This window comes from Martes martes, assembly GCF_963455335.1.
Source record: "Martes martes genome assembly, chromosome: 4".
Lineage (NCBI taxonomy): Eukaryota > Metazoa > Chordata > Mammalia > Carnivora > Mustelidae > Martes > Martes martes.
In genome coordinates, this window is record NC_137891.1 from 44,835,695 (window position 1) to 45,124,052 (window position 288,358).

At 38.3% G+C, this 288,358-nt stretch overlaps 1 protein-coding gene and 1 pseudogene across 3 annotated transcripts; both read left to right on the plus strand.

Moving 5' to 3' along the window:
• The first annotated feature begins 3,279 nt into the window (after positions 1–3,279).
• LOC308341585 lies at positions 3,280–83,517 on the plus strand (annotated as a pseudogene). Its single transcript has 4 exons — positions 3,280–4,036; positions 33,455–33,624; positions 35,944–36,067; positions 83,342–83,517. The product of its transcript is annotated as an uncharacterized misc_RNA (transcript).
• Positions 83,518–85,339: 1,822 nt separating this feature from the next.
• Positions 85,340–108,871, plus strand: TMEM64 (transmembrane protein 64). 2 transcript variants are annotated; one of them, XM_080802213.1, is made up of 3 exons: positions 85,340–86,182; positions 99,964–100,119; positions 105,039–108,871. In XM_080802213.1, exons 1-3 carry the CDS (start codon positions 85,385–85,387, stop codon positions 105,228–105,230), a joined length of 1,146 nt encoding a protein of 381 aa, XP_080658339.1. In that variant the 5' UTR covers positions 85,340–85,384; the 3' UTR covers positions 105,231–108,871. The 2 variants fall into 2 exon arrangements, with proteins under 2 accessions (XP_080658339.1, XP_080658340.1); XM_080802214.1 differs by lacking the exon at positions 99,964–100,119.
• The last annotated feature ends 179,487 nt before the right edge of the window (positions 108,872–288,358 follow it).

A 288,358-nucleotide genomic window follows, 5' to 3' on the forward strand; every position in this document is an offset into this window, starting at 1 on the left:
CACAGTTTCGGAAAGAACAAAACTGAGTGCCAAAATTGATTGAAAAAAGCTATGTGGAGACATAAGAAGATATAATATTGAAGGTTAGGCCCACTAATCAGAATAAAAGATCACTCATCTCCTGATGGCGGCTTTAAGTCAAATCCTTCAAGTGCAAAAGCTGGCAGCTCCCAGCAGTTCTGTGTCTGGTCCCAAAAGAGAAGCCTAGAATATCTATCTGCTCAGTAATTCTTACCTCCTGCTCTAACTAGACCCCCAGTTTCTGTTATGGACTATAGTGTGATACACTCCCTTGCTCCCAGCATCCCCTGTTCCCTCAGATGAGATCACAGATGTCATTCTGCATTTATTTTGAAATATCTGCGATAATTGATTAACATCTATACCTTAGTTCAAACACAATCACCACTGGTCAGCATCAGGAGAATGGGGCCCCATGTTGTGATTCATCATTAAAATCCAAGAACTTAGAAATACTAAAGATAGTAGATGCTCAGCAAATACTTTTGGATCAATGATTAAATGAATGTAAAGAAGAAAAAAGGTAAAAATACAAAACATAGGAAAGAGGTAAGAGGTTTTGCATTTTGTTCATAATATGTTGTTCTTGTGGACATAGTACTGCAAATATATCATGGAAACTTTGTTTTTAGAAAGACAGTTTTGAAAACACAGTAGCTGACACTCTATGTATGTTTTATAACGTACATGTATACCTAATTTATCAGTAGCACATGTCTTTTTATATTATAATTCTCTTTTAAAAATATTATCTTACATAGATAAGAGATGATACCCTCCAGCCATTGCTAAATTCCCTTTCTATAAGAACACTACAATTGTAGTTTATCGGAAAACATTTTTCTTTTGGTCAAAATACGTGAGGGAAGATGGCTTAAAATTATAATTATTTTGTTTTACCCCTCCAGGTTAAGGGATATATATACAATTTTCTTAAAATATTTTTTCTGTTGATATCAATGCAGTCTCATTCCTTTCATTCAGAGAAATAAAGAGCATCTGTGTGTCTATTAAAAAAAAATCATGTCACCAAAGTGTGGAGATGTAAAATAAGATCATAAAGTAAGGAACACTGAATAGAGAAGGGAGTTAGTCCTGATTGCCCTAGGCATAAAGATAACAGACATAGATAACAGACAGACAGAAGTTGTGTGGGGTATTTTATCAGCTTCCTTTAGGTCAGCTTGGCCTAAACCCCCAATTCTCAAAAACTCCTCTCCATATCTAAGTCTTCTAATCAATCATCACACCCATGCTGATTTATTTCTCTGCTCTGACATTTCCCATGACATCAGAGTGACCGAAAACAGTCCCTGGTCTGTGATGAAGACCTACAACAGCAGTTCCTTCATGAGGAAGCAACATAGACGTGTATCTGACTAACAGTTTTGAACTGAAAAAACTAGATTGAGCAGCACCGTCATTTGAAACAAAGTATACTGGATGGCACATTACTAAGCCGTCTGAAAACCACACGGCTCTTGACTGGACCCTACCTCAGATTCTGCAGGACTGGTCCTGGTAGACTGAGCCTTCCTCTCTCTCAGAGCAGTGAAGGGTCCAGAGCAGGGTCAGTGGCCAGCAGCAATGGACCCCAGACGGAATGCTTGTCATGACACCACAAGCTTCTTTTGCATTTGGGAAACAAAACACAGAAAAGGAAGCTGTCATCACTGTTTTCGTTTTCACAAATCCTTAAGGGTGATACCAACTCCCATGACCCAGAAGTGGGGTAAAATCATAAACTGTACAGTAAATGCGGTTAAAATCTTTGTGGAGCCCCCATAGCGCAGAACTCAGGCTGGTCAAGTAGGCTCAGGCAGGTCTAGTGATTCTTACCCACGCATAGGCTATCCTTTTTCTGAGAAGCTAGATTTTGTTCTACAGTTGAGCCAGTTGCTGGCTGAGATTCTGTTCTAGCCTGAGGGACTTCTTGAAATATCTTTATCTTGAGTCTCCGAGGCCTGCCACAGCTCACAGGCCTTCCTGTCTTGTCCCGCCGATGAAGTCAGTTTTCCTGAATATTGGAAAATAGCACTAGACAAAGCTGAATCTGTCTTTCCTCTCCTCTGCCAACCACGACAGGGCAATTGCTTTTCTTGCCAGTCATGCTTGAATTCTGCCTCTCAACGCCCAACATCCTCAACCAGATGCTTGGCCAAAAGGGCCAATCCCCGTTGGCATAAGCGAGCAGGCGCATCCTGCTTCTGTTCCCGCCATTCTCGGCTGCTTCTCCGTGGGTCCTGCATGTGGAGTTTCTCCTACCACTTAGCAGAACTGTAAGAGATGGTAAGACTACTCAATAAGGGACTGAACATCCTTCCCTCCAAAAAGCTCTCACAGTATAATGAGAGGATTTCCAGCAGACAGGAAGAGATATATCCAACAGCAAACAACTTACTAAAAAAATAATAATAATAATAAAATAAAATAAAATGTAAAATCAAGAAAGCCAAGAGACAGTGATAACTGATTGGTTTCAAAGAAAGCTGAAACCCAAGCTTGTGTTGGGAGAAGTCAGGATTCAAGCTGAATCAAGGATAAAACTGCAAAGGGGCTTGAGGAATTAAGTCCTTGGTAACACTGGGAAGGCGGAGATGCAGATGAGATAAGAACTCTTTGGGTTCCCAGATCTCCCTTCCCTGCCCTATGCAGCAGGCTGACTGCAGTGTAATGACACCGCCTTCCTTCAATTTAGAAGCTGGAAGCTTTCTTCTTTGTGAAGAGGTTGAACCAGGTAGGTTCTGGACTCAGGGACACAGACATAGATGTGGGGAGTGCTGTATTATAAACTGGAAGATTAAGTGAAGGACTATTCTGAATTATAAAACTCCTCTCTCTGCTTCCCCATTTGGGTCCCAGAATGCTATTCACCAGGCTTATATCTCCCAAACAGGAGAATGGAGCTTTCTTCCCACAGGCCAAAGTTCTGCAGATGAGGAATTTTCCCTCCTGAAATGCCCCAGCCACTCACCCTTCAAAGAAGCCAGCTAGACCAGAAACACCCACACAAATGTCCCATCAGCTGTGTACGCCTCACTTATAATTATGATCAGTACCCAAAGGTCAGCAGATACTAGAAGAAAGCATAAAATCCCAAAGTAAACAGGTGGAGAAAAACTCCCCAAAACCAAAACAACAACAACAACAACAACAACAACAACAACAACTTTTAGAAAATAATAATTTAAAAAATCTAAAAAAAAGCCTTAAAATTCTCTGGTCTAATTGTGCTCCGTGTCTGCTCAGTGCCACACCATGGGGAAGCAGAACAATCAAGTGACCTATATGAACCCAATAGCAATGCCCAGATCAAGGGGTCCAAACCAGTGTTCCCAGCCAATGATCCAAGATTATCTGAAGTGACCAAGGCCTACCTGGGAAGAAGTGAAAAAACAACTAGAAAAGAAAAAGGCTCCAAGGCATTGGCTGAATTTGAAGAAAAAAATAAATGAGAACTGGAAGAAAGAACTACAAAGACACAGGGACACAGGGTGAAATTATTAAGGGGAAGTGAGAGCTCATAAAAAAAAAAGAAAGAAAGAAAAGAAAAGAGAAAAGAAGATATCTGGCAGGTATCTTCATCAGGCTCTCATTCTTCTGGCAATTTTTCTGATTACAAAGGTGAGGATAAAAAACAAAGACAAACAAAAAGGACCATTCACATAAAGCTTCTGAAAGTTCCATGTCAGAAAATGAACCGGATAGTAAGGATAGTTTAAAAAAGAAAAAGATGTCAAAGGACGCAAAAAAGGAAAAGGACAAATAAAAGGTCATGAACAGATTCAGCCAAAAAAAAAAAAAAAAAAAAGATATATCCTGGAGATAAATCTTTATCATCTGAGTCCTTATTAGAATTAGGTTATATTAAGAAGGTGCAAGCAAAAAAGAAGAAAAGCAATGAAGAACAAGAAAAAGTAACAGATTAAAAACAAAAAACAAAAAACAAAAAAGCATGAGAAACATAGTAAGAAGAAGAAGAAAGCTTCTAGTTCAAGTCGGAATCGTGGTAGCAGTAAGAAAAATAAGGATTCCCTTACAAAGAAAGTGCAATGTTTAGGGAAATTTCAACTGTGAAAATTGTAACATAATTACTAAAATGCATGCATTTCCTTGTTTTTAGAATTACTCCTGGACTATTCGGTAGCCACTTGGATGCTGCTGTGTGAAAGGGCCGTCACTGTTGTCTTCTGTTGGAATATCTACTTTTTTCTCTTCCGGTGCTTAACAACTCTGAGAAATAATACACTGCAGTGTGCTAGTGGTTAAGATACACGGGGATAAAGTTAATGCTTTTGACTGGAAGTCTCTAATGCTAAATCTACAGAAATAGAATCTGGATACATCATTAAGATGTAATTAGAAATGACCAGATGACTCTAGTTAACATTTTTGAGATGACATTTTGAAATAGGATTTCAAATAGGATTGATATTTTGGAATCTTTAGTCTGCAGATATGTGTATTCCCCTCCCCCCTTATCTACTTTTATTTACCTGGTGAGGGAGCTTTTGGGGTGGGAGGATGGCTTGCTATCTCTTAGCTAGGAGAATAGCATGCTTTTTATCCTCACATTCTTTTTTTTTTTTTTTTTCTTTTTTAAATGATTTTATTTATTTGACAGAGAGAGATAGTGAGAGAGGGAACACCAGCAGGGGGAGCGGGAGAGAAAGAAGCAGGCTTCCCGCTGAGCAGGGAGCCGGATGTGGGGCTCTGTCCCAGGACCCTGGGATCATAACCTGAGCCCAAGGCAGATGCTTAACAACTGAGCAACCCAAGTGTCCCTCACATCCTACTTTTGTGGACACAACAGCCATGCTTCAGGGGAGTCAGAGCTGGGTATAGCAGTCTTGTCCTTTGATATCCTTGGACTCTTGTTATTTGATGCTTTCAGTGAACCAGAGAAACAGCCCTTTGCAGCATGACAGAGCCCCAGAAGCTCTGAGATTTTCCTCCACTTCAACAATACTGAATGTTTTCTAGCATTAGAATATGTTATAACATTTAAATTAATTTTGACCGCATGTTGGTTTTAGAGAGGAATCATTTCAAATAGACACTGGTACTTTTTGAACTTGTCAGCTAAAGATTCTAAAATGCATGTTTTATACTGCTAGGTTTTAACCAGTCAGGAAAATTTTATGTAACTAGTGATAGTTATTTTATTTTTGTATGAATTTTGGTTTGGCTGCAATGTTTGGCTTTTATTAACTCTTTATTCTTGCTATCTTAAATTCCTTACTATGTCAAATGGCATACATGCCAAGATACTTAGCATGTTAAAAAAGCAAACTTTTGATTTTTTTTTGAAACAGCTTATACTGAAGCTGAGACCTACCATAAGCAAGTTGAGTGGCAGGCCTGGTATGCTGTGTCTTGTTACATAAAGCTATTGTCAGAATCTTAGTTAATATAATACTTTAAAAATTTGTCTTTTTATATTCATAACAAATTATGACAAGTGAGAATTACATTATTATTCTTCCTGTGTCATATTTTACTTAGACTTTGTGCCTCATATCTACTGCTGAATTTGCTAGTACTGTTAAAAGGAATTGATAAATCATTTTCACTTTATATTTTAATATAATCATAACATGAAATATAATTTAAAGTACAATTTTTTCTGCTGTAGAGGGTATGCTAATTATAATGGTATATGCACAAAACATTTTGGCATCAGAGACTGGATAACTATTTTACTTAAAAAAAAAACACACATTAAAAAAACGTTAAAAACCCCACTGCTACAACTATTATCTTTAGAGAGATAAGGTGGTGAATCCATGAACAGTATGCAATAAAAAAGGAGTATTACTTTAGGATAATAAAGATATTCTAGAAATTAAAAATGCAATACAGAAAGAGGATGTCTGATAAAAAGATTGATGATAAAGTAGAGAAGGTTCCCAAAAACTAGTAATAAAAGAAATGGATTATAGAAGAAAAAAAAAAAAAGATTAGTTCAAGAGACTCAACATCCAAACTATAAGAATCCCCCCATACTAAAACAAGCAAACAAACAAACATAAACATAAAAAGCCAAAACCAGGATGGGAAGAATAGAAAAAAAAATCATCTGAAGAAAATTGCTCAAAAATAAGGAATCTGGGGCACCTGGGTGGCTCAGTGGGTTAAAGCCTCTGCCTTTGGCTCCGGTCATGGTCCCAGGGTCCTGGGATTGAGCCCGCATCGGGCTTTCTGCTCAGCAGGGAGCCTGCTTCCTCCTCTCTCTCTGCCTGCCTCTCTGCCTACTTGTGACCTCTGTCTGTCAAATAAATAAATACAATCTTAAAAAAAAAATGAAGAATCTAAGCATTTAGATTTGAAAGGGTCCAATGATGCTCAGCAGAGAGAGTGGAGGAGGCCCAGATCAAGGCCAAACATGGTGAAATCATGAGTAAAGAGAAGAGAAGACCTCAAAAGCTTAATGTTTAAATGTTTAAATTTAAATTTTTGATTTTTAAATTAAAAAAATTTAAATTTATATTTAATAATTTTGTTTAAATTTTAAAAAATTTTAAATTTAAATTTTAAAAAATGTTTAAATTTAAAGAGAGAGAGAGAGAGATTGAGAATCAAAATGGCATTAGACTTCTCAAGAGGAACACTGCAAGCCAAAGGCATCATGGCAATGTCTCCAATATTGTGTGGAAAATGAATTTGCAGCTTAGAATTCTATGCTTTGTTGTTAAACAAGGTACAAGTAGAATAAAAACAACTTTTACGTATGTGTGATGGCTAATTTTGTATGTCAACTTGGTTAGGCCACAGTGCCTAGATATGTGGTAAAACATTATTCTAAATGTTTCCGTGAGGGTGTTTTTGGCTGAGATTAAAATTTAAATCAGTGCAATGCGAGTAAAGCAGGTAGCTTTGCATAACGTGGATAGGCCTCATCCAAACAGCTGAGGATCTAAATAGAACAAAAGACTGACCTCCCTCGAGCAAGAGGGAATTCTACAGCAGATGACTGCCTTTTAGAATTGAACTGCAACATTGGCAGGAAGTTCTGGGTCTCCAGCCTGACAAAACTTGAACCTTAACTGCAGCATTAGTTCTTCTCTGGGTCTTTATTTTGCCAGCTCATAGAACTTGGACTTGCCAGCCTCCATAATCACATGATCCAATTTCTAAAAGTAAATCTATCTATCTACACACACACACACACACACACACACACACACACACTTCCTATTGATTTGGTTTCTCTAGAGAATCCTAATAAAGAATTTATCATAATTTCACTTTCCATGCATTGGAAGAATGCATTGCACCCAATCATAAGAGTAAACAAAGAGAGAAAGACACTGCATCCAGGACATAAGGAACTCAACAGATCTGAGCACATAAGGGAATTCCCAGGCTAAAAGCGAAGGAAGAGCCTATGATAAGACAGCTGTACCACAAGCCAGAGAACAACTAGTTCATCAGGAGCAGAGGTGAGGGCTCCAGAGAGATGTCTGTCTAAGTCAGAGAGAGAGTGAAAGAGACAGGAAAAGGAGAGAGAAACTCATAGACAATGGAAGATTTGACTGGAGAGGTGGAGAGTTTGGGGAAAAATTAGTGATAGATACATATAAAGTAAGCAACTGAGAAAAAGGATAATGACCTCATCAGAAAATAAAAAGCAATGTAAGAAAGGATAAGCTTTTATTGTATACTACAAAGTTGGGTCAGTAGTTATACAGTACATACCAAAAACTATGATTGAGGAATTGGAAAAAATGGGAAAATGAGAGAGGGGCAAAATGATCTTTCAAAGTAGAAGGTCAATAGATATTATCTAAAATTTAGAAAATAAAATATTGGTATACAGTTTATTTTGTTTTATTTTGGTTTTTTTTGGAAATGAAGGCAAGTACTAGAAAAAAACCAGCTAAGAAAATAGCTAAAGGAATTGAAAGTGGTTGCCTCCTAGGAATAACAACTGAATATCTATAGGGATGGGACAGAAAGCAACCTTTATTAAAATTATAAGTCTTATAGAATTATTTTAATATTTTAATAAAGATAGTATTTATGTATAGCTTTCATAAAAACAAAGTTAACATATAAAACTAAAATTAATTGGGGGGCGCCTGGGTGGTTCAGTGGGTTAACGCCTCTGCCTTCAGCTCGGGTCATGATCCCAGGGTCCTGGGATCGAGCCCCGTGTTGGGCTCTCTGCTCAGCAGGGAGCCTGTTTCCCCCACCCCCCACCTCTCTGCCTGCTGCTCTGCCTACTTGTGATCTCTGTCTGTCAAATAAATAAATAAATAAAATCTTTAAAAAAAAAACAAACTAAAATTAATTGGAAAAATAGGAAAAAACAACTTTTATTACATATGTTTTTATGGCATCATCATATAGAGAGAGGAAGAGTCTGTTTTTGTTGCTTGCTGGCCCAATTTTGTAGCTTCTTTAGTGTTAAAATAGAATGTTTGGGTTCAATGATAAGATAATAAATTTTAAAATATTTTTGGGAAAGAGGATCATTTGGAAACTGTCCACATTCAGGTAGGGTGGATATTACACATATGCTTCTTCATCCACTGACTGTTCAAATTTAACAATGCAGAAAAATTTCAAAAATAGACAGTAGCCCACTGGTCAAATCTGACTTGCAGATATAATTTATGTGGCTTGTATAGTTTTCTAGAAAAAAATAAAAATTCGTACCTGTATTTAACATGTGGAAGATTTAGCATAAAAATTTTAACCATCGGCTTCTCCTAGAGAATTGTAAGATTTGACTACTTTGGGTCCACATCCCCTCATGGCCACACTGGCAGAAGCTGAATGAGGGACAAGGTAAATTAAGATTCACCCACATGCCATCATATAGGAGCAATGAAGCTCTTTATGCAATGAAAAATTAACACAAACGTATATTAATATGTTAAAAAAACCTATGAAGGTAGAGAATATTGCATGTAGTATGCTATCATTGGATAAAAAGAGAAAATATTTAAGTTTATATATCTACTGGAACATGTACAGAATAGCTTGGCAAGCACACACAAGCAATAGGTAACATCTGAAGACAGGATGTGGTATCTGGAACACAGGATGAAGGGAGATCTTTTTACCTTCTTGTAAATGTTGAATACTGAATTATGTGAATACACCTTCAAAAAAAAAAGTACTTAAAAAATTCAGAATTTCTTAGCTCCAGAAATATAAGTATATACATGAATATGAGTATATAACTTAGAAATATGAATATATTTTTATATATAATATATTCTTTATAGTATATATTCATATGAATATGTAAATATTTCCCCCTCCTGATTGGATGTTTTATTCTCATTTCACCATTAGAAGACAGAAGATATATAAAATTAATTCTGTCTTGCTCTTAAAAACATAATCCTGAAAAGCTCCAACTCTTTCAAGATTTTCCTTGTTCTTTTATGGATCTTTATATACACTGCTGAAGAGATTCCTTCCATGCCTATACAATTAAAACATTCAAAGAAATGTTAGAGACACCAAATTATTGAGTCTATACAGTGTTAGTTCCAGAGAAACTAAGAGTTAAAAATACCTATTTTCAAAGGCAAATACAAAAGTCTAATAATCTAATGAAAGAATTTTTACTGTTCCCTCTAAATTGCATTTAAGTGTATCTTTGTTATACTAGATTATCAAATATTTTTTTCCACTTGTATGTACCATGTTGGTCATCAGAAAGCCTCTCCTTCGGATTAAGATGCTCAAAGATGTCATACAGAATGATGATCTCAGTTTCCTTCTGTTGATGTTGACCTTTTCCTAGTCCTTTTAATTCTTTGATTTCAATTCCAGTTAAATGGAACTCTCATGTATCTCAAATGCAAGTGAGTGGCTGGATCTTCTGTACCTACTGACTCAGTCTTGTTTTATGTAAGTCCAGAAGTTGGGCAGGCATGGGAGCCATGGGCACAAGTACTTTCCAGGGACCGATGCTAAGGTGGCTGAACAACACAGCCATCAGCTCAGTGAACTGGAATACCATTGCAGTATTATACAAGATCCCAATGCAAGGATCAAGGATACTGGTAGACTTGGGGAGAGTCCATTTTGGCAGAAGATCAGAAGGACTCCATAGAGAAAAGCAGATAAATAATAAATGAAGTTAAAGAGTTTCATCATCATCTAATTCTTTGATTTGTCTCTTATAGCAAGTTTAAGGTCTCTGTTTTTAATTTTTATTTCTTTCATGTCACAGTTTAATTTCTGTTAAAAAGACATCAAAGAATAAAAAGGCAGAGCAATATTTATCTGAATAGGATGATGACTTTTAAAACTGAAATGACAGTGATATTAGCTATACTACTTTTCTGAAACTTTTAGATTTGCAACATTTTTCTTGATGAAGACAGTAATAGTATCATAATAGTATTTTTACAAGTAAATAACCATTATAAAGAATGACCCTAATATTTTAACACTTGATATGATCAGTAAAAAGGAACAGCAAAGTAATACCAGAGACAGATGCTCAGAACAATTAAATGTGCTTACAGTGTCTTTAAAAATCAAAGTTGTAAAGGAGATAGATGAGCATACAGAAGACATTAAAGTATGCTGGGTTACTAAAAATAATTAAAACCAGTATCTTTTCCCTACCTCTTACCTAACTATTTTGAGCTTCTAAACTTCTATAAAATAAACTGTTGCTTTTGACTAGAACACTTTCTGTCCTAGATGGAAAGGAGCATAGCATAGTGGTTATTTAACAATATAAGTTCAAGAGAATTTGCTCAGGTTCTAATTCTAGCAGCACCATTAGCAAGATCTATGACTTTGGGAAATATTCTCATTCATCCTTGCAGGGGCTCTTTCCTCATGGGTGAAGTAGGGATGAAAACAGTTATTACCTAATAGATTTATGGAAGTATTAAGTGTAATAACAACTAAAAATTTTTAAATGGTATATTGTAATTACTTAATAAATATTATACATTATTATTCCAGCTGCACTCAAAGAGTTCTTTAATTTTCATGGTGTACTTTATAGCAAAGATGTGCCCAACTTCCCACCTTCTGGAGGACATAACAAAGGTGATTAAGCTGTTAAAAAAAAAAAAAGTTAATCTGTTACTTTATAGCAATACTGATGGGAGAACAATTGGTCCCTGCAGATAACTTCTGTGGCTGATAAAACTCTAGTGTAGAGTTTTTATGGCAAAGATCCCTTTTGCAGAAGTGATTTTGATTTTTGCTTCTTTCACAGAGGTGGCTTCTATATACCCCAAGGAATTTTGGTTATATTGAGTTTGCAATAACATTAACAGTTCAGAGCTAAAGTGTAATAAGTTGTTGGCAAGCAAGAAAAGTTGTGATTTTGTACACAATCTAGTTTTACTTATTTTTTGGGTAGGAGCCATATTCTTTTTTTTTTTTTTAAACTTTTTTTTTTAAAAGATTTTATTTACTTATTTGACAGACAGATCACAAGTAGGCAGAGAGGCAGGCAGAGAGAGAGGGGGAAGCAGGCTCCCTGCTGAGCAGAGAGCCCGATGCGGGGCTCGATCCCAGGACGCTGGGATCATGACCTGAGCCGAAGGCAGTGGCTCAACCCACTGAGCCACGCAGGCACCCCAGGAGCCATATTCTTCTGCGACTTTCTACATCCTAAACAGAAGCAGAACTAACTTGGACATTATTTTGTTGAATAATTTTTATTTTCCAGTGTCGCTCTCCTTTAATCCTAGAAGTCCTATTATTCTGTCACATGAGTTGGTTCACATGTGTTGGTTCAATTTTTTTCAATCTTTTGATATTTGTTCTTCTGTTTGGATAATTTTCTAGTAGTTTATGGATCCCTTCTTCTGTAATCAGCTATTAAAGCCTGCCAGTAATTTTTTCATATTACATAATGTACTTTTTAGTTCTAAAATTTCCATTTGGTTCTTTTTCAATAGATTCTATTTCTCTGCTTACATTGTAAATGTGTTTATCTATTATAAATATATCTTCCTTAATGTTTCTCAGCATAGTTAAAATAACTGCTTTAAAATTCTTGTCTGCCAATTTCAGTATCTGGGTCAATTTAGGTCAGAATCGATTGAAAGTATTTTCTCTTGAGTATGATCACACTTGCCTCTTTCTTCATATGTCTAATAATGATAGATAGTATTCTAGACATTGTGAATTGAAAAGACTCTGGATGGTGTTTTATTCCTCTGAAAAGTATTCATTTTGTTGTTGTTTCAACAGTTAATTTGGCCGAACTAAATCTGCAAACGTAATTCCTGCATAGGCAACAAGTGAATACCAATTAAGCATACATAGTTCAGGGAATCAGCCATAATTTTGGATAAATTTTTAGACACAGAATTTAGAATTCCTTCCTGTATCTCTCCTGTTTTCTGAATATCCTTCCTCATTTTCCAGTTACTAAGGTCACACCAAATTCTGTCTTCTGGATTTCTAAGCTAGAAAGACTGGCTTATTGTTGTTGTTTTTCTGAAGATTTAGTCACCTTTCTTGGAGTTTATTGGAGACTGTCCTCAGGCAAAAATAGTATGTAAGTTAAAATTTTGAAATCAAACAAGTATAAAAATAAAAAACTGGAGTTCTGGTTCAAGACAGTGATGTAGAAGGATCCTGAATTCACCTCATCTCACAAACACACTGAATATACAGGTAAATGTGGGCCACTTTCTTATGAAAAAAATCCCCAAACTAGCTGATTGACACCTACATATAAGGTGAATGAGAAAAAAACTCTCATCAAAGTGGGTAGGAGAAGTTGAGATACAACCTTTGTTTCTTTTTTTAAATTGAAGTATAGTTGACACACAGTGTAGTTTCAGATGTACAACATAGTGATTTGACAAGTTTATATGTTATTATGTTGTCATGCTATGCTCACCACAAGTGTAGCTACCATCTGTCACCATATAACACTATTACAATACCAATGACTATAATCCCTTTGTTGTACCTTTTATCCCTGTGATGTACTTGTGCCATAACCAGAAGCCTACAGTTGAGACACAAGTGCTATAAAGCCCATCCCCAGAGCATCAACCCACAACCGGGAACAAACTCACAACACCTCATTCTCCCTGAAGAGTGAAGAGCTGGAACCTTACATTTGGCACTTTTAAGACCTGGAGCTGAGAGGAACCCCCCCCCCCAAAACATCTAGCTTTGCAAACCAGTGGGACTTGGGTCCATAAGACCCACAAGGCTATAGCAAACTGAGAAACAGTTCTTAAAATTTCCCAAGGTCTTGCCCATCTCAGGGCCCAGCACAGAGGCAAGCAATCAAAAAGTGCCCAGACTTTGTGTGAAAAGGCTTATTTTCTTAAAGCGTTGAGCTGGGAGGCAGGCATCTAATTTAACATACATGTAGATGCCTACTGAGGTGCTTTCTGGGTACAGAGGCCATTGGGTACCATTTTTGCACTCTCTTTCTGCTTTGCTCCAACTTGAGAGTATCTCTAGGAATTTGTATACTCCTAGAAGAAAACACAGGGGTAAGCTATTAACATTGTTTTTGGTGATAATTTTTTATATTTGACAATAAAAGTAAAGGTAACAACAGCAAAAATAAACAAGTGTGACTACAACAAATAAAAGAATTCTTAACAGCAAAAGAAATGATAAACAGAATGAAAAGACAACCTACAGAATGGGAAAGTATATATACAAACCACATATCTGGTATGGGGCTAATATAAAAAATACATAAAGAACTCATAAAACTCAATAGAAAGGGGCACCTGGGTGGCTCAGTGGGTTAAAGCCTCTGTCTTCGGCTCAGGTCATGATCTCGGGGTCCTGGGATTGAGCCCCGCATCGGGCTCTCTGCTTGGCGGGGAGCCTGCTTCCTCCTCTCTCTCTCTGCCTGCCTCTCTGCCTACTTGTGATCTGTCTGTCAAATAAATAAATAGAATCTTAAAAAAAAAAAAAACCTCAATAGAAAAAAAAAACAATTTGATTAAAAAATAAACAGAGGATCTAAATAGACATTTTTCCGAAGAAGACACATAAATGACCAACAGGTACATGGAATGGTGCTTAGCATCATTAATGGTCAGGAAAATGCAAATCAAAGTCACAGTGAAATACCACTTCATACCACTTAGAATAGCTATTATCAAAAAAGATAAGAAATAACAAGTGTTAGGAAAGATATGGGAAAAGATTTACAGGCATACCTTGGAGACATTATGGCTTAAGTTCCAGACCACTGCAATAAAGCAAATACTAGAATAAAGCAATGAAGTCTGGGTTTCCCAGCATACACAAAAGTTATGTTTACACTGTACTATAGTCTATTAAGTGTGCAATAGCATTGTGTCTAAAGATTATATATGTATATACATATATATATATATATATATATATATATATATACACCTTAATTAAAAATACTTTATTCCTGGGGCACCTGGGTGGCTCAGTGGGTTAAAGCCTCTGCCTTTGGCTCAGGTCATGATCCCAGGGTCCTGGGATCAAGCCCTGCATCGGGCTCTCTGCTCAGCAGGGAGTCTTCTTCCTCCTCTCTGCCTGCCTCTCTGCCTGCTTGTGATCTCTGTCTGTCAAATAAATAAATAAAATCTTTATTTAAAAAAATACTTTATTCCTAAAAAATGCTGACCATCATCAGAGTTTTCAGCAGGTCATAATCTTTTTGCTGGTGGAGGATTTTGCCTTCATGTTAATGACTTCTGACTCATTAGTTTGCTGGTTGCAGAAGGCTGGGGTGGCTCTGACAATTTCTTTCTTTTTTTTTTTTTTTTTGACAATTTCTTAAGATAAGACGACAATGCAAAAGAAAGTCTACTGAGTCTTTTCATAAACCATAAACCATACATCATAAACCATAAACCATAAACTTTTCTCTGTAGCTATCTGATAACATTTTACCCACAGTAGAACTTCTTTCCAATGTGGAGTCAGTCCTCTCAAAAACACTGCCACTGTTTCATCAATTGAGTTTAAGTAATATTCTAAATCCTTTGTTGTCATTTCAATAATCTTCACAGGATCTTTCCCATGAGCAGATTCCATCTTAAGAAATCACTTTCTTATAGGTGATTAATAGTACATTTATCTTGATGAGTACCAAGTAATTTGTAGAATTGTTCAAACATTATATTGTGCAGCTGAAACTAATATAACACTATATGTTAATTATACTTCAATAAAAAAAATGACTTTCTTCATTCATCCATAAGAAGAAATTCTTCATCCGTTCAAGGATTTATCACAAGGTTGCAGCAATTCCGTCACATCTTCAGACTCCAGTTATAATTCAAGTTCCATCCCATTAATTTCCATCCCATCTGCCTCTACTGAAACCTTGAACCCCTCAAAGTCATCCATAGGGCTTGGAATCAACTTCTTCCAAACTCCTGTTAATGTTGATATTTGGACCTCTTCCCATGAATTTCAAATGTTTTTAGCCATCTAGAATGGTGAATCATTTTCCAGAAGGTATTCAATTTACTTTGCCCAGATCCATCAGAGGAATTGCTCACTATGGTAGCTATTGCCTTAAAAATGTATTTTTTAAATAATAAGACTTGAAAGATGAAATTACTCCTTGATCCATGGGCTGCAGAATGGTTATTGTATTAGCAGGTATGAAAACATGATCTTTTTTAATCTCCATCAGAGCTCTTAGATGATTAGGTACATTGTCAGTGAGCAGCCATATTTTGAAAATAATCTTTTTTTTTTTTTTTCCTGAGCAGTAGGTTTCAACAGTGGGCTTAGACTATTAAATAAACCATATTGTAGACAGATGTGCTGTCATCCAGACTTTGGTGGTCCATTTATAGAGTACATGCAGAGTAGATCTAGCATAATTCTCAAGAGCCCTAGAATTTTCAGAATGGTCAATGAGCATTGGCTTCAACTTAATCACCAGCTGTATTGGTCCCTAACAAGAGAGTAGGTCTGTCCTTTCAAGTTTTGAAGCCAGGCATTGATTTACCCCCTTAGTTGTAAAAACCCAAGATGGCATCCTCTTCTAATAGAAGATTGTTCCATCTCCATTGCAAATATATTGTTTAGTGTAGTTACCTTTGTTAATCATCTTAGCTAGATCTTTTGGAGAACTTGCTCTGGCTTCCACAACAATACTTGCTGTTCCCCTCACACTTTGATGTTATGAAGATAGGCTTTTTCTTTAAACCTCATAAACCAACCTCTGCTAGCCTCAGTCTTTTCTTCTGCAGCTTCCTCATGTCTCTCAGCCTTCAAATAATTGGAGATAGTTATGGCTTTGCTCTGGATTAAGCTTTGTGTTAAGGAAATGATTCTGGTTTGATCTTCTATCCAGACCAAACTGTCTCCATATCAGCAATAAGACAGTTTTGCTTTCTTATCATTCATGTGTTCACTAGAGTACGACTCTTAATTTCCTTCAAGAACTTTTCCTTTGCATTCACAACCTGGCTAACTGGTGCAAGAAGCCTAGCTTTTGAACTATCTTGGCTTTTGACATGCCTTCCTCACTGAGCTTAATCATTTCTAGCTTTTGACTTAACATGTGACTCTCCCTTTCACTTGAAAATGTAGTGGCCATTGCAGGGTTATTAAGTGGCCTAATTTTGATATTGTTGTGTCTCAGGAAACAGGGAGGTTAGAGGAGCAGAAGAGAGATGGGGAAACCACCAGTTGGTGGAGCAGTCAGAACATATGCCCCATTTCTTAACATCACCATCTTATATGGGTGCAATTCATGGTGCCCTAAAACAATTACAATAGTAACATAAAAGACCACTGATCTCAGATCACCATGACAAGTTGTAATGAAAAATTTTTGAAATATTATGAGAATTACGAAAATGTGACACAGAGACATAAGGTGAGCAAATGCTGTTTGAAAAATAGCTGCAATAGACTTGTTCAACACAGAGTTGCCATAAAACTTCAATTTATAAAAAATGCGCTGTGAAGCACAATAAAGCAAAGTGGAATAAAACAAAGTACACCTGGGGCACCTGGGTGGCTCAGTGGATTAAAGCCTCTGCCTTCGGGTCAGGTCATGATCTCAGGGTCCTGGGATCGAGCCCTGCATCAGGTTCTCTGCTCAGCAGGGAGCCTGCTTCCCACCCCTCCCACCCCCCACCTGCCTCTCTGCCTACTTGTGATCTCTGTCAAATAAATAAATAAAATCTTAAAACAAAACAAAACAAAAACAAAGTATGTCTGTACCAGTGAATTCAACTCATTCATAGGTTTGTACAATGTTAGCATCCTTTTATCTCAGCTTCAAGAATGCGCTTAGCATTTCTTGTGAGGCCAGTGTAGTGGAGATGAACCTCCACAGCTCTTTTTGTTTGGGAAAGTCTTTCTCTTTCATTTCTGAAGAACAGTTAAGCTGGGTCTAGCATTTTGTTAATAGTTTTTTTCAATAGTTTGAATATATCTTCCTACCCTCTCCTGACTTGGAAAGTTTCTGTTGAGAAATACCTTATAGTCTTACAGGAACGAACTTGAATTGTTCTTTCATAGTTCTGTCTGTCTTTGACTTTTGACAATTTAATTATAATGGGTCTCTATGTAACCCTTATTGGGTTCAACCTACGTGAAATCCTTTGGACCTCATGAATCTGGATGTCCATTTCTCTTCCCAAGTTTGGGAAGTTTTCAGCTATTATTTAATTAAACTTTCTACTCCTTTATCTTTCTCTTCTTCTTCTGGGATTCCAATAATGAATAGATTGTTTCTATTAATGGTATGCCATAATTCATATACACATCTTCATTTTTTTCATTCTTTTTTTTTCCTTTTTGCTTCTCTGACTAGACACTTTCAATGATCTACTTTTTAGCTCACTGATTATTTTGCTTGGCCAAGTCTATTGTTGAAGATCTTTTTGGAATTATTCAATTCAGTCACTGTTTTCTTTGGCTCTAGGATTTTTGGTTTTGTTTTGATAATGCTATTTGTTTGTTGATTATATGTTTCTTAGGTTTCCTAAGTTTTTTTAGTTGTCTGTGTGTTCTTGTAGTTGTAAGAGAATCATTCTGAATTTTTTGACAGTTTGTAGATTTCCATTTCTTTATCGTAGGTTATTGGAGCTTTATTAATTTCCTTTGGTGGTACATTTCCTTGATTATTCATTATCCCTCTGGCCTTACATTGGTACCTACACATTTGAGGAAGTAAGCACCTCTTTCAGTCTTTACAGATTGGCTTCAACAGGGAAACTCCTCCAATAATCTGTTTTTCCAGAGACTCTGGGTGGGCTGCCTGGGGGTGTCTATGGTCAGGTTTGATGCTGCATTGCTTGAGCTCTCAAGTCTTTTGTCTCAGTGAGAAGGTGGGCATGCCTGGTACATGGAGACATAGGGACCAGCCTGGTGGCAGGGGCAGTGGTGATGGGCCTAGGAGTTCAGTCTGTGTGGGCTGACTGAACAGTTCAGACTGTAACTTGGCTCCATAGGGGCTAATCAGGAATTAGGGACTACTGGGCTGCGTGCAGTATGTGAGTCCACAGGGACTTTTCTGGTACTGAGAGGGGCTAGCTTAGAGGCTGGGTCATGGAGGCTGGTCTGGCACTAGGGAAAGCTTGGAGCTTGGGGCTGCGGTAGTAGGCCAATGGTCTGAGGCCTTGGGGACTGACTTGGAGGTTAGTTATCTTGGAGTTGTTCTGTCACTGGGTGGGCTGGGACCCTAGGTCTCTATGGACTAGCCTGATGCTATGGTGAACCCGAGGTCTAGTGCTATGGGTGCTGGTTTGGTGCTGAGTTTAGCTGAATTCCTGTGTCCATGGTAGTTGGCACTGGGTCTGGCTGACAGCCTAAGTTCATGGACTCTGACCTGGAGTCTGGGTTCACATGGGTTAATTGAGATGTAGGACAACAGGAGCTGCATAGCTCTGAGATGCACTTGGAGCCTGATTATTGAGAGCCTGCTGCCATGAGAGCTGCCTGAGGCAATGGGAAGCAGTTGGTCATGGTTTGATCTGGGAGCCTGGTTCCATGGAAGCTACTTGGGGCCACTGGTTCTGGTCAGTTCCTCAGTTGACTAGACCAGGTGCCTGGGCCACAGGAGCCACCTGGGGCTGCTGTACCCAGCTGGCACTGGGTTTGATAAGGAGCCTGAGTTTGCTAAACCTTCTGGGAGCTTGGTGCCATGGAAGCATCTAGGGTTTCAGGAGCCACTGCGGCTGCTAGATCTTACAGGTACCAGGTGAGCTGACAACCTAGGTTCCTGGGAACCCTCAGGGAACCACTTACAGCCATGGGAGTTGGCCTGGTGCCAGAGTGGGCTGATGGTGAAGAGTGGGACCATGGTGAAGTCAGAGCTCACTTTACTCTCCTCTCATGAGGAGGGTCTCTCCCTTCATGCTGGCCAATCTGAACTTGTGGAAGGGGTAATGCGGGTAATGTGAATCTATCTTTTCTAATTGCCACAATGCATCTTTTTCTTATTCCGTGTTTCATTCAGGTGCTGTATTCCTTCACCTGAAATCCTTGGTTCTTGTGAAGGTATTTTTTCCTGCAGACAGTTGTTCAAATTGAAGTTGATGGGGAGGGACATTGCTGCTATTTTGCTGTCTTCACTCTCCTACTTTTTACTTTTATTGTAAAAGTATTTAGTTTTATTCAAAGAACCATTATGAAAGATTATAAGTGGACAAAACAAAATTGCTGTGCCATAGGAAAAAATGCAGGAGAAATCTAACTCTAAAAAGAAACCATCACTTCATGTTAAAGGGAAACTTTATTTTCCTGAAACATAAATCCCTCCACACAACAGCTGTGAAAGTCTAATTTAAGGACTCTTGGAAAATGTGTTTCTCCAGCTATGAGAGACATGTCCTGTCATTATTTAAAGACCAAGAGAGTAAGACAGAGGGTAAACAAAAATAAGATAGATTTTGATATAATTTACTCCATCCTTATCTACTACTGCCCAAATATTTTATGTCTTTCACCTCTACTAGTAGTTTGCTTCCCATTCTCTGACCATTTCATTCACTTTAAACACACAGTGTCCTCCTGTCTAGAATGCTCTCCAGACACTCACTATAATTCATTTTCTGTAATACCCAGGGTACTCGCATTCAAACCCATTCAGATCAATAATAATTCCATTCTGTTCACAGTTTGTGTAATTTAAGCTAATTGTCCAGCATGAACCCTATAAACGCTGGAAATTTCATAGGCTTTACCTGATAACAGCTGTACTTCTAGTTTTTCTGATTACGAAAATAATGATATGCATTGATAATTAAATTAGTGAAAGGACCCCATGAAATACATTTGTGGTTCTTCAGAGTCCTGCATCTATAGGTTGGAAAATGGTTTGAATACTTACGCCACATATTTCTTTTTCTAGTGTTTTCCTATGAAGATGTAATTTCTCAATTAGATTTTATTTCCATAAAATAATAATTATAGTTTGGACTATTTTATTGCCTATATTCTCAGTATGGTATAGATACTTATTATTAGCTAAACAAGGGAACAGATGACAATTCACCTGAATTTCTTATATTGCTATACAGCTATGTAGATAGTAATACACTTAACTAGTAATGTTATGTGGGCTAAAAACACTTTACAGAAGCTAACATAACATGTAACTCAACAGACTCTAGGTAAGGAAGTCCTTGACAAGGCACCAGAATACACTCCTGTCAGTAATTTTCAAATGTTTAAGAGGCATACATATCACTTGGAACTTTTGTTGAAATGCAGATTCTGATTCAGTCAACATGGAGAGAGACTGGAAAATTCTCAGAAGATGATATTGCTGGTCTGTGGACAAGGCTTTAGTCCATCTGAATTCAGGTGACTTCATTTCCACAGCACCTTGAGAGAGTTTTTTTATTGAGAGATCAGGGAGAAAATGTTAAGAATCAAATGCCAGTCTGGGTTGCTATATAGATTTAGTTAATAGTTAACAGTAGTTCAGTTAACTAGCAAGATATCTAAGTAATGTCTCCTGATGATTTAATGACTTTATTTTCTCATTCTTCATCATTCTCTTTCACACTGTTCTCTTCTGTCCAGAGCTTTCTGCACCCGCCTTCCCTCCTCCCCTCCTCTCCCTCCCCTTTCTCTTCTTTCTTATTTCTTTTCTTCTTCTTCTACCCCTCCTCCCTCCTCCTCCTCCTCCTCCTCCTTCTTTTGAGTTTCATGTGGCTCTCCCTGGCTACAGGAACCCAAAAATCACTGGCTTTTTATTCAAGGACTAATTATTATAGGACAAATTATTTCTACACTTATCTGTGAAATATACACTTAATTGTGAATCATAACTTTGCTTCTTTATATTTCTTCCTCATTCTCATTGTGTTGGAAGTTTTTGAATTATGGGTTGTTATTGGACGGTGTTTTTAGCAGATGTTAGCTAGAAACATCACTTTTTTTGCCTAACCGAGAAATGACTCCCCTCTGTGTATGAGAGGAGATAATATATTTGCTCTGTGATTTTTGATAAAAAGCCTAGTTTCTGAGATGCATTTAGAAAATCATCACCTCTCAAAACCCAAATATGCTGTTCTCACATTGGCTATCCTCATTTCTACTTTAAAATACACCAGTAAAATCAAACTGCTTCTTACTGACAGCTGTTTATGAGACACTGGCAAAGGAAAGCATTTATCTCATCTTGGTCCTCTAGATGAGATGAATTCTCCTCTGGTTTAAGTCTCTCTTGATTAGATACTTCTTTACCATCATTCCTGTTCATATTTATAATTAGTATATGATAGAAGACAACATCTGAAAGCTTGGCAAGGAGAGGAGGCATCCGTCCTCTACATTCACATAATAAACTGTGGTTTATACTGTGAACCTTTCTTTATGCTTCATGTTGAAATTTTCTGATATTTACACATTTCCCCCAAACATACCATGTCATGCCATGCTATATTATACCATACCATACCAAAGATGGGAACAATTTTTTATTTACCTCTAGATGTGTAGTTCGTGGGCACTGCATAATTCTTGGTGAAAGAAACAATATGATCTGCCATGCTCTTGGCCACCTGTATACTTTCGAAATCACTGAAGACCTAATCTGGAACACCAAGAACATGGAATATTTTTTTTAGTCAGAAAAAGAATGCACAGTTATAATGGGATAAAACTCTCCAGGAATTCACCTTGCACTCTGGCCACACATCCTAGGCCTTTCTTCCAGACTTTTTTTTTTTTTTTTACCATTCGTCAACTCTTTAATATTGATGAACCCAGTGCTCTGTCGTTAATTTCAATTTTTCTCTCTCTGTACTTTTTCCCTGCTCAAGTTCATGTTGTCGTGATTGAAACTATAGTGATGGCTCCTCTTTCCCTGGCCCAGATCTCCTTTCTGGGCCTCAGGCCTATATATCTTACTGACTACTAGATGGCTCCACTTGAATGTACTATAGGAGTCACAAAGAAAACACATTCAAAAGTTTACAAAGAAAGCCCTCTTTTTTTTTTTTTTTTGAGTGTTTTTATTTTATAGTTGACACTCAACTTTACATTAGTTTCAGGTATATGATTTAGTGATTTGACAAGTTTATACATTATGCTGCATTCACCAAAAGTGTAGCTACCATCTGTTCTGTTATATAGCTGTTAAAATATCGTTGACTATATTCCTTATGGTGTGCCTTTTATTCCTGTGACTTATTCATTCCATAATTGAAGGCCTCTATCTCCACTCCCCTTTGCCCATTTTACCCAAACCCTCCCACCCCCCTCCTTCCTCCCTGGCAACCATCAGTCTGTTCTCTGAATTTATAGGCCTGATTTTGCTTTTTTGTTCGTTCATTCATTTTTTTTTTAGATTCCACTTACGAGTGGAATCATTAGGTATTTGTCTTTCTCAGTCTGACTTATTTCACTTAGCAGTATACCCTCTAGGTCTGTCCATGTTGTCTCAAATGGCATGATCTCATTCTATTTTTACGGCTGCATAACATTCCATTGTGTGTGTGTGTGTGTGTGTGTGTACCACATTTTCTTTATCCATTTGTCTACTGATGGACACTTAGGTTGTGAAACAAACAAGCTTTCTTATGGCCTCCAAGGTGACTAGTGAAATCAAATCCTTCCTGACTGTATTCTAGGAGATATTCTACACTCCTATTTCCATCGCTTCTAATATATAATCATACTGATTAGATTCCTAAATATTAAAAAATGTATCACTTTTCTTTATATCCACTCAAACCATTTTAATCCAGACATGCATAATTTCCTTCCTGGGCCTTTGCAATATGCTTTTCACTTTTCTCATTATCTTCAGGGTTAACATTCTAATTCATCTTCCACACTGCTTTAAATCACTAGCTATTAAGTGGCATCCAAATGGCTTTGTCTTCTTCTTTAGCTTTATCCCATTTCTTTACAATTTGCATTTTTCCTCTAATTATTTTTTTTTAAGATTTTATTTATTTATTTGACAGACAGAGATGACAAGTAGGCAGAGAGGTAGGCAGAGAGAGAGGGGAAGGGAAGCAGGCTCCCTGCCGAGCAGAGAGCCCGATGCGGGGCTCGATCCCAGGACCCTGGGATCATGACCTGAGCTGAAGGCAAAGGCTTTAACCCACTGAGCCACCCAGGCGCCCCTCTAATTATTTTTTAAAAGATTTTATTTATTTATTTGACAGACAGAAATCACAAGTAGGCAGAGAGGCAGGCAGAGAGAGAGGGGGAAGCAGGCTCCCCACTGAGCAGAGAGCCTAATGCAGGGCTTGATCCCAGGACCCTGAGATCATGATCCAAGCCGAAGGCAGAGGCTTTAACCCACTGAGCCACCCAGGCGCCCTCCTTCTCTAATTATTTATAGATCTCCATTATTTTTTGGCCTCCATTACTATTATGCACTCTTCTACCTTCAATCCGCCCCTAGCCACTTGAGAAATATTACTCATACGTCAGGCTTCTGCTTAATTATCATCTTTCTGTGGAGGAATAACTAGATCTCCTCCTGTTCTCATCCCCCTTTGCATGCAGTTCTATTATAACCTCAGTGCTATAAATTTACTTGTCTGTTTCTCACATAGGACCACGAGCACTTGGTCTCATAGGCCGCCTGGCACAGAACATTTGCTTAATAAGTATCTCAAAATTATTTATGTGATTGGTTGCCTAGTCTCTTTTAGCACCTCACGCTTAATGTATCTTGTCTACTTTTGGTCAAAAATAAATCTGTCTCATTCTACTTTATACATTAATCAAACAAGCTCCTGAATAAGAACCCCTAGTAGAATTTTTTTTCTCTGATATAAATACCAAGAACAGCTGTGCATCTCCTAAACAACTGGTTTGTGAATGTTCAATTATTTGTAGTACCGTGAATCTTGAAACTGATGGTATTTCTCTCTTTGCTCTTGTACGAAGAGAAATTCAGAGTCGAATGGGTGGCTCACCTATAATAGAGGTATGGAAACTTAAGGGGGTTTTTGTGCACTAATCTTTGCTCTTTTTTCATTTTCTACCACAATTTTCTCCTTTTACCATATGTTCTTCTCATTTTATCTTTTCCACATTTATGTGTTTTTGAAAGAGACGGTGACTCTTAAAATGTGTAAAGTTAATAAGTGATATTAAATTATTTTGCCCAAATTGAAATCTTCCTCCTTTTTTGATACTCAAACTTCTTTATCCTAATTCTAATTGAAAAAGTATTAGAAATAATATAACCAATTTCTTACTTCTCTTAATTACCCACGATGTATGTTGACTTTAAGCCCTGATCAGTAAACTATCTTCAGAATATTATTTTGCCCAGGTAAGAAAAATTTACACTCTTAGAAGAAGTTTCTTGAGATAAATTTATCATTTCTATGTAAGTATCGCTGGTTTAGTTTCTATGTGCCTATCATTATCATTAAGATTGTTATATTTTATAGGGTTATAACAATCATTACTGTGAAATATCAATAAACTTTCCTAGAGTCAGATAATTTTGCTTAAAATTAAAAGACACAACCTTAGTGGTAGTTACCCTCAAAATTCACTTTACAATAATTAGTTAAGTTATACCTACATTTTATATGAGTTTTTCTAAATGTATTATATTTCATAATTTTAAATGTTTTTCAGAACTAGTATTAGTGAAATGCTAGGAAGGTATTAAATAATTATTGGTCTAACCCTAACAAAGGCTGGACAAAATTCTGTTTTCAAAAATATGAAGGCATTGGAAAGTTACAAAGGCACAGGCAAATCCCTAGACCAAAAGCCAAGAGAAGAGAATCGAGAAAGGCAAGCCTAGTATTTGGACCACTTTCCTTCGGGGACATAATTCTACACGAGATGGTTAAGAAGCTGAGACACTAAGAGGGCTTTCCTTGTAAATTTAGGACAAAAACTGAAAGGTAGAGCCTGCCAAGGAGAAGGCATTCCTGGCAAATCCACAGGTTTTAGGTTGGGAGCCCTGAGAGCCACATCTAAGGAGTAAGGGTCACTGATACAGCCCAGCTCTCACAAAGACCGACCGCTCAGTTTGAACCATTGAATCCCTGATTGGATTAAGGTGATCTATACTGTTTTTGTCCCAAGTCATCTGCTAGAATCAGCTGTAAATCTTACTTGGGATGAAGGTACCTATCTTAGGCATCAAATTGTCTCTATAATTTTTCAAATACAATTGGCACTGAATTTAAAAGATCAGGCACACAGAGACAAAACTATGGGATTGAAACCGAGGAAAACAATAGACAATACAACAGATGCACAGATCATCCAGATGGTGAAATTTCAGATACAGACACAGACTGCTTGAAGTACAAATAGTAACAATGTATTTTAGGGTTCATATCCCATATAAAAATAAAATATATGACAATAATAGAACAAAGTACAGGAGGGTTATAAATCAAATTATTATTAAGAAAGTTCTTATAATGCAGGGAAATGCTATAATATTAATTTTAAAAAGATTGTCACAAATCAAGAATATACATTATAATAACTGGAAAAGCTACTAAAAATAAAAGAATCATAGATAACTCAGAGGAGGAGAAAAAATGGAATACCAAAAAGGTTTATTAGTCAAAGAGAAGAAAGGAATGATAGAATCTCAAAACAGAATAGAAAATAAGCAAGATTTTCTTAAACCCAATACTGATAATCATATTAAAGATAAGTGAATAGATGTCCCAATTAAAAAGCAGGAATAAGTTAGGGTAGGGATAAAAGGCATCCAGGAGATACTTTCTGAATGACAGAATTTTGGTTTCACATGTAGTAAATTAGATAGTGTGTTGGGGGGGTAAAAGTTCAAGAATTATTTATCACTAAAAAACGATTGTTGTGCTATTTTAATATTTTCAAAGAGATAAGCTGAACAGAGATTCAGTATATTCCATAATATAACTTTAGTTTTCAGGCTTTAAAAATGTGAGTTCTCAATATGAACAGTGTCTGTTTTTGAAATATAATTTGAAATTGTTTAGCATATATAAAGAAGGGAAGTCGTAGAATTTGTTCCACTTTTATTTTCCAACTCTGTTCACTGTCTAATTTTAATCAGGTGGCAGAAAGTTTGCTTTGTACATAGAAAATTCCCCTTTCAGAAGCAGAATCTGGGAATGACAGAGCCCTAGGATATTGCAGAATGGGCTGTATCCTGAGGGTTAAAAGTGATGCCATTTCCAGGCAGCCTTAGATCCCTGAGATGAACCTGTCCTGTCTACTGGAATCCTGAATCTACTAGGCTTATGCTTTTTTGAAAAGGGTGGAGCCATAAAAGAAGGGTAGGACGTCAGACAAAAAGTAACAGAAATTTAGCCTACTTAATGGGATCAGGAACTTTGCTGTCCTCTTAAGGAGGATGATGGAGATATGAATCTCAATTTATTGGCAATGGCATATGTTCAGTGTCACTCTGAATTTTAAAAAAAGAGGTCTACTGATTATTGCTGTGCTAAACTGTGTTTCATTGTAATACAAAAACTAAAAATTTGATCTTTGGTATTAGATACCTGAGTTCAGTCACTGATTAGATATATGTGACATTATATTTCCCAAAGATAGCTTATAATAGTAACTCCCATCCTATGTTTCTTTTGTGAGAAGAACTTGTTACAACCCTAGCAAAAGACCGAGTCCACTTCTCCAGCTCCCGAATCTGGGCAGGTTCTGTGACTGCTTTGATCAATAGAATATGGTGGGAGTGATACTCTACCAGTTTCAGGCATTTCCCTTAACTAGCCTGGCATCAGAGCTTCCTGTCTTTTGGAAGCTAGCCGCCATTTAAGTAATGCAAATGCTGTGAGACCACAAAGCTGTGAGAAGCCTAAGCCGTATGGAGAGGCTGTGGAGGATAAGAGACCCTGTGGAGAATGAGAGAGGTCAAGGAGAGACATGCCAGACATGTATGAAGAAACCATCTTGAAAATGAATGGTTTCTCTGGTCACAGTTGCCCAGCTGATACCCTATGAATCAGAAACAAAACATCTAGCCAGGTTCTTCCTGAATTCTTGACTCCAAGAAGTTTGGGCAAAATAAAATCAGTGTTTCAGGTCATATACTTAAGAGTTCGCTTGTTATGCAGCAATGATTATCAAAACAATGCCTTAGCTTGGGCACTCTATTTAGCTCTTCTGAGCCTCAGTACTGTATTTAGCAAGTCACCATGACTTCTAAATTTACAATCATCATCAACCAACATTGTCATTACCTTAGCTATTAAAGGATGGAAAACAAATTATTAGAGTACTGTGTATATATATGTACTTTTGCAGTTACAGGTTGTCAGCTTTTAGAATTTTGTGTTTAAATCCTTATTCTGTTACTTAACATTTGTGTGACATTGGGCAAATCACACAATTTCTCTAATATTCAATGTACTTATTTGTAAAATAGGGAGGATGTGGTGCCTACTTACTGAGTTGTGATGTTTTTTTAATTTTTATTTTTTTTGTGTGTGGTAAGAACAGAACACAGCAAGAGATTAGCTAACAAATTTTTTTTTAAGATTTTATTTATTTATTTGACAGACAGAGATCACAAGTAAGCAGAGAGGCAGGCAGAGAGAGAAGAGGAAGCAGGCTCCTCACTAAGCAGAGAGCCCGATGTGGGGCTCGATTCCAGGACCCTGAGATCATGACCTGAGCCGAAGGCAGAGGCTTAACCCACTGAGCCACCCAGGCACCCCTAGCTAACAAATTTTTAAGTGTTCAATACATTAGTATTGAGTACAGGTACCGTGTTGTACAGCAGATTTCTAGAACTTATCAGTAATGGAGAGTTACTAATCAATGAGCATAAGGTTTCAGTTAAGCAAGATGATGATTTAGTGAAATACTACATTGTATTATATCATGTTTTCATTTCTTACAAAACATTTCCTGCTGGGAGTAGACTGTGCATCCCTGGGCATGCCAATTCTCAGAGACAGCAAAGGACTCAGCCAGGAGCAGGCCTCTACTATACAAACTCACCAATCCAGAGCCATACCTCTCTTCTCAGCCTGTGTTCCAAGAGGCAATATTCTGCCTTAATCACCCCAGGGGCAGGTATCAGACAACTAGGGACCACTCGTAAAATTTAGAGTCTGCCAAAATTATTCAAACTAGCCAATCCTAAACTCTTTATCCTGCCCTATCTTGCCTTTCCCACAGAAACTCCAGGAAAAGCTCAGACCTAAACCTATCCCTCTCTCCAGCTTCTGCTTCTGCATTGAAACCCGGTGCTTCTGGGGGATCTGTGAATGACATTAAACTTCCCTTTGAATAGCACTGATTTCTCCATGTCATCATTTAGTCACCTTAAAAATTAAAGCCCAGGCACAAAGCTTACATGCGAAGTACTTAACACAGCATTTGATACATTAATAACTGTTACTGCAATTAGGGATATAATCTATGAAATAAATTTGTAAAACTCCAAACACTCTAACTTGAAAGTTACTTGCTTTCAAAATAATAGCTTTCAAAATCATTTCAAAATAATAATAATAGAATTTATACTGAAATCATTTTATATTTTCTTACGATCTTTCTTTAGATTCATTTGCGGTAGGACCATAAGTTGTGAATTGGTATCTTGACCCCAAACATGCTAGCACTGCATTTTTTTTTTAAGATTTTATTTATTTGTTTGACAGACAGAGATCACAAGTAGGCAGAGAGGCAGGCAGAGAGAGAGAGAGGAGGAAGCAGGCTCTCCACTGAGCAGAGAGCCTGATTCAGGGCTCGATCCCAGGACCCTGAGATCATGACCTGAGCCAAAGGCAGAGGCTTTAACCCACTGAGCCACCCAGGCGTCCCATTAACACTGAGTATTTAAATGTCCCTTATGCTCATATATTGCTGTACAGTTTTAAAATACTTTCAGTCACATTAGCTCAGTTTGACCTCACAACTCTCTGGTGAAATGTCAGGACAGTATTACCCAATCTACCAATGAGAAGACTTGCCCAGGAGGACCTATGGTTAGAAAGTGGGAGAGGCAGAATTAGAAGATACTGTCTCACTCTGCCTTCTTCCGTGGTACTCATCAGAGGGATAACGAGAACTCTCTTTCCTACTTTACCTATAAAAGTTCTACTGATTCCGGGTCAACTTCAAATATTATCTCCTCATCAGAGTGTCCGTTGATGTCTCCTACACTTTCTGTCTGAACCCCTGCCCTTTGCTTATTGTGGATGTTTACACCCTTCATGACATCTGACATTGTATGGCGGATATATTTGCTGTTGGCACAGTGAGAAATAAGAAAAGGCCTGAGGGTTTAAACATGATGTCCAACATGGTGCATGGTGTTTGGAAACAATCCAAAACCAAGACTATGCTGAGGATTTAGTTTAGAGGCTACGATATTTAAAGGATCAAACACTCCCTCAAAGGACTCCTATCAATGTTATAATCATGTTCTAATTAATCATATAATCATGACTGGGGTGGAGAGTACTTAAACTCCTTTTTATTTTCAACAATGTCTTATTCTAATTGAATCTCAACTACATATGAATAAATAAAAAAATGAATAATAGGGGCACCTGGGTGGCTCAGTGGGTTAAAGCCACTGCCTTCGGCTCAGGTCATGATCCCAGCGTCCTGGGATCGAGCCCCGCATCGGGCTCTCTGCTCAGCAAGGAGTCTGCTTCCTCCTCTCTCTCTCTGCCTGCCTCTCTGCCTACTTGCAATCTCTGTCAAGTAAATAAAATAAAATCTTAAAAAAAATCATTTAAAAAATGAATTATAGATAAAGTTTTGTTTTGGGACGCTACAATCGCAAAAATAAATAAATAAAGAAATAAATAAATAAATAAATCTTGGTAGACCTAATTAGAGGCTGGGTGTTATGAAACATCAACAGTAAGAAAAAGAGTTTATGGACTTCATGTCTATAATGCTACCTACTGTGAATTAACATCTACATAGGTGACTTTTTAGAAGCAAAGAAACAAGCTTCCAGCATGGAAATCAGATATAAGATTCCATAGGAAACTCTATGATAGATTTTAAATGTGCCTGGGTTCTACACATAGGAATTTAAACGAAGGAAATAATTTTATGAAGATGGATACTGACAGCATTTTTATAATAACAAATGTAAATGAATTGCTTACTCAAAGATAGGAATTTGTGACATAAATTATAACAAACAACTAAGTATGGTGCTATATATGTAATATATAAAAAATAAAATAATAGTTATTATATTATAAAAGTCTACTTGAGAGAGATAATTATCATTTACTTTAGAGTTCCCTAAGGGTTATAATACTATATATATAAATAATGTTTTAAAGAGTCCATACCAAATGTAATCAGTGGTTATCTCTGATTTATAAATTTATGGATAGTTTTCTTTTAAACACCTATATCTTCTAATCCTTTTATAATGGACCCACAGTACTTACATAGTAGAAAAATCTTCAAAGTTTAAAGAAAAACCAACAATGTGCTTGGCTTGTGCTTATGCTGCATGATTCAAGATGAAATATACATTTTGTTTCCAAGATTCATAAGAAGTATTAAAAATTAACCTTTAAAAGTAATGTAAAAACACAAACTAGTTTGGGTTAAGTATTTGATGAACCAAATACAATGTTCACTAGCATTATAATGTTAGGGTTTGAATTAGAAATGAAATTTTCTTTAATGAAATGACTTTTCTTCTCTACCCATACATTTTTTGATACTAAGAAAAGATTAGATCAGAAACAAAAGCATGTTATGAAGGGAAATAATGTAAAAAGGAATAGAGAATACCTAAACACATATGGGAAACCAAAAAGCATATTTCTTTTTTAAAAAAAGAAGATTTTATTTATTTGTCAGAGAGAAAGATAGAGCACATTAGCGGGGAGAGCAGCAGAGGAAGAAGCAGGCTTCCGCTGAGCAAGGAGCCGGATGCGGGACTTGATCCCAGCACTCTGGGATCATGACCTGAGCTGAAGGTAGCCACTTAACTGACTGAGACACCCAGCCATCCTCAAAAAACATATTTCTGTTCAGGGTTCAAAAATGTTTTCAGTCAAATAGTGTCAAGGGGCTAGAAATGACATTTTCTCAGTGTGCACTGTAAGTTCAGTATTTTATAAATGCTGCTTAATTAATTCTTATAACAACTTTAAAGAAGTGGATATGTTTTTTCCTACTTTACAGAGGAGGAGAATAAAGCTTGGAGAAATTAGTCTGCCTGAGGAAGGACACATAGATGGTAAATGACAAAACCAATAAGCAATCCTATTTCTATTTGATTCTAAGCCTCCTGAGTGTTTTGTTATACCTCCATCCGTAACTGATGTTCCTTCTTGGAACACTTTTATAATTTGGGGCGCCTGGTGGCTCAGTCATTAAGTGTCTGCCTTCGGCTCAGCTCATGATTCAAGGGTCCTGGGATGGAGCCCATGTCAGGCTCCCTGCTTGGTGGGGAGCCTGCTTCTCCCTCTCCCACTCCCCTTGCCTGTTTTCCCTTTTTTGTTGTCACTCTCTCTGTCAAATAAATAAATAATATCTCTTTAAAAAGGAACAGTTTTATAATTTGACTCTACATTCCTGAGTAAGAGATATAACTTTTATATATATAGCCTTAAACATCTCTAATTAACAATATGTATATATCAGTATAGTATATCATATAAAGCTCTCTTATTTTTACAGAACCCATTGTTAATTTTGTTTAAATTATATATGACCCCAGACCACATCCTTTCTTAATACATATGAATTTATTGTATTGCATCCCATTATACAAAGCCTTTGTTTTTGCTCTATTCAAAGGCTATCCTAAAAAAGATGTTAACATTACAAATTAAGAGTTTAAGAAGGGCAAAATTCAGGATTTATTTCTATGCTGTTGCCAAAATTACTTTTAACATAAAATAAAACCTCAGACAAAAATATGACATTAGCAAAAAATTTTTTTCTCTTGAGTTACCCACATGTCCTCCAAAACAACAAAAATATTTGGTTTGGTTGCAGTATAGGAAAAAAATATATCCTATTTATATTCAGAAACTAAAATGACATAATTATGTGTTCTGTTACTTGCTTTATACATATAATTAAAAACACATCTCCTGGGGCGCCTGGGTGGTGCAGTTAGTTAACCCTCCAAGACTTTTTGTTTTCAGCTCAGGTTATGATCTCAGGGTCCTGAGATGGAGCCCCCAAGTGGGGCTCTGCGCTCTGCACAGAGTCTGCTTCGGTTTCTCTCTCCATCCACCTCTGCCCCTCCTCATCTCTCTCTCTCTCTCTCCCTCTTGAATATAAACAAATAAATCTTTAAAAACATATCTCCTAAATTAAATGCAAGGCCTCAGGTCAGTGGAGATAATAAAATCCAGTAAATAGATGAGAGGTAGATGAACATAGTTGTGGCATTTATATAACCTGAACTGGAGCTCTGGCTGGTAGACTTTGTCTTGGAGCTACAGCAACAACCGCAGGATTCAGTCAAAAGGAGTCCGCGCTCTGGTGTCCTCACCACTCGATTGGATGACCACCTATAGCAATGTCATGTGCTGCTCGTTAAACATAATAATAAGGAAGCACAACCCAGAACTAATAGCATCTTTGAAGCCCATAAATCTGTAATTGTAGAAAGCTAAAAGCTACTCAGGGTATCCTTAGGTCTCTAAGTTTAAGAACCCTGCTCTGATCCTCTAAGAATAGCATCCTTTCTGAATAAGCCAAAGAGACTGTTCTCTCAATGATCACAAACTTAACAAAAACACCCAAGAAACCTTTATTTCATTGTTTTGGACTTTGGGGAAAGGATATCAAACATTTAAATTCATTCCTTGTTTACCAAACTAAGAAAAAACCCTGCCTGGGAACATAGAATATGTCTTTTTCCTAGAAAAGTAACAAAAAAGGCCAAGAGAGAGCAAATCACTCCTGTTCTAAAGTTCCTTCCTAAATCTACTCAAAATCACTCTCCTGACGTGTACTAAGAGCCGATGTTCTTTCTGACAGACCAAATGCAGAATGAGTGTGCACATTTCAGTGATAAAGGGTGAATAATAAATCCCTATTGACACTTGCTTCTTAACTTTAATCCTTTCTATGCTCGCAGAACTTGGATTCCTGGTTGCCACTGTACGCTTCATGCTCTCTCTTTGGTGGTCCTTCCAGATCCCCAAACTTTGTGATACGTCTACAGATCACCCTGCCAAGGCATCTAGACTTCTCATTGTGTTTGATGATACAGTGTTTGTCATTAAACTTTCCAAACAGCTCCTGAGGGTAAACATCATGGTTTAATCACTTCTTGGGGGAGCAAGATCATTTCAAGTTTCTCTGGATGGGGTGTGGACAACTTTAACTTTAACTGACACCAAATTTCTTAGTGTGATACTGGTGGAACTAAGTTCCATTTTCTTTTCCTCTAGATCAAGGGTCAGCAATGTTTGGCCCAGAGATCAAATCGGGCCAGGCACCCATTTTTGTAAATATGATTTCATTTGAAACAGAGCCACAAGTATTTATTAGATATTGTTTATGTCTTGTTTCACAATACAGTGGTAAAGCTGGGTATTTGCAGAAGAGGTGGTATGACTTGCAAAGCCTGAATTATTTATTACCTGGCTCTTTACACATGTCCTTTTATGTATGTCAAAGTTCTACTGGTTCTTCAAATATTATGTCCACTTTCACAAGAGTGGGCAATTACTGGTTGATACTGAGAAGATACCCAGATGCCTGCGAAGCTTGCCAAGGCCGTCAACATTCTGCTTTAAAATATCTACTTCCCCTACAATGGGTTCATGGAATTCAAATACTTTCTCACAGCAGCTTTGATGACTGCATATCACGGATGGCGAAACACATGCTCTGAGCTCCAAATGTTCATCCATACAAGGCCAGGGGCCAAAGGCAGAGAGTGGTCCCACCTGGAGTGGAGTTGCCCAGGTACTCACGCATTCTTAACCTGGGCATGTCCACCAGGAGTCTACCCCCTGCCCGGCCCATGATTCACCCAGCCTGAGGGAGTGAGGATGTTGGCATAGGAATTTATGTTTTACTGCACTCATCTTTTTTCACTTGAGGATTTCCTGCAGCAAGCATGGCTATTCAAGTTGTCGCTCTGTATTAGTCAGCTTTCACGAGGTTATATTGCATTAAAAATATAATTCTCAAATCATAGTGTTTACCACCTCAAAGACTTACTTCCTGTTTATGTTACAGATCAGCTAGGGACTGTCTCAGAGACTTCTCTGAATATCATCTTTATTCCAGAATGCAGGATTGAAGAAGCAGTGTCTCTGCCAGGGACCATTTTAGGCAGAGAGGGGAATGATGGCACAACTTTATGATAGCTCTTAAAACTTCTGCTCAGACTTCCCATATGTTTATTCCACTCTCATTCCACTGACCAAAATTAGTCACATGTTCAACCCTGATAGAAATGGAATGGAGGGGTGCCTGGGTGGCTCAGTGGGTTAAGCCTCTGCCTTCAGCTCAGGTCATGGTCTCAGGGTCCTGGGATTAAGCCCCACATCAGGCTTTCTGTTCAGCAGAGAGCCTGCTTCCCTCCCCTCCTCCGCCTGCCTCTCTACCTACTTTAAAAAAAAAAAAAAAAAGAAATGGAATGGAGAAACATATTCCTCTCGTAAAGAAGGCCTATTTCAAGTTCCATGGGGATGTACAGGATTACAACCTTGTTACGGGGAAGACTGAGAAAAATTTGGAGCAATAATTCAATTTATGGCATATTCTTTATGTTTGGAAATAGAATGTATTTCTTATTTCATGAAGTGTCATCTCCTTAGGACTAGGAACTTGATTTGGCCTCTGATACATTTAAATGCATGAATCCAGTCTGGACATACACTGTATTTGCCATCCTCAGGGGAGTTCAAGAGCCTTAGAGCCCTCTTGTCTGGTAGCCAAATCGATCCTGAAACCACAACATCAAATATTTGCCGGTCTCAGTTCAAGTCTTACAGGTTTCTTTAAAACTACAAATCTAAATAGAACACTGCATTTTGTTTTTATTGTTTTATTGTATTTTATTATTATTGTATTTTATTTTCAAGGATTTTTATGGACTGGATAAATGGTACATGCTACGATGATGAAGTTCAAATCCCGTTCTCATACCCATATCCACCTACTCACTTCTGGGGGAAAAGATAGAACTTTCTGTATCACTGATGACTTTTAAGCTAATAGCTCTTGCTCCAATCATTCCGGGAATTTGTTTCAGGATGCATTTAGAGCTGGTTTATCAGATGGAGTTGAAAAATCAATCTCACTGTTGTACAGATGTGGGGCACGTACATTTATATCACTATTTTCTTGGTCTCCCCCCGCCCCCTCACCACCACCTTTTTGCTCTTTTTGGCTTACCCATTCAGAGAGTATTTGTTAAACAACTTTTATGCTCTGTTCACTGGGTAATCCCTTCCTCCCTTCTCATCCAGATTTCTTAAGCCTTAATATGCAGGCCTTGGTGACAGGCACCACAGAGAGGACCTTCTGGGCTAGCCTGGATGGGGCTACTAGGCCGTTCAGTGAGCAGGCTGACTGAGGCCATTCCTTGGAGCATTGCTTGCTTCCCAGCTGCATGCTGATGCAGGCTGCAAAGCACCATTTGGAGCAAATCACCTAAAGTCGTTATCCTACAATGAGGACCTCCTGGCACCCCAAACACGAACCTGTGATTACAGACTGTATCAACTGGGAGGTAAGATACATATTACAAGGCTGTTACTTGTTTCAGAAGGATTCATTATAAGGGTTTACCACTTAAATTTTAAAATTGGTTATGTATTCACCCAGCACAAAAATCAGAAGGCACAAGGGAGGTCTGTAGTGAAGATGAGTCTTACATCCTTGTTCTCAGCTACTTAGAGGCTCTCTCAAAAAGCAACCGTAGTTATCATTTTTTGGTGTATCCTTCCAGAGATATTCTCTACACATGCATGCATCTTTTTTTTTTAAAGATTTTATTTATTTATTTGACAGGCAGAGATCACAAGTAGGCAGAGAGGCAGGCAGAGAGAGAGGGGGAAGCAGGCTCCCCGCTGAGCAGAGATCCCGATGTGGGGCTCGATCCCAAGACCCTGAGATCATGACCTGAGCTGAAGGCAGAGGCTTTAACCCACTGAACCACCCAGGCGCCCCGCATCTTTTTTTTTTTAAACTAGTTCAATTAGCCAACATATAGAACATCCTTAGTTTTTGATGTAGTGTTCAAGGATCCATGAGTTACATATAACACCCAGTGCTCACCAGATCACATGCCCTCCTTAGTATCCATCACCCAGTTACCCTATCCCTCCCCCACTTAACCCCCCCCCGCCACCTTCTGTAACCCTCAGGTTGTTTCCCAGAGTCAAGTCTTTCATGGTTTGTCTCCCTCTCTGCTTTCTTCCCGTTCAGTTTTCTCTCCCTTCCCCTATGGTCCTCTGTGCTATTCCTTATATTCCACATGAGTGAAACCATATAATTGTTTTTCTCTGCTTGACTTACTTCACTTAGCATAATCCCCTCCAGTTCCATCCCTGTCAATGCAGGGTGGGTATCCCTCCTTTCTGATGGCTGAGTAATAGTCATTGGAGTGATAAGAAGGGGCATGCACCCCAGTGTTCAGAGCAGCAATGTCCACAATAGCCAAACCGTGGAAGAAGCGGAGATGTCCTGCAACAGATGAATGGATAAAGAGGGTGCGTGCATGTTTCTATTTAGATTTCCTTTCCCTCCTTTCCACCTTCTTTTTCTTTGGGAATAGTACCCCTTCTGCACTACACAATATGTTTTTGAGAGTTTTTGTTTCCACTACATATAGAGCCACTGAGAAGACTAGTGTTATATGTGGAGACTAAGCACCAAACCACCTGGGTCCAAATCCCAAAGCCATCACTCATTAGTTCTGAGGCTTTGGGCAAATTATTTAACCTCTCTGTTCTTCAGTTCCCTCATAGGGATGCTATAATAATTAAGCAATTTAATGTATAAACAATGAATTTATAGTTACCGCTGGCACCTAGTAAGTTCTGAAAAAGGTTTCTTATTGTCATTTTTTTATTGTACATATTCCTGTGTGTAGAAATACCATTATTTATTTAATTTAAAACTTATTTATACAATTATTTAGATTATTTCTAATCTTTAAATGTTACATACAGTGTTCTGTGAAGATTTGTTTTTATAAGGCTCTTCAGATAGATACCTTGGGGGCACTTGAATTACATGGGCTTACAGGGATAGGTTATGAGAAACAAAATGTTAATAATTTACATGTATATAGCACTTCATATCTTGAAATAAATGTTACTTGCTTGATCACATTTAAACTTAGAACTGCACAGTGAGTTCATCACCTTCTGTCCGTCTTCACCCCCATCATCCCTTTACCCCCTTCTAGAGTGCTATCCCTGTGTTCTCAGCACATAACACTGAATAGGGCACGTTGCAGGTGTAAAAGAAAATGTACTGAATAACTGAGAAAAGAGGATGAAAATGAGATAATATATGTAAAATAAGGGAGCAGAGAGCAGAAAGTGGCTAACTTTAGTTACAAAGGTCTAATGGTTGGGAATTACTGAAGCCAAATCCCAAGGCTGTACCTTCTCTTCTGGGGTTCTTCTGGCAATACTTCTCTGCCTGTCTGAACAATGACTGCACAGACGTACCACCCGTGGAGATCACCAGAAGAAAAGGCAAGCCTTCCACCATCCAGTTACTACTGAGACCAATGGCTCAATAATACTCTCTTTACACAATCTCCTTTAAAAGAAACTTATCTGTGAGTGGGTCTGTAGTTGTGTACTACAAGGACAACTCTTTCATAATCAGGAAAACTGCCCCAATTTCAAACAACTTGATATTATGTCTTCTTCAGTGTCTTTGGAAGAGAAGTTCTAATATGGGATGATATATTGAGGGAAAAACAGATAATGAAAATAAACTAAACATGGTTGTCAAGGTAATTTCTTAACAGTTGGATTTGAATAACTTGTATTTTGTTTATATATATAATATATATTCATATATTTATATTTGTATATTTATTTTTTTAGAGGGAGAGAGAGCATCTTAAGCAGGCTCCATGCCCAGCACAGAGCCCAAGGCATGGCTCAATCTCACAACTCTGAGACAACAACCTGAGCTGAAATCAAGACTCTGCCATTTAACTGACTGAGCCACCCAGGTGCCCCTCTTCATATATTTTTTTTAAAGCCTTATAGACCCCAAAGATGAGCAAGTGTGAAAATTACTCAAGGTATCATCGGAAGAGCTTGTGGACTCTCCAAAACAGAAATAAGAGCGCAGCTGGAATACCTATGGTAGGACACGATATTGCTGATTGTTTACTTCCTCATTTCCATCTTTAAATGGATCACCTGCACCTGCTCACCACCCAGCAGGGTCCAGTGACCACCTGGCAGCTCTGCACTCATCCAACCACTGGGATGCTGGGCAAAGTGAAAATTCTCCATGGTTTAGCCACTCCCAGGAAACCTATCAAGTGCCTCCCTCCGAAGATTTCTTAAAGGTCAGCTTACTCTATACTCCAGCATTTCTCAAAGTGCGACCTATGGACCACCTGTATCCAAATCACTTGGAATAGTTCATTAAAAGGCAGGGGCCTACCCCAGACCTACTGAAATCAAAGTACAGAAGGTAGAACCTGGAAATCTGGGGTTTAATTAGCAACCTGAGTGGTTGCTATCCACACAAAGATTTAAGATTCACAACTCAGTGTTGTAGCCAAATTACTCCCCAAGTTGTTGTAAGTTATAAATGGATCCACTTTTCCAGGAAAGCTTTGAATTTTTATATCAACTCTGGAATGTGGTCCTTAAATCTCAGAAAATTACAGGAAGTTGCTATTGCCTAGCAGAATTTTGTGTTCTTCATTAAAGTAATTTGTGGTCTAATTTTAGTTTCCAGAAGACTAGAATATAAAAGCCAGAATCGGTCTTAAGGAGGAAATTAATTGCTTGCATTGTTATCTTTCTCAACAGAGGGCAAAGTGCTTATTAAGTGGGATTTAGAATACTAGTAACCTGACAGAGGCAAAGTAACAATCAAGGTTAATGTCTATAACAGATATTTAAAAAATACTATCAGGCAAATTCTGGATTTATTTTTAAGGTAGTAGATAAAGGGGACAAAATATTATGGGTCATAAAAGATAAATGCCTATGAGCTTCCTGCATGCCTCTCTAATCACCTGCTTTCCTTGTATTTCTTTCCAGGGACTTTAATATCACCTTTCTGGTGAACTAAGAATAATAAATATTTTTACTTAAATAATACAAGTATCCACAGTGGTTTAGAACAAGAAAGGTATGAATGTACTAAGTAGATCTCATTTCTGGAATGTTGCGGGATCACAGTAAAGTGGGGATAGGTGACAGCAACACTTTCATGCATAGACAAGCTGGGACTTCAAACTTTGTCTACTTCAAGCCAAGTCAGTACTGAGCAAATTGCTTTGACAAACCAAAGACCAGGTTTCCCCTGTACTTTTAGGCATGCTAGAGTTTACCTTGCTACTCCACAGACAGAGTGAGTGTAGTTCTCCTAGCTATAGCTATCCCACACCGTGAGGTTCAAGTTGAAGCCTCTAGGGAGACCTGTGGTAGCTCAGCTTGCAGAGGCTAAGGGAGAAGACAAGTGCCTGGGGTTCCTGCCACAACCCCCATTTCAGTCAGAGCATCTCTCCTTGTCTGTTCTACCCACCAGACTGTTCACAGATACCAACTGAAGAAAGAGTTCTATGGCTAACAAAAACATAAGGGAAATCAGTGTCCAACTGAGTCTGACGGGGGACTGAAAAATATGAGATACTGGAAAGACTGGAAGTTTCTCTCACTGTACTTTCTCCAGCTTCTATGGTGGTTTATTAGTTCTTCATTCTGCCATTCTTTAAATGGGGTACCTTCTCAGGACTCAGTCCTTTGTCCTCTGCTTCCCATTCTTACCCCTTCCCCATTGGAGAAGTAATCCAGTTTGACAACTTCGAAATCATCTTCTCTCTGTAGACAACCATCACATCTACCTCTCATTTATAAGCATGTGTCAAAATTGGGGATTAGAGAAATTTGCTCAGAAGTGGCAACTGTGGACACTTCATCACTTCCAAAGCTCGTGCTTTAACCCTGTGCATCTTTTGCTCAGAGCCCTCTCTTACCTGAACTGAATTACATGTTTCTACTTTTTTTAGATACTTAATAATTAGACATCTTGACATCATATCGAATTTGATATGTTTAAAAATGAATTAATTGTTTTCCCCCAGAAGGAGAAAAATTCTTCCTGAATCCACTATTTACACAGTGGCATATCCTCTAACAATCTCCCAAATTCAACTTAATAAAATAAATGGGAAAAAATGCTATCGGTTCTTACCTTGAAATAGATTACACCTGTCTGTTTTTGTATCACCACTACCCCCTTCAGTTAGATCCTATTGCTTCAGGCCTAGTCTGTGCAGGCTTCTCTTCAAATGTACCTATGTTTCCACACCACAGGCCCTCAACCCCAGAAAGTACGCTTGAAATGCACATTTCTGGGTCCTACCCCCAAAAGCGTTGAGTAATTCTGATCAAATGGCCTAAGAAACACTGAAATACTGCTTTAGACTTTCCTCACAAGATTACACCTATCTGAAATTATCAAAACTACTCATCATCACTCTGAAACACAATGTGGGGTATGTTTGTGGGAGTGGGGGTGAAGATAATGACTGAGGAACTATAAATAAACTGCTGGCTATCAGAGGGGGAAGGGTTGGGGGACACGCTAAATAGGTGACAAGAATGAAGGGGCACTTTTATAACTCCCGGTTATAAAATAAATAAGGCATAGTGATGTAAAGTACAGCTTAGAGAAAAGGTTAATATACTATAATAATTTTGGTGACAGTAACTAGACTTGTCATAAGGATCATTTCATAATATATAAAAATATTAAATCACTATGATGTACACCTGGGATCACAGGATATTTTATATCAGTTATATTTCAATAACAAAATGATTCAAATTCATCTGAGGGAAAAAAGATAAATAGGAAAACCTAGCTATTTTCTTTTTTTTTTTTTTTTAAGATTTTACTTATTTGTCAGAGGGAGAGAGAGAGAGAGCACAAGCAGGGGGGGCAGCAGGTGGAAGGAGAACAGGCTCCCTACTGAGTGAGGAGCCCAATGCAGGGGCTTGATCCCAGGACCCTGGGATTGTGATGTGAGCTGAAGGCAGACACTTAACCAACTGAGCCAGTCAGGCATCCCAAATCTAGCTATTTTCTAAGAGTCTGGCTGATATTTCCCCCACCCTGAACAAAATAAACACTGACAGAGATTAATAAAACGTAATTGGTACTATATAAAAGTTAACCCTTGTATAAAATTACTCATATTAACAGGGATGGAATAAATTAACCAATAAATAGAATTGGTAAATGCTTATTTATAAAATAACTAAATGCATCCTTACATCATATTCAAAAAATTTTCCAGATGGATTAAAGAATTACAATTAGAAGAATAAAGAAGAAATTATGAAAAACTAAAGAAAAGTATAGGCAGCTTTTCTCTTGGATGGTAAGAGACTTTTCTCCAAATAAAAATTGTGAAAGATATCACAAAAGAAAACTCAGATTTGACTACATATTTTTAAAAATTGTAAGATGTCAAAAAGCACAAGAAAGTTACAAGGCAAATGATAAACTGAAAGCCTTTGCCTTAAAGAAATGCCCTTCTTTGTCTCTAAAGACTGCAATGATTGGACTGGGTCTAGCCTGTGGAGGAGAAGAGCTTTTTGAATGTACTTCTTTGGCAGAATTCATTTTTCAAATAATAATGTACGCATCACTCCAATTTAGGAAACATTTGGTGAAAGAGTTGCAGTGGTTAAAAAGGGCAGCAGGCTCTAAGCCTCCCTGTTATGTGCAGCAGTCCATTAGACATGGCTCAGGGACCCAGCAGTTCTGAGAACCCACCACATAAACCATGACTGTAGGGCATTTACAAAAGCATACAACTTGGAGCCATATGGGCAGTTCATGAGGGAACCTGTGTATTCCCAGTGCCAGCACTTGGTCTCTGCATCTTGGTACATGCAACAGCAGGAGAATCTTTCATGGCCAGAATCTAGACTCAATTTTTTTTTAACTTTGATGTATTCCATTTCAAACTATACACAGAAAATGGCTCCCCACCTTTAAGATAAATCCATAAAAATAGAACTAGGAAGATAATCAAAATGTTAGAGACAGAACATTTTTTTAAAATATTTTATTTATTTATCTGACAGAGAGAGAGAGCAAACGTAGGCAGAGAGGCAGGCAGAGGGAGAGGGAGAAGCAGGCTCTATACTGAGCAGAGAACCCAATGCAGGGCTCAATCCCAGGACTCCAAGATCATGACCTAAGCCGAAGGCAGAGGCTTAACCCACTGAGTCACCCAGGCGCTCCGAGACAGAACATTTCTAAATGGAAAGCAAAATAATTATATGCTATCAATCATACACTATCTCAAACATTTTAGGCTGTCATGAGATCAATTTCAAACTTCTAAGCTGGGCATTTGAGCTACGCACCACTGGTGTCCGAACACCTGGATGTGCAAACACTTCTCTAAATGAACACTGTCCCCCGAAGCCTATGCCGGCCACCTGAGTCTCCTCCTTACCTTCTAGACACATGTGCATTCCTTCAGCTCTACTTGGTTCATATCCTTCCCCTCATTTTCTCCTTATTTAAATTCTGTTCATGTTTCAACATTTAGTTCAAGCTTTTTTGTCCCCATGAACATTTTTCTGAGTTCCTCAGGACCCAGCAAATTCTTCCCCTCTGAAATTGCAGCACTGACTTTCTGTACCAATTATCTGGAAAATTGGCCTTGTGGCATCTCCCTTCAGTATTGTTATTTACATTTAACTGCCTCCTTAAGAGTCAAGAGTTCATATTATCTTTAATTCATTGTCCCTAACTTTGTTCCATGTTCACAGTGTGTATGTAGAATATGTTTGTCCAGAGATACACAGTGAAAGAATCAGGCTTGATATCAGATGGATCTGGGTGGGGTATAGTCCTAACTCTGTAATTCAATTTTCTCATTTGTAAAATACGGTAAGATATACTCCTTAGGATTAAATGAAATGTGAAATACCATATACAAATTTATAGTGTTGTCTTTGGCAAAAAGAAGGAATTCAATAAATCATAGCTATTACTTATTACCATCATCATCACCATCATCACAAGGTCCTTCAGATTAGAGATGATCTGGATGTATGAAGTACACTCACATTATTATTTATTCAATAAATATTTATTATGGTGCCTGTTGCATGCCATTTTTTAGAGACACTGCAGTAAAAATGAAAAATTTAGTTCTTGTCCTCATTGTACTTATAGTCTAGTGGGAATTGGGTATCATCACAGGAACCAAATCTTAAACAGTTAGGGCAAGAAACTGTCTATAATCATTTTTTTTTTTTTTTTTTTTGAGAAAGGGAGAGAAAGAGAGAGTGAGCATAAGCACAAGCTGGCGGAGGGGCGGAGAGAGGGAGAGAGAACCTCAAGCAGACATCCCACTGAGGGTACAGCCCAACGCAGGGCTCAACCTCACAACTCTGAGATCATGACCTGAGCTGAAATCAGGAATGCTGAATGGACTGAGCCACCCAGGTGCCCCACATTTATAATAATTCTAAGTAAGGTACATTTTATTGCTTCACCAATTCATTTGTCTTCATAAAAGCAAAAATAATAATAACAAAAACCAAACCAAAAAAACTGACCAAAAAACCTTCCTATCTTAACATATCCACTAATCTCATTAGCATTCTTTATTTTGCATGTGATATGATTTTTGTTTTTTTAAGATTTTATTTATTTATTTGACAGAGAGAGAGACACCGTGAGAGAGGGAACACAGCAGAAGGAGTGGGAGAGAAGCAGGCCCCCCACGGAGCAGGGAGCCCCATGCACGGTTCTATCCCAGGACCCTGGAATCATGACCTGAGCCAAAGGCAGATGCTTAATGACTAAGCCACCCAGGCACCCCGATTTATGTTTTTATTATACCTCTGATGTTCATCACCTAGGGAAGCAAATACTTACTGGGATGGCAGAAAGGCAGATGGCCGAATCTTCTCCTTACACACACACACACACACACACACACACACACACAGAGGTATGGACTGTGCACAATAGTGCACATAGTGCCTAGAATATCAAATATGCTGGCCTCACCATGAAACTGAATGTCTTCCTTTCCTCTCACTTCCCACACCTCTACTCACCACAACTTTCCCCAAAGTAGGCTCTTTGACTCCATTAACAGCTATTGTTGAAGTATCTCCTCACCATCATCTAAGTAAACATTTAAAATAATGATGGTTTTTGCACACATCCTCTCTTAGACTAGTGCATAGTCTGACCTATACATTTAGGGTCTCATTTTTTCATAGCACCTGTTAAAAAGGCTTCTTCTGTAAGTGACTCATCCAGTGGCTTAATATTTTCCATATGAAAAAATATTACATATGGGCTGGTATGTGACCTTCTGCATAAGGGTGAGTCATGAAATGAATTATGACTAGGAAAGAAATAGCAGTTATAGCATAGGAAAGGGATGAAGAAGGGAAATGCTTTATTTTCCCCCTTGCATTTGGAAAAGAAACTTACTAAAAAAAAAAAAAAGACAAAAAGAAAAAAAAAGAAAAAGAAAGTTACTTTTGGCTAATTTACTATTTATATATTATATAATGTGAGAAACTGAGCATCCTCAGTGACACACTTAGAGGGCTAATAGATGGCTGTGGATTTCGCTTGATGCTATTTTGTTTTGCTTTTATCTAGCTAATTGTAATATGCAAGCACATTTGGAACTTCCTACAGGAAAGAAGGGGAAGAGAGTATCATTCTACTGGAAACACTGAAAGGATTTTTCCCGAAGAAAGGAAAGAGATATATGGATGCTTCCATGAAGGATGGAATCCCAGAGAAAGAAAGATATTCAAAGAGCATTTTAAAGAAGCTTTGCTATGTGCTATGTGTTTGAACTCTCCCCTTTGTTGGTGCTCTCCAGAGACAATTCCAGAGTTCTGTTTGTGTGTGTGAGGAAAGAAAGCTACAAGAAGAACCCTGGGTGAAAGTCTTATCAGTAGCTTAAGAATGATATTGTTCAAAAAGGGGATCATGCCATTCTTCTATTTAACTTTTCAATATAATTTTTCTTCAGTGTGAAGAACAGCTGAGTCCTTAATAAAAAATCATAGGGTAACTTATGGTGTTCAAACCAGTTCCCTATCAAGTCATCCAATATTTACATAGCTCAGATAAGTTACCTTAATTTGGGGACATATTCTCAAGCAGCAACTCTGTATTCATGATTTTATTTTTTCTAAATAATGCACGTCCATTGTCAAAATTTCATAAGTTTAGAGAAGCATATACACTTAATAGTTTAGCCAAGCTAACAGGTAACCTATGTTAGAAATTTAGTGTTGGGTCACCTAGATTTTTTTTCCTCTGTATTTATGTAACAATCTCTTCAGTCAATGTTACCTCCATACTTGCTACAATGATTTTACAATTATTGCTTAATACTGCACAATTTTAACCTTTGTTATTTTACATCTCTTGTGCTTATTTTCTGGAGTCACAGAAAATTCAAGGAGAATTTGTATTTGGAAGTACCCATTGATGGAATAAGGTTTCTAAATATCTTTAAAAATTATTTTTTATTTACATAATTGTTAGGCACTTAATTCTCAGGTTCATTTTTCAAGGAAGTTTTAAATCTCTACTTCATTTTTCTCTGAAAACTCAGCATTTCTGAAACTCTATCTCAGGCTATTTCTTGATTGTCTGTTTTGTGTTTTGTGAGAATGTGAACCTTCTTCACTATAATTTTAGCAAAATGAAATTAGAAAAAAAAATTATCTGTTCTCATGCACTCCAAAACACTGAATGCAATTTTAAAGTAAAAAAAAAAAAAAGTATGGTTTTGGATTTTCTGTGTTACTGTTTCCTAGATGGCATAATTTAGAATTAACAATAGTCAAATTTAAAATTTCTTAGGCCTCATATTTATTGGGGAAAAATTAAATTGAATTTGACTAATAAAGAAAGGAAAAAAATAACATGAGAATCTTAGAATTTGGGAAGAGAAATGAATTATGCTATATTCTTTTCCCATCCAAAATTACTTTCTAATAAGGAGGATGTCTTCTCCCTCCCTCCTCGCCCCCCAATAGCTCCTCCCATGCTTCCTTCCGCATTCTGTCTATGGCCAATCATTTATTCAGGCTACAGATGAAGGAAGCCTCCTCTGTTTTCCACTTCCTGCCCTTGGTCTCTCTATATCCTGATCAGTACAAAAGGCTGGAACCACTAAGAAAAACAAGGACCGCATTATTCCCTGTCTCTGAGTTTAGATGATTCCTTATTGCTTTTTGCATACATTCAAATTACCTACACAGACCATAGGTCACCAATCTCTTTCCATTCCCATGTGACACTTTGAATTTAACCAAAGGAATGTTTAGCTCTATTTTTCTTTCTCTTTTAATTTTCTTCACTATGACTTTTTCATGTTGCTCTTTATTTGCAGAATCATTTTCTCTTTTGTATCTTTTAGGTCAGTCTTCTTATTCCTATTCAAAACTCAAAACTGCACACAAATATATTTGTATTTTTTCAGGAAGCTATCCTGAATAACTGAGTTAAAGTAAAGATGAGGATTAAAGTAAATAGTTCCTAAGCTTGACTCCTGTACGACACACCTCACTCAAGACATACCATCATCTGGGAAATGTTCCATTCGTTCATTATTCATTCACTAACTCATTTATGAAATATTTATTGACTTTTCAATACCCCCAAAACTATGAGTAAAATTTATAGCAACATGTTTAAAACCATAGGCTCAGGGGTTAAATCTTAACTCTGCTATTTATTAAATATGTGACTGACTCTGGCAAGTTATATAACATTCAGTTTCCTCATTTGCAAAATAGGCATAATAATAGTTCCCAAGGGTTGTTGTGAAGATTACATAAAATAATCTATGTAGGGGTGCCTGGGTGGCTCAGTGGGTTAAAGCCTCTGCCTTTGGCTCACGTCATGACCCGCATTGGGCTCTCTGCTCAGCAGGGAGCCTGCTTCCCCCTCTCTCTCTCTGCCTACTTGTGATCTCTGTCTGTCAAATAAATAAATAAAATCTTAAAAAAAAACTATGTAAAATGCTTTGGCCCACAATGGGCCTTTACCAGCTAGTAATAATCTAGAGATAACATTACATTAGTTAACATGAACTGGACGTAATACTGTTTTAATTTCTATGCTCAGGATTAATTTTATCTTTCAAATCAAGGGAAAATACCTGAGCTCCACCTTCTCTGAGTCTTAGGAGTAATTAAGCCAATAGGAAATATGGCCATACTGTAGATGTAATAGAAGCATGTCTTTCTAAAGAATAGGACCTCTTCTGATAGAAAGAATCCCATGCCTAAATTCTGGGGTCAAGGTGAGATAAGAGAAATTTATGATACTTGAGAGGATCTGCCAAGTCATTAGAAGTCTCTCATGTATGCAGAACTTACTTTCACCATTGGTGTGTTAAGATCCAACTCAACCCCTTGAGCATGCAGTGGAAATTCAAGGGACTTACCAGTATTTAAAAGTTGTAATTGTATGGCTACCATTGCCCCTCACAGTGTGCCAACATCTGTTGCAATACCCTGCCTTGGGGCCAATAGAGGAAGAAGGGTGAGAGTGAAGAATTAGACCTTTCTTCTTTTCCAGCCACAAGACTCCTGCCTAGATATAGCTGTGTGGTGAGTTAGAAAGGATTTTTAATACACTCTTTCCCCCTATGAATTCCAGGCTAATTCAGAATATCCAATTGTAGCAGTATGAATAGATTTTTTTAAACCATTTTTTTCATACAATCAAATTACCTATTGTATAAAGCAAGCTGTAATAATAGTTCAAATAAATACCTTAAAAGGAAGGAAATGTGAATAAAGTTTGGACTTACGTTAACACATGTCATTATTGGTTCATTAGTTGTGAGTGTCATACTAACCTAAGATGTTAACAAGAGGGGAAACTGGATGTAGGGTGTATGCGAATCTTGTACTATTTGTACAGCTCTTTTAAAATAAATCTAAAAGTATCCTGACATTGTTTAAACAAACAACAAAAATATATTGGTGCAGCCCTACTCTCAAATTTGGTTCTTTTTGTTTGTTTATTGGCTAAAGAGAATTCTGTTATTGTTCAAATGGAGAATCAAAGTTTTGTTTTCATTTTAGAAAGTCAACTGTTCTTTCACAGTCAACTGAATGTTGAGAATGGAAGTAAGCCAACCACCTGCAGCCCCAGTCAGTTCAAGTTCAAAGAAAAATAAACTTAAGGGAAATAATTAAATAGAAGCAAAAGATTGTATATACTAGCTCTACACTGGATTCCCACCCCTGTTTCTCAGCAAAAAAGAAAATATGCCTGTCATTAGGTCACGATTCTAACAAATTATGACACATAAATGTAATAGACTATTATGTACCACTTTGGAATAAAAGAACAAAAAGAATTTGAGAATTCTTAATTATGCAGTGGTTGGTGGGAATACAAAATATGTGAGAGTTTACAACCAATAAATGCAAAAATGTAAAGAAAAGTGTGTGCATATTGTGCATGTTGTACATCTTGGAAGAGTGAGATATGTTTGTATGCTACTAATACATCAATATTATCTTTAATAAAAACAAATGATATCGCAGTGAAGCAGTTAATCTTTTTGGGGGTTAAAACTCTCTTAGTGAATTTGTTAAGTTAAAAAAGAAACAAATAAGCATGCCATTCTCTTCCACATCTTCTAAATCCTAACGAGTTGACCTAATGGCCCCAATTTCTGAACTAGCAGGACCCCTGCCTTTCTTCCTCTTTTCAAGGTTCCTATTCCTCAGTATAGATGACTTGGGAGGGGGGTTTAGGAAAGAAAGGAAGGGAGCTATCTGTCTTCCATGTGTATATGTCGTATCGTTTAGTTCCAGAATTAATTTTGCTTTCTACTCCATTTATTTTGCTGTTAATTTTGGGATCACAGTCCTCCACTGCATTAAGTGACATCAAATGCAGGGAGAGGCTGCATTGCTCCGTGCTGTTCTTTCCTTTATAATTTTGATCTATGCTCATCAAAATTTAATCACTGGCATTACCGTGCAGAAATGTACCTTTTTTTCTTTTTGGTCTATAACTGAACTTCACTCCAAAGCTTCCATTTCTTCACAGTTGTAATCCATTTCTTCACAGTTGTAAATTTACAATCTTAGAGTCAATCTACTTTCATTAAACAAACATACACATAAAATTCCATGTTCTAAATCCCTGATATTAAAAAGAAACTTCTGAAGTTTGACAATGTAAGCAACTGGGTCTTGCACTTGAAAATAAGGCTTTCAAAACTACTATTTCTACTGAGTTATTTCAAAATCTATTTATAAACTCAATTGATCCCTCTGCTTCTCTATGTCCCTTGGTCTCTGTTCTTTGGGGTAATAAGCCATGGATATTCTGTGTAGTTTTAATGGCAAGAAGTCTTCAGTGTAAGCAAGGAAAAAAATTAAATATTTCAAAATACTATCTTCAGTTTACCTGCCTAAGTTTCCTTTGGTTCTTCTTATTTCTGGAATGAAAGGGCTTAAATAAGACATATAAACCCTTCTCCCCAAAACAAGTGTTCTCTTGAACTTCACTCCAACAGAACAGTCTACATCAATATTGCAAGCAAAAAAGCAATTTGGCAGGGAGCCTGGGGATATGGTAGAGTAGAAGGATCTTAAGCTCACCTGGTCCCACAGATACACCTTAGGTAACATCCACATTAGTGAAACTAACCTAGAAAATGACCCAAAGACTGGCAGAACAGACTCTCCACAATTAATTGTAGAGAGGAAACCACATCAAAAAGGGTAGGAGGAGCAGAGATGCATTTGGGAAACAAACTCCCAGTGAAACTAACCACGAACTCAGAGGGTACCACAAGCACAGAGAAGGGAGAGGAAGAGACCCCACAACCAGGCACCCCAGACCCAGGGGATCTGCAATGGGAAGACAAGTCCCCATAACATTTGGCTTTGCACACCAGGGGGCCTACACTTCACAACTCTGTACAACCAGTGGGGCTCAACTCTGGGTACTTTAGAAATCAGTGGGCTTAGCTCTGGGAGAGCCAGGAGGGTGTTAGGAAACCAGGCCCATGACCTTAAAGAGACATCATAACAAATCCTTCTGCCATACAGCATAGAAGTAAGTAGCAGTCTGAAAGTGCCTGGCCTATATAGGAAGGATTTATTTACTAATCTCAGAAATGTGCTTACTGGAAGGACAGAGATCTTTAGGAGACTTATCCAGGAACAAAAGAGCTGGAAGGTGCCATCCACCCCCCTTCCCAGCCTAGATAGCAGGACACTTCCAGAACCAGCAAGAACACTTTCCACCCAGCTTGCTAACATCTGTGTCCTGCCCCCATCTTCTCCTACAGCAGTGAAACCGAATCAGCAAAAAACCAAACCAAAACAAAAGCCCAGAAAACAAAACACAACTCCAAATGAACAAAAGTCTAGGGTCAGATGGGTTCACAGGTAAATTCTAACAAACATTTAAAGAAGAGGTAATATCTACTCTTCTCAAACTATTCCAAAAAATAGAAGAGGAAAGAAAGCTTCTAAATTCATTCTTGAGGCCAGCATTATCCTGATACCAAAACCAGAAAAGGACAACTACAGAAAAAGAGAGCTATAGGCCAATATCTCTAATGACTATAGATGCAAAAATCCTCAATAAAATATAAGCAAACCAAATCCAACAATACATTTTAAAAAATCCTTCATCATGGTCAACTGGGATTTGTTCCAACGATGCAGGAGTGATTTAATAGTCACTAATAAATCTGTAATACATCACATTAGCAAGAGTATAAAAACCATGTGATCATCTCAGTAGAAGCAGGAAAAGAATTTAACAAAGTACCATATCCATTCATGATAATTACCTTCAAAAAAGTAGTTTTAGGGGCACCTGGGTGGCTCAGTGGGTTAAAGTCTCTGCCTTCAGCTCAGGTCATGATCTCGCGGTCCTTGGATCGAGCCCCGCATCCAGCTCTCTGCTCAGCGGGGAGCCTGCTTCCTCCTCTCTCTCTCTCTGCCTGCCTCTCTGCCTACTTGTGATCTCTATCTGTCAAATAAATAAATAAATAAAAATCTTAAAAAAAAAAAGTAGTTTTAGAGGGAATAGACCTTTCAACATAATAAAGGCCATATATGAAAAACCCACAACTAATATCATACTCAATAGTGAAAAACCAAGAACTTCCCTCTTAAGATCAGGAATAAGACATGGATGTCTGCTCTCACTACTTTTATTCATGATAGTACTGGAAGACCTAACCACAAAAATCACACAAGAAATGATACATACAAATTAGTGGTATGAAGAAGAAGTAAAAGAAGTAAAACTTTCACTATTTATAGATGACGTGATAGTATATTTAGAAAACTCTAAGACTCCGCTAAAAAAAAAATACTAGAATTGATAGAAATTCAGTAAAGTTACAGGATACAAAATCAATATACAGAAATCTGTTGAATTTCTACACAATAATGAAGAGACAGAAGAGAAATTAAGAAAACAATCTGATTTACAGTTATAGTAAAATGAATAAAAATATCCAGGAATAAACAAATAAGAAAAGACTTGTACTCTGAAAATGCAAAACACTGATGAAAGAAATTGAAGATGACATAAGCAATTGGAAAGATATTCCACACTCATGGATTGGGAGAACCAATATTGTTAAAATGGCCATGAAACTCAAAGCAATCTACAGATTTAATACTAACCCCATGAAAATACCAACAGCATTTTTCACAGAACTTCTGAACAAAAGATCCTAAAATTTGTAGGGAAACACATAAAAATCCCCAAATAGTGTAGCAATCTTGAAAAAGAAGAACAAAACTGGAAGTATCACAATCCCAGATTTTAAGATACACTATAAAGCTGTAGTAATCAAAACAGTGGTACTGGCACAAAAAAAGACACAGATCAATGGAACAGAATAGAGAGCCCCGAAATAAACCCACAATTATGTGGTCAATAATTCTTTGACAAAATGGGCAAGAATATATCATGAGAAAAAGACCTTCTCTTCAACAAATGATGTTGGGAAAACTGAACAACTACATGCAAAAAAATGAAACTGGACCACTTTCTTACGCAATACACAAAATGGATTAAACTCAAAATGGATTAAAGACCTAAATGAAATCTGAAACCATAAAACTCGTAGAGGAAAACATAGTAATTTCTTTGACATGGGCCAGAGAAACTTTTTGTAGGTATGTCTCCTGAGGCAAGGGTAACAAAAGCAAAATTAAACTATTGGGATGCCACCAAAATTAAAAGCTTTTGCACAGTGAAGGAAACCAACAGCAAAATATAAAGGCAACCTACTGAATGGGAGAGGATATTTGCAAATGATCTATTAGATAAAGGATTAATATCCAATATATACAACTTATACAACAACACCAAAATAATGTAGTATTAATAATAACACATTTATTTATCTTAGAGAGTGAGATAGAGAGAGAGAGCACCAAACAGGGGGGGAGGAGCAGATGGAGAGAGAGAAGCAGACTCCCCATTGAGCAGGGAGCCCAATGTGGGGCTCGATCCCAGGACCCCGACATCATGACCTGAGTCAAAAGCAGATGCCTAACCAACTGAATCACCCAGGCACCCCTTCATCATCATCATCATCATCATCATAGTAATCCAATTTAAAATGGGCAGAGGACATGAATAGATATTTTCCCAGTGAAGACATATAGATGGCCAAAAGATTCATGAAAAGATGCTCAACATTACTCATCATCAGGGAATTGCAAAGTAAAGCAACAATAAGACATCACTTCACACCTGTCAGAATGGCTAACATCAAAAACCCAATAATAAGTGTTGACAAAGATGTGGAGAAAAAGGAACCCTCATGCACTGTTGGGAATTCAAACTGGTGCAGCCACTTTGGAAAATAGAATAGAGCTTCCTCAAAACATTCAAAACAGAATTACCATATGATCTAGTAATTCCACTGTGGGGCATTCACCCAAAGAAAATGAAAACACTAATGCAAAAAAAATATATGCACCCCTGTGTTTACTGCAGCACTGTTAATAATAGCCAAGATATGGAAGCAGCTCAAGTATCCATCGATAGATGAATGCATAAAGAAGATGTGGTACACATACACACACACACACACACACACACACACACTGGAATATTTCTCAGCCATTAGAAAAGAATGACATCTTGCCATTTACAACAACATGGATGGATCTAGAGGGTATAATGGTACATGAAATAAGTTAGTCAAAGACAAATACCATATGATTTTATGCATATGTGGAATTTAAGAAACAAACAAACATAGAAAAAGAGACAAACAAAAAAGACTCTCAAATATGGAGAAAAAACTAGTGGTTGCAGGGGGAAAGGTGGGTAAGGGGGTGGGTGAATAGGTGGGGGGATTAATAGTAGATTTATCATGATGAACACTGAGTCATGTAGAGTGTTGTTGGATCATATTGTACAGATGAAACAAATATAATCCTGTAGCCAATTATACTTGAATTAAAAAAATACAGATTGCCTACACATGCCCTCTCCTCACCCCAATTCTGATCTAATAGGGCTGGAATGATAACATATTCTGTATTTTTTATAAGACTCTATGTGTAAAATAAATTAGATTTGGTGGGGGGGAAAGCAACTGTTTTTTTTTTTAAGAAAATATAATTTGCACAATTTCAATCTTATCCTTCATAAAAGCAAGCAAGTTTTAACTTTTCCAGAGTCATTTATCCTGTGAAGTCCTTGAATTTTGAACTTTTCTATTTTAGAAAGGTGTGTTTACCTGATAATCATGTAACTAAAGGTGTTGGGGAAAGGTTCCAAGCATAAAATGAAGGTTGGAGAGGTAAAGTCAAGGCTCCATCTTTTATTATCAGAATACTTTCCTGTTTAATCCTCTGAAATTATGTGGAATTTCTTTTTGTTTGGTTTTTGTGTTCTCTATTAGAAGGCTATATTTCTTAAATGGCTGTAATATTCCAGAATGTTCTTGACAAAGAATGCAGCAAAGAACAATAACAAAAAGCCCTGGAAACAACAACGGGGTGGGGGTGGGGGGGAATCAAGACTTCTTACATAAAAAGCATGGAGTGTGACTGGTGGCATGGCATAGATTCAAAATTGTTATAAGTACATTTTAGAAGAATGTAGAAGTGTTATGTTTTCAGATAACACTGGCTAGGTACCTATCAGGAAAGTATTCTTACAACCATATAGAGTACAGCAACTTCTGGTTTATTCATTTCATTATGTCTTTGAGTTAATGGAATCTCATAAGAAGATATTCCACTGAAGGTATAAAGCTGATTTGTTGAGATTATCGCCTCCAAACATTTAGAGCTCTAAAATTTTATTTCAGCTGGGCCAAGAAAACAAAAATTATTTTCATCCTCACAAAAGCTTGCGCCTCAACTTTTAATTTGTTCCACTTTGCCAAACTCAACCCCCACACTACACTGTCCATTTAAAAGTACTCAACATAAACATGTTCTCATCTGACTACTTTACTAGCAGAGTTAATGAGATGTAGCAAGCAAAAGAAGAGCTTCCGAATAAGTGATAATCACCCAACTCTCCACTATGTTCCTATAACACGAGATACAACTGACTCATATAAAAGAATGTGAGCCGTATTTTAAACCACAGACTAAAGCACACTTCACCTGATATTTTCTGCACAGTGTCATTCTTACTTAAACATATTATTATAGATAGACCCCAACTTACAATCTTTCAATTTTTTTTTTTTTTTTTTTTTTTTTTTACTTTACCACGGTGGAAAAGCAATTCCCATTAAGTAGAAACTGTACTTCGAATTTTGAATTTGCAAGGCCAGCCACAGTGTCTAATCAACCAGGGGATCATGAGGATGAACAACTGATACACTTACAACCATTGCATATCCCTACAGAACTTCTTTGAGTTTACAGTTCAGTATTCAATAAATTACATGAGATATGTAACATTTTATGATATGATAAATATCATAATTTATGATATTATTATTATTATATTATTATCATATATCATTATGATATTATTATCAAATTTATGATAAATAGGCTTTGTGTTAAATAATTTTGCCCAACTGTAGGCTAATATAAGTGTTCTGAGCACATTTAAGAGATGCCAAGTTAAGCTATGATGTCTGGTAGGTTAGGTGTATTAAATGTGTTTTTCACTTATGATATTTTCAACTTATGATGGGTTTATCAGGATGTAGCTCCACCATAAGCCCCCCAAAATCTATATTTAAAAGATAAATATTGAAATACAATTACAGGAGACTTCTTTAAATGAGTGTCCAGTTTGAGGATGACAAGAATTTTCCCATTCTTGCTTTAAGCTACTTTCTTGCTTTGTCATTAAGACTACTTTCCTCCCTCTATATTTTACCTGTTCTATTTAAGAGACTATGCTACACGGAGCTCCTACTTCCATCATACAGTGATTATTTGGATAACGGCAAAACCTGGCTCATCACCCAAATTGTTCAGGTGATGATGACCTTTAGAATCCATCTGACACTAATGACCCACAACTTAAGAATGAAAGACACTCAGGAGGTAACTGCCTGTCTTCTGTATCCCCTTTATTACTCAGGAAGAAGATCCCACACAATCCCCTGGCATTCTAGTCTCTGACAATTTCCATAAGCAAGACATACTTTCCATTTACCCTAATTTTATCCCCATGATTATGTTCTCTCAATGTGCCTTTCATGGATATAGATGATTGCTCATTTCTTCCTTTGGGAGGTTGTGGTACATTGTAGCAGGCTGCTAACCAACCATTAAAAAAATGATCCTTCAGATTCCATGGAGACTACTATTTGCTTTCTTCTTTTATCAAATTTAGGACACCAATTTTGAGTTTTATTTTAATATCTGTGTGTCAAAAGATTATACACTTCCTTGGCTCTTTCTGAATAATTACTCAAATTTTTACATCCCAATTCAATCATAAAGTGCAGAGTTGCATAGAATATTCTAAAAATTATACATGCAACATTCTAGTACATTTCTTTCCTAACTGCTGAATATACAGTATTTCACATGATGATGGTAACACTATTTCATAATTTATATTGTGTCAGGGTCCGGGCTGTGTTTCCCGACACATTATAGGTTGATGCAAAATGTTAAGAAAAAGAATAAGTCAACTAATGTGATCACATTCCTAAGCTCATAAATAATCTGTGAATGGTTCCATGTTCAATAGTAATTTTCAAATCACAATTTTTGTTAACTATATTCAATAGTTCCATCCAGTGATGATGGTACTTTGTAATGAATGGTTAAGCATGGGGGAGAAAGGGTTGGCCAGTGTTCCTCCCAAGTGTAAATCCCAGTTCTCTCACTCAGTTATGTGTGACTCTGTGCAAGGAATGTAGTCTCCTTCTTAAAACCCACATCGTTGAGTTGTTGTGAATGCCTGCAAAAGTCTCTTAGCATTACCATGGCCAAAGAGTAAGCTTTCAATAAATGCTGGCATGGTGGAATGGGCTGAATGTTTGTGTTCCCCCAAAATCCAGATGTTAAGACTCTAAGCCCCAATATAATGAAATGAGGAGGTGGGGTTTTGGGGAGATGGCAGAACCTACGAATGAGATTAGTGCCCTTGTGAAAGGGACCCCAAGAAGCGGCCTAGGCCCTCTTCTGTCATGTGAGGACACAGCAAATGGGCTCTCACAGACAGCAAATCTGCCGGCACCTTGATCTTGGACTGTCTAGCCTTTCATAATTGTGAAAAATGAATTTGGTTGTTGATAAGCCACCCAATCTCTTGTATTGTTTGTTATCTCATCCTGAGCTAAGACATAAAGCATCACCACTCTGGTGGTGGCAAGATTTCAACTTTGTGATGTTTCAATAACTAGGAGGAGGAGAAAACCCTTTCAGAGGTTAGACTGTAGATAATGTTGTCTGAGTGAGTGAGAATGCATCCTTTGTTCCAGAGCTACTGCTATGCTTTTGACCCCTCCCTCTTGTTCTCACTTCACTCACTCTTTGTTTCCATGAATTCTACGAGAGAAATCACACTATATATGCTGTTCCCTGATCTCATGTCCATCTCTATCCAGCCTGTGCTGCCTTCTCCATTGCTCTAAACACACGGTCACCAGTCGACACTGTGAACTCCGGTCCTTCCGCCCCACTGTTCTGAAAAACTTGCACCCACGCTATCTACAACATCTGCCTTCTCTTCCTTTACTGCAAAGCTGCAGAATACTGTTAGAAAAACCAAAAGTAGTGCAGATGATGCCTGTGTATGTGTATGTCCTCTCACTCATCTAGTGAACAATCCTTTCACATGTCTCAGTGAGCTTTCTCTCCAATTTGTCAGCTTTTCCTATCATCTACTATTTTTTTTTTCAATGTCCCTGACATTCCTCTCTCACCTCATTCTCAATGGGTAACTTTGCTTTCAGACACATACACACACACAGGGCCAAAAAAAGTTGAAAACTTGAAATTTTTAGTTCAAGTGTCATTTGAGAGAATGCCTAAACACAGATATAAGACAATTTTTCTTCAACATGGAGGTTATCTGAATTGATTTATTGATGGTGGGCCGTATCTGCTTCAGAATCATGGTCGATGGGCCTCTAGGTTGCTCCCTGTCTACCTCTGGTGCTGCTGGAACCTCCACAGTAGGAAGGGCTCCTGCATCTAAAGGAGTCAGTCAAGTCTGCATCAGATGTCAAGGTTAGAGCAAGAGAACTAGCTCTGCAAGGAAAAAGAGACAATCTACCATCCATTTTAGGATGTTCCTTTAGGTTAGAGTCATCTGCTCCAATTCCCTGATACTACATCTCTGTGCCAATCAGAAGGCATCCATTTCTTGCCAATTTTGTTATTTTCTTTCTTCCAGCACATCAGATCAACTAATATCAAAAGCTCTCCCATCTGTGAGCTGTCAATAGCTTTACCATCACAAGTCTCTCTAGGGCCAAGCAGCTGTAGAAGCCTCTTCAACAGCTCACAATATTGACTGGACTTGGCAGCAATTTACTTTGGAAGTACTAAACCAAAAGGCTAGCTGGTGTTTCATTTGATTAACTGAAAATCTAGACATCCATTTTGCTGACCATGTTCCCAGAAGCAAGCAGCTGTGGTCAAGAGCCCCTGTTCAGGGTTTCTGAGCTGAGCCAAGACATTCACTCCCTGACAACAAAGGCATGTGGGGAGCAGCCAGCAACAGTATCAGAGCTTGGGACTGAAGGAATGTTCTGGCTGATGGGTGCCGGACAAACATCTTTGATATTTGTTGAGTTCTTTAGTTCCAACTAAATATATTTATTCCTTTGCTGCTGATAAAGGGGCTTGCTTTGCTCAATAAACTGTCCAGAAGATGTGAACCACTGTCCGATGGTTACTGTAACACCTCCTAACTAGTTTCCGTGCTTCCTCCCTTGCACCCATTTTCTAGAGAGGCAGATCTGTTCACACCATTGAGCTGCTTAAAATATTCTAATGGCTTCTATCACATCTAAAATAAAAATCCCTATTTCTTATTATGACTTTCAAGGATGTGCCAATTTGCCTAAACTCACTTCTTATGATTGTTCCTCACCAGGGTGCCAAGAACACTGTTCTTCCTAACCCTGAGCATGCTGAGTTCATTGGTGGCTTGGGAACTTTATGCTTGCCCTTTGTGCTCTCTGCCTGGAATGCCCAGAACAATTTTCTCAGCTAAACTTTCTTAATGTCAGTGAAAAACTAACTGGTACAAATAAACAGAATTGGAGTGAGTATAAGTTTATTTAGCTTCCCTTCTCATATATACAGGCATAAAAAGAGCTTTCTGTCTCACCTACCATTCTTGGAACATGTTAATATTATATCCATGGTTGTTACATTTTATTTACATTAGAAATTATGCTATTCAAAACAGCTACCTCAGCCTGGTAAGCTGCAGCTCTGCTGGACTGCCATCTCCTGGCCCCTTCCCCAGCCTTCCACACACTCGCGCGCTCACACACACACACACACACTCTCACACAGCCCCGTCCACTGGGGCCTGACCCTCTTCTGGCCTCAGGAGCCTTCCCACCTTACCTAGTCTGGTGGGCAGAGAAGGGCCCCTGGGATCTGGTGCCGGGAAGGAGCCCAGTTGGCTGGCTCTGGGCCCATCTGAAAGTGTCACAGCATTTGGCCACTGTGTCTTCCTCAGGGATTTAGTCATGAAGGATGGACTCTTCCCAGCTGGAGGACGCAGGGACAGCGTACGGTGGCTTTTTGTTCATTGGATCCTTCCCCTTCTCCAGGCAGCTTGAAAGCCCAAGAGTAGGGATGTCAGCGGGTGTCCCAGGAGCAGGGACCCAGGCAAGAGAAGCTTTCCCTGAAGGCCACAGGGCAGGCTGTGGGCCAGGGCCGCTCCGGCCCCTCCCCTCCCCTCCCCTCCCTTCCCTTCCCCTCCCGTGTTAGCACTTGGGTAGCCTAGGCAGTGATAAATACCTCAGACGTCCTCTTGCAGCGAGTGTCTGTATATGTGGTGGTTATTTATTTTCTATCCTACATGTTCTCAAATGTTTATATTTCAATAAACCTCTACCTCTTCACACATACACACATACAGAAATTATGCTATTCATTTATCTAAGAAACAATAGTATCTATACTCGAGTGGGCTCGTTCATACCTGAAGACTTTAGTAGGTCAAATTCCATCTACTTCTCTGGATCTGAAACTATTATTTAAGGCCCAAACTCAGTCCTGGCTTTTAAGGTAAAGCCTAAGCTTCTATCAGCCTAAGCTGCTACCAAACACACAATGACTTACATGAGATAAATGTTTATTTCTCTGTCATGTAATAGTCCAGGGTAGCCTAGGGGCCCAAGTCTCTACATGGATATTTGGCAACTCATATTCCCTCATATTAATGCTCTGCTGATCCTTGGGGCTCATTCCTCCTCTACAAAGTCAAATTAGCTCATAGCCATATCTAAGGTCTAAGATCTCAGCCATATCTAAGCCTCCAGCCATATCTAATGTACCAGACAGAATAGGGAAAGTAACTTCCTTTTAATCACCTGAGGTGGAAGTTACACTCATTACTGTTGATCACTTTCCACTGTGGTACCAAGTCCTATGGCCCCATTTAGTTGCAAAGGGGTCAGGAAATATAGACTCTATCTGGGCAGCCATGTCCAATTAATAGTGGAAGAACAGACTCTGGGGAGCCACTAGCTGTCTTCCATATCCATGTAGGCATGGCTATTCTTTTTTTTTTTTTTTAAGATTTTATTTATTTATTTGACAGACAGAGATCACAAGGAGGCAGAGAGGCAGGCAGAGAGAGTGGTGGGGTGGGGGGGGAAGCAGGCTCCCCGATGAGCAGAGAGCCTGATGTGGGGCTCGATCCCAGAACCCTGGGACCATGACCTGAGCAGAAGCAGAGGCTTTAACCCACTGAGCCACCCAGGCGCCCCTGGCACTGCTTTCTTGATGAGTAAATGCTTAACTGACACAAAGATAATACTCCTCTACACTGATCTAATTGAGAAATGAAAGAAAGGAAAAACAAAGACCAAAATATTATCTTTATTACTTAACAAAAGCCAGGTTGTAGGATATGGCTTTGCATATTTGTAGAGCTCACAGGAGCTCTACAATGCTGAGTGGTAGAATGAGGCATAAAGAATCAAGATTAAGGCAGACTGGGCATAGGTAACTCTTGTGTGGTGGAGAAAAGTGTGCCCTTGAAGGAACAGGAGAACATATGCTCTGTGCAGGCAGACTGCTCCCAGAAGGAAGGGTGGCTGGAATTCAGCCAAGTATTCTAATGCTCATTTGTTCTAGTCAGATTTACTGAGTATGTCATTAGTTCCACCTCTCCTAAGGTGGTGTGACTGAAGGAGTAGAGACGTCCTGGCATGCGTTCTTTCTAAAGAGGAAGAAAGAGTAAATCACCTATCTGAGTGCAACTAAACTAAACTAGATATCAATGTATTTCTAAAACCCCCAATTCTCTATCACCCTCCAACCTCAAGTCATCTGTCTAAAGCCAATGCCTCCTCCAAGCCTCCGTGCTGTATCTCTGCTCATACTAATTTCTATGGCATCGATTTTACATTCTTGCTTATCTCTTAAGGTTTTTCTCCTACTGATTTCCCCTCTGAACTAAATGTAACCGTATCTTTCCCATCTTGAAGAAAAACTTCTTTTGATCTCAAATTCTCTTCTAGCTATACTTTAATCTTTGCTCTTACCTTCATAAATGAGCCTCTTGAAAGAATAATCTGAATTCATTTCTTCATTCTCTGTTCATTCCTCAACTCATAGGAATCTGATTCCTGCCAGCACCACTAACTGAAACTGTTCTTACTAATTTCCAAATTAAGTGGTTGTGAGCCAGTCTTTGTCTCACTTGACCCCTCACAGAGATTAATACCCTTGACCACTATATTGTTTAAAAGTCTTTCTTTCCCAAGGTTTCCATGACAACCATTTGTTTCTCTTTATCTCCTTAAGAAGCACCTTCATCCTCTCTACCCTATAAATATTGGTATTCTTCTAGAATTTATCCTTACTCCTCTCTTTCCTCACTCTATGCACTCTCCTTGGAATAACATCTAAATCACCAAAACACAATGACCAAAATTACGACACTAGTCTAGATCTTTCTCCTGAGCATCATATCAAATATCCAATTATTTACTAGAGATCTTTCCCACGGATGCCCCTCAATTTAGCATGTCCAAAAGTTAAATTCATTAACTTCCACCTCAACCTGAACATTAACAGCCACTAGTCAACCTGATCAAGAACCTGGGAATCATCTCCCATTTCTCCCACTAAAACTCTAATTTTATATAAATTAAGAATTATTAATTTATAAATTAACTTATAAATTAAATTCTTAATTTAATCTTCATCTCTACTATCATTATCTTATGTAAGTCCAGACGTCATATGTGTTTACCTGTACTATTTGCTTTGGCCCCTAGCAGACTCCAGGAGAAAGAGGAAACTTTCATACCACTATCTTTTGATTCTAATAACTCTAGCCACACCTTTGTAGCAAAATCCCAATCTTTTGAAAATTTGCCTTCTCTCTCCTGTTGAGGACTCCTGGAAAAAAATCATGTAACGAATGCCCTGACTTCCTCTGTTCAGCTATTGTTTTTTTTTTGTTCCCTCCTCATCTTTAATCCACAACATCCACTGGGAATCTTTAATATTCTCCTCAAAATCCTGAGATAATTGCTTCTCACCTCATCTTTGACAGATAACATGGCTTCATTCAGAGAAGGGGAGAGAACATCTTCCCAAATTGAGATTTTTGTTTTAAAGCAGATAATGCTAACATATATTTAACAAGATAACTTAGGCAGCAGGACCCTGCCTAATACAGTCATCAGGACAGAAAATACTTTTAACTTCACAATAAAGTCTAAGCTCATTCACATGACAGAGAAGGTCTCTCAGACTTTACTCTTGCTTGTCTCTGGCTATCCCTGGGAATTTCCCATCTGTAATCTCCCAAAATATCATCCTCCACAAGAAACTACTGGGGGTAGCCTTTGCACAGACTATTTGCTCATCCCAGTTTAGATAATGGAATGATGCCTTTGAATCTTCCAGAACTTTACCAAATTTTAGATCAAAGTAAACATCATGATCTATCACATAAACAAAGGTACCAAATTGGTGTTCAGTGCTACCTATAGTTCTCTACAGCAACACTGCCCAACCCCCCAGCACCACACACATACCCAACACCCTAGACCCCGAAAGAGCTGGGGGCAGATGCAAAGCAGTTGCCATTTAAACATATTCTAACCATAACTCTATTCTATTTTAATTTTATTTTTTAAGTAAGCTGTATGCAGGGCTTGAACTCACTATGGAAAACCAAGTCACATGCTCCACCGACTGAACCAGTCAGGCACCCTGCCATAACCCTGTTCTAAAGCAAGATGATAAATGCTAAATTCATTGTTTCTTAGTTTTCTCCTCCATTTACTCTATGATATCAGGAGTAGGCTCGTTGCGTGGTTAGTTCTGGGAGAAGATAAAAGTTTTACAGTGACTTGAAATAGAATCTGACAAAAAAACTGTATTAATTTTATTATAGAGGAAGCTAAAAAATAATTCTATGTATCATTGCTATGGGATGCATATTTTAAGGGCAACTAACACCAGTTTTTTTTAAAAAATGGTTCCCAAATGCCATTTTAGGATCTGACGTAGAAACACCTGATGAAGAGTTTTTGGAACATTTTCCTAGTGTGCTTTTGCCACACATGAGAAAATAGCATTTCTAGTATTATAGTACATATTAAACCATTTTAGCATCTCCTCATCACCTGTCTCCTCTGACTGACTGCATATTCCTAAAGGCAAAGCAGTCTCTGTATCTCCAGAGTAGAACAGTCTTAAGCCCCATTAATGAATAATGAATGAAAGCTCATGGAGCTTCCAGGTCAAGGTTAAGAGTACTTAATCATGTAATTAGCACTTCAAAAGGCGTGGGATATTGCATCACATGCTGAATTTTACAGCCCTAGTGACTGGCAAGATATGACAAGAGTTCTTTATTCCTCTCAGTTGTTCACCCTCTGTTCCTTCATTTTTGTGTGAAATATATTATTTTGGGGTTTGCATTTTTCTCTTTCCTCTCTCCTGCTTGTTTTCCCTCCTCTATAAGCTGTTCCTTATGAAAATAAATTATGTTAAAAGTTTATTGAATAAACTTGAGTTTTCCTGGACTAAATATTAGTAATACGTTTACACTAACAACTTTTTCTCCAAAATAGAGTCTTTCCAGATTGCTTTGACTTCTGAAGGCTTTATTATTTTGACAGTGTTAGTTAAGAGGTATTTAACATGAAACATGGTAAGTCAACTTTTTAAAAGCACATAGTTTATAAATAAGATATTACTGCTATCTTCTGCTCTCCCCATTTTCCTCCTTGAAGAAATAGAAAAATCTGTATGAGGCAGCAACAGGCTTTACAATGGACTTTGTAAGTTCTACTTCAGGATTAAACATAAGGTATACTATGTTGGAAATTCAATAACTCAGAACTTAATAGTCATTTTGGTATCTACATTTAGATACTGAAAAGAGCTTTATATAAGGTTCCTTAAGGAAATGGAACTACAAGCATTATCTGAAATAGAAATACCACTTCGAACCAGGAGTTACTTGTGACCACATGAAAACACAAAAATGGATTTTACCTATCATTAAAAAATTTAGTTACCCACAAACATTGATACAAATTTTTATGCAGTAAAAATTCCTATACTGCCAGATTTTATACAGATCTGTGCACTGCTTTACAATGTTGAAAGTTAGAGATACATGTTTTAGAGCTGAATTTCAGATATCTTTTATAATTTATTTCAGCTATAGTGATAGTTCTTTTTCCTTTTTCTATTTCTATTTTTCCTTTTTCTATTTCTTTAAGATTTTATTTATTTCTTTGATAGAGAGAGAGAGTGAGCGACAGTGAGACAGTGAGCGACGGAGCACAAGGTTGGGGGAGGGGAGCTGGAGAGGGAGAAAGCAGGCTTCCTGCTGATCAGGGAGCCCAATGCAGGGCTCAATCCCAGGGCCCTGGGATCATGACCTGAGCTGAAGACAGATGCTTAGCCGAGCCACCCAGGTGCCCCTTCTTTCATCTTTGTAATGAAATATAAGATGGTTGAAGCATGAGTCTAAAACCATCCTGAACAGGAATGGCTGCGGTGACTCCAGTAGTAGGTAGTGTTCACATTAGTCTGTGACTGAAAACGTGGAGGTGATCCCAAGAGTAAAGTACAGTTAATGATCAGTGTCTAGAAAAGAGTGTCTAGAGAAGAGATTCCTGAATGTTTTGTTCATCCATTTAACAGATGCTTATTAAATATAGGCTAGGCCAGGTGATGGGTGCTAGGAATCCAGCAGTGACCAAACCAGATGATCTGCCCTCCCATACTTTTTAGTCCAGCTGAAATGCAAATTATTATAGAGAAATTGTAAGAGACCTATGAAAGGAGGATGGTCATGGGGTTACAGACACATAAAACCCAGTGTGAAGAGTTAGTGATGAACAAAACATATATTGATATGAGATTTAATTTTCCCAATGTCATCAGTTATGCAAATGGTAATACTTCTAGAGTTAAGGTTGGCTACACACTCTATGCTTTGGGGGAGATGAAGAAACCTTCACCTGAAATACCCTCCTTAATGCTGCTCTGAATAAAAGTTATAGTCAAAGGCATAATGAAATATCATTCAATAAGGGAAAAAAAACTACTGAGTGCCTACTAAGCACTAGAGAATAAGACAAACGTGTCTTGGCCCTTGAGAAGCTTTCAGTAGAAGAAAAGATGGCCGCTGAAGAATAACAAAATTTGGTGAGCATCTCAAGAGAAGCTGAGGGAACATACAATGAAGAAGCAAAGCCAGTCAGCCATTAGCTAAAGGCTTCAAAGAGATTTGCAGGTAAGTAAATAGCTCTGACTTGGGCATCTTTAGGGTTCTGAGGTTATCTCAATTCCACTGCTCTTTGTCTCATACAGAGTGTGTCCTTTTAAATGATTTTTGTATTAAGATGACCCCCAAAACACACATCTCAGTGTTGAGTGGTCTAGGACTTAGTAACTCAGGTAAGATCAGATCTAGGTGTAAGAGAAAAAGACTCTTTTACCCTTGGTGCTCTTTTTTTTTTAAACTTGTCTTTCCTCCCTTCTTACTATTAATAAAGTAGCAAGACTCTTAAAGCAAAAATTTGGGTGTAGGCCTGGGGCAGAGAAGTCAAAGGGGCCTCTTTGCTTTCTTTTTATCTAGGCTTTAGGCCAAGGGGACAAAAAGAGTCCTTGTAGAGCTCTATGACTCAGCCTTGCTCCCTAGGGCTCTGGGTTAATGCCAGAGACTTCGTGTAAAGAATGCGTGTGTGTGTGTGTGTGTGTGTGTGTGTGTGTGTGTGTGTGTGTTACACTGGTCCCCAAGGAATCAGAAGATGGCTGATTTATTTTTCCCAGACTTGGGGGGTCCCAAAAGTGCCTCTTTTTACCAAAGATCTATCTAACAGAAAACAAGAAGGCAACAACACATTGCCTTTTCTAAGGAAATGTACTCAACTACTTGAAATAGTTTTGTTCTTCCTTAGGTATAGAACATCATTCCACATTCACATTCTTCGCTACTTCAGGGATAGAGGAGGAGGGTTGATTGCATTAGCAAGACCAGAGGATGCTGATTAAGCTGCTTTTTTCGAGTCAAAGCTTTCCAGTGGCTACAGGTTATGCAGGCCTCTGTTTCTTCCATTTGGCTTGCTGGCAGAACAGAGCAGAGTGGTGTGAGAGGCAAAGAGGGATTATCCTCTCCCTACATTTGCAACACACAGGAGAGCTAATAGGGTCCTCTTTGGGTTTCCCTCCATTTCCATTAGTGCTCACTGAAGTCTTAAGGCTGCCTTTGAAGCTAAAAAGTAAGAGACAGCAATCCCAAGAGCCTGCTATAGCCTGAGGCTATTTAGGCCAACCAGGCTCAAGAAAAAGAAACCTTTCATGTGTTCAGCCCAGTTTACTAGAGCTTTGTATGGTGGCTTGAAGCCAAATTTCCAACTAATAAAATTTTTTACTGTTGTTTGGTTATTTTTGCCCTTGAATTTTACTTTATGCGAGTATACCTCTCAGAAGCATTGGGGAGGATATAATTATTTGAGGCAATTTCAGGGACACTCTTGGTATTTTCTGGCAAAACATCATTAAATAGTATCCTGAACTCATTCAAATTTCTAAACAATGTAAGCAAGAAAAATTGATTTAGGAGTAAAAAATGCTATTTTTGTTTGCAGAATACATTTTACTGGTATTGGTGTCAGGAAAGGTCCCAACAAGAGGGTAGACAGAGTAATAAAACATTTACAAACAAGACCATGGAATTCCACAAAATCTTTACGGTGAACCTAAGCCTGCCCACACTGAAAAAAGGCTACCCATGGTATGACCCACACCTGTTCATCTGCTTTGCTGGGTTTGGAATTTGAAAGCTATCAAACATCCAGAGAAACACAAATAATTTGAATACTGGTAATAAAGTCACATCTACTGTAGGTCACGTTGCAGCCACATTGTTGAAATTATGCGATGAACACAACTACTAACACCTTAATATGCCATGTTCGAGCTTCCAAAAGCAAATGCTCAAGACTTCCCATTGCACATATGTTTAGAAGCAGATATTATCTGCTGCTTGCAAGAGCATCCTAGAAGTTCTGACTTTTGTATCCCGAGTCTCAAGGATCTCCACCCAAATGGTCTCATCTGCTGTTCCTATCAAGCCTGGGAGGCAGATAGGAGCCACGGCCACCCCCTTGGTTGAGTTAGCATGCTCACCTAGCAGCTTTCCTTATTCATCAAGGGTTTTGCATGTATAATCTGGAAGGGCATATTAAATTTTATAGTAATTTGAAAATTATGCAAAATTATTAGTTTTATAATATAGATCACAAATCCAAAGCTGGAACAATGTGGATATTTGAGGCCATGATACTCAGTGAGGTTGAGGGGAAGGAGTTGTGTTTATTCAGGATTTTGAACAACTGATAGAGATTGTTCTACTCCCTTTTCCTAGACGATCACACCCACTTCCAAGGTTTTACTAACTATTAAAATGCTGGTGCCTCCTAAATTTTGCATCTCCAGGCTGTATTTCTCTTCTGTATTCTGACTGGTACATTGCTATGCTTGCTGAACAACTCTTTGGACCAAAAAAAAAATAAAAAAGCCAGCTTGATTCATATTGTTTTAAGTCATGATCAGAGCTGCTCTGGCATTGAGCTGAGGCTCTAAGGCATCATCTGCGGATAAATAATCTCAAGAAGGCAATAGATGCAGGCAACCAAAGCAGATGGTCTCCATCAAATCTGATGAGCTAAAACTGCTTCAGTTTATTCCTTATAACACATTTCCTTTATTTGTGACAATATGGGTTGTTTTCAATTCTTAATTATTTTTGTTCTTTAACAGACCTCAAAAGTCAGTTAGATAAGTCATTAGGTTAAAAAACAGAAGATTTCAAATAAGCACAGTTTACTAGTGGGTTGATCCGTGACGGACAGATGAAATATTTGTACAGACATGACTAAAACATGACGAGGCTAGCTGGTGTTAGGCTAACACATAAACGGTCACATAATATGCAAGGCGGGTCTGCAAAAGAAAAGAGTGTAGCTGATTGTTTACATCTGAAATAACGATCATCCCCTCATTTTTAGGAAATTGGTATCTTAAAATGTTAATTTGCAGAAAAGCTGAACATGGAAACAAGAACTCAAGAAATTATATAGACCTTTCTATCAGACTTCAGCAATCATTAAAAAACCATATTCTAGCCAGAATTGTATGAAGGCATGATTTCTGCTGACTTCAACAGATAACACCTTTCCACAAACTCAGCTGAAATATTTCTACTCAGGGAGGTATGTTTTTCCAAGTTTATTTCTGAGAACATTTGCACAATGAAGTTTTCTCTTTAGTATTTGTCTACGCTTGCCCTTATTTCTCTTTTGATTTAACTATATATCCTATAACAGCAAATACTATTTCACCAGGGGAAATATTTTTCTATTTGTCTTAGAATATCCGTGTTTTTATAAGTGAATGTTTTAAGTCTTAAAAACAGAGGACAACTTGGAGTGCTGGGTGGCTCAGTTGTTTAAGCATCTGCCTTCAGTTCAGGTCATGATCTCAGGGTCCTGGGACGGAGCCTCGTGTAAGTGGGGAGTCCGCTTCTCCCTCTCCCTCGGCCCCTCCCCCTGCTCATGCTGTTTCTCTCAAATAAGTTAGTAAAATCTTTACCAACAAAACAAAACCACAGGACAACTTTATTTGTTGTCTCATTTGGTTTTTTCTTTTTTGTGTTTTGAGGTTGACACTGAATGCTCAGAAAGCAATATTACTGGTTTCATATTTTTTCCACTTTTATTTTATTTGAAAACATCCATATGAAAACTTGGGTGAAAAAATATGAAAGAAGATTCACCCCAGGAAGTGAAATGGCTGTGAGTCTAAGAAAAATCTTATTCAGACAGAGTGAAGAAACAGCAATATCAACACAAAACTGATTTTGTTGTTTGCCCTTTACCTGAGTAGCTGTTTAAAATGAAAAAGTGCTCCTGGCCACTTTAATTTCATAGAACCAGGGATTTCATGTTACCTTCTACCACCAGTTATCAGTTTATCAAACATATTACCAAAACCAATACTACTGAGATAAGCTGTTTATAGAATTTAGTGGCAAAAAAAAAAAAACACCTCATTAAAATGCTAGGCATCTACAAATATATACAAATATATTCCAAGTCTCAACCTAATAAATTAGTAACCACCATATGGTATTCTAGGATTATAGTATATACCTAGGTACTTAAATGAGAATGTAACTTTATTACCTTTTTTAAAACTTAAGTTAAACTTGAATATATCAGCAATGTCATTTGTTTTTGTTTTTGTTTTCCTTTCGGACCACAGTTTCTCAATATCATTGTAAATATTTCTTTTTTTTTTTTTAAGATTTTTATTTATTTATTTGACAGATAGAGATCACAAGTAGGCAGAGAGGGACAGAGAGAGGAGGAAACAGGCTCCCCGCTGAGCAGAGAGCCCGATGGGGGGCTCAATTCCAGGACCCTGGGATCATGACCCGAGCTGAAGACAGAGGCTTTAACCCACTGAGCCACCCAGGTGCCCCGTACATATTTCTTAAAATGAATTTGGGGGGCCCCTGGGTGGCTCAGTGGGTTAAGCCTCTGCCTTCAGCTCAGGTCATGATCCCAGGGCCCTGGGATCGAGTCCCTCATCGGGCTCTCTGCTCAGCAGGCAGCCTGCTTCCTCCCCTCTCTCTCTCTGTCTGTCTCTCTGCCTACTTGTGATCTCTCTCTGTCAAGTAAATAAATAAAATCTTTTAAAAAAATGAATTTGGACTAAGTCAAATGTTTAGAAGGTTGGTTTCTGTTTACTTGCATGCCTGGTGGATGGGTGAGAAGAGCTCAGCACTGCTGTTGCCCTGCAAGCCTGTGGAGGCAGAGATTCCTTAGTAGCGACTCCTCAGAAGAGTTACTCCAGCTTCTCTATCAGATCCTGGAAAACAACTTCAGGCCCAGCTGTGTTCACTTGAGCATGAGAGATTGAGACCCCACTGCAATCTCCTCCTACCTATTTCCATATGTAGAATAAGCTGATATCTTAAATTGCAAATAAACAAATATCAAAATCCATTAAATTTGTAGAAGCTTAGGATTGTAGAAGCTTAGGATAGAAAGCACTAAGGAGATTTAAAAAACTCATTCATTGGGGTGACTGGGTGGCTCAGTCGTTAAGTGTCTGCCTTCAACTCCGGTCATGATTCCAGAGTCCTAGGATCAAGTCCTGCATCAGGCTCCATACTCGGCAGGACGCTTGCTTCTTTCTCTCCCACTCCCCCTGCTGTGTTCCCCCTCTTGCTGTGTCTCTCTCTGCCAAAAAGAAAAAATAAATAAAATCTTTAAAAAAAAAATACAGAAAAACCCCCTCATTCATTAATTCAACACCCAAAGGAGAGCATTTTTGGTGTATTTCCTTCCAGCATTTTTATGCATACTTATTTTCGGTATATGTTTCCTATACAGTAAATCCTCATTTTGTGGGTCCTAGAGAAGACTGGCTAGTATAAAAGGAAATATTATACAAGTTCAGCATTGAGTGAAAATAAGAAATGAATCAAAATTAAAAAATGATATGAAACATTAAAATACCAGGGGAGAGGATAGAATCTGATTTTCACATTATCTATGCCATGTTGAAGACAGTGGGAGTAATTAAGGAAGAAGTCCCTTCCAATAAAAGGATCTAGTAGGGATCTCTGGTTCCCAGATAAAATTAAGAGGTGACTTGGACTATAGACTCCATATTGTTTAGTAGTATCTATGTGTGGGAGAATCTTGCACTTCTCAAAGTCTAAAAGCACTCCAAGGAATAATACTCAATGCATTCTTTCTATGTGATCATAACAGCAATTTTTGTTGTTTTGGACATAATTTTGAAATAAATCCCTGATTTATGGGGCTGCCAAATACAAAAAAGTGTATTTCATAAACTGGGGATATAGAGGAGGAATTACGAACAATTCTCTTTACTCTAGAAAAAATTGCTAAGTAGATTTTTAGAGGCGCTTGGGTGGCTCAGTTATTTGAATTCTGACTCTTGATCTTGGCTCAGTTCTCGATCTCAGGGTCATGAGTTTGAGCCCCACGTTGGGCTCCTTGTTGGGTGTGGTGGCTCCATAATAAATAGACAGACAGGTAGGTTTAAAACATTCTAAACTGGAGATGTTTACTGGTTAGAATGGTGTGTTATTTCGTCAACTTACTTGTAAGTTAATAAAGATACAAAACCAGAAGTCCAGATCCATAATAATCCTAACGTCTATACAGTGAAAGCTTTAGAAATACAAGGAACCATTTTTATTACAGTTTCTGTCCTATTTCCCAAATAGAATGATCACTGTGCAACACACTGAGTATCTGATATTCTTCAATGGTCAAACTTATTTGTCCAACAACTTTATGGGAGGTTCTCTCATTGCCAAGTAGCCTAAAATTGTGACATAAAGTTTTTTTTTTTTTTTCCATTTAGCTTCTTTTTTAAATGAATCAAACAGTGCTGACCATGTTCATATATCTTTTCCAAGGAGACTATGAACCTTTGATGGTTGGGACCATGTCTCTCATTATTATTATTATTTTTTTAAAGATTTTATTTTCCTTAGTTCCTTAGTAGTGACTCCTCAGAAGGGATACTCCAGCTTCTCCATCGGATCCTGGAAAACAACTTCGGGCCCAGCTGTGTTCACTTAAGCATGAATGATTGAGACCCCACAGCAATCTCCTCCTACCTATTTCCATAGGTAGAATAAAGTTGATATCTTATATTGCAAATAAATTACTACTTTCCCGCCCCATGCGGGACTCAATCCCACGATCCTGGGATCATGACCTGAGCCAAAGGCAGATGCTTAATTGACTGAGCCACCCAGGCGCCCTCTTTTTTTTTTTTTATTTTAAGATTTTTTAATTTATTTATTTGACAGATAGAGAACTCACAAGTAGGAGAGAGGCAGGCAGAGAGGCGGGGCGGGGGGCGTGGGCAGGCTCTATGCTGAGCAGAGAGTCCAATGCGAGGCTTGATCCCAGGACGCTGAGATTATGATCCGAGCCGAAGGCAGAGGCTTAACCCACTGAGCCACCCAGGTGCCCTGATGTCTCTTTTGTTTTTATACACCCTGCACCTTTTGGTGGCTAACATACCTCAAGCAATCAGAAGGTGTCTTTGTTTTTTTTTAAAGATTTTATTTATTGGGCACCCGGGTGGCTCAGTGGGTTAAGCGAGACTGCCTTCGGCTCAGGTCATGATCCTGGAGTCCCAGGATTGAGTCCCACATCGGGCTCCCTGCTTGGCAGGGAGTCTGCTTCTCCCACTGACCTCTCTCCTCTCATGCTCTCTCTCTCTCTCTCTCTCTAATTCTCTCTCTCTCTCAAATAAATAAATAAAATCTTTTTTTTTAAGATTTTGTTTCTTTATTTGAGAGAGAGAGAGAAAGAGGGAGCAAGGGTATGAGAGGGGAGAGGGACAGAGGGAGAAGCAGAGACCACTGAGCAAGGAGCCTAATTTGGGACTCAGTCCTGGGACTCCGGGATCATGATCCTAGTCAAGGCAGACTATTAACCAACTGAGCCATCCAGGTGTCCCTACTTTTTTTTTTTTTAAAGTAGGCTCCATGCCCAGTGTGGAGCAACATGGGGCAAGAACTCAGGCCCCGGAGATCAACACCTGAGCTGAGATCAAGAGCTGGATGCTTAACCAAGTGAGCCACCCAGGTGCCCCAATGTGTCTTACAAATGAGTGAATGAACCACTTTCATTACTGCTCTATGCTCCTTTTGAGCATTTCACAACAAAACAAGAAATGACTTTTTAATTTCTCCATGTCCTTCTTCATCTTCATTATCAAATTTTATGAGATAGCTGTGTTCATTTCCTAGAGCTGCTGTAACAAACTACCACAAGCTGGGTGGCTTAAGAAGAAGATAAATTTATTCCTTCACAGGTATAGGCTGCGTCATCCCTGTGAAAGGAGAGAATCCTTCCTTGCCTTTTTCAGCTTCTGGCCGCTCTAGGAGTTCTCTGGCTTACAGATACATCCCTTGAATCCCTCCGTCTCTTCACATGGCCTCCCTCTCCTCTGTATTTTCCTCTTCTCTGTCTCTTATAAGGACATGTGTTGTCTGTTACATCTTCAAACACTCTTTTTTCAAAATAAGCCTACATTCATAGGTTCTGGATAGACCTATCTTTTGGGTGCCTCTGTTCAACCCACTAAACAGCTAATTGTGCCCATTTTTTCCTACTGAATATTTTAACAATGTCAGAAATAGGCATAAATATTTGTACTAGTTGGTACAAATGTTAAGCTGACATTAAAAAGAGACTCAAAACACATAGTGGCCTAAAAAGGGCAGAATTTTATTTCTCTCTCATCTTATAGTCTGGCCGGTCTAGGCTAGTAGAAAGGCTCAGGTTCATTAGGTCATTAAAGGTCCCTGATGCCATTGATCTCTGTCGTCTCAGTATCTTAGCCCAAGAAGGGGAAAGAAAGTGGAGAGAAAGGCATTTCCTTTAAGCAATGAGACTGGAGTTGCATGTATTGCTTTTTCTCTGCCGTTCTGTTGCTGAGAACTTATTTACTTGGCTACTCCCAGCTGCAAGGGAGGTTGGATTACTCTAGTGGGATAGCCACATACCCAGATAGAACTTTTAACACTGGTGAAAGGTGGAGGAATGGAGTAGGAATAACTAACAGCATGTGACAACTTAAAAAAAAAACAAAAACCAAAACCAAAAGTTTTAACTCTCCAAATCATCGATTTTTAAATTAAATGATCCTTGGTGGAATTGTCACAAGTTATACATATAATTATGCCATTTGTCATCTTCATTCGTCGATGAGTAACTTCCCTGATTTTTTAAAAATACCTAATGTCTTTGGCTTTAATTATCTTAAAGGGAGAGATTATTTTGACACTGTTCAGAGGTCACTTGTTAGACACTGTGTGGTTAGTCATTAGTATTTTCTTAGAACTATCACTAAAACTTTATTAGAAAATATACCAGTCTTGAGTAATTCAATCCCTGGTTTCCATGAAAGAGTATTTATCTGGACTTTTTGCCCTCCACCCCTGTGCTCTTCCACATGGTAGTGGAAGGAATTACCTGGGGGGAGGGTGATAGCCAATGGGTTAGGTTAATGTGTCCGTGCAACAGATTCCAACTTTCCCTCTAGTGGGCTGTTCCGAGGACTAGATTGGCAGCAGTTCATCATTACCGCCTTTCACTCTAAGACAGATTCCCCATCAATCCTATCAATAATAGAATTAAAGTTTTGACTTCTTTTTCCTGACTCACATCTCTCTCAGTTCAGAATTTAGGTGGTGAGGAGTAACATATGAACCCCTCTAATCTCACCAATGACTATGAAGCTTTTTTTGGTTTGTTTCCCCCATGATTTGTGAGCATAAAAGAGCCAATTAGAAAAGTTCCTGAAAGGCTACAGCCGAAGATTATGTTTAATATTGTTAAAGAAAGGGTAACATTTCTGTCCAAGGGAGAGATCTGTTTTCAGTTTACACCCAATCTGAAAGTTATTCTTCTAGTTCAAAAGAAGCAAAATATGACACCTTACTCCCACCCCACTCCATTCTTTCCTTCCCCTCCTGCTCCTGCCTCATCACCAGCAAGGGGGGCAGCACACACAGAGGCTGGAGTCCAGTGCAAAAGATATATTAGGTTAATGGGCTGCAAAGAACAAAGAGAAGCTTATGGGTTGTTATAAGTATTTGGCAATGAGAACTGAACAAAGCAACCTCTTTAGAAATGTCATTGGCAGAGATTACATTGATGGAAACATTTAGAAACTGCAAAAAGATAAAAAAAAAAAAAAAGGCTTTGTACAAGGAAGTGACCATTTCAACAGCTTTGTAAGAGGAAAGAACAGCACAAAACACAAGAAAAGGGTCAGTAGCACCTGGCACTTTAAGAACAACAACAAAGAGAGAACAGAACAGAGATGGCTCCTCAGGCACACTTGGCTAAGGACTCAGTTGCAAAGCGAAACTTGAAGGTAAGATCAAAATTTCACTGAGTGTTATTACAGGTTCAATTTAGGATCAAGTTACTCATCTATACTTCTCTTTCTATTTAATGGTTTCAGCCAGTTGCAATTTATCCTCCATGTTGTATCTACAAAGTCTTAATGTATTTGGGGGAACCCCTATAGTTATTAAGAGTATATTGAGGTTGGAAAGGCTACAACTAATACTTGCAGCTAAAGTTGTGATGTTCTGAGTGGGCACAGTAGGTAAACAACACCCCTAGATGATGCTGCCTTAGGAAGGCCTGACTATACATGAGTGGCCTTCACACCACACATTTTGCAGAGTGACTGCCTGCAGAATGACCATGACCAAGTCTTCTCTCTCTCTTTAGCTATAAAGGCATCACACATGACACAGGCAAGAAAGTCATCTGAATTTGTTAGACCCTATTTTAAAGATTTTGGTAGCATGAGATTCTTTGAATACATAAATGTTATAGTATTTTGGTTACATATTTTAATGTTCTCAATCATTCCAAGTAATCTTGATTATGCCTCTAGACATTCTCAAGTGTATTTCATCTTTCCATAAATGCGTCGAGGCCCATTTACTTTGTCTCTTGGACACGAGATATAATCTACCAAGTGGTTTCCCTCCCTCATTCTCCTCACAGCTGCCAGTAAATCTTCTAAATCCAAATCTGATTCTTTCTTTCTTAAGCTTCACAAATTTCAGGTCCTAACTGATTTATAGGATAAAATCCAAACTCTTAAAAAATGGTTCTGAAAGTGTGGTCCCAGGACCAGCTGCATCAACATCAGTAGGAAATTTGTAACAAATGTAAATTTTTGCCCTCTCACCCCAAATCTGCAGACTCAAAAATCTCTGGGGGTGGGGTCCAGGGATCTGGGCTTTTAAAAGCCTCCAGGGGATTCAGATGCATGCTCAAGTTTGCAAACCACTGCTAGAGATTGACGCAATGGTTATGCTATCTGTCTCCCTTCCCCCAGGTTCAACCACGTTTACTCTGTGCATCATCTGCCCTCAGATCTTCCCATGACTTCCCAAGCATATCGTGCCCTTTCACACTTCAGTGCTTTGACACTTCCCCTGTCTGAAATGCTATTCTACTCCTCGATGATCTGGTCCCTTAAATCCTTTTGGAATAAGCAGGATATAAATAAGTGTATACTCATCCTTCAACATCCAGCTCAAATATCACCTCTGCTGCAGAACTTCTCTGATACTCAGACAGATTTAGCCACTCCTTCCTCTGGGCTGTCCTTGTACCTAACATTCCACGCTACAATTGTTTATGCCTCTCCCGCTGCAAGATGGACCTGTGGGGGCAGAGTCCTACCCTCAGCATGCCCTTCAAGATGCTGGAATCACAGATGTTCCCAATAAGTAATTACTGAATAAGACCTTATTTGGTGATTTAACAAGCAAGCCTGTCTACACCTCCTGTTTGTTGTTTTAATTCCTTTCTTTTAACTGAAGAAGAATCCTCCTCTTCCAAGGGAGACTGCTCTCTTCTTACTCTTGAAATGGGAGGACAGATTTGAGAGAGAATGACGTGAAGAGATGAGGCATAAGAAAATCAGCCAGATGGGTCACTTTCTGCCTGGAGGTCAACAGAGTATGCCTTTCCTCCTGAACTCATACTTAATAGATGAAAATGATCTTGATACAAATCCAAATCTTAGAAATAGTCTCTAATCATATTTTCTTCATAAGTCTTCACTTACAAGAACAACTGAAAAGCCACAAGTATTTAATAAATCATAAAATTCTGTGTATGTTTGCCTAAAAATAGTAGATTTAGTCTACAGAAATAATATCAGTCTCTGATCATTTTTTATATACTGGGAAACAAGGATCATTGGCAATAGGATATTCTGAATTTTCATTTTTCTTTCTTTTTTTTTTGTTGTTGCCACTATTTTTATTTATCTATTTATTTATTAAAATATAATATATTATTTGTTTCAGGGGTACAGGTCTGCAAAACTTTAGACATCATATTTTACACTCATTTGTATCCCTAATATCCTAGGTGGTGTTAATTAATGTAGTGGCTAGACTTGGCAAAACTTTGTGTATACATCTACTTGTATAGTAACAGAATCATAATAACGGCAAGGCTTGGCATTTTCCCCCACCATCAAGAATGAACAACAGTTTTCTGACTGAACCTTGATAAACTGTTTTCACAGAATTGAAAATACTTGAAATTAGAAACACCAAATCTTCTGATTGTTCTAGACTGGAAGTTGTAACTGTAAGATCAGTCTGTGATTTCCTATTTTCTTACTCTGAGTGATAATTAGCTAAACAATTATTTAGCTGACATGAGTGGGTGCTTCCTCTTTTTCTGCTAATTTTTACCTGCCACCTCCATCAAGACTCACTTCTTCCGAATCAAATATGTATTGAAGAGCATTGTAAGAGGAGAGGGAAGCTGGAGATATACTCCTCATGACAATGTATACTTGGTAAAGGACAGACAGGTGTGTAAGCAAAATGATGGCAGATCAAGGCTGGAAAAGATTATAGCATTTCCCATCACAACTGTAATGACAGACAAAAGGAATTATAGAAGAAGACTGGTTACATTCACAGTTAGCTCTTGGGATTAAGGAAAGCCCGGAACAGAATGATGAATACTTGTGGGAAATGGCCAGCCATCGGGAATCATCTACCTTACCCTTGCCATCTCAAACCCCTTGACACCACTCTGATGTACCCATTACCCATGCTTTCTAATTGAGTTAATGTTCCCTTCTTCACAATTAGACTGTACTTCCTGAAGGCAGGAAATGAATGTCCTTCATCTTTATATTCTCAAGGCAGCTAGCGAGGGTATATACCCCCACTATGCTTCTGTTGAACAAATAAGTTAAATATATATCACTCAGAAAGAATTAGTTGCTAACACTGAAATAGCAACTTCACACAGGGTCCAGACACTCATTTAAATTATATATCTTAAGCAAGTCTGAAATAAAGAAGGCACTTGTCTTTTGTGAAGTGCTCTAAAAGTAGTATTCAAGGTATTTGCCTTGCTAGCTGGAGAGCTTCCTGAAGAAGAGCACTGTTCTGATTCCGCTATTCGATGCATTGCTTACACTTTCACATCCTTTGGCTGCAGGAGTCGTCACTGAAGGATGCCTGGCATGTGTGTTCATGTGGCACAGAGATCATGAAGTGAATTCAAGCCTTCTGAAACTCTATTACAAAATTCTAAAATTCTATTTTAAACTCTGTATTTAAACTCCATTACAAAATTCCATTACACATTCTAATTTTGATCCCAGAACCCTAAAATCTCCCCGAAACCTACCACTCAAAGATGTAAATATGAGGCAGAGAAAGGTAAAGACAGTACACTCGTGTAAAGACTTGGAATTGTGGATGAGAAACAATTTGCATGAATAACAATAAATCTCAGCAAATTAATTTTAACTATGAATTTCAATACCCACATATCAAAATGTACTTATCATTATGGATATACTTAAATTTAAGTGAAGGTAATACTGTGAAATATTGTGAAATCTGTAATTATAAAATAATTTAGAGTTTGTAATCTACCATTGAATTACTTTTTAATAGCATCTTACCATTTTGCTTTTAAATGTTATTAATAATGTTTGATTGGATTCCCTCTTCTACCTCCTTCCCTCTCCTCACAGATATTAACAAAGTAAGGAGTTCAAATGACCAACACAGTGGCAAGGAGCCTCCATATCAAGGAGGCTAGAAAAATGTACCCACTGTATGAATGACACCTAAAGAGCTGAGAAGATAAATCAGGGAAATTATTTGTGATCATGGAAATTCATGGAAATCATGCCCTAGGCTATCAAAGGGGAAGAGAAAAACAATCTGCATCTCTTCAAATAAACCCCCAATGACAGACTCCATTACAATTAGAAATCAGCACTGGCAAATTTGTATTCATTCCTCATCATTCCTTTAAACCTCAGAGAAAGCATTGCCTCCCTGCATCTAATCCTTTCCCTAGATCTTAATCCCACCCCCCTCCCATATCACTGGGAACCTGGCTTCATCACTTCTTTTACTGTTTCTCAATCCTTTTTTCTCCCCAGGCTTCCTTATCTCAACTTGTGAACATGCTAGAACATCACACAATCTCCCCATCTTCCTCACCTGCCATTACCTCCTAGCTGTCACCCTTTTCTTCCTTTCCTTCTGTTCAGGAATATCAAAAGAGCTATTTAGACTCTGCTATACTCACCTTTCATTTACTCGAAAACCTTTACAATTTGCCTTTCATTGAAAGTACCTTTGCTTAATGTCTTAGCGGCTATTTTTTTTTTTTTTTTAGATTTTATTTTCTTATTTATTTGAAAGAGAAAGAGATCGAGAGAGGGAGAGACAGTGTGGGGGGGAGGATGGAGCAGAGAGAGAGAAGGACAAGCAGACTTGGCACTGAGTGGGGAGCTGGAAATGAGACTGGATCCCAAGACTCTGAGATCACATCCTGAGCAGAAACCAAAAGTCGGATGCTTAACTGACTGAGCCACCCAGGAATCACCATGGTGGCTACTTTTAAAACATTATCTAAGAGACACTTATTGGTCCTTCTTTTTCCTTGAACCCTTTGCAACATTGGGCACTGCTGACCCTTTCTTCCTTCTTAATATTCTCTCTTCCTTGGACTTCCAGTATAATTTCTCCTGATCTTTCATAAAACCTGAACTTCAATTTTTTAAAAATATTTTATTTATTTATTTGACAGACAGAGATCACAAGTAGGCAGAGAGGCAGGCAGAGAGGGGGGGGGAAGCAGGCTCCCCGCTGAGCAGAAAGCCCGATGCAGGGCTGGATCCCAGGACCCTGAGATCATGACCTGAGCCGAAGGCAGAGGCCCAACCCACTGAGCCACCCAGGCGCCCCCCTGAACTTCGATTTTAAAACCTGGTTCCATCACTTTCTCTGTGCAGCCTTGGCTAAGCTGTGTGAACTCAGGTGTTAGCTGTACTGAACTGATCAGCCTTTGACCCTTTCAGCTATCAGTCAGGGTCCCAGTGGGCAACAGAAGCCATAGTAAACAGTCTAATCAAGGGAGGATTATAAGGGTGGTGAAGCGTCAAGAAACCATTACCAGAGCCAGGATGGACCTGGAAACTTGATAAAGGAGCTTTGGTCATGGAAGAATTCAGTTACTGCCAAAACCACAGTGAAGCTGGGTTGGGCAGAGGTAAATGCCCTACTTCTTACTCCTTCTATCCTCTGTCATCTTCTGCTGCTTTTCCTTGGCCAAACCTAACTGGAAAGCCAGAGGATGGAGGAGGCCGGGAAATGCAAACTCTAAAGCGCAGCCTCCGGAGACACATAGCAGGGCAGGGGAAAGCAGAGAATGAACCCAGACGGAGGACTAGCAGAAAACAACTAGTCACGAGCGCACTACCTACCACCCCCTTTATTCACGTAAAAAATTTAATGTGCTAGAAACTAGGAACTACAGAGGACCCCAAGACAGAAAAGATGACCATTTTCATGGTGCTTTTGGTCTCCCTAGGGAAGACAGTAAAGCGGTAACTATACACATTTCAGATTGTAGATACAAATTAAGTAAAGGAGTACCATGACTTCAGTGTAGACTCTATCTATGACAGTAAAATTTGAAATTAATGAGAAGGAAGGAAAGAATAATAAACTTTCTAAAAGCTAAAGGAAGAGTATTCCGACAAGGGAGATTGGCAAGGGCGAAGTGCAGACATCCTGAGGTAGAAACCAGTTTGGCTTATCCAAGAGAGAGACAGGAGGCCAGTGTGGCTGGAGGGAGGGTGGTAGGAGATGAGGTAGGACTGGTTGGCAGAAGCTAGATCATAAAGGGCTTTATAGACTTGGCAAGGAGCTGGGGTGTTTTTGTTAACGCAACAGAAAGGTTTTAGGCTAGGGGTGGCACGTTGGAGTGTTTGTAAGTTAAGACGTACCTAATTTCCATTTGTAAAACATAGCTTCAGCGATTCTGTGAAAAATAAATTGTAGCAGGCAGGAATGGAAATTCTTGTTATAGTCTGCATTGCCCTGACCAGAGCTCCCATGTTCAAGAGAACTGGGTGGTGTTCTGTGTAGGGCAGCACTGTTTGTGTCAGGATGGGTGCCTGACACACAAGCAGCATGACTACAGACTGGCTGGCAGCCAATGATGAGGCTTAGAGATAAGGGATCTTGCAACTGGACTGTGATCCTCTGAAATGTGGATGAAAGTATGAGAAAAGAATTAATTAGTAGTCAGTAGTGTGAGGACAGACCAAAGAGGTAGAGAAAAAAATTGAGATCCAATGGGAAGAAAGAAGAGGACAGCTGCTAGAGGGGCCTTGGTTCCTAATAACTACTCATATATCCATATAAACACTTTTGTTTTCACCCTTTTAATGGAGGTGGTCTCTGGGTCTTTCTTACATGCAAAATTGTCTAATGAACACATTAATGTTCTCAAGATTTGATTCTTCTCATTTCCATCAGTCAGAAATGACAAAGATCTGTTCTGGTAACAAACCCTTCAAATCTCAGTTGCCTAAAACAACCAGTGTTGACTTCTCATTAGCTTTAAATAACCATCATGAGGTGAATGGGACTCTTTTCTGCATCATCCTCCCTCTAAGACCAAGAATTACAGAGCATATATTCTCTGGAACATTGTTGATTGCCATGGCAAAGAGCAAAAAGAGTTCTGGAAGGTCTTGCATCAGCAATTAAATGCTATGCTCACAATTCATGACAGAATGTGTCAGGAGGCTCATCCCAACTACAAGGAAGCCAGGAAATGCAATCCTACTTGTATCTGAGAAAGAACAGAAAGTATTTGATATACTCAACACCATTCACTCACCCATAACCATGGCTTTAACTGCTGCCTATACACCAATATCCAAATTTCTAAGAGATGTCCCATTGTCACTCCTTATCCATATTTTCAACTACCTACTGGAATGTCACAATTGGATTATATCATAGCTATTTCAAATCTCAAGTTATAAGACAGAATCCTTTATCTTTCCCAGAAACTTTCTGTGTTCTTTCTCTTGGTCAGTGGTCCCATAATTGAGCCATTGTACCAAATAAGAAACTCAGGGGCACCTGGGTGTCTCAGTGGGTTAAAGCCTCTGCCTTCGGCTCAGGTCATGATCTCAGGGTCCGGGAATCAAGCCCCGCATCAGGCTCTCTGCTCACCAGGGAGCCTAGTTCACTTCCTCTCTGTCTGCCTCTCTGCCTACTTGTGATCTCTGTCAAATAAATAAATAAAATCTTAAAAAAAAAAAAAAAGAAACCCAGTTATTATCTTTGACTCCTCCCTCTCTTCCAACATTCAGCTAGTTGCCCAGCTTATAGCTGTTCCTCTGTAATTTATTCTCATCCTACTAACCCCATGACCATTACCTACTTTAGCCCTTCATGGATTCTTGCCCAGACAATTGTGTTGGCCCCATCTGGTGTTTCTGCCTTAGTATCTTTTCCTTTAAACTGTGATAATTTATTCACTCCTCAAACATTTATAAAGGGCTTACTCCGTCTTAGTGCTTAAGTAATGAGCCCACCTTGAAGAAATTCAGTCTAAAGACAGAGACAGTGATGTAGACTAAAAATTTCAACACAGTGGACAAACGTAATAATAATTATGTAGCAAACAGTGGAGAAATAGAAAAGAAACATCAAATTGAGCGTGGTGCTGATGGGAAGGTAGTTTCGGAAGTTTCTATAGAGGAAGTAAAACTTCAGCTAAATGAAGATGCATTACGAGCTGCTCCTCCACGTGGGCCACAGCAGTTGGAAAAGATGAAGAAAGAAGCATGTGTCTGACATCACTGAGGTACTTTTCCTGACTCAGCCAAACCAAGGTGGATTGAGAGGAATGGCATGAAGCAGCAGGAACCTGATCAGTAAGGACCCAAAGTGTCCTGGTCAGTTATCATGCAGGCAAGCGGTAGAAGGTCATCCATTGAAATAAGAAACTCAAAAGGAAGAGCAGGTCTTGCGGGAAGATACTTTTAATTATAGATATCTCCGCATAGTTGAACACTGATTCCAGGCATAAGGACAAGCATCTTACTTTATTACAGCTGACCCTTGAAAAATGAGGGGATCTGATCCCTATACAGTCAAAAGTCCCTGTATAAATTTTGACTGCCCCCCAAATGAACTACTAACAGCCTACTGCTGACTGGAAGCCTTACCAATGAAGAGTTGTTGGTTAACACACTTTGCATATGTATTACATAGTATATACTGATAATAAAATAAGCTAGAGAAAAGAGGTTATTAGGCACATCATAAGGAAGAGAAAACTCATTTACAGTACTGTAGTATATTGAAAAAATCTGAGTGTAAGTGGACTCACAGTTCAAACCACTGTTGTTGTTCAAGGGTCAGTTGTATCTTATTTAATCCTCACAAGTTTATGTCAAGTTGTTCTTTTATCTTCGTTTTGCGATTTAAACGCAAACCCTGAGATTCAGAGGTTAACGACTTGACCACTCCCACACTAAACGTTTTGCACTGGAGCCCAAGTTGCTATCGAGCAAGCCATGCTAAGTTTAAGGCGCCTACAGGAACTGCACCCCCATGTGTCTACAGGCTGGACAAAGGAAGGATGGGCTTGGGGGTCATCGGAACAAGGGAAATATGGTGGGATCAAAGTTATGGGTGTGGATGAGATGGTCTAGCCAACTCTAAAAAAGAAGGAAAGAGGACCCGGGTAACATTAAAGTCAAAAAGACGAAAGGTGGATAAGAAACCAGCAAAAGAGTTTGAGGAGCCTTTTGACAGTGGGAATCCTTATGAAATGCCTTTCCATGAATCTGTTTGAGAAGTCCCTAGTCCAAGTGTCTAGCACTTGGTAAAGGACCTCTGGGTCAGAAAGGGCATTCTGTCAAGGGTGGGCCTTTCTACCTAATTACTCCATCTCCAGAAGGATCTAATACCCGCATGGGGACTGGGGAGGTAAAAATGAGCAAATTCTCCTCAGAGCAAATCAAGAACTCTTCTTCCTCCAGTGTCGCCCAGAGAGCTGTGGATGTGAGCGTCCCACAAGCTGTTCGCTTGAATCAGAGGTTACTGCAGAAACGACCAATGGGCAACGATCCAAGCAGCTTGGCGGACTGGGACTGGGTCCGAGGGTGGGGGGCGGGAGAGCGCGCGCCCTGACACGCAGGCAAGCGCACGCCCGCCAGGAAAGGTCGGGAGCGTGCCTGGTCCCAGCCCCTCACCGCACTCTCTACTTCACTGACACCTCTTTCCCTCTTCCGTACCTGCGTGCCCTCGGATGCTTTTCTCCTCCCTGCAACTCCTCTCAGCAGCCCCAGCGCGAGACCGCCCCCGCGGCCCCCCCCCCGCCCCCTCCTCACCATCCCTGCCGCTGGCCCGACCGTGCGTCGGGGAGGGCGGGGCCAGAATGCCGCTCACGCTAGGCCCCGCCCCCGCGCCGAGGCCCCCACCCCCTCTGGCCGAAAAGGGGCGGGCCCGGCCGGTGCTGGGTCCAGAGTTTTCTCACTCTCGGTCGGACCCGTCCCTCCGCCTCTGAGTCCTCGCCCTTACCCCGGGCCCTCTCCTGCCCCCCGAGCGGACGCAGGGAGTCGAGGCAGGGCGTACCGGGCGCCATGAAGGGCCGCTGCCTGATAGGCGCCGCGGCGGAGGGGCTGGCTGGCTGAGGGCCCGCGCCGGCCGAGGCATGTGGAGCCCCGGCGGGAGCCTGCTCCAGGCACTCCCCCGGCTCCTGCAGCACGCCGCCCTCCAGGGCCGAACCGAGCCGCCGGTCCGCTGGGCCCTGCCGCGGGCAGCGGGCGGGGACGACGCGGCCGATCGCCTCCCCCGCGGAGGCGGGGCGAGCGCGGCGGCGGCGGCGGCTGCTGCCTCGGGCGCCCTGCTCGGCGCCTATCTGGAGCGCCACGGTCCGCCAGCGGCCTCGGAGCTGCCGGCGCCGGGCGGGGCCTTGGCGGGCTGCCCCGGGAGCGGCGGCGGCGGCGGCGTGGTGGTCGGCGTGGCGGAGGTGAGAAACTGGCGCTGCTGCTGCCTCGGCAGCACCTGTTGGTGCCGGAGCCTCGTGCTGGTGTGTGTGCTGGCCGCGCTGTGCTTCGCTTCCCTGGCCCTGGTCCGCCGCTACCTACAGCACCTCCTGCTCTGGGTGGAGAGCCTTGACTCGCTGCTGGGAGTCCTGCTCTTCGTCGTGGGCTTCATCGTGGTTTCGTTCCCCTGCGGTTGGGGCTACATCGTGCTCAACGTGGCCGCCGGCTACCTGTACGGCTTCGTGCTGGGCATGGGACTGATGGTTGTGGGCGTCCTCATCGGCACCTTCATCGCCCATGTGGTCTGCAAGCGGCTGCTCACTGCCTGGGTGGCCGCCAGGATCCAGAGCAGCGAGAAACTGAGCGCCGTTATTCGCGTCGTGGAGGGAGGAAGCGGCCTGAAAGTGGTGGCGCTGGCCAGACTGACCCCCATACCTTTTGGGCTTCAGAATGCAGTGTTCTCGGTGAGTGGTGTCCCGCTGTCCCCCATCCCTTTCCAAGACTGTTTCCAGCGGTCTTGTGACGGCCCTGGGAGGGCGCTCCATCAGACACATGCCAGCAGAGAAGTGACATTGACAACAGGAGTTAGAATCACTTTGCGTCGCACGCTGAGAAATCTCATACAAATAAAACAAATCTAAGTCGGGGCCTTAGACCTGATAGAGAAAGAACTACTCTTTTTTGGCATGTGAGTGTGACTAAAAATGAAGAGCTCTTTTAACTTCGAGGGGAGATGGATGAAAATGTCCGTTTTAAACATTTGTCATCTTATTTCTGTAGCAGCTTTGGCAACAGTCAGGGAGTGAAGGATTCACATTCCTAGCTCTCTCTCTTGCCTGCAAAAATGCATCCAAGGTTTTAACTCAAGTTTTTAACGACATGGGGCTGAAGGAAGTGTTTGGGTAAACAGTGGAGGGGGTAGCTTCAGACTTCATATTATAGTCTCCTAAAACTTTAATAGGCCTGATCTTCACAAAGTAATTTGCTTTAATACAGTGCAAAAGGGGGAAATCCTCCTGTTTATTTTTCTTTGGAGGAACTGCAATTTGAAATCATTAGGTAGGGAATAAAACAAAATAGGACAGATAATCTTTTGCTTAGTAAGCATATATTTTTCTTTATACACACCTTCTACACTCTTTTTTGCCATGTATTATTTATTTATTTAGTTTTCTCTAGCTCATTGCAACTGATTGAGGAGTAGAAATACTGCTAGTGAAGAGACCATCTGCCTGGAAGAAAGGAATGAGGTCTTTACAAACTTCCTGACTTTGGACCACATCATTAACCCTATGTGTCCTTGCTTTCCTCTTTTCTAAGGTGAAGGCATTGAACTAGATTACTGAGTTCCCCAGGGTCAATGATTGTAAACTACAAAGAGTTCATATAGCGATTTCCAGGAACTCAGCCCTCCAGCTTGACTTAAATAAAACTGTGATATGGAAGTAAAGAGATGTAGCACTCAAAATCATAGGTATAGGTATATAGATATGTACACCTATATATATATGTATATACACATATATATATTGGTGTATAAACATTCCATAATAGGTATATTATGTTAGTGATTCTGATACATAGTATTGTTTTCAAAATATTGTTAGTCTTTAGAAACTTTGTCGTTTTGTTTTTTATTAAGAATAATTCCAACCACTGATTCCTAAAAGGTAAAGATTGGTATTTTTAGGAGTGTGGTATCCTTTTAAAGCCCAAATGTCTCCTTATTCATTAGTTTGAATAATTTTTATCACCACGAATTGCTTTCAAACCAATATATAACTTTAACAAGCTGTAATCACCAGGATAAACAATTTGAATAAACTAGCAGTTTATCTAAAAAATAATAATAATTCTACCAACCTACCATTTTTGTGTTGAAATTAAGAATTTTTAATTTTTCTCTTTCTTTTAAATGCAAGTCTCATGTTGATATTAATCAACAGCAGCAACGACTAGAATGAGGCTTATGGAGGCATGGAAATAGATAACTCTCTTTTTATGTAGAGAGAAGTTTTGGTGTTTATGGTGGTTTGGTAGTTTTTTGCCTTAAATTTTTCTGTTTTACAACAACTTACAGTATTAAGTATAAACATGAACATTGATCCAAACTTGGGTAAAATAGATCAAGTTTTCTAAGACTTTGGAAGAGGGTTGGGACTAAGGAACCTGAATATTTGCTTTGTTCTCCAGTATAGCTTGTATCCTTGTGCCTTTTCTTGTTCACTTACTGTGTCTTACTACCCTAAGCTCTTTCCAAATATTATTTCTAATCTTTAAACCAGCTCTGCAGAATGTATTTATGCATATAATGTAGACTTGTTTAACAGTTTGGAGCATAGGACTAGTGCTCTGGAGTCCTACTGTCTGCATCAAATCTGTTGACCTTGGTCAGGTTGCTTGTCCTCTCTGTGGTCAGCTCCTTATTTGCAAAATGGGAAGAGAAATGGTACCTACTTCATAGGATCATTGAGACAATTACATAAGATAAATACATGCAGTAGAGCCTGGCTTAACAAACATGTGTTCTTTTTGGTCACCATTACCGTTGTTATTACCCAGGGTCACCTGGGTACTAAATAAATGGTAAAGTAAAACTCTGCACTATGGTTTGATGATAGGGTCTCAACCCATGGCTCTATTTCTCCATTGTATATTTAATAGCTGCTGTAGTCCTGGGTATATAGTGAGGACTCATTATATATGTTTAATTAAAAATAAGACAGTTTTGGAGAGTCTGGGTGGCTCATTCAGTTAAGTGTTCAGTTTTTGATTTTGGCTCAGGTCCTGATCTCAGGGTCCTGGCCCCTAGCTCCATGTCCTGTTCCGTACTCAGCAGGGAGTCTGCTTGATTCTCGCTCCCTCACCCTCTTCCCCTCCTCTCTCTCTAAAATCAGTGAATAAAATCATTGAAAATAAGTGAGACAGTTTTAAAAAAGTTTTTAACATATTAAATATGTGAATTAGAAGTTATACTTTATGCTTGGAAACAACTTAAGGTAATTAATTATATAGTTGAAACCGCACTTGACAAGAGGCAACTCAGGTTGGTGCTATGGGGTCAAGAGCAAAGAAGGAAAAAAAAAAAAAAAGGAAAAGGGTCTCGTGAAAGAGATATTACTAGCATAATTTTACTGAGGAAGAAACAGAGGCTTAGCCTTCCAGGGACTTGTTCAGGGTCACTTACCTAGCAAGTGGGAGCTGCGGTTTGACAGCAGAATGGGCTGATAAGATGTGTCACACTAATATTCGTATTCATAGCTGTAAGTAGGGTGGCTTGTAGAGCCAGTGAACAGAGTCTGTTACATTTTGTTTATTTTTTTCTTCTTAACAATCTGCTTATTAGCTCTTTCAACCAAAACAGTTTACTAAATTCACCCGGGGTATGTGGGTGAAAAGAAAGCTAGTTTAGGCTGATTTTTGTTTTAGTCTGACTTTCTCTTTTCTTCTCTAGAACTTCATTCTACCTCCACACCCCTCTGACTGCCCACAGCTACCCACTTTCCAGGCATATTTATGTTTTCTTCTTTCCTTCCCATCTTTTAAAAGATCTCCCCCGCTGCCCCATTCTCTATTCCATTGAGAAAACTCGTTTTCTTAATATCCATGATTAAAGAAGTTTATCTGAGTTTACCTTAAAGAGGAAGTGAGGTGTAGTGGTCATGAGAGGCATAGGATTTAGAAATAGTCCTTGATCAGTGCATGCTGAGTTATGAGAGTTAAATAAGCTGGTGTAGTGAAGACTTTAAGTATTGCCTGGCACATAGTCAATTCTGTCATTGTTAGCAATCATTATTATTATTAGTGGTGCATTTAGTGGTATTTACATTTTAGACACAGGAGATGATTGTAAAGGTTAGTATATAGAAGAAGGAAAGGGGCTCTCCTTTGCTTTGTGTCTTTTATTAACCATATTTCTTTGCTTTTTCCATGTGTGCTAAAAAGGGATAGGCAAATGGACACTACCAGGTTTTGAAACTGTTGAAATAAGAAAAAAGTACATACATCTCATAGTATCAATTATTAGATCATAAGAAATATAATTTCCCAAGTACATATTTAAATTTTTTCCTTTTAAGAAAATGCACCTTTTTTGGGGGGGCTGGGAAATAGTTAAAGCTCGCTGTTTTTAATGTAATCTTGTACCTGTAGCTGCCTGTGAAGACATCTGCCTATGAAGACATCTGCCTATGAAGACAGATTTACAGACTTACAGTTTGTGCATATTTCTCAGTATTGTTCTTATCTGGACACATGTCTAGGATGAGCATTTCTTACAGCTCCGGTCAGGACAGGTTACGTTATGCTGTAGTAGAAACCTCTAAATCTCAAAGAGCTAGGAAGTAAAGGTTTGCTTACCTGTTGACACAGATTCAGGTTCAGCGTGGCTTGGGGAAGGGGCAGGGAACCTTTGCGTTATTACATCCCTTTTACCCTGGGATCCAGGCTGACAGAGCCACCATCTTTCACTTGGTTACTGGGACATGGTGAATTTTAAAGCTTTCATCTGGAAATCATCTCACTTTTTACTGGCCTGAACAAGTTACCTGGCCAGCGGTAACTTCAAGAGTCACACAGGTGCCAGGAAGGAGCTAGAACTGGGCTGTCTGGTAGCAGTCTTCATGACACTGTCACTTGATTACCTCCTTTCTCTCTCATCCCCCACAAGGAATCATCCACGCCCTATGGATCCTGACTCCCGAACACGTCTGTTTGACCCCCTGCCATCACTCTGGTTCAGGCGTCTCGGCTGGCCTCCCACCTGGTCTCCTTGCCTCTGAGCCAAGGAGTTCCAATGTTTTCTCTCTCCAGAAAGTTCTTTCTGAAATGCAAATCTGATCTTGTTATTCCCCTGCAGGAAACTCTCAGATGGGTTTTCTTTTCCCCTCAGGATAAATTCCAAACCCTCACAGCATAGATACCTCTGTACCCTGTCTCTTGCCATTCCTCAATTACTAAATGCTCTTTGATGTGTTCACTTTAATCCTCAGCATTCTAGGAAGTAGACATGATATTTCTGATTCAAACAGCAAATCTTGTCTGTAGCTTTGAAAATTCAGGTTTCCCTTTTTCCTTTCCTTTTTCAGAAGCCCCATGGGCTGCAAAACCTAGGCTATGTCTTGCCTGGTACTATAGGAAAAGTTTGCATTAGGACTTCAGTAGTGACTCTAATAAAACAGCCATTAAGCCTGAAGCTGCTAAGCTCTCCTGTATAGCTTACTTACGTTTGTATTTAACAAAATTATCTTTTTGAAAACAAAATCAGTAAATACATGGGTACTGTGAGTAGAATGCACACAAAATAGAAATGAGTAAATTTGAAAGTGCAAGGCCTGTCCCTATCACCCTGGCTCTCTTTTCAGTGGAACCATTTTAAAGAATCATGTGTTAGCAAACTGTTAATTACTTTGGTTATTTTTATGAGTCCACGATAGGTTAAAAACAGCAACTGAAAGATTTTCTGTTGGTTTGGGAAGGGGCGGGGAGCTGTGAAACTGATATACGAACTAAATGGCAGCAAAATGTGATTAAAGACGAACTTGGAGCTTACGTAAGGAATGAATTTTCCTCAGGTTTGCACTGAGTAATCAAGAGAAAGAAAAGTTTTAGTAGTTTAGTTTACAGTCAAACTGAAATTGATTTTACAATTAAAGTTTTTGACAGGCTGATGATCATAAGACCACAAGTATGGTAAAGCCTTAGCCTCATGGACTCGTTGGGGACCTGTAGTTCTGTCTCCACTCCTGTGTGACTTTGATGAAGTCATTTAGTGATCTGGCCCCCATCATCTTATTTGTAAGGGGAGAGACAAGGTCTCATAGTTTGCTTTTCAGAAGGCAAATGTTCTGAGCAACAATTTAACATCCCTCTTTATTTTAACAGTTTGGTGATAGTATGTTTTATAAAAATGTTTTCTCATCCTAAACTCTTATTCTGTATTATAGCTCTAGCCATCGAGTCAGACATAGGTGATGGGTCATGGTGCTTATCACTGTACCAGCATATCTGATGATCCTTCCTTCTCACTATTAAGGTGTACTGATTCACTGCCAGTGGTATGGTTTGGAGAGAATAGCAAGACAGAGATCAGTGTGTGTTTTGAAGGACCTTGGAGTCTTATCTCTGAAGGAGCAGATGTGATGGCCAAGTTGACAAATGTGATGCCACCTCAGCCCACACCCTTAGGCCTCACAGTGTCACTGAGTCCAACTGGCCATGACTGCTTCAAAACTTTACCCTTCTTTATGCCCCTTCAGTTATCTCATTAGTTTCTGTGTTTTTGATGCCTCATCTGTGGGCTTACGATTCACAAATCAGTATTTCTAGCCTACTATATCTTTTTTTTTTTTTTTTTTTTTTTTTTTTTTTAAAAGATTTTATTTATTTATTTGACAGACAGAGATCGCAAGTAGGCAGAGAGGCAGGCAGAGAGAGAGAGAGAGGAGGAAGCAGGCTCTCTGCTGAGCAGAGAGCCCGATGTGGGGCTCGATCCCAGGACCCTGGGATCATGACCTGAGCCGAAGGCAGAGGCTTTAACCCACTGAGCCACCCAGGCGCCCCTAGCCTACTATATCTTAATAACACATACAGTATGTCTTATTGTCCCTTATCCAGATTTAAAAAAATTATTTAAGAGCAAATGGGTTTTATTAAAACTTATTTCAACAATATTTGTTTAACAGTGCTCCTTGAAAAAATTGAAAAATATAGTTAAGCACAAAGAAGAAAACCATCATTAACATTTAAATGTTTATTTTTGTAGTCTTTACATTAATGAATTCTTGTGTTTTCCTTATATAACATTGTGAGTAAATGTTATAAATGATTATTGTCACGTTTTAATGGATGTAATGGGCATTTTGGTCATTACAAATGGTACAGAATGACCTAAAATGGACACAGTCAACTATGGTTTTTCTGTTTTGTTTTGTCTTGTTTTGTTTTGTCTTTTTCCCTGCTGACAGCTGGGTCTTATGTATAGAACGCATTTGATAAATTTTTGGGGGGTGAGTTAAAGTAATAAGCCTATAGTTTTTCAACTCTACAAATAAGATCTTTTTAATTTATGTTCCAGAAAGTATATTTAGTAAAGTGTGTGTGTGTGTGTGTGTGTGTGTGTGTGTATTAATCAGATTCTCAGATGGATCAGTGACCCCCTAAATATTAACCATCAAAAGCAGTTCCTAATTTAGGTACATTGAACTAACGAAAAGGTCTGTATATAAGAAGATGGCCTCTACTTTGTAGGTAGACTTACTGACCTAACCATCTTTGTCTGTAGAAGTCTATACATCACAGGCCTCTTCGGCTGTTGGAATGGGTCTCTCTGAGCCTCTCTGCCTTGTCTGTTCTCCCCAGTAGCAAGACTTTCCTCGTACTTTCACAGTTGCTGCTTAACCAGAGGGTCTCAACCTTGACATTAGGTTGACCTTAGAGGTTACTGGAAATGCTTTTAGTGTTCATTCAGTATTCACTTAATAAGTAACTGGTAGTTACCGAATCTGTGCCCACTGCTATTCTAGATGCTAGAGTTATAACCACGAACAAGGCAAAGTTCATCCCAAATTCTTTAAGGTGCTTACAGTCTAGTGGAAATAACATTCTAGGTATAGTATGGCATAAATGTTGCTGATAATTTTCGTTTCTAACATTTTTTCCTTCTGGGGGGTGGGGGGAAGGTGTTCTTAATATCTAAACAACTGATTACAAGTGGACTTTGCGTCCTCACCTGTTTATAAACTGGCAATTATTATAAGTCTCCACATTTATAAACAATTTTGATGTTGATATCGTCAACATGCAATGAACATATATTTAGCATGTAATATATAGTAGGTAGGCATTATGCTAAAGACAATAAAGAACAAGAGAGGTCCTTTTCTTCACAGAATTTCTAGTCTGTGGAAGAGGTGAAGGGCAAACAGATGGTGAAATCTTTAGTTACTCTCTAGTGTGAAGGGGATGGGGACAGCCTAGTGTCCTCTCAGACAACCTGAAAGCTGTTCTTAATTGCAGACCTGGGAGCTCAGGGAAGCTTTGCTAGAGATGTCCATGACTGAGTAGTAAAAGAAAGTTTAGGACTTTTGCCCAAGAAAGAGGGGTGGGAGGAAGGATATGAGTTTCCTTGCCAGAAGGAACATTGTGCAAAGGCCCAGAAGGAAAAGAGAGCAAGGAGTGTTCTAAGAACAAGAGAATTTTGATGTGCCTGGAACGTAATGTGACATGAAGCATGAGAAAATCAGAGTTGAAGCGCATTGCCTGTGGAAGTGAACCTGAACCGTATTCTGATGGCAGAAATAAGAGTTAAAGCAGGATTAGATCTAGATTTTTAAGAGATTTCTCCAGGATTTAGCATAGGTAGTGAGTGCGGGTAGGTCTGTCCATGTCCAGACTAGAGAGGAGAGACTGACTAGGAACAGAATAGAGATTTCTTAGGTATTAGAAAGTGGCATTGAAAGACAGGGCAGATGAGTAGATGTGGGAATGAGGGAAGAATGAGCTGTGTGACTGACTTCTGAGGTGTCTAACTAGGGAAACTGAGATTGGGGACATGGGGAGAGGTATTTTGGGGAGGGAAGGGGAAGGAAGGGGGAATGGGCAGTTAATGTCTTTTCTTATACTGGTTTTGAAATTTTTATATTTCTGGAAGTGAAAACTATAGTTGACCCTCAGAACAATGCAGGGGTGAGGTACTGACCCCCCACCATACCCCTGCTCAGTCAGAAATCTACTCCGCAAAAAACTTTAGCCTAGTATTGACCAGAAGCCTTACTGATAGCATAAGCAGTCAATACACAAATATTTTGTATGTTATTGTATACAAATAACATTATCTACTGTTTTCTTCCAATAAAGTAAGCTAGAGAAAAGAAAATGCCATTAAGAAAATCACAAGAGAAATACATGTGCAGAAATGTACTGTCTTTACTGGGAGAAGTCCATGTGTAAGTGGAATTGCATAGTTCAAACCCATGGTGTTCAAGGGTCAACTGTAGTTGCCATTTGCAACTGTTTCTGAAATATCAATAGTATTTTGAGGATATGTATATACGCAATAAAACATACAGTTTATCAATGAGTAGTAATTAGATGAAAAGATTGAACTGTACTCATTTTCATTTCCTTTTGCCATTCCTTTCTTAAAAATTATTTTGGGGATTCATGATTTTTTTCTATATAATATTATTAAATATATTTTTAATTGGAATTTACCTTAATTGCAACTTTGTCAATAAAACAGCATTGTTTTTGTATAAGCCAAGAAAATTTAGGAAAGTATAATTTGCTGAAACTAATATTAGATTCACAAAACTGTGAATAAAATCTGAGTTCTTCTAAAAACAGATAGATCCTCTTTATATTCTTCATTAGATCTGTGTCAAGGTATTCTGTGTAAAAATTACATAGTTTCTTAGTGGATTAAATTAAATCCAGTAAAGCCATTATATAAGTAGCTGGAAACTCAGAAAGTGGAGGGGTTGCCTGGTGAGCTGAATTTTGTGCTGTGCGGGAGAGGACAGCAGGCCCCGGGTTCCGGGAGCATCTGGGTGATCCGTCTGAAGATAGAGGTTCTCTTACTGTCCAACCCAAAGATCAGTCAGCTCTAGCTCTTCTGAGTTAAGCATTTTTCCTTTTCTTTTTCTCTTCTTCTTCTTCTTTTTCTTTTTTACTTGCCCCCCGCCCCATGGGCTCTTTGTTTTCAGGATCTATTTGGTATAAGATCATGTCCTACATTAACCCATACTGGCCCAGAGAAATGAATTCCATCTCCAAGGAAAGCACAGTACCTCTAGGACTAAGGATGTGTATGCCTCTACGGTGCTTCTAGAGTATTAAAAGCATGGGAGGATGGCAATCAAGGTAACAGCATCCCTGAAACTCTTTCTCGAGTTCTACGATCACAGAGACTGAGCAACAAGACAACAATGACATCCTAGGCTGAGATTTCTAGGAGTTCTTTGGAGTAGGAAAACAATCTTGAGCCAGGATGTTGTAGGCAGAAACTCCAATGATAATATTCTAGGCTCACATTTAATGTCTTTCCGGCAAGAAAGACAAGCAGACAGATTTTTAAGAAGTTGGTGGGTGAGAACTTATTGGGAAGAGAAGCTTGGATAGGTCTTTGTGGGAACAAGTATTCTAAATTTATTATGTTTTTCAAAGAATGGAGCCAGGTGCAGATTCTGAATAGGACCTTAGCATATAGGAAGTGGTGTACTGGAATAATTTGGAACTGTTTATCTTAATACAGTTAGTACTAGCTGAAAAATGTGTGTGTATATGATTGTGTTGCTGTACTGGTTAAATTACTTGACACTCCAGTGTAAGCGCTTAAAACAATTGGCCAAAATTAGTTTTTTACTTTCTTTTGATGCACAGCTTTTCAGAAAGGGCATATATGTAAACAGTAACACTTGCTTTTTCCCTGGGATGAGGTTCTGTCATAAAAGGTTTGGCGATATTTGATTTCTCCTTTGGACAAAGGTCTTGTTAAAGAGTTGAGTTGTAGAGTTATTTCACATTTATGAGATCAGTTCTTAACATTGCCATTTGGATATTCCTGATTTCCATGTGAATGTCAATTTTATGTTTTACTTGGAGAAATTTCATTACATTTAAAGACTATGGACTGAAGGTTTGCATTCTGACATTTTGGAAATGAAATATTTACTTTAAAGATTAACAACCTTCAAAACCTGTAATGTTTTATTATTAACTGCAGTAATTTTTGTGATTCATTTTTTGTCATATGTACTCATTTTATACATTTGACATGTTTATTCTAAAGAGTGGTCTCTTCTATAACTACCCCAAACTGACAAGAGGAGCCTTTCTTCCTCTCATTGACCTCATTTCTTGACTAGACTCTCTAGTGCTTTTCTACTAGTTACAGACTTGTTTCCCCCAGGCCCCTAACAAGTATCACCCTAAGGCCTTGTCCTGTATAGGATTCCCTTGCATGTGCTCTAAACAATCCAAACCCCACTGCCAACCTCATGGGTACATCCTGTGCCCCATTGTCCCTGTTCAGTCCCTTCTTAGAACACCTTAGCTTCCTCATCCCACCTGTCTCTGCTTGCCAAACCCTTATTTGGCTTTCAGAGTCCATTTCAAATGCCTTTTTTTCCCACAAGGTTGCCCTTTGGCCCCTATTCCTGCAGCTAATATCAATCCCTGATTACACTTTAACACTCTACACATAGTCCTTCTCAAGAATCCCTTACTGCCTGTTTTTGAGGTAGTTGATGTGTCTGTCAGTGTGTAACCCTTGGAGGTAGGAGTTGTATCTTACCTTCCGTCTCTTGCAGGCACCAACCAGAACATCTTGCGTGGGCAGCCTGGAGCCAACAGTTGCTGAGTTAAATTGTTAACCAGTCGCAGTAGTATTCTTTCCAAACCAGCAGTGGTGTATCTCAAGTTAATCATCTGTGAGTGGAGATGAATGTAGCTTTACTGAAAATACGACTTACATGATTAGATTAGAGTGTAGTTAGAATAACTGTAGGTTACTCTTAAAATACCAGATCTTAACATCAGCCCCCCAAAAAGTTTAATAAAAGTGTCCAATAATTTTCTTGCATACTAGTAAACCTAGATGGGGAAATATAGAAAAATTATTTTCAAAATTAATAGCACTAGCAACAACAAAACCCCAAATGCTTAAAGGTACATGAATAAGAAATGTATTATATAAATAAAACCATCAAACTTTAGTAAGAGATGTAAAGATTTTGAGTAATTATAGATATATTCTGGATAAGAATATTGAATGTTGTGGAGATTTCAGTTCTATCCAGATTAATTTATAAATTTATCATAGTCCCAATATAAAATGTACTGATTTTTTCTTTTGAGTGACAGAATGATCCTAAAACTTATCTCTAAAAACGAATAGGTATGAATAGTTATGGCAGTTTTAAAAAAGAAGAGTAATGAAAGGATTTGCAGGATAGGGAATTCTTTGTCAGATATTAACTGATAGTCTTTGCAACAATTTGGTTTCAATACAAGATTTAAGATGTCAGTGGAGATTATTAGAGCCCCAGATAGACTTTTTATATATAATTACTTCATTTGTAAAAAGTAAACATCACAAATCATAGGAGAAGTTATTGATTATTCAATAAATAGTGCTAGGGAAATTGGCTCTTGGAGAAGGGGAGGAATAAGGCTGTATCCTCGCCTTTAATTCCAGAAGGAATAAGTGGTAAATGTTAAAAAGGAAAATAGAATCAGAAAAGAAATACACGTTTAAAAGAAAAAAAGGATCTGGGACACCTGGGTGGCTCATTCTATTAAGTGGCTCCCTTCAGCTCCAGTCGTGATCCCAGGGTCTTAGGTTTGAGTCCTGCATCAGGGTTCCTTGCTCAGCAGGGAGCCCTTCTTCCTCTGCCTCTGCCTGCCACTCTGCCTGGTTGTGCTCTCTCTCTTTGTGACAAATAAATAAAATCTTAAAAAAAATAATAATAAAAAGACCTAAAGCTAAAGAAAAAAAAAGGAAAAAATCAGAGGAAAAGACTGATATTATTTGATTATGTAAAAATTTTGAAATGTGTATGTCAAAACATAAAATATAAGGGATGCTTTTATGGAAAATATTTGCCAAATATAATAGACGAAGGTTGCCCTTACTATATATAGAACTCTTATGAATAAATAAAAAAATTTAACATTCCAATAAAAATGGGCAAACATGAACAAGGAAAGCCATAAAGAAATGCAAATAAGAAAATGTATATTTAAAACTAGTATCAAAATAAATTAAAATGTGTAAGATAAATAATGATGAAATACCATTTTTGCTCCTTCAGACTAGGAAAGATTGAAATTTAATATTTAGAGTTGGTAAGAGTATGATGAAACACACACTCATTGATTATTTATTGATAGATACATAAATCAGTGTGAACTTTTTGGAAAAACAGGTTTTACTATTAGATCCAATAATTCTATTCCTAGTGATCTATCCTAAAATAATGGAGATACGTATTGTATTAGTCATTTCTTCCTGTGTAACATTCCAAAACTTGAGTGACTTTAAAAAATAAAATAAATAAATAAAAGAAAAGAAAGCATTTATTATCTCCCAGTTTCTGTGGGTTGGGAATTTCTGTGCAGCATAGCCAGGTGCTTCTGACTCAAGTTCTCTCAAAACCCTGCAATCAAGTGGTGGCCAGGACTATAGATAAGATGTGGATGGGGGATTATCTGCCTCCAGGCTTACTCACGTGGCCCCAGGTCTTGGCTACCTGTAGGCTAAGACATTAGTTCCTTGCCACACGGCCCTCTCCATCAAGCTACTTTAGGACATGGCTTGTCTGCTGTAGGGAGAGATGGAGTTCTACTCTTTTTGTAACCTGATATTGAAGGTCACATCTCCTCACTTCTGCTAGAGGCTGTTTGCTATTAAGTAAGCACCAGGTCCAAACCACATTCTAGGGGAAAAGATCACATAAGGACATGAATACCAGAGGAGGAGTTTTGTTGGAATATTTTAGACACCCGTACACAGGTTAATATACAAAGGTTTTCATCAGTTTTTTAAAAAATTTATAATAACAAAAATATAAATAAATAATCACATATAGACAAGTAAGCAATTTAAATATTCTGTAGCAGAAGAATGGTTCTATTGCACTAGATCCACACAGTGGTAGTATAATTGCATAATAATGATAATGTCTATCCTTTCTGAGTGTCAGTCACGTGCTATTCATTTGCTATATATTGTACAAATATTTCTGATCTCGACAACAACAATGTAAGTTGGTTATTACCCTCGTTTTACAGATGAAAAAACTGATGCTCGGAGGCACAGTAGTTCACTGAATTCTCAGAACTCCCATGCCATCATGGGGTTATCTGGCTTCAAAGCCCGGTAACCACACTACCACTGAAGTATGCTTATGAAGATTATTAAATAACACGAGGAAGACTTACAAAACTGTTTTTACAAAATGATCTGTGTGTACACATTTTATTTACACTGAAGAAAAAAGTTAGTCCCAAATGTTATCTTTCAATGGTAGAATCATAGAATACTAAATTTTTTCTTTACACTCGAATTTCGTTCTAAATCTACATTGTGCGTGTATTCCCTGTATAATCATTGAAGAAAATTGGAATGCTTTGTAAATGTTTCAGCTCCCTAGGAAAAACTACTAACAAGACTTGTACACACAGTTTTATGTAAAATTGAAATTTTACTTGATAATGAATCAGTTCCTTTAATCTGCTCTTCTAGATTACTGATCTCTCCTTACCCAACTATCTGATGGCATCTTCGGTTGGACTGCTTCCTACCCAGCTTCTGAATTCTTACTTGGGTACCACCCTGCGGACAATGGAAGATGTCATTGCAGAACAGAGTGTTAGTGGATATTTTGTTTTTTGTTTACAGGTGAGTTTAAGGCCAAGGGTTGTCTTTTTTTTTTTTTTTTTTAATTTCCTTTTTCTATGGCATTACTGATTTAACACTAACAGATTTCATTGAAAATAATTTAGGAGGATTTTTCCTTTTTATGTCTTTCCTTGTCCTTTTGATTATTCTTCATATTTTGACATTTACATTTTAATTGTGTGGATATATGGAAGTTTATAGAACTGAATTGGTATTTACTGAAAATTCTCTTTAAAAAGGGAATGACAAAAATAAGGTTCTTTTTGAAGTAATTTTCAAAGTCATCACTCTGTTTGGGGCTTTTGTGAAGTGTTGTTAATACTATGCTTCTGAATATAATTTTAGTGAGATTTGATAGAGTTGGGTTTTTGTCTTCAAGTTATTAAACTCTCCAATTGGTATTTTTTAAGAGTATTATACTGGCAATGTAAATTTTTTCCAGTACAATTTTATGTAGAACAAAATAATTTTTAGAAAGTATTGCTTTATAAAAACCATCTGAAGTATTCCATTACAAATTTAAATAAGATTTGTGTAATGGATTGTTATTGCCATAAAAATTGTAATATAGTTTAGGGTACATACGATTACATATTAAAAAAAGGTTGATAAGAGAGAAAAATCCAGCTGTGTAGGCATATTTATTCAGTTCCTTTAAGTTGTAACGGGAAGAGTTAAAAAAAAAAACTCATTTCTTTGGTTGTGCTACATGTCCTTCCTGAGATTTACCAACATATAAAATCACCATAATTTTTGATGATTTAGTAAGATGCTGACAGTAACTTTTATTGAGATCTTTATATGCCATATATTTAAGCTCCTTTAATCCCTACCAAAGGGCTAGAAGGTATGTATTTTTATTATCTCCAGCCTATTGTGTATACATCTCGTCCCAACTTCGTGTTCAGTGACATCAGCAGGGGTAACTTGAAATTGATCGTGGCAAGAGTATTTATACCATGGAAAATGGCGGGTGCTCCAAATCAAGATTCCTACCTCTGATCTTCACGAGCTAGTTTATCAGCACACTAGTGGAGGGCGATTTGTATAAAGTCATAGCTACAAGGGGTAGAACCATGATATGAACAAACGGAGTTGGCTCTGTGAACTATGCTCATAACTAGGACCATAGTTTACTGAGCAGATAACACTGAGATAGCTGATATCTTATTGATCCCTTAACTTGTTAGTTTTAATTTATATTGTTATTAAATATGATACCATATAAGAAATTTAGTGTATCATTCTCCACTTTTAAGGTACTATATTGTATTAAAAATATTATGATAAATAAAGCCAGAGTTGATTTTCTCTGTGCTTATGTAGTACAAGTTCAGTAAACAGAGTGAGCCCAGGAATATTTATATTAAACTATAAATAAAGCTATCAATTAAATGGCTTGCTTTATGAAAAATTTTGTAATATTTTTGACATTCAGGGAATCTTTTTTTTTTTTTTTTTTTTTACTTTTTTTCTACAAAGTTATACACACACACACAGACATATTTTAAAGAACCTGAATCTAGGTTTAGGGTTTTTATTATAGTTGGTTTATTTTTATTGATGTAGTATGTTAATCACACATTAAACTTTTTATACATTATAGGTACATGATAATGTATGTTTTTAATTACCTTGAGGTACTATAAGATTCTAACATACCCTGCATTCTCAGATTTTTTTTAGTATAAATTTAAGTATATTTTGTTTTTCTAGTTTCCTGAAAATGCATAATACATTTGAAATATATTTCTCCCCCCTTATATTATGTTTGAGTCATTAGAATTTGTCATTATTAGTAGGTTTCATAATATTTTCACTATTTGATACTTTATATTTCTGAGCATCTTAGTAAATCATTAAACTGTAATTGGTAGAGTTATAATAGAACAAAATAGTTCATGTGTTTGTCAGTTGTGCTTCTAAAAATATAGGATCTTCTTTTTAATCCAGTGATTTCATACCCCTTTGTTTGAGCTGACAAATTCAAGTTTAGCATAGAAGACGGGAAAAAAGGGCAAATAGTTCTTAACCCAGACATTTATGAAAACAACAATAACCATCACAACAAAAAAAATAAAGACATATTTATGCCTCAGTTTTATTTACTGATGTTACTTTATAGCTTAGTATATTTCAGAAAGGATTTAATTCAGCATACAGAAGATTTACAGGAGACTAAAACAAGAGGAAAAAGAAGTCATTCTGAAGGGGGAAGTCCATAGGAAAAAAGGATGAAGCTTAAGTGAAAGTAGAGTAAGTGTGTACACGAGGCTTCTCATATTTGCTAGAAATAAGCCACGAATCTGCCTCTGAACTTTATAGCCACCTAAATAGAACCCTGTGTCTATAAAATTAAAACAATACAAAATAGATGTTCAGAGGAGGGCACAACTATTTCTTGTACAAAAATCCAACTTGGATTCTGTGGATTCTGTGGATTCGCAATTCAGTTACTCTTTTCCATGCCCTGTATTTTTCTGTGTACCCAGCAGCCAAAACCCTGGATGAGTCCAAGTTTTGATATGCTTTGCACCTGTTGTTTTCGGGAAGTCATACAGCCAGATTGGTAATATTTAATTCATCGTTGCAAACCTTCTGCTGGTTTCTCAACATTGCCCCATAGCCCAACTGTTTCCTTTGTCTTCCTACTCCCCCATTGCCTCAATGACTATTGCAGACCTATCTCAGCTCCTCACAATTTTGATTCCTAACCCCATGTTCCTCTTCAGTGTCAACAGATTATCTCTTTTGCTTAACAGAAAAATCAGAAGCCTTCAAATGGGAAACCCCTCAATTTCCATCTAAGAAATCCACTAAACACTCTATGTTCAGCTCACGCTCTCAGCTTGTTCTCCAGTGGATAGTGGAAGAGATGCCTTTTGTCTTTGATTCTTTTGTTTTAATAGGGAAACTTTCTAAAACAGGTTTTTGGGTTTTCTTGTTGTTTGTTTGTTTTGTTTTTGTTTTGTTTTGTTTTTACATTTACATCAAGGTGGTGTGTCAGGAAAAGGCTCTGTACAAATTGCCAGACCCTGGGTTTAGAAGGGCCTCTGGGGAAAGTCCCATGTAGAGATGTAGCTAGTTCACCCTCCCTGGGAACGTGAGAAGTTTTTCTGCCAGATTTAAGCCTACTTTCTATGGCTGTCATCACTAACTTTGTTGAAATCAGACGCACTTTCCAGTTCTCATCTAGCTCGATTTCTTAGCAACCTAAGATTCTGCTAACCACGCCTTTTTAAAACATTTTTTTCCCTTACCATTTTGATTTTTTTTTTTCTGCTTGCCTGGTTCATTTATCAGTATCTCTTCCTCTTTTCACCCCAGAATTGATGTTCCTCATGATTCTAGCCTAAGCTTTCTGTTCTTACTCTGAAAACTTTTCTCCTTAGCAAATCTTATTACTGAGTTGGCTGCTGTTACGTTTATTTGTGTAAGGACTCCCTGACACATCTTGAGCCCAGCCTTCTTTCCATAGCTTTGGACCTGTTCCCTGCATTGCTTTGGATCTCTGTTCGGCACCTCAAATTCAACATGTCTGAGGCAGAGTTTAGCATCTCATCCACACCCTTTCCAAGTTAGTTCTAAGGTACTTTCCGTGACTTCACATGGTGTCTGTCATCACAACACTGTTAAGTATCAGACTGAGAGTTTTCAGTGAGTAGATCTTGTTTGTTTGTTTGTTTGTTTTTTAAAGAGAGCTCACATGTTAGAGAACCAACATAAGATCTGAAGGCCCACCTTTAAAATACCTAATTTGTTCAGAATTCTATGGCGTAATGAATACCCATTTACTAGTGCCTCCCTTGCACAAGTTCCAAATTCCCCTCTCTAATCCACCCCCAGCATGTCTGCCTCTGCCCTTCCCCCACTACCCTCAATGCTTATATTTAGAATATTTTCCCCACAAAACTGCTAAAATTATGCATAGGCTTAATTGAAACAGTGTTATATTTTAGGGTCACTGTGGATAGATCACCCTTTGAAACTTACTGGGACATTAAAGGTCATCTGTTCTAACCTTGTTGCACTGAGACTATTTGCTCCAAACTCTGACGAACTGATTTACAAATGAAGTTAAAAGATGTGTATTGCCTAGACATTTTGATAAACTGTATATAGAATGTTAAAGCATCTTAACACATAAAGAGGGGCCACAGCTTCCTATTGGAGAGTAGCAGAAGCCCCACATAGTGATGTGAAATCACATCACTAGTTGAGTGGCTAAACCAAGACTAGCACCTGACTTTCATGTCAGTGCTTTTTCTAGCATCCCTTTGATGGGCATTTTTTTCTCAATCACCATGTTTTCCTTTGTTTTGTTTTTCCCTAAGCACAAACAATTTCATGTTCATGGTCTCTTATTAATTTCTTTTGAGGTTTATTGGCATTTCATTTTTTAAGTGGTTCTTGATATTTTGCATTTTGGCTGCACCAGATAGTTCATTTGCAGATGGTAGTGCTTCTCTCTAAGCAGACTTAGGAATACCTATGGACATTTATAGTCATGCAAATATATAGTACATTAATTAAATTAAGATTTAGTTGGCAGACCTCTGTTGTAGGCTTTTTTTTTTTTTTTTAAATCCTTGAAGGAAGCTTTTTGGTACAAAGAGACAAGTTTGACTTGTATCAAGCAAACATCATGTATATGGACTAAAAGGGATGTATGCTTGCCTTGTGTTAACCTGATATCCTGTGTTGGTAACTTACAGATTTTAGCCCTCTACTCTTAATAGACGAAGCCAAGGAAAGAATGAATGGCAACTGTGTATAATCTATTTAAAATTCTTACCTGACCATATTTGAGAAGCATCCTGTTTGAAACATTTCTAAGCTAAATATTTACTGGGTTTATTTCTCCTTTTTTCCCCCTGTGTAAAATATTGTTAACTGTAATGTTTTATTTTTATTCACAGATTATTATAAGTATAGGCCTCATGTTTTATGTAGTTCATCGAGCTCAAGTGGAATTGAATGCAGCTATTGTAGCTTGTGAAATGGAACTGAAAACCTCTCTGGTTAAAGGCAATCAACCAAATACCAGTGGCTCTTCATTCTACAACAAGAGGACCCTAACATTTTCTGGAGGTGGAATCAATATTGTATGACTGATGAAATGTATGATTGTCAAGAGCTAGTGTGCTGTCCAAGGTCTAGTGGTCACCTTACCAGTGGGCAGAGACAAGTTCTAATTGTATACGGCACAAACAAAACTGACTAGTTTTTCAATTGCACAATTTTTTTAAAGGAAGAATCATTTTCTGGATATGTAAGTGTACATGTAGATGCAAATTTGGGCTGCACCTCTTTATCATTTATTATGCCCTCCGTGGCCTATAGGTCTGCACTTTAGTGTTTTTTAATTGTTTTCTTTCTGGATACTTATGAACAGAGAAATAACCCAAATATTTTTCTGCTTAGTGTCTTTATTTATAAAGTCCATGAAAAGTTGTAAGCATCTTCCCTACTTATAATGATGAGTAAGAGTATGTAATTTTAAATGTATATTATTTAGATGTTCTTTATCCTTTTCAGAAAAGATAGTGTTTCTTTCTTTGTTTTGTTTTTTAAGTGGGACCACTTTGCTTTCCTTTTCCTTACGAGTTAGAATATAGACATTAACTTTCAGTTGAATGTATTTTTGCAAGCATCCTTGCAGGGCCATTTACACCTGTTCACACTAGCTTAAATCCTACATTGTGGGACTGAAGTGCTCTTAAGATACCTTTTTATTTTCACTGTGGAATATGCAAAGTAAAAGGGAAATTATTGGGCAGTGGCTCAAATTAGAACCCATGTTCTAATTCCATTACATTGGCTTTACTCTCCTTAGATCTTTCATCAAAGGGCTGTCCCATTGCAGTCTTACTAAAAAGTTTTAGTAAAATAAACTTCTTTTTCCTTTTATATTCATCATTAGGCTTTGAGATAAAAGATCTAATCCTTTAAAATGATGGACTTACCATCATTGAAGATGTCACTCAGGTGGCCTTGTTTGATCAAATCGCCTTTTAAAAAAACCGAGCTTTAAAATAATGTTTATCAGTCCACTGAGTTACATATATATTTGTCCCCATAGTCTTCAGCTTTAAAACTATAAATATACTGTTAATGCCCAAATTTGTATTATTTGCCCTACTATAAAGTAGGTTTATTTTGTTTGTTTTTTGGTACTTGTTTTTCTCTGATAAGACTCAGGAATTCTGAAATGTGAAATTAAGTCTCAATTCTTTCTCTTGTAGCATGAATTGAGTATATTTATTAATAGCACTTAGGAGTATATCATACAATAATTTGGCATATGATTCATATGACATATGTATTATGCATCTATCACCTTATGATTTTAAAATGGTTTAGTTGTGAACTTGATGACTAGTGTTTTTTTACAACCCCAATTATAGATATGAATGCAGATTTTCTGGTTGGTATCTCTTTTTTGGCTGTGAAGATTCCACCTTATCAGAGAACTCCCATTTGCCCTTTCATGAGGGTAAAACCTTTGCCCTGATTCACTAAAGTACAAAAGAATTCTTTGGGAGCAGATTATTCTAGTCTTATGTTAAAGACACATAGCATTTGATTTTAATGCATAAGTTTTTTCCCTTATTGGAGTTATAATTGATTTCCTTACCTTCATCATGTCTAAGATTTCTCACCTTTGGGTAATAGAAAAGTTCATTTACATGTCCCATACCAAGACCTCAGTGCAAATGATCCAAGAAGCAGCTGGGTCTACAGTACTTAATTGGCCTCCAAATCCTTCTTTCTTTCCTTGGTAGAAAAAAACATACAGTACTAGAATATTCTTATTCTTTTTTTATCCTAATTACTTGTTTTTATTTTTAAAATAATTTTAATTTAATAATCCCAATGAATAATATGCTTGATTTATTCTTTTCTGTCTAACTTGACAATATTTTTCCTGTGTTTCTTGTTTGTTGGTAAGTTTTTGTTAAAGGAATCATTTAAGATCACTACTTTCAGACTTGAGTTACACTTCATGTAAGTGCATTTATTTACTTAGCATTTTGTAACTTGAATAATTTCACCAAATGAATACCTTTTAGTAGTTTGTAATGAGTTCTTCCAATTGTTGCATTTTGCTTCATACTTTAAATATGTAAAGGTAGAAGAGAAATAATTTTTCTGTATTCTGCCAATCATAATTTTATATAATAAAATCATCCATTTTTACTTAAAATAGTATGGATTTACTATTTCTAAAATACTAATCTAAAGCTGCAATTTTCCTTTGCTTCATTATTTCCCAGCCTCCCAAGTAAACAACAATCCATTATATTCATGCTGTTTGATAGCTGTATTTGGTTACTGGATTTTGGATGTGTTCTCTATAAACTGTATGAAGCATTGCCATGCCTTATTCACTCCATCTTTAAGCCTGCATCCCAGATTTATGGCAGCAGCAAATTTAACAGGATCCTTATATGTTGCCCAAATAATGCCTCCAGTTCTAGAGTGTATATTTTTAAAATAAAATGTTTTGATTTTTCAAACAGCAGTATAAAGTTGCTTTATGAACATTTAAAAAATCATACAACATACCTAATTTCTCAATATGATGAAAGATAATATTCTGTTTTTAATTCTTTGGGCCTTTCCCTTAGTTTTCCGTATTTTTTTGGTTTATTAATGATTTGTTTACTCTTTGCCAAATTTTATCATGTAAATTATTTTTAAACAGCACACATCATTTTAAAAATGTGTACATAATAATTTACTAAGTGCTTTCACGTCTATTTCATTTGATCATCTGATTTGTGAAATAACTTGAAATCTGTACTCTTTGGTTTATGAAAATAATAGAACCAAATCTCTGTCATTAGAACACGTGTTTTTACTTTGTGTTCAAAAGTGACTGGGTAGATTTGTTCTGAGCCTGCCATAGTCTTATTTTATGTACTTTGTAACCAACTCCAAACCTGTCTAAGATGACTTTCCTTTGGTAGGGTCAAATGTATGACTATAAGACATTTCCCTCCTTGAGAAGCTAAGTTCAGTAGTTACTCTTATTTACCTTGCTGTAACCGAGCTCAGTGGTCTTGCCACCAGCATGTCCCAGCATTTCTGTGTGTGTTAATGTGCAATGCTGATTTGGAGTGTTCTTGGGGAAGGTGCTATGGCTTATTACTTACGGCCGTATTTGTGGGACTAGCTTTAGAACGCTTGAGAAAAAGGATAGGTATGTGTCAAGGTCATAGAGGTCATTCCTTAGATGCGTGGTAAATCCACGCTATTCAAATCCAAGCAGTGTTTGCAGAGAAAAAGAAAGGTTCAGGAGGACCTCAGGGACAGTGAGACCGACCTGGGTTGATGACTTTGGTGATGGAATTTTGTTTCAGAACAATGGTCAAAATAACAGTATCTGGTGTTTAGATTGGACGTTTCTGATTTCTGTTGTAATCAGCTATTTAGGATATCATTTTTTTTTTAAAGGTCATCTCTTTAAGTTTAAAAGCCTTTAAAGAAGGGAGAGGAATCACCCGTTCCACAGGATATTTGAAACTCAGGAGTTCTGGTAACTGTGCATATTGAACATTAACTGTTAATTTATTTCACAACTAAATTACAACTTGGTACTTTGGAATTGCTAAGTGATTGCTGCAAACTATTTTCTATGGTAGCTGTAGATTTAAAATAGATAATTCAAAGGGTGAATCAGTAAAATCTCTTGATAATTGATATCCCAGATCACTTGTGTGCCTGAGAAAATAAAAGGTGATATTTTATTTTCCTTCTTTCTTCTCTTTCTTTCCCTCTATAATTTGATGGATATAGAGACGTGTGACGTGGGAGGGAGCATAGGAGGCAGGGAGGACATGCTTCTAAGATGGAATGCTGGTGACACTAGATGAGGGTGGTTGTGGTTACGGTTATAGCAGAGGCCCTCTGGAGAGATGATTCTGATGTCTAACGTTGCCACTTCCCCTTCCATTTTTTTTCCCCCTTATACCGCTAAATCATGAAATGCCACCTACCTGTCAAAAAATCTTGTCATTTGTCCCAGGCTGCAGTAATGTTTACAGTGCCTTCATAATAATGAAAGTCTTTCACCAATATGATTTCCTGTTGATCTCTACCCTTGGTCCATGACTGTTGCTTTGAGGGCATACTCTGCTGTCGTATACTTTCATCTCAGCACCTAAAATAATGCTTGTCCTTGTTTACTTGTAGCAGTTACCATACTGTCAATGTACATCTTTTTTGGTCAAAATTGCTTGCTGGAACATAACATAGGCCAAAAGGGGGATATCCCATGTTGACAGACTGCTCTAAGTGGAGAGGTGCAGTGGAGTGCCCATTGGATAAGCGTGCCTGGCAGCGCATGTGCTCATTACCCAAGATGGCACAGTACTGTCATGCTCGCCGTCCCTGGTTGAGGGGCCTGTCAGCACCCATTGTGGGGAATACATAGTAGTAGTATCCTGTATTATGAGATCAGTATTGAACATTTTTAGGGATAGTATTAAATGTATAGTGGTATTAAAATAGCATATGTGTATATGGTAAATTTTACCATTCTTCAACAAAGTTGGTTATCCAAAGAGTAATTACTAACTGATATTACTGTCCTAAAAATGACAAATATTCTATAGAGTAATCTGCTGGGTGAAAGGCTTAAAAATCACAAAATATGCAGAGAAATGGCATAGAAAAGAGAGAGTAGAATATGCATTATTCAAAGAATAATTTGAAAATTACAAAATTCTTACAGTAGGTATACAATTAGAGTGGCATTTTTTTTTAAAGATTTTATTTATTTGCTATAGAGATAGATGGAGAGAGAGAGTGTGAGCAGGGGGAGGAGCAGAGGAAGAGGGACAAGCAGACTCCATGCTGAGCATAGAGCCCCATGCAGGGCTCGATCTGAGGACCCTAACATCATGACCTGAGCTGAAACCAAGAGTTGGACACTTAACTGACAGTGCCACTCAGGCGCCCCTAGAGTGGTATTTTTTTTTTTTAAAGATTTATTTATTTATTTGACAGAGAGATCACAAGTAGGCAGAGAGGCAGGCAGAGAGAGAGAGAGAGAGAGAGAGAGGAGGAAGCAGGCTTCCTGCTGAGCAGAGAGCCCGATGCAGGGCTCAATCCCAGGACCCTGGGATCATAACCTGAGCCGAAAGCAGAGGCCCCAACCCACTGAGCCACCCAGGTGCCCCAAGAGTGGTATGTTTTAATGTGTGTTTATCCTAGGATGCATAAAATTCGTGACCACCATATAGTAGAAGCCACTAAGGGGGAATTCTTTGATTCTGCCCTTATTAGTTACAAAGCGCTTGTCAGTTGAAATGTTTTGAAGCATGGCCTGTTTCATACTCATTTTCTCTCCCAATCCTGCACTAAGTTGACCTCAGTAAGGAAGGCAGGGAGCTGAATGGTTTCCCATTAAGTTTTTTCAGTTCATTACACCAAATTTTAAGTTAATTTGGTTTTGTGTCAGTTTTTAACTGGTTTTGTGTCATCACATTTCTACTTTAAATTTACAAAAGAGGGGCACCTGGGTGGCTCAGTGGGTTGAAGCCTCTGCCTTCGGCTCGGGTCATGATCTCGGGGTCCTGGGATCGAGCCCCACATCGGGCTCTCTGCTCAGCGGGGAGCCTGCTTCCCTTCCTCCCTCTTTGCCTGCCTCTCTGCCTACTTGTGATCTCTGTCTGTCAAATAAATAAATAAAATCTAAAAAAAAAAATTACAAAAGAACAGTTTTGCTTGGAATCTACATTCTAGGTAGTTCTCATAGGAGTGCATTACATTATTAGATGAACTTGGAACAGATTCTGGAAACATGGAACCTGAGATTATCTTTCCTCCACTTGGCTGCTAGGATCTACAGACTGCTGGGCACAGGTGAGGTTTGCTTTCTGTGGGGGTCTTAGCTGAGAAAGCCCTCCTTTGGTTTTCTCTGGTTTCCCAGAGAGCAGGGCTTTCTCTTTTGGAAGATAAGAGTGGAGAACTGCAGGTCGCGGGGAGGTTCTTACTTTGAAATTCCTGAGCTTCTCAGTGGAGGTTTGGTATGGGCCCCACCAAAATATGTCAGCTCTCCCTGGCCTCCAGTAGGCTGAGAGCAGCTGAGTGGCCTGAATGTTTCCTGCTCCCAGAGAAGGAGAAAATTCAGGAAGACCATATACAAAGAAGCTTCCGGCAAACTTTCTCCAAGGAATCCACAGCCTGCCTGCCTCACATTCCATCCTTGGCATTTCTGATGTCTCCTATTAATTGCAGCCTTGTTCTTAGTGTCAAACAACTGGAAACAAAGTGAATATAGCTTGTAGGGGAATGGCTGCACAGATTACGGCACATCCACACCATGGGAGATGAGCAGCCACTTCAGGGAAAGGAAGAACTAGGTGCGTGTCCATGAATGCTGACATCCACTCTCCTAGGCCAGTCGCTGGGCAAGGTGGGGGTGCTTGAGCCTGTCCATTCCTGCCTGATGTGGGAGCCCTCTCACAGGAAACATTTTCTTAGGGACACTCTATCAGTCAAACTGAGGTTTTCTCAGGATTGAACTGCAATCTGAGGTTCATCTTTCGTTCATCTCACAGGTATTAGTCCCAAGTCTTGGTCAAAGACCCTCTCTGCCAACGCCTGCTTCTTTACCTTTATTATTCACAGGCATTTCTCCCAGTGAGTCTCTTGTGTTTAATTCAACTTGTATCTGTTTCTTGGAAGAACTGAACTGATAAAATCTGCTGTAATGCAATGGCGGGGGGGGGGGGATCACTTCTATGATATTTCTGCCAAAAAATACATGATCTGAATCTCTTCATAAGGAAACACCAGACAAACCCAACTGAGGTACCTTGTAAAAACAAATGGCCTATAGTTCCCAAAACTGTCAAGATTATGATTTAAAAAGACTGAAAACTGTTCCAGGTTGAAAGAATGTAAAGAGATGAGATAACTAAATGCATGTGTGATCCTGTATTGAATTTGTTACAAAGGACATTATTAAGATAAGTGGAAAACTGGTTCTTTTTATTAGATGGTGATAACCATCTTGATGGCACAAGACAAAATGCTCACCGGAGAATTCAGGGATAATGAATGGATCATCACGTCTGAAACTGGGTTCAGAAGATAAAGGTCTTTGCACTATTTCTGCAGCTTGCCTATAAATTTGAAATTCTCATCTTTCAAGAAGTAAATGTGGAATATGGAGAATGGACTCAGGAGCTAAGAAGGAAAGCCACAAATTGGAAGGCTGTTGCAGATGTCCAGCTAACCATGAGTGGGCCAGCAGGTTTGGTAAGCAAAGAGAGATTCAAGGTAGATTTAAATGATCACATTCACCAGACTCACTGATGAATTGGATATGGAGGGTAAGCAAAAGGGTTATTGAAGATAATTTTTTTTGTTTCTGGCTTTAGCAACTGAGTGGAGGCTAGCCACTCAGTGTAGCAAGGAAGATGGATGGGATAAAAGGTTTGGGAAGAAATTCAAGAGTTATAATTGAGTAGGGAGTTGGTTATATGGAACTCGACCTTAGAGTAGAAGTCTGGGATAGAGATGTAAATTTAAGAATTAATAGCATATAAAGCCATTGAAATAGATGGGATCACCTGCCAGGAAAAAGTAGACATTAAAAGAAGTCCCTAAATTAAACCCTGATGACCTCCACCATTTATGGGTCAGTTAGAAGAGATACAGCTAAGGAGACCAAATTTGATGGAACAAATTTAACTAATTACTCATCTGTCCCAGACTTTTAAAATGGAATGTAGGCAGGATTCTGCTTGCTTATCCAAGAGGAAGCCATGCCACTGTGCTGGATTCGTGGGCTCCTGCCTCAGAAAACGTTTCTCCATTGTAATTTTCCCTCGGGCCACAATGGGCTGACCATTGCTGCTTCCAGCATCACCCCCTATTGTGATAGTGACTGAAAACAGGATGAACTCTAAATGTGCTTTTAAATTTGCACTTGCATTAGGCTGACTCCTCATAAGAACTTTGGGAATTACTTTCTCTCCTGGGGCTCATTAGAAGCTTCCTCAGTTTAACAAACAGGTAACTAGCTGCCTTATTACATATGTAATAGGGGAAGACTACTCTCATTTTCAATTCACTGTCATTGTTACCATCAAAGGGAATTGTAAATGAGAGTTTTCTTAAATACAATTAGCTTAAGGCTACTTAAGTATTCTTTCAGAAAACATTCTTACTTAAAAATGTTTAACTCTGGTCTGAGTCTGAAAGATATACAACACATAGACTGATTTTATATATTCTATACGTTTGCTGTTATAAAATTTGATAAAAATAGTCAACATTCTTTAGATAAAGATGGGTGGTAGTTCTTTTTGGGATGCCCCAGTAACAGGTGAGTAGGAAAAGCAGAAACAAAACTAAGTAGGCAGGAAAACAATGCTTTAGGAGTAAAAAAGTTGGGGGGTCAGTCATCATGACATTTCAGTGAGGGGATTTCTAGGAAGATGTCACAAATACACATAGGGACCAAGAAATCTGTTCCAGTGTCCCATAAGATGTGTATTTTGTATGACCCCTACTCAAGATTGTCTCAAGAGGTCTTGGGAAAGCTGATGTTGAAAGACTGAAAGTGTTTTACTTAATCTGTCAGTTTAACAGTAAGACTTCTGTTTCAACTCTGCCATTCACTAGGGAGAAGCTACACCAAATGGAGTTTGGCTCTGCCTTTTCCCCAGGTTCCTGTTCTCTATCCTCATATTAAAAAACAATCGAGCTAGAGTTCTTGGCTTCTAACCCTCCAAAATGTTAATAGTGAAATCAGTGGTAGTGTGTGGAGTTATTTGAGTGGTAATTGCCATTGCACAGAGCAAAAGGAGAGGCCAACTGAATAGGCTGTCTTCGGTATCACCAGTCAGCACACAATTGCTTTTCTCCTTTTCCCCAGAGTTGACCAAAGACCCTGAATAGGGCTCAGCTGAAGTGTACACATGGAAATAATGTGTTTCATGGAGCCTTAGAGATGCCTACTAATGTGCACTATTCTCTTACTACACCCTTGCTCTCTCGTTTTGTCTTGTTCTCTGTTTTGTTCATCACTGCCTTGCCGGCACACGGAACAGCGCCCAGCACCTAGGAGATGCATTTGAATATTTGTTGACTTACTGGATAGTAAAATTAGGATAACCTTGTAGACATGAGATATGGCTTGCTTACATTACTGGATTTAATAAATATTCCAAAAATATGGGCTCTAAATCATTTGTCAATTTTCATATTTTATATGTCCTATAAAACCAGGGAATATAATTTAATACAATTATGCTATACCAGAGGATCTTTGTTGTTCTGGACTACTGCAAACATGTTCCCTTTTCTCAATTTCTCCCACTGGTAGCATCTTATGGAAATATAGGACAGTATCCCAACTGGGGTAGTCACATGGATGTAGTCAGGTAGACTAGTCCTATCACAAGGGCTCCTCATTTTGCCCTTCTACAGCAACACATACTCTCTTGCCCCTATCCTGTACCCAGCCCTGGCAAGCATTAATCTGGTCTTCACTACTACAAATTTGTCATTGCCAAAATACTAATATAAATGGAATTATATATAATATGTAATCTCTTGGAACTGGCTTTTTTCACTCAGCATAATTCCCCGACGATTAATCCAGATTGCCAATAATTAGAAAAGAATTCAGTCTTACTGGTAATTAAGGAAATGTAAATGAAGAAGATGATGATGATACTGTTTTGTTAAACCAACAAAGCTTAAAAAACACAAAAAGGAAAACATCCAATGTATGCAAAATTGGAGGAAAATGGATGCTTTCATAAAAACAATAACAGCTAATATTGATTGCCTATTACATGCTTTGCAAGATTCTAAGCATTTTACCTATGTCAATTTATCTAAGCGCAACAACTCTGTGAGGTAAGTGGTACCATTATCTCCATTTTATAGATGAGCAAGCCAAGCATTGAGAGGTTAAAGTAATTTGCCCAGTCATAGAATACAAGTAAATGGCAGGGCTAAGCCTCAAAGGTTTATTTCCTAGTTTGTTTTTTAATAACAGATATGCATTATTTGTAACATCAAAAATCCATTCGTCCACAATTAAAATGATGCTCCCCTAAGGTAGCAACCAAATATTCTGGCATCGTAATTATCTCAATACTCCCATTTCATTTCCCAACCAATCCAAATTGGTGTTATAGCTACTTAAAATTGTGTGTAAGTTATTTCTATATTATCTGTAATTAAAAAAAATACCCAATTTATGTTATAGCTACTGACAATTGTACATAAGTTATTTCTATATTATCTATAATTTAAAAAACATTTTCCTTTTGATCATGTCCAAAGCCCTGAAATCATGACTATCAATATATAATAAAATCTACAAAGTAAAATATATGATCATCTTAGTGTATTTCCTAAGTTCCATGATATCTGAGGCATCCTACAGTAAAACCAAGTTTATAAAGCTTATTTTTTAAAGAGTGGTAGTTTATTTTAGATCTATAGATTCAGATTTTTTTAAGTGAGAAAATAAGTCAACTGTCCTAAAGGTATCATCCTCCCAAAGTGTTTTGAAATGGCAGCATTTTTTGTGGAACCAGAATTCATATTAACTAAATAGTTTCTAAACTAGTAAAAGTATTACAATCAATCTACATGATTTCTGAGGATGGCAAATGACAGATAAATTATGTTAATGAATTAAATATCTGACTACATTTGAAATAAAATAGCTATTAAATTTGTTATTTTCCCTCTGATAACAGAAATTAGTGAAAGACAAACAATGTTCTTCACTGAGCTTCTGCCATTATGGTTCATTTGCTTCATTCTAAAAGTGTTATTTTCTTTCCAATTTTAAAACTTTTTGGTATATATATTTATCAGGGGAGGAAGAAAATTACATGAATGGCTCAACATTACTCAGTTAAAAAGAAATTCTTAAAAAAAAAGAAAAAGAAAAATTCCTTATTTTCCTATACTATTTCATGATTACTGTGGCTTGTTGTCTTTAAGTTGTGATTAAAATTATGACAAAACATTTTGTTTCCAGGTAAAAATGTTGCAGATATGAGCTGAATATTACTGTCATCATTATCCATATAACTGGGCAGTTATATTGACAATGCAGCCCATATGAACACATCAAAAAAAAAAAAAAGTCACTGAAATGTTTGTGACTCAGAGCACATTTGAACAATTCCTATTTAACATGTCATGTGATACACCTCTTCAGAGTCACATACTTATTATTGTTACTCAAAATAATGACAATAAATGTATCCTAGTATTTTGACCCTAGTGCCATTATGAATTAATGTTGAATTTCTGTTCATCTTGGATTTTCTTTTTTGTGCTTCTTGGGATTTTGATTATCCCACAGTAGAATCATTATGTAATTTTGTAAAAAGATTTCTTTGTAGCAAATTCTTCATAGAGAAAATATAGAGGACTCAAAATAATTCTCAACAGATTTCAGATATGGATTATATGTTCTAATTTTACCTAGTGGGAAATAGAGTACTAACTAAATTTGCCCTTCACCCACAGAACATATGAATTGACTAAATGAGATGCTAATTATATGAATAAGGTAGAGACATAAAGTCTGAGAATAAATTCTTATTTAAGTACTACATTGACAAGTATCTGTTCAATTCATATATTACAGCCCTTTTCAAGATAAGTAAATTTACTTCTCGACTTCATTAAATTCACATTCGAATTTATAAATTTCTCACATTATTATATTGCAAAGCCCTAATTATCTTAGATTCTTAATAAGAAAATAGTGGTATGGCCAAAAGAAATAATTTAAATGATATTTACTTTTATGTAGTGAATAGATTCATTTCTGAAATAGGGACCTGTGCTGTAAATCCTATAAATTAAATCCTGTTTGCTCATTGAACTCTAGTCTGTATGTGGAATTATTCTTTGGGAAAATGTATGCCATAATCTAGTTTAGCTCTGATACTGCTCTTTGGAGCAGAGCAGGGACATTTCCATAATAACAATGTAGCCTTTTCTCCAGTGACCCACCCAGCTCCTGGGAAGTTCCTGTACTAAATTATTTCGTGTGATCTGGCTTCCTCCTGTTTGGATAGTCCAAGGGTTTGAGTACAAAGTAACAGCTGACAGGTTTTGAGCTCCTACTGTCAGGCATGATTCTAATAAGCACTTTACAGAGATAATGGAAACCTGTGAGGTAGAATTTATTAGCTCTTTTGCAGAGGGCGAAACTGATGAACACAGAGCTCTCCCTAGGAAGGGCTTGAGAACATGGCTTGATTCCAGAGCTGAGATTAGGGCCAACAATACACTATATTGCCTTCTTATTTTCTAGACTAGAGCTTCTCAATCATGGATGGGTTCTAGGTGAGCTCAGGCATGGATCCTCTCAGCGCATGGGGTTGCCAGACGGGACAGGTAGCCCAACAACTCACTTGTCTCTTCCCATGGTTGTGAGCAGCTTCATTCACTTAGACCGGTGGAGGGTCTCCACCAAGATGATTGTTTTCTATATATGCCATAGTGTGAAAGTATCTGACAAACACATTGCCCTAGAACAAAGTACACATTTAGAGGTAAATATATGAACTGTGTTTCCTAACTTGCAACTGACTTTAAAATAAATGTTCAGATTCAGTTATCTTTTGACAAGAAATAACATGTATACCTTACATAATTCTACTTTATGTTACTTCTTAATCAACTATTACAAATGAAAAAAGTTTTGAGAACAAAAGCTAATCATTTTTCTCATTGATATTTTGTTACAATTCATATTAATTGTTCTTCCCTGTACATTAGGCAACATTGACCCTGACTAGTTACCATGAAGTCTTAACATCATTAAAACTGCCTTTATTTAATTATTATTGGTAAATCATTTTGACTGTTTATTTGGGCTGCCTGCTTCCCAATTAATTGAATTGGCAAATATTTCACCTTGAATTTCAATGTACCACAAAGCACTTAAGAGTACATAAGGTTAATAAGGGAGTGCTTTCTGAAGAGGGACATCTGCAGGTTTAAAAGTATATATATGATGGAGAAACTAGGTATGCTCTTGCATATCAGCTCTTGTGCAGCACTAAAGTGACTTTGGAGACTTCACATCACTTCAGTACCAGAATGAAATAAAGACAAAACAGTTGAGAGTTCCTGGGCATCTTAGAAAGCGCTCAGAATAAATCCACTGGTAACCCAGCTGGCTTCAATAAAAGTGTAGACACAAACACTTGCACTCATATGTGTTCATTGTGTTTAAAGTGATTTGTTCACAATCTATTAATCATGGAAACTCATCTGGAAGTATGGTTTGTAGACCACAACCCCGATTTTACCTCAATAGAAGTTTTCAGGTAAAGATAAATATATTGCAGGTAAGTCAAAGAGGGGAAAAAATAATCTTTTCTTGACTGCAATAAGCCAGAGAATGATGGCCCACTTAAAACACATCCAGTCCTGTTTAGTATCTTGGTGGGGTCCATCTTTGGATCTTGGACCATTTGCATCTGGTCTGGATAACGGATTCCATATGAAATACCAGGGAGGAGGAAGCAAAGGTGACTTTGAAGTTCTAAACCTCACTAACTCAGTGGCAATGGGCCATTGCCAAGGAAAGTATCACCAGGAAGAGGAGCTGGTTGGGTGTGTATGGGCTGAAGAAGATGATGAATTCTTTGGAGAACATGTAGATCTGAAGGAACCAGGAAGAGATTCAAGTGGCAGTTTCATGAAAGCAATTGAAAATGTTTGCCTGGGATCATGTGGAAAGATTAGGAGTAGAACTTTTGAGCTGGGAGACATCTACTCATAATCTTAGGGGTGAAAGAGACCTTCTCTCCAAGAAAGAAAGGATGAAGATAAGCCAAAGAGCCTCATCACATTGCTGGGATAACCAGCTTCTCAGGAGGAGAAAGGCTGGAGGCAAAGGCTGACAAAGGCCACACTGGCCACCTTGATGGTCCTGAACCCACCAAACATAGACCCCTTTCAACCTCAGCCTGGAATGCCCTTTCTTCCCACAGAGTTAGAAGTGCTTTCTTTGTGCTCCCAGAATATTCTGTTTCCGATGCTACATTCAACCACAGACTACGACAGTTAACTGTTCGGCTTCCTGTCTCACCTGCGACATCATAAATATTCATTGAATGAATGAACTGGATATACGGAATGGAAAGAGACTGTGCTCAGGCCACATTTCAGTACTCGAGATCTTGGCGTTCTTGTAAATTGGTCAGATGGCGCGGTATTTCAAGGAAAATAAAACTGAATGCTCATTGTGTGTCAGGCATTCCCAGAACAAAGGCCAAACATTTAAAAACAACATCAAACAGGACTCTCCATTTCTTGGCTCTGGTTTTCTAGGTACTCATCCTCAGGCAGGCTTTCCCTAAGTAACAGCAAAGTCAACATTCTCTCCTCTGAAATGACTCTGTCCCTCCTGAGGTCACTTGCATACCCCTGTGAGTCTAGAGCCAGTGGAGCCCTTGATGGACCTCCCAGGGGAGGGGTGGGATAGTTTTGAGAGCAGGGTCTGATATGGCGGCAGAAACAATACAAAGTAACGGAAGTCCATGCTTGAAACCAGACAAAGGCCATCAAGTGAAACAACAATAGGGGGCAGAAGGGAAAGGAAGTAAATTCATTCTCCTCCCTTCCTCTGTCTTACTGTCAAAATTACAGTCTGTCAGGAAAAGGACCCTGAGCCCCAGGACTGCCTTCGCCTTGTAGATGAAGGAGAGTTAGAAAAGTACCAGCTGCCAATAAAGCCACTTGTTGGCATTAGAACATTGAGCCTTAGTGTTTGTTTTTATTTAAATCTTGCCTTTGGTTAGATGTGAAAAATATAACCATGAAAATCTCATGTAAACTTTAAAAAGGGCTCTCAAGTTCTAAATATATATTATATAGAAACAGCAATATATTTATAATGATAGAGAAGGATGATGTGAACTTTTGTATTTCATTCTCTTTGGTACTTCCCTTAGAGGTTAAATGGGAGAATGCACACGAAAAACACTGAGCACTTGCCCAGCACAAGTCAAAACTGGTAGGTATTATTGACATTATTGTTGTGGCTTAAGGATTTTTTTTTTAATTGTGGTAAAACATGCATAACACAAAATGTGCCACTGTACCCCCTTTCTTTCTTTCTTTCTTTTTTTTTTTTAAGATTTTATTCATTTATTTGATAGGCAGAAATCACAAGTAGGCAGAGAAACAGGCAGAGAGAGAGGAGGAAGCAGGCTCCCTGCCAAGCAGATAGCCCAACGTGGGGCTCGATCCCAGGACCCTGGGATCATGACCCGAGCTGAAGGCAGAGGCTTTAACCCACTGAGCCACCCAGGCGCCCTGTACCCCCTTTCTAAGCAGGCAGTTAAGTGGCAGTAAATACAGTCACTCCGCTGGGCAACCGTTATCACCCTCCATCTTGAAAACCTTCTTAATCTTCCCACACCGAAACTGTACCCATTAAACAATAACTTCCCGTTTCTCTCTCTCCTCCAGACTTTGATCACCACCACCCTCCTTCCTCTCTAAGTTTGCCTATCCCACGTACATCATGTAAGTGGAATCATACATCTGTCCTTCTGTGTCTGGCTTATTAAAAAAAATTAATAGTAAAAGCTAAATCCACACTTTTAAGTCACTGATTCCTGGGGTTCCTGTACTACAGGGGCCACATTCAAAAGGCCTAAATTCCATCCCCCTCCTGCTAGTGTTTACTAATTGCTGGCATCATCTCAGTAGGAGAAAAACAATCTCTACAGTGCATCGTTAATGTCCCATCTACTCCCCCCAGCATCACGGAAGCAGGGTTTGCTTCAGAAATCTGGAACTGTCTCTGGCAGGGAGCTCAAATGCTTCGGTGCCTTAATTGTAGCTAAGCTGAAAAGTTTCCAGCCTGCGTATTGCAGCTTCCTCGCCATCAGCCTCCCGGCTCCTCTCCCGAAGTGACTGTGAATTTGCAGTCAGTAAGCAAAGTCGATGGTAATGAGACATAAATATTCATTACTAAAAAATGAGGGCCTAAATCAAGAGATAAGATTAATTATTCAGAAAAAGCTCTATTTTAAAAGTTTCTCTCACAGATGTGTAGCAATTATGCAACCTGTTTCTTTTTATCATGCATATGAGTTCATGGAGCATTTCCCAGCCTGGCAAGTCTACATTCCTTTCCCCACGATGATGCCAGTTCCTAATTCCTGGACAAAAAAATAAGAACTGCTAAGCCCGTAACTGTCAAATACCGAGCGGGCTGCTTCTGTAGCGACCAGTTACCCACGTGAAATCTCTTAGGGTTACACCCTTTACTCCAATGACTTGTCCATGCAAATGTGGTTTTATCAGTCAGTGGAACTTCCTAAAGCTGCTCTCCTCTCCGGGAGCAGACTGTTTCTCCTTCGCTCAGTGCCTTCCCGCTGGGTCTTTTGGATGCCCATGACCCAGATTACCTTAACCACTACTACAAACAGCAAATGCCACCTCGGAATGCAATTTCTGCCCAATGATCTTGGGCAAGGAATTATCTCTGGACATTGGCTGTTTCCTCTGTAAAATAAGTGAATAAAGATAGCCTGTGAGGCCCGAGAGCCCAGTGGCCAGTAATCAGGAATGCAGGTAAATATTGGATATAGGAAAGATGCACGCACGTCTGTGTTGTACTTTTCCAGCACTCTTTCTCCTTGAGACTGTTCCTCATTTCTCTGCCAACAACCATCTCACAGCTTCTCACTCCTGTATTTGGGAACTGAAATTTCCACCCCATTTGCCCTTCCGCTAGCAAGGCCTGTCCAACCTCAGGCTCTCTGCCTAGCATAAGCTAAGACTGCAGGCTGGAAATCACCACCCTTGTGATTTAATTACCTTTATCTCATCCGTACCCTTGGCCCTCAGGACTCCCGACTGCAGCTTTGCAGAGCAAATTTGACACCCTCCTATCTCTAGCTTTTAATCTAAACAAAAGGCCAATGACTCAGACAGACGTATGAAAGGACACCGTGATAATCAAGAGAGGAAAATTCTACAAGAACAACAACAACAACAACCACCCCCCAAAAACAAACAAACAAAAAAACCCGTGTTCATATTTTATGTTAACTCTAGGCTGTGTTAGGAAAGGTGACGCTATGTTTGGCATGTAATTCTGCTTCTTTGAACAAGTATGCTGGTATTTATTGGGTGCTTATTACAGCCTAGGCACCGTGCTACAGACCTCCCGTATATTATTTCATTTAAAGCACCCAGTAATCCTAGAAGGTAGGTGCCATGCATACCCATTTCATAGATACGAAAACACAAAGGCTTAGGTTAAGTACCTTGCCTAACTTCACACGGTTAAGTGGCGGGGCTGGATCAAACCAGGCCAACCCCAGAACCAGTGGTCTGGCCACTAGGCTAGAATATTCAGTGATATGTTCAAGGGCAGGTCCTTACTCCCGATAAGGTAATACTGAGTTATTCCTTTAAATCCAGAAGCCTCTGGAAGGCTTAAATGATGGATTACTGCATCTAAATAATTTACTCCACTTTCTCCCCACCCCTTATCTTGTTTTTCTTCTATTGAGGTTCTTAGGTTTAAATTTTTTTTTTTTTTAACTAAAAGCCATCTGTTCTCTGTTCCTTGCAGTAGGAAACATAAGGCTTCAAGAGGGCCATACAACCGTACATGTTTGAAATTCCTTGTCGACATAACATGCTGAATTTATCCAAGGGTACGTTGTGACCTCAGGGACTCTTGTGGCTGGAATTTTTCTTTTTTAATCAAAATAGTAAGAACATTCGAATACTTTCCGGTGAAGGTGTCCTTGTAAACTAAGAATTAGGAATACTCTTTATCCAAGTAGGAAATAAATAGTCCCACTTGTAGAATTTGTTGTCTATATAAAAAATATTACTTAGAAATATAGGTAAAAAAAATTAATTAGGAGATTTTATGTGGGTGAGTTATAACAGTGGTCCCCAGAGTGGGTCCAGAAGATAGTCCCTTGGGAAGGTTCTATTTCTTCTATTAGAATTTCTCCTTTTTTCTTTTTTTTGTTTATTATTTTTTAGTTTCTATTTCTGTATATACTTTATAATGTATATATTTTATAATATATAATATATAATTTATATGAAATCTGTATTATTATGTACATTATAATATATTCAAGTATATCCATATATTTTTATTATATATACATATATGCGTGTGTATGTATTTTATATATATATATACACACACATATATACACATATATGTGTGTGTATATATATAACATGCTCAAAATCTTATATATATATAAATATATATACACACATATATATACATTTATATATATATACATACATATACACACATATATGTGTGTGTGTGTGTGTATATATGTGTGTGTGTGTGTGTGTGTGTGTGTATATATATATATATATATAACATGCTCAAAATGTTTTATCAATGAGGGGCGCCTGGATGGCTCAGTCATTAAGCAACTACCTTCAGCTCAGGGCGTGATCCCAGGGTCCTGGGATCGAGTCCCACATTGGGTCCCCTGCTCAGCAGGAGGCCTGCTTCTCCCTCTCCCCTCTTCCCCTGCTTGTGTTCCCTCTCTCACTCTCTCTCTCTGTCAAATAAATAAATAAAATCTTTTAAAAAATGTTTTATCAGTTAAATAAGTGATAAAAAAAGTCTGAAGAGCATGTTTTAAAAAAAACTTTTGAAATTACAAAATATTAGGAATTCTCGTGAATTTAAGAGTTAAACTACCAGAATTTCTAAAATATAATAAACATTTATTTTTTGTAACCCAAAGAACCAGAACATTTTTTTAAAGATACATTATTTTCACAAGAAAGAACTAAATCATAATAAAAATACTATACAATATACTATTATATATAGTATATTATAGTATATATAGTGTATATATATATACTATAATATATACTATATAAAATACTATATAATATACTATTATATAGTATTTTTATATGATAAAAATACTAAATGAGTTAAAAGGCCACTTCTAAGATATACCGGGTTCATCTACATTAAAGTATAATGAGGATTAAAAGCCATAAGGACATCCTTGGGGCCCTGCAAAATTCTTAAATTATTTTCTAGCCTAAATTGTCTCAATGCCTCTAGTCTAAAAGTAGAATTATACAGAGTTCCAGTCATTGGTAAATGATTTTTTTTTTCAAGTCATTTGCTTATATTTTCATTGGCCTCCTCTGTCCCTGACGTGACCTACAAGATCTAGCCTCCTGATGGTACCCTATCCTACGTCATTGCTCCTCCAATTCTGTGCGCATTCACTTCTCTAACAATTGTCTTTCCTTTGGGCATTTGTAGAAGCAACCTTTCCTCCCTCCCCCTCCCTCCCTCCATCCATTCCTTCCTTCCTTCCTTTCTCTCTCTCTCTCTTTCCTTTTCTTTTCTTTCTTAACGTATAATGTATTATTTGCCCCAGGGGTACAGGTCTGTGAATCCTCAGGCTTACACACTTCACAGCCCTGACCATAGCACATACCCTCCCCAGTGTCCATCCCCCAGCTGCCCTACTCCTCCTACTCCTCCCCCCACCCCCCAGCAACCCTCAGTTTGTTTCCTGAGATCAAGAGTCTCTTATGCTTTGTCTCCCTCTTTCTTTATGAGAGAAACACCCTTCCCTGCTCTTTGCCTGGCAAACCTCTTCTATCCTTTCGGTCTCAGCTAAAATATCCATAGCCTCTTCTGTGTGTTCCGTGGTATCCTGTACTCTCCTTGCCTCTAGCATTGATCACACTGCATGTTCCATATCTATCTTCCAACCCTGAATTTGTGAGACTCACCTCCCATTTACGGCAGATTGGACTATCTAGTCTCATTTCCCTGGGCCCATTGTCTACGTGGAGAAATAACGGGGCACGACGGAAGCCTCGTCCTTGCACGACGCAGAAGTTTTTCCTGCACACGCTCCCTCATCAGCCCACTTGCACTTTGTGGGTGTTTTATTAGATCTTTGATCTCATCACTTAATTATTTCCCACTCTTTTTTTTCTTTTCTCCTTCTTGTCCTTTCTTCTTTCTTAACTTGTTAGACTGACAGATTGATCTGCTGATATTTCCGTTCATACACTTACAGTCTATAGGAAATTAACCGTGGTCTTCCAGGTAGTTCAGCAAAAACTTAGGCGCTGATCCAGATAGTGGTCAGCTGGGAAATGCTGCCAAACAGGGGTGAGAGGATGCACTAGCAGCATAGGGAAGGATCAGACTGATTTTAGAGGAGACTAGATTTAGAATGCCATGTGACCCTTGATCCACAATCAGTCTCTTAATGCAAAATTTCCCTCATATGGAAAAAGAAGTGATGTGTTTCTTTCTCAGTTCCTAGTCGTTTGTTTTTTTTTTTTTTTAAATCAAGAAATGCATTTTCTTTGTCTTTACATCCACTTGTCTCCAGGACAAGGATGTTAGAAATTATGCTGTCAGCAAAACTGTGTTTGATTATGAAAGCAAAAACATTGCTGAATTACTTGATATTCTGTTTTGTTTATGTCCTAATTCAAATATGACCTTGACACTATTTAATTGTAATAGACGGTGTGTTATAACCATTCCTCGGCTGTTTTTCTGGATCATGAGTTCAGACTTATGTTATATGACCGTTAGTTGATTTGAAAAGTATTTTACTTAAGTTTTCATTGTGTTAAATATTTCTTTTGTGGATCCGAATTGCAGATTTGCTCAACGCCCCCCTCTCCCAAGGCTAACTTAAGCAAAATAGACAGATGGTCCTCAAACAGGCCCCATTCTCAAGATTGATTTCTACAGTAATTTTTTGTTGCCTCTAGTGATATTGTTTACTTTAATGTCTTCTCAAGATTGTGCCTTACAAAGACAGCAAATTAATTTGTCAGTTTCTTAGTGTACAAAGCTTTCTTTTAGATCTCCAATAAATGGGGAAAATTATTTTAAGTGGCTAGAAGTTAAAGTGTGAAATTCTTGTTTCAGGATATTATTTGCCTTTTCATGGTTGAATACATGATGAAGTAAACACCCTAAGATTCACAGTATTATGGTTATCACAGTAATTATCAATCATATATTCCAACTAAAAGTACAAATGATTGATGAGGAGACCATGTATATGTAGAAACATGGTCTGTTACTAATCATAAACTAAGAGCAGCCTGAACTGGATTTATGTGTCAGGTTTATCTTTTCTTTTTTTTTTTTTTTTTTTTTTTTTTTTTTTTTCCCTTTTTTTAATTTTTTTAATAAACATATAATGTATTTTTATCCCCAGGGGTACAGGTCTGTGAATCATCTGGTTTACACATTTCACAGCACTCATCATAGCCCATACCCTCCCCAATGTCCATTTCCCCACCACCCTCTCCCGTCCCCCTTCCCCCCCGCAACCCTCAGTCTCAGGTTTATCTTTTCAAAAATATAGTGACTTAGTTATCTGGTTTGTTTGAGTGAGGTCACAAAATCATTAAAAAAAATAATTGAACTAGTTCCTTTTTAAAAATATTATACTCTTAAAGATCTTTTTTTCTTGAGGCAAGATTTAGAGAATCTAGAAAATTCAGATAATAAGAGCGTAATCATCCGTAATCCTACTACCCAGAGATAACTATTGTTGATATTTTAATATTAATCCCTTTTGTCATTTTTTATTTTCATTTAAAACTTTGTATAAACTTAAGTGAAAATAACAGTGTAAAAATAGAATATATAGAATGCTTATCTGTGAGGAATGATAGAAAAAGGCAGGCAAAGTCTCCTTAGTTCATGGTTGTTACGGTGGTTGTTTTTGTTTTTGTTTTTTTGATAGAACACAACCTGAATTTAGGCATCTTACTAAAAAGTATATATCTTAATACAACACCTCTTAGCCATTTTTTAATAGAGAAAAAAATTATTTATGTCCACTACACTTAATACAACATTTTGAACAAAATGATGCTTGGAAAAACCTTAAATAATAGTCCAGGCACAATTGGTAGGTTGTGAATCAAATGTACACTTTTTGGGGAGCTCACAGGTGTTAACAAAGGTCATCTACTTCCCTGAGGTTAGTGCCTGAAGATGCCCTATTCATCCATACAAAGCAAAAGTTTGTTGATAATTCTGTTAATTGATGATTAGGAAGCAAAGCTTAAAGCGATTTATATTTTTATATGATAGTTTGCTACATAAGTAAGCATTCTAATGTGGTTAATATATGGTTTGGGAAATTGGAGGTTGGGGGTTGACATGATAATATAATTCATGCACTAGAATGATGAAAGGGTTTAGCATTTTCCTGCATATTTTCAGTACTGTGTTATTAGTGTTAATATATTACAGGTGTTACCATTAATTCTGCAGGCACGTGAGGTGCCTACATACGTCATTGTGAGTCTATGAATAATTTCTGGAGGCATATACAAGAAATAATTGTTATTGTTTGCTTCGTGGCTGGGGACAGGAATGCCGATTTTGAACCGTGTGTATATGTTAGCTATCCAAAATAGAATTATAAAAACACAATGAAATCTAAAGTGAAAAATACACTGGTAGGTCCTTAAACATGGCCAGTTTTATCTATTTATAGGAAAAGCAAACATGATTTTATCTCAGTGACTCAAGGTCTCCTTCAGTATTAATCGTGTAATAATTTACTCAGAGGCTACAGAGACATAAGGAGCTTTTTACCTCTATGGTGGATTCAGACTGGTGGTGCTGGAGTTCCAGTCAGGAGTCCAGTGGTCCTTTTAAGGAGCCACTGGACAGGAGATGACATGCTATTTATTGGGTGTCTCCTTAGGGAGGAGGAGACAGAGAGACAGAGGGGGGAGGAGAGTGGGGAGGAGAGACAGAGACAGAGACAAAAACAAGGACAAAGGGACAGAGAAAGAGAAAGAGAGAAGAAGGAGGTGGAGGAGGAGAGGGAGAGGGGAGAGAGAGGGAGAAAGAGAAAAGAAAATGGCCCTCAGAGCTTCCCATATTTCTGCTTCTTATTTGCTGGCTCTTTCTGATTCATAATCCATTGCTATCAACTAGCTTTCCCCATCATCAGCTCCAGGCATTTCTTAATGACCTCCCAGATGTTGCTTGAGCTGCCAAATGAAATCCCATCTCTAGAAGCAAAGATTGAACTTCTTTCATGTTCGATGACTTTTGGAAGTGCCCTAGTAACCCTAGTCCTGGCTTTTTCCACCTCCAGCTCAATGGAGGGCCAGGATCTTACTTTGCTACCGAAGGGTGGAAATTCTCAGAGTCCCTCTCCATCTGTAGATTGTTGCAGGCATGTGTTCTAATTGCTCTGACTTATTTCAGAGAAGTCCAAAGTCAGGCTTCTATTCTCAAGCGGGAAAAGAGTAATGAATAATAGGACTCCTGGCTGCCTTTCATCCTGCTCACTCTACCACTGCCAACCTTTCATCCTCCAAACTTTTCCACCGATACCTATTTGAACTTTTTTTTTTTTTTTTAAGATTTTATTTATTTGTCAGAGAGTGAAGCTTCAAGAGAGGAAACAAGCAGAGGGACTGGGAGAGGGAGAAGCAAGCCTCCTACCGAGCAGGGAGCCTGATGCGGGGCTTGATTCCAGGACCCCGGGACCATGACTTGAACCGAAGACAGACGCCCCATGATTGAGCCACCCAGGTGCCCCTATTTGAATTTTTCCCTTTTGCTTTAAAATACCCTCTTGAACTTTGGTAAGCAGGCACCCACTTTTTGCTACATGCCATATGTACTGGTCTATTCCGGAAATCTAGTAAATGAAATAAACTACATGCCTTAGTAGATGGGTTTGACCTAGTTTCATACGGGAAATTTAGCTACCTGATCTACACATCTGTCACAGCCATGAGAAGTTCTGATGACTACTTATTTTTATCAAGGCTTGGTGTCCCTTCCTCTTGAGGACTCATGACAGTCAAGGCTGATTACTTCCACATAATTCATTGCCAAGCCACCAGCAGCTCTTTGAATGACAGTTGTCGCGAGTCCTCCAACAGCCAGCCTGACACCGTCCTGGAAGATTTACCTGACTTCCCTGGGAACACTATCCCTTAAGCAATTCTCCACTTGAGAATTTTGGAGCAAGCCACCCACAGGCCACACCAAAGCAGCTTGTCCCAGATCCTTCATTGACATCAGCTGGAACATCTGTTTTTTACTGGGAAGAGGTTCCATTCTCGCCATCATGTCAAGGAAGTACCAGGCTCACGTGTTACCAGTGCAATGACACGCATCTCTCATCACCACAGAGGCTCTCTGATGCAACCTGAATTCCTAGGAATCATCCGTACCACGTCTGCTGGATTACCTCCCCCAACACAGTTACCTTTGTTCTGTTTCTACCTGACATCAGCTTGCAATCTCTTGACTTTTCAAATGGGCTTTTTTTTTTTTTAACATGTTAGAGAAGTTCAACTTTATGAACCATCAAATGGCCTTTCTAGTCTTTAACACTATGCAAAGCTCCATGCTTGCAGACTATAATCTTTGCTCTTAGGGAACTTACATCTAGAAGGAGAGAAAAGACATATGCCTAAATTACCACGATGCAAATCAGTTGATAGTGTGCTCTATTAGGAATCCTAGCAAACCGTGACAGTCATTTACAGGAATAGGTCTCTGACGGGAGTGGAGGAAACCTTTCTGCAGGAGGTGGCATTCTGAGCTAAGAGTTAAAGGCTGGCTAGGGTTTGGAACTGCAAGTAGAAGGTGGAGTTGGCATTCCAGGTGGAAGAAATAGTCAAGCAAATGCAAGAAGGTCTGAAATTACATTGTTTAGAAAACAACCAGCAGTTCAGTTTTGACTGAAAAAGAGAGGACATGAAAAACAGTACGTGCAAGTCAAGTCTGAAAAGACATTTTGGGGTCAAATTGTGGCATGCTTTGTTTTTTCTAAAGTAAGGAATTTAATTAAATTAATTATAGTAATTAATTGAAGTAAAATTACTTTTAAAAATAATAAAATTATAATTAAAGTATTAATTGAAGTAATAAAGGGACCATGTCAGGATTAGAGCTTTAGAGATGAACGTGATAGTAGAATGCAGAATTGATTGGTCAGGAAAGATGGAAAAATCGTAAAAAGGTTATTGAAATAGTAGTAAATCTCTATTATAGTGTTATAACTGGGGAGGTAAACAAGTGAGTGTAAAAGTAGAGTATAAGTTCTATGAGGAATACAATGAAAAATTATTTGTTTAAGATTTTTTAAATTTATTGGACAGACAGAGATCACAAGCAGGCAGAGAGGCAGGCAGAGAGAGCAGAAGGGAAGCAGGCTCCCTGCCGAGCAGAGAGCCCAACATGGGGCTTGATCCCAGGACCCCAGGTTCATGACCTGAGCCAAAGGCAGAGGCTTTAACCCACTGAGCCACCCAGGCACCCCATATGAAAAAATATTTTAACACAGGGCAACCAGCTAGATGTTAATAAATTTGACAGTGACTTAGAAGGAAAAGAAATCGTGTCTTACTCCTTTTTTGTAACCCGTGTGGCCTCTATTGTTTTGCTTTGCACATAGAAGGATTTGATGAATGTGGAACCAAGAGGCTCTAAATGATAGGCCAAGAGCTGTACCTTTAGTCCCTGTACCCATGAATACCTGATTTCACTATTTAGGGTGTTTCTGGGTTAGCTAGACTCAACTTTTTTGCAGCTAATTGAAAATGCTGGATTTATAGCTCCTGGAAATTGACCTGTACGGCAATGCTCTTGATACATTATCACTGATTCTTCTGTACTTCATTCCACACTTACAGAGTATGCCATCATTATTTGCAATCTATTTTTTATTTACAAAAGTAAAGCTTACTTATAACAAATTCATAGACTCCAAGAGCATATGGAAGAAGGAAGCAAATTCCAATGGCCCTGGAAAGCTGGCAGGTGACATCACAAGTCAAGCTTGACACTGAGAGGGCACATACATTTTAAGAGGGACAGCATTCCTCAGCTTTAGCTGGTAGTTGCCAAGCAGGAATACAAGGCCTGGGGTTTTAAATCTTCTCATTTTTGTTTTTGTTTTTGTTGTTTTGTTGTTGTTGTTGTTTTTAAAGAGATCAGGAAATCCAGATTTTCTCAGGAATTCTTTTGATTTTTAAAACATTGGTTTTTGATCTCTCTTGGTCTCTCTCTTTGTGTGTGCGTGTACCAAATATATCTGCTGGTTAAATCTAGGTTGATAAGTTTGTAGTCTCTGATAAGAAGTTAAAAAAGTGAAAATCCTTCTGCCCTCAAATATCATTTCCTAAAGATGTGTATGGCTAACAATATGATATATGTCTCCAGAAACATGTTACATCTATTTTCTGGAAATTGCTTTTTGAAGTTAACTATAGTTTGCATGTATATCATGTGCTAGCACATGTAGACATTCTTCTCCTGCACCCCTTCCTTCATCATCAGCATCTTCGGGTTCAGAGTTTTTCGTTGTTAAGATTATATCATCAAATTACCTATTCATTGCCTCTTAAGATAAATGTATATTATTTCCTCCTTTTCACATTGCAATTGCCAATAAATGGATATTCTCACAGATGTATATTTGTTCTCTTGTGCTAACATAAATTTTATGATGTGATGTTGCTGGGCGGCTAAAAGGCATGGCATTTGAAGTTTTTACTAGGTAATTCCAAATGGTATTCCAAAAAGGTATATTATGTTAGAGAGTGCTAGATTGCTCATCTTTTTTTTTTTTTTTAAGATTTTATTTACTTATTTGAGACACAGAGAGAGAGAGAGATATTGAGCACAAGCAGGGGGAATAGCAGGCAGAAGGAGAGAGAGAAGCAGACTTGCCACTGAGCAGGGAGCCCTATGCGGGGCTCTATCCCAGGACCCTGGGATCATGACCCAAACCAAAGGCAGACGCCTAACCGACTGAGCCACCCAGGTGCCCCTAGATCTCTCAACTTTTTAAAATACCAGATATAATCATAAATCTTTTTCTCAGATTACAAATGTATTTGATTATTTTGTGGTTTTTTATTTTTTTGGGGGGGTGAGATTGAGCATCTTTCCCTATGTTAGTTGGCCACTGTAGTCATCAATAAATTGCCTGCTCATGGCTTTTTGTCTTTTGCCTACTAGATTGTTTTGTTATTGATTTGTAGGAGCTTAATATTTTCTCCTTTACTGTTTGCTTTTGGCTATAGTTCATGTAGTTTACTTGTGTGCTATCTTTTCGCTGCATGGAAATTTTAATTTTTTGGGTGTTCAGATCTGCAAATCACCAAACATTTCCTATGCGGCTTCTGAGTTTTGGGTCCCACTTGGAGAAGCCATTTTCTCTTCAAGATTATAAAAGTACTGGCCTATATATTTTTTCTGGTACAGTTTTATGTTGAGAGCTATATAGATATTTAATCCATATGAAATTTATTTTTCTAAATGACTGGAGTGGGAATCTACTTGTTTTTTTCCTCAGACCATCCGTTTGTCCAAATAAATGGCATTCGGACAACTGGACCACTGTTTTGAAGTGTCATCTTTGCTGTGTATGATAATTGGGGTTGCAGGTGAGACCTTTTCTTATAACTCATTTTATTACTTGGGTACATTTGTCATATAGGAAAGCTATTATTATTTATACGGTTTCATCTAACGATTATTTCTAAGCAGATGATTTCAGTTCCCTGTTGCGGAGGAAGTGAGCAGCGGGCTGAGCTGCTACAGAAGGTTCCTGAGGTTTGGGCAGCCTCGTGTGTCTCTCTGAAAGTTTGCTCTGAGAAGCCTGTGGTTTTGTGTGACCTAGTAATGCTTCACAAAAGGGAAATGAGGTGGGTTCCCAATACTCTGGAACTCTCAGGACTAGGTAGTGTTGATAACTTACATTTTAAAGCAAATTAACTACTAATTGAAAATAAATTAGGATGTTGGCATGCATTCTCCAAGGGCTAGCAGCACTCAATTTAAAGTTCTGAAGAAACGGTTACGAATGATTGTATTAGGAGGACTCGGTTTGAAATGTTTGTGATGATTCAGCACTTTGTTGAGGTAGCGTTTTAAAAAATTAATTGACCACATATGTTTTATATGTGGCAACAGGATTACATTGAAGGGTGAAAAACATCGAGTCCTTGTACACCTGAACTGTAACAAATATTTCCTGTAGGAGTTATAACCATTACAATTCTACAGAGCTGTACAGTTTACATTGTTCTTTTATATATTAGAGGTCATTTAATCCTCGTAAAAGCCCGTGAGATGGAAAACAAGGCTCTGGCGTTATCCTTATTTTCCCCATGAAGAAAGTGAGATTTAATGAGGTTAAAGGAGCTGTTCAAATTCCTATCACTTTAAAGTGATAAGGTCAGGGTTTAGACGCAGGTCCCCTGGGGCTTCTGCCAAAGTGCCCCGCAGTCCACGTTGCTGCCTCCCAAAGGACCTTGTGTATTGTAAAATGAGATGAAATATGCTGACCGTTTTATCTCGGATCTTTGGTTTCAGGGTTGCGCGCCATGTCTGTCATTAACGTGGCTCACGGACACGAACATGCTCCACGTCGGAATATGGCTTTTCTGCCGTGGCCAGTGGAAAATGTCATTAAATTCCTCCAACATATTTAGTTTATTTTCGATACTGACATTATGCTAAACTATTTTGTGTCCTATATGATAATCAATTGCAACATAATTCCAAAAGAGAAAGTTCAGTTTTTCCTCCACCCAATGAGCTCTCTACCCTGCTACGGGTATGGCTATTCAATGCTCATAAAGATTTGACATTTTTGTGAGTCTTAGAATCTAGAATATTTTAAAAAGCCTTTCTTAACTTTTCATAACAATCATTTTTTAAAAACTGTGAGGCTGTAGATCTCTTTGACTATTATCTTTCCTGTCCCAAATACCCACTTTTCTGGTAGAGAGAGGCGAGGATAAAAGAAGGTAGATAATAATGGATTAAGTGTATCTAAAATAGTCGGTACTTCTTTTTTTTTTCCCCCCCTCTCAAAAGTCTCTAATGGAGGTACTATTGATGGCTGGAGAACATACTTAAAAAAAAAAATTAGGTCAATCTTTTCTTTCAGATTCTTAAAATCTTCTGAGTAGGATAGTACTGCCTTTTCCTGTATGCATTTATTTAGTTAATTATATATTGAACCTTTCCAAAAATATCCAGGATCTTGGTATGATCCTTCCCTCTAAAGCACTCATTTCCTGCCTTCTTTTCCACTCTTATCCTGCCCCGCTCTTGTCTTATCATTTCTTTCCCAAATTCTTCACCAGATCCACAGAGCTAACTCATGTCTTCTAAGCCATCTCTACCCAGCCAAAGTGCTGGATAATAGGTACGAGGGAAAAAGTGTATCTAATCTTTCAGGTTGAGGAGTAGCATAGAGGATAGAAGAAGACCTCATCAAGATACATTTAGGGCTCTGTTTTGTGCTGGCTGCTGTCAAACTTCAATAATCTGAACTGTGAATAAGGAGAGTATATGACCTAAAAATTAGTAATCATGGTGTACTAGAAAAAACACTCTTTCTATGAAACTCTCAGAAAGTTTTACTTACGTAAGGAAAAGTCAAAATGCCATACACTGTGTTCATCACCCTTTTTCAGACTCCATGCCAGGGTTTGAGCCAGCTGTCGATCCAAATTATGGATAAGAAACCTCTGTCTAGACCAGCAACCGTAGTAAAGACAAGGAATGAATGTCACATTGAAACGTTTTCTTTTAAATAAAGGAAACCCATGCACTGAATCTCCTAACCAAAGCCATCTTTGTTTCAAGCTTACGTCTGAACTTCTTATAAAATGGGGGATACATTTTCATGGCATTACATCTCTAACACCTCAAGGAAGATATTGTCTTAATGTACTAAGCTTCCTACTGGGAATATATGATATAGCCACAAGTCTTCTTATGCAATATTGTAGCATCTGTGGAATTTTTTCTTATTTCTGTGAGTTGTTTACTATTTACTTGGCTAAAGAGCAAGATATTACCATAAGGAGTCAGAATGGTATATTCCCTTGTTACCAAGAGAGAATCCTCTAAAGATTTTGGTTTCTTAGCATTACTTTTTGCCTGGTAATTAATGTTAGCAAGGATGCTGTGGGGTGCTTGAGTATGACTGATGTTAGAAATGTACCGTAATAGGCTTCAGTTAAACATTACTTTTGATATGAACACATACCTCATTATTTCTCCACCAATAAAATATGGCAAGCAGCCTCTATATCAATTAGTATTGAATTACAAGATCATCTTTACTTGAGAAAAGAGGAGGTTGCTCAAAATAATTATTCCTAAACTATATTGGAACTTACTATGTAGCAGGAACCATACTCAAAATCTAATGGGATAGAAAGTGGTTATTTACGACCATTTTTCAGCTAAGAAGACTATAGTTGTGCAAGGTCACAAAACTAGTAAACAATGGGGACAGGATTCAGTCCATGTCTATTTTAATCTAGAACTTGATGTTTAGCCAGGCACATAGCTACAGAGGAGGAAAGGAAATGTTTGACTTCCTCTGAACACATCCTTCAAAAGATGTATCTTTTTAACAAGAAAATTAGCAGCAGTGTGAAAATAATGTTCAAGCCTGGCAACAACCCTTTGTGTAATCACCACCTCGTTGTGCTTCTCAGGACCCTGAGTACTTCATCATGAAGAGTTTCTGTTTGTTCATCTTTTTATCTACCCATTATCTGGTGATTTGTTTATTACCTTGATATTGATTATGTATTGCCCAGTTATACATATGTTTTATATATGTTTTATAGTTTTAGAAGTGTCACAGAAGTCAGACATTACTTTTTTTTTTTTTTTTAATCTTCTCACATTCAGAGAAGGAATATGTGGTCTTCCTACAATCTCTGGAAGGACTAGCTATCTCTCCCTCCACTGCTCCTCCCAATAATAATCTTGCCTTCATATGAAGATAATGTCAGGAGGTCACAGCATGGGGTTACTTTTCCTACTAGTGGTGGTGACTGTGCCTAGATACAGTCCTACTCTTACTCACCCTAGTGAAAGATACTCTTAGGTCACCTGGTAAGATTCAATAGGTTAGAGATGCTTGCAAATGATCTTGGAGTTTTGAGTTACAGCTTTAATGGAAAGAGTATGGATGTAGCCACACAATCATCAGTATTGGAAAAAGACTGCAGAGTGTTCCTCATACTTAGGATCTCATTCATTAGGTTATCAATAGCAAGGATTTCCGCGAGCAAGCAGATGATTGAGAGCTTGGTCAGGAATTACATACAACTCAGGACTTGACAAAAGCTTCAGTAAGACATTGGACAAAGCTCCGGTCCAATTCAATGAAATGCCCCAGGTCTGAATTTGGGTTGAGGCCGCTCATTTGTAGCTAAAAGATTTATCCCACATCATCTTGGTCTATTATGGGTTGAGTTCATATGTTGAAATTCTAATCTCTAATAACCTTAGAATGTGATCTTATTTGGAGGTAGAGTTACTGCAAATGTAAAAGATGTAAAAAAGATAAGGTCTTGTTGTAGTAAGGTGGGTTCTTAATCCAGTATGAGGGGGGAACCTGGGCACAGAGATATGTACACAGAGAGACCACCATGTGGGCATAAAGGCAGAGAAAGAGGTAATGCATCGATAAACCAAGAAATGCCAGATCGCCAGCGAATCACCAGAAGCTAGGAGAGGAACCTGGAGGAGATTATCTCTCACAGCCTTCAGAAGTAATCGACCCTGCTGACACCTTGATCTCAGACTTCTGACAATAAATTTCTGTTGTTTGAATAACCTAGTTTGTGATACTTTGTTATGACAGCTCTAGCAAACTAATACATGGTCTTTCACAGGAAGATCTTTATTGATATAGGATTAAATACATTTCTTTTTGCCTTCAGATTGATCTAAATAGTGTTCTGTTTATAGAAATAATCCTTTATAGTTTATAAAGCTATTATTAAAGATGTCAAAATGCTATGATAAAGACCATTACAAGAAATTCCCATGTGAGTTTAGTTGTGAGAAAAGTCTTGTCTTAGTATGCTAATATTTATGCTTTCCTTCTTAAAAGCATATCTTAAGGTGCTTCTCTTTTTACTCCAGCACCCAACAACCAAGTGCATCACCCAAAAACTATAACCCAAGTGTATAGTCCAGAAGCTGAACTTGTGTACCTCAAAACATCTACTCTGCTTCCTTCTTTTAGATGTTTTCTCTTGTGTCCTTATTTGCCTCATCTTGATTTAATTAATAAGTTGTTTAAAGCCTTTGAGAAGTGAAAGAAAAAGCCTTTTCATGTTTAAACAAACAATAGTACATGCCCTCTAGAAATTAGTCATGATTTGTGATAATTCCAGAGAAATCAGAATCATTAGCTGGAGAACCTCGAATGCTGGACAGCTACTAATTCAGGGAAAAAAAATGGAGGAGAGAGTCATGCCTTTGGGATCCAGGAATACTCTTGGGTAAGCACTAGTAAAAAGCTTGAAAGACCGAAGATTTTTCCCATATGGTGTTTGGTCAGTTCACCAATAGTATCCCTATATATGATCGGCACATGGTATCTTTGCAAGGTTCATCTTTTTTGTGTGTTAATTTTGAAATGAGTAGAGAGAGCATGAGCTTAAAGTGTCTATGAGGAAATAAGAAGCAAGCAGTCCAAGAGGAGGGGTGATATGGGCCAAGCAGGGGAGCTCAGTGGTAATTCTGGTAGTGGCGCTGCCGGTAAGCAAACATCTTGAGGTCAAAATCAAGTGAATCAATGAGTTCATACTGAGTATCAGTGAGGTCTTCAGTCTGGTGATACAAACTGTAGCTCTCATCCTTGCACCAAAGCCCATTAAGCCAGAGACTAAAGAATTCCAAAAATATAGAGCTTTGGTACTCATGCCATGGAGCATTTGTGCCGGGAGGATATAATGGGGTTCAAGAATGATGTGAACCTTAACAACTCTCCCGATGACCACTGGACCATATGCAGCAATGTACAGAGCCCATCAGCCAGTAGAACCCAGCATCTGTCAGTGGAAGGGGAATTTTCTCACCACTGCCTACAGTTTCATGTCCTTACACTGCACCAGAGTCTTTCTCAGACCACGCCCCCTGCCTTAGCTATTACTGCACCTGCATTTAAGGCTATATGAACAGTCATGAGTTCCAGGCACTCAGATCATATGTAATCTCATGTAACCCCCATAATAACCCTGTAAAATGCATTTTATTTAACCTTGCTCTAAAGGTAAGGAAACAGGCTCAGAAAAGTTAATTGCTTTGTCTAAGGTGAGTGGCAGAGCTGGAATTCAAACTTAAGTCTGTTAGAATTTAAAGTATTCCCATCCCATTCCCATTCCCACCCAGGCACCTGGGTGGCTCAGTTTGGTTAAGTGTCTGCCTTCTGCTGGGGTCATGATCCTGGGGCCCTGGGGCTCTGGGGTCCTGGGATTGAGCCCCTGCATCGTGCTCCCTCTTCAGCGGGGATCCTGATTTTTCCCTCTCCCTCTGCCACTCCCCTTGCTTGTGCTCTCTCGCGCGCTCTCCCTCTGTCAAATAAATAGATAAAATCTTAAAGAAATAAATGAAGTATTCCCATCCAGACCTTCCAGGGAAGGATCATTGCTATTCATAACACTAACTCAATCATCGTCATCACCCAATTTGGAAATGTCCAGATTCAATATTGCCTGATACATTTTTATTCTTTAGAAATAAAAGCTATTTATAGCTTTCCAGAACATTTCCTGCCCTTTCCCATCCCCCTTTCCAGCCATCCTTGTCATTTCGTTAATGTTGCTTATTCTGTCTCTCCATACTGCTGCTGACTGTAGGTTTGATCTGGGTACAAGGGCTTTTAGAAAGGTCAGATAATTACGTCTACTTGGAATCAGCAGTAAGCGTGCCTTCTGATTTCTCCGCGGCATCTCAGGATGATTGGTTTTGTCTCCACTGTGCCCTAGTTGTCTTGCCTTTTTGCAAAACTGGGGATCTGGAATCACAGCTATTTCAGGCTGAATTTGTTTTATGCAGGAACTTCAACAACTCTAGGCTCACACAAAGGACAATGACAAGATGGGTCTTAGCGTCCCAGGGTGTACAGATCTAGCCGCCACACTGTTCCTACTTTCTTTTACTTTACGTTATAGCATTTAAGTCAACTGTGTTGACACTCATGCTAGCAGCTTGGTTAATGGCCAATATATCCACATCCTAATCTATGAATGTCACCTTGTATTGCAAAAGGGACTTTGTAGTTGTGATTAAATTACAAATTTTGAGATAGAGAGATTATCTTGGATTGTCTGGGTGGGCCCAAAATGTAATTACAAATGTCCTTACAGGAGGAGGACTAGGAAGATTTGATGGCAGAGGAAAGGTGATGTGACGGAAGCAGAGAGATTTGAAGATACTATGCTGTTGGCTTTGAAGGTGGAGGAAGGGACCACGAGCCAAGGAATGCCGGGAATCTAGCTCTAGAAGCTGGAGAAGGGGAGGCAAGGGATCTTCCCTAAGAGCCTCCAAGAGCGGTGCAGCCTTGCCAACACCTTAACATCAGCCCAATATCAGGCTTTTGACCCCCAGACTTGTAAGAAAATAAATGTGTGTTAAGTCCCAAGTTGTTGATAGCAGCCATAGGAAACGAATGCACTCGTACTTTGATTTTTAAATAGAATGGGCCCCATGTCTTTGAAACGTTACCATTTTTTTTTTTTTTTAATCAAGAACTTTTCAGAAAACAATAACCAGCTTTAGAACATTCCACTCAGTTTTGCTAATAAGAGGCTGGAAGCTCAGGAATGGAATTTGAAAAAATATGCAGTGCCCCTTTCCAGGAAATGTGTTAGTTAATACGGGTCACAAACTTTGCTTTTTTTTTTTTTTTTTTTTTTAAATACTCTTTGTTCATTTGGCACCAGATAGCTTGGTTTTGTTTGGCTGTGTTTACAAGGAATAGTACGGAGGATTCCAGAGTATCCTTGACTCTATCCCCTCACTGATCTTTTAGCGCGGAGGGTCTGGCTGCAAAATGGAAATTTATTCCATTTGCACATTTCATCTTTTTCTCTTCAGTACACCAGGTCTGTACTAGCTGCTTATTTCTGGCATCTGTATGAAATTGTAGGTCTGGAAAAAGGCCCTGCTGCCCTACGCAAAGGTGAAACAGATGAAAGGTTATTAAAGAATGCCAGATCAATATGCAAACTTACCATAGTCATTTTTGTGTTTTCCATGTAAAACAGAACATTACTGCTCTTTCCCCAGCGCCTTCTCTATAGGAGTTTATATTCAAAACCCCTTATTTCAATTAGACTTCACAAAAGACGTTTGGATTCAGCTTCTTTCCTTTTCAAATTCCACTCTCAAGAGAGTTCGGCTGATGATAGTGGGCTGGTGTGGTGAATATCTGAGAGAGGTTCTTAGGCTCCTGATCCACTTCTGCTGCTGCTCGGATTTCTGAATGCTGCTTGGATCTCTGCCAAAGCACCTTGAAGCCGCTTTCCACTTAGCTGTGGTGATTTCAGGGCCCCAAGGCATGGGCTCATCTCAGCTTGTAACTTACCAAAGAAAATACTCAGAAAAAGGAAATGTGAAGATGATTCTGGCTTTATTGAAAATGACTTAGAACAAGATGCCACTTTGTTCTCCGTGGTAATGTCCCTGATTTAAAAAACACTGTTCAGGCAGCCTTCCAGTTTTGACCAGGAGCTGCTTCTTGCGATTCAGAAATTAAGGACTGAGCAATCCTTTAAAGCTTTTTTTCTCAGTAAAGACTCAAGGAAGATTTGCTGTTATCTGAAAACTTCCTAACAGAAACAATTGAGTCAGATGGAATTTGGGTCATATTTAGAAATGAGGAAGCTGCTTTATAGTTCTTATACACTGGATGCTGTTTTTATTTTGTGAATTGAAAAACAATTACTCACCATAGACAGGAAGTTGCATACTCTGGGTGGCTGGTGAGTCCTTTTCATAATTCACTGTACATACCTCAAATCTCACTGGAAATCTAAAAAACACTACCTAATAACAGGAAGATAAGAGGCTTGGATAGTGGGCAGTTTTTGGAAAAACTTAGGTGACAAGGCACATGCTTGTGGTTTAGAGGGAAAGGTATAACTCAGAGAAGAGACTGAAAAAACGAAAGGGGATGAAAGCATAAGGTCAGAAGAAGCACGAGACGGGGTGGTCATGGACTTAGAAGAGAAAAGGGAGAGGTGAGAATAAGTGTTCATTTGTTAAATTTACGGATGGACATTGAGGGATGTCACAATGATTTCAGTGAGTAAGGTACAAGTGAGACCAGAGTTTGAAGTCCAGAAACGTTCATGATAATATCTATGAATATTGTGATAGAAAGTCAATGAAATGAGTGAAAAAACTTTTGAGTAGGGTGAGGGCTGGGGTAGAGTTGCATGTCACAAGTCTAGAACAGAACAATCAGCGAGGCTCTGCTTTCTGAACTCAGGGATCTGTACGCTGGGCTCTGTCAGCCATGTGCCCAGGAAGCACAAGGTACAGGAACATAGCACGTCTTCCTCTAGTGTCAATTTTACTCAAAACATTTGGAATGAAATTTTAATTGCTTCACTGACTATTTAAAAAATAATTTTCATATAGATAGGATGAAAATCAGGGCCCATAGTTTTAAGGTAAATGAGAAATTTCAAATAAAATAAATGTTTGTGGTAAGCAGCTCCTGATTACAACCCCCAACACGCCCAAGAACCTGCAGGTGTCTGTTCATTTTCGTCCACCGTTAGAGCAATATCTGCGGACAGGTTTGAGACGGGAGGGTGCTGATCTACCCGAAGGGTAGACAACATGAGCAGGTAGAAAGCAAGGAGAGAATAGGTTTCTCCTGGAGATTGTCAAAGGCTGTAGGTTGACGAGGTGAGGGATTCCAGGATGTTTGCACAAGGTGCTACAGGTGGCCTTTCGCTCTGGAAGATAAAAAGTGATTCTCATGACCTTCTGGCCTAGATGTTCTATTATCCCTGTTTTAGAGATTTAGGAACTGAACCTCAGAGTGGTCAACAATTTGCCTAAGACACACAGTGGATCAGGAACAAGGTGAGCTTGGAAAGGCTCTGTTGGTTTATGACACCCAGAGGGAGGGGAGGCACAGCAGGCCCAGATGAAGGCAAAAGCAAGGCCAGCAGGGGGCAGGATGTAGGCAACAGAAAGATAGCAAAGGGAGGCACTGTGATTTATTGGTTATGTGATACTCAAGTCATGGCTTAGAATAACAAGATTCTGTAAGCGCCATTCCCAAATGTCAAATTGGGCCTTAGACCTCCACCCAGCTGTTCACGGTGGTTTATCCTCTGTCTTGCCATTCTTCTCTCTCAATGACAGAAGCAATGACGAAGCTGAGATTCCCGTCCTTGTTGGCACATGGATCACGAGTTCTACAGATTCAAGAAGTGGAATAGTTCTAAGGTGCTCAGTTTTTTCCCCACACTATCTATTTGGAGAAAAGAACGAACTCTAGTAAATTGTATCATCCTGTTCTCCTTAATAACATACACAGAGTGTGCCAAAGATCTGGAGACTGATGAGAGCTTCTGTTCCTCCCAGTTACACATCATTGAGCTCAGGCTTCTTTGCTACTTTAAAAGACTTTCCATGTCAACGTTAAGAGCAAACTTTTCAATCTCTTTGGGATTTACAGTTACTATTGTTGTTCATTTAATACCTATTTCTTGAGCTCAAACTACGTTTTCAACATTGGGCTTTTTTTTTTTTTTTTTTTTTGGAAAGTCACCAAGAGACTTACTTTCAACCCAGGGATAACTTTAGCAGCTACCTGATTTTCCTTTGACCATTCCCGAACCCATTTGTTTCCTGATAGATGAGAATTCTAAATTGTTAAGGTCAAAGACAAGAGGAGCTTGCAGTAAGGATGGTTGGTTGAGTTTGGAACCTGGTTTTTTGAAAGAAACATGATCCAGGTGAGTGTGGGAGTCTGGCAGGGAATTTGGGGCCCTAGGTACAAGGTGAAATCATTGTGTGCAGCAGAGCTGGGAGGCCACAGGAAAACTCACAAATTAGGGAGGTCAAAGATACAAGGGGCAGGCTGTAAAATACATTCATGGGGTGCATGCCAAACAGGTAGAAATCAGCCAGGGCAACTCCATCCTTACACAGGAGTCTCTTCCACAGTCTAACCCATCAGCAGGAGCAGCTGTAGACTGAAAACAGCCATATTAGCTCTGAGTCTCCTAATCCGACCCTCATCTGCCCCAGCCCAAAGAGGCCACTGTGTTTAATGTATTGAATGATTTTGTCAACAATGTCCCCCTTCCATGATGTAAGCCTGGCAAAGGGAGAGGCTAATGCTAGCTGGTAGAGTTGTCTTTCGTGAGGTCAGTAGATTTCTTAAGAACAAGGTGCAATCTTAGTGCTTTGTGTGGGAACAAATACCTCTAGATTCTTTTGACATCTTTTGTCCAAACAGCAGAGGCTGATTAGAGTAATGATGCTGATTTTCAGATAGGCAAGTTAATCGTTAACCTAATACAGAATTCACTGACCTAATACATGTGCATCTGAGTTGACCAAGAGAAACTTACCCCATACAAATCAGTTTCCAAATCAAAAGAATTTTTGATATCATATCATTTTGTTAAAGGCACATGGACTAGCTTTTAATGGACAACCCTAAAAGCCTAAATAAGGTTAAGACACATGAACAACCCATGACTATATTTTGAATGTCAAGTAGGTAAAAATCTGAATGTTATTTCGGCATTCAAAAGCAATAAAGCAGAAATGTCATGAAAAACATAAATGTTGAATTGATAAAGTACCATCTGACAGACATTTCAGGGGAATGATAGCACTATGATTTCAACAACAAAAACAGTAATAAAACCTAGAAGGTCCTCCTGTCTTTTCCGTTAGACATCTACGTGACAAGTCTGAGAATGTCTTAACAGGGAATTTAGAGGGTTTATCAGGATGACTTTCTCCTTCATGGATTCTAAGGAATGAGACAGGTACAAGTGTGTGCCATTAAGGTAATTATTGAGATTAAATGTCCTCCATAAAGGTTTGTAACATTTCAGCATGTGAACAGGGTTTCAAGCCCTGGGCCAACTCTGAAAAATCTACTTATGCTATTTTTTAATCATTAAATGGAAAGAAGGGGTCTGGGGAGAGAGGCAGGGTGAAAACAGCATGAAGAGGGATATGCTGAGAACGTAGTAGAAAATCGAAAGGTTTCCTAACACCTGGGCAAATGTAAGTATGTTTAGGAGAGGCAATTTAGAAATCTTGAGTATAACATGGCCTGAAAATTAGAAATCAGAATTCACTTTTAAGGCTTTTAACAGATATAAGTGGGATTTAATATTTGAACTCATGTTCATACTTTTTACTAAGCAAAACCAAGAACATCATGTTTTTATTAAAAGAAAAAAAACAGAGAGAATGATCTTCACTTGTTGAGGGAATCTTGTTTGAGTAATTACTTTCCTTGTTCCCAGACTGTTTGAACAGTGGCTGTGTCACAAATGGTTTTTTGAAAGGTGAATTCACACGGCCCTGGCTTTTCTCTGTTCCTTTTGGAGAGGACCACATGGTGGAATATTTAGGGCAAGCAACATTTGATTGAAAGGCAATGGGTAACGGAAAGTCCGGGGTAAGGGAAGTGTCACTGAGCCCTCACAGACTCACCCGGAAGGCTTCCTGCAGCCTGGTGAAAACCACCAGCACCAAGAATCATGGACACAGGGTGCCTCTTAAATCAATCCCTCCTCGGTTCCTGCCCCACTTTAAAGCAAAAAGCAATGCATCCCTTGTCCTCACTGAGGAACTGACCTTTAATGTAACAATTTACTCTAAATTTAGACTCCTGCCAACTTTACACTGGAGACCAGAGATTGTGTTATAATAGCAACTATTTAACTTGTGTTACTCTCTGGCCATTCAAAAAGAGAGGTCACCTCCCCCGAGCAATTTGTCATCTGAAACCAAAAAGTGGAATTTAAATGGGAAGGGCATTTCAACATTTTTACTAAAAAATATTGTTAAATGAATAACATTTACTTATAATGATGATGATAATGAGGAGGAGGAGGAGAAAGAATGTAAGGAGGTGCTGACCCTGCCTTCTTGCTGTGAGCCAGATGCTATAGAAGGCACTTTCAGGGGTTGTGATTTTTCATCTTAAAATTAACCTCATGAGGTTTGTCCTGCTGTTTTAACTTATAGATGGGGAACCTGAGATTTAGGATGACATCCTTGCTCAAAGTCACACAGCAAGGGTGAGGCTCAGGCCCATGTGCACTCAACTGTAGATTTCACTGTTCCTGCTTTTCACTCTTTGGGGGTGAACAGAAAAGGGAAGCGAGGGTATTGTCATGATAAATATAGAAAAAGTATCTAGAAAAAGGAAAAAAGTCAAGAGATGACAGGAAGAAAGACAGACTGAGGGAAAAAATCGAGTTCACAGAGAAACAAGAGGAGGGGTCTATTGCCAGAAGGGGAAACTGAGGACATAAGTCTTTGGACAGTGTGTGTTTATTCTGGGGTGCTGCTGGAACAACAGGGAGCTCGAGGTTCAGATCCTAGACCCTCTCTTACAAGTGTTTGCTTGAGTTTGTTTCTTCCTGGGCAGGGAGATAAGCTGAGTGAGGCTCGGGTGGCCATTTGGGACCACAAACACAGGCTTTGTAGCAAGTTCTCTAACCTTCCTCACTAGTGCAGACTTCTCGTTCATAAGATGGGCATAAAAGCAGTGCTTAGCTCACAAGGCTACATGTAAAATAAATATTCATGTTATTATATGAGAAATTGGAGCCTCATTAACCCAGATCATCATTTAGGAGGATTAGATGCGAAGTATAGAGTATAAAGTAAAGACTCAATCAACTATTGTCATTTCTATACTGAGGTTTAATTCCTTTCTTTTCTTTCTTTGTCTCTCTTTCCTCCCTTCCTTCCCTCCCTCCCCTTCTTACTTTTATTTCTCTCTCTCTTTCTCTTTTTTAAAGATTTTATTTACTTGACAGAGAGAGAGAGAGAGAGCACAAGCAGGGGAGTGGCAGGCAGAGGGAGTGAGAGAAGCAGACTCCCCACTAAGCAGAGAGCCTGACGTGGGACTCCATCCCAGAACCCTGGGATCATGACCAGAGCCCAAGGCAGATGCTTAACTGACTGTGCCACCCAGTGCCCTCCCTTTCTTGTCTTGTCTTTTGTTGTCTTGTCTTTTCTTTTCCTTTTTCTTTCCTTTTGTTTTCTTTTCCTTTCTTTTTCTCTCCTCTCCTCTCCTCTCCTCTCCTCTCTTCTTTCTTGCTTTTGAGAGCTTTCTATTTCCAACCCTAAATCAATGTTTGCAGCCTTTCTGAGTTGAATACTTTTAAAATCTGGCTTTACCAGCATTCATTCTGATCTCTGGATGTGATTCTTCCCCAGGCTCTTGCCCTCAGTAAACCAGTTTAACAATTTAGCTTCAAAAGTTCGGATCAACACAACTACTTGTTCCTACCATAGAACAAATATTGAGGGAAACAGATTGAAGATCTGAGTTGGTGTCTGTAAACCTGTGGTGAATTTAACCATGTCTCATGCTGGGATCTTTCATTTATATTTTATGAACAGTACGTCCTAGAAGGGGGCAACTGAGAGAAAGAGCTCCAACCAAAAGCAGGGAGGGAAGAAGAGTTAGAGAGATATGAAATGGATACACAAGCCGGGATAGGAGTAAATGGACACAGAAGGAAATCAGAAAAGCTATCTTTTGTAAGACAGCTGGGTCAGAGCAAACTGCTGTAATCTCTTGAGATATTTCCAAACATCCAATGTTTGACTTGTAAGAACGAAGTGCTGAGATTTTTCACTGAGTCATTGCTTCTTAAACATCACAGGTGAGAATACAAAGATTATTGTAGAGGTCGGTTGTGGTTCTTGGTCTGTCATTGGCAATGGCCATTCTAGTTGCTTGGCCCTGAAGGCAGCTTATTACTGTATTTGAGGAAAGTGTGGGGAGTGAAACAGTATTAAGTACAATTTAGAAAAGCCATCCTGGTCCTTCAGCCGTTTACAGACACTTTATTTATGAGGTATAACGAAATGTGGGATCCTTGCATGAAATTTGTATTCTAAAAATAAAAATCTGCTGTGTGCATCTAGACTAAGTCAGGCAGAGGAAGAGATGTAATGAGCTAGATGTAATGGCTAGAGTAATGAGCAACTCTCCTTCCCTTTAACCCAAGAGTTACTCCTAGAAATTTCTAGATTCAGCTAAAGTACCAAACTCATCTTTTTAGTTAAAAGTCAGTGCTATGCTTAGAATAGGAAAACTAGAACTGTTTTATCTTTTACTTAACAAGACATTTCTGTTGATTAAAATTGAAACTGTTTAGCCTACTAAGATATCACTCTTAGAATCTAATGACCAAAGAAGTATGTCCAAAAATTGAAATCAATACACAGTGTATGTGTAGGGACAACACTGGGTTTTCAGGGGCCTACCTCAGTTGGAAATTTTTATTTTAGGGTTACGGGAATTTGTAGATCCCTTAGAAGAATTCCCTATGTTCTGAAAGCATTTTAAAGTTACTTCATTCCTTTGTTCTACTTAGCAGTAGGACTTGATATTTTCAACTTTGGAAGAACTGAGAGATAAATAAACCGTGGGTTTTTTTGTTTTTTGTTTTTTTTTTAAAGTTCCTTCATTAATGTTGACTGTATTTCTGATACTTTGGGGGATACTCATACAGATAGTCCAAGTTAGATAACACTGTAGTACTGATCATAACCACAGGATGGCAGGATGCTAACACTTTTGACTCCTTATTTCAGAAAACCTTCCTTTACCTTTGGAAGTTCTCATCACAATCTTTTTTGGATGGGGCGGAAGTGTTTAAACGACCAGTGTTCTCTCTCTCTCTCTCTCTCTCCCTCTCTCTTTCTTTCTGTATGTGTGTAATTTTACTTTATTTTATATATTTGTGTGTGATAAGTGGATAAGTGTGATGTCAATCAAATATTTCATTTGCAAGAATCAACATAAACAATAATTATATTTTTCATAAAATAATTATGCTTTTCTGGACCAAATAGACCCTCATTCTAAAACTCTAACTACTGGCTTATTGGAAATCATTAGTGTGTCAGTTAATTAGTGGAGGATATAACTCCATTTCTCAGGTAAGCTAGAAGAAACAATAAGCCTATTTCTGGATTCTCAATTTTAGTGTTTCCCTAAGGAAGAGAGTCAGAATTTGCACTACTTTCATTTCCAAGAGGTGTACAGAAAAAATATGACTGATTCTATGCCCCTGAGTGATTGAGGATCACCATATGGATTTCAGAAATAAGTATTTCAACTGGGTTTTTCAAAGTTCAGGATGAAAAGCTTAGATAAACTTAAACAGGACATTAGAATATGCTGGGTAAGACTAGCATTAAGTTGGATCAGTTTTTGGAAACATCTCTTTCATACTGAATTGGAGTTTTTGCACTTTTCTGGGTTTTTATACTTAGCACAATTAAATACTTTTATAATCCTAATTATGATTAAGTACTTGAAAAAAGAAGGCTTAGTTTAGGAAAAAAAAAATGGAATGAAATGTTAGAGTGTAAAGACCTAAATTGCCTGGACACAGTAACATTATAAGACTTTTTTTTGTCACTGAATTTTTTTAAAGTGAACTTCGAAGTTTTATTTTGAATTTGATTGCTTCTGTTTAGTGGTCTTTCTTTATATAAATAAATGTTAGCTTTTACTATTTAAATAATTTGCTTTCTTTCTGAGAGACATGTTATCTAACTAATGTGAATCTAACTTCTTTATTTATAGACTTTTGGGTCAGGGAAATTAAAGTGTATTATTACATTCTTTAAAGCTACCAGAGACCAAAAAAAAAAAAAAAAGAATCAGTTTATTAAATTCATGTGAATGGAAGAAATCTTAAATTAGTTAACAGGTGTGTATTTTTACAGTTAGTGTACATTTATATTTATGTATTAGACAGTAAATATATGATTTGATAGTGTCTTGTATATGTTATAATATATGTATTGAATGTTGGACATTTGTCATTTATAGTGAATCTTGGGTTTTCTGGTTATGTCTTTTCATATAACAAAGATAACGTATATTTCACTCATTTATTCATTTTAAAAAGGAAGTGTTTAAAGGTGTAAATTGACTTCTGGAAATGTTTATGTGGCATTTTCAAGACATTACTCTTTGAAAATGAAGTGCTCTTCCTTTTATAATAACTAGTAAGTTTTGAACTATGGATTAAGTTTCATTCTCTTATTCTTATCACACGACTGGCATTATTTATGATTGACAATGATTTGAAAATATGAAAGGCTTTTTATATTTCCTACTTCTTCCTCTCTAGTTTTGAATATTTTCTGTGCCTATCCTAGGATATAGAACTACTTCATCAAAGTGGGGAAGAGTGAGTGTATCTACCTGTTATACACCCTCAGTTACCCTACAACTGTTCAGTCACTCCATACTATGTAATAATAGTTTTGCCTGTGTGGTCTGTCTGTCTCCCATACTTTGTTGTCAGCTCCATGAGGCCAAGACCACATCTGCTTTGTTCACTGTTATATCCTCAGTGCCTAGAACAGTACCTGGAATGTAATGAATGTCTTGTGGCTATTGGCTTGCGACCAGTTAGTGTTATGTGAGACTGATGCGACACAATCAGGACCCAGAGATCTAGGCAGTCCTCCCTGCCTGTTCACTACTTCACTGACTCCACTCAAAAATCTCTCCCAGGTACATCCCTCCATTAGAAGAACAAGGTGGGTTATTGGTCTTTTCACTGGGCAAGAAAGTGTTCTCCAGGAAATGAAAATCACTTGCTCAGTCCAACTCAGTGCCCACGATTTGGTAACAGCTTGGGGTGATCAGCCTTCCCTGGGACACTTTTTCTTGGAAGAGGCATAAGGGATATGAGAAAAGCGGAAGGAGAAATAAAGAGAAGGTATATGCTTCTGCTTTCACCTTGTCTAGTCTGTTTCCCTTCTCACTGGACTGTCTGGACACTGCCCCTGTGAACGCCTGACTGTGGGCTCACCCCTGAGCCCTCTCTTTGTTTCACATCCCACATTCGATCCATCAGCACATTCTGTGGGCACCTCCATTGCTACTACAATCCTGGTTGAAGCCACCGCTGTCTCACACTGAAATTACTGTAATAACCTCTTGATGGATCCTCCTGATTCTGTCATTGGTCTTTTCACTCTGTTCTCCACAAAGTATCAGAGTGATACTTTAAAACCAAAAACAGATCATGTCAGTTTTCTGCTCAAAAACTTCTGCTGGCTTCCCATTTTACATGCAAAGCCCAAATCCTTACAACTGCCTATCAGATCTGGTCCCCTGTATTTCTCTGTAATCAACGTCTATGGCTTCCCCTCAGATAATTCACTTCAGCCACACACACCTTCCCGCCATTCCTGAATCCACAAGACTCACTCTTGTCTCAGGGCCTTTGCACTACCTAGGCCTTCAGCCAGGAATCATTTTCTCCCAAGATATCCTCATTTCCTTACCTCCTCTAAGTCCTGGCCCAAATATTTCACTCCAGTGAGAGCTTTTCTGAGCACTGCACTTAAAATCGCCAGCCTCCGCCCCTCCCGCCCCAACAGTCCTTAATTTCTCCCTAAAGCATGTAATACCATCTGAAGGCTTATTTATTTGCTCACTATCTGCCCTGGCATCTTAACACGTGAATCCACTCACCAGCCAAGTACTACCGGTGCTTGCCAAGGTCCCCGGGGTAAGGGATTTTGTTTGCTTGCCTCACTGCCATATCGCCACTATCTATTAGAGTCCGTGGCACATGTAGGTACTAAGTAAACACCGTTGAATAAACTACTCACTGAAGGACAAATCCAAATCCTCTGGTAAAGCTTCAGGTATCACTGACTCGGCAGCAGCCTTGGTAGGAGGACTTGAATTTCCGCTGTGGTCAGTGTTTTGAAGGTCAAAAGAAAGATGCTTGCTGCCTGAACATTACTCTCCCTTTGGTTCCAGAAGGGCATCCCCTGTCCTCCTAAAGCTCTGTGGGGTGGGGTGCCTCAAGTCATGAGGGTGGGGGCATTAACAGGAACCTGAGAATTTGTATCAGGATTTCAGAAGGGAAGCTGGGGAGTCATGTGCTTTATACCCAATGAAAAGTAACAATATAAGACAGAATAAATGTATACCTTGGGAACCAGAGGAGAGACATCGTTTTTGGCTGATGTGGGATCATTAACTCAGGGTGAATGGGACAATTTTTTTAGCGGAGAACAGGAAAAGAGAGTTCTCATGAATGTGTTCTGGGAGTGAATGGCGTAAGACACAGGTTGAGTCAGTTAAGTGCATGGAATTTTGAGGGGTAGAAAACAAACATTTGTTGTCAAGTAAACCTACAAGCATAGTGCAGGGAAAAGGGTTCCAGTCCTAGTTTTGCTAAGCGTCCCAAGTAGCATCGTAAGTTGTGTAGAACCCTCAGAATTCTCATTTGGGAATCAGGAGAGGCAAGTGTGTGTTCTAGTTCTTAAAGAGACACAGAAGACAGAAGATCAGATCCTGGAGAATTTTTGACTTTCAAAGGTTCAGGTTCAAGTTCTTCTCCAAATTAACTTGACTTGGAATCTCAAGAAAGGAACCCCCTTGCTAATAAAATATTATAGATGAAAGTGATTCAGACAAGAAATCTAAGTGACAAAGGTAAATAAGTAATCAAGGAATTGACCAGGCCTACACTGACAATGCTGTCCTTCTCTAACAAGGTCACATAGGGCTGGTGACTAACAGAGAGCCCACGATATCAGATGCCTGTGATTGGAAGATCTACCTTCAGGAGAAACACACCCATGTTCCTTGTTAACATAGGATGCATTACTAATGGCTAGTTCAGGCCCAGGGAAATCAAAAGGGTATTTGAGAGGAAGGAAAAGTGGCAAGATCACCAACTGACCCTTCTAAACACTACCTACAGTTACCATAGTTTGTCACAAGAAACAGGTACATTCTTTCGTGTTTGATTGAGGAGGATGACCTAAAGAGCAAAGGAAAGTTCTGAGCATCCAGGTGTGCGTGAGATGTGCACAAGAGGGTAAAACTCCCAGGGACCAGGAAGGAAAAGACAAACTTAGGCGCGGCTTCACGACTTCACCACCCGAGGTCCCATGGAATGTCACAGGGATTAGATCATCAGGTTCACACAGGCTTCATTAATTTTTCATAGCTTCCTGGAGCACAGTCTGGAAGAGATAAAGACCTTAGCCACGTGGGTGGGAAAGAGTCTAGACCACCTGTAATGTCTGCCTGCAATGAGGGGAGAAGGAAGGCTGATGCATTTGCCAACCCTTGGTGGAGATGTGTTGTCATAAATGAATTTGAAGTCCAATTTACAAAGTTTTTCTTTCTTTTTTTTTCTTAAAGAATTGTACACGGACAACTTATTTTTTTCCTCAGAGAGCTCACTGCTCATTGTGCATGAAATCCCAAAGTCTCGGCAAAGCAAATACAACATGCTTGCTTTTGCCCTCTGAATTGATAAGGTCAAAGAAGTAGGAAACCCTGCAAAAATGTCCTGGGTGGGGGTTTTGTGCATAGAACTGAGTGAGGTAATGAATGCATTTTTTTTTTTTTTCAACACACAAGGGAAACCCACTATTTGGTGGGAACTGTGGTGGGCATATGCCTGAAAGCTATGATGTGCCAATGGACCAACACAGGTTAGGACCTTCAGCCCCAGTAGGGGATGTGCTGATCCTCTGGTTTCCCTGTATGGAACCTTCTCTCAAGTCCTCCTACTCTAGTTTAGAAGTTCCTGATCACGCCCCACTTTCCTTCTGGTATTGCCCCTTCACTTCCTCACTCCACACTCCCGGTACCAGCACTATCATGGGACCTCTGGGTTACCTCAGTGTACTCAATATTCCATCAACTGCCTCTTTGCTTCCCTGGCGTCCCTTGTCCAATCTGCTCCCATTCCTGTCAGTACCCTCTTGCAGAACTACCCACAAAGAGAGACTTCCAATACACATACTCACTCCAAGGCACTAGTAACTGAAAACAACTTAAACTGATATCCCTTCATCCTAACAGGGAAACCAAGAGTTAGACAGTGCCTGGCCCAATGTCAAGTGATGGAAGGAGGGATATTTGCATTGAGAGTCTGCTGACAAGGCCTCCATTGATGCATAAAAACAGCCCTTCCTACAGTTCGTACTGATGGTTCAGGATCCTAAGTTCTTACGGCCAAACATTGATGAGCAAAATGTTCTATTTTTTGTTTTGTTTTTTTTTTTTTTTCTTAGAACAATGTGTCAATATAAGCTGGAAGCAGAAACAAAATCTCTTTAATGTTTTTTTATTTTCCTTTTTTATATTTTCCTTTGCGGTACAGCAGGAAACTTTTGTAAGCTCCTGAAACATAAGTTTTAAAGCTTTCCCTTATGTCTTGGTTCCCTTACTACAGAAAAATCTTCAAAACCTTTCAGAAAAAAGACAAGTTGCCTATGAAGAAAGAATTTAAAAAAACTAAAGGTCTATAAAGAAACCATGTTTGAAGGATGGAAAGAGAATACCAGTGGAAGAAATGTGCAGATTTGATTTGGAAAGCAAAGAAAAAAATAGATGTAAACAACTAGAAAATATGAGAATAAGGAAGTTGAACATTAAGGTACTCCTTTGTAGAGCTGAAATAAAGTGCAAATCTGTATATTGTGAAAAGAAGTGAAAGAAAGAAAGAAAAGGAAGTTAGAAAAGTCTTAAGGGAGACAGCAAAATAAAAGTAAGTTATGAATATTCTGAATATTTATTTTCTCTAAAATTTATTTTTTAATATATGATATCATACTGAGGCTTGACTGGGCTTATTTTATTGCATCATTTTAAATCTCTGTTGAAAATTCAAGCCAGTTTCTGCTTAAAGCACCCTTCCTGAAAAGAAGGCAGTCCCAGGAGAGAAATGATTAGATGGGAGACAAATAGAGAACAAGGACAATGAAAAAAAGAAAAAACACAATACCACAGTTACAAAGGTTGGTTTACAAACTCTGAGAGGAAGCACGGGGTAGTAGCTAGCCTGCTTGTAGTTACATAGATCTGGACTTAAGTTCTGACACTGGGACTTTGATGGTGGTGTGGATGGACCTTGGCCAGTTTTCTTAAGCTTATCTGTCTGATTCAGCTCCAAACCCTTGAGCCTGCAACAGGGCCTGGCACACAGAAAGGACACACTTAATGTCTGTTGAATGAATGGTTGAATGACGCCCCCAACATGAATAATAATTCCTATCCAATGGGGTTGTGGCAAGATTCAAGTTAGATTGTATCTATTCTCTTATTATTAGAATATTGTCCATATTGAAAGTGGGAAGTATTTGGGGTAATTTGGAATTACACATGCAAGGGCCAGCTTTTCACAAGCTCCTGACACATCAGTTAGGATCCAAATTTGTGCTTAGTTATATGTGGTCCCAGAGCTTCTGCTGTGTCATCATGTTACAGACAGCTCATCTGTGTCCCACAACCTCTAATACCCCTGTGCTATACGTTATTATATACCTGCCCTGTAAGACAGTACATAGGTAAAGAGTATATAGTTCTACACACAGTACATATATTAACTGAACATATTAGGTGTTTGGTGTAAATGATTTCTAAATGAATGAATGAGAGGAAGTTGGCAGACAGTGTAAGAGAGCTTTAGGCACCACTGCCAAGAATCCCCTTGCACACATACAGTCCTCACCGCCACATCATTTTGTGGCCGGATTCGCACAGGGGAGGCAGGCTGCCAGTCACTGGACTCCTCGGTATGCCTTTCCACACTCAAAACACACATCAGTTAATGTCTAAGCCCCAGTTCCCTTGTATCTAGTTATCATCTCCTGAGATAAAACCAAAGATGGTAAAGATGTGGGATATGGATAAGGCAAGTTTGTGGTTAAGGGAAAAAAAATACTGCATCATTTTAGAACACTGAAAAAAATAAAATAAATTTAAAAAATACTGAATCAGAGAAGGAGGGAAATCCTTATAGTTGGGGTGGACATGGAGTTAGTATTGTACCTTATTTTTTCCTCCTATCCCCTATGTTCATCTGTTTTGTTTCTTAATTACACATATGAGTGAAATCATATGGTATTTGTCTTTCTTGGACTGACTTATTTCACTTAGCATAATACCCTCTAGTTCTGTCTTTGCAAATGGCAAGATTTCATTCTTTTTGATGGCTGAGTAATATTCCTCTCTCTCTCTGTGTGTGTGTGTGTGTGTGTGTGTGTGTGTGTGTGTGTGTTTATCTATTCATCTGTCAGTGGACATCTGGGCTCTTTCTGTATTTTGGCTACTATGGACATTGTTGCTATAAACATTGGTGTGCAGGTGCCCCTTTGGATTGCTATGTTTGTATCCTTTGGATAAATACCCAGTAGTGCAATTTCTGGGTTGTAGGGTAGTTCTATTTTTAATATTAATTGTTATATTAAAAACTTCATTTATTTCCAGAGAGGTGGAATAACAATTTCCAAAGTTGAAAGTTCAACATCTTTTCAAGGTTTATCCATGATGAATAGCTCTGAGTAACCAGCTGTAACAAAACAAGTACAAAAGATAACAAGTACAGTGAAATATTTAATGCTGACTTGGCACCTGACATCTTACATTATTGTAAATAATGCTGCTGTGAACATGGGGGTGCAGATATCTTTTTGAGTTAGTGACTTTGTTTCCTTTAGATATATTACCAAAAGTGGAATTGCTGGCCTATATGGTATTTCTGCTTTTAATCTTTTGAGGATCCTCCATACTGTTTCCCATACTGGTTGTACAAATTAACAACCTTGCCAACAGTACACAAATGTTCCCTTTTCTCCATATCCATGCCAGCATTTGTTATTTCTTGTCTTTTTGATGATGGTCATTCTAACAAGTATGAGGTAGTATCTGTTTTAATGGTTTTTTTTTTTAATGGTTTTTATGTGGTTTTAATTTGCGTTTCCCTAGTGATAGTGAGCATCTTTTTATGTACCTGTTGGCCTTTGTATATCTGCTTTGGAGAAATGTCTATTTAGGTTCTTTGTCCATTTTAAAAACTGGGTTACTTGTTTTTGTTTTGTTATTGAGTTGTATGAGTTCTTTACATAACTTGCTTATTAACTCCTTATCAAATATAAGGTTTGCAAATATTTTTTCACTTTCCATAGGCTGTCTTTTCATTTTGTTGATTTTTTTGTTGTTGTTGTACAGTTAGTTTGATATAGTCCCACTAGTTTATTTTTTATTTTGTGGCTTGTGCTTTAAGTGTTCTATCAAAAAATCATTACCAAGACCCATGTCAAGGAGAATTATTCCTATGTTTTCTTTTAGGAGTTGCATGGTTTTAGGTCTCACATTGAAGTCTTTAACCCATTTTGTTCATGTTCTGAGATATGGGTTCGGTTTCATTCTTTTACATGTGAATATCCAATTATCCCAGCACTATTTATTGAAGAGACTGTCTTTTTACATGAATATTCTTGGCTCCCTTGTCAAATATTAGTTGGCCATGTATATTTGGGTTTATTTCTGGGCTTTCTATTTTATTCCATTGGTTTATTTATCTGTTTTTTATGATGATACCATACCATTTCGATGACTTTTTTTTTTAAGATTTTATTTATTTATTTGACAGACAGAGATCACAAGTAAGCAGAGAGGCAGGCAGAGAGAGAGAGAGAGAGGAGGAAACAGGCTCCCCACTGAGCAGAGAATCCGATGTGGGGCTCGATCCCAGGACCCTGGGATCATGACCTGAGCCTAAGGAAGAGGCTTTAACCCACTGAGCCACCTAGGCGCCTCTTGATGACTTTAGCTTTAAAATACAGCTTGAAATCAGGAAATGTGTTGCATCTTGCTTTGTTCTTTCTCAGGATTTCTTTGGCTATTTTATATCATTTGTGGTTTCATATAAATCTTATGAGTGTCTTTTCTACTTCTGTAAAAAAAAATGCTTTTGGAATCTCGATAGTGATTGCATTGAATATATAGATGCCTTTTGGTAGTATTGACATCCTAATAATATTAATTATTCTAATCCATGAATACAGGATACTTTCTATTTACTTGTATCTTCTTGAATTTCTTTCATCAGCGTCTTGTAGTTTTCAGAGCTCTTTCACCTCCATAGTTAAATTGATTTCTATGTATTTTATTGTTTTTAATGCTCTTGCAAATGGGATAGATTTCTTTATTTTTCAGAAAATTCATTGTTTATGCACAGACATGCTACTGATTTTTGAATGTTGATTTTGTATCCTGCAGCTTCATTGAATTCACTGATTAGATCTAACAGTATTTGTTTTTTAAGTAGGTTCCATGTCTAGTGTGAAGCCCAACACAGGACTTGAACTCATGACCCTGAGATCAAGAACTGAGCTGGTGTCTGGGTGGCTCAGTGAGTTGAGCATCCTACTCCTGGTTTCAGCTCAGGTCACAATCCATAGGTCCTGGGATCAAGCCCCACATCAGGCTCTGCGGTTAGCCTTGAGTCTGAAAGATTTCCTCCTTCTACCCCTCCCCCTACTCACATGTGCTCTCTTTCTCTTAAATAAATCAATAAATCTTTTTTTTTTTTTTTTTAGAACTGAGCTGAGATCAAGTCTGACACTTAACCAACTGAGCCTCCCAGGAGCCTGTAACAGTATTTTTTTAATTAAGATTTTATTTTTAAGTAATATCTACACCCAATTTGGGGCTCAAACCCACAACTCTGAGATCAAAAGTTTCACACTCACTCACTGAGCCAGCCAGGTGCCCCAGATCTTAACAGTTTTTTGAGTGAGTCTTTAGGATTTTCTATATATAGAATCATGTCATCTGCAAAATAGAGGCAATTTTACTTCTTCAGTTTCAGTTCTGATACCTTTTATTTCTTTTTCTTGTCTGCTCTAGTTAGGACTTCCAGTACAACGTTGATAAAAGTGGTAAGAGTGAACACCCTTATTTTGTTCCTGATCTTAGAGGAAAAGCTTTCATCCTTTCACCATTTAGTATGATATGAGCTATGGGTTTATTATATACAGCTTTTATTATGTTGGAATATATTTTTATACAGCCTTTATTATGTTGGGATATATTTTTCCATGCCGAATTTGTTAAGAATTTTTATCATGAATGGATATTAAATTTTACCAAATTGTTTTTTCTGTGTCTATTGAGATGATGATATAATTCTTTTCTTTCATTGTATAATTGTGATGTATCACAGTGGTTGATTTGTATACGGTGAACCATCCTTGCTTTGTAGGGATAAATCCCACTGGATCATAGTGAATCATTTTAATGTGCTACTGAATTTGTTTTGCGAATATTTTACTGAGAATTTTTGTATCTGTATTTATTAGAGAAATTAGTCTACAGTTTTGTTTTCTAGGTTTTCTGCATCAGGATAATTCTGACCTTGTAAAAGGTGTGTTCCCACCTTTTTGATTTTTTGTAAGAGTTTGAGAGGGACTGGTGTTAATTATTCTTTAAGTGTTTCCTAAAATTTACTTATGAAGCCATTTAGTCCTGGGCTTTTCTTTCTTGGGAGTTTTTTTTTTTAAGATTTTATTTATTTATTTGACAGACAGAGATCACAAGTAGGCAGAGAGGCAGGCAGAGAGAGAGAGGAGGAAGCAGGCTCCCTGCTGAGCAGAGCAGGGCTCGATCCCAAGACCCTGAGATCAGGACTTGAGCCGAAGGCAGAGGCTTTAACCCACTGAGCCTCCCAGGTGCCCCTCTTGGGAGATTTTTGATTACTGTTTCAGTCTCCTTATTAGCAATTGGTCTATTCAGATTTTTGATTTTTTCCTGATTCAGTCTTGGTAAGTTGCATGTTTCTAAGAATTGTTCTATTTCTTCTAGGTTGGCCAAGTTATCAGTGTATAGCTATTCAAGTAATCTCTTATGATGCTTTAAATTTTTGTAGTATCTGTTCTAATGTTTCCTTTTTCAGTTATAATTATATTTATTTATGTCCTTTCTCTTTTTCCTTGGTTAGTCTAGCTAAGGCTTTGTCAATTTTGCTTATCTTTTCAAGAGCAAATTCTTAGTTCTGGTTAATTTTTTTCTATAATTTTTCTGTTCTGTAGTTTATTTCTGGTTTAATATTTATTATTTCCTCTATTCTGCTAACTTTGGGCTTAGCTTATTCTTTTTCTCATTCCTTAAGGCCTAGAGTTAAATTGTATATTGGTGAGCTTTTTTGCTTCTTAATGTAGCATTTATTGCTATAAACTTGCCCCTTAGAACTTCTTTTGCTAAATCTCACAAGTTCTGATATATTATGTTTCCATTTTCATTTGTCTCAAGAAATTTTTTAATTTCCCCTTAATTTCTTCTTTGATCCATTGGTTGTTTAGGAGAATGTTAATAGTCTATATGTGAATTTTCCAGTTTTCCTCGTTATCAATTTCTAGTTTCATGTCATTGTTCTCAGAGAAGACACTTGCTTTGATTTTAGTTCTCTTGAATTTGCTAATACTTGTTTTGTGGCCTAATACATGGTCTATCCTAGAAAACATTTCATGTGTGCTTGAGAAGAATGTGTATTCTGTTGGTCTTGGACAGAACATTTGGATAGTTCTGTTAGTCTATTTGATCCACAGGTTGTTCAAACCTGCTGTTTCCTTGGGTGATTCTCCTATCCATTGTGGGGAGTGGGGCATTAAAGTTTCCAACTATAATTGTATCAGTATTTATTTCTCCTTTAACCTCTGTTAGTTTTTGCTATATATATTTAGGTGGTCCAATGTTGGGTGCATAAATATTTATAACTTTAATATCTCCCTGATGTATCTATCTAGCCCTTTTGTTGTATAGTGACCTTCTCTGTCTTTTTTTTTTTTAACCATTTTAGTTTAAAGCCTAATTTTTCTGATAAAAGTATAGCTTCCCTTTCTTTTTTGTTGTTGTTATTACCATTAGCTTGAAATGTCTTTTTCCACACATTCACTTTCTATGTGTCTTTAAGGCTAAAGTGTCTTGTAGGCAGCATGTTGTTGGATCTTGTTTTTTTGTTTCTTTAACCTGCTCCGTCATTCTATGTCTCTTAATTGGAGAATTTAATCTGTTTACATTTAAAGTAATTATTGAAATGTAAGGACTTAGTATTGCTATTTTGTTAATTGTTTTTTGATTCTTTTGTGGATCCACTGTTCCTTACTTCTCATCCTACTTTTGTGTGTGTGTGTGTGTGTGTGTGTGTGTGTTGGTGGCTATTGATACCAGTGTGCTTTGACCTCTTTATCTTGTTCTTTAATTTCATTACTACAGGATTTTCCCTCGCAGTTATTTTGAGGCTTACATAAAATATCTTAAACACCCTATTTTAAACTGATAACACCTTAACTTCAATATAATTCATATGCTTTAGAGTTTTACTTCTTCCCCTCACATTTTAGGTTATTATTAGGTTAGGTTATCATTAGGATGAGCAGGTTGACCTACAACAAGTCCAAAGTCCCTTCCTCTTAGAAACTTTTTGGACTCTTCAAGATGGAATGTTGTTAGCAGAAATAAATAAATATCATGATTATGTGGGAACAGACACTGCACCCTGGAGGCTGATGGTCACAGAAGAAAATTTCCAGTTTGGGGGCATTACTATATACCAATGTATTATAGAAGAAAGGAGAAATGCATGCTAGGATAGGTAATAATAAGAGCTAACACTCATTTAGTGTTTTCTACCAGTTATTGTGCTAAATTCTTAAATATATTCATTCATTTGTGTGTCACAACAACCTGTGAGGTAGTTACTATCACTATCCATTTTATTTTCAGAAACTTGAGGCTTAGAGAGATAAAATTTTTAAGACATCTAGTAAGTGGGGGAGCAGGCATTTCATCTTTAGTTTATTTATTTTGTAATATGAGCACTGAATCATTATATATTAGCATGCAGTAAGCAAAATGATTTTTAATAGTTCATACATCTGGTGTTTTATATAGTAGGGCTGTAAGTACATCCACTCTTAGGGAGAACTAAACCGAGAAGCATTGATAGTTTAATCAGATAGGGCACTTTAGGATAGCCATGTAAGTGTTGAAGTTCCAGACTTCAAAATTTCAGGCCCTGAACCAACAGTATTCTAGAGGTTACATTAAAAGGTTTTTGTGCACTGGTTATAGAACTGGAGATTTTAATTCAATGTGGTAGTACTCCTAAGCCCTAACTCTGGAGCATATCTATTTATCTATCTATCTAAAATTTTCTCCCTCTTACTCACAACATTGTTTGTAAGAAGAGACTAAGTCATGGATTGGCATTCCTGGAGAGATCTTCAAAAAAGCACTAAAGATTGATCATAAGTAATTTTTAAAATTTTTATTATTTTCTTAATTTATTTTTTTATAATTTTTAATTTTTTAATAAACATATAATGTATTATTAGCCCCAGGGGTACAAGTCTGTGAATCGCCAGGTTTATACACTTCACAGCACTCACCATAGCACATACCCTCCTCAATGTCCATAACCCCACCACCCTCTCCCTACCCCCCTCCCCCAGGATCATAAGTAATTTTGCAAGTATTTGTAGCTTATGAAAAAGGATTAAGTGTATAACTCTATTTGCAGTCTCACAGTGGCTACTAAATGTTAACTAATTGTTGCTAGTCAGACAGTAGAAAGTTACTGTATCAGAGCCCTGGAGGAAAGAAATGGCACTCTCCAACAAGAAACTTCAGTAAGGGGGACTTTTTAGTGGTTAAGGGACTATTTACTGGATTAAAGGAAACCAATGAGAGGATGATGAAGCACTATAACGCTAATAACTGCAGGAAACCAACATCCACCAAGAGAAGAAACAATTAATGGAAACTTCTAAGAGTAACTCTACCTCTGGAGGTCAACATACAGGACCTTTGGCCTTGTGTGAAGAGTCTTGGCTTACCTATGGTAATTTGTATGGAGGGAGCCAGAGGATAAATGCACTGAACTTCCTCCTTCCCACCCTCTGATTCACTGCTCATACCATCCATGACAAAAATCTAGTTAGAAGAAGACAGGAAACTTGTTGGTACAGTCATGTAAGGTCAGCTCCCAGGTGGCAGAACAGGATGAAGGGGGTAGGGGATAACCTATAGAGACAAATGGAAATATTCTAGAAATATATATTTTATGTATTCACAAGTTAACTTTCATCTTTCTATGCCCATCACACCCCATTAAGACTGTGGAGGAAAATGGGAAAGGACTTGGCATTCTCTCCCTGATATAAGTCCCTGAGCTTTTCTCATGCTAATAAGTCAAACAAGGACAGAAAATTAGACATTGTATATTTATAATACAATGGTGCACAACAGATTTCCACTATAAAAAGATAACTTTGCCTTGTGCTGCTACGAGGTAGTTGATAAGCTGCACTAGGTGAGTCCTAATTAAGGCCATAAGACCTCTGTATTCACAGTTATATGACCCCAACAGCTGTCCAAAGGCAAAAACAATAAAAGTCGGGATTTATTTTCTGCGACTGTACTTACCTTAATCTGGTATCCCTTGGGCCTCATTTAAATGTCCTTATGCAGGGCGCCTGGGTGCCTCAGTGGGTTAAGCCTCTGCCTTCAGCTCAGGTCATGATCTCAAGGTCCTGGGATCAAGCCCCACATCGGGCTCTCTGCTCAGCAGGGAGCCTGCTTCCCCATCTCTCTCTGCCTGCCTTTCCGCCTACTTGTGATCTATCTCTCTCTGCCAAATAAATAAATACAATCTTAAAAAAATAAATAAATAAATGTCCTTATGCTATCCCTGACCCCCAGATTGTGCACAGTCTAGGTCTGCACTTATAAAATAGTCCATGATCTAGATAAAAAAAATTTTTTTAAAGATTTTATTTATTTATTTGATAGACAGAGATCACAAGTAGGCAGAGAGGCAGGCAGAGAGAGAGGGGGAAGCAGGCTCCCCACTGAGCAGAGAGCCTAATGCAGGGCTCTATCCCAGGACCCTGAGATCATGACCCAAGCCGAAGGCAGAGGCTTTAACCCACTGAGCCACCCAGGCACCCCCAATTTTATTTTTTCAAAGATTTTGTTCATCCATTTGACAGACAGAGATCACAAGCAGGCAGAGAGGCAGGCAAAGAGAGAGAGAGGAGGAAGCAGGCTCCCCTCTAAGCAGAGAGCCCGATGCAGGGCTCGATCCCAGGATCCTGGGATCATGACCCGAGCTGAAGGCAGAGGCTTTAACCCACTGAGCCACCCAGGTGCCCCATATTTTTATATTTTTTAGCCTTTAGTGTCTTGGCCTTTACTAAAACTCACTTCTCCTGGGTTCTTTTCTGATGGAGCCTGCATAGCCTTTGGATACACAAACTGAGAAACCAATTCAAGAAGAAATGTGCTTAATGGTAAATAAATTTTTGATATATTGCCTCATTTATAATAGGAAAGGGATCTTCAATGGCTCATTACACAGAAGTTTCTAAAGTAGGGGATTCTTGGGTTACCTATCAAATCATAATGGGAACTATTTCGACTACTCAGTGGTATAAAGTTAATGTTGTTTATTGTCTTTAAGCTGTCATTCCTTTATTCAGACATGCATTTACTCAATATCTGCTATGTGCTAGCCATCAAGTTAGTGCTGGGAATGTTGACAATAAAGCACTCTTGTCACCTGTAAGATGCTCACAGTTAAAACGCTCTGAAACATGTCAAAGAGACATAGTGAGATGAGGTCTACAGGTGCACGATCTCAGGGACTACTGGATCAGAGAGAGGAAGAAACTACTACAAATTGGGAAGCAGAAGGTGATGGAAGGACAGGAAAGGCTTTTGAAAGGTTTTCTTGAGCCAAACTCTGAGAAACTATTAGGAAGGAGCTAAATGAAGAATGGAAAATTTTCTAGACCTCCAAAATGGCATGACAGCATGGGACATTTGAGAAACAGTAAAATGGAAAGAGGGACTGTCATAAGGAGTAGCTAGAGATGATATTGGGAAGTGAAATAAGTTCTTAAGGTCGTTATAGGTCAAGCATAGGATTTTGGACTTACACATTATACAATGGACTTCGTTTCATCACCCAAAAAGGATGAAAAACCAAGAGATTATACACAGTACATTTGTACTTTTTTGATAAGAGATGTGGCAGAGACAATGCTATTCACTGTGCCATTTAATTTTTTTTTCTAGGCACATTTTCCAGACTCCTGTTATCTCCCTGGGGGCATAAGACTTGTTCTGATCAATGGAATATGAGCAAAAGTAATGAACACCATCACTCTAAAGGGTCCAGCCTCAGATATCCTGCATCATGTTCCACTGATGGAACATGATGTTCCATTCTCTCAATTCACTTGTCAAGTATTTAAAATGTAGGTGATCTAGGAAAGGAGTCCAAGGAAGCCCTAGGAGATAGTGGAGCTACATGATGGGAGGACCTTTTGTCATCACTTGAAGAACTGTCCAGGAGAGCAGCCATTAGACTATGGCATGAGGAAGGAATAAACTTTGTTGAGGTAAGCTGCTGGGATTTGGTGACTGTTTTTTAAGAGTAGATACATGAATTACACTGACTAATTCAAGAGAGTCTGTTGGATCCTCAGCAAGGGAATAATACAATTAAGTTTATATTTTAGTAAGATTAGCAATGTACAGAGGATAAAGTAGAGATGGTATGGAAAACTTGGAAGTGGGGAGACCAATCCTATGATTAGTGCAATAATCCAAGCAGGAAATGAAGATGTCTTGGTTTAGGGTAATGGCAGCAAAATGGCAAGAAGATACATTTACAGGATATTAACACGCTAGAATCATAGTACCCAGGGATTAGTTTCAGGGATCTTAGCCTTGCCTCCACCCTAGAATCACCTGAGGAGATTTCAACAAGGTCAATAACCATGCTGCACCTGAGATCAAGTAGGTCAGATCAACATATTCATAAACTCCCCAGGTTATTTCAATGTGCAGTCAAGCATGAAAACCACTGTTTTAGAGCCACAGACTCAGAATATTGTCCCTGGACAAGAGGATCCCATGTCACCTGGGAACTTGTTAGGAATGCAAATTCTCATGCCCTACCTAGGCTGACCAATTGCTTGTATTTACCTGGGACTGAAGGGCTTACTCATAAAGGACTCTAAATATTAATATTTGTTAGTCCCCTATATCAGACCTACTAAACTTAAATTCAAGGGGTGGGGCCCAGCAATCTGCATTTATATCATCAATCCATAACATCCTATTTGCCATATAATAAGCTATTGCCATTTTGTTGAATGAGTAAATGAAGAATCTAAAATATCTTCCCTATACTCTTCGTACAAAGCCAGGCTCCTTTAGCTCAGATTACACGATTTTATTGCTTGGAAGTACTCAGGTTAGCGCTTCAGTTTCAGAAGACTTAAAATTAATCCCTGTTAGGAGCTAAATTAATTCTTTGTTTCTCATCAGCAATCTTTTGGGGGCATTGTTTTTGTCTTGCATTTGCCTAGTGCTGATTTTTCTGGGCATTAAGCCCAGTTGGAACTAATTTGTGTTTGTTTTTCCTTCTACTAATGCTTCCAATTTAATATAGAAATGGTCAATTTCCTCATTATTATTATTACTCACTTCATTTAGTAGAATAAAGATGTCCCAACATCTAGGCACAGGGTCAAAAGTCAGACCTCTGGGGGCGCCTGGGTGGCTCAGTGGGTTAAGCCTCTGCCTTCGGCTCAGGTCATGATCCCCAGGATCCTGGGATTGAGCCCCGAATCAGGTGCTCTGCTCGGCAGGGAGCCTGCTTCCCTTCCCCTCTCTCTCTGCCTGCCTCTCTGCCTACTTGTGATCTCTGTCTGTCAAATAAATACATAAAAAAAATCTTAAAAAAAAAAAAAGTCAGACCTCTGGGTTTTTCTTCTGCCTCTTACTGAGTCACCCCAATGCATGTGGATAAACAGCCAAGTGAACACTAATACGCCCTCTACAGCCGGAGTGGGATTCAGGGATTAGCCAGTGCAGTTGTTTTCACACATAAGGAGAACAACCCCACGCCATGGTTTGTCAGGAAATATTAGCCTGGAGTGATTATTACTGTGCCCTCCCCTCCTTGTTAAGAGTGTCCCTGTTTGGACTATGGTCACCTGACATATGAGGAATTTGAGAGTTAATATGAGCTAAGACATGCAATAGGTTAGTGACAGAACTGGATGTATGAAAAAATGTTCCACCTCTACATAAGTTAATTTGCTTTTCCAACAGTTCAGGATGGGATGTTTTCTAGTTTCAAGTTTTATTATAAATACCACTGTAATAATCTGACAAAAATATACATGTCACTGTATCCTGTCTGGAGTCCTAGAGGAGCCCACTAGGATTAGTCTAGCATAGCACGTTAGTCTAAAGTTTCTGATTGTATTTTATTTTACTCCATTTTAATATTATCTATCTACCGTCTATTATGTATCTATCATCTATTATCTATCATCTGTCTATCATCTATGAATCATCTATTATCTATCACTTATTATCTACCCATCATCCATCATCTATCAATCATCTATTATTTATCACTTATTATCTACCCATTATCTATCTATCATCTATCATCTATCAATCATCTATTATCTATCTATCACCTATCGCCTATCTATCTCTCTCTCTCTCTATCAAGTTTCTGACTCTCCATCTCTCAGTTTCCTCAATTGTAAAACAAGGGTAATGGCAGTAACAATATTACCCAACTCCTAGGGATTTTTGGGAACTAAATATTGAATCATGTGTCTAGCATACATAAAGCGCTTAGACATTGCCCGGCACCTAGCAAGCATCATGCGTGTGTGAGTGATGATTATTGTTTTTACGATCATCCCATCTGCTACTAACCACTCTTCCCTCACTGGAACATCACAGTCCAGCAGTAATAAACCTTGGCACAGACTTCTGTGGCTTTATGAATCTGCGTGTCCTTAAAAGTGTGTGTGGCAAAGGCAAAAACCATGGCTTCCTGATTGCTGCATCCCAAGTAACCAGTAAGGAAATGGCAATAAGAGAGGCACTTAATACATGCTTCTCTGATAAGTGAATGAAAGGATGAATAAAATAATGGAGGTACTTGTAAGACAGACATCTGTGCTCCAACTTCCTCTTAGAACTTTATCTTTTGAAGCGAGTACCCTTAAAATAAATCCCACAGGACCCTGAATCTTTTAGAGGGTTCTTGATTCAGAATTGGAAGAGAAATATTCTGAATGAAGAGGGAGGTATAGGTACTGACAATAGGGATAGTTTTCCAGGGGCAATTTTCCTGTTTTTGTAGTGGTTTGTTACACACATATCTCTGGACTTTTAAAATTTAATTTCCTACATTGCCTATAATTCTGTCATTTGGCAAGAACTTAGATTCATAAATATCTTCTTTGAAAGAGTGGGCATTCCTATAGAGAGGGTATAGTGTTATTAGTAAAAAAGAGTCATACATTTTAGCTTGTTCCAATTTCATTTTTACTGACACCTCCACTGAATTTAATGGAGATTTTGACTGCAGAAGTGAGAAGACAAAAGGAGTAATAAAGGGGCACCTGGGTGGCTCAGTGAGTTAAGCCTCTGCCTTCGGCTCAGGTCATGATCCCAGGGTTCTGGGATCGAGCCCCGCATCGGGCTCTCTGCTCAGCGGGAAGCCTGCTTCCTCCTCTCTCTCTGCCGCCTCTCTGCCTACTTGTAATCTCTATCAAATAAATAAATAAAATATAAAAATAAAAAGGAGTAATAAATAACTTTGGAGCATGGGGTACTTCGTGGAAAGAATGAGGCCTGGAAGTATGCTTCAGAAAGGTTTAGAGCCTGGGAAGCAGGACAGCAAGAGATGAGAAAGAGATGTAAAAGAAGAAGAATATTAAAATAATGTTTTTCTGGTTCCTGGATTTTTTTTTTTTTAAATCCAGAGCCATGCCTAAACACAAGAAAGGTAAGAAAACTTCCTTTTTCTGTCTTTTTTCTTGTAACTGTATGGATACTGCTCTCCTCAGAGAGTTTATGATAGATGTTAGGAATAGCATAGAAACTAATTATAGGCATGGGTATAAAGGCAAGAATGAGTCATTTATTTAAAAATTCATCCTGATATAATAAGAGAGAGACATATAATCTAAATGATATGGTCAACTTATCTGTATTAATCAAAAGAGACAGAAGGATATCAAATTTAAAATAAAAATAAGTCAAATATTACTAGACCTTCAGTTTCTTGGGCACAGGGGCTGAGACTTACTCACCACACGATCCCCAGAACTCAGCCCACAGACAACCACATAGACTCAATGGAAGGAAGGAATGGATGACTTGGAGTTAGAATCAAGTCAGGGACACATTTTCCCCTCTTTTTGCTTTACTCTTCTCTTCCCTTTTTCATCTTTCTCTCAGCCTGCCTCTGGGCTCTTTTTGACTTAGCTCTAATGTCTGAGGTAAGAATTATTGAAAACCCTTCAAACTACTTTCTGTCAGGGACGCAGACTACCTGGAATCCAAAAAAGAGGTGAACTAAATCCAGAAAAGGGTCTTCAGAGGCGGGATCTACTCTAGGGTTGTGCCATTAAAGACAGCTTCCTACTTTCCCAGCCTGGCCTACTGGTTGAGATTTTGGAGAGACTTTTTGGGTCCTGAATGGTCAATGGTTTGCTTCATTGGATTAGTGGACTTGGACTGGTCTACTTCCTTGGCCCAATCAGTTATGGGAAGGGAGAATAGAATCAAGTCCCTTTGGGCTGATGGAAGAGAGTTTTATTAGTTTGCTTGGGCTGCTGCAACAACGCACCACACACTGGGTGGCTTAAACAGCAGAAATTGATTTTTTTCACATTTCTGAAGCCTAGAAGTCTAAGGTCAAGGTGTCATCGGTACTGGTTCCTTCTGAGGACTGTGAAGGAAAGATCTATACCAGTCCTCTCTCCCTGGCTTGTAGATGGCTCTTTTCTCTTTGTGATTCACATTGTCTGACTTTTGTGTGTGCATGACTATATCCAAATTTTCTCTTCTTATTCATAGGACACCAGTCATATTGGAGTCCACTCTAATACTCTCATTTAACCTTGTTTACTTCTGTGAAGATCTTATCTCTAAATACGATCACATTCTGAGATACTGAAGGATAAAACTTTAACCTATGAAATTTTTTTGGTGGGGTAGGGACACAATTCAGCCCATAACAGGTACATTCTTTTAAATGGTAGCCAGAAAGCGCGAGCATTTCTTGTATTCCTGCTATTGAAAACGCTATTCTGATCTATTATTTAGGGATAATAACTCCAGATGAATGCTCAGATAACAAACAGTAGATAGGGTCAAACACGATACTCCTATTATGTCCTATTGGACAAAATTACACTTCCTTTTAAAATAGAAATACTTGTTTTCAAAATACCTAGAAAAGACATTTTTTTTTTTACAAAAAAGAGGACCATAAAATTTTCTTTATTATAATTCTTGACATTTATTAAGAAATCTAAATTACTTCTAACTTGATGTGAGAGGTCATCTACATCCCAGTTAATTTTCAAGGCATGTGTTGCATATGGGGTATAGTAATTATTCCTGACACTGGAGCCTGGCCCTTGATGTTTCAGAGCATGCTAACCCAAATCAGCATAAAAGCTTCTTATGAAGCATACCAAATTAAGCTCATGTTCCGTTTTCAATTATTCATCATCCGCAGGGTAGTGGGAGTTGATGCCAGAGTCAACACAATGGAAACAAGGAGCCTAGAAGGACTCAGTGGCCTAGAGCTGTGCAGCGGGCAGCAGAGAGAAGAGGTTATGACAGAATGAATATGCACTTCCAGCAGTCACTGTTGCTGCCTTTAAATCCTACCGGGCAGCCGCAGCCCCCCGATCAGTGGAGTCACAGTCCTCATAAACTATGTATCCACACAGCAAATGAGGGAGAAATATGAAAACAGAATGGGGAAAAATAGATGCAAGTGAACCATTTTGGAATGCTGCCTATGTATGAATGGAGGGGTAGGGAAAGAACTTTATGGGAAGCTCACTATTCTAGGACAACCCAAAAGCTTACACACCTTCCTCTGTACCCTGATCCCCTTATTTTTAATTAGAAGGAAGAAACTAATTCCAAGGTAAAGTTTTATATGCATATATAGACTTTATATGCATGTATATACACACCCACGTATATGTGTATATATGTGTCTGTGCATTTACATACACACACAGATACACATGTGTATATGGATTCACTATTTCTATTTCACATTAACTGCTATTTCATTTAATCCTAAATTAGGAAAAGAAGGGTGTCTATGTAATAGAAAAGATCAGCTCAGATGGAGCAGAAGCAGGTGACGGTACCCGGCATTACTCTTTTCTCAGGGCAACAGTGACACATATCCACCCCAGAGTTGGTCTTGCAAACTCCGCTGCCTCACTTGGCAGGAAACAAATAAACCTGTTGGTGATAAGACTGACCCACAAGGCCTTTCTACTGAAAAAAAAAAAAAAAAAAAAAGCGGTACCTTTTTTTTTTTTTCCCTGAAATTTGATAAACTATTTTTATTTCTATTGAATTTAGTAAAAGCATTGCTGTGGACTGAATTGTGTGCCCCCCCAACTCATATATTGAAGCCCTAACTCTCAATATGATAGTATTTGGGGATGGGGTCTTTGGGAGATAATTAGATCTAGATGAGGTTATGGGGGTGAGGCCCTCAGGATGGGATTAGTACCCTTATAAGAAGGGACACCAGAGAGCATGCTTTTTCTTCCTACACGCACATATACACATGTACACGCATGTGTATACACATCCATAGCTCCTCCAGGAAAAGCTGTGTGAACACACAGTGAGAGAAGGAGATGTCTGCAAGCCAGGAAGACAGCCCTCATCAGAACCTGACCATGCTGGCCCTCTGACCTTGGGTTCCCATCTCCCAAAACTCTAAGAAAATAAATTTGTGCTCAAGCTACTCAGTCTATGGTATTTGCTTATGGCAGTTGAACAGAATAAGACAAATACATTAAGCATATGGGTTGGAATTTGAAAATCCAGAGGAGAGAACATTTCAAAAGATCTTGGAATGGAATAGGTACTCTATATTTTATCAATACACAGATAATAATACTTCATTTCTTAATGAATGTGTAGGAAGGAGAAAGGAGTTTATTTATTACCTAAAAGTCTGAATGTGTTCCAGAAAAATGCATTTTCCCATTAAATTCATAATTACTCTACAAAGTACATTGTCTTTATAGCAGAATGTAAACATAATTGGTTAAGTATGAAAACTTAGTCCTGTTTTGCTTTTCTTTCATTTCTTTTTTCCACTGGAAAGATGGAATGCAAATATTCCCTCCCCATTCATGACCCATCTCCCACGTCCTGGGAGGGTTTATGGACTAAATCCTTCTAGTCCTTAATGAAAAAGCAAATTTTTTGGTACTGATTTTCCTTCTAATTAGGGTCAATTAGGAAATTAAACAAGAAAAGAGTGGAGAGATTTTCCTAAGCAGAGTGACTTGGAAGAAGAGAGAAGATTGAAACCCACCCACCCCTTGCTTCCCAGCCCACAAAGAAAGAGGGTCCCTTGGCCGGGGTGGGAGGGAGAGAGGGCGGAGGTACTGGAGCAGGGTGCTTGGAACACTATGCCTTGGCAGTATTCCTGCAGAGCTGAAAGATCCCAGAGACCTGTGGCTTGTTGACATGGCTAGGGCCAGGAATCCTACCTCCAAAAATTCTCCACATTGATCAAGATGGCCTTAACATTCCCCTCAGCTAGTCTTAACTTTAAATAGGTTTCTTCTTGACCATTGGCTTCTAATTTCCTTTTTTTGTAGTAGCTACTTCAGAAAACTTAAAAAATTTTAAACTCTCTCTGCCTCTTTGAGATGTAAATCATCTCCCAGCTTCTTGCCAGTTTTACACTCAGGACTTTGTTTCTTAAAGACCTGCCTGCTACCCACTTGAAATGTAATCACGAAAGATAAGGCACCTATCTCCCAATCTTTGTGAGAGTGTAGGAGTCTTAGATAAGCACCAATTAGCAAACACAGAAATCCTAATCACATTGATAAAATCTCTAGGCTAAAACCATTCTCCAGTACTTTTCCACTACCTCACCCCACACTTTAAAGCTCTGGTTTTTTTGTTTCAACTAAGTTGAGTTCAATCTCTCTTTCCAACTGCAACAGTCCTGAGTGAAGTATTCCTTGCTTGGTTAACTTCTTCTGGTATAATTTTACTCTGAGAATATCTCAAGGCTAGAAGAAAAGAACAGGAGAAAGGACAGTGTAGACATCAACACGAACACATCAGTGGTGACCTGTGTGGAGACATGACCACAGAAAGTCTCTTCTAACTCTTTGACATCACATGAAATACAACAGTGGAACAGAATGAGGAAAGCTACGTGGTTAAGTTTCCTACCAGTCCAGCAGAATGGGAGCTCACGGTTAAGATATCTAAGATAAATTTGTATCTTATATATTTTTTTGTTGCTGTTGCTATGGCCATGGTGCTTTGTCAGTGGAAAAATAAGAAAAGGAGGCTCAGATTCAGATAATGGCTCAAGAGACATGAGGATAGTGTGGAGCCCAGGACATTTGAAATGGAGATGCCAAGAGAAGTCAAGGAGGTTAAGTGACAAGCTAGTTGATGAGAAGTAATAGCTTAGGAACATGGAGCAAGAGCTGATAAGAGATTGCAGGTAAAATAGATGATATACTAGGTCTGTTTGCATAGGGCATAGAATAATAGGGCACAGGAATCCTGCTTAATTCTGGAAAATGGGATAGATTTGAGCTAGAATTATTTTTAACATTACTCCTGTGCCGCAATATCTTCATCTTAACAATGATGCTAATATCTAACAATTACTCAAGACTTTCTATAGTCCAAGCCTGTGATTTACACTCTTATTTTCAGATTAATAAGAACTTCAGATAACATAAGACTTAGAGCATTCATGAGACCACTACTCACTCAGTAGCTTTGAATCCTCTCTTTGCCTCGCCCTTCTCATCATATACTAATAAGTCCTGACAACCTCTAAAATAGTGGATTCCAGCCACTTTTTTCCCATCTCTTACAGCCATTATCACCTCCCAAGTCACCTTCATCTCTCCCGTAGGCTATTGCAAGTCTTCCTTCCAGCCTCCCTGTTTCCACACTTGTCTTTCCATGATCTATTCTCCAGGGAGGAACATGAATAATTCTTTTTTTTTAAATGTATATTATATTGTATTACTCAACGATTTAAAATCCTCCAGTGGCTTCCCATCACCCTTAGACTAAAATCGTAATTCCTCACTGTGACAACATCTGCCTTCCGGCCATGTCTACAATCACATTTCAGGTCTCTACCTCAGGAGAGTCTCGTTTGCCTCGTCCTCTGCACAGAATGCATTTTCATGAGCCTTTTTTTTGGCCTCCTCACCATTCAGCCCTCAGCTTAAATGCCCTCTTGAGACCAACCTTTCCTAACAATTCTAGCCAAAGAACCCAGTCGCTCTTTATTTCATCGCTCTCTCATTAATGCACTTCTGTCTGAAATTGTTATTATTTGTTTAATTATTTATTTTCTCTCCTCCCCATCAGAGAACCCCATGAATACAGAGATTCTCTTTGTCTCTCGTTCACGGATACAAATACATCCCTAGTACCAGAGCAGAGCCCAAGCCCCTCAACTGAGACTATTCATTGAGAAAACAAAAGATATGGAAGTCAAGCAAGGTTTCGAATGACTGCCAAGTTTATGCTATTGAAATCATGCTTTAATCCTTTATAATAGATCCCTATTTTATATATGTCATTTCCAAATTTGTGAGCATGGGATTTGAGGCTAACTCTGACCTTTCTCCTGCTGGAGCCGCCTAGCTTCATTGCTCAACAATTGTCGCTGGTCTCTCTCCTGCTCCTATACGCCAGCCATATGCACACAGAACTTGTGTTTCCTCTAAAGGACTGCGTACACTTTCTGCTTGGGTTACCCTCACTCTTGGCTTGCCCTAAATACTATTTTTCTCTTTCTTCACCTCGATAAGTTTTATGCATTTTACAATCTCATCTCAATCTCCTCACTTCTTCCCTTTTCCCTGTCCAGGTTAGTTGTGACTCTGACACTTGTGTAACTGATGTCCCTATGCCCTCAAACCTTCCCGTTCCAGGGCATACCAGCCCAACCTCCCTTTACCAGAAGGCTTCCTGCTCCGCTTGCTCACACAGCAGGTGAACAAGGCTGGGAAATGAATGGTCTAGCCCCACTGGTCTGAGGCGTGTGATCCACACTGTTTTCCTGTGTTCCCTGACAGGCGTAATCCCAGTGGCTCACGGTGGCGCCTTGCTTTATCGTGCGTCCTTCCTTTCTCACTTCCTCATTTCCCTGCTGGTGTTTCCTCCACCACCCCTCCCCCCCAATAAATTATTTTTCCTCAAATCCTTATGTTAGGTTTGCTTCTCGGGGAAACAAGACTAGGAGAGGATCTTAGAGTACTCATCACACTGTATTACAATTATCTGCTTGCTTTTGACCTTGCTGGAGTGCTTTTGAGAGCTGGGACTGCATTTTGTATCTGTATTCTCTGCACTTAGCAGAAAGTACGCACCTAGTAAGCATGCAGTAAGTGTTCAGCAATCAGTGAATGGTGCTTAATAGATACCTGATGAGCTGAACTAGAAAATAGGATTTCTTACTCTAGGAAGGAAGGAGACAGATATTTCTCACAGGGCTTGGTTTTGAGGATGCTTTTCAGTTTCTTGCAGTTTCTGCCATATAATTCTGTTAGTAGAGATTTGTAGAATAATTTTTCCTGGCTCTGATTTTGTTCATTCCTTTGTACTGATTATTCATAATATAAAATTTAGCAGCTCCCAGTGTCCTGCCTGGGCTGCTCTTCAGCAATGAACAAATATGCTGAGATTAATGTCAGAAAGTCCATTTCCTAGAATGCACAGCATAGCCATTGCTTCAGGGTTGTGCATTTTGCGTTTCCTTTTAATTCTGGGAAATTGTCTCTCTTCTTTATTTTAATTTTGGCTATTGTAATCTAAGTCAATTCAGAAAAAAGTTTAGAGAAAAACCATGTTCTTTTTTATGGTAGCAGTTTTGGACTTTATTCTTGTTAGGTATCACCAGGCCCTATGCATGGAGATTAGTTATTGTAGCATCAACATAGCATCTCTTAAAATAAACAAATAAAACAAAACTGAAATAAAAAATACAAGAAAATGGGGGTGCCTGGCGGCTTAGCTGGTTGAGCGTCCGACTCTTGATTTCAGCTCAAGTCATGATCCTGGGCTCTGGGATGCAGCCCAGCATTGGGCTCCCACTCTGGGGGGAGTCTACTTGTCTCTGCTCCCTCTGCCCCTTCCCCTGCTTATGCATGTGTACTAGCAGTCTCTCTCTCTCTCAAGTAAATAAATAAATCTTAAAAAAAAACAAGAAAATGGTATCCTCAACTGTCCATTGCAGCAGAAATATTTTTTAAATATACTATTTGTTCTCTTCTTGTGATAAACTGCATTCTATAGGGATTAAAACTAGATCTGTGCTAGAAGAGATTAGCCTGTCTGATTCCCTCCTTGTTTCAACATTTACCTTCCCTTTCTCTGGTGTTCCATTCTTTTTTTTTTTTTTTTTGGTGTTCCATTCTTTGATTATGCCAGTATCTTACGATTACATATTTAAACTATTTTTGAAATTTCCAAATAAAATTTCTCTTCTGTATTCCTAACTCTACTCTAGACTTTGCAACTATTGTTTAGGAAATACTTACTGTCCCCCTTGCCCAGCACAAAGAATAAACATTCTTGTTCCATCAATATTGGACTTGAATAAGTGCCTTGCACTGTGATATCAGTGAATGTGATCCATCCCTTACCCAATCAGAGGCGTTGCATGGGCTTGGTGGTTTGGCTCATTAAGTCTCTTTAACTATTGTCTTTGCCCTGGGAAGGTGAGAAGGTAGTGCCCCAGGGCTTGCTGCCCTTTGACCCGGGATCTGGAATGGGAGACAAAGGAAGCCAACCTAGACATGTTCTTTAGTCTAAAATGGAGCCACCACAGCCCACCCCTGGGATCTGTGAATGAGATGTTAGTTTATGTTGGCAGCCACTGAAATATCTGTGGGATTGCTTATTATGCAGCATCATCACCCCAAAGCAGACAAATGCAACAAATGTCCATGCAAATAAGTTAAACAGTTAAAATTTTCATACTCCAAGGTTGGTTTGATATTTAGCAAGTTTATTATCTATGTTCAGTACGACTCATAGAATTCAAAAATTAATGTCCTAAAACAACACTAATAAACATAAAGGCAGCACTTCAAAAGAGGCCAAGTGAGTTTTCACTTTGTATTTCTTCTTAAAGTCTGAGCTATTCTATTTGTCTATTTATACATTCTCATACTTGCAAATGGAGCAAAATAATTTTCCCAAAAGTATCACAACTTCTTAAAACAATTAGCTCTTTGGTTATTTTTACTAGAGTGCTTATGAGACTAAAGTGGGCACTCAAGTCATGTAGACTACAGGCTGTGGGAGGGACAAGAAAATTTACCTTTCCTTGTATTCATGGCTTTTGCACTGTGATGAACACATTGTAGGTGATGTGTAAGCATGTAATTAAATTTAACTGCAGCGCCTTGACACAATTCCACTCTGAATACTCCGTTAACCCCTGGGGTTGCAAAAACCCCATGGTAGAACAACTTGACCATAGGCTTTCCAGATAACAGTTCTATGATTCAGCTGTGCCTTCCTTTTAAAGCATTGGGAATGATTATTAAGGCTTTTATTTATTCAAAAAATAAATATATTTTGATCATCAACCTAGCCTGGGTATCAGTGTCCCTAACCCCAAGGAGTCCATGGTCCAGTTAAATAGATAATATTAATGTGAATCAGGAGAAAGGTAAGAGATGTTTTGTTGCCCATCATTGAGGACAGTGTGTTTTATTTCCTTTCCATGCTAGGAGTGAGAATCAATAGCATGATAATTATGCTCATTATTGGGAAAAAAGAATTTTCAACACATAGCTTGATTCTGCTCAAGCTAATTTTGATGATAATTTTTCTTGACCATTCATCGCCATTTTAGCTTCTAGCAATGGTGCCAGTAATGTTAACATCTGCTTGAAGAAAGGATATGAAAATGTTCTATTGAATTATGGAATATTAGCCCATTTCCCCAAGAAATTCAGTTTCGGAATACATGCCTGCATTGCTTATTTCTCATTGAACGACATCACACTTTGCTTGTTTCAGGCCTTAATTCAATGGACTTGACCAGGGAAATAACCCTTATAGCTAATTCAAGAATAAATTTTGTATTTTCCCGCTGACAAAAGGCCTTCAAACTTGAATTCTAACATTCCTGAGACCCTGTTAATTCTAAGAGGGAAGTCCTTATGAGACTTATTCTATTACAGACATCAGCAAACTATGGTTTCTTGGCAAAATACACCTACAGCAGGCTTTTTTTTTTTTTTAGGTATAATTAACACATATCATTATATTTGTTCCAAGTACACAACATAATGATTTGATATTTGTATACATTGCAAAATGATCACCACAGTTAATCTAGTTAACATCTGGCCATTGTTTGTTTTTGTAAGTAAAGTTTTATTAGAATATGATTATGTTTTTTAGTTTATGTTTTGCCTACCACAGAAACAATATGGCCTGCAAACCTAAAATTATTTCCGTGTGCCCCATTATAGAAAAATGTTCTGACTCCTTTCTAAGCTATATCATGATCAGGCTATGATTTTTTTGTATTATTATCTGAAATCTGAGTTAGGCATATCCCCTACCCCCCACATTCCCTGATTTGGATCTGAATTACTAAGGCTTTAGAAATAAAATAATACATTTATTTGAAAGGCCTTTTGTTAAGCGATAAGGGGACTTTTGTCGTGTTGTTTATTTATTCCTTCAGCAGGCCAGAAAGTGTCAGGTCTTTTATTTCCACTCTGGAAATGTTTTTTTTGTTGTTGTTCATTTGTTTGTTTATTAAAGAGAGAAAGAATGCAGGATCGGGGTGGGTAGAGAGGGGCAGGGTGAGGGAGGAGAAAATAATCTCAAACAGACTGTGCTAAGCCTGGAGCCCCAGGGGGGACTCAGTCTCATCACCCTGAGATTGTGACCTGAGCTGAAACCAAGAGTGGGTGCTTGACCGACAGAGCCACCGAGGTGTCCCCCTGGAAATCTTGATGGAAAATGTGTATTTACATATTAAAGAAAAATGTTAGTATATGTTGGGTAGTAGGAGGATGGAAAAATTTTTCAAATAATGGTCAGTCTCTTATATCCACTTTAAATATTTTCAGGACATCCTTTTTAAAAATATGGTAAATGTGGATAAACAAAGAAGAAAGAAGAATACTGAATTAAAAAAAAAAGAAAGAAAGAAACTGCTACAACTTATTCTGTTACTCTTCCAAAATAGTTTTCCTGCACATTCTGATGTTAATGGGTTTCTATAGTATCTACTGATGCCTTCTATCTCTGCATTAAAGCATGTAATATCTTTACAAGGACAATTAGTAATTGTCCAGATTATTGATGTTACTTAGTCTGAAAAGAGAGTAAGAGTGATTTTTGACTCGCTGTTCGTTCATGTTCTTGTATTTATAAGATGCTGTCATGATTACTTGGAAAATACAGAAAGTGAACCACATCTGTTGGTTTTGAGCCGGCACAGCTGGAAGTTCCTCAGTTTATGTACCAAACTTTTTATATGGGCATGATTTTTAGTTGCCTATTCTGTCTGTATTTATGCAAATTACAGCGTTATTTATAAGTAAGTAAATAATCATTTCTAAGACAACATCTGCACTACTGTCTGATTATTAAACACCTGCAAAGTCAGCTTGTTCTGAATGGAAGTCCATATACTGCTTGAATCAGACCACAGCTTGAAATAAATTTCAACCATTTGTGTGCTTATTGATCTCCATCTTAATTTGAGACATTTATTTATTGGTGATCGGTCTTAGATATGCCTTTTATTTAAGAGTATTTTCGGATCTTCCAAATATAAAAATCTGATGTGATGAAAACTAAAGAAAGAGAGAAATTTTCATTCCCGACTCCCACATCACTTACCAAGTTTGTGACCTTGTGACCATGGGACTTCACTTCTTAGCTCCTCTTCCTTCATCTGTGAAGTAGGGATCACAGCACTGATCTTGCAGGGTTTTTCTGAGGGGAAGTAAGAAAATGTGTGTAAGTCACACACACACACTGTCTGATGCACAGTTAGGTTTGTGATCATCAGTATTTCTCTTTCTTTACATTTCTGTGACACGTTCTGAAGCATAACTGCCCTTTCCTCCAGCCATCCAAAAATACCAGAAAATGGCTTATTTAGAGACAGAAAGAGGATGCTTGAGGAGGTTTGAAGCTATGTCTAGAACTACTAGAATTAACTATTATTCAAACTCATAATAATTCTTTTTGGAAAACAATGAAAATCAGAAGAAAAATAGGACTGGAGGTAGAAGTTACACATTTCGATATTTGACTGCCTTGTAGGTAAAAGGACGGAGCTGTGAATAAATTATTTTGGAGACGACTCATGCCACAAATATAATGCCATGCACTAACATACCATATATCTAAAGATTTTGTCAGATATTAAAACACAACTTAAAAATTATATTAATTTTAGTTTTATCTCTAACATTAATATTTCTGCCTGCCGAATAAGTTGTAAACATGTTGATGACAGGAAATGGGATGAAAGTGAATTTATAATGCATTAAAAGTTATTTCAGTTCAGTATCTGTAGGGTTTAATGAGATCGATTTTACTTAATCCATCTCCTGTATTTACTTCTTGAACAACCACTAGCCAATTATGGTGAAATCTTTACTGCTGTTTTTCTAACTCTTCTATTGATCATTCTTCTATCTGTGGTGCTACCACATCTATCTCATTTACTAATTTTTTTCCCCTCCAGTCAATGCTGACCTCTGTTCATTAGCGGCAACGTCTGTGGCCTTGAAAGCAAAAAGGCTGGGTTCTCATCTTTTCTTTGCCACCCATTAGTCATATAGCTGGAGAAATCTCTGATATTCTCCATGCCTCCAATTCCCTCTCTTGTTGGGCCCTTAGGGATTCAGAGAGCTGTGGATTAGTTGAAGAAATACTGGAGCACAAGTCAGCTGTTGTGAAATGTAGCTTTGTATGGCCTTAGGCAATTAAATTAATCCAGCTGGACTTCAGTTTTCTCATTTGCAAACTTTCATGCAAACATTTCCCACAGTTACTGGTGCATCTACATGCCTAACAACTGAGTATCGGGTCTATAAATGATCCATGCCAAATAGGTAGAAGGCCCTGACTGATAGTTTCCTTTATTTAAAGGGTTATACATCATTTGCTCTGCCTCATCTGGGCATATTTAGCAACATCATACTTAAACAATTTTTTAAAATTTAAGTATAATCAATACAATGTTCATTAGTTTCAGGTGTACAACATATGTTATAGGATGCTGACCACAAGTGTAGCTACCTTCTGTTACCATGTAATGCTATTGCAGTATCACTGACTGTATTCCCTATGCTCTGACTTTTATTCCGTGACTTATACATTCTATAACTGGAAGCCTCTATTGCCCTTTACTCATATAAACATTTCCATATTTTTTCTAACACACATTATTTTTAAATTGTTCTATTAGTATTTACTATTTATTTTCCCTATCACCTAGTTCTCTCATTCTATTTATTTATATATATATTATATATATTATATATATATATATAGAGAGAGAGAGAGAGGAAGAGGAAGAGGAAGAGGAAGAGGAAAGAGAGAATCCCAGGCAAGCTCCATGCCCAGTTAGGTACCCAACATGGGGCTCCATCTCATGACCCTGAGATTATGACCTGGGCCAAAATCAAGAGTCAGATGCCTGAGTTAGCCACCCAGGCACCCCTCTATTGTTTTATTTGAATATAGTTGACACACACTGTTAGATTAGTTTCAGGTATACAACATAGTGATTGAACAAGTTTCTACTTATGCTCTGCTCACCACGAGTGTAGCTACCATCAGTCCCCATACAACGCTACTACAATATCATTGATTATATTCTTTATGCTGTATCTTTTATTCCCATGACTTACTCATTCCATAACTGGAAACCTGAGTCTCCCTTGCCCCTTCACCCATTTTGCCCAGCCCCCACATCCCTCTACTCTGGGCAACCAATAGAATAAACTAAGAGTTTATTCTATTTATAGGTCCGATTCTGCTTTTTGTTTGCTACTTTCTCAAGATTCCACTTATGAGTGAAATCATATAGTATTTGTCTCTCTCAGTCTGACTTATTTCATTTAATGTAATACCCTCTGGGTCCACCCATGTTGTCACAAATGTCATGATCTCATCTTTCTTGTGGCTGCATCATATTCCATTGTACATAAGTCACATAATTTTTATAATGGCAAAATAAGAAATAGACAATAATCAAATCACACTCTGAAATGAGAGTTATATGCATTTGCTATACAAGGAACAAAATACTTCATATTGAAGCAAGTGATTACAAATACATTTAATGAGATTCTGTCATAAAATTCTTGACCTCTCTAAGGAAGTGTGTTTGCTATTGAGTATGGAGCTGTCTTCTCCTGGCATCTCCATTTTCCTCCCTCTGCCACACTGCCCTTTCCCCATGCCAGTCCATGTTGCAGGGCTTCTTCCCATTGTGCTAACTTTCTAAATATCACTTGTAGAGAAGTTCTTGGTTTTTCTGTCAGCAATTGCTCAGTGGTTAGATTTTAATAAGAAATTTCATACCAAATGACTCATTAAAGATGTTTGCTTTTGCCTATATTCTGTAAGAGATTTTGTATTTCTGAGAATTCTGCTGATGTTTTCTGTTATGCCTTGTGTATCTCTACCAACTTATAGCAGCATTTGGGGAGCATACCATCACACCATCTATTTGGTTGCAAGAGAACTTAGAGATGGAAACCTATCTGAAAGTACTCCTTCATTGGTAGAGTAATGACCTCATGGTCATTCCTAGGAGATATCCTTCCCGGCTTGTAGTGGCCTGAGGCTTTTTAAATTTACTCTCATGTTATATCTGCTGTTGTATCGGCGTAATTTAGTTTCTATAAACGTTGGTCATTTCTACTGCTTGGGCAGAGATTAAGTCCACATCCCCCACCAGCTCCCATCCTGGTCTCTTACACTCTGGGTCATTATATATCTGCCAACTTATACCTATAGGTATACATCTAACTGCCCAGGAGTAAGTACCAGACTACCAGGGACAGCCCCTGTGCCCCAGAGCCTGCTGAAATTACCCAAACCAGCTAACCCAAAGCCTGATTATTCTGCCTCACTTGTTTCTTCCCATAGAAATCACTATAAAAGTGTTTGCATATAGTTCCCCTCTCTTCCTCTGCTTCTTGACTAAACCCCAGTGGTCTTGCATGGTGTGTTGTGTTCTCCCCTAGGGAACTATGAGTATAACAAAACTGTAAGACATTTTCTGGTTTCTCTCTCTTGAGCTGCATCTGGCCTCACCATACTTCATCCAAGGTAATATGGTTAAAACATTGGTCATATATGTTTCAAGTTTTCTCAAAGATTATACTTCTTATCAGTAACTCCAATAAGTACTGAGAAAGGGAAGAAAAAGGAAATGATGTGATAGCAAGGAAATTTGCCATTTCTTAACAGATCCTCAGAAGTTTCCAGGGAAATATCTGGAACAATTTTATGTAAAACAATTTGTGCTGGAGCAGACTATTAGAGATTACATTGGATTCGCTGGACATTTTTCCAAAGGTTTGTTTTTATTTCATCATTTCTAGCATTTGAAGATTCATTCTGTTGACATTATTTAAGGTCCCTAAACTTATTCACTACCAACAATTCTTTTGAAAAACCACACCGAGGTAGAAATATCTACACCTTCATTAAATTGTAGAGATGAGATGATTAGCTTTGGTTACTTTGAACTCACCCGGGTTCCCAGCTCAGGAGCCTGTGGCTGTATCTTGTAACTCATTTCAGATAGCTGGGGAGTTCATTTCATCCCCAGTGTTCGTGTAGCTTTTCAAGGACCCGATCATTTTCTCTAGTGTTATTATAATCTCAAGTAGGATTGGGCACACTTTTTCTGTAAATATGTCGTATACACTAGCTGTTCTCTAAACTTAAGAATGAGGTAATGTTGGGAAAACCAAAAAGAAGAAAAAAGGGAGGCAAGAAATAGGAAGAAGGAATTCCTGTTTGTTGCAGTATATTTTTAATAGCAAGAAATAGTGTCACCGGGTTATATAATTCTGATTACATAAAAATGGCACTTTGTTGGTTTTGAGCAGTATCTACACACATACTTGAAGTAAAATTAAGAATTCAAATACATTCTTTGACTTATTTACCTCATTCTATGTCCTCTCCCCTTAATTTTTACCCCAAGAGATTTGATTCTATTCTCCATTTTCCTTCATTTATATATCTAGCAACTGGTACATAATTTTTAAAACAAGTTAATGAGGGACAAATAGTGTCACTGAACTTACTACTGACCAAAATTTCAGGGTACAGTTAAAAAAACTATCCCTCAGAGGAAAAAAAAAATAACACTACTCTAAAATCTTTGTAATACAATCAATAATTTAGAGTTACCATAAATAAAGCACTTTTGAATTTATTCAAGACAAATCTTGTCACTGTAGTCTATGAGCACCTGATGGGCCATTCATCAATAATTAATCCAAAAAAAAGCTTCCAGTTGGTGAATTCAAACTGAATTTTTCTCTCTAATTAGTGTACTCTAGAAATGGGTATTTCCTACTCTCATTGTATATTCTTGAATATGCATAAAAAGATACTAATGAAAATTGCTTAAATGGCTTAACAATACTGAATGGTGCTAATTGGACTAAATTTTACATGCCTGGATTCATTTAATAAAATATTTCCTGTGCATATAAAATAAGAATCAGTTTCCCAAACCCATATCTACTGCATAACTCATACCTCAAGAATCTTGTTTTAAGTAGTGGGTCATGTTAGCAAGAGCCAAAAAGACCACTTATTAGCCGACAGTTTTATGACTGGCTTTTTTACTTTCTTCGAATCTTCCAGGTCCATTCAAAGGACTGTGTCTTGTGTTTCTCCCTTTGGGCACATGGGTGGAGATGCAGGCTGGGACAAGATCCTGGAGAAGTAGCTTGCTCTTATCTTCTGACTCTCAGTCACTGTTTCCATCTTGTGGGTCTCTGAGGGCTAGTCTTTGCTTCACACCCACAATTTCTGTGATTGTATGTCAAAAGTTCCATCACACATATAGACCAGCTTCTACAAGTCTGAAGCTGACCCAGTTTTATTAAGTGTCCACCTGTGGGCCATACGACCATTTCTAAGGAGTTAGTGGCATAGGGTGTCAACTTGCTGCTGGGTCATATCCTGAGGTCTGGGTGGGGGGATGCTCCCAGAGATGGAAGTGCAAAGCAAATTGAATAGACAACCTAAAGTTGCCCATAATAAAATATCCATTTCTCATTTCCCAGTACTCTGCCTGTAGCATTTACTTCCAGGTGAAGAAGCAGGCAGTAGCTCTAAAGCAGATATTTCATTTAGATATTATTATAAACATTAGATATTATTATAAACATCAAATATTTTGTTCCAGATCTGGTTTGTGTTGAGAGAAAGAAGCCTATTTTTCTGCTGTACAAAGTACCAATTAAGTGGTGAATCATCTGACTATTGGCCATCTTTTTCCAAAACCAGTCCCTATAGGATTGGGTTGACTGTAATTTCTTAGATTGTTCCTAGGACAAGTGTTTGTCTTAAAACTTGAAAACTGCAGAAAAGAAACTGACTGGGTTGTACCTGGCTGGATCCCATCTTTTGATATTTTTAAATATCAGGAGGAAGACCTTCTGTTTTTAAAGTTGGTTGCACTAATCTGTATCTTTATCTAGAGTATGGCCGAATAAATGTAGTGATCATGTCATAAAATTTTTAGATACAGAGAAGGAATTTTTTATTTTTCAGAGAATTTTGGAGTGGGTCAGTAAGCACAGAGCTGGTGGTCAGTTTTTTTCCAGAATAAATTGACCGAAGGTACCTGAGTTAGCTTGTGAATCTCACCTCAAAACTTAAGGAAAATATATTAGGCCCCATAGCAGAGTTATTTAAATTCTTATTTACCATACAAAGAACCTAGAAATTTCTCTTTGTACCATTGCCAGCATCCCACACATGATTCAGGAAAGCACAGGTGCTCAGAGCTTGGACTTGGCATCACACAGACCTGAGCTGGAGTCCCGTCTCCATGTCTTTCTGTCATCATCAACACTTAATCACTCTAGTCCCATGCTGGCCAATAACTTGGGCTCTTCGAACCTCAGTCTTCTCATCTATAAAATGTAAAAGTTTTACACTGTGGATTATATTAATGTTGATAAAAGACTTATTACGGGATCTTGGATTGGATTGGATTAACACTCAACTGGAAAGACTAACATTTACTGAGTACTTCCGATAGGCCAGATACCATTCTGTGAACCTTACATACTCATCTAATCCTCACAACAATCCTAGGAGGGAGGTACTACTATTATTCCTGTTTTAAGATGAGGAAATTGAGGCATAGAGAGGTGCAGGATAACCTGGCTGGGCTGGCAGTGATGAAGCCAAGATTTGAACCCAGGCAGACTGGCCAACATCTGTGATCTTAACTTATGCCAGGCAACCTTCTCAGTGAATATTAGCTATTACTGTCAGTATTTTTCTTGTTCTTGTTGCTTCTATTGCCTGAAAATCAGAGCACAAAGTAACATGCACTCACACACTAAAGCATAGTTAGTTAATTTGAGAAAGAGGCAAACCAAGGGCAACTAAGTTTGATATATCGAGAAAAGGGCATCTCATTATATTAGTGTATCTGTAAGGATATTTAATGTGAGTATAGATTGAACTTTCCTCCAGTCTTCATTCTGCTTTTAAAATATCCTAGAGGGGGGTGCCTGGGTGGCTCATTGGGTGGCTCAGTGGGTTGAAGCCTTTGCCTTCAGCTCAGGTCGTGATCCCAAGGTCCTGGGATCAAGCCCCGCATCGGGCTCTCTGCTCAGCCGGGAGCCTGCTTCCCTTCCTCTCTCTCCGCCTGCCTCTTTGCCTGCTTGTGATCTCTGTCTGTCAAATAATAAATAAAATCTTAAAAAAAAAATTTAAAATATCCTAGAGGGGCTCCTGTGTGGCTCAGTCAGTTAAGCGTGCAACTTTTGATTTTGGCTCAGGTCATGATCCCAGGATTATGAGATGGAGTCCTGAGCTGAGTCCAGAGTCTGCTTGAGATTCTCTCTCCCTTTTCCTCTGCCCCTTCCCCTGCTCACACACATACTCTCTCTCAAATAAATAAATGAAATCTCTTAAAAAATGTCCTAGAACCTTCAGAACTGCCTTTGATTGTTCCAAATGCCAGCGATGGCTGTGCTGTTCAACTGCCTCTTTCCCCTTAATTACTTCTAATCTCTGTTCATCATCAACACTCTTAATCCCTTGGTGACATACGTGTCAACCATATACTGGAATGAAAGATAGCTAGTTGACTAGTTAACCCACTAAGGTAGATTAGCTGATAGACTCCCAAAGAATTGACATTTTGAAATATGAGCTCATTAGCATCAATGAGGCTTTAATCCCACACACTGTGTTAAAGAGATGACTTTCGGGAAGTATGGAGGTTGGGGTTGGGAGGAAGGTTTGGGCAGGGGTGGGGGAGGAAATGATTTCCTAACAGTTAAAATCACACTCCAGAGTTTTATACTGCTATTAAGTTATCCTGGCCATAAGGTTATTCCTGGATAATTAGATAACTTCTGGACCATGAATTATAATGTTCTTTAAACATTATTTTGAGTAGTTCTCATTTGACCAACTGATGAGATGAATTTGGCTTTTCTCATTGAGATCATAAGTTTTAAAGTTAGCTCTTTTCTGTGAGAATTAACACTGTAAGCTCATATTAGGAGGTCGTGGTGAGGCATAGGAGTTATCCCTGACCTCTCAGTCCACGTCAGTTTACAGGAAACTGAATAATAACATAATCAGGGAGGAGCTTAATTAAACCAGAACTTAAACTCTGTTTCGGGCAGAGAGGCAATTTTTATAATTGTGTATTTAAACAAATAGTACTTAAAAAATCTATGTTTCCCAGCTTAGCATTATGGCTTACAAGATGTACATTTGTGGACTTTTATTAAATATAGATACACTTTTAGGAATTGATATCAATAACTAACTGATGCTAACTTAAGAACCATGTTGGGCAATATTTATAAGATTTGTGAGAAAGAGCATGCAGGCATGGATATTAAATCTATTTTTCAAAATGAGAAAATTAAGACTCAGAGACATAAGGTGCTCAAGTCATCTGATAAGAAAGATAGAGCTCTCCTCATGGTATCTTGTGAAGTAGAGGCCAGATTGTCGTGGTATCTCTCATACCTCCTCTCACTTCTCCACTCATGTAGTAATTGCTCATTCTCTGTATATGCTTCAGAGCCTCACTACATGTACATTTCCATTGTCCTTTCTTGATATATTCTTTCTGCCTCTTTGTTCTACAAGAGCACCACACTGTAATTCAAAGCACACATCATCATTTTTCTCTCCTCTAAGCTTTTGTTCACATTGTATTCCCCACTTGGAATATCTTCACAGGCCTGACAACCTGCCTTCTCTTCTCTCCTTTGGGAGAGGTGGATTCTAACCATCGTTTAAGGTCAATTTCAGTTGCCACCCCCTTCAGGAAATCTTACCTGATATCCTGTGGATACACTAAAAATAATTATGCTTATTTATTTAATAAAATGCATGTACTACTTTGTTAATATGTTGTGTAACACCCACAAACATGGGAATTACAAAAGGATGAAATAAATGAATAGAAATTGAATTTCCTCTCTTTTCTTTCCATATGCTACTAAACTGTCATGTGTATTCCACTTTGAGATCACTGGTATAGTGATCTCATGTATAGCCATGGTTCTCAAGGAAGACTCACCAGAAGTTCTTATGAAAATGCATTTTCACCGGTTCCCCTTCAGGCAATGAATCTGGTGGTGATTAAATGGGTTCAGGAATCTGTCATCTTATTTTATTTTTTAAAAGATTTTATTTATTTGAAAGAGAGAGAGAGAGTGCACAGGCATGTGTAAGTGCACCAGAGTGGATGGGGTGATAGATGGTGGGTGTGGGAAGGTCAGAGAGCGAGGGTGAAGCAGATACCCAGCTGAGCAGGGAGCTGAATGTGGGGCTCGATCCCAGGACCGTGAGGTCATGACCTGAGCCAAAGGCAGATGCTTAACTGACTGAGCTACCCAGGGTCCCCAAACAAGGATTCATTTTTATGTAAACCATTAACAATATTTAACCAATTTTTTAGTAAGCTAAAATCTAATTTATAGCAATGGCTGATAGTACTTTAAAAACAAATGTTTTCTAAAAACAACTGAGAACTATTATATGAATATTACACTCCTAACAGCCTCTGTTTCAAATAGACACAATATGGAGATGGGAAAAGAATGTGACTATGACATAGACCAGGAAAGTCTTCCACTTCAGAGTTTGTTTATGGATTAAAGAAGTAAAAGGTAGGTCATCCCTACTTCAGATTCTCCTCGATAGCAGCTCTTAGGTTTGCACGGAGCCCGCAATAGGGTACAGAGGCCCCTATACCTGGGTCAGACAAGATCAAACACCAAAGGTCAAAGAAGTGGTTTATAGCATTCTATGGGTAGAGCTGGCCAAGGTGGATACCTGGGTAGAGAAATGGTAAGAGGAAATGAGAATCATGTGACAGAAGCCTGTAAGGATGTTTGAGCTGATAATATATTTGTAGGAGTCAGAGAAATAAAAGCTTTATGTTAGTCAGTTATAAACATCTTAGGATTTTTAAAATGAAAATTCTACCAAACAAAATCAAGTGATAAATGGATTATGGAATAACATAAGGGAAATTTAAGTCATATTAACCAATGTAAGAAAGCACTGGAATTTTCTTCCACATGTGTTGATTTCATCTAGAAACTGGTTAATGTAAATTTGAACCTCCATTTAATAAACCAACTGATACTTATGTCGTAAGTACCTCTATATGTAAAGCACTGATGATGTTGAATATGATATTCAAATTACAATATATTAAAAAGCTGACAGTTTGGTTACCCAAAGGTAAACCATCTCAATTCTCGCTTTTTACATTTTTTCTAACAGGGAAAGAGAATATATTAGAAATTGGTGGGAATGATTCATTTAATTTTGGCTCTGAATTTTCTACTTTGCATTTTACCTTTTTGCTCTTTTGGCTCATCTGAAGTCCAGAGTCACAGTGTTGTAAATCTCTACTCATGGTCCAAAGTTAAGAATACTTGTTAAGAGAAAGAAAGCTCTTTAATTTGCTTCCATCAAGCACATGTACTTAATCAGGTATCTAAACCCTGCAAGTGTATCTATTCTAAAAGACGATTTTTAAACTTTCTACATCTCCCTTCCATTTTGCCAGTTTTTATTAAGTACAAAGTATTTTGTACAAAATGAGAAACATCTTAGTCAATACCTAATTTATCTGATCTGGATAGACAGCTGGACCAGAACATCTTGGCTCAGAGAAGGACTATTTCTTCCCTTTTAAGTGATGGGAGCATGGACTCAAAGCTCAGCGTGGTACTATAGAGGTCATCCCAAAGTCAAGAAACAGGGCACACAAAACAAACACAAGATGAAGGGGTTATTGTCTCAGCTGATGGGCCTCAGTCAAGGGCTTTCTCAGACAGCTCCCCTTTCAGCATACTCAGATATAACCCTCAGCCACATTCCCTTGGTGGATTCTGTCTCCCTTCATCCTCCAGTCTCTGCCTTAGCTGCTTCTCTTTGCCACTGAAATCAGTTCGTCCATGATCATTCAGATTATGAATGGGCACAAGGCACGTGTATTCCAATGTTGCTCAGCATTGTGTTTGCAACATACATTGATGGAGGGCCAGGCATATTTGCAGATGCTGGGGATACAGCTGTAGAGCATTACGAACTCCTCACCCTCAAGCGGCTAACATTCTCTTGGGAGAGATGGATAATGTAGAATATGATAAACTGGTGAATGCTATACATAAAATAGAAACTGGAGTTAGGAGACAACAGAATGGCGGTTATTATTTTAGCTGGGTGGCTAGGAAGTGCCTTTCTGAGGAAGTGATATTTTAGCATAATCCTGAATAAAATGAGGGAACAAGTCATGTGTATAGTTAGGGAAGGAGAATTCCAGGCAGAGGGACCACCAAGGGCGTAGGCCTGAACATGTGCGTTTGCTTGGATGGAGTAAAGAGAGGAGGCCAAGAATCAGATCATGTGGGGTCTTATAGGGTGTGATAAGGAATTTGGGCCTGATTCTAAATGTGAAAGGGAAGGTGTGACAAGATCTGTTTTATATTTTAACTATTTCTCTTAAGATCTGCACTTTAGCTAATATTATAGCCACAATTTATTGAAAAATTATGTCATGGGATCCATTGTTTAAGCTTACATAATATTTCATTTAATCCTAACACAGAAAACAAATAGTATTTTATCCATCTTGTAAATGGGGAAATGGGAGTGTTAAAGGTCTAATTAATGAGTTGTCTCTGCTTGGGATCCAAGCCCAGGGCTGTCTGGTTCTAAAGTCCACATTCATCCCACCCTGTTGCTGCTTCTCCTTTTTCATAAGGAACCTTAAAAAGACCAAATAACTAAATTTAAAGACACATTTAGAATAAGTCAGGGATGATTTGGGTATTGATCTGAGTATTCATGGCACAGGTTGGAAGGACTCCTTGTTCCTGAACCTTTGATCTCCCATACCAGCCTTGAACATTTTGTTTCAAGCATGTTACATGGGAAAAAGTAAACTTCTACCTTACTTTGGGGTCTCTGTAATAGTGGCTAAGCCAGATTCTAAATAATAAAGAGTGTAAATACCTTTTTTTAAAAAAGATTTTATTTATTTACTTGACAGAGAGAAATCACAAGTAGGCAGAGAGGCAGGCAGGGGTGGGGGGGGGAGCAGGCTCCCTGCTGAGCAGAGAGCCGGATGTGGGGCTCTATCCCAGGACACTGGGATCATGACAGGAGCCAAAGGCAGAGGCTTTAACCCACTGAGCCACCCAGGCGTCCCAAGAGTGTAAATATCTTGAGAACAAAGCTTCTATTTTGTATAACTCTCTTTTCTATCCCTGTTCTCGTATACTGTTATTTACATTGTAGGTGTTAAGTATTTTCTTAAAGTATTTGAGACATTTTAAAAAATGTCCATTTCTATTTTTGCCAAAGTCATACACGTACATAGATTTACTATCAAATACTACTGTAAGGCTCATCATGAAAACAGCTGTTTCTGTCTCCATCTTCTCACTTCCCTGCTCCCATTTCCCAAAGGCATATCCTTCTAAACTTTTCAAGCTTTTCAATTTTCTTTGGACTTTGTCTCCATGTTTCTACATAATGTATTTATACTTTGTTGTTAGATTTTCCAGTTTTTGATAGTATTTGCTGACTTCTCGTTTTGAAAGATAGGATTTAGTTCTTTTATTTATTTATTTTAATTAATTTTGTTTAATTTTTTTTGTAATTTCAAGTTTTTCTTTAAATTCCAGTTGGTTCACATACAGTGTGATTTTAGTTTCAGGAGTAGCTTCAGGGGTAGAATTTAGTAATTCATCACTTACATATGACACCCGGGGCTCATCACAAGTGCCCTCCTGAATGCCCATCACTGATTGATTCCATCCTCTGCCCACCTCTCCTCTAGCATCTCTCAGTTTGCTCTCTATAGTCAAGAGTCTATTTTATGGTTTGCCTCTCTCCCCCACCATGTTAATCTGTTTTGTTCTTATATTCCACATGAGTGAAATCATATGATATTTGTCTTTTTCCAACTGATTTATTTCACTTAGCTTAATACACTGTAGTTCCATCCATGTTGTTGTAAATGGCAAGATTTCATTCTTTGTGATAGCTGAGCAATATTCTATTGTATATAAATAAGCACCACATCTTCTTTATCCATTCATTAGTTGATGGACATTTGGGCTCTTTCCATAATTTGGCTATCGTTGGTAATGCTGCTGTAAACATCATGATGCATGTATCCCTTTGAATCAGAATTTTTGTATCCATTGGATAAATACTAGTAGTGCAATTGCTAGATTGTAGGTTAGTTCTATTTTCTATTTTTAAAGGAGCCTCCATACTGTTGTCTAGAGTGGCTGCACCAGTTTGCATTCCCACCAAGGAATACAAGTGTGTAAGAGGGTTCCCCTTTCTCCGCATCCTTGCCGGTATCTGTTGTTTCCCGTGTTGTTAATATTAGCCATTCTGACATGTGTGAGGTGGTACTTAATTGGGGTTTTGATTTATATTTCCCTAATGATGAGTGATGTTGAGTATCTTTTCATGTGTCTGTTAGTTATTTATATGTCTTTTTTGGAAAAAATGTCTATTCATCTCTCCTCCCCATTGCTTAACTGGATTGTTTGTTTTTTGGGTGTTGAGTTTGCTAAGTTCTTTATAGATTTTGGATGCTAATCTTTTATCAGATGTCATTTGCAAATGGCATCTTCCATTCCAAAGGTTACTATATAGTTTTATTGATTATTTCCTTCACATGGCAGCTTTTTATCTTGATAAAGTCTCAGTAGTTCATTTTTCCTTCTGTTTTCCTTGCCTTAGGAGACATATCTAGCCTCTAGCCATAGACATATGGCTGATGTCAGAGGTGTTCTCTAAGATTTTGATGGTTTCCTGTTTACACATTTAGTTCTTTCATCCATTTTGAACTCATTTTTGTGTATTGTATAAGAAAGTGGTCCACTTTCATTCTTTTGCATGTTGCTGTCCAGTTTTCCTAACATCATTTGTTGAAGAAACTTTTTTCTTCCATTGGATATTCTTCCCTGTTTTTTCAAAGATCTGTTGACCTGGGTTCTCTATTCTGTTCCATTTTTCATATGTCTGTTGTGCCAGTTCTTTTACGCTCACTTCCAACACACACTTGCACACACACACTTGCACACACACATGTATGAACATATGTCTTTCTCCTTATCACTTCACTATAGTTATGTGCTGTTTTGGTTTAATTCAACATTATTTTACAAATAAATTTCACATTATTTTATAAATTATATTTTTCTATAATCAAAATAACACTGTCCATCCCATATACATTCAAAAATCTATCTGCTTGTCATCATTTACATGGCTATACCCTCACCTTGCTACATTATGACAATAGCTTAATAAATAGTCTCCCTGCTTCTGCCCTTGTCCCCTTACAGACAAGTTTTCAACAGAGCTGTCAAAGTGAGCTTGAAATCTTAAATCAGATCCTGGCAGTCCTCTGTTCAACAACCAATGGCTTGCCATCCTTTTATAGTAAAATCCAAAGCCCTTAAAATGATCTTTCAGATCTCAGGTAAAGAACTGGCCCCACCCACCTCTCTAATCTCATCATTTTCTGTCATTCTCCCTATTCTCTCTAACCCCACTGGCCTGCATGCCATTTCTCAAAAATGACAAATGTACTCTGCCTTGAGTCCTTATACTTATCCCTTTCCTGGAAGACTCTTACTTCGGATACCACATGGCTCAATCCCTCAGTACCTTCTAGTCTCAGTGCAAATGTTATGTCCTGTGTAAAATACACCCCATGGTGCTCCTCTTCCTTACTTAATTTTTCACAACTATGATATACTTACTTGATCTTTGTTCATTGTCTGTATGTACACACGGTTGTAATCTCTTTAAAGACAACAATATTGTCTATTTCATCCACTGTTCTATTTCCAGGGCCTTAAACAGTGCCTGGCGCATAATAGATTCTAATGACAGGTTTGCTGAGTGAATGAATGAATTGTTCATATCTGAGCCATCTAATATATTACTGTTCATTTCACTTTTAAAAAATTTTTATTTATTTATTTGATGAGGAGAGAGGGATGATGAGAGAGAGAGAGAGTGCACAAACAGGGGGAGCAGCAGGCAGGCAGAGGGAGAAGGAGAAGCAGGCTCCCTGCCAAGCAAGGATCCAGATGCGGGACTCGATCCCACGACCCTGGGATCATGACCTGAGCCAAAGGCAGACACTTAACCGACTGAGCCATCCAGGTGCCCCTGTTCATTTCATTTCTTATAGGACTGTTTGTCTGCCCTGGCATTAATGCTGTTTTTGTTTGCTGGATTGTTTGGTTTCTGCATAGAAACCACTTAATCAACTTATGTTAAATTATGCTGAGGTAAAAAAATCACCCCCAAATCCTAGCTGCTTAGGACAACAAAGGTTTATTTCTTACGCTATGCTTTTCAACTTCAGAGGGCTATTAGTCTTTTCCAGGTTCCCTTTTTCTAGGTGCTGGGATGAAGAAGCAGTCCTTATCTAGAACCTGCAAGCAGATAGAAAAGAGAACAGAATAACCACATGATGGCTCTTAAAACTTCCACATGGAAGTGGCCATGCTACTTTTGCTCTCATTTCATTGGCCAGAGCAGATCACATGGCCATCCCTGACATCAGTAATGCGGGAAATAAGCTCCTCTCATAGAGAAAACTGTCAGGGAAAAGCAGCAAATATTGTTGAGTAAATAATGCCATATATCATGGTACCATTATTTCTTTCCCAAACTCCCTTGTAGAATGACAACACTCCTTTCAATATTATTAAACATGTCAGGTAACTTTCTTTTGGGGGCATCTCCATGGAACATCTTTCCTCCAGTGTAGATTTCTTGTTCTCTTGTCCTGTTGGGATTCCTAACAGTTTGCTATCACCTAGGAATTTTCTTTCTCCTCTTTCCTTAACTTAATCCCTAGTTCCTAGTCTTTCTCCTTCTTGGTGTCCTCATAATCTTGGTGAAACAAGACCTCCAGTTGTGTCTTCAACAGGAAGTTTTTTGCACCATTCACTTTTCGTTAGTCTTTGTTTTATGTTCATATTTGATTATTTGTATCTCTAGGTTATAAATCATTTTATCTAAGAATATTGTCTAAGAATTATACATTCTAAGGTTGTAGATGATTTTGCCTGAGTATTTTGAAGGCATTATTCCATCTACTTCTAATATCCAAGCTTGTGCATCTGAGGCTATTCTGATACTATTGTTTGGAATGCTGTTCTCTCATTCCAGCCCTACAGGCTTTTAGGATTGTTCTTTATCCTCGCTGTTTAGAAATGCTATGATAATGTACTATAGTTTCCTTCAGGAGTTAGAATCAAATGGTCTATGTTTTCTAGACGTTTCAAGTAGGAATAGGCTTAATACAGTGAGTTATAACTTTACACAACTAGGGAGTGAAGATGAGGACGTGCATGTCTCACAAGGGGGCAGCAGCTATTGATCTCAGCTTCTTGTAACACCAAAGTGGGTGGTTCTCAAGAGGAATCCCAAACTGTGGGAGAAAATCCACATCTGCCAACATCCAGTTGCCTGTCCACAGCTGGTGCCCACGAATAATAGCTTTTCCTTCTCTTCTGCCGTCCAAAGCTCTTGTGAGTGCTTCTTATTGGTAAAATTAACAGAAATCCTGAGGTAAGGGAGCATGGGAAATAGTTTCCAGGTTTCATGCTAGGGATGAACTTAGAAGGTAAAAATTGTCCTGTGTACCCAAAGCTGCCTTGGTGTGGGTCTTTATTCTTCTGGCACTTGGTGGACTTTTCCATAAAATAGGAATTGGTCCATGTGAAACCCATCTGGATTTGTTAGCTGGCACTAATCAAAGTTAGGCCCTTACCTTCCCACAGAGTCTAGAAAAAGGGACCTATCTTCAGGTATTGGCTGGAACAAACAGTAAATTATTTTCACAGCCTTGACTTTTCTCTGGAAGACACTGTAAGAAGGGATAGGGTCATTCTAGGGATAAGGCCTTGAACTGCTAGAAACCATCTTAGTGTTTTGTTTGCTTCTTTATAGACCAAGGTTAAGCCTACTGGAGAATAAGGCTCAGAGTAGCCTGGCTAGGGATTAATCAAGGAGAGAATCTCTATCAGGAGTGTTGAGAGGACTATGAGTTGAATATTGAATATGTTGAATTTGAGGAACTTTTGAGACACCCAACAGAAATATCAAATAGGGGGTTCAATAGTCTAGAGATCAGAAAAAAGATCTTGTTTGGAGATGTAAATCTGTAATCTGTCAGTATATGGAAGGTAATAGAAGTCACATCATAGTTGAACTTACTAGGATGTGTTATTTTTCCATGCCTATGGGACTCACTCTATGGGCCCACTCTTTCATACCCCTAAGATGAAGATTCAGGTAGATCCCAAAGCTTTTCTGTCCGTTATGAATAATAGAAAGTCACTTACAAGTTTTAAGAAACAAATCCAATGTAATGATTACAACTCCAAAATCTGCCAGAGCAAAGGATATGGTTAATTTTTTTTCCGCAGCCCACTTTTCTCTCTGTTAGTGGCTATTGCTTTGATTCCTCCTGGTGAGAACTGAGAACTGAGAAAAGAGCACACAGTTGAAGCAGCTGACATAGTTGGAATGTGGCATCTGTACCTGCAATGGAAACCTGTATGTCTTACTGATTACTCAATAACTCTACGAAAGTGTCTAGTAGACATTTCAAACTTAATGTCTAATAACAAAGTTGATTTTCCCTCACCCTGAAAACTTGATCTTCCCAGAGTCTTCCCACATAAGCAAATGGCAACTCTCTTCTGTCAATTGTCTGGGTCAAATTTCTTAGAGCCCTCCTTTTCTCTCATAATCCGTTTTCAAAGCATTAGCATATCCTGTCACTATCTTCAAAATACAGCCAATTCTCATTATTCACAGTAGTTATGTTCCGTAAAGTCTCTGCAAACATCAGATTAGCTAATCCTAAATCATTGCTCCTTGGGAAAAAACAGGGTTATGTTCCTGTGTGCATTTTGGTCACGTTTTTATCAACCAATCAATATAAAACCTTGTTTTATGTATGTTTCTGTTTAAACATGAGAGAGAGAGAGAGAAAGCTGTGTGTGTGTATGTGTATTCCTAATCCAAGCAGACTCCATGCTGAGCACAGAGGCTGATACAGGCTTGATCCCAGGACCCTGAGATCATCACCTGAGTGGAAAAGCTTAACTGACTGAGCTACTCAGGCACCCCACCTTTGAGAAATTATGGTGTTAAACTCTCTCTTTTCAGTTTTCTCCTTCGCATAGTGGAGAAGATCATAGGGCCAGCACACATTTACATTTCTATTGAAATCTTTCTTTGTGCTCCTTCACATGAATTACCTAACTTGATTTAAATGGATATGGTGGGAGTTTAATATACAATACTAACCAAGTGCAATGAAATTCGTATCTGTGTAAATTAAATAAAAGTTAACATAGATTAATTAATTGTTAGAGGCTTAATCCAAAATTATGTTTTCATCTCTAATTCTGATGGCTCATTGGTCAAGACCTTGTGCTATTTTAAGAAATTCATCTTAAAACCAGGCTGAGAGTAAAGAACTCTGATCATGCTAGAAAGGCCTGAAATGTGGCAGAAAGTTGTCAGATTATAATACTCAGTATAATCTTTTCTTTGATGGTAAATTTCACACACTTTACAGATAATCCTCCGATGTTGTCCTCTAAGAGATTTATTTCAAAACTCCATGTTTGTTCATTAATATGTATTGTTGAGGAAGGAGCACATAATCTCAAAGCTCCTGTGAAATGTACCGCTATTCTCTGCACATATTGCAACCATGGTAACTGGAATGAGAGGCAGTAACGCTGTATTTCATGTACTTGACCTATGGCCCTCTTTCTGTTTGGATGCATGCTTGTGCTATCCATATCAGAAATGTCTACTGGAAGGAATGAGAAGGACTTGCATCCTCTTGCATGACAAAATAAATAATTAGAGTAAATATTGCTAGTGAAAACAGAGCATTGATTGCTTTAAGTGAGCTTACAAGAGGAGATCAAAATGATCAATGTAGTACAGTGGCTATCAAATGTGGTCTTCAAAGCAGTAGTATCAGGATCACCTGGGAACTTGCTAAAAATGTTAAGTCATGGGTGGACCCCTGACCTACTGAATCAGGACCTATAGGGGTGGGGGGCCAGCACTGTAATTTGACAAGCCTTCTACCAAGCTGATGCTAACGTATGGTAAAGTTGGAGACCTGTGCTATTATGATAAACAGAAAAATAATAGTCATGCAGAAATCACAATATATTCCAATTATTTTTGAGCAGTATTCTATAGTACAAATCATAAGATAATTGATCCTGAATGGAATTCAAGAACAAATTTGGTCCCAGACTTTGTGTGAAGTCAGGTGATACCTAAACAAAAGAGAACATTTCCATTCTCTTACTGAGGTACCGGGGTGGAGAGTCCTCTGTTGATCTCATTTCCACTTTATGCTATTAGATATTGTGAAAATTAGAAAAATCTGGTAGGATCCAATTATAGCTCAAAGAATGGTATGCATGAGATAAAAATCAGAGGGGAGACAACAAAGGTGTTAATTACAAACTGTGTTTTATGAAAGGAGACTCAGTAACTTCCCCCTCATGTCTGACTACAGTCTTTATTCTCTGTAAGAACAGTCAGTGGCCTCATTTTGGAAATGTCCAAAATGGATACAGATTGATTGTCCTCATTTTAATGATTGGCAAAGTGAAAAAGTGGTGCTTCCAAACTAAATTTTCGGAGAGCTAATGCAAACTACACATCATATTAGACTTATTTAATGTATTTGTTTGTTTATTTTTAAAAAGATTTTACTTATTTACTTGAGAAAGAGAGAGAAAGAGAGAGAGCATGAGCAGGGGGAGAGGGAGAAGCAGGCCTTCTGCTCAGCCGGAAGCCCAACATGGGACTCGATCGCAGGACACTGGGATCATGACTGGAGCTAAAAGCAGATGCTTAACTGCCTGAGCTCCCCAGATGCCCCTTAATGTATTTGTTTAAATTAAAACATAAAATATGTTCTTTATTCCATCTTTGGAAAACAGAGAAAAGTAAATAGAAAATAAGTTACTTGTAAAGCCCCCAAGTTAACCAGTGTTAAAACTTCCCACATAGTCTTCTGGTCTTTTATCCCTGCATTTTGATAAAATTAAGATTCTATGGTACTTGTAAGTTTGTACTTTTGGCTTAATTAACCCCACATATATATCAGAAATACTTTGTGTCATTAAGAAATCTTCATAATCATTGCTTAATATAATCGCATAATATACCAACATATAAATATATCATGATTTATCTATGTCTTTATAATTTGGGGAATTGGAACGGTTTCCATTTTCTTTTTTTGCTATTAAACCTAACTCCTTAATAAACATCTTTGCACATAAGACTATGTCTAAACTCTAGTCATTTCCGCTAAGTATTTTACAAAAACTGGAATTATTGGGCCCAAGACCATGAATATTTTAAAGCAGTTGATACTTTTTTGCCAGTTTCCCCCAACAATGTTGTATTAATTTTCTCTACCCACCAGCAGATCCTGAGATACATCTCATTTCACCTTCACCAGCAAGGTTTTTATTTTAATTATAAGTAAAATATGTTATTTCTTTGTTACATTAATTTGCATTTATTTCATTACTAATTAAGTAGATGTTCTTTCACTATTTGTATCTGCTCTTTCAAGAATTCCTTGCTCCTACTCTCTGTCCTGTTAGGGACTCAGTGCTTTTCTTACTGATTTTATGAACTTTTTCAAGGATTTTTTATTAAGAGTATTAAGATTTAAACCTACTTTAGGTAATACATTAAATAATAAAAAATGGGAGCAGTCAAATAGAACCCTGGGCAAAATTCAACATAAAGGCTTGTTTATAATTAGCATCTTCCCCAGAGTGCTCAGTGGACAACCTACTCAGCCTTTTGTGCTCAACTTGAGACATCTGGTCACCTACAAGACTCCATCTCCTGTAACCTCTTACCATCCTCCTGGATCTATCAACTGTACTTCTCTCTAGTCTAAGCCATCATCAACTATCACCTGGAATATTGCAAGCATCTCCTGATTCCTGGAATTATATCTGGCTCTTTCTTTTTTTTTTTTTAATGTGGCACCTATTTATGGTCTGATTATATCCTCTCCCCCTGTTGAGGCTTAAAACATAGGTACTAAGGCTTAAAACATAGGTACTAAGGTAGACTTAGTACCTATGTATGGATTGACTTGGTGTCTACCTACTGTCTTTAGCACGTGGCCCATGCCTCTCTTAATTTTTGTTTTAAGATTTATTTATTTATTTGACAGAGAGAAAGAGATCACAAGTAGGCAGAGAGGCAGGCAGAGAGAGAGGGAGAAGCAGGCTCCCTGCTGAGCAGAGAGCCCGATGCGGGGCTTGATCCCAGGACCCTGGGATCATGACCCAAGCCGAAGGCAGAGGCTTTAACCCACTGAGCCCCATGCCTCTCTTCTTTTTTTTTTTTTTTTTAAATGTTTTATTTATTTTCAGCGTAACAGTATTCATTGTTTTTTCACCACACCCAGTGCTCCATGCAATCTGTGCCCTCCTTAATACCCACCACCTGGTTCCCCCAACCTCCCACCCCCTGCCCCTTCAAAACCCTCAGGTTGTTTTTCAGAGTCCATAGTCTCTCATGGTTCACCTCCCCTTCCAATTTCCCTCAACTCCCTTCTCCTCTCCATCTACCCTTGTCCTCTATATTATTTGTTATGCTCCACAAATAAGTGAAACCATATGATACTTGACTCTCTCTGTTTGACTTATTTCACTCAGCATAATCTCTTCCAGTCCTGTCCATGTTGCTACAAAAGTTGGGTATTCGTCCTTTCTGATAGAGGCATAATACTCCATAGTGTATATGGACCACATCTTCCTTATCCATTCATCCGTTGAAGGGCATCTTGGTTCTTTCCACAGTTTGGCAACCGTAGCCATTGCTGCTATAAACATTGGGGTACAGATGGCCCTTCTTTTCACTACATCTGTATCTTTGGGGTAAATACCCAGTAGTGAAATTGCAGGGTCATAGGGAAGCTCTATTTTTAATTTCCTGAGGAATCTCCACACTGTTCTCCAAAGTGGCTGCACCAGTTTGCATTCCCACCAACAGTGTAAGAGGGTTCCCCTTTCTCCACATCCTCTCCAACACACGTTGTTTCCTGTCTTGCTAATTTTGGCCATTCTAACTGGTGGAAGGTGGTATCTCAATGTGGTTTTGATTTGAATCTCCCTGATGGCTAGTGATGATGAACATTTTTTCATGTGTCTGGTAGCCATTTGTATGTCTTCATTGGAGAAGTGTCTGTTCATATCTTCTGCCCATTTTTTAATATGATTGTCTGTTTTGTGTGTGTTGAGTTTGAGGAGTTCTTTATAGATCCTGGATATCAACCTTTGTCTGTACTGTCATTTGCAAATATCTTCTCCCATTCCGTGGGTTGCCTCTTTGTTTTGTTGACTGTTTCTTTTGCTGTGCAGAAGCTTTTGATCTTGATGAAGTCCCAAAAGTTCATTTTCGCTTTTGTTTCCTTCGCCTTTGGAGACATATCTTGAAAGAAGTTGCTGTGGCTGATATCAAAGAGGTTACTGCCTATGTTCTCCTCGAGGATTCTGATGGATTCCTGTCTCACGTTGAGGTCTTTTATCCATTTTGAGTTTATCTTTGTCTCTCTTCTTAAGCTTCATGCAGCAGCACCAGATTTCCCCCTCCTCTCTGTGCTCCACCCACACAGTCTGAGTTTGAGTTTCTGTGAGTTCCTGTAAGTCACCATGCTTCTTCAACTGCAGGATTTTTGCCCTTGCTCTTTATTCTTCCAGGAACATTTATTCATACCTCCCCTTTCACCCCATCCCTTACCTAGTTAACTTGTGGTCTTTCACAGCGTTGCGGTCTCAGCTCAAACTTTTTGTTACAATTCCCCACAGTGCTCTCCCCGAACCATCTAGATATCTGTGATCCACTCCATTACAGGACTTCTTATTGTAATTACACATTAATTGTTATGAATTTGATTAAGGCCTGTCTTCCTCACTATAGGGGCCAACTTTTTGTCTTCCTAACGAGGTGGTTTTGTAACTTGGAGCTAGGTGTCTACTGAAGTGAAAACCGTACCCTCCCAAAGACTGGAAGACAGAGGTGCTAGCTTCCTTGATAATTACGTTTCGAAGGGATGCCTCTTTGAGAAAGACATTCTTGTCTTGCAAAATTGGCAAGAGGCTTTTAATAGAGTTACATCACAATGGGACAGAGAAAGAATTCACAGTTCTTCTAAAGTAAATACTGGAAGAAAAGAGAGGTCAGAGGTATGATCAAGAAGTCTCTCTAAATTTGGAGGGGCTGGGGGGGGCATTAAGGCTGTTCGGTCACTCCCTATGTGCAAGTTTCCTACCTTCTGTTCAGGTGCTTGCAGGAGAGCATGGCTGCTGAAAGGGATACTCTTTTATTTTTATTTTATTTTATTTTATTTTATTTTATTTTATTTTATTTTATTTATTTGAGAGAGAGACAGTGAAAGAGAGCATGAGCGAGAAAGTCAGAGGGAGAAGCAGACTTCCCGTGGAGCTGGGAGCCTAATGCGGGACTCGATCCCGGAACTCCAGGATCATGACCTGAACCGAAGGCAGTCGTCCAACCTACTGAGCCACCCAGGCGTCCCTACTCTTTTATTTTTATCCTCTCAACTGCACACGACTTAGAGCTGATAACCATTGTGTGTATCATAGTGCCTGGAATATTTCAAGGCTTAATAAACATTTGGTGACTTATTCTTCTCTAAGCCTCTTCTAATTTCTACATTATCATCTAGAGAAGAAAACACAACCTGAGTATTGTAATGTCTTTTCTTTTTAATTAGTAAAAGGATTAGTTCCTGGTTCTCATGTTTCATAAGTCTAATGTATCACTCTCTCTAATCTCCTGGGAGGCCAGGGATGGGTTTATTCTGTCTCTTCATCCTTCTTAACTCAGTCTAAACACACTCTTCTTTCTCCTCCCTTCATCACTTTTTGTTATTGTTCTTCCCCCTTCTCCTTCTCCTCCCCCCCTCCGACCCCCGGTTCTCTTACACTGTCTTGTTAAGCTTCACCTAGTGAGACCTCTGGAGCCTCTCATCGGACTAAGATCAGCCCAGAAAGTCCCAGTATACTTTAAGAAATTTCCAAAGATGAGAGATAGGAGAGAAGGAGGGAGTGAGAGATGATGATGAGAGAGAGAGAGAGAGAGAGATAACAGACTATAGTACACAATTTAAACCATTATCATAAATAATTGAGAAGCAATTGACGCCCTTTGTACTGGAGATAATGCTGGCAGCCTATTTTTAATTTTCACTATGATGATGAATTTGGATTGACCCATTTATCTGTTCATTTGATTTTTAGCTCAGACTCCAGCTTACTACCAATATGCAATTACTTTTATCATCTGGCAATAATACACCAATAAACAATGATATCCTTGCCTGAAACAATATCTCCATCTCTGAATTCCCTAACTTTTTAGTTTTAATTATTTTATTAAACCTACAACTCACTCTCTTTTATAATAGTTATTGCAATATGCATTTTCTCGCTTCTGTTAGATTCTATGAAGACAGGACCTTTATCTTACATACCTTTAAATAAAGCTACATAAATCACCAAGAACACCTTGTTTACTTAGTAAATCCCACATTCTCAGAAAACAAAAGAAGAATAACAGCAAGTAGGAACTTCTGTTTCTTGATCCCAAACCAACCCATTAAATATATTTTCATCCATGCCCTTCTTTCTCTGCTTTCTGATCTCTGTGGAATAGCTGTCATTTCCGTATCCAAAGCTAATTGTGTTTCCTCTGCCTGCCCTGCTTTGAGCTTTTCTGCCTCTCAAAAGAATAGACGTCTCTTCATAATGTATTCCTTCCCTCTTTTCTGTATTTTTACCTTTATCTCTTTATTGGCTTATTAAATATATAAAATACTCAACTCTCTCCTAACTTTAATTAATTAACTAATTATTTTTGAGAGAGAGAGAGTGAGAGGGCACACATACAAGACAGAGGAGAGGGAGAGAATCTTAAGTAGGCTCTATGCTCAGAGCAGAGCCCAACATGGGGCTTGATCTCATGACCCTGAGATCATGGACTGAGCCAAAATTTGGAGTCGAAGCTTTACCAGCAGAGCCACCCAGGTGCCCCTCTCCTAAGTTTAAGGGGGAAGAGAAGGAGAGGAAAGAAGAAGGTGGAAAGAGGAAGGGCCAGGAGCAGTACTTAGTACTACTCCTTAGTACTTTGTACCCACAAAGCCTGTTGTTTCGAAACACAGCATCTTCTGTCTTCAGGTTCTTTCTTTTCTGACTATCCTCCCCTACCAACATCACTAATTTGTTATTCATTCCTGGAGACCCAGACTAAGCCATTTCTTTTCAAGAAGTCATCTTTGATATTTCCAAGTTGAGTTAGGTAACCCTCTACTGTGTCCACATAATAATTTTCATAAGAGACTTTTATTGCTGCTTTGCTTGTCCATCTCCTGCACTAGACAATGAGCAACTTGATGACAAAATTATATCCTTCAGTACCGTCTCCTTATATGCACAGACACATGATAAGAACTTAATACACATTTGCTTGTGGCATGGACTGTACTATTCCCACAAGTTTGCCTTTGAAATAACATAGTATTTCATTTTAATAAAAAGGATATGACTAAATACTACAAGTGTTCATTTCTGGGTTCCATTTAGAAAACATCAACTTCTTCTAAAAAAAGTTTTATAGGGGCGCCTGGGTGGCTCAGTGGGTTAAAGCCTCTGCCTTCAGCTCGGGTCATGATCCCAGAGTCCTGGGATTGAGCCCCGCATCGGGCTCTCCGCGGAGCCTGCTTCCTCCTCTCTCTCTCTGCCTGCCTCTCTGCCTACTTGTGATCTCTCTCTCTCTCTGTCAAATAAAATAAAATCTTAAAAAAAAAAAAAAAGTTTTATAACATGTTTACTTTGACAACAAAAATGTAATGTTTCCCTTGTGAAATATTCACATATACAGACATGTCTTCCATATTCCTGTCCTAATTCATTTCCACTCTGCAAAAGAAACCACTGCTAACAATCTTTTTAGGCAGACACACACAGATAGGGCTTTACTTTTCAATATGACAGGGGCCAGTTTAGAGTATTTATTTTTTTTCTTAACAAACAATATTTTCTTTAAATAATACTGTTGCCTATTGCTCCCCTCCTACTGCCTCTTCAATCATTGCATAAACTACTCGCAGGGTGGGCAGTCCTCCTATATTAGGGTGATGCTCACATTTTCCAGGTATGACTGTAGCACACAAAAACAGAGTAAAATGAGTTGGACAGGATATCAAAGAGGTGGATTAGAGCAGGGTTTCTCAACCTCAGCATCAAATGATATTTTGGACCAGAAAATTCCTCATCAGAGAGGCTTTCCTATGAATTGTAGGATGTTAGCAGCATCCCTGGCCTTTACTTACTAGATGCCAATAACATCCCCAGATGCAATAAGCAAAAATTTCTCTAGATATTGGCAAATATCCCTTGGGAAGCAGACTCACCCTTGGCTGAGAACCACCAACCAGAGTAGTGGTTATCATTGCCCAACACAACTCAAAATGTATGAAGTCACATGCCTCTTACCTTTTGGATATGCTAGGGGTTGTTTATGATTTGGTTCTTGATTATAACTATAACCATATAGAGAGATATGGAGAATATATATATTCTATTTAATTATTATATATTACATATATTATTACACATTATTAATACATATATATCCATAATCTCAGATAGCAAATGAATTATAGTAAAGATTTATAGTGATACTATTAAAATTATAATGATTAATTTTTAAAGGACTTATTTGCAAATTAGTACTTTAACTGTTACTGCAATGCTTCATTATTGGTTATGAACCACCAATTGTGACATCTAGTTTGAAAACCATTACTCTAAAAGAGGTAGAATTTGTCTTCATATAGCCCTTATTACTGGAAATAGAATGGGCTACAATGACTAGAAGCCAAATTTGCTGGAAAAAAATAAAAGCTGATTTTATTCAGTAAAACCTATCACCTAAGGAAAAATGAGTTTCTGTATTGAAAGAGTGATGTTGGATGAACACAATTATTTCTTACATTGTTTTCCTAATAGTCTTATGATGCTGAGTTTGTTTAACTTAAGAATGATGTCAGATAAGATATTTCTTTTTATGACCTATAAATTGATCTATATGTATATATTTTCCTATATTTGACAAAAATTATAATGAGAACAAGAAGAGTTGAATTGAAAATATTTCTAGTCATAGGAGGACTTCCAAACTATACATATGTGGCTCTAAGGAGAAAAGAGCCAGGACAAAGCAAAAATTCTTATCTCAACTTCCTTTCATTGAAGCAAGTGTGTTTTTTAGACACCAGAAATTAGCAACACATTCTCAACACATATTAAACAATTAAAAAGCAGGATTCATAAATTTAGTTAACACTTTAGTTAATAGCAACTTTTATTCAATATGAAAAATACAAAACAAAAAATATTTTTTAGGTGGTGGGGAAATGGACATTGGGGAGGGTATGTGCTATGATGAGTGCTGTCAAATGTGTAAACCTGGCGATTCACAGACCTGTACCCCTGGGGATAAAAATACATTATATGTTTATTAAAATAAAAATAAAATAAAATAATAAGAAAAGTTTAAAAAAATATTTTTTAAAGGTGGCAAAAGTAAGGATTTCTAATTTCAATCAATAAAAAGGATATATGTGAATTTTACCACGTTTTAACTTTTATTTAGAAAAGTTAAAGTTGCGAAGTGTTTTTTTTTAATTCTATTTTATGTTAGATTTAGTCAATTTCATGGCTTCCTACATGATGTAAGTTCTGCTACTTCAGGAAAATTGATATTAGAATTATGTAAATTTTTAAAAAAGATTTTAGTTCTAAGCAATCTTTACACCCAACTCAGGGCTCAAACTCACAACCCTGAGATCAAGAGTTACATGTTCCACCAACTGAGTCAGCCAGGCACCCCAGAATTATGTTGATTTTTGAGGATGCCCTTTTAGAACACTTCTTTTAAAATTAAAGCACACTAATACTGGTTCTGCAGCACTATCTCCTTAATGAAGTCCACAATGTCTGTAGTAACAGGCAGGCTTGTTATCAGAAAGAAAATAAGTCTAATAATGTGTGATAACATGTATGAAATTCAGAAGATGGAGGAATATATTGCATTTTCTGTCGTGTTCCCTTTCTGTCTAAATCAGTTGAGATTCTTAGTTGTAAGCAACAGAAACCAACTCTAGCTATTTTAAGCACAAAGAGGCTTTACTGGAAGTCTGTTGGGTAGCTCTGAAAACTGCAGGAATGCTAGGGCATCCGGGTCAGAAAATGAGCGGAAGGTGGGAGTGGACTGGTAGCAGGAACTACAGTCAAAATCATTCTTTGAGAGGGTCTGGTTAGGAGATATTGCTGCCATCACCACTCTCACTGTAGGTACCGCTGCCCTAGATTAGGTATTTTCATTTGTACTTTGTCTCTGCCAATAGACAAAATCCTGGGGTAGGGAAGTATTCAATGCGTTGATACTAGTTCAGTGGCTTCTGTTTTTATCTTTTAAGAGGTAAAAAATAAGAGAGGATCTGCTCCATTTGTCTCAGATTGGGCATTTTCTACTCAAAATTATATGTGTACACAACATAATCCTTGTATGGTTCACTTTGGTGGTTCTCTAGGATTTCCTGCTCCTTTTCTCTGAATCCTCTTCTCATTTCTCTCCCCTCACCATGCCCTCAAGGGTTTTTCCTACTTCCTGACTTGTCCTCAGGGTGTCAAAAGGAGCATCCAGATCCTTGCATCTCTGAGTGGTGACTTGTTCTCCACCTTGAAGTCCAGTGTAGAGATCTAGTGATTATGTATTGAAGAAAAAAGGCTGGGTCTTCTTTATCCCTCAAAGTGGAGCATCCATAAGACCAGTTTTCTCCTGCCAATGTTGATTTTGATGTAATGTATAGGGTATCTTCAATGAGATATTGTATAAAAAAGATAGATTTTTTTTTTAACACAGTCATATTAAATATTCTCTCCTCATCCAGAAGGAAGGGTTTGAAGGAATGACAAGGAAAGAAGAAAGAAGGGGAAGAAGAGTTAAGAACACACACACGCAAACATACACACACTTGGACAAAAAAGTAAATGATTCATATCTTTAGAAATGAAAGATAAGCTTCACGATCATCAACTCTGGGAAATATATTTGACATGTCTCAGTCACAACACAAGGAAAATCTCTAATAAAGGACAAAAGCATGCTAGAATAATAGTTCAGATTCCCTTATATTAAGGTTCCCTTCCAAAAGCCGAATATTAATAACATAAATTTTTTATTAAAAGGGAAAATTTCTCTTTATGTTACATTAATTCTGGCTTATAATTAGACATCGGGGTTAGTTTTTTAGCTACAATGCATCAAACACTACAAAAATACCTACTGTGTTCTGACCCTATGCTACGCACCAGTCTTATGAAAAAGTAGTCTCTGCTTTCAGAATCTAGGATCATAACATATACATAATCACACATGCAATTCTGACAATTCTGTGGCTGACAGATAAGGGGTATAGTTGGGGCACAAAAGATAAATAGGTGGAGGGATTAGACTTCCAATCTTCCTAGTGAAGTTCACTTGGTTCTTGAAACAGAATTTTAAATGTTTTTTTTTTTAATTTTATTTATTTATTTGACACAGAGAGAGAGAGCGATTACAAGCAGGCAGAGCAGCAGGCAGAGAGAGAAGCAGGCTCCCTGCTGAGCAGAGAGCCTGATGCGAGGCTTGATCCCAGGACTCTGAGATCATGACCCGAGCCGAAGGCAGAGGCTTAACCCACTGAGCCACCCAGGCGCCCCTTGAAACAGAATTTTAAAAATGACTTTATTGTGGTATAATTTACCTACAGCAAAATGCACTCATTTTTAAGGGTTCAATTCAAAAATTTTTAGTTAAATTTCTCAGTAGTGCCACCATCACCACAATCCCTTGTACCCATATGGAGTTACTTCCCTTTCCCCAGCTCAGTCCATGGCCACAGGTAATCTACTCTTTGTGTTTAAAGATTTCCTCCTTCTGGAGAGTCCATACAAATGGAATTATAAAATGTATAGTCTTTGGTGTCTGGTTTCTGTCACTGAGCACAATGTTTCTCAGGTGAATTCACGTTGTAGCATGTATCAGGATACTGTTCCTTTTCCCTGCTGAAAAGTACTCTATCATATGGATGTATTGTTTTTGTTTATCCTTTTACCAATTGATTGACATTGGGATTATTTTAGTGTTTTGGCTATTGTGAATACACTGCTTTGAACATTCATGAAAAAAAATCTATGTATTGATATACTGCAAGAAGTTAGGTCAACCATAAAGTTTAAAGGGAATAGGATCCTCCACAAGATGGCCTTCTTTGCCTTATACTTCCTGTGAGTCAGGAAAATCTTAGAAAGAAATGTGTTTGAAGGAAAAAGATACGGCATTAATTACTAAATAACTATATCCTATTTCCTGTTTGTTTTGGATTTAAAAACTAATTCCACTTTTATCTAGACAAACAATCTCTATATATTTTGGAAGAAAAGGTTTAGTCTTCCCACGGAACAGAAAAGACTGGAGTAAAACACAATATAGTTGTATGGAATGGGTTTAAATTTTAATAGGATATGAAATTTTAGAGAATCTCATTTTATATATTATGTTAAACAATGTAGGTAACACCTTCCGTGGTTCAATAAATCTATAAAGTTAGCTGTAATACATCAGTGTTTTGGCTGGAGAACACTCTCAGACCTCTAGGGGATCATTCAGTGGGATGAAGTTAAAATGAAAGCGTATTCTATCATAGTGATGTTACCTTAATGCAGTTAATCCAGGGTAAACCTATTTGTATGGTGGGTACATTTACCAGAGGGTTTACAGATCCACAGGAGTAGTGCATTTTCTAAAGCATGTTTTATACTAAAACTGAATTGCATAGATTATGAGTCAGAATGCCCAAACCCCATACATTCTTAAGATAAAGCATGAAGCTCTAAAGACAATTCATAAATGCAATAGAAACTTTTAGGACTGTTTCTAAGTTTGAGGGATACATATATTCCCCTCTGTATATATTCCCCTCTTTATCTTTATATATATCTTTTATATATATCTTTATCTTTATATATATATCTTTATATATATTCCCCTCTTTATCTGTTTTGCTCATACCTTCACATTTAAGTGAAGACAATGGCTTTTCTTCCTCCTCTTGGGTAAACAAAGCATAACTGTTGCAGCACAAAATATCAGCTTTGTGACCTGAGTGATTTAAGACAACTTTTTTTAATTGCAAAAAATTAAACTTCGGGCAAAGAAGTTCACTATTTTCACTAGGATTAAGGTTTTCATTCACACCTGGGAACAGGCTCCTTCTGCACAGTGAGGGTGGCCAGGCCTCCCTTCATTGCCTTCCTGAGTATCCCGAAAAGTACTTCAGATGCTATCCAAAAGTAGGTTCAGCTTTGCAGCATAGAAAGAAAAGAAAGAAAGAAAGAGAAAGAAAGAAAGAAAGAAATGCAATAACCTCATAGCTTATGAGATGTGTGGGAGAGTCAAAGAGTGCACCAAATAAATCACCACAGGTCCCTCTTGCTTCTTTCATAAACCTTCCTAAGAATTTACTCCTTTGTTAGCGTGAAATAGAGTGAACATTGAAATGCATGTGTGTTCATCATATTCATCTCTTGTAATGTTGAAATTCTAATAGTTTGTATTCATTATTTGATTATGATGGATTTATTGAGTGCATTATATATGCCAAGCACTATGCTCAGCCCTGGAAATGCGAGACTATCTTTCCATTCAAGTAAGGACTGAAAGGATCATTTGAATTGGATATTGAAAGTTGCTTGTTGTCCTTGAAAAGGAGAGCACCAGTGGAGTGGTGAGAAGCTGGACTGTAGTAGGTTGGAGCAGATGGGGAATTCTTACCAGTATTTTCAGAAAGTTAATTGAGAAGGAAAGGTAAGAGATCCAACAGTAGCTAGAGGCTGGCTTTAGAAAAAGGATGAGAGTTTGTAATTCCTCCAACACCTAGATTAGAGAGACTGAGGCCTATGTGTAGTGTTTAGAGTAAGAAGAAGTAAGAATAAGAATAACAGAAAGTGTGGGAAAAGAACAGAAATAAGGTCAGAAATGTAGGGACTGGGTTTGCAATAAACCTCTGGGTGGGTATGAAGGACAATGTTTTTATATATTGGTGTTGGTCTTCTTTTGGATGATGTGGGTAGATAGGGTAGGGACCTAAGTCTTAATGTATGAAAAACTCTAGGAATCAGAAAATTGGTTTCCATTCTCTGTTTTATGTTAGCTGTACAAATGCTTTGTGGAAGAGGTGTAAATCTAAAGAAAATTAAACAGATGAATAAACAAAAAAATATGTGACCTAGACATATCACGTAAATTATCTGGGCTTTAATTTTCTCATCTATAAAATTAGAGGCCAGATTAATTTCTAAGATTCCTTGTAATTCCAGAATTCTAGTCAATGGGAATTTTAAAAGATGTCAATAAATCATATCCACCTATGAATTTGGAGTAGATTTCCTGCCAAACACGGCTGATATAAAGACTAAACAATACTACGTGTATATGGCCTAAGGACTTGATAAATATGAAGCTTTGTCATTATTACATTTTATGTTGGGTTATTCTTATTATAATTCTTCCTGTTCAATAAATTTCCATATTCAGATTACAAATGAGTTGGTAGAGTTAATGTGTTTTAATAGCTTCACGTACAAGTCACCATGTAAATAATACATAATTATTAATACAATTAGGAATTACAATGCTATTTCTAGATGAGTTAACCGAGTTTATAAGCACCTCTCCCAGGAAATTGTAAACACATTATTTAACTGCAATTAACCTTGACAGATAGACCTGGCCTATATTGTTCTCACAATGATGAGGAAATTGCCTCAACACGTTAATATTTAATAACTCTTCACACTGACAAAGCTAGTTCAAAACTCTATTCAATTTGCTGAGACTATCTAGAACAAAAGGATAAAATAAAATGTCTCTTTTCTTAGATGGGGAGAAAAAAGTGATTAGTGAAGCCATGAAAGAAAACAAAAACAATTAACATTTTCTTTATCCTTGTATTTACCCAAATGGTAGCCCATGATAGAGGCAATCAGCACAGCCTGTAGCATTTTGACACCAAGCTTCCCAGCACCTCCAAACCCAGCCTTTACCACCATTCCCCCTACAAGACCCATCCTCTCTTACTTTCCAGATCTATTTGCTTCTTTTCCTGTAATTTCTCTGAACTCCTTCCCGGGTACATCTCTTCATTGACCTCAAACTTCCCAATTCTCTCCTCTAGTCCCACAGCTCTGAGTTACTTACGGTTCCATTGTTTACAGAGAACAAAATGCTGTCTCTCAGAACCAGGTCTAAATTCATGGGACAGAAAATCTGTTTGTCCCAGCACAGGACAGGAATCCACTGGTTCTCTCTGAGCACAACTAAGGGCAAGATCACCCAGTACATATGCAGTTGCCAGATTTTAACCTCTAAGGACTTGGTAAGGAACATTAGGGGGAAAACTTAGGGGGAGAGAATGATAAGGATCTCTTAGAAAGGCATCATCCATATCGAATCCAACAAAATAAAGTAAAATAAAAAGAATATAAGAGTTCACTTTAAATTGTCAAATGCTATTTAGAAGAAAGAACACCATTGCTCTAAATGAAGACACGACAAGAATAGCTATACTTTTAGGTCCCTGTCAATTGCATTTCCAAAGATGGTAAGAGATTCTTTTTATAAAATGTTACTGTCAGAACAGTTCTTTATTGCTTTTGCAGGAAAATAGGTATGTTCTTTTTTATATATATCAAGCTCTGTGTTAGATAGAGGGGAACTTAATAACATTAAATCTATCCTTAGGGAACGTATGGTCTGATTAGAAATAACTACAGGTTATAATGTACTCAGAAAAGGGTGATCATATAGTCAACAAATATTTATTATGCAAAATTTGTCACCATCTGACATATATGTGGTTTTTATTTTTAATCTCCTCCTAGCATGTGTGCATCATCAAGACAGAGCTTTTGTCTCTGTTGTTCACTTTTATATCATTAGGGCTTAGAAAAGTGATTAGACACTCAGAGATTTTGGTAAGTCAATAGATAAATGAGTTTTCTTTGAGCTTGGCATGGTCCTTGTGCCGGAGCTACCATTATGAATGAAAGAGACAGAAATTTTTCCTTCAGGAGCTTGAAATATACCAAGGTAAAGAGACATTAAAGCAATAACTTTACAAATACATAATTGAAGCAGAGTAACAGGAAGTAATTTACAGTTCTAGCTGAATTTGGAGGACGGCCGACTCAGAAAAGATAGAGATGAGATGTAGCCTGAGCTGTCTTGAAAGATGACCAAGAATTGCCCAGGCGATTGGGGACATGCTTTTGACATAGAGAAGAAACAGCATGTACGGAGGCTTACGGTTTTAAATATTCTGGTATGTTCAGGAAACCGTGAGAAGTTTGAGTGGTGGGACATGAGCAAAGGCACACAGAATGAAATGGTTCAGGACTGGAGAATCTGGAAGTGGTTCAGGGAGGCTGGGATGGGAGCAAGACCAGCTAAGTCCAGCTTTGAGTCTCATGGTAATGAGTTTGGACTTTTCCCAGAGGCAATGAAACCCTAATGAAAAGTTTTAAACAAGTGTGTTTTAGAAAGAACACTTCATTTATATTTATATGTGAAATACAAGGGAAAAAAAAAAAAAGGAGAACAATATAAGCCAGATAAGGAAAGTCTTAGTCTGAAAGTAGAGGAAGAACAACAATTGTATTGGTAAGAAGGAAGGGAAGGAAGGAAAGTTAAAGAAGGAAGAAGGAAGAGAAAGGAAGGGAAGGGAGGGGAGGGAAGGGGAGGGGAAAGGAAAGGAAAGGAAGGACGAACAAACTAAACAAGGTGTTGAGATTCTGGACAGAGGAAAATTTTAAAAGCCTACACAGTAAAGAAACAATTATAGAATTTTAATAATTCAATTTGGCCCCTTAAATCAATCATATTATAAAATATATTTAACTACCTAGAATATCATTTTTTCTCTATTTTAAAACTAAAGCTGCATTTTTGAGACACTAATCTCTACAGCTTAAAGAAGTATAATGTGCATGGCTTTGACAAATAATTTTTATTTTTGACATCTATGTTTTTACTTTAGAGAAGTTAATTCATTTTAGGTGTGGCATAGTCCCCAACAGGCTGTGGGTCCATCTCCTGTGAATGGTTAGAGGAAAACAACTCAACTTTGGGGAGTGGAAAGGGCAGAAGTTCAACTAGATATATAGTTACTCTTGAACAACATGGGTTGAACTATGCAGGGCCACTTAGCCACAGATTAAAAAAAAAAAAAAATACAGTATAGGACTTCAAATATACTTTCTCTTCTTTGTGATTTTCTTAACAGTTTCTTCCCTCTAGCTTGCTTTATCGTAAGAACACAGTGCATAATACTTATACAAAATATGTGTTAATTGATTGTTTTGTTATCAGCAAGGCTTCCAGTTAACATCAGGCTACAGGTAAAGTTTTGGGGGACTTGAAATTTATGCATGCATTTCAACTGGGGCTCTGTGCCTCTACCTCCTACACTGTTCAAGGAGCAACTGTATACTCTTTTGAAAATAGAAAAGGGGAAATCAGGAGTTCTTTTGGCCATACTCTGGAATCTCATAAACATCACCCAAGGATGGATTCTAGAAACAGAGCTACCCGTGCCTTATTCTCAGAGTCTGATTAAACTATACGTGAGTGTGGCCTGTGTTTGTGTATTTGTTGAAAGCTTGCCAGGTAATGCTGACCTGCGGCCAAGGTTGAGAGTTTTGGACCTGGGGGTCCTGCTGAACAGCTCCCTTATACTCATACTCTGGGTCTCAAGCATGAAATGACATTTGGGACCACTTACTCCTTCCAGAAGATGCTGCCCCAGGAGTTACAAAGATGTGAGGACTAGAAAAATGCTTGTCTGCTAGGAGATAAAGAGCATATCTTGACGTGACTAGATCTTAAAGCTGTTTGAGTTGTTTCATAAGACTTTTCCTTTATTTTTGTCTGGTATTCATGCAATTTAAGTTTACTCTAGGGGTCTTTTTTTAAAAAAGATTTTATTTATTTATTTGTCAGAAAGAGGAGAGGAGAGAGAGAGAGCAAGCACAAGCAGGGGGAGCAGCAGCAGGTAGAGAGAGAAGCAGACTCCCTGCTGAGCAGGGAGCCTGGTGCAGGACTTGATCCCAGGACTCTGGGATCATGGCCTGAGCTGAAGGCAGACGCTTAACTGACTGAGCCACCCAGGCGCCCCCTACTCTAGGACTCCTAAGGAGTATTCTAAAATGGTGGTTTTCAGACTCTGTTCTGTAGAATTCTGGGATCCCTGGTGGCATCTCAGAGGTCACTTTTGGGAATGGGTGCGGTAAGTAGAGGCCAGAAGAAAGCCTGTGAACCTCTTTCCCTTTAACAGGAGCACTCCTGCTCCACTTTGCTGTATTAGGTGTCTGTGTGTTTGTGTGTGTGTGTAATATACTTGCCCTTAGAAAAAAGGATGGCTTTGCACACACCGCCCCCCAAAATATTTGAAAAGCATGGTTTCAGAATACCTGTAATAGGTCAGGAGAATCATGCTTCTCAAAAATTGGTATTTACTTGTCTCTTAAAAGGCTCAAATATTTAACACGTGAACTTTTGAGCTATTGGTAGAAAGAAAAAGAAAAAAGAGAAGCTCTTCTTGTGATGCCACTAAGGTTTAATTAACTCTCAAAACCTTTGATTTATTAGAAAGGTGATTACTAGAATGTCCTTTTGAAAAAAATCTCTCTCTCTTTCAGAAACCCTCTGTCCTTCCTCCCCCGTTTCTCCTTTACTCTCATACGACTACCACACTGACAACATTTCTGACCCCAGATGTTTGAGTTTTCACGACAAGCAATTCTGTGACACCAGCCAAGTGTCCCACAGTTTAATTCAATTCTAACACTATCAGGTTGGAGAGAGCAGAGGACCCCACAGGGCTTAGTTATTCCCATGAGAATGCCCCTCACTTCAGATGCCAACTGAAACTAGTAGGTTACCCACAGCTTCTGTCAGAGCTGGCTACCAATCTGAGGTTCCCAGGACCACCTCCTTGGGTTCGATTAATTTGCTAGTGTAGCTAGTTTACCAGTTCATTAAAGGATATCATAAGGATTACACCTGAACAACTGGAGAGGGAAATACATAGGGTGAACTCTGGGGTCCCAAGTGCAGGAGTTTCTGTCCCTGTGTCATAGGGGTGTGTGTCAGTCTCCCAGTATGTGGATGTGTTCACCAACCTCCCCGCTCTCCAGACCCCAGACTACTGGCATTTTATGTAGGCTTCGTCACATAGACATGATACCTTATGAATTCCACTTCCAACCCCTTCCCTTTTTCTAAAGGATAAGATGTGAGGCTGAAGCTCTTAATCATGGTTTGGTTTTTCTGTTGAGTAGCCACATCCAGGAGCCCACCCAGAGTCACCTTATTAGAACAAAAGATGCCCCTAGCACTCCTAGAAGCTTACAAGGGTTTTAGGAGCTCTTTGTCAAGAACCAGGATTAAAGACCAAATATTACAACAGAAGATGCCCCTCATGCTCTCATCACTTAGGAAACGGCAAGGGTTTTAGGAGCTCTATGCCAGAAGCAGAGACCAATATATATATTTTGTATTTTCACACTGTCTATTTACCTAATCACACACATACATCAGAAAAATATTAAGCACTTGATATATACTTATAATGTTAAAAATATTAACAGTGGTTTGTGTGACAAAATACAAAGACATAGTCAATAAAACCCATTTGGAAATTATTAGCTATTCGGAGGAAAAAACAGGAGGTAGCGGCCAAGAAAAAAATGTAGCATTGCTTAAATTTTCCCTGTGAAAAGAATGATGGCCACGAAATATAAGAAAACCCAAAATCATTTGTCACAGGGCTGGTAGATGGAAGTAAAAGAGTGACTACAAGTAGCTGAAAGCTCTGGCAAGTTCTTAGATGAGCCCTTGGAGTGGGAGCTGCTCAGAGGCTGGCCAGAGGGGCGCAGGGACCCGAGGGAGTTTCTCTGTCCAGAGTAGCAAAGAAAGGAGGGGGAAGGGAAAGATGAGAAGGGGTGGGTAGGAAGAAGTGCATTAAGAAAATACTAAATCACTGAGCTAGTTAAACAGTAAAAGGGGCAGATGGAAGTTGTAGTTTAACTAGAGGAAATGGACTGAAACGCTGAAAATTGCTGCCACCTCCTGGGCATTGCTTTTGCAACTGCATGTTGCCATGGTCACTTTTATTCTATAAAATAGACATTTCCATTAAATAGAACAATGAAAAAATAGGGCTGATTTTGCTCTGCTTGCTGACAATGCTGATGTTAAGGGAGAAGAAATGAATCTCTTCCAAGATCAGATAACGGATATTTGCTATTTTCAGGGGAGTCCTTTAGAAAGTAACATAGTAAATGTCTGCTTAATTACTGAAAGAAAACAGAACTTGTTTGTAGGGAGATTTTAAAAAGCTGTCCAGCTAGGGATGGTTGAGAAGATAATGCAAATAATACTGAAATAAATATTATTGATAACTATTGACACATGGTTGTGACTAGGTGAAAAGTTAATTGTTAAGAAATATTGTTGACTGAAAATTCAATGTGATTATGTCTTGAAATATTTTGGAACATTTTAGTGTAGAAAAAAGTAATAACCCCCACACAAAAAACAACATACATTGAAATGTTCATGTCATTGTTTATACTCCTTTTTCCCAAACCTGTCTATTAACAATCATTGCTTACATTGCATTACACAATTTGTTTTATCAAAATTCAGAACACAGAGCTTTATGAAAGATTCTTGTATTGACAATGATACATTTAGCAAGGCTAAACGTTTGTTTGTTTGTTTTGTTTTGTTGCTTTTGTTTTTGTTTTTTTCTAATTGGAGGCCCACACTTCAAATAGGGAGGAGAACATTCTGAAATAAGCAAGGAGAGATTTGCTCCAAGAAAACTCTTGCTGGCTACATAGAAAAGGGCTGGGAGCTAGCCAGCAGACCACAAAGCAGGTTATTAGTTCTGTGTGCTGACACTAATGCAAAAAGAACTCTGCTAGTTGCCACTAAAATATTTGCTGATTTTTAAATGTCGGGTATTATGTATTCAAACACACACACACACACACACACCCCACACACAATTTTCCCCAAGTCATTTGATTCCATCTATATACTACCTCATAGAGTGCATTAAATTTTCTTCAGCCAGAGGAAACATGAGTCATGAACTATTTTATTTTCTCTTTATCTTTTGTCCCTTTCCTTCTATTTAGGCACACAATTGCAAGCACAGACTCATGCCTGGCCACTTCTATATCTTTTAGGGGAAACGTGCTCTCTTGAAGTAGAAAAGAAAGGCAATTTTCTCTACAAATTCTCATTTTTAAAAAGGGAGAAATCTTCAATAGGAGGGTGGGATGTGCAGCTTCCTTAATTTTCACCTTATGCTCAGTTTTCTCTTGGTTGTATATCCTCTACCAATAAAAATAGTTTAAAAGAAAATCTACTGATCACATTAGCCCCATCAAAGCAATCTATCTGCAAATATAGGAATGTTTAATTCAAATGCATCTAAAAGAAGATGAGCAGGAAGGAAATTTTGTTCCTGCTAGGGTTTGTCATAAAGCCTATTTTTACTATATCTGTTGATTCTTTGTAATGATATAAAAATCATGACAGTAAACATCTATAATCCAACCAAATGGCTTAGAAATAAGTAACAGTATAATGCAAATAACTGTTGTGAAGAATTTTCTCATCTAATTTTTGCACCATCTGCATGATCCTACTTAAGGCTATATTCTGAAGCTTGTATTGGAAAAGTAAGAAGTTCTTAAATTAGTGATCTTTGTACTTCCACCTTAAGAGACTAGAGGGAAAACATACAAGAAAATCTCCATAACTTGCCCAATTATTTTTCTATAACCTAAAAATGCTCTAAAAATTAAAGTCTACTAAAAAAAAGAGAGAGAGAGAGAGGAAAAAAAAACTAAATCCAAAGTGAGCAGGAGGAAAGAATGAAAATTTTTTTTCTGAAAGAAAAAAAATAAGAGAGAAATCAAAAGCTGATTCTTCAAGATGAAGACAATTTGTATGTCCAGCCAGGGTGATCAGGAAAAAAAGATAAAAAGTGCTAACAGCTGACTTTACAGATCACCTTCCCACAAAGAAACTTCCAGGCCCTGATGGCCGCACTGTTAAATGTCACCAAACATTGAAGAAAACAAGAATAATATCAATTCTATATTACCTCTTCCAGAATACGGGAAGCATCCCAACTCATTCTGTGAGGTCAGCATTACTCTGAATCCAAAATGAGACATAGACATTACAAAAACAAACAAACAAACAAGCTGAAATCCCTATGAACACACATTCTAAACAACATTTTTGCAAATCAAATAGGAAAAGAAAAATGAGAATGAAATATATATGATTTTTCCCAATCAGCATTAGAATATGAGCAAGAAATGAAAGACCTAATTATCTGCATACTATGATTCCTAGGAAATTTGGTCAAGGCACAGAAACACAAAAGCAAAAACAATAAACTATGATGTATTCCAACCGAGAAGGTCCCCAATGAAGAAGGCAATGAATTTTAGCATTAGGACAGCTGGTCGACTGGAAGGACAAGTAGCCCCTTGCCTGGAGAACACTGGACTTTCCTGGGGTATTTTTAATTGACTGTGAAACATTGCTGCTACTACAATGACCTATGAAGACATAAGACTCTGGAAATATATGAGCCCACTGATGGCAGGGCCTCCTAAATATGAGATATGGGGAGAAAGACAACAGTTAACACCAAGACTGTGCCCTCCAAGAGGTCAGTGCTACCAATATGTCAGAGAATTTCAGCGGTTACCCTGGAGTTTACAGTTGAAGGTCTTGCAAGCTGGGAGGTGGAATGTTATGAAGCTCTCGCAATGCAGTAGTAATAGAAACCTCAACTAAACAGTGGCAGTGGAAACTGAAAAGAAAGAATGAATAAAATTAGAAAGGGCACTTGGTAGTCTGAATATTACTGAGGGTGAGGTTTAGTCTTCAGTTCTAAACTATTGGTTAAAACCCTACTGGAAAAAAAATAAAAAATAAAACCCCACCGGGGGTGGGAAAGAAAAACCCTTGTATTTCATAAATTAAACTAATGAGTTCATCTAGGAAATGTGGATAGAACCAGATGCTTTACTATGCCCCCCAACCCCTGATAACCTATATTCCAAATCTCCTGCAACACATTCTTTGAAACCCTTTAATATTTTTCCATTACCAGTGAGATCCTTTGGGGCAGGGATACTAATCACAACAAATTGAAATGTGCTTTGAACAGGGAGATGAGAATGAGTTGAGTACTAGAAATTTATTTTCAGTTTATTTTAGAGAAAGATTTGATTCTTAAGAATTAGAAAGAATGGTACTCTCACTCAAAAGTGATGAACAGCTCCTGATGGAACCAAGGCATTATTAACAGACTTGAGAGTCTAATCAGCAAGAAGCTTTTCATTCATCCCTTAATATGTGTGAAACATAATCCCATACTTAGGAGTTACTTAGTAAATGAAACCATAAAAGACATAAAATCCCATTTCCACAGCTTGTCACCATCAAAAAAAGAACACACACTGAAGTATTGAAATCTATTTAACATAAGCAGAGCATAGAAAGTCATTTAGGCAGAGAGGAGCCAGGATGGTCAAGGACCAGACCTTTTTCTGACTTTACCAAAGCTCAGAGAAGTGAAGAATACTCATTTGTTTCATTCTGTTCATGTGCAGCACACAGTGGTAGAGCAGAAGACTAGAGAACAAGTCAATACAAACAAAACAAGCTTCTTTCCCAAGGCTTCCCCCCCCCCCCCCATCATATGAGATCAATGCTAAGCTATTACTTTCCTGCAGAAGCAGCACATAATAATACCACTGGGCTCCAGACGTGTTGCACAAAGTAGCTTTGTAGTAAGAAAAGGGATGATTAGAATCTAATGTCATAGATCGCTGTTTCATTTCTCCCATTAGATCACTGGATAACCTTGAGTCAATTCATGATCAGTGGTCATCTTCAAAATATTGACCAACTGACAGGGCTTAGGTTAATCAGCCTGGATGCCAGCTGCTGTGCTGTCATAGGGCAAACAGACTGAATATCAGGTCTGCTAATGGGACTGGAAAAGGTTGGGTTATTAGGGTTTCTCAGTCTCAGCTCCGTCGACATTTGGGAGAAGATAATCCTTTGTAGAAGGGCTGTCCTGTGCATGGTAGGATGTTTAGCGGCATCCCACATCCTTGCTCTTTGGCCTCTACCTATTAGATGCCAGAAACACTGTCCTGTCCCCCAGCTATGACTACCAAAAGTATCTCCAGACCCTTCCAGATATCCTTATGGGGGTGGGAAAAGTTCCTTCAGTTGAAAATTACTGACTTAGATTCATTTATTCAATGAATTAGCTCACTGACTCTTTCCTCTTTTCCTTCCTCCTATAATTTTTCTCCATTCCATTAAATCTTGAATATCTTTCTCCAACTTCAAAGTGGATTATGATCTACTAAAAAAATTAATGGTCTTTTCTTGCAAGGATTTAAAAAGTAACTAATTTAGGTATTTCTGAACATATACTGCTCTGATTTTTTTTATTGTGTTGTGTTAGTCACCATACAATACAACATTAGTTTTTGATGTAGAGTTCCAAAAGTCATTGTTTATGTATAACACCCAGTGCTCCATGTAATACATGCCCTCCTCAATACCCATCACCAGGCTCACCCATCCCCTCACTCCTTCTCCTCTAAAACCCTCAGGAGTAGGTTTCAGTAACTAAGATCTTGAATAATATTTCTATTTACTATGATAGGGATGTTAGAACACTTCTTCTTTAATCAAACAATTGAAATATTGTAAATACTGGATCTCATGGGCAGGATTGCACTTTGAAATTTAAAAAAAATCACTCTTTTCTGTTCAGTAAAAGATAATCATGAAGGCATACTTCATTGTCTTGTATATTTATTATGTATTTTTAAACCAATTTACATATATGAGAAAGGTTGAGTTGTAAAGAAATTAACTAAAAATCTCTGTGGAATTATCCTAATAGCTAAGCCAGGAAGAATCCAAGAAAGCAAGCAGCTGTCATTATGATAGAGATAAAACAATAACAGCTACCATTACCCTTATATTGTTCCATGCCCCTGACTAAGTAATTTATGTGTTTTCATTTACTCTCCCAAGAACACGTTCATTCAACAAATGTTTATTATGGGCTTACTATGCTGCAGATACTGTTCTAAATGCTGGCCATATGGCAGTAAACAAATCCCTGCCCTTATTGGAGCTACAGAGAAGAGGAAAGTGGGTAAAGGAGATAGTACTCGTGGGGGTGGAGGACGAATTACTGTTTTCTACAAGGCAATGATGGAAAACATTCAAAACATTGACATAGGAGCTGAAGCCTGAAGATCTTGAAGGGCTGTCTTTCAGAGAAGGAGCATTCCTGGTGGAGCATTAGCACCTGCGAAGGTTTTGAAGGAAGCACTTTCTTGGCCTGTTCACAGACAAGCAGGGGAGCCGGTGTGGTGGGATTGGGCTGGCAAAGGAGAAGATGACAGAAAATGAGATAAGACAGAAGTCTACGGATCTTCCAGGACTTTTGAGACTATTGTTAGGAATGGCTCTTACTCTGAATGAGATGAGAAGTCAGTGAAGGCATCTGAGCAGAGAAGAATCATCTGATCTAACGATTAGAAGGAAGTCTTTGTGGAGAATAGAGTCATGGAGCAAGCCAGGGACCAGTCAGGGAGGTAAACATTAAAAGTTTCTTAATTTTGATGGATGGTAGCTACACTTGTAAATATAACATAATGTATAAACTTGTTAAGTCACTATGTTGTACATTTGAAATTAATGTAACATTGTGCATCACCATCTGTACTCAAGTTTTAAAAATCCCCAGATTTATTGATAAGTAACCCAAGGCTTAGTAAGTAACTTCCAGAAAGACACTTGGTAAATAAATGGTGGAATTGAGATTCACACTCAGAACCTATTTTTTTTTTCTTGGAAAATGAAAAGGAATATAAACTCTAAGAGCCATGGACTATTGACATTTCAGTCAAAGAAGGGGAATGAAGAATCCCTTTCACTAATACTACCAAGGGAAAAGAAAACATGGACAAAAATCCATAATCATTAGGGATGCATTTATAAGACTTTTAATGTGTGTAGGATTTAGTCTTCTTTTAATATTTGCATCTACAGGATTATGCACAAATATGCTTTTAGGGTCTATATAGTGGAATATGTTGGTATAAAAGTTCTAATTGTAAAAAGAAGAGGAATCAGAAGAAAAACATATTAATCTATGGACTTCTAAGCAAGCAAATCTGTAGTGAGTAGTTGTTTAGAATGGCAGGCCCTGATCCAGATTTCAATATTTAGTGGGGAGTAGCGTACTCTAAATTTAACTATTATTTAATAAGTAGTTTCTTATAAATTCAAACTTAAATGACTGTGGCACATGGCATAATTACCTACTTGAAATTTTTTATCCTATAAATATTTCTCTTTTGCTTTCAGAGACATTCAAAACAAAGAATCCGTTGTTTTAGCAGAAGAGATGTATCCCTAGAAAAGTTAATTCTCTTAAACCTAATTCTGTTTTGTGAATTGTGGCATTTCATTGGGTTTCTTCCAGCCTTTTAAGTCCTGATTCTGTGAGGGGTGTGTTGGTTAGAACATAAAGTCTTTGATACCTTTCTAGATTGATGAAATGCATTCAGCCTCATGAGCATAGTCTTCGCACCCTTGTATTAGCTAAGGAGCACGTGAAGCTGCTTTAACAGCTGTTCAGCAGCTTAAATAGAATGGGAATTTATTTCTCTCTCTCTTTTTAAGGTTTTGTTTATTTATTTGACACAGAGAGAGACAGCACAAGCAGGCAGAGCTGTGGGCAGAGAGAGAGGGAGAAGTAGGCTCCCTCCTGAGTCCCTGATATAGGACTCGATCCCAGGACCCTGGGATCATGACCTGAGCTGAAGGCAGATGCTTAACTGACCGAGCCACAAAGGCATCCCTATTTCTCTTTCTTTCTTTCTTTCTTTTTTTTTTTTTTTTAAGATTTTATTTATTTATTTGACAGAGAGATCACAAGTAGGCAGAGAGGCAAGCAGAGAGAGAGAGGAGGAAGCAGGCTCCCTGCCGAGCAGAAAGCCCAATGTGGGCCTCGATCCCAGGACCCTGAGATCATGACCTGAGCTGAAGGCAGAGGCTTAACCCACTGAGCCACCCAGGCGCCCCCCCCCCCCATTTCTCCTTCATAGACAGTTCTGAAGTGAGCAGTTCAGGGCCAGTGCCGTAGGTCTTTCAACTTCAAAATACAACTTTCAAGTTTTCTTCAGTTGTTGAAATTCTCCAGCTAGGGGAAAGTCAGGCAAGGAGAGGTTGTGTACATCACCACTCACAGTTTTTGGCTTAACTTTTTCATATGGCCACACCAAGCTGCGAGGGAGGCAGGGAAAAGGTGTTTCCAGGTTGGGCAACCATGCCATCAGTTAAAATTCAAAGAAGTCTACTATTGGAAGGAAAGAAGAGAAATTGGATATTGGGGCATAATTAGTGGGTTTTATTGTTGTTGTTGTTGTTGTTTTGTCACAATTCAAACTCAGGAAGCTGTACCCCAAAAGCCTTAGAATTCATGTTATGGGCAATAAAATGGCAATGAATCAATGGATTGGAACAGTAACATATTGTTAATGTAGAGATATTTCTAAGGTCATCCCTTATTCGAGTAGTTTTGACCTTATAAATAAAATACTACATGCTGTCACAATTCTAAAGTTAGGAAGATTCAAGTCTCCCATCCCTCTAGCAGATTTCCCACAAGCTTAAAACAGGTGTTTTAACCCCCCCCCCCCCTTTGGTATATACCACACATGTGAATATTAGCCTTTCACTGGTGCTTAAGAAGGACTATAGCACTCATAATAACACTGAACAAACCAGCAACGATGGTAGTGAAATCAGTATTACAAAGTTGCAGGGCCTTAAAGTGCCTATAAAAGTACGTACAATTATGACACCAATTCCTGGGTTGACCCTCCAGCACTGTGTTATATTGGATCTAATTATTTCCTGCCTGGCCCATTCTTCCTTATAGGTTTCTGTATACTCTAGAGCTTATTCTGTCCCTGACTTGACATTTTGCTCTCTCTCTTACCTCTCACAGCAAGTTTTGTCTCACTGCTTGCAATATGCACTGGAGTCAACTTGATACAATGTTCCTGAAGCAATTTGTAAACCCAGTGAAGGCAAAAATAAATGTTACATAAAGAACAGAATTTGATGGCAAGCCCTTGAAGTGTTTATGGCATTCAGAGTGTGGCTACCCAGGTAGAAAGTGCCCTCAGCTGCTGATCAGCCCACTCTGAGTGACTAACTGGAAAGGATTTTTCAATGGTGTTCCTTTGAATGCCAGCGCTCCTCTGGAAAAGAAGAGATTTGTAACATTAACAAGTTGAATGGCTTGCTCTATATGTTGACTTAGAGTTCAAGCATAAAAGGTCATGCAGAAAGACATCAGCATTTTATGGGATGGACCTTTAAAGGTTAGTACTTCATGTATTTGGATTAAAGATACTATTAGTCTTTTAATCCCTCCCAGAAAAAAAGGGATTTGGGGATCTAATAAAATGAAAAACAAGTTAAGGCAGAAGAAAGGAAAGTACCAAGGTTCAAAGCGAGGGGCAATCCTTTTGCAAAGTCCCATTAAAATGGAATGCTTTCACCCTTGCATGTTAAATCAGAAAACTCACTCAGGACTTACAATAATGAGAAGATTGATTTTTAGTCATTCTTTGGGAAATTGAAATTCTTCATTGACTTGAAAGTAGATCTTCAGACTAGCCCTGGCAGTAAGGAGCTGATAGTGAACAGGGAAATGATATTTTAAAGGCTCTACTTTATCACTTGCAAACTGTAGTAAATATCAGAAGAGCCAATTAACTTGGAAATGTTTTATAAACTACGAAACAGATGTCAGTGAGAGCTCTACTGAAGATAAAGATGAGGTTATTAACTGAAATGCATTTTAAATGAACAAAATATTCAGATAAGCTCATCACATACACGTATTCTATAGGTAAAACGACTTAAATCTCACGTATTTTTTTTTTTTTATATTGTATTTTTCTACTGTGCCATAACCACTTCCTTCTCGGTATCTAATGTCCCATTCTTGCTGAATTTTTAGCCTGGGGAGTCCAGGGGTGGGAACATTTGGTGTCTGCATTTACCTCTTCCTTGGACCCTCCTCAGCAGGTACTTATTATAAGACCTACGTCACAAACCCTTAAGTGGACCCAGTGCAAAGGGAAACTGAGCTTTGGTGGATGGCTTATGGTTCTTACAAATGATATTAATTGAAGAGCATCTTCATAGAAGCATTATTGCTTTAGGGATATGTGTACCTATGTGAAAATAGGTATTAAAAAGCATGAAAAATTTTCCTTGTCAAATTTTCAAATCCTGGCTAGTTGAGTGACATAGAGAAATAGGCCTGAAAGAAAAATGTGTCACTAACCATTAAAAATGTTTATAATCTTCACTAAGTTTACTACATGATCATGAAATTTTAACTCTGCATTCAATAATGCTGTTCCTAGATATAATTTTTTGTTGTTTTTCAGTATACATATATTGTACCACTTAATTCAACAGACATTTTTCACCTGACTAATAGTAGAAGATACTTGACCATATTGTATAGGAAATAAAATGAAAATTGAACTTATTCAGTGACCTTAAGATGTGCATAGTATGTTAGGAATAAAAGCATGGAGGACATTAGGAGAAGGAAGGGAAAAATGAAGGGCAGGAAATCAGAGGGGGGAGACGAACCATGAGAAACTATGGACTCCAGGAAAAAAAGTGAGGGTTTCAGAGGGGAGGTGGGTGGGGGGATGGATGAGCCAGCCCGGTAATGGGTGTTAAGGAGGACACGGATAGCCTGGGGTACTGGGTGTTATATGCGAACAATGAATCATGGAACACTACATCAAAAACTAATGATGTACTGTATGGTGACTAACATAAAAAATTTTTAAAAGCAAAAAAAAGCCAGTCACAATGGAAGGGAAGCTCTAATTCAAAGAAAGCAGTAAACTAAGTGCAATGGAAAGAGTAATTCTGGATGTAGAATTAATTTATAAAATAACTGATGAAAACTGTAAAGGTTTGAAATAGAACTGAATCCTAAAAACATAAACCTCCCCTAAGACACACACCTAGATTTGAGGTTCACCTACATCATTTTCCTTGGCCTTGTCCCCAAACCAATTCATATGTCGTTTTAAAATCAAAGCACTGCAGTTACTACAGAGAAGGCTTTATGAACCAATCCTAGCTCTAAAGGAATTTGACAGTTTGTTAATGAAACAATGTGAGTAAAAGATTTAAAGGCACACCAGGATCACGATAAGAGAGAAGTCCAAACACTGTGGATTATGAACTGCTGAACGTATCCTTCAACCACTAACTAAGAAGTGCTCAGCTCAGCTGGAGTGGCCAGAAAGATATATGGAGGAGTTGCAATTAAAATTGGGACTGAAGTATGGAAAGGGTTTGCACAGTTAATTAGGAGGGAGGAGGGCAAGGGCATGAGGAATATTAAGGAAAAACAATGGGCGCCTGGGTGGCTCAGTGGGTTAAGCCTCAGGTCATGATCTCAGGGTCCTGGGATGGAGCCCCGCATCGGGCTCTCTGCTCAGCAGTGAGCCTCTTCCCTCCTGCCTCTCTCTGCCTGCTGCTCTGCCCTACTTGTGATCTCTCTCTCTCTGCATCAAATAAATAAATAAAATCTTTTTAAAAAAAGAAAAAGGAAAAACAAAAAGGTGGACAAGGGCTAGGCTTGTCTGCAATGTTCTTTTCTACTCTCTTCACTTCTAACAGAACACATTGTGTTCAACCCTCAAAATCACCTCCTCTGTGAAGGCTTCCTTAAATGCTTTTACTCTTCAAATGCTCTATTCTAAACACACACACACACACACACACACACACACCATTCTCACTTCCGCTTTATATCTGTCCGAAGTACACTTACGAATTATTATATGTATTGTGTTGCATTATTGCTGGTTATATTTGTTTCTTCTACTGTTCTGGGTATTCCTTGAAGGAAAGGATTCTGATTTATTCATCTTTGTATTTTTGTGTCTCTAGTCCCTACACAGTGCTCGGCACCTTGAAGACAGTATAAAAACTCTTGCCTTGAACTGAACCAACACAACTCTGTAGGAAATTAGGGGTGATAAGCATGGAATAGTAGATTGGAATGAGTTTGAGAAAGCTCTTAAATGGACAAAAATAAGAATTCTGGACTTTTTACTGTAGACTATTAATCCATTTTATTTTTTAAAAATTGGATAGTAATCTCAAAAATCATTTGTAAGTGTATTCTCCTGAGCATCACCAGCCTTCGACCGCCATGCTTACGTTAATAATAACAGCTGTTTTTGTTTTCAGTATATGGCCTCTGCAATCACTTCTTCAGAAATATCGAAACCACCACCTGAGTCTAGTGAGTTCTGGAGGTCCCAGAGAATTAACTTCATATACTTCACAACAGAACTATTCATACTCTACTCATTGTTTTGTATAGGTCTCTTGTTCACGAGATACTGGAGAGGGGCACTCCCAGAGTCCTGGCGCTGTGTGGACCCACTGGGAGTCACTGCTCTGCCAAGTGCTCTGTTCTTCATGACTATTAGGCCAGATTGCTTTTCTGATAATCTCTTTCCAAACCCACATAAGGCCTCCATGGACTGTTGGTGGAGGTTGGGAGCTGGCAATATTCCAAATGGAAATGTTCCGCAGGAAATAGGAAATTGAAGATGTGAACATAGAGAGGATGTCGAACTAGTTGTTTTTAGATCTTTCAAAAATTTTATAGATTTGTTTTGATGTTCAGAAAGGGAATGAGATTCTCAAGATAGAGAATAGAGAAGAGCAGAACATCCAGTTTCTACTGTGTTTTTAAAAGTACCGGCGCTCTATCAACTCTAAGCCTTTATAACTCTTGATATTTTTCTGTAGCAAGGCACAGTGATTTTTACCTGAGGACAAAGGTACCAATGTATGAGAACAATGCCTGTTGCCATGCCACTGTTACTTAACACAAAGATATACAATTGTTACTTAAATCTCAGTTTTTAAATAAAAATACATAAAATAGCAGTTTGTAAATAAAAAAATATAATTATATCCAGTGTGGTTCTAAGACAATGTGTATCACAGAAAAATGATAATCTTGTCTCTTTTTATACTTCTCAGGTACGTATTTCTGATTCTTGTGGATTCATGTTGCAAATACACAAAATATTAATGCTTCCTGAATCTGCCTAAATGAAACCATCTCGCTTCCATATTCATAGCCAGCAAATTACCTCTGGATTCTCCAAATCTAGCAAGGTGTCTGGCAAGTACTAAGTGCTCAATAAATATTTAGTGACTGCGTGAATGCATCAGAACAACATTCCATATAATTCCCAAGTGGGAAAATTTTAAAAAAAGCATTCAAAAAAGCTGTAAAGGAGATTTAGCATATGGTGATATTTAGAAAACATGATGGAGTTTTTCACTTCGAAATTTCTTTACAAACACTGTACCTTTAAAATAGATTTTTAAAGCTTTTCAAAACCCAAATAGCATATTTATCTCCAAAAATAAAACGGCAAACATCTGGCAGCAAGATATAAACTCTTGCCCTTGGAGAGTATTCCTTATTTTGAGATTTATCCTCTGGTGTTGCCATGACTACTGACCATGAACTGAAATTGCTCTGTAATACATTCTATCTCCCATTGTTATTGAACCTAAAACCAGCAGTAAATTTCTAGTAATTAGAGGAGATAGCCTCAAAGGTGGACTTGACAGAGACTTCAAACATGTCTCAAATCTTCTCCAGAGGTTTAGGCTACTGTTTGTTGATTCAAATTCTGCATTAACATGCATAAGGTAATTAAATACAGAGCTGGGAATTTGGCCAAGGAGAAATCTTTTTGCCACATTCAAATATGTCTAGTCATGGCAAAAAGGAAAGAGAGAGTAAACCTAAGCCAACATTTATTGGACATGCAAGAGAGTAAGTAATGTGTTTGGTGGATAAATATTGGTCCTTTGAGAGCTCCTAAAATAGTGATCTCTGATGTAAGTCATACTAATTCTGGGAAAGGGGTAACATTTGTTGTTCCAAACAATAAAAAGATCCACTTAGGCATGCTTATACATATAATACCTAATGATTTACTCTCTCATTAGTACTAAGGCTATTTAAATTATTTTTACATAAGACAACAACATAAGGCACCTAGGTGGCTCAGTTTGTTAAGCATCTGACTCTTGATTTTGGCTCAGGTCATGAGATCGTGCCCTGTGTTGGGCTACATGCTCAGTGAAGAGTCTGCTTCAGATTCTCTCTCTCTCTTTCTCTCTAAAACAGATAAATTACATCTTTTTAAAAAGAGATAATAAAGGTTGTGAGTCATGCAGGAGACAGTTAATCCTATTTTAATAGCACACAGTCTCTGCATTCTCCCTGAATGCAGATAGATGGCTACCTTTACCTACTGTAATTTGGACTAAAAAATAGGAAAGGCAAAATAAGATGTTGTTGAGACAGCATTCATGTCTGCTTCTGTCTTTTGTCTAGGGACAGAAATCATATATATATATTATGATATCGTGATATATGTCATTATATATATATATATTTTTTTTATTTTTTTAATTGGTGCTAAGAACCCCCACGTTCTCCAAGATCAGATCTGTCTTGTTTCCAGAAATACTGGATTCATATCCCCATTTCAACCTAAACTAGGACTATGGGAATTATTCTAATTGAGCTTCTGCCTCTAGTTAGATGATGCATACATTCTGCAGAACAAGAGGGAATAAGCCTCATCCTAATGTTGTTTCAATAGTAGTAGCAAATGAGATAGATTCAGGAAGAAAGAAGGAAAGAAAAAGAAAGAAAGAGAGAGAAAAAGAAAGAAAGGGAGAGAGGGAAGGATGGAGGGAGGGAGAAAGGAAGGGAGAGAGAGAGAAAAATAGAGAGAGAGAGGAAGAGGGGAGGGAGGGAGGAAGGAAGGAAGGACAGAAAGAAGGAAAACAGAGAGAGAGAGGAGGGAGGGAGGAAAGCAGTATGAAGAAAAGAAAAGAGTGCTGAATAATGGGTGACAGGAAAAGGTGAGGAGAGACAGCTACTGTGGGCAGGGAAGTCAGGGAAAGCCCCTGTGAAGAGAGGACATTTAAGAGGGATCTGAAGGGCTTAAATGCTAGAGGCAGTATGTTGGCAAAACAAGGAGGAGGAATTTGGACTTTGAATCCTGCACTCTCATTTAATCACTCGTTAATTTGATAAATACTATATGGAAGCTCTACTCTATGTCAGTCTCTGTGTTATTGCTGGAGGACACCACAGCGAACAAAGCACACACCATCCTTCATTCATCAGCCTCCCCGCTAGTGGATGGCTGTTGACCAAGTAGATTCCATTGTAACTTTACATCATTGTAAACCTGGTTACATATTATCCATTTTAAAATAAAGTGTATCATATATTTTTTAAAGATTTTATTTATTTATTTGACAGACATCAAAAGCAGGCAGAGAGAGAGGAAGGGAAGCTGGCTCCCTGCTGAGCAAGGAGCCAGATGCGGGGGCTCAATCCCAGGACCCTGGGATCATGACCTGAGCCGAAGGCAGAGGCTTTAACCTAGTGAGCCACCCAGGCACCCTGAAAAATAAAGTGTGTCATATTAAAGATAGAATAAAGAGTGCAGAGAGGTGAAATGGGTTCTTTGTGAGTCACGGGACACATAAGCCCATAAAGTTGCTAGGAGATGTAAGAAGTAGGCACAGCAAGGGAAGAGAAGATTTATAACTTGCTGGATCTCATGAAGGGCTCTTTTTTGCAGGGACTAAGAGTTATATTTAAGTAACCTGAAACCAAAGGAGGTCCAGAAGCCTCTTATCCTCTCTTCCATTGCTCCCCAAACCTCTATTCCCCACATCTCCTATTTGATGTGTGTGGGGGGCAAGAAAAGCGCTTGTCCTACTTCTTTTGCAAACAAATATGAAGAGCTTGGTTCTTATCTCCACTTCAGCTGCATACAAAAGAGAAGGTCTGAAGAAGGAGACCACGAGACATCCTATATGCCCTCTGAACATAATGGATTGACTTGCTCATTGGCGTGAAAGCACTATCCCCAGTGCTGGAAGGAAGTCGAATGTCCTTGTTCTGGACTTTGACCTTTCCTTAAGGTATCTATAAATAAGTAGAGAAGCACAGGCTCCCTGGGCCAACAGTGATGACTGATCCTCTCTACTAAGATTATTATCAAGAGCACTGTTCATTGTGTCTCCTCTTTGTATGATGTCCTCGCAGGGGCTCAGCCACCCTACACCTCCAGACTATCTTGTATCTGTTAGAGAAACAGTCTCTTAGAGTCCCTGTTCAATAACAAGACAGTAAGAGAAAAAGAGATCTAAAGAAAAAATTACTGCAGTTATATTGATTCCTGTATCAATGATCGATGAGAAAATAATTATATTTTATTGGAACAGTTAACCTGTAGCTTTCTAAAACTGATATATTATCTAGTCAGTTTAACTCAGTGTTTTTCATAAAAGAGGAATTCTTATTTAGTTTGCAGAACCTAGGAGATTATGTTGTATAAGCTGGAAACACTAGCCTACCTTCCTCAGGGGAAGTGTGAACTAACAAGCTTAATGATAATTAAAGCTTTGCTAGAGCCAAGGCTTTTCATCAATTTGAATGGAGAAGCAATCCATTACCAGCACAGACTGGAGAAGCACAAACACATCATAAAATGTGACTCTCCCCACCCCCCCCCCCCAGTTCTATGAATGGAAAGGTATTTGGTGATATACAGAGAACAGAAGCAATTATATAATAACAAACCACAGAAAAACTCTTATACATTAAAATCTAATCAATACAAGTAGATTAGACACTGTCAGTTTACGTGGGTTCAAACTACTCAAGAATGCCTTGTCTTTTCAAAACATAAAAACAGAAACTAAATCACAGAAAGCTAACCATTAGAAGACAGTTCAGTGCAATGAAGAATCATCAACCTCATTTCTGGTCTCCTAAGCTAAGGGAAGAAGAAAAATGGCTTGGATAACCCAACATAGCTCTCATTGTCTTACTGATTTACTATTATGCTTATTTCTTATTTTCTGTACTCGGTAATATTTGTTTAAAAATAAAGAGGCAGTATTGAGTTGAAACAGACATTCCTATAAAGATTTATAGCTCATAAGGACAAATATGTAATTACATATCACATAAAACTCTAACCCAAGAGTATATAAAATGCTAAGTCTTGGAAATTATTTCTTAAGAGTTTCAGCATGTATAAAATAAATTATAACATGCTGAGAGTATTCTAATTCTAAAATTGAAAGTAATATTTAGAATGTAACCTGTTTAAATGCAACTTAAAGAGAAGACTTAAAACTTCTGGAAATTTAAAAAAAATTATTGCTATGCTAAATAGATGGTAGATATTATAAAATTATACCTGAGAAAAGTTATTTATTTATTTATTGGAGAGATCATAGGTAAAAGCTCTCAAAAGTCACTGCCAATCCAAAAATATTATGATTAAAATTTTACCTTTATAAAATTTTATCCCATATTTGAATAGGAGAAGGTAATATTTTCAGGTAATCATCATTTAAATATGACATTAACATATTAAAATCCAAGTGATTTACTTGTATTCTTTTTATTGGATTCCTGATCTTCCTTTCCACTGGATTGTATTACTACCTAAATTGGTGAAAAATTCTGGCCTAAAACAAAACTAACTTTTATACTTTAATTGAATTAGAAACCATTATTTTGGTTTAAAAGGCATGCTCTTCTAATTCATGCCAAGGTATTAAAAAAAATCCTGCCTTTATCAATAAGTAATAAATAAAGCAGAATAGATAACAATACTTAGGACCTATGGGAACTTGATGGTTAACTCTATTAGAAATGTGTATTCTCAAACATTAAAAAGGGGAATGCAAATACAAAGCTAGTAGATGGTTGAATATAGAAAGAACTTGCATACTTCAAGAAAAATATATTTAGAATAATAAAGAGGAAGAGATTGAGCCTTTGACATGCCAAACAAAGTAATTAAGAAAAGAAGCTCAGTTTAGAAATGTAATAAACAAAAACTGGGTGATAATCATTAAGTACTGAGCAAAGACTGATAGTCCTAGTATCCATTGGTGCAAATGCAAAAAAAAAAAATAAATAAATAAATCTTCTCTCCAGTGGCTCCCCTTTTATTGTTTTTCCTAACTGAGATATAATTGACATACAACAGTGTATTAGCTTCAGGTGTACAACATAATGATCTGATATTTGTATGTATTGCAAAATGATCACAATATATCTAGTTAGCTAACATCCATCATTACACATAGTTACAATATTTTTTTTTTTTAGTAAGATCATTTAAGATCTACTCTCTCAGCAACCCATGAATCAACAATGGCATTTTATCAGAAGAAGTACTGGGATCTTCCAGCAAAGTAAGTTTGCTGAAAATTTCAATAGAAAATAATAAGAAGGGGCGCCTGGATGGCTCAGTGGGTTAGGGCCTCTGCCTTCAGCTCAGGTCATGATCCCAGGGTCCTGGGATCGAGCCCCGCATTGGGCTTTCTGCTCAGTGGGGAGCCTGCTTCCTCCTCTCTCTCTCTCTGCCTGCCTCTCTGCCTACTTGTGAGCTCTGTCTGTCAAATAAATAAATAAAATCTTTAAAAAAAAATTTAAAAAAAAAGAAAATAATAAGAAAATGTAAACATGTATTCAGAATTTCCAGATAAATGTCTCAGGAAATTTACAGATTTAAGACATAAAATTAAAAAAAAAAATCCTGGACCTTGATTATCTTTTTTTTTTTTTTTAAGATGTTATTTACTTATTTGACAGGGAGAGAGAGAGAGAGCACAAGGAGGAGGAACAGCAGGCTGAGGGAGTAGCAGACTCCCCGCCGAGCAGGGAGCCAGATGCAGTACTTGTCCCATGACCTTGGGTTCATGACCTGAACCAGAGGCAGACGCTCAACCAACTGAGACACACAGGTGTTCCAGAACTTGACTATCTTTTTTTTTTTTTTCTTAAAGATTTTATTTATTTATTCAACAGACAGAGATCACAAGTGGGCAGAGAGGCAGGCAGAGAGAGAGGAGGAAGCAGGCTCCCCGCCAAGCGGAGAGCCCGATGCGGGGCTCAATCCCAGGACCCTGGAACCACGACCCGAGCCGAAGGCAGAGGCTTTAACCCACTGAGCCACCCAGGCACCCCTTGACTATCTTTTAACAGAAAAAAAGTGATAGTACTCCCACAAATAAGTCTGCCTCTGCACAAAATTCATAATTAAGAAGATATTAAGGACAAAAATGTTCAAAGGAACAACATTTTAGTTAGTGAGAAGAGTACTGAACCCAGGATCATGTGATTAAAATCTGTGGGTGGCTGTGCCATTTCCAGCCATGTTACTTGCCTGTGACATCTACACATCTGTATTCTCCTCTGTAAGATGGAAAGATTAACACCTGATCTATCTGCTTAATTTTTATTTTTGAGAGGTAAGGGTTGAGGGTCATTTGAAGCACTGTGTGTAAAGATGCTTTGAAAAGAATACGATGTTTTAAAAATATAAGGTAATGTTACTATGTTTAGTGTTTTATTAAATATATGAAAAGATTTAATGTAGCACAGAATAGGGGTATGGTAACCTAATTAAGATTTTAAAACTAGGCTGTACTAAAATTAAAGAATGGTATCAAGTTGGAGTTTGTCTCTAAAACTTGAAAATTTGACTCAGTAGTTTAAGAATAAGTGAAAATCAGTGAGTGAATTTTGAATCGTGAAGAATTAGGTTGAGTCTTCATTTCCTTCCACACTTCTGTTTACACCAAATACTTGCTGTTCTGAAACTGGCCCAAGAGGAAAGAAAAAAAGTGAATTGTGAATTGGCTCTCTATGGGATTCCAAAAGGAGGTCAGTTCCTCCCTTAACATATTTCAGATTATTCTGGGCAACGGCCATGCTGAACTGTCAGAGAGAAGGCATTCTGAAGTGTGGTTTTGTTGGGTGCCACGTTCCTAACACAGGTACCCAGCAGGCTGCCCACTGGGATCCCTGGGCGTCTTAGGAAGCAGTGGGCACGGTCACTATTTGGAAGGGATGGATTTGCTGATTGGTAGCTCAACTTGCTCCCCTACTAAAGTATCCCCTCGAGTCTGGACCCAGCTTTGTTTGGGCCAGTCCTAGTGGCTACTTACGAGCTGGGGTCAGCACTGGCTGAAACCCGTGCTCACAAGCACAGAGGCTCCTGATGGGCAGACTCGCTTCATTTGATGGCCGCTGGAATTGCATGTTTGGGAAAGGGCGAACTTCCTGTCTGACTAGCTGCAGACTCTACTGCTCTTCTACACAAGGAAGTCAATAATAAAGATTCTAGCAGCATTTCTTTTAGGACTTCAAGGAGAAAATCTTATGAAACCCTAAGATTATATCTCAATTTAATGTGTGAATTGAATTATAGTGATAACTCAATCCTGTCTGATTCAGGAATATGAGCTTAGCTTACTTTCTCCATGGCCCACCTGATGATGCCCTTTGTAAGAAATTTACTTATACTTCTCATTTTCTCCATGTTGGCTTAATTGTTATCAAAATCTTAATTATCAGAATTTCCATCTCCTTTGACCTGATTTCTTGATGAATGGCTTGGCCACTGATCTCAGGGTTCATAAGAAATGAACTTGCTCCATGTTTATACCCAACATTGTGGAAATAAAAACTATCTAAAATATTAGAATAACAAAATGAATGACAATAAATCAGGAGAACCCATAGTAAAGGGGATCACTCAAAAATGCCAAGTTATTTGAATAAACTTTTTCCAAGAAAATTATGGAAGTATTTAACAATATTAAAGACAACCTAGTGGAAAAATTACTTTGTTTCCTGTGATGAGGGGACCTGGTGTGGTTGAAGTGGGAGTACTCCCAACGCGGAGTTGTAACTAGTATCTGTGTGTGTTTCAGAACTCTTAAACTGATACAAGATGATTGGCAATGCTGAACTCCATATTACAAAATGCCTGAATTACCAATAAAAAAATTAAAGCCAGTTGTCATTTATTTTAGGCCTATTAATGACACTAGAAATATTATTAAATTGGAACAGGTGACAAAGAACGCCACATAAAAAAAGCATGTAATGAACTTCTCTTAATTTTTCCTTGCATATGTATTACAATATATATATTTATATACTTACCATCTATCGTATATATTCATATACTTATCAAAGCATATCTATATATACACTTATCATCTATCTACCTACCTACATACCCATCTCTCTGTTGATCTATCTCCATCTATCTATGAAATATATGAAAACCTGGGGCCCTAAATTGTTGCACAGTATAAGTTTCTTCAGGTGAATGTCTTTTATTGAACAAATTAGACATTATTGCTCCAGAATAACTATGGAAAAGAAATGATTGTAATTGCTATGACAATAAGGACTTAATTGGCTAAGTTACAGGGAGAATACTATAAAATAGACAGAAAACCTGAGCTTCGAAGCCAGATTATCCCCAGTTAAGCTTGGGTAATAGCTTGGGCATTTAAGAAATGTCTCATTCAGCACATAGGCATGGTTTATTTCATTTGTGATGTAGAAATAGATTGTTACTACTTAAGACATGTTGCATTTACTCTCAGAGCACAATTCTTTTCTTTCACATTAACCTTTTCCACATTTTTAAACTGCTATTTTGAAGAGATAAGAAATTCTGCCCTGAATATAATAGTCACATCAGTACTATCTTTGCAGAGAGCATTCCAGCATGAAGAACAAAATGTAGGTTTGCCTGGGCTGCACTAAATTTAGCCAAGAGAGGGCCTGCTTTCTTCCCTCAAGATGGAAGTACAAAGTGATAGAAGCTCATTATGAACCCAGAGCAAGTCAAAGGGAAAGGTTGGGTAAACAGACCTGAAGGGATGTTGGTACAATCCACTTTCTCCCAAAGATAATTTTTTTCCATATTCAATTCTCAAAAGTGAAGAATGTAGTCATTCTTTCTAATATTATAATGTCTTCTCTCTTTTTAGATTCCCTTTTGAGTTCCCAATACAATTTTTTTTCAGGATAATTAGATAAAAGACCTCCAAGAATGCTTCAACCCAGTTAAGGGAAAATGTTTTGTTTGGTGCATAAAGTATAATAATTAGATATTCACAGAGTCATCCACATATCACCACTGGTCCATTTACAGGAAAAATTTGATGTGAAATAAGTTTCATTATTTAGAAAATAAGAAAATTCTTATCAAAAGCAATTGAAAAAACACATGGCAAATATAGGCTTCTTACCATGGAAAGGTTACTACTCCACACACAAGCTAAAAATAGGACTTTTGAGTCTTAATGCCTTCACCATTTCCCCATAATTATTGTAAAAAATCCCCAAATATCTTTCAATATCTCCCTCCCTGAGTCCTCTCCAACCTGTTCTTCACACTGAGGGATATTTTCTCGCTGAATCTTACACAGTCTCCATGAATATCTGCTTGAATCACATCCTGGTATAATATCCCTCAAAGGGAACACCTAAAACTCCTCAGCCTGGTTTACAAGGTTCTTCATGGTCTGGAACACACTTAATTCTCCAACCCCATCTCTCAGCACTGTCAGCCTCTTCTCTTGCTAGCAGCTTTTCTGAATTATTTTTCTTACCCGAATCTTCCAGACTTATTACTCTTATGTTTTTGCAGATGCTTCTTCCACACTTGAAACACCAACCCTTCTCCCGAGTTTGTCTCCTAACTCCTGTTCATCACTCACCCCTGTATCTTGACAGGGTCTGATGCACTCCTTACTGCTTCTGTAAGGTCCTCTTACCATCCTCGCAGTTCTTACCACGCTGTCTTGTAATTATGCGTTTAGTTCCATCTCCTTCAAGAACATGTCATTTCCTCAAGAGCAGAGGTGTTATATTTTCCATTTTCATTACTCATTTGTTAGGCTTCATCAGAGGTAGTACTCACTGGTTGCTAAGTGCTGGATGCTGCAGCCAGAATGCCTGCAAGGGGTTGAAATCCCATTGCTGCCACCTTTTAGCTGTGTGACCTCATGCAAGTTACCCTGCCTCTCTGTGCCTCAGTGGTTTTGTCTCTAAAATGGGGAAAATAAAAGTCCTCATCACACAGAACTGTGAGAAATAATGGAATTAATAGATATAAATTGCTTAGAACATGCCTGCCACTTATGTTAGTATTAGTTGTTACTCTAACCCCAGGACTGCCAGTGTCTTACACACAGTAAAGGATTCCTACAACTTTGCTGCAAAAATTAATGGATGATAAATTATCAAATGAAATGATTTTTCAATTATCTTTTTCCATTGACTTGGGTTTCACCCCTTGTCATCATTAATTGGCCCTTTCATTCAACAAGTATTTATTTTGTTATCTACTCTAATAGAACTGAGAATTGTATTGAAAATACCCACTTCAGTTTGTAGAAAGCTTTGAAAAAAAAAATGCGCCTGTCAGAAAAATGATAGAATTGGGTAAAAACTCATTCTCCTTCTAGAGTGCTCATAATAATAGCCTCCAGTTAAGTTTAAACTGGTTGCTCTCTGGGGTCTTTCCAACGATGAAGGAAATGATTACAACTTACGATTTTTTCTCATTTCCAATTTGTGTGAGCTTTTTAACTTCTTTCAGTACCTCACCTAAATCTTATGCAATCATGATCAAAGGCAGTTTAAAAAAAAAAAAAAAAGACTAAATCTACTGTGAGGCTGGTTATTTCATAAAACTACATCTTTTGAAAAACAAATTATGTAAAAAAATTGGCTAGGAGAAAAAATTCAAAACCTCACAAGAATAGATGAAACTTTTATGAAATTAAACTTGTTTGCAAAAAATCCAGTTAAAAACAACAGTGGACATTAGCAAATGTTCTACTGCCTCATACAGTACTTTTTAACCTCCTCTCAAAGGAATGGTCCAACCCAGCCTATCTTTTTCTAACTCAATCTCCTACTGCTTTCCACAATTCTTTTTCCTGTTCTGTATATATTTTCTTCAATCTTGGCCCTGTCATGGGGAAGTAGGGTCTGGGTAACATTGGGGCTGAATGATCTGTATTCTCCATATGGTCAGAGGGCATGGAGACCTTTCTGGAGACTCATGAGTGAGGAACAGAGAGGTACCTGTGCCCAATTCTAATTATTTCTTTCTGTGCATCACTGCTCTCCGCCTGTATCCCTGGCCTCCCTTTTATTCCACAAATGTCAGACATCCTATACCTGTCATGGCAATGAGGCAGGTCCTATGTTGTCTGTCTGGTTAATGAGATCCAGAACAGATTCCAGACACAGGCAAAGAAGCCCATTATAGGCAGAGATGAGAACAAACACTTTATTTTGAGTTCCACTATAACGCTGGCCCACAGTGAAAACCTGACACCCAGTTTCTACTGAATGAGCACCTGTTACATACCAGCCATGGAGCTACACTGATGGGGATTCAAAGATGAAAGACAGTAAGGGCCTGGCCCTTTCGCAAACCAGTTTAGCGAGTCTGGGCTTGTTACTACATTCTCCAAGTCCAAATCTCCTCATGTTCAAAAAGGAACAATGTCCACTTTATAAAGTTGTTGTAAGGATTAACTGAATGAAATTCTAGGAAAGTCTCTTGTTAAAGAAAGATGCTAAAGCAGGTGCTAAAGATAATAGCCATTATGTTTACTGAGGAAGGGGAGGGGGAGAATGAGGGGAGGGAGTGGGAGGAGGAGGATGGAGGATGGAAAGTCATCCTAGTGTTGAAAAAGTCTAATACCTAGTGAGATTTTATGAACACAGCCAGAGTTTCTCGAACCTTACTATTGTGCCTGAAATTTAAAAAGACAATGCAGACTCTGATTAATGTTTGGTTCTTTTTTTTTTTTTTAAACTTCCTAATTTAATATAATAGGTCCAAGAGTAAGCTGTGAAGGGATCTGAGATACACCCTTTAAGAATGACAATTCTGATTCCTAAAAACAAGCAATTTTTGATAACTGAGGACAGCACAAACCTCTACTGGTAAAGAGAATCCTGGAAAAAAAGGGGTGTCACTCTCAGAGAAGACACAAAGCTGCCTCAATGCCTCTGAGGATCTCAGAACTGAAGTCTGCTCACACAAACAAGAGGGATTTGCTTAAAGAGACTTCCATTTTGGAAGAGAAAAAGCCTTCGAGAAGGTGCTGAGACTTCTTGTACAATTAACATAAACTGAAGGATTGGTAGAAAAGCCAAAAGCAATTACATTTTTCATTCAACAGCATTTTTTATGTGCTGATTAAATGCCAGGTAATATGCTCAGGGTCTTAGAAGATGCTGGTAAACAAGAGTCCTTGTTCTGACTTTTGAAGGGCTCGTTGCTTAGTGAGGGACAGACAAATGAATAAAATAAAAATGAGTAATCACAACTGTGACAAGCGTGTGAGGGAAATGGTTCGCTTTATGAAATGGAGACTCTCGGTGCACCACACCATGACCCTTATTCCCCTCCGACTGTGGGGGGCATGCCCAGTCCTGTTGAGGTCTTCCCACCCCATGCCCACCCCATGGGCTGGCTCTGCCTGGGAATGTAGGGAAGTAAGGTCCCCATGGACAATCCTTAATCAAAAGGGAACCTTCCTGGTAGATTAATGCCCCAGCCTCCTGTTCTTCAGAAGGACAATTCTGGAATGAATTCTACACAGATTCAGAGTCCTCAGCTGGAAGAAGCCTCATTGCCCTCAGAGGTAATCATTATTGGCTGCATCCTCCTCCTGTTCTCATGTTCCCTTTTCCCTCACCATTATTTCCTGGAATCACTTCCCAGATAATCTACCTGCATCAAGCCTTCATCCCAGGATCTGCTTTCAGGGAACTTAAACTAAGATCTATATGAGAGAATGGAATGTTGGGGGAGGGGAACCCAGACCTGAAGGACCAGGAGGCAGAAAAAGAGGTCCTGGTGATGAGGGAGCAGGAGCCTGGCTGAGGACAAAGCAAAAGCTGGCACCTTGCACCCCCTCTCCATCCGCTCCCCTCGGTGATGTGTGTGGCATTCCTCAGGTACCCCTGACTGCCAAAACAAATAGTTAACTCACAATCCTGCAAGACAGGAGTCTCCCTTGGTTTACAAATGTCCTAGAGATCTATAAACAAAGAAGTTACATTATCAATAGCACAAATTCCAGAGGCAAATGACTCAGTTCTTCAAGCCTTAATGTCACCCTCCCCTCCATAAACAAAACTGAAGGAGGCTGGGGTAGAAAGAAATGTAAGTGAAGATAAGTTTCTCACTAACAGAGACAGCTTGATAGCAGGATTGTGACATTCCACCAGGAATCTCCCAACCCTCTTGATGTTAATGGCTCGCCAAAAGACAGCATTGATCAAGCCTCCGATATCCCTGCACCTCGGAGGCCTTCTTTAACATATGAAAGCGCCGTTCAAACCTCCATTTCCCTCACCTTCCCCCAACCGCAGGGTACATAACCTGCCGTCCCTCACAACCCGGGGCAGCTGCATCTCTGCCTGCCCACGGGTCCTGTCCCCGTGCTTTAATAAACCACCTTTTTGCACCAGAGACGTCTTAAGAATTCTTTCTTAGCCGTCCGCTCCGAACCTCACCCCACCGAACCTGACCTAGGTTCTAGAACTTCATCATATGGCGCCCAACGTGGGGCTGTGAGTCTTTACATTTGGACTCTGAGCTTCGGTGCAAAATTGGTGAGTACTTTTCTCTCTCCTTTTCCTTTAGTCTCATTTCAGGGGCTTTTCAAGGAGTATGGTCTTATTGGAACACTTGCATGTCAGTTGCTCAGGCTGTAATCCTCTAGCCCGTGGCTGCTCTACGGGGAGGAGAGCGTCTGCCTTTTGGCTGCAAGTTAGTACCCCGGCCGGAATGGCAATAAGACCCAGAAACTTGATGCCCTCTCTTTATTCCTGTTCTTATATAAAGTTGTCTCTCTTGGGCACGGGACAGCCACCTAAGTCACCAGGACGGCTGCCAATCTTAAGACTCCCGTGTGAGGTTTCCTCCTGATTGATCTAATGTGATCCCCTCCACATCCCTGGTCTAGCCACTTCTGGCCGAGAGACCTCCACTGGGAGCCGGCCGAAACCAGTACCCGATTGAATTAAAATGCAACCGGGGACCGTTTCCTGGGGAAGTTGGCTGCAAGGACCACATGTGTTGGAATGTCGCATAGACCATGATGGATTTCAGTCTTTACTATTTCTTGTCAGTGTCTTCTACAGACTACTTAAAGCTACGGAATTGGCTAATTTCCCCTTGCCAAACTTTTCTAGTAATTCCATGGGTTAAAATGGCAAAACAGTATGCAGTTTTCAGTACAGACGATGGCGTGGCATGGCACAGTATTTTGGTTCATTCACCAGGCACCCATCAGCAGCCTAGGATGCGATGGGGAAGAGGAGGGACGCCAGCAACCCTCCAGGGCCTTTAACGGCAGGAATGCCTTCCCGGGGAAGGCAGGATGGTGATCAATAGCGATATCTTGAGGGACGCCTCTGGTCGCTTTTGACACACGAGAACCTCTGACATACCCTGTGTGGGACGCCACTCAGGAGTCAGGGGGGATTTGGTAATGGACCTTCTTTACTTTTCTGGGAGCATGGCCTCAGTAGGCTTCTTCAGTTCCCAAGGACTCTACCTTGGGGTGCCTTTTAACCCACTGGAAATAATTTGGATTGCAAAACTTGGAAAAGGACTGAGCTCCTGTAACACTGCATGGCCTCAATGGGAACAGGGCAAATGGACCTAGGATACCTTCATTGCTCATACCTAGGCCTTCATTGCTCTGCACCAGGACCCCTAACTAAGGGGCTTTTGCTGAATGTGTTTGCCCGAATGAGTCAGCTAGTAAACTTCCTCCTGACATATTGGATGATAATTCTGTTAATAAGCCTCCTTCTAGTAAACCCAGGTTGCTGGGTCATCCCTAGCAAAGGGGACTCTGACTTTCTCTCTGTTTCTCCTAATAGGTGTGGGGGCTTCTCCCTCACTCATTTCCCGTGTTAATGGCTATAACTGGAGCCAACTGGGGTTAGTCTTAACTCGAGACAGAGACCTTAAGGAATTTTCCCAAGCAGCTGCCGAAACTCCCTTTGTTTCGGGGAAATTCCCTGTTTTCTCTGGCCTGACTTGGACTGCTTAACCCCTCCCCCCTGCTGGTGGGAAAACATGGCGTCTGCTCCTCTGTTGGGGCTGATGAGCTCTAAAACCGGGAATCCTTTCTCTGCCTCCTGGCAGCACTTTATTTCCTCTGTTTCCCCCTTCTCATGTTTCTGCACCAATGTGCGTGCAGCCTGCATGACTAGCCTCTAGATCATGCACCACGGCTCCTCCTCTCCTCACTGTCAAGGAGCAAGAAGAGCACCCCCTGGACCTAACACCCCACACTCGAGATCTTCCCACCCCGTGTCTCAGGTAAACATTCAAAGTGGAGTGGGCCCAGGTGGAACGTAAATCAGTATTGGAACTAAGTTAAGTTTGTTGGTTTAATTAAGATAAACATGTCTTTTAAGTTATCAGCAGTAAATGTGAAACTTCCGAAGTTTACTGAAGATCAAATGAGCTTGTGTTATTTGTTTAAAATTTGTTAGCAAAGAAATGACTAAACTGATGGTTAGTTGTCTGTCTCAAAGTTTTAATGGGTAATTGCTGAAATAGCTTTCAAAGTCTTTGGTAACCTGAAACTTTAAAGTTTTGGTTGGATGACAAATGGAATTAAATTATGGACATCTAGGTCTTAACCAAACAGGATAAAATGCTAAGTCATTAATTACTGGATGTAGGTTTGTGCTTTTGACTTCTTACTGTAAAGAAACTAACTAAGACTGATGGAAAATAAGGGAAACAACTCTGTGGAAAAGTAGATGATATGTAAGAAAGATTTAAGGAATGGAAATGCATTTTATTAAAGGTAAAAGGTAAACTTGTCCTAAATAAGATGGTTGTTTGGAAGGAAATGACTTGGGACAAAACCTGAATGCAAAGGAAAGTTGTAGAAGGTTTGTGAAGGGAAATCTTCAGAAAAGGAATTTTAGCTATGGTCAGGACAGACTAAGATTGAAATGAATGTGTTTTATTAAAGGTACATTGGTATATGACTGAAATTCTCTCTGTTCAAAAGGATAAAGTTTTCTTAGATTAATTGATCTGCTGTTAAGAAAATGTAAATGGTTTTCTCTTTGCCTGCCCAGAAAACCCAGTTTCTATGTTTTGTCTTATCAGGTGTTTAACATCCCTAATTATATTTAGGCGTGTGCTTTAAAACTTTATAAGATTTTAGCAAATGTTGACAAGATTTAAGTTGTAAATCTCTTTAACTCAGGCTTTCCCTTGGTATGCTAAGTTACTCATGAATTACTGCTAAACCAATGATAAACCTTGGGTCACATTTGGGAAAATGCTGTAACTATTCTAGAGATTCTATGCATTTCCTAAAGTTTTAATGTTTTGAGAGATCATCACTTGATATTGTAATTATGGAAATTTTATGTGTCACAGAAATAACCTGATTTCCTTGCCAGCTAAAGTGTAAACTCTCGTCTCATCAGCTCTAACCATATCCATTCTGAGTTTTTGTCATTTATAATTGTTTTATTTCTCTTGTAAAATGAGTTTTATCTTAAAGGAGTTTCATATAAAGGACTTTCAGGACAAATACAGATATTTGATATATTTGAAAATCCTAAAACTAAAATGGGTAAGGTTTTCCAAAACTAACTAAAGCTGCATTCACCAGATTTAGTAACATGGGACTAAATGAACTAAAAGATTATAGTGTTGTGTCTCTTAATGTTTTGTCTTGTTTTAGACATTGCTGGTTTTCTAATGTTTGCTCTTCCAGACTAAAGATTAAACTTTTTTTCTTAAGTTATCTGTAACTTACAGAGCTGTAAAAGTACTCATCTGTAAAGGAATCAAAGCATTCAGCTTTTCTCTCTATCTGAACCCTCTGAAACCAAAAGGTCTCAATAAGTATTCTTTCTTCCATGGCAATCAGTCATTTGCATAAGTTCAATAAGAATCTGTTCTCCTTGTAACAGGACAGCATTGGAAACTGGTTATTTTACCAAGGCTTTGACTGGAATGTCATATTTGAAAAGACTCAGATATGACCAGAGAGCTTAAAGGAACTAAGGTTGACTTTGTGAAACCTGGAGCCATAAAGCCCCTTGGAACTGTTGGCCTGATACCTTGCTTACAGAGTTCCCAGCAGCCTCACCAGGTGAGTAAAGAATGTCACTCCCTGGTAGGATACTTTGGGGAGCTCAGAAGAGGCATTTGCCCAAATCAACAGGTATTGCAGGCATGTCTGATGGCAAGTACGTGGCTTGGCTTCTGGCCCAGAGAAGCTACTCAAAGTTCAACCTAGAGATTCCTTATAAGAAGTTCCGGCAAAGCAGATTCTAAAAGATCTATATGATCACACTCACTGTTCTTGCTGAGCTTATGTAAATAATAGGCCAAGTTTGTTAAAACTGGACTTGTTTTTCAAATGACTGTCCTGATTTGGCTATCCCTGGAGATGAGGGTTATTTTAGAGAGAAAAATTATGTTTTAATAACACACCTTTATGGATGTCAAATTCTAGATGTAATTGTCCTTAAATGTTTGTTTACCTAAGTTAGACAATTAAAGGTAAACTTCAGAGAAGTTGCACAATAGCTCATTTAGACTATCTTCTTGTTTTTTTTATTCTGTGGGGATAATAACAAGACCCCATGGCACGTGATTAAACAACTAGAAAATGGGATTGATTCCCTAACAATTGTATAACTTAACTATCACCTTATGTGTGGCTGGAATAATGAAATTGCCTAAAAGCCATCATACCGCACTCCATAGGATTAACTATGGACTTGTGGAGATAATGGATGAACTCACTTTCTTTATGATTGGATTGGATGATGCATGGGGAACTCCCCTTATCTCTTGACGAGTTTTCTCCCACTTGCCAGTGATCCTTTGTAATTAGGATATTGTTAAGGCTGGACCACTCAAAGGGCTTCTTAATGGTTTCATCCCTGAGTCATATTTATTCTAGAAGCCACTTCTGTTGAGGTACAATTGCAAACAGATGTTTTAGCCAAGCATAGAACAACCCTCCTCATAAAAGAGCCTCAAAGCTCACTATGGGATAGTCCCTGACTGTAATGACTTCACATCAGGTCCAGATTTGTCTTAGAAACCAAAGGCCACCAATGGATGATGGAGGCCGACTTATTAAATACTGGGCTATACTTACAGATATGCCAAAAATAATACTTAAAACTTGTCAAACTTTAAACCTAGTTACCTGTATGCCTGAACCTGACCATTGTACTTCTCTATAGAGCAAAACTGTTCAGAGGTTATTGATCTTGCTTACTCTATTTGGCCAGATTTAAGATGCTCCTATTAAAAATACAAATGACAGTTGGTTTACTGATGACAATACTTTTCATAGAAAGAATAAGAGAAGCTAGGTATGTCATAGTGCTCACTAGCACTTTGCAATTGCCAAAGCCTAAAAATAAACAACACTGACTCCAAATATGCCTTCCTGGTACTACATGCCCGTGGAGCTATTTGGAAGGAAAGGGGATTGCTGTCAAGCCATAACTCCCCAATCAAATATGGGCCTAAGTTACAAAACCCTCCTTTTTGCTATACTAAGGATGGTATATATCAAATCTGGGATATGTATTTATGACTCACACCCACTATTGGACAGCTCAGTCAAAAGGCAGTTTAATGCTGGGAACAGAGAAATCATACATATGATATTTGGGCAAATAACACACAGCATCTAGAATGGCTATCATTAGAAATGTGTCCCCAAGTGATAGTACTCCAGGCTACTGACTGGTTTGCCACTGATTGGGCAAGGCGACCTCGCATTAGATGGTCAGCTCCAAACGGAACCCACTGGACATGTGGAACTAACCTGTGGCCCTGGCTTCCTCCAGGGTGGATAGGTCGCTGTACTTTAGGATTTGCCTGGATTCATGGGCGCATTACTAAAACCATCACCACTCTAGCTAATCTCCTCAATTTAAAGCAAAGATCCACACGATCTGTTTTTAAATGGTATGATCACTTAGCATCCATTTTTGTTCCATCTGTGGAACTAGAGGATGTCATGTACCATGTAGACGCCCTTAATAAATATACTACAAAGGCACTCAACAATTCACTACATAGCATCTCCCTACTTAATACTGAAGTCTCACAGATACGCAAGGCAGTCCTACAAAATAGGATGGCCTTAGATGTCCTGACAGCAGCACAGGGTGGCACATGCGCAATTATCAAAACAGAATGTTGCGTATACATCCCAGACTACCACAAAAATGTCTCAGGACTAATAAAAGATATGAATGCCCAGATTAAGGCTCTACAAGATCCCTCTCTCTCTCTTGGTGATTGGTTAGCTTCCTGGTTTGAGGGAGGGCTATGGCCAACATTTAAAAATCTCCTTTTCGGGCTTCTCATTCTTACCACCTTATTAATCTTATTATGTTGCTTTGTTCAATGTTTCTCTACTTGGTGCCGAGACTCCATTACTGCAATAACTTCACGACGACAGATGATCCTTACCACGCACGGAGACACTTCTTCACTGTCAGCGCTGGATTCAGCTGCCTCCGCCTTTCGTAACTCCCTTATACGTTCCTCCACTGATCAATATTGACCCGAGTAGGTAGGGACAGCTCTACGCCCCTGTTCAGCAGGAAGAAGTTACAGAAGATGAGACCTTCCACCTTCAACCACCTTAAAGATTTAAGGGTCAAAATTGTTCAGGGGGGAATGATGAGGGAGCAGGAGCCTGGCTGAGGACAAAGCAAAAGCTGGCACCTTGCACCCCCTCTCCATCCGCTCCCCTCGGTGATGTGTGTGGCATTCCTCAGGTACCCCTGACTGCCAAAACAAATAGTTAACTCACAATCCTGCAAGACAGGAGTCTCCCTTGGTTTACAAATGTCCTAGAGATCTATAAACAAAGAAGTTACATTATCAATAGCACAAATTCCAGAGGCAAATGACTCAGGTCTTCAAGCCTTAATGTCACCCTCCCCTCCATAAACAAAACTGAAGGAGGCTGGGGTAGAAAGAAATGTAAGTGAAGATAAGTTTCTCACTAACAGAGACAGCTTGATAGCAGGATTGTGACATTCCACCAGGAATCTCCCAACCCTCTTGATGTTAATGGCTCGCCAAAAGACAGCATTGATCAAGCCTCCGATATCCCTGCACCTCGGAGGCCTTCTTTAACATATGAAAGCGCCGTTCAAACCTCCATTTCCCTCACCTTCCCCCAACCGCAGGGTACATAACCTGCCGTCCCTCACAACCCGGGGCAGCTGCATCTCTGCCTGCCCACGGGTCCTGTCCCCGTGCTTTAATAAACCACCTTTTTGCACCAAAGATGTATCAAGAATTCTTTCTTGGTCATCGGCTCCGGACCTCAGCCCACCGAACCTCACCCAGGTTCTAGAACTTCATCACTGGCACAGTGTACTGTGCATGCTGACACTGAAGTGGGAAAGCACCTGGCGAGATCGGAACAGGAAGCAAGTCTGGCAACTGGAGAGCAGAACTAGGGAGATGCAGAATGGCTGCAGAAGGTGCTGGAAAGGGAGGCAGGGCAAATCTTACCAAGATGCTATTTTGGGAAAGGACTTCATCACTTGCTAGTGTCCTGTTAGTGGCAGTGGGTGACTTTACAACTTGGAAAAACATGCATCATGGGACTTTATGCCAATGAGCACCATGATTATTCTAGCCCAGAAAGTTTGTCGTTCTTGCAGAAAAGGTGTTTGGGTATATTCAGGGCATATCTTCTCTCTCCCTTGCCAAGAAGCCTTTTTACTTGCTTAGTGCTCTTGGCATTACAAAAAAAAGTTGCAGTTCTTTTTCATGGTTTATAGGACCAGACTTGGGTTTGAATCGGGTCTGCCATTTATGACCTATGGCCAGTCTTGAACAGGCTGCTTAAACTTTTCTTATCTCTTCTTCGCCTCCTAAAAGAGATAATTGTAAGGACCTACTTTATATTTTTATTTTAGCCGGAGGCTTCCATTGAAGTTAAAAAATAACTTTGTTGTTTAACTTTTAAGCTGTCCTTGCTCCCCTTCCCCCAGGGGACTTAAAAACAAGTCCCGGAAACCAGTTCCAGGTAACAAAGCCCAGGTACAAGGGTGGGTCAGGCCAGATGGAGACATCCGATCAGTGGGGGCGCATACTGTCTCCTAGCTACCAAGGTGATGGGCTAGTTTCCATGGCTACTGTGGGGTGAATTGTAATTCAATTAGCCACCTGTGTGTGGCCAGGCCCAACCACATGACCTTTCCTCTATAAAAGTTAGTCTGGAAAGCAGGGAGGGGTCGTCCTCTCTCTCTGGGCATCCCCGATGGGTCTGTTTGACGGTCCATCTGATTCCTTATGCTTGGCGTGAAATAAAGCTTTGCTTGACCTTCGCTTTATATCAGTCTCGCTCCTTTAATCACGGACCCATTATTGGGGTACCCATTTTGGGGGACCTAACAATAATGACTACCTTACAGTGCCATTGTGGAAATTAGGTGAGCAAACAGATGCATTAAGCACTTAACTTGGCATTTGACCCATAGTAATAGTTCAGTAAATGATCATTTCCAGCAACAAAAACAACAATGTATCTTTCAGTGAACCTTTATTAGGGGGAAAAAAGCCTTCAAAGACTCAACTAAGAAACTGCTTTGCTATGTTCCAGCAGAAAAATCTAGGTGCCCTTTCAGGATCAGAGGGTGTTGAGTATGTGTAAATACAGCTCTGGAACCACCTAAGCACCCCCATAAAAGAACTTGTGAATTTCATATGAAAGTATGATTTACTAATTTTTTTAAGGCTATGGTTCAACTATGTAGCCCTGAGTATAATTGTCCTGCTGTCTGATGGCTAACACGTAGTGAAGTTTAACAAAGCTCTCATTTGTTAAACAATATTTTTGCATAAATCTGACTAAAGCTTCATGGTATGAGAGTGTGGCTGCTTCTGGGTCTGCTTCTACATTTTGAGAAGAGCTTTCTAGAGAAGGGGCTTCCTTCTGGAGAGGAATAATCAACAAAAGCTTCCCACTGCAAAATCTTAAGTAAAGCACCTTGAATTCTGATTGTCCAACTTCCAAAGTACTCTCCAGTTGATGTTATTTATATCCTGAATTAAATTGGAGTTACCCATCTTAAGCATTTGATTTTTTTTTATGGCTATGATGCACTTCGTAGGGTTAAGATAAGTCTTTGAAGTGGAAATTATTGAAATGAGAAAGCTTAGGTAAAACTATGTGGATAAGCAATTCAGCCCTCTACAAGTTCACTTGTCTTAAACATCCATCATTCTTTCAAATGTCACATATTTTAAGCATCCTATAAGGAAGCACACTGGTGCTTGAGGAAGTTACAGTTGGAAAGGCTCTATTTTCATGATTCATATATAAAGAAATCCTGCAACATTATTTGAGAATATTCACCAACTGCTGTTCTTTCAAAAAAGAACTATTCACAGACATTGTATATGATTTGTGAATAAGATGAAACATTAAAATTAGCATTTGAAATATCAGTAGAGTAATAATATTCTTCCGTATGATGTTTACAAGTTTATTACTATTGTGTACAAGGTTACTCATTTTTAAATTGTACAAAGACTTTAAAAACACCCAGTAAATCATTGGTTGCCTTAGCAGTATTTAGCTATCCTGACCTAAAGCCAGGATACATGAAGCAAAGTCGTTATCGCTATGTCATAAAAATTTGGTTCAAATTATTAGGGGTTTTTGGTGTTGTTGTTAATAGGAAGAATTTAAATTTCAATGCTGGCTAAAAATTGTAATTTAACAATGAGTTAAAGAAAGAATTCCTTTCCTAGAGTCAAATCAGTTACTGAGTAATAATCAGCTATTAAAATTATGTCATGGGTTACTAGGCCACAAACTCAATCAAGTCTTTGCATAAATTCTGCCTTTACCTTTCATTCTTTCAGACTCAATAAATGTCATCTATCCAGGTGGCAGATTACACAGTCCTTGACCCTCATTTCCTAGATACAACATCTGCGCGAAGGCATTAGGAAAAATAAGAACTTACATTTATCGATACTTACTGTGTATCAGGCACTGTACTAAACTCTCAAATGAATAATCATATTTAGTTTTTACAGCATGCTAATGAGGAGGATATTATTTTTAGCATCTCCATTTCGAAAAGAGGGGAGCTGATGTGCAAAGCCATAAAGGAGAGTGCCAGATATGCAGAGCCCAGCTGTCTGCCTCCAAAGCCCAAAGCCTTAACTGGTGTGCTGTGCTGTGTCTACACCAAATTTTTCCTGACCTTTTTCACTGTGCATAAAACCAATCCACTCCAGGAAAGAGGAGGCACTGATCATTGGTGCCAGGAGGCTACCACTGACTCCTGATTGCAGCAAATCAAACTCATGAGCAGTACCTGTCTGTACCTACTTTGTATCCATGCAACAGTGAGTCCTATTTTGCTCCTTCTCAGCTCCCTCAACAGCAGCCTCTTGACTCTCCTCCTGACAAATTCTCTACAGTGGTTACTATCCATCCTTGCTCTTAGTGATTCTTTTTAGTTAGTCATTTTTGCTACAGGTGAACTTTGTTGGCTTAGATGGCAATAAATAAAAATACCAATTAAATAATTGTATAGTGTTTTGGTTGTTATGAATAGTAATTGAATAGCTATGAAGAACAATGATAGCTGCCATTTTTATTGAGCTGTATGCTAAATGCTTTGTATGTATTATTGCACTACTCTCATTTAATAAATTTTCATAACTTCTCTGTGATCAGACTACCTAACCTAAAGCTCAAGCTTGCAACTACAACCCTGACTCACTGGGAAGAAGAGGAGATTGGGAAATGGCTCAGAGAACTTCTAGGATGTGCTGGCAAATGGCGAAATTCAAATTTGGCTTCAAGTTCTGGTTCAAAGGCTGTAGCTTTTTCCAAAATACAACAATTGGTGGAGCATGTGCAATTTTGGAAACATAACTGACTTACTTCCAGAGTCATTTAAATTTAGTCTTAGATATTGGATCCATTTTAATAAGTCAGAAATTATACACTGTTGTATATAATTCTGACCTTAAGCTAAAGGTCAGAATCAGGAGTGACTGGTTTGAAAACGCTGGACCCTATTTCCTGCAGCTCATAGACCATATAACAGCTACCAAACATGGCAACCCTGCAGCTATAGAAAAAAAGTGACAAAGCCAACACATTTGAAAGTAGAAAGAAATCCACCCCCAAATCAACACTGTCTCTCACTCTTTTTTTTTTTTTTTTTAGATTTTTATTTATTTATTTGACAGAGATCACAAGTAGGCAGAGAGGCAGGCAGAGAGAGGAGGAAGCAGGCTCCCCGCTGAGCAGAAAGTCCAATGCGGGGCTTGATCCCAGGACCCTGAGATCACGACCAGAGCCGAAGGCAGAGGCTTCAACCCACTGAGCCACCCAGGTGCCCCTCTTTCTCACTTTTAAAGGTACAATCTAAACTTAAGAATTTATTGGTGAAAGAATTAAAACCAGTCTATTTAACCAACATCTCAAGAAAAATCAAATTATAAGTCAAACTTAGATTCTGATCTTCTCTTTAATTTATAAGGAAAAGATTCTGAATCTGTCAAATAGGAGTCAATTACAAAATAAACCAGAGGAAACAGTTTCAAACAGAAGAAAAATTAGGGAATTTCTTCTTCATTCAATCAGTGCTGGTTCAAAGAGCAGCAGAGAACATAAAGATGGAGGTTGTAGGTCAGAGATCGACAGTTCATTGATTTTTACAACTTTGTTGACATCCAGTAAACTAAAATTAGTTCTTAGGTTTCTCCGATGACGATATATATATATTTTTCCCCTTTAACGTCCAGGAGGCATTGGATTTCATAGTATGTTAGTTCTTAACAATATCAGTTTTTTTCAGCAGTCATTTAAAATACCTCAGAAAACTTATATATCTCATTGTGTTATTTTGTGTGGGGTGTGTGTGTGTGTTTCTGAGATATTTGCATTAAAAAAAATCTCAAGAGTACAATTTAATGAGTTTTTACAATTATGTACACTCAGGAAACTGCCACCAAACAAAAGTATAAAACAATTCCATGAACCCCTGGAAGTTCTTCATAGACTTTTCAGGTCAGCATCCTGATTTTTATTATCATAGATGACTGCCTATTCTGGAATGTTATTAATTGGAATCATATAGTATATTATCTCTTATTCCTGTTTTTTAAATTTTGACATAACGTAATTATTTTGAGATTCATCTATGTTATTGTGTGTCTCAGTAGTTCATTCTTCTTTACTAATAAGTAATATACCACTGTATGAATATACTACAATTTATCTTCGCATTTTCTTGTTGATGGCCATTGAAAAATATTTTGAAGATTATTTTATAAGTTTTTATTTCTTAGTTGGCTTACATTTTGTCGACACATGCTTTCACATATTTTGGGTAAATCTTGTTAATACTTTCCCTAGTCACTGATTGCTTTAGATTAACCATTTCTAGGAAGAAAAATCCTCAGTTTTAAAAAAGCCTGAAATATATCCATTAAAAATAAGAAATATATGTCAGGAACATTTAGTGAGAAAGAATTTACTACCAAACCAACATTTCTTAAAATGTACATTTTGATCGTCTACCTGCAATTCCAAGGTTGCAGTGAGAATGCACTATATTATCCTTCTGTGGCAACTGAAAATCTATGTGACTTTTGTCAAAATGTTGGGTTAGAACACTTGTTTATGACACGATTTTCTAATGTGGAAACCTTTAACATATATTAAGAAGAAAGGAAAATAAATAGAAATAGGAAAGGAAGAAAGCACTGGTTTCTTATGGCTTAGATATCTCTGTGTAGAAGGTGTTGTGTTATATACAGTCACATAATTTTTATACTAATTGTAATTTTTAAAAAGCCCGGAGTGTTGGGAATTTGTTTGGAGCCATATACTGTGCTCTATGCTTTGTTAGCATTTTCTCATTAAATTCTCAGGATTCATGTGATTTGTCTAAGATCATGTAATTAGAGCTAACGCTCAGACTCAAATAGTGTCATCTGAATCCTGAATCTAGGTTCTTTGCCTTGTGCAATCCTCACTTCCACTTTATCACCTATGACTCACAGAAACCCTGCAAAGTAACTATTTCGAAACCTGTTTGCTGATTAAAAACAATGTGGCTTGAAGAGGTTACCCGATTTGTCTGTGATCTCAGTTACTGTGTCTTAGTGATCCAAATAAGCAAATTCTGAGAACTGCCTCACTTACTTCTGATAGTTATGACAGAAAAATATGAAGGCCTATATTTGTTTCTTTATCATTCAATTTTTTAATGTAATTCATTAAAAAATCCTCTGCTGTTTAATATGAAATGGTAGAAAGTAGGAAAGAAGGGTAAACACAGAAAATGTCATCTTTGAAGGGTCTCTGGCAGTGTTAGCATACACCTCAGCATACACCCCACTGTCCTTTTCAGGGTGATGCTCCCCCATCACCCAGAGAAAACACAGTGTGATGACGCTGTACCCGATGCCTCTTAGGCTAGTGTGACCCTCTCTGGGATTAGCAGACAGGAAGGCTTTTAAGAATTATTACTCTTGCTCTTAAGAATTATTGCAAGAGAAACGGTGCCTAATTTCTTTGATGCAACAGACCCTATTCATGTTGGTCGCGGCAGTCAGATTACCCAACAACAAAAGAACAATTCCTCTCTTTCCGGAGAAGAATGCCAGTGATGGATTCTGGAAGCCCAGGAGGCATTTGATGTGACAGCTTCAGTGATTCCTGCTTACCAACAGTGTACTAAAGTGAAGCAAGACAATGATAGTGCCAATCACAAGACTAGCTCCCTAAACAGAACGTAATGTCCAGGATTCAGAAAACGTCAAATATTTGTGACTTAAAAGAAACCATTGTCTGACCAAAGGCTAGCATAATGCATAAGTGGTTATAAAAGGTCAAATGCCAATAATCTGTTCCTTACTGATAAATACCTTGAATGGATGGTTTATAAAAATGTGTGTTTAGTTTTGACTGCCATTTTGATTAATTAAAACCGATGGGTGGGCTTTTTAAAATGACATTGAGAATTCAATACCGCAGAACAGACGTATATATATCTGACCCATTGTAAGCAACTGTTCATGGAATATTGTTCAAGAAGCACAAAGCAGGGTCTTCTCTCCAGATCCCCGTACCCTTGCTCTCCCTTCTTACCCCATCACACTGCCTTAGATGCAGGTATGCACATACGCCCACATGCACAAGCTATAGTAAAGGATCCCATAGGACAGTTGGGTTCTTAGAGCTTATAAGGGCTCCAGCCTAGAAGGCATTGAGGCCTGGTTGCAAGTCCATATTGTTTCAATATCCAGGACTTATTCTGCTACCCGAAGGAGAAACAGTTCAAGGGAAAAACTCCAAATTATCTGTGTTTAAACTTGAAAGGATACTGTTCACCTGGAGCTAAGCTCACCTTTTCAGCCAAGGCTCAGGAGGGAAATGAAGCTCTGATAGAGAAATTAAAATGGCTATGTATCTTGGATACCTCTCTTTAATTAGGGTGAGACTAAAGAAAAAATGTCTCCGTTATCTGATCTTACTTGAACATAGACTGACAAACAGAAAATGTAAACACAATATGAAAGATGATCGCAGGGCATCTCCAAAGAATGGCCATTAGCTCAACAGGAGCTAATGGAAGGACTAGAGGCACAGAAGGAACAAGAAAGTCATAGCTTGTGCATCGCTTGCTTTAACCAGGCCAAGACACTTTGACAAGAAATCATTTCTCTGAATTCCATGGTGTCCATGCTAAATTTTAAAAATTTCCAGCCCTACCATGAAAGATATACCAAGACCACTACTGAGGGCCTGGGGCACAGGTGGCTTTGGTCCTACAGTGTTGCCCTGTCCAGCCCAGCCATAGCCTCATCCCATGAGAGGCTTGGCTGAGGTTGCCCACTTGTTGTCAAAGTTGTCATGCAATTCTCTCTCCCTTCCATATAAAACTTGAAAATCACCCTGTTATGAGTTTCATAGCTACACGATGTCAGCGCAAAGCGCAAAGCACGTGCACGTGGATGTGTATCCCCGTGAAATTAAGGCCATTGGCATTTCATGTTTGAGTCACTGTTCTTTATATTAATATTTCACTGAGAAAAATATAATGCTTAGCAACTCCCCATTGCAGTTCTTATTGAAATGAAAGGTTAACATAGTCATTAGTAACTCAGCAGCTCTGCCAATTCAGGGATGATTAGGAGTAATGTGACTTCATATTTAAAAATGCAGGGGCAACATCTGTCTTGCTTGCCACCAAAAATCCAAAACAGAACAGAGTGCCTAGTGTTTAGGAGACATGAAATACTGTTAAATAAATGACTGATTATGTCTTCTGGTTACAGAGGAGAAACAATTCCTAGAAAGTAACCCACAGCCCTTTTTGAGCAAATCCATTGGATGATTCATGACTATTATTTTTTGATAATGTTACTGATTTCTATATTCCTTGTTAGATGCAAGCCTCATATCATGGGACACATATGACTGATTCACTGAATTATTCCCAGAGTTTACCAAAGTGCTTGGCATATCATAGATGCTCAGTAAATACACACTGCATGAAAGAAGTAAAGAAAGAGGTTGCTTCCCTTCTGAGGTTAACACAAGCCTATCTTCCTGCCTATGGATTTTAGGGACTGAACTTCTTTTTAAGTTTTCAGGACAGTTATTAAGGGTTACTATGTCCCTTCTGATAGAGGCCTATCTTACATCTTAAGGTTAATCAAAATGTTCAGCATCATGAGCTACAGAATACACTGATGATTTTATACATTACTGATTCACACTTTTGAAGTTATAATAATAAGTTATAATAAGTCATATTTCACACTTCTTTCCCAAGTGTGCATCCATTCTGTGCCTCACACTGTAACAGACACAACTGTAAGAAGGACTTGGTTCCAAATGGACTCATGTCAGATTTTAATTCTAACTCTGCTTATTGATCTTGTTTCACTGTGACATATCATTTCAGGTTTTCCACTACCCTCCCAGCCAAGTCTATTGCCCAGGAACTAATGATGGGTCCCCAAACATGATGCCATTACTTTAACTGAGGATCAATGATTTGTATTCTAGAGCTTCTACTCATCGTTTGCTTTTCCCGTGTAAAGATTTCACAAGGACACTGGTTCATATTTATTTTGTGACTTAAATCCTAATCGTTTGGTTCTCTCATTAAGTGGCATAGCATTTTCTCACTCAGCACAAAAATGTTGAAGAGAAAAGTATATTGGAGGAAATCTGTTTCCTGAGACCAGGTCAAAGGACAGCCATCTATCACTTTGTCTACTACCCTTAGATCAAACGTTTACAGCTTTGAAAAATCACTGTAGTCTCATGCAATCTATGGTAATCCTGCTAGAGGCGAGTGGAAAGTGCCTTTATTAGTGGGCTTTCAAGATTCATTAGGAGTCAGACCTTGTTACAATCAGAAATTTAAGGAAACCCTGTTTCGATGACCTGCTCATGAGTTATTCCCAGAATAAACAAGAACAACAAGAAGAGCATAGGAACTCAGCCTTCAGAATAAGGGTGGACTATGAGAGGAATGCACTTCATCTGGAATTATTTCCATATTTAGTGTTAAGGCTCTATAATCTGTGACTAGTCTAGACCCAATTATGATATAACACAAATATTTGCATCTCTGGTACACCTTCTTGCCCCTGCTTCCTGCTGTCCCACCCCCCACTTCAAGCCCTGTGCGAAGAATGAAGAAAAGTCTTATCAGTGAATTCCTCAGGCTTCACTTCCACAGCCTCTGGCTCCTGATGGCTTCTGCTGTCTGCTTATGTGCGCCATAGCTAGCTCTTCTTCACCAGAATCCAAGGGTCAAGAGAGAGGCTGAATTCCAAGGATTAGAAGGAGTTCTTTACCAACTCCATTTATTTTCTACACCCCTAGTAACACATGAGGCTAGATAGGAGCATCAGATAAAATGAAAATTTTGGGTCACTTAAAACAACTATTATGTGAAAGGAACACTGTTAAACCTGTGCTCTTAAATATGACTTTTCCTGTATCTCAGAAGGAAGCATCCATGGTTTATATCCTCCGTAGGGGTAGTAATGTTCTCTGTTCTTTGCCTTTGTGTCTCTGCCCTGAACTCTTCAGCTGCTATTATAAGTCTCATGAAATTTTAGGAAGCCCTCACATCCCCCAACACAGTTTCTCATCTCATCCCATAGTCTTCCCATCAAGTGCTTCATCCCCTACACAACTATCACAGCAACCCATTGTTCTAAGTAATTTTTGAGAGCTTGAGCAGGGCACTCGTTTAGAGCCATTGGAAACCCAAGCTCAGCAGCAGAGTTCAGTGTGGGCACAGGCAGATTTGCTTATGTTCCCTTCAAGATCATCTCCCCAGTGTGAACTGTACACAAGCCTATTTAATTTGCTGATTATCAAGAGAAAACCCAAGTGTGTACATAGATATACACATACTTCCTAGGGACACAGCATTCTCAAGGAAGTGTTGGCTCATATGACTGTGAGATATAGAGGCCATTCTAATTATGCCATCCAGACTCTCTCTTCTCTCCATTTTTTAAATTCTGTTCCCCTCTTCTGACATCTTCTCCTACATTAGGCTCCTCTATACTACCAGGGAATATGACCATTTTGTATTTTCATGGCTTCACAACCCTAGTGGAAAGAAAACATCTCTCTCCCAATCTGTCTGTGCCAATCTCCAGGAGGATTCTAATCAACACTGATTGTACTCAACCGCAGCTTGCTTGTGGAAGAGGAATGGATGGATTACCATGTGTGACCCATTCTAGTTCATGTGTGTTTCTGTGTATGTGTGTATATGTATGGTTATCACCATAGTTAAAAGCCAAGCTAGAACCACATGGAGGGGGAGGAATTCCTCTCGGGAAAGCAGGCACTGTGGCCAGAAGTGGGAACCCAAGAAAACTAATGTGTAGACAAAACATTCTCATGCAGTGTACACACCTGATGAGACCACAGTTCCAACTCCACCCTCTCGTCGGGTGCTGTGCTAGCCTTCGCTGGCCTGCTTCTTTCCTCTCTCATCAGAACTCTCCAAAGCAAAACGTGGCCTGCACCCTGGTAACTTCAGCAGAAACCATTACAAAACAAGTAAACAAACAGAATTCAAACACCATTTTCAATATCCTGATTGGGATGTCAAGAGTGGGGAATGTGTATGGAAATTTTAAAAGGCTTTCCAGAAGATTCTGATGAGTAATCAGACTTGGGAGGCACTGTTGTGAAGGATACAATTCTGCACAAACAGTTGCAAAACCCCTAATCTCTATGGTTACCTTTTCCTGATCATACGGATCCAACTATGCCTGGCTTCACCCTTGACTGTGACATCTGTTGACTATGCTCAGAAGTTTCTTTATAGAACGTGTGCTTACCTGATGGTTTTTGTCAATGAACAATGACTTTTGAGAAAATCTACTAGGAAAAAAAAATGTCTCCCCCAGAAGCAGATGACAGCTTCTTTTATTTCTTTGCTTTCTCTTCTCCCCGAATATTCCCACTCTTCTGCTAGAAACTTTTTTTTTAAGATTTTATTTATTTATTTATTTGATAGAGAGAGATCAGTAGGCAGAGAGGCAGGCAGAGAGAGATGGAGAAGCAGGCTCCTTGCTTGCGGAGCAGAGAGCCCGATGCGGGGTTTGATCCCAGGACCCTGAGATCATGACCTGAGCCAAAGGCAGAGGCTTAACCCACTGAGCCACCCAGGTGTCCCTGCTAGAAACTTTTAAGTGGGAGACTTTGGAGTCAGACAGACCTGAGCAGGAATTTTGGCTCCCCCACTTACAGAGCTAGGAGGTCTTCAGCAAGATATATAACTTCTCAATGACTTCATTCCATGACTTGTGAGCAGGTAATAAGAGCTGAGTACCTGTATCATGAGGATGGTGTAAGGAGGAAGTGATCCTTAAATAACATTTAACACAGTGCCTGACACATAGCACATAGTCAATAAATGTTGGATATCATATGTTTTCACTTGTTCTAAGCAGATACTTGAATGCTTATTCATTCATCCAAAAGTATATTCATTGAGACTTTTCTATCTATACGAATTATGCTGGATTAAGGAATTCAAGGTGAGCAAAGAAACATGGCCCTTTCCTGGAGCCTAATGAAGGCTGTAGATACTAAGTAGGCCCTCAATCATATACGTCATTATAACCTGTGAAACAAACTAGGAAGGAAAAGTGAAGAATCTCAGGAGACCATGTAATTTCTGGCTGATCTAATGGTGTGGGGCGCTCTAATAAATTGCTTTTGAAGCTGAGAGCTCAAGAACAGAAACTTAACCAGGCAAAGAAAGAGGGGTCTTGGAGGATTCAGCAGTGGGAACAATATAGTCAAGTGCCAGTTGTAGGAGGATTAGGGCCCATTCAAGGAATGGCAAAAAGGCAAGTATGAGAGGAACACGGCAAAGAAGGATGCAAAGGGTAGAAGAGGCACCCAGAGAAGTGGAAGGGGCTAGAAAAAGGAGTTTCTCCAGCTCAGCACTGTGGACATTTGGGGTCAGATGACTCTTTGCTGTGGGCAGCTTATTGGTGAGATGTTATCATCATCTCTGGACTCTACCCACTACATGCCAAAATCACCTCTCTCCCTTCAGTCATGACAACACGTAATGTTTTTAGCTATTGCCAAATGCCCCTGTAGGGGAATACGGAGTCAAATAACCACCCATTCATTATATGGCCCTTCAGGCCATATAAAAATTTGTGGGAGGCTCCTGAAGGATCTGAAAAGGTGAGTTATGTGACCAATTTATATTCCATGTAGTCTATGAAGTACTGTGGCACATAATGGAAGGGTGTCTTCTCTCTCCCATCAAATAATCCTTCTGTCTCCTCATATACCCTCTCTAATCTACACCAAGACATAAACTTCTACATGTGATTCTTACCTCCCATAGTTAAAATGCATATGCTTAGCTATCAATTATGTTGGAAGAATATCCAAATACTGCTTTTGAGCATATTGTCGTGTCACGATAACAGAGTTATAATTATGAATTCTTCAGGGTTCCTACCAACTCATATGTTCTGTAGCTTAGAACTTTGAGAAATGCGTTTTGGAGAATCAGATATACATTTTGCTTCTTTTTCTGAAAAAGAGATATTTAGAGAATTTCATGGCTATTTTATTTCTTGCATTAACCAAATAAGAAATAACTGGGTATTCAGCTGGGGGTGCTCTTCAGCTTTTCTCTTTTTACTCTTATGACTCTTAAAGTAGCCTTATTTGTTATATATTCAGATTTAGCATTTAGTAAAACCAAATGAAGAACGTATTCTGTCTGACCAAGGGAAAAAGGGCCTGGATTCCAGCTTCAGATATTTAAATATAGCAGACTTGGCAGATGGATTTTTCTTACGTAGTTAGAAAGTTAGAAAAAGACATTGAGACAAGGATCTTGGTTCAGAGGTGATAAAAAGATACTAAGGAACCATGTTTAAATATGCAAATGCTTGGAGAGATAATGGGTGATTCTTCCCAAATGGCAGAAGCTAAGGGGAGGTGGGGAGGAAGAGGAAAAGGAAAGAGGGGCTGAAGCTGTTGATGGGAAGAAGCAGGTGGACAGAATACCAGAACCTAAGGCTGCCGTTGCAGTGCGCCTCATGGGAACCCACCTCATCTCTAGGAAACTGGTGGTGACTGATGCAGAGTTCAGTGGGAGGGAGGAATTGACCCCTAAGCCTCTGAGGAAGCTATAAAGTAAAGAAACAGAGAATGGGCTCATCGCCTGGCATAGGAGTGAGTGGATACAGATTCTCTGATGTACTGCCTGAGGAAAGATTCAGCCAATGCTTAAAAGACTCCCAGCTTGCCCAGGAATGCAGAATTTCCTGGCCTACAGGCCTTTCAGTGCTAGAACCAGCCAAATGGGGGTGGTTGGGCAATCTACTCACAAGGGTACCTTCCACAAAGGGCCATGGTGAAGATAAGGGCAAGCATGACACACTTTACCCATGATGCTGGGGCAGACACAGCTTCAGTCCCGATATCAGCAGCAACAGCAGCAGAACCTCTTAGAGGACAGAGTCCCAGCACAGGGGACAACTGCTTCTTGGGCCCAAGTGTTTTGTGAACAAACTCTAAAGAAGGTGGCTGTAAGGTGAGCTGATGTGAGCTTGCCTCTCTCCACAGGGTTCTCCCATGGAACAGAAAGACTAGAGAGTAGAGATGATCCGTATTTGAGATTGAATGTACAGTTGACCTTTGAACAACACAGATTTGAACAATGCAAGTCTGCTTACACATGGATTTTTTATTGATAAATCACTACAGTACTATAAATGTATTTTCTCTTTGATTTTCTTAATAACATTTCTCTAGCTCACTTTACTGTAAGAATATAGTACTTAATAATATGACATACAAAATATGTGTCAATCAACTGTTGATGTCTCTCGATGTCACACTGTCTTGAAGGTGTTTATGTCTAGCTACAGAAATAACAGGATACATGAAACAGCTTCTAATTGTATAAGAAATCATATACTTAAATGGGATGATGTTTAGAAGAGGATTTATTAAGAGTTAGAGAAACTAAAGACTGTGATAGAGCATTGAAGGATGGCTCAGATTGAGACAATTTTCCAGGTATGGGGATAGATAAAAGCAGGAAAGAAAAAAAAAAAAAGACAGGAGGCACATAATGGAGGAGGAAGAGGCTGATCTGACCAAGAAGAGCTGACAATTATGGTATATTCACGATGACATAGGCAATGTCCTATGTAAATGATGAAAATTTATTCATTTAATTCTCCTGGTAACTCTTTGTGGATGGCAATTTTATTGATCCATTTTAGAAATTAGGAGAGAGGCTTAGAGAAGCTGAATAATTTGCCCAGAGCAGAATTCTGAATAATCAGGATTCAATGCAAAGAGCCCATGTACATATGCAGCAGGCCATGATTCATCCTGATCTGTGCCCAAACCAGGCATGTGTGCTGGGAAATAGCAGAGAAGTGATTTCAGAGGAATTATGGAAGACCAGAGGAATTATGGAAGACCTTGATAGGTAGGCAGTAGCATGTAGACCTGTGCATTACAACAGTGATTCCTTAACCTGGAGAAGATTTCATTGTTGGTGGGTCTATGTATGTGAGAGCAAGGCCATTTTATCTATTTGACACATATGGTGTCTAAGCTCTTCATAGTTTTCAAAGGCCTATGAAAATGCATGTGTTAAGAGATGTAGTGGCTTCAGAATATGAAAACAGTACAAAATGTCTTTAAAATGTAACCCTAATGCTCACTACCCATTTGTAACTCAGCTTTCATATATGCTAATATAAACATTGAGCAGGATTCCTAAAATTCCTTGTATGCAAAAAAGACCAAAACAGGATTGAGTATAATGTTCCAGTAAAATATAAATTCATTTACTAGTGGTACTTTAAAACTTGTAGCAAGCATCTACTTCACAATTCATTACTACTTCACAATTTCATTACTTTCATCAGAGAATTATCTAAAACTTGGGGAAAAAGGTATAAAGGTTTAGTATGTCTTTTCAATATCATATTGGACAAAGGCCACTCAATGATTGTTTAGAAGAATGTACTTTGTCTCATTATTTATTATTAGAGGTCTTAGCTTTAAAGTTACTTAACTTATATATTTTTGTATACTAGAGATGAAAATAATTCCTGTTCAGTGAAATAAGTGCTACCAAAGATTTATGACTTATTGGACCATTATAAATCTGTTGTATTTTTTAAATGGAAATCAGCAGTCTTAACCCCACATTTCTTTATTAAATTTCCTATAAATATCCTAGGATTGAAATTTTCTTTGAGTCAATCATTAACATCTCATTGGTTTCCCCATTAATTAATAAGTAAAATAATATCATTTGCACATACAATATTTATATTGCTTGAGAATTATTTTTTAGCTTCTGGTAACTATACTTCAACATCCGAAAATAAATTCTGGTTGCAATTTCCTCATATGTGCGATTCTAAAAGACAGGAAAAGGACATCCGCTGACTGTTGACATGAATTCATGGGTGGAAGCTTTTCTCTCCTTTCATCACTAGGATGTTCATTTTGTTCACTAAGCTCTGGCATAACTGCATAAAATCTTCTTAAAACATCTCATCCTGAAAGTGTTGCTCTATCTCTTTACTTAAAATGATCTTTACAACTGGTGAGAAAACTATGATGTCTGTAGTGAATGAGAAGTAATGAAAATGTCTTCTGGTGGTGGCAGCGTGCCATTTGCTCATATAGTAACAATTTACTTTAACATACGGCCTTCTGATTCCACACTTGTGGTTCAGCAAATTTTCTTCTTAGGACGCAAGCAGAGGCCTGACTTGCCATTATAAAAATGAAATCCTAGGAATTGATTTGGCAACATTTCCACATCCATAAAAATACTACGGTCTTTAACTGCACTCCACTTAAAAGATAGGAATGGGACTTTTGAATAACCAAGCACTTTCTTTTCCAAGGTACTATCTGAATAAGATGACTTCAACAATCAGAAAAATGACCTTTAATGCAAAGATTTCTAAAGTGGTTGACATTTGGCTAACAATGGGGTTCAAATTTAAAATGGAGAAAGTGGCCACAAATGAGTATTTGGTTAAAAAAAAAGGCTTTACTTTAATAGACCTTAATGCATGCAAAAGACCTTAATGCATTCAAAACTATTAGAAGGATGAATCTCAATGAAGCAAATTAGAATAAATTAAAATATTGCTCAACAATTCAATTAAACTTTCAAAATTACAGGGGAAACCAAGTAATGTCACACTGTGCTTGTGTTACCTTAATAAAATATTGCATACATAAAGACAGTACTCAAAATATACAATCATTAGCATTTTCCAGGATAAATTCTGACATTCTTGCCACTCAGCAGTGACATTTATTATATAGAAATATAAAGAGTTCAGGACAAATTCATTTGTTCATGATTTGGGGTGTTTTGCCACAGACACCCCAGTTCTAATTATGCACTATTTGTTTCTTGAAAGTAGAAAGAGAGAACTAGGCAAATTCTGTTTGAAAGCTTCCAATGAGGCAAATGTTTTAAAAAAGTGCATATTCTGACCTGTGATTAAATAAGAACATTTTCATCTAGAAGCTGAGCAGATCCATACCATTAACATGAGAAATACATAGTTTTCTCTTTGAAAATATTTCTGCCCAAGGTCTAAACAATGGATGCTTGTTCCTTTTGGATCAAGGAAAATCATTAAAAGGAACTCTAGCTCAGTGCTTTGCTAACTTTCCTATGAGAGATAACTAATTCCATCTCACATATGCTACCATGAGATAACAACATTCTCTAGTATTTCACAAACTAAGGAGTTGAGAAACCAAGAAAATTTCCAACTGCATCTGTTACAGTTTCGAGAAAATTGCTGGATATACCTCATTCTCCATGGAAATATATGCCATTTATTTCTTTCCAAGGGAGGGAAATAGCATTAATGAGCACTTACTGTGAACCAGATATTGATAGATTTTATGCTGTTTGGAACAGTTGTTCTTACATTGGGGGTTAGTAAAGTCAGGCACGGGGAAGTTACATAACCTGTCTAAGGACACACAGTGACTACATGGCAGCCGTTGTGTGTGACTTCAGAATTGTTGTGCTGCAAACCTCATGTCTTTTTTTTTTTTTTTTTAAGATTTTATTTATTTATTTGACAGACAGAGATCACAAGTAGGCAGAGAGGCAGGCAGAGAGAGAGGAGGGGAAGCAGGCTTCCTGCTTGAGCAGAGAGCCTGATGGGGGGCTCGATCCCAGGACCCTGGGATCATGACCTGAGCTGAAGGCAGCAGAGGCTTTAACCCACTGAGCCACCCAGGCGCCCCAAACTTCATGTCTTTTCAACTGTACCATGCTGCACTCAGTTCCATGAGCGACACATCAATCTCTGTTCACCCCTGACCTCGGCTGAACCAAGGTATATCTGAAGAATATTGGACAGTTTGGAAACAGTCATGATCTCCTTTCCATCATGACCTGTATTCATTCTCTCCCAGTAACATCTCAAATGTTCCATGTCTAACTACATTCTGACAAGGGAGGAAGAGAAAGCACTGGTTCAAAAACAGATGATTCTCCCTTCAGAAAGGCCAGTGACGACTGTCATCAGATTGGCATCCACTGACTATCACCACCCCTTCTTACTTCTATTCTCACATCTTTGCTTTTGGTTCCTGGGGGAGAATTGTACATTTTCCTGAAAGAAAGTCTCTGATTTTATATCACCAGAAGGGTAAAGAAGACAAGTATAGCATGCGACCCCAACTTAAAACAGAAGACAGAACAATCAGGATATTATCCATTTATCAGTTGAACCTAGATGAACAGGAAATAGATGTAATTCAGTAGAGGATTCAGACACATGAACCATTAAGTAATCATAGTATAATATGATTAATATTTAAATAAAGATATGCACAAATTATCATAGGCACTCAGAGGCTGGAAAAATTAATTTTGCCTAAAAGAGTCAAGAGATTCTTCAGAGCTACATTAGCTGAACTGCATCTTGGAGAATCATGAGTTCTCCCTAATGGAGAAGATCGTGCAGAAGGCATTTCTGGCATATGAAATAGAGTGAGTCAAAGGCACAAAGAAATATATGAAAACACAGGGAGGTTTAATACAGGGAGGTAATGTTAAGTTGTTCCTTGGGTCTGGAGTGTGCATAGATTAGGGTGCAGAGTAATTATTGTAAGATTTGTCATTCTCAGGAGTTTGAAATTATCTTGAAGTAAAAGGAGAGCAAAGAACTGAAACATGGAAGGGCACGCTTCTAATCCAATGAAGGATATGCATGGATTTCATCTGTCCAGTCAGATTTCTTACTTGGTACTTGGGCTAGGAGAATCACTAGTTCATAGAGTTTATCTGCAATGTGGGAGGGAAAAGGCCTTTTCTTTCCAATTATTCCCATAAATATCCAGAGCAGCCACCTCATAGTCAAGGGGCCATCCCTTCTAGACACTGTTGTTTGGCAAGCAGGAGCCAAATCTACTTGTATGGATATTTTATGCTCCACAGAGATTAGAGTCAGCTACATAATCATGTTGGCCAGCTCTGGCTCACAGCATTCCTAACCCCTTGAGCTCATCTCCTGCAAAATCTACAAAAGCTCAAGCCTGTACATGAGGCATGAAATACTTTTGCATTGTAAGAGGGAATGTGATTTGGTGCAGTAAGACTTGAATTTCACCTCTGATTCAACCACTTATTGGCTGCCTTGGGCATGTTACTTAACTTCCTTGAGACGGGGTTCTCTTTTGTAAAATGGAGGTAATGATATTTATGTTGCAGGGCTCTTGTGAGAATTAAACAAAAATAGTATGCAGAAATAGTAGATCCTTAATAAATGGTACATACATCTGGTGCAGAGGCTTAATTTTCTTTCTGTCACCATATAAAGCATTCCTCTCAATTAGGGGGAGAATCAGTCAAAGAGGCTAAGAAAGTTTAGCACATTACACATGCTAATTGCAATGGGGATAAAGCATATTTTCTTTACTTCCCTGAGATTTCCTGAAGACAGATGACATTATTTCATATCCCTGCCTAATTAGTCATTCACTGTTGAGAAGAGCAGTGTTTCTATTTAATAACATGAAATAGCCAATTGTCTAATCAAAAGCTGAGAGATTTATGCCTTAGTGGAGCCAGCAGAAAGCTCATAATTTTCAATTTCCTCTGAGATTTTTTTTTATTTTCTTTATGAAGCAGAATATTTTCAACATCAGATCATTTTACACATGTTGACTTGTTTAAATACTGCTACCACTATGGCTCTTTGGTGGAAGCTGAAATTTCTCTGCTTTCAATTAACAATGATGAGATTTGCCTGAAGACTGTCACCTAACAGTTCATGGGTATCTCTTGGTTCCAATTTAAATCAGACACTATTCTGGCAGATGTCATACTTCAGTGCTCTGTTCACTTACCTCACATTTAGAGATAAAATTTTGTATACAGAATATGGGTTCAATTAATATTTGTTGAGTAAGTAAAAAACGCAAGGCCACTCTAAGGAGAGACATATGGGTAATTATGGTGGTTTCCTCTGTTCTTGTTTGTATTTTTATTAGATTGGATGCTTCTTGCTGGGCAGAATCATCCCCAGTATTAGTGTAGTGCAGGCAGTTACAAAACACCAGTGGGGAAAAATGGCATGACTTCTATAGTATTGCACACTTACATTGTTTTCTGGGAATGTTTTATCATTCCTTAGTGGGTTGCACATGGTGAAGGAACCAATCTGAAGAATGTAATCACTGAATTAAGGAGAATTCACCTTATGCACAGTCTCAGAATAGGACCTAGAGATGAAGTAAATATCTTCTTGCTTGGCAACTGTGTGACTCTCTGATTCACATCACCTTAACTAGACTTTGCCAAGAAGACATGTAAAAACTAGATTGGGATAGAAACCACAGTTCATTCTCTCAGGCCTCCCATTTTCTTTGTTCATATCAAGGAAACATCCAGTTTATATAAGACCTGAGGCTTATATAATTTGTGAGTGTGCTCTTTAAGAAAAATAATACAAAAATTATAAATTTACAACAAATAGAAAAGAAATTATTTATTAATGACAAGGGAAAAATCATAAAAGATTATAAATGTCAGACAATCCAGAAAAATATTTTTATTAATTAGCTAGCAACTTGCATAGAAATAGCTGCAAACTAACTAAATATAACCCACTAAATGTACCTAGCATTCAGCTTCCCCTTATTCAGATTTCAAAAATGCCTACAACTACTCCAACATTACCAGATATAAGGAGAAATAATGACAGAAAAGAAGTTGGAATGAAAAGAGACAGTTGTGGGGCGCCTGGGTGGCTCAGTGGGTTAAAGCCTCTGCCTTCGGCTCAGGTCATGATCTCAGGGTCCTGGGATCGAGCCCCGCATCAGGCTCTCTGCTCGGCAGGGAGCCTGCTTCGCCCTCTCTCTCTGCCTGCCTCTGCCTACTTGTGATCTCTGTCTGACTTGTGATCTCTGTCTGTGAAATAAATAAATAAAATCTTTAAAAAAAAAAAAAAAAAGAAAAAGAAAAGAGACAGTTGTGGGTATGTAGCTTACTTTTTCAAAGTTTACAAGATTGTGTGATTGTGACCACATTGCTAGGGTCCCTCTGGGACTTTGAAGAGCCCATGCAATGGAGGAGCCCTGTAACTTCAACTCCATTAACTTCATAGTAAATCTGCCTGGGAGGAAAATCCATGTGACAGTTTGCTATCTGCCTAATGATTAGAATCACCATCCAGCATGTCCTAGAAGTTCAAATAGCATCTCATCAAATGAAAAACTCAATAGTCTACTATAAATGTTGTGACTTTAGTTCCCTTTAGAAATTCTACAGTATAAATGCTTTTACTTATTTAAAGTACCACAGTAAATGTAACGTGTAATATATTTTAAATACACATATAATTATATATGTTTATATTTAAGTGTATGAATATACATGTTATATATATACATGATATATATAACATGTATATATACATGATATGTATATCATGTATATATACATATATAACATGTATATATGTTATCATATATAATATATAATATATATTATATATTATATATATAATATATATTATATATATAATATATATTATATATAATATATATTACATATATAACATGTAATATGTAATACATATATAACATGTAATATGTATATCATGTATACATGATATACATATCATGTATATATATACATGTTATATATATGTATATATACATGATATGTATATCATGTATATATGCATATATATAACATATATATGTATATATACATGATATACATGATACATGTATATATATACATGTATATATATACATGATACATATATATGTATATATACATGTATATATACATGATATGCATATCATGTATATATATAATATGTATATTCATACACTTAAATATAAACACATATAATTATATGTTATATATGTATATATGTTACATGTTATATATATAACATGTATATATACATATATGTGTATATGCATATATAACATGTATATATGTATATAACATGTATATGTAACATGTATATATAATATATAATATATTATATATTATTATATATTATATAATATATAACGTGTATATAACATGTATACATGTAACATATATACACATATATGTATATAACATGTATATAACATGCATACACATATATGTAACACATATACATATAGGTATATAACATGTATATAACATGCATATATACATATATATATACATGTTATATATAAATATGTTATATATGATATATAATACATATATATTATATATAATACATACATGATATATACACATACACATATATGTATATATACATGTTATATATATCACATATATATCATGCATATATATACATGTTATATATCATATATATCATATATCATACATATATACATGTTATATATATCATATATACATATATATGTATATATGATATATATACATGTTATATATATCACGTTCCTACTATGTGCAAGCAATGGTGAAAATAGCTTAGCCCTCAAGGAACTTATTGTTGGAGGATCACAAATAAGTAGATAGTCAATTACGATACACGTGATTAAGTGGTGTTCTGAAGAGTGCCACATATTATGGAAGTGTGTTGAAGGAAAATAATTCCTACTGAGGGAAGAAGTAAAGTCCAAATCAAGTCTTGAAGGATGATCAGAAGTTTTCCAAATGAAAGTGCAGAAGATGTTTGGCCAAAATATAAAGTTCCTGAAACAAGGGGAAATGCATGCAAAGAACTGGATGCAAGAAACTTTGTGGCATGATTGAAAAATTGAAAAAAAAAAAGATGACTAAATTGCGGCATTGGGTACAGGAATGGTAGGAGAGGGCAAAGATGTGGTGGCAGGAGAGGAGAATGGGAAGCTTTGTACATATTAGATCTCACAGAAACTTAGGGACTGTATAAATTGTTGAGCTTTTCCCCAATAGTATTGGGTAAATCACTGATGAATTAAGAAAGATAGTGTCCTGATAAGAGTTGCTTTACAAAAGACGACTCTGACTATAGTATAAAGAATGGTTTGGGTAGGACAAAATTAGAAGCCATGAGACTAATTAGGTGTCTATTTCAGTAATCTAGGGGAGGGCTAGCAGTGAGTAAAATTAAGAGATAGGCTATATCGAAACAGAACTTAAGAACTGATAGGATGAGGATGATAAGGGAGGGAAAAAAATAAAGAATAAAGGCCAAGTTTTTAGCATGGGCAATAAGATGACATGCATGACTTTCATAAAATAAGCAAAACAGTTCAGTTTTTTACACCTTGAGTCTGAGATGCAAAAGGATACCCAAGAAGACATATCGAGGACGCAGATGGATAAAAATGTCCAAAGCTCTAGACAGATATCTAGCCTGACTTAGAGACGTCTAAGTCATACTTGTAGCACAGGTTGTTGAATCCATATTTGCTGATGAAATCACATGGAGCGGGTGATCCAAACCTGACATGGGTTTACGTTGCATCTCTGTTCAGGTTCCGTTTCTTAGTTCCACTCAGCTGTCAGCTCTGTAGTGGAAGAGGCCAAATCTGCTGTGTTATTGTCCTATGCCTGGTGCCTCAAACAATGCCAGGTCCATGGTAGATGTTGAACAAATATCAATTTAATAAATAAGTAGTACCAGTTACAGAATAAGCAAAAAAGAATCTACAAATTTGGAATAAGCAGCAGCCAGGAAGTTGGTAGAAATACCAGAGTTTTTCAGTGTCGTGAACTCCAAGGCAAGAGAGGGTTTAAAGGAAAGAGTGGTCAACTGAGTTACCTGTAACAGAGAGGTCAAATAAGAAAATGTCCTGGGTATATCAGTTGAATTTAGCAGGAATAAGAGTTATTTCTTACTTTGGCAGAGACTTCATTCTGCATACTTAGTTATGCTGTTTCGATTCTACAGTCCATTATGGTGGTACCTACCTAATCTCAGTTCTTTTGGAGATTCATTCTATCTTCAAGATTCAGTCAAGTTTCTGAGGAGGTGGTGCTTGGGAGTGGAAGAGATGATTCTTAGAATTAATACAAACAGGATGTCTCTTAGACATCTCCTGTTTATACATACAGGGGCTCTTAAATCCTGAGGCTCCCACCTGGCATCTGTGTCATACTTTGGACATAAGCATCAGTGGTCTCTTTGGAAATACAGCAAGGAGACATTATCTTTCTTGGGCCTCCTTCAAATTTGTGCCTCAAAGGCAAGGGCATTCTATCTTTGCCCTCGAATGCTACAAACCTCACTGGGGAACTGCCTAATCCTTGAGGCTTTGCCTTCATTTCTTAAACTATTTCTCTCCCCTCCTCAAGGGCTTCTTTCAACAGGGGAAGGGGGTGTCAGGATAAGCGTAGTAATTCTTCTCTTACCATTCACTTTGTCTACAGCCCAAGCATCTTTTTCCACAATGGAATAAAGGGAGGTCTCAAAGGCACATTCTTCCTCTCTCTCTAGTCAATCACCTTCTCTAGAAAATTGCCAGAGGCAAATATCTGCTTGAATAGAGAGAAAGAGAAATGGGAAATAATATGAGAAACTAGTTGATACTAACAACTTAGAAATGTCTCCACCTTTAAAGAGGATTTTTTTGGAAACAATTTCTTTTTTTACATTTCTTTTTGAAATGTAACCATAAAGGAAAAGAATATGGAAGTTAGAGGTGGATGCCAGTTTGAGATAGGGTTTTCTTTTTACTCAAGTATATTTAAGTAATAATGGGAAAGACCCAGAGAGAGAAAGAAGCAGACATACCTAGAAGGAGGGCTTTATCAATAGAGTAAGATCCCTGTGAAGGTAGTAGAGGCTGGGACCCAGAATTCTGTGGAGTCTAATAGTCTCATTTTTCCCAGTTAATTGAGATGTAATTGACAAAATTGTATATGTTTAAGGTATACAACATGATGATATTTTCATTAAAGACAATTTTTAGAGCAGTTTTTGGTTTATAATACAGAGGAACAGATTTTCCATGTACCTTCTACCCCCACACATACAAAACCTTCTTCATTATCACTATCACTCACCAAAGCTATACATTTTTGAAAACCAAGGATGAATCTATACTGACACATCATAATCACCCAAAGACCTAAGTTTACCTAAAGGTTACTCTTGGCATTGTACATACTATGGGTTTGGACAAATGCATAATGACATATTTATCATTATAATATAATAGAGAGGATTTTTATTGCCCTAAATATCCTCTTTTCTCTGCCTATTCATCCCTCTCCCCTACCCTACTCTTGCTACCACCCTTAGCAACCACTGATCTTTTGATTGTCTTCATAGTTTTGCCTTTTCCAGAATATCACATAATGGAATCATATAGTTTGTAGCCTTTTCAGATTGACTTCTTTCACTTAGCAATATACATTTGAAGTTCCTCCATGGTTAAGAGCTCATTTCATTTTAGAGCTGAATACTATTCCATTGTTTGGATGTACCACAGTTAATAATCCATTCATTTAATGAAGGACATCTTGGTTGCTTCCAAGTTTTGACAATTATGAATAAATCTGGTATAAACATTTATGTTCAGCTTTTTTGTAGGCATAAGTTTTCAATTCCTTTGAACAAATACCAAGGAGCACAACTGCTGAATCATGTTTAGTTTTGTAAGAAACTGTCAAATTATCCTCTAAGGTGGCTATTACCATTTTGCATTCCTACCATAATGTATGAGAGTTCTTGTTGCTCCATATTCTCACCAGCATTTGGTATTATCCATGTTCCAGATTTTGGCCATTCTTGTAGGTGTGTAATAGTATCTCATTGTTGTTTCAATTTGCATTTTCCTGATGACATATGATGTGGAACATATTTTCATATATTATTTGCCACCTGTGTACTTTCCTTGGTAAGGTGTCTGTTAAAGTCTTTTGTCCATTTTAAAATCAGGTTGTCTAAGAATGTATATTTCGGATAACAGTCCTTTATTAGAAGTGTCTTTTACAAATATTTCCTCCAAATCTGTGGTTTGTCTTCTAATTCTCTTGATATTACCATTTGAAGAGCAGTTTTTAATTTTAATGAAGTCCAGTTCATCAATTACTTTTTTCCTGGGTTGTATCTTTGGTATTATATCTAAAAAGGCATTACTGTACCCAAGGCCATCTAGGTTATTTCCTATCTTATCTTATAGGGGTTTTATAGTTTTGTGTTTTCCATTTAAGTCTATGATCCATTTTGGATTATATTTTGTGAAGGATATAAGATTTAGATTCATTTATTTGCATGTGGACCTCCAGTGTTCCTGTACCATTTGCTGAAGAAACAATCTTTGCTCTATTGTATTGTTTTTGTTCCTTTATCAGAGATAGACTATATGTGTGCTTTCTATTCTGTTCCTTGATCTATCTATTCCTTCACCAATACCATAATGTCTTGATCACTGTAGATTTATAGTAAGTTTTGAAGTTCAATAGCATCATCCTCCATCTTTGCTCTTCTCTTCCCACATTGTGTTGGCTAGTCTGGGTCTTTTGTCCCTCCACACCAAATTTAGAATTATTTTGTTGATATTCATAAAATAACTTGCTGGAATTTTGATTGGGATTGCACTGAATCTACAAATCAAGTTTGGAAGAACTAAAATCTTGAAAATATTGAGTATTCTTATCCATGAACATGGATTTTCTCCATGTACTTAGTTCTTTGAGATTGTTCATGACTAGTTTTGTAGTTTTCCTCATATAAGCCTGGTATATATATATATATTTTTAGATTTATACATATTTCATTTTGGGGGTACTAATGTAAGTGGTATTTTTTTTTTTTTTTAATTTCAAACTCTTCCAGTTCCCTGAAATACAAGAAAGCGACTGACTTTTGTATATTGAACTTGAATCCTGCAACCTTGCCACTATCACTTAATAGTTCTGGAAGTTATTGCTGTTGTTGTTGATTCCTTCAGATTCTACATAAATGATCATATCATCTGTGAATAAAGATACTTTTATGTCTTCCTTCCCAATATGTGTATCTTTGATTCACTTAACATGATGATTTGATATATGTATAGTTGTAAAATGATTACCACAATCAGGTTAATCAACATAACCATCATGTAACAGTTACTTTCTGTGAGTGAGAATGCTTAAGATCTACTCTTTTAGCAGATTTCAAATATACAATACAATATTTGACTATAGTCACCATGCTGTATATTAGTTCAATATTTATTCATCTTATAACTGAAGTTCTGTACTTTTTTGGCTAACATCTCCCATTTTCTCCACACTTCAGGCATTGGCAACCATTATTCTACTCTGAGTTTGATTTTCTTTTCTTTTTTTTTACATTCTACATATAAGTGATGTCATACAGTGTTTGTCTTTTTTTTTTTTTTTTTTTTTTGAGAGAAAGAGAGAGAGAGAGCACAGAGGCTAAGTGAGAGGGAGAAGCAGACTCCCCACTGAGCAGAGAGCCCAACACGGGTCTTGATACCAGGACCCCTGAGATCATGACCTAGGCTGAAGGCAGACGCTTAGCTAACTGAGCCACCTAGACATACCAGTATTTGTCTTTCTGTCTGGTTTATTCATTTATCATAATGTCATCAAGTTTCATCTACACTGATGCAAGTGGCAAAATTTCTTTTTTTTTTTTTTATGGCCAAATATATACTCTTAGACTAGAAGAAGCATGTTTCTTACAATTCAGAATAAAAAATATAGGAGGGAGGGTAGTTTTATAGGTTCTCCTGTGAAAAATTAAGAAATACACATTGTGATGGTATTTAATTTCTCAGTGAAATAGAAGGCAAGACTCCTACAGATATCTGGGTTTGAGAATAAAGTTTTGAAAGAATAAAAGAAATTCTGAGCTTTGAGGCCCAGTTGGGGTCATTAAGTGTATTTTTAGTGGTACGCATCTTGATGGTTCTATAATTTTCTTTAGCAGGGTTTAGCAATCAAGATTTAGGCAAAGAGGAAGCAAACATTAAGATTGAGCCCTGTTTGGAGTTTAGTCACCTACGTATAATGGATAGACAGCAGAGTTTTCTTAATTTGTTATTAAATGCAGGAATAATAGATAGACAGGAATAATGGATAGAAAAATTTTCTGAATTTGCTCAGAAATAGTTCACTATCCTGTCTAAGTCCAATTTCTCCCTGATTTTGACACCATAAAATTATGTATTTAATAGGTTCCCGTAGGCCTAATGGTCCACAAGAATTGTAGCAGCTGTAAAGGAAATTTAATTAACTAAAGTCCAATTTATGAGGCATATGCAATAAAAAGAACTGTAGAGTCTCTGAGACTTGACAGAGAAGCTGAATTTGTGCTCATTAAAAAGGAAAGAGAAGCAAGTTTACAAGTGTCAGTAGCAGCAGAGAGACTGTAAGCAATCAATGTTCCATGTTGATTTCTTACTAATGAAAGTACATTTTGATTTGGAATCTAAGCTATACAAGCTAGAGGAATTGGTCCTCATTTGACATGAGAGGGAACTCTAGTGGATACATTTGGGTTTCAGGGCTGTGATGTGTTTTCTATTTCTGTAGCTGGTTCTAACTCAAACTAATAATTAAAAAAATGCATAACTAATACGTAAATATAATCTCACTCTAAAACATTCAATGATACAGAACTATACAACACGACAAGGGTTCATCATTCCTCTCTTCCCTTCTCCAATGTTTTCCCCATCCCCTTCCTCACACCTACCTATATTTGTATATAAATTTCCTCTAAACATAGTTTTTGCCATTTGTCTTCTAAAAATGCCATACTGTTTTTTTAAAAGATTTTATTTATTTATTTGACACAGAGAGAGATCACAAGTAGGCAGAGAGGCAGGCAGAGAGAGGGGGGATGCAGGCTCCCCACCGAGCAGAGAGCCCAATGCGGGGCCCAATCCCAGGACACCGGGACCGTGACCTGAGCCGAAGGCAGAGGCTCAACCCACTGAGCCACCCAGGGGCCCCAAATGCCATACTATTTATATAACCATGAAGAGATTATGAAATTTACCTATGTTGACTTCAACTCTAAATGTTTCTTTTAATTTTTTATTAATCTTTTTAATTTCATCAACCTGATGAAAGAAAATTGTGTATTGACTTGTTTTTTTTTTTTTTTTCCTGGAAAACTAGTAATATGATCTTCATTTTCTTTTATGGACATTTGTATTTGTTCTACATATACCCTTTGCCTGTTTATAATCTTTATCCATTTTTTCAATTATGATACTTCTATTTTTCCTAGAGATGTATAAAAGATTGTGCATTGTAGATGTGAATTTTCATCTTTTAAATAGATAATAATAATACAGATATGTCAGTTAAATGTTAGCCTTATTGAAAGAGTTTCCTGTGGTAATTTTAAAAAAAATTTTATAGTATCATTTATTCCTCAGCAGGTTTTAATTTTAGTGTAGTCAAACCTTATCTTTTCCTTTATGTCTTTTAAATCTGATATAGTATGAAGTTTTCCCAAATTATAAAACCATTTGCTACATTTCCTTCTAATACTTAGAACTTCAATGCATCTTGAATTTATTTTTGTATATGGGGTAATTTTAAAACCTCCTCACTTGGATAACCAATCATCTCTATGCTATTTTTGAAGGCTCTTTTCCTCACTATTAGTATGAGTGTCCTTTACCATAAAATAAACACCAAAATACATATGAATACTTTTTAGATTTCTATTTCACTGATTTGTTTCTGAAATGATACCTTAGTGATTTAATATTTCCAGCTTTATAGTATGCTTTCATATTAGGTAGAAATCACTCGTTGTTGTTGTTGTTTTTCCAAAGTTGTCTATGCCTGCATATCTTTCAGATGAACCTTAGAATTATCTTACATTCTTTTGAAAAATCCTCTTGGAATTTTTATTAGAACCTATTAAGTTAGCAGATAATTTGGTGGTAATTTACAACATGAAAATAGTAAATCTTTTAATGAGCATGGTTTTCTCTTCATTCAGTAAAGTATTATAGCTTTACTCATAAAGGTTTTGTAAATTTCTTATTAAGTTCCTTTCTAAGTATTTTGTATTGTTATAAATATTTTAACTAATCCAAATGGCCAACAGACACATGAGAAAGTGCTCAACATCTCTCAGCATCAGGGAAATACAAATCAAAACCACAATGAGATACCACCTCACACCAGTCAGATTGGCTAAAATTAACAAGTCAGGAAATGACCGATGTTGGCAAGGATGTGGAAGAAGGGGAACCCTCATACACTGTTGGTGGGAATGCAAGCTGGTGCAGCCACTCTGGAAAACAGTATGGAGGTTCCTCAGAAAGTTGAAAATAAAGTTACCCTATGACCCAGCAATTGCACAACTGGGTATTTACCCCAAAGATACAAATGTAGTGATCAGAAGGGGCACATGCACTCCAATGTTTATAGCAGCAGTGTCCACAATAGCCAAATTATGGAAAGAATCTAGATGTCTATTGACCAATGAATGGATAAAGAAGATGTGGTATATATATATACAATGGGATATTATGCAGCCATCAAAAAGTGAAATCTTGCCATTTGCAATGACATGGATGGAACTAGAGGGTATTATGCTGACCAAAATAAGCCAATCAGAGAAAGACGATTATCATATGATCTTGCTGATATGAGGAATTTGAGAAATAAGATGGAAGATTGGGGGGCAGAGAGGAAAAAATGAAGGGGGACAAAACCAGGGAGGGAAACATCATAAGAGACTCAATCTCAGGAAACAAACTGAGGGTTGCTGGAGTGAAGGGAGGTGGGAGAGATGGGGTGGTTGGGTGATGGGCATTGGGGAGTGTATGTGCTATGGTGAGCACTGTGAATTGTGTAAGACTGATGGATCACACACCTGTATTCCTGAAACAAATGATTCATTAAATGTTAATGAAATAAATATTTTAACTATTGCTGATATATTAGAATTTTAGAATTCTTTTTATTATTGTGTTCAATTTGCCAGCATATAGTACATCATTAGTTTTTGATGTAGTGTTCAATGATTCATTAGTTGCTTATAACACCTAGTGCTCATCACCACATGTGCCTTCCTTAATACCCATCCCCAGTTACCCCCATCCTCCCACTCCACTCCCTTCTGTAACCTTCAGTTTGTTTCCCAGAGTCCAGAGGCTCTTGTGGTTTGCCTCCCTCTCTGATTTCTTCCCATTCAGTTTTCCCTCCCTTCCCATGTGAACTTCCATGCTATTCCTTATGTTCCACATTGGAATTTTAAAATTCTTATTTGTAAGTGGTTTTCTTATTGAGCTCTTCTGTTAACTGTAATAGCTTCTTATTGGATTATCTTTAAATTTCTAAAGCACTGATTGTGCTATCTGCAAACAACAACAATATTTAGAAACTTTATTTTATTTTCTCATTTAACTGCTTTTTTAGGACTTCTGCCTAAATAGTAGGGTTACAGTAGAAATTCTTGTCCCATTCTAATATCATTGGGAACATTTCCATGTTAACAACAACATATTTGCTGCAGACTTATAGTAAATACCCTTTATCAAGCCAAGAAAGTAGTGTTTTTCACCCCTTAGATTTCTAATAGATTTGAATTTTTAAAAATTCAGGTATAGGTATTGGATTTTAGTAAGTAGTTTAATTAAGGCAATTATGAGGGTTTTTTAAAAAAATGTACTAAAAAATCTAGAGGGTTACATTTTGAGTTTTCTTGGGAATTGCTTTTAGAATTTTTTCAATGTTAAATAATTATTTCATTCTTGGGAAAATTTTCTCTCTTCTTAATGTTTTATACCCAATATGTTGTTACATTTAATTTAATGATAATTTATTTAAGACTTCATACATGAATTTTGGCCTCTGGTTTTCTTTAAGCACTATTCTTGTATGGTTTGTATCTTGGTATTATACTAGCCTTAATGAATGAGTTAAGATATTTCTCTATTGTTGTTTTTGTCTTTATGCTTTGAACAATTTATAAAACATAGAAACTTATTCTTTGAAGTCTAACTAGACCTGTTGCCTTTTTAAAGAACAGATCTACATTTCCAAAGAACAGATTTTCTACCTTTTCAATTTTTTCAATTGTCATTTGCGTATTTGAATTTTCTACTTGTTTTGATTCAAATTTGGTAATCTACATTTTCTTAGAAAATTACCCATTCATTCTATATTCCAATCAACTGTAATAATAATATATGCGCTCCAGGATAGCAAGCCCTCTCTTTATAGATAAAAGGAATACTTTCCCAAGAAACATTTTTCTCTCCTCTAGGCAGACATGGAAGTTTTTATTTGTTCATTCTGGTGAACAAGACATCTTATAAATATCAATTAACTCTGACAACACACAGTAATTTTCTGACAAGACAAAATGGAAACCAAAGAAAACAGAGTAGGAAAGTAAATATAGCCTAAGAAGGTAATAGAAGTAATGTTTTGTCAGTGCACTTTCTTTTTTTTTTTTTTCTTTTTTTCTTTTTTTTTTTTTTTGGTAATCTTTTGCATGTAAGGGCATCATAACATTGAAGAAATTAACCACAATTATTGCAAGGCCTAAAATGAGACTGGTAAAACTGAATCCTATGCCTAATACTCAGATTCAAATTCTTTTAGTTAATATCTACACTGAAATTCCATGAAACTTTTAGATAATAAATTAGGCAAGGCAGAATTAGTAGTTCAAAGCTGTTTCCTAACATGCCCCCTTCTCCCTAGTGTCCCTGGTAGAATAGCTCAGAATTACCTGGATAGCTCATTAAAAAGATCATTGGATCTCATCCCCAGATTTTCTGAGCAGTGGGTTTGGGATGGGGCCTGAGAATTTGCATTTCTGACAAACTTCCAGGTTATCCTGCTGCTGCTGGTCCAGAAACCACATTTTGAGAGGCACTGTTCTGAACTGATTAACAGTTTGATTTGGGTAAATGATCACCTAAGACTTCCTCACCCAGTGTCCCTTGAAGTTTGTTGTGCCCATGTGCCTACGCTCCAGCCAGTGGGTTGCAAGTGAAACAGATGTTTGTGGAATATTTGGACTATGTCCTTAAAAGAAAAAGAGCAGGACTTCCCTTGCCAGTTCTGCCTTCCCACTGGTTGGAATGCAGCCTTGATGGTGATTGGTTTTTGACTCTGAAAAGATAGAAAGTTTCCTGGGGATAACAGAGCCCAAAACACTATCAAACCGTTTTGTCTATCCTGATTATGACCTGAACTGCTTTGTGCAAGAAATAATCTCTTATCTTGTTCAAGCCACTGCAATGTGGTACCTCTTATGATTACAACCTAGACTGATGCTAACAAACACACAGATATTTTGCTGTTCTAAAGTCTGCTTTCAGCACATCAGACAGAGTAATCCTGTTAAACCTTAAATCAGATCTCTTCACTCCTCCACTCAAAATCCTTAATGGGTCCTCATTCCAGAATAAAAGCCAACGTCATTGTACTGGTCCATGCATTCCATGATCATCAGCAACACAATCTCCCACCCTAAACCTCCACAACCTCCTCCTTTTACCCTTACTCACTCTGTTCTACCTCTGTGGGTTCTGACCTATTTATGCCACACCTATCAGCCATACTTCCACAATACTCCCTTCCTCACTCCCTTCATATCTCACTGGCACCTCCTCACTGAGACTTTCCCCAACTACTCTTACTTAAAATGGTATCAACAAACTTCTTCCCTCCCCTGGCACTTCCTCTATCCCTTCCCTGTTCTATTTTTCTCCATAGCACCTATCACCCTCTGACACAATGTGTATTTTCTGTATTTATGTTACTTAATTCTGTCCCCTTCAACTAGAGTGTAATTCCAAAAAGGTGGGGATTATTGACTGTTTTAGTCACTGTGGTGTCCTAGAACCTACATATAACCTGGCACATATAGTAGGTGCTCAACAAATAATCGTTTGATTAACAAATTCATGCGCTATTGAATGGATGCATGCATGAACAAAAATGATTTGTAAGGGGCAGCGCTGCATGCTCGGAAGCAAGTAAGTGTGTTGGTTGATAGCACTGAGATGGGAACAGATTCATGTTAGAACTTCAGCTTTGCCACTACTAGTTTTGTAACCAAATGACATTCTTCATCTACTGACAAATTAGTATAATTAAAATAAACATAGTACCTACTTGCTGTGATTGTTGGGAAGACTGAATGGGACATCTTTAAAGTGTTTACCACAGGACCTGACACATAGTATGAGTTTAATAAATATTCAAGGTCATTATTATCTTGAGCAATTTTCCTTCAAAAAATTTATGGGAAGGAAAGTCCTCAGAGAATAAATATGTCTCAAATGAATGAGAACATGACAACAAAGAATTATCCTGGGATGCCTGGGTGGCTCAGTTGGGTAAGCTGCTGCCTTCAGCTCAGGTCATGATCCCAGGGCCCTGGGATCGAGTCCCATATCGGGCTCCTTGCTCAGCAGGGAGCCTGCTTCTCTCTCTGCCTCTGCCTGCCTCTCTGCCTGCTTGTGCACTCGCGCGCGCGCTCTCTCTCTCTCTCATAAAAAATAAATAAAATCTTTAAAAAAGAAAAGAAAAGAAAGAATTATCCCTCAACTGAGCCCAGATAAAATGTTTGAACTCTGTCTTCTTTTAATGTCTTCCCTTTAACCTTCCATTTTGATCCACTGATCTGAGGACCATCCCTCACTCTTCACAAACTAGATTTCTCAACCTGGGTTTCCAGAATGGATTCTATCAGGATCACCTGATGTGTATTGCAAAATTCAGATCCCTGTTCCTTACAATCTACTGAATGGGACTTTGCAGGGATAGAGCCTGTATATATAAGTAAAAAGCTCCTTCAGTTACTACTAAGTATATTAATGTTTGAGAATGTTGAGTTTTGTTTAATCACTCTTCAGATATTATGGCTAAATGGTTGTACAATGATACAGGCAAGAGCTATCTGAAGCAAAGTTTTCTCAGGGCTCATCTGATTTCCTCAGCAAGAAATAACCACCCAAGCCTGAACTCACCATAGGTCTGCACACCACTCTGGAGAGACAGATATCAGACTTCATATGCTTATTCATATAAATGAGAGCATCTAAGGACATACAGCTATAACCAAGCAAACAAACAAAAAGCCCTCCATCTAAGAAGTTACAAAAGTGAGACGTTTATAGGGATGGGTGTGTTGGTCGGTATATGTATGTATGTATTCATTCATTTATTTATGTAAACTCTACACCAAATGTGGTGCTTGAACTCACAACCCTGAACTCGGGAGTCACATGCTCTACTAACTGAGTCAGCCAGGCACCCTGATTTTTCTGCCTTTTCTTTTTTCCTCCTCAGCAGTCCCGAAGACTCTTCAACTATCCTAACGCTTACTGAGCGACTCTAATCAGAGGAAGAATAATGGAGTCCCCACTCCCCAACCTGGTATGGTTTTCTGTCCATTCTGTTTCAAAAGACCAGTTCCTCTCTGCTCACAGTCTTCTTTTGATCTCCCCCAATCATCCTGGTCAATTTACACGACCAGTTCCTCTGAATAACCAGTTTCTAACTGAGGTCCTGCATTAAAGATATTGGCTTCTTGGGGCGCCTGGGTGGCTCAGTAGGTTAAGCCTCTGCCTTCGGCTCAGGTCATGATCTCAGGGTCCTGGGATCGAGCCTCGCATCGGGCTTTCTGCTTGGCTCTCTCTCTCTCTCTGCCTGCCTCTCTGTCTACTTGTGATCTGTCTCTCTCTGTCAAATAAATAAACAAAATCTTAAAAAAAAAAAAAAGATAGTTAAAAAAAAAAAGATATTGGCTTCTTCAGCTGTAAGAGTATTTGACCTGATGGATAAATGGGACCTGGAAATTCTATGGCCCACAGTGGAAACCTTTGGTTATTGACACAGCCATAGCCTCAAGTCAAGAGTAAGATCACTGTGTTATTTGTGGTATATTATATGGTTCCCAGGCAAACTGCCCCATAGCATCTGCTCAACAGCAACATCAATTCTTTCCAAATCTAGTTTCACCTGTTTCTGGCTTCCTCTTCTTCACAATAGACCAAGACACTGGGATTCCATAGAAATTCTGGTTGAGTCAAGCAGAGGATGAAAAGTTTCACTTGATAAGGGAAAGCTTAGAGGTATTGACAAAGAAACATCAGAGTCAGACCTCAGGTGAAACGCATTAGATTGGAAAAGGCAGAACAAGGGAATTTAAGCAAATCAGGAACTTATGATAAAAGTAGTAATGCATTAGAGTAGTATAGCAAGGGAGAGTTGTGTGGTTTTTGTTGTTGTTGTTGTTGTTTTGTTTTGTTTTCTTTTGTGGGATGACTAGGAAGGAATTTAAGTTGAATATAGAGCCAAAACATGAAAGTCAGCTTATGGGGAGAAAGGGCAGCAAGATACAGCACTATTAGCTAAATGTCCAAACCCAGGTCAAGTGGCAGAGTGTCCTCTAGGCCAGAGAGGCCTGCTCCTCAGTGGTAATTGACAGGATCAAGAAGGATAATGTCAGGAAGCTCTAGCATCAGGTATCAGGGGTGTTGTCTTACAGAACTTGAAGCCCAAGGACAAAAACATCACAGTAAATAGAACTGAGGAGAATGAAACAGGGGATTAGCTATAGGGATCATAGGTAGCAAGGTTCATGTAGGAAAGACAATAGGATGTTAAGATGGAACACTGCATACCTCCTTGAAGGGCCTGTTTGGTCCCAAATTGGAGTGCGGGCCAAAACTCCTGGGGAGATTTGAATGACCCAGCAACAAAGATTTGGGCTACAAAAAAGTCTTTCTCTAGTAATTATATGAAAGTAAGTCCTATAAAGACAAGCATAGGGATAAACGAGTTGAGTACTTGACTCAGATAGATTTTAATAGTCACAATCTAGAAATCATAATCTAGAAGATCTAGAAATCTTCAGATAAATATATGACATTCAGTTGGGAATATTGGGATCATATTGGAAGACATTCAAAGCTATTCGTGTTATTTTCCCTGGAGCTTCAGCTTCTCTTCTGTAAAGTGTTCAATGCATTTTCATAAGTTTGTTATAAGTATCAAATAAAACCATGTCTGTGAAAGTCCTTATCGTCTAGAGGTAGTTTATTATAATGATGCTTTTTTATATGTAATAGATAGATAAGTAAATATTATAGAATGTCTTTTTTTGTGAAATGGTAAAGAAAAGTGAGGAGGAACTAAGCCAGCTGGTCTGGACAATTTATCTTGAATGGGTAGATGGTAATTCACAAAACGGTACTAATCAATGCCAGAGATGGCAGCCAAGGCTAAGATTCATAGAAACTGCTTCAAGTTTAAGGACAAGAACTGAGGCAAGTCTATATACAGAGGAAAACTTCCCAAGAGGCTGGCACTGGTATCAGGAACAAATTAGAAAGTAAACACAAGATAGTTTAAAGTCTGGGTCAAGATAGGAACTGAGAACATTTGGAGGGTATCAGGAAGCACTTCTATGATGCCAGCTCTGTGGTTCTGGGTAATTCTCCAGATTTATGAGGCCCTAGATATTCAGACAGGGAATATAATGAACACCATCCTGGTTGTTCCAAGATGATACTGGTTTATACTTATTGTTCCAACATAATTATCAATAGACTCATTTTCACTCTCAAATGTTTTCTGGAAAAAGTGGAATGAGTGGAAAATTGGGATCAGAGATAGGAGAGAGAACACCAAAAATGACTGCAAAGGGAGAGAGGAATTCAGGTGTAGCAGGGAAAACCCCAACCCACTGCTTTGGATTTTAGAAATATTGGGTAATGTCTTAGGCCTTAATGGTAATACTTTTCCTAAGGTACATATTTCGTAAGGTAGAAAAACAATTTCCTTTTCATTCCCCTTGATAAACTGCTTTTGGAAGTTTCCCAATCAGCACCAAATAGAGGAGTAAAAGGTTTGAGAATAAGCAGTACTTTAATATAATTTAAAAACTTAGGACTTCTTTTTTTCTTTTTTTAAGGTAGTCCTATACTCTTTTTACATTGTTCTTTCAGAAGCACTACCCTACAGTGGTTCTGACAGCTCATTCTACTGCCTGACTGTAGAGAGAATTTGCCTGTAATGTTACCTTCTTCCAGAGGCTCTTAATAGAGATTTTTCACTATGGGGAGGTCAGAGAAAACCAGAACAGTAAAAGCAAAGAATGGACTGGGCAGGGTTAGGGAAACTGCATTTGCAATGTGAGCGAGAGAGTCCAGGATATGAAAACAGGCTGGAGATCTGTATGAAGTTGATGTAGAAGGTGATTCAGAAATGATTAAACCTGAATCAAAGGCAAAGAGATATTGTAAGCTGCAGTATGTCAGTGTGAGGTCTTGCACTCTGTTCAATAATTTATTTCTTACTTGGATAAGAGAACAGATATCTAAGCCACTTATTTTTCCTTCAAATCTTATTTCAGTCCTTTGCTTGTGCTTGGCTTCATGTAATTCAGACCGACTTTGTTCATGTGGTTCTTGAGGTTCACTCCACCCATCTCCTGCATCCCTGTGGGATCCACTACCTTGGCCTCACACAACTTCAGACACTTGAGCTACATCTCAGTTCCCTCCAGGGTTGACTTTATCTATCTTACAGAGAAGAACATCAGATGGAAGTGTGTGATATCTGCAGCAGCATGAGAAGATATTTAAAATTAATATTTGGTAGGGGAATGCTTTCATTTCTTCCAGTGACATGGTTATTTATTTAGTCTCTCATTTAATTCCATGGGTGAGTCACCCATTCTTCTGACCAGTTGCTGTTTGCATTCTCTGAGGGAATGACTCTCCAGTACAGTGCTGGCATCTGAAATGCCCTGCTGGGTAAAGACAGGGTATTTGAATGCAGCCCTGGTACACAGCACATGAAGAGGATGTATCCAGAGAGGGAGCCCCAAACAACTTGGAGATTCCTCTCTTCTGTTCTTGTAATTCCTAGCAGGCACCATTCCTCATTTGCTGGGCACTTTATA

Coding starts and splice junctions, on each gene's coding strand:
- TMEM64 (XM_080802213.1), top strand. CDS start 85,385: ATGTGGAGCCCCGGCGGGAGCCTGCTCCAGGCACTCCCCCGGCTCCTG. Junction 86,183..99,963: donor TTCAGAATGCAGTGTTCTCG/GTGAGTGGTGTC, acceptor CTGCTCTTCTAG/ATTACTGATCTCTCCTTACC. Junction 100,120..105,038: donor ATTTTGTTTTTTGTTTACAG/GTGAGTTTAAGG, acceptor TTTTATTCACAG/ATTATTATAAGTATAGGCCT.